The sequence below is a fragment of the Falco cherrug genome, chromosome 4 (assembly GCF_023634085.1).
Source record: "Falco cherrug isolate bFalChe1 chromosome 4, bFalChe1.pri, whole genome shotgun sequence".
In the NCBI taxonomy this organism is placed as follows: Eukaryota; Metazoa; Chordata; class Aves; order Falconiformes; family Falconidae; genus Falco; species Falco cherrug.
This window is the reverse complement of record NC_073700.1, coordinates 47522709-47768523: the sequence shown is the minus strand read 5'-3', so window position 1 is coordinate 47768523 and position 245815 is coordinate 47522709. Positions and strand designations below refer to the sequence as shown.

Sequence of the window (245815 nt, the reverse complement as noted above, 5' to 3'; positions counted from 1 at the left end):
TTAAAAACAAAAAAAAAAAGTGATGGGTCCATGACTTAGTTATTGAACCTGACTCTGTGCAATGCAAACGGTGTTGTGAGATGGATTAACGGGCCGGGCAGGGGGAGGCAGCCCCTCGGGATGTACCGGTGCCCACCTTCACCTCCTGCCTCTGCCCCTTTCCCAAAGGCTGTGGGAGCTTCACGCTGGCACCGGGAGCTGCGGCTGGGCCCGCGGTGGCTGCGGCAGTGCGGGGCCTTTCTGTATATAGGGGTCCGTGGTGGGGGCACGGAAGAGGCAGAGCTGCGCGCTTGGCTGTGGGAAGAGCGGGACCGGACAGGGGTGGGCACCTCCCCCGGCTTGTCCCTGGAAGCATCTTGGCTTTGGTGCTGTTTGGTTACGCAGATTCTCTCCGCCAACGCCACATCCTTGCGTCGCCCCACGAGGTAGGTCTGGCTGCTCGTCCCGTCGGGGAGGGAGAGGAGCCAAACTCTGAACTACACCTGAGCAACTCCTGTTCTTCTGGCTTTTACGCAGTTTGATGCAATTCTGGCTTTTGTAGATAGATGAATGTAATTCATTGTTGGACATGCCTGTTCCCAAAAGTATGAGACATTCTGTTGTACCACGTCACCTTCCGAGCAGAGCTGGGACTGTCCCCACTCCAGTGCTGTATTGATGAATGTATCCGATGCTCTCGTTCCGTGTTCACACTCTGCTTCTGGCCAGCTTTGTGATTTGTAAATAGGAAATCAATAAAGACATTCAGGTTGTCTTTACAGAAGTTTCCTCGTGATTTGAAGGCGGCGCCGGGAGGGCTGAGGGGGACCTGGGCTGAGCCCCTTCCCGGCCCTTCTCCCCCACCCGAGGGCATGGGGTCCTCGGCTTCCCCCTCTGCGGGGTGTGGGACGAGCCCGACCCCTTGGGGGTCCCAGGGGGAGGCAGAGCGGTGCTTGGGAAGCCCCAACCCTCTGGGGAACAAGGGTATGATGGAGCCCGTGGTTCTGTGGGGGCGGAGAGCAGGCGGGGGGCTGCTGGCATCCTGGCACAGCAGGGGGGGTTTAGCCTGTTGCTTTGTGACTGAATGACTTTAACTATGATTGAAGGTTTTTGATAACCTGGATGCGCAGCAAAAGCCGCCGTGGCCGTGGGCATTCCAGGTCTCTGGAAACAGGGAACTCGCGGTGAGTGCAGAGTGAGGGGCTGCAGCCCAGGGCTGGGGGGCAGCTCCTGGCTGTAGCGGGGCTGAGGGATGGGCTCTGCCCGCTGGGGCTACAGCAAAGCGCCTTCCAGCAGTTCCCGCGCGTTGCTCAGCCCTGGCGGGGAGCTGGGGGGCTCAGCCCTGGCAGAGCTGCCTGGTGAGGGGGATCCTCCGGGCTGGGACAGGGGGAGCTTCCACCCCTTGGCTGCACCCGAGTGCTGGGAGCAGCCGGGACCTCGGCCTTGCCCCCCTGCTCCAGGCACGAGGTCCTGGGGCTGGGTCATGCCCGGCTCGGGCACGATGCCCACCCTGGGCACGATGCCTGCCCTGTCCTTCCTCCTCCTCCTCAGCTGGGAGGCTGAGGGCTCCCCCACCTGCAGCGGTCCAAGCCCTGCCCGTGTTGGGGCACCGGGCTCGAGGGGACCTGCCCTCCTGTGCCCCCAGTTCCCCACTCGCTGGCTTCGCACCGGAGCATCCAGCGGGATCCCTGGGCAGGGATCCAGGCAGGGAGCTGTGCTGCGGCTGTGCCCCCCTGCCCTCTCCCAGCCTTTCCTCCTGCTGCTCCACATGAAGGAGAACCACGGGGCCCTATTTTTGGCTCCGCACTAGTTTGCAGCAGGAAAGGCCGGGGTGAAGCCCAGCCGGAGGGGGGGGCAGGGGGGCCAAGGCAGTGCCCGCCCGGGGGGACAGTGAACCCGCTGCTGGTGCAGCCCCAGATGGAAAGGGGGGTGCTCGGCCGGTGCCTCCACCCTCAGGGTCATGCAATCAAGCGCAGGAGAATGCATAGGGTTTTAAAGTTTTTTTTTTTTAATGATTTTTTTGAAATTGTTTTTATTAAAAAAAAAAAAAAAAGCCCCTAAATTCTATGGCTTCCAGGAAGCATCAGAGAAATTTAAATGCCATTTCTGTACACTTTGTTTTAAAGCAGTAACTAAACTCGCAATGGAACAAACGCCCTCATGTACAATCTCAGTATTTGGACTCCTCGCTGGAAGGACGGTAAGTCTGGGGGGCGCGGGCTGCCCCCACGGCGGGACCCTTCCCCTCGGGGCTCCTCTTCAGCCTCCCCCTGGGTTGGGCTGAGCCGAGGCTCTGAGCCGGGTCAGCCGCTTCCAGTGAAAAATTTTAAGGCGATTTTTAAAATTCGTTTGTTTGCCTCGTTGGGGAAACCGAGGTCAAACGTTGCACATCACCCCCCGCCCTGGCCGGGGACGCAGCAGCAGCTGGGGCTGCCCTGGCCCCTCCTGCCCCCCTGCAGCCCAGGAGAAGCCAAAGCCGGGGTCACTCCTGAATTTAGGAAGGGGGCCAGGGCACAGCGCCCTCCCCAGCTGTGGCCCATGGGTGCCCAGGCAGGGCTGGGTGGCCCCCCCGCGATTCAGGGCCTCCAGTCCCCCAGAGATGGTCAGTTTGGACAAATGTTTCAAAGCAGCCACAGATGGTCCCATTCCCCCTCCCCGCTCCCCCCGCCCCCTCCCCCCCCCCAAAGCCTCAGCACAGCTTCAGCCCCTCTCTCGGGGCAGAACAACAGGGTTTTGGTAAAGGTAAGTGTGCCCCCCTGCCCCCCCCACCCCAAATGTGTCATGATCAATACACACAACAGCGCACGGGTTCAGTCACATGGGAAAGCTGCAGTGCCCTGGGGTGGTGAGGAACGGGGGCGTGGGGGGGTGTCTGTGTGTGTCTCTGCGTCTCTCTGTGTGTCTCTGTGCCTCTCTGTGTCCGTGGGTTTGTGTTTAAATTGCAAAAACTCCAGTTTCCCCCTGCCCCAGGATCAGGCCCGGCCCCAGGATGCCATGGCAGCAGCTCCGGCACCACTGGTCCCCCCTGACGCCCTTCACTGCTCGGCCGTGCTCACCACACGCCTCGTGCTGCCCACCCCGGCTGCGGCCCCCCCCCCCCCCCCCCCCGCCGTGCCCGCTGCCCCAGGAGCAGCCCCGGGGCTCGGACAGGTGGCAAACGGTCTGTTAACACCAGAGAGGCCGAGAAACCGTCGCCCCACAGCCACGACGCTGCCCCTGCAAATACCTAAAGCTGTTGTGGCAACTGGTCCAGCCCTAAGACAGCGCAGCGCCAGCGGTGGGGCGGCTTCGCGCGTCCCCATGCTCTGCCACCTCCCTCCACGGGTCCCTTTGGTCTCAGCCCCGCGGCCCTGGCAGTGGCCGGGGCAGGCCGGTGCCCGGCTGTCCCTCGTCCCCAGGAGTCACCGGCCTGTTCCTGGCAGGACCAAACAGCGCCTGTATTGCTAGCAAAAGTGCATCGTAAAATGAACTGTAAACGCGTTTCCTCTCCCCTGCCCCGCACACCCCCCAGCACTTCTCACCGTACCGGAGACCGCACTGCTCGTCACCAAAGGTGTTAACGAAGGAGGGGGAACCCAACGGGGGACACAGGGCCGGGGGCCTAAAGGAAGAGCAGAATTCAGTAACACTGAAGATGACGGTCAAAGACTGACGACTCAGCACTCTGCACCGAGACTCACTTTAAATTAACTTAAGAGACAAAGAAGCAACAGAAAAAAAAAAAAAAATTTCCTCCTTAGCCCACTGCTCTTGAAATTGTCTTCTGCTTCTTCTGACAGCGATGGTTCAGAGTCTGTTGACTTGATCCCCATTTTCAAACTTGTTATAGACTCAAAAGCATGTGGATTTGTTTCGGTTTCTTTCTTTTTTTCTTTCTTTCTTTTTTTTTTTTTTTCTCTTTTTGACAGACGCAGGAACTTCAGCGAAGTTGGGCTTGGTTCGAGTAAACGGCCACACACTGGGTGAGTGGCGGAGGAAAGGACAAGCAGTTTGGGGAGGCCCCGCTCCCCGCCTGCGCGTGGGGCGCTGGGGGAGGCCGTCCGGCTCGGCCCCCCCTGTCCCCTTCCAAACCGAGGGGCCGCCGCCGGCTCCGTAGGTCAAGATCCAGCCACGGCCAGAGGGAGAGGAGCCATCGTGCACGCCGCTCCACCCGGCCCCGGCAGCTCACTTGCGACGCTTGGTGGTTTTCCTCTTCCTTCTCTTGAAGAAACAGCAGCACCTGGGGACAGAGGGGACCCTGTCAGTGCCCAGGCCGTGACATGGATGGACTCAGCAGCCCCACGGTCAGGGCAGAGAAACCCCTTGGCGTCCTGCTGAGCCCCAGGAAGTGCCCCATAGGGCTGGACGGCGAGCACCGCGATGGCCATGGTGAGTGACACCTGCCACAGCGACTGACACTGACCAGGGTGAGTGACGCCGGCCATGGCACATAATGCCAGCCATGGCAAACGCCAGGGCTCCTGGAGAAGGAACGGCCCCAGAACCATGTGTGTCCCTCTGCACTGGCTTTGGGGAGCCTCAAGGCTGGGCAGGGCGCAGTGAGAAGGGGCTGGGGGTGGCGGTGACCCTGCAGGGACACCCATTGTGGGGTGCCAGGGGAGAGTGGCAATTACTTGCACTAGATCTGGGCTGCTCCCCCCTGCAGGGCAGCGGCTGAGGCCCTGCCAAAACCCATGTCCATCCCGGCCCGGTGAGAGGGAGGCAGCAGGGCTGCGTCCTTACTTTGTATCGTCTGTCACCTCCACCTCGGTAGGGGCTGTAATGGGGGCGTTCGAATGTCCTGCCGTCGGGTCGTCCGTGTTCAGCTCTCCGTTGGTGGAGCTCATCACCTGGGGAGAGACGAGCGTCAGTGCAGGGCAGCCCGTGGGGCACAGGCCGGTCCTTAGCCTTGTCCCCCACCCCATGGCAGCTGCGTCCCAGAGAGGGGCAGCCCCAGGAGGTGGCACGACCCCCCCAACCCTGCACGAGCCAGGAGCAGCCGGAGCAGGGCAACAGGACGGTGCCCTTACCCAGACAGCGGTGCTCCGCCTCGGTGCTGAGCACTCCCAAGCAGCCCCATCACACAGAGGGGTCTGATCCCCTCAGCGTCTCCGGGAGGATCCTGCTCCTGGGAAGCCCTGCGTACCCCACCGAGGGATCCTGGCTCCTGGGAAGCCCTGCGTACCCCACCGGGAGAGGGGCCTGCTGGCAGCCAGCCCCACTGTGCCCGGGAGCCACGGCCCCGTGAAGCTGTTAGCTCCGAGGCGGCCCTGCCGTGGCCGAGCAACTGGACACAGCTCCTGCTCCCCAGCCCCAAGCCCCAACAACACCGGCCCCTGCGGGACGCAGCCCAGCACCCACCCTGTGGGCTCCTGCCCCCTCGCCGGGGCAGCGGGGCCATGCACAGTGCCAGGGCCGGGAGATCCAAGTCACCAAAGCAAGGATGGGGTTGGCACAGGCAACTGGGACTTGCCTGAACCCCCACCGCCCTCCTGCGCCCACCGCCCCCAGGCAAAGCCAGGAGCTCCCTTGGGCTGCGCAGGCCACAGGATGGCCAAGCTACTCGCCCCTGGCGAGGAGGCTTGGCCTGACCCAGACTCATGGAGGAGCTGCCCTCTGACAGCCACGGTGCCCAGCCGCAGGGCTACGGCAAGCTACAGCCCCCCGAAACAAGCTCGGAGACCCCTGTGCGTCACCAACACCCCCCTGCAGTGCCGGGGGCAGGCAGAGGACGAGGGGCTGGCTGGCAGAGCGAGAGCAGGGAGCAGCCGCCGTGGCAGGGAGGGGATGTGGTACGGGAGGAGCAGGGCAGGGCACAAGCTGGCCCCACACTCTGCCCCGGCCCTGCGGCAGCAGCGGAGGGAGCCAGGCCCAAGCCTGGGACTGAGCATCAGCACAGAGTCACCGTGGGGCAGCAGGAAGGAGCAGCAACGGCGGGGATGGAAGCGGACGGAGGAAGCAGCGCGGGCACAGCTGGGGGACACCCATCGTGGATGCCCCGCCACCTGCGTGGGCTGGATCCCACCAGCACAAGAGGGGCTGAGCGGCAGAGGACAGAAGGCTGCGAGGGCAGCGAGCACGTGGCTGACGGCGCGAGTGCAGGACCGAGGCGGGGAGATGAGGCCAAGGACTGCCCGGGGAAAGGGAGGAAAAGCAGGGCTCGAAGCCGTCGCTCCACTCACAGAGGCACGGGGAAGTCCCCACACGGGATAAGGCCGCGTTGTCTGGCACTGCTGGGATGAGCGGCGCTGGGGGCAGAGCCCGATGCCCACCCGGCTGCTCATGCCGCTGCATGGCACAGAGTCAGCACTTCCTTCACCTGTCTCAACCGCCCTCCAAGTCCCAGTGGCAGCACCAAGGGAGCCTGGCAGCCCCCGGGCAGCAGCGCCAGCCTCGCCCATGAGCCATGAGCATCCCACACCGTGGGGACTGGGCAGCACGTGTTGCAGCCTAGGAGAGACGGTGGGCATGCGTGGCCCTGGTGCCGCCCCAGGGCCAGGGAGCAGGGCTGATCCCCTGGCACGGCTGGCAGACACACGTTGGCCTGCGCCTGGCTGTGCAGGCAGCTTGTGTGGCGCAGGTCGGCTCCGCTCCCTCCCGCGCCCGCCCCTGCCCTCGGCGCGTGGTTGCATGTACCTGGACGGACCCCCCGAGCCTGCCGGCTGCCAGGTGAGCTCCCAAAGGCTCCTCGGCAGGCTGCCCACCGGCCTGAGGATCCCACAACTCCGTCCCCTCGGGCGGCTGCTCGCGACAGGCAGGAGGAACAGAATGAAAAGAAACAAAAGAAAAGAGGAAGAATGGGGAAGAGAAGGGACAGGTGGAGGGAAGGGGCAGGGAGAAGAGTGGCAAAGGGAGTCGAGAAAATAAGACATGCAAAAGCAAAAACATGACTGGAGCAGCTCAAGTTTTTGATTGTGGAAGGCACTCGTGCAGCACCATCCCGGCAGCTTCCCAGGGCAGTCCCTGCGGTGACACGGTGGGTCTGCATCCCCCCTGCCAGGTACACGCACACACCCCCACCTCCAGCAATGCAGCTGGGCTCTGGGCAGGTCCCCTCCAGGCAGCTGAGGGCACGCTGCCCCACGGAGCACGGCCAGCCCCACGCAGGGCCAGTGGCTGCGTTTTGGAGCAGGCTGGGCCAGCAGAGTCACTCGCTGCGCAGGGAGACACAGGCAGGCCAAGGCGACGCTGCTGGCCACTCTCCTGCAAGCGCAATGTTCCGAGGCTGACGCAGATCTTTGTGGGGCAACTGCGAGGAGGTGAGCTGTGCTGCTCCTCAAGCTCACGGGCTCCTCAGTTGTCCAACAGCGGGGGAGCACCTCGCTGCCAAACCCTTGCCACGGTGAGCGTGGCACGGCCCCACGGCTGCTGGGAGACCCTGCACCCCCAGGCTGGAAACCGTTCCCATGCGGTGGGAGTTCTGTGCTTGGCTTTTCCCCCTGCTCTCAAGAAGGGATGGCGAGCGCAGCAATGCTCGGATGCTGCAGGGAGAGAGCAGACCTGACTGGGAAGAACGAGCCGTGGGCGCTTCGAAGGTGTTGCCCTCTCCCTAAGGAAGCGCTGCCCTGCCACCAGGGCTGTCCCAGGCTCCCTGTGCTTGGCTAGGGGCACCACGGGGCACCACAAGGCCGATAGGTGACTGAGGGAGGCAGGATGCTGCACCCTCGGCTCCAGCACCCTGCAGGTGCCCTGCTCCCCACGGAGGTTCAAGGCAACAGGATGAGTGCCCATACAGGACTGCTGGGGAAACACGTAAGGTTTTGCACTTGATAGCAGCAGTCCCCACGCCAGGGTAGGACAGGCCACCGCACCAGAGCCGGGCCGGGCAGCCCAGCCCGGTTCCGCAGCGATCCAGGCAGGGAGCTGCCCACACAGCTCTGCCCGTCTCCCTGCCCCGGGCTGTGCCCAGCTCAGCCCCACGTGCCCTGACGGTTCCCAGGGCAAAGCCAGCACCACTCTCCAGCACAGGGCGAAACGCTGCCACGCTGCCCCACAAATCCCCCCGTCCCATTGAGAAAGTGGTACCGCGTACAGAGCAGCAAGTTAATCCCGTGGGGACACGGCGCTGGGGACACCGTCCTTAGCGCAAGGTGGCTCAGCCTGTACCGTGCCCGCAGTGTGCCAGCTGAAGCCCAAGCCTGGTGCTTCCCCGCCGTGCTCCAGCATTCCACGCTGCTTCCTCCTGCTTCCACCAGGCTGCCTGGCCCCAGGGACACTGCCCCGGTCCCCCAGCTAGCCACAGACCCAGGCGTGCAGGGAGGGAGCCCTCCCACAGACAGCACTGGGGGAAAATGGACGCTCCAGCCCCTGCTCCCAGCCAGAGGCCCCGCCGGGCTCTGTGAGTCCGGGAGCAGAAGCCTGCACCGCGCACGACCGCGGTCCCGTGCCCCAGCCAGGGCAGTGCCGCCGCTCACCTGGTGTTTGGTGTGTGGCTGTGCTTTGTCTCTGTTCGGGGGCTGCACCTGCACCTCGCTGTGCATCGTGCCAATGGGGGTGGGCTGGGGACACGACAAGGACAACATCAGCCACAGCACAAGCAGCCACCCCGCACCCAGCCCCTGGCCAAGCATGCAAAACACCCCAGAACCGGGGCCTGATCCCTGCCCCAGCAGCTCCACGCTTGGGATTTGGCTGCAGAGAGCCCATGGAGGGTGCCCACCACCAGAAAGTGAGGTGTCAACTCAGCTGCTGGGGTCCCCTTAGCTCCCAGAGCCCCGCATTTCTGAGTCACAGCTTTAACTCACTGGCACGACGGCCCCAGCTTGGAGCCGGCATCTCGAGGACTGGTGGAGCTATCCCTTGGGCGCGGACATGGGTGGCAGGGATGACTGCCGACCTGCACCCTCCCTGGCTGCTGCCTCAGACCACACTGACTCCCCACCATGCTGCCCACCGCCCCGAGGGCGCCCTGGGGCCCAGCACCCTCTGTCCACCCCTGCTCCCTCACCACTCACCAGCGGTTTCCCTGCCCAGTCGTATTCATAGTCAAACACGTAACCGTTCCTCTCAAACAAGTCTGTGAAGAGCTTCCGCAGGTAGTCATAGTCAGGCTTCTCAAAGAAATCCAGCCGCCGCACGTAACGCAAGTACGTGGCCATCTCCTCTGTGGGGACAGAGCGGGCTCAGGTGGGGCAGGGGGACAAGATGCCAGGCCAGCGGGTTTGGGGCCAGGCTGGGGCCAGGGCCAGGCCATGCAGAGTGCCCTCACCTGGGAAGTTCTCACAGAGCACCTCCACTGGAGTGGCTCTTTTAGTGTCGCCGATCTTCTGATACCTCTCCTTTAGCGTGTCAGCCTGGCAGAGACAAGGAGCAGGTCAGCACGAGGACCAGGCATGTCCCCCGAGCAGGGAAGGCGCTGGGTCCCATCAGACCACAGATGGTTTCCTGGTCCCCCCTTTCCAGGCAATAGCGAGAGCTCATTCCCAGGGAATCCCCTCACCCTGGGCAGGTCTGAAGGACAAACACCAGGGAGTGCGGTTCCAGGACAGCCGCTGCGAGAGCTGCTGGGATTCCCATAAAGCAAGGGGGACACCTGCAGCTGCTCAGCACAGCAAGGGCCTGGCACACAGCTCAGAGCAACAAACCCTGCATCTGGTGGGGTGCCAACCCTCCAACAGCCCGGGGGCCAAAGCTTCTCCCCCTTTCCCCGATGCTGCCCATGCCAGGGCAGAGCCAAACCCACGGTGCAGCCGTGCCCAGGGACAGCGGGCGCCAGTAGTTACCTTGAGGCCTTGCCAAGGAAGGCTCCCACGGAGGAAGTACATAAACATGTGCCCTAATGCTTCCAGGTCATCCCTGCGGCTTTGTTCTACACGGAGGGAAAAAGAGACACAGGTATGTTCCCACTACAGCCACCACCCCTGCCCCCACCAGACCCTGCAGCACCCCAAGCCCCCTGCCAACATCCCAGGCTGAAGAGCAGGAGAGGCAGTTTGTCCCCAGTCCCACCTCTGGCCGGGGGCAGCTCGCACCCTGCAGGCCCCCTCCCCTCTCCCCTTCCACCCAGAGGCAGGGCTGGCCGCACGGTACGCACACACCTTTCCCAAGGTGGGTGTTGATGCTCATGTAGCGTGCTGTCCCTGTCAGGCTCTTGTGCTCTCGGTAGGGGATGTGTTTTTTGGTCTCGGGGTCAATATACTCTTTGGCCAGGCCAAAATCGATGATGTGGATGGTGTGCTGCCGCTTGCTGCCCGGCCGCCCCACCAGGAAGTTCTCTGGCTTGACATCTCTGTAGATCAGGCTTTTGGTGTGGACATACTCCATCCGTGTGATCTAGGGGCAGAAGCAGATGTCAGCACCATGGCAGAAACGCACCATGATCCTGCATGCCTCCCTGCACCTCCTCCCTTGGGCCTGACTCTGCTCCGATTGCCATGTCCCCAGCCAGCAATCCTGCTCCACTCAGCCTGTACTGGGTTGACAGGATGGGCACAGCATGTCCTCCAGCCCCGGGAGACAACCTCAGTCTGGCCACATCTTGCATACATAGTGAGAGATGCTCGTTTGTGCTCAGAGGGGCTGTGTGGGGTGAGGGAGAGCCCTCCTGCATCAGGGAGAGGTATGAAGGCGGTCTAGGGTGTGCCAGCAGGCAGCATCTCCTGCGGCACGCCGGGCACTGGCTCGCACCTCCTTCCCCTCCCCTTCCCTGCAGGGTCCCCACGCATCACCCCGCTCCCCCAGGGTGGTCTGCAGCCAGGCGGGCTGGGTGAGCTGCGCAGAGCTGCTGCCGAGGTGGAGGTGCTGTGCTCACCAGCTGGATTGCGATCATCAGGACGGTCTTGAGCGTGAAGGTCCGATCACACAGATCAAAGAGATCTTCTAGGCTGGGTCCTAGCAGCTCCAACACCATGGCATTGTACTTCCCGCAGGGGCCAAAGTAGTAAACCTGAGGAATTCCCTCTGCAAGAGACGGAGCAGGGGCTGTCAGGGTTTGCAACGGAGCTGAGCAGCACACAGCCATGCTGTCACGGCCATGCCACTGCTGGAGTTGCTACAGGGGGCTGCAGATGGGGGGATGTCTCTGCACTGCCCTCCCTCTGTGCTGCAGAGAGCACGAAGGAGGCAGCTCCATCTGCATCCTGACTCTGCTGCGGGGGAGGCGGGGGGAAAGGACTAAATAGAAAAGGATCAAAGATTAGATGTGGCTCTGTGTAAAATCGGCCTCTCCCAGCCGAGCAGATGGGCAGGAGTTGCTCAGGCTGGAAGCAAAGTTGCAGAGTCACATTTATAGGAAGCCTCTCTTTCCTGGCAGTGTCACCCGGGCAGCCACCTCCCCGTGGCAGCTCAGCCCAGCCCCATACCTGCATTGCCGAGCTGTTTGTAGAACCGATACTCCAGGTGCAGCTGGGGGGCCCGGGATTTTATGGGTTCCTTGGAGGAGAGAAGAACAGTTAAGGCTGTTGTAGGGAGCAGGATGTTAGGGAAGTCAGGGTGTCAGACACCTCTTTCAGTGCTGGCAGCAGCTGGACTGAGAGCATTTGGGGTTGGGAAAAAATAGCATAAAATGGAGATGAAGCCTCAGGGGACAATGAGAGAAAGCCAGCCTATGTGGAAGCCAGATCCACCCCCTCCAGAAAGATCTGGGTGCTGGGGTGGACATTAATGGGAGCAGGTACCAGTGGGGACCACCCTCTCCCAGAGGTCTCTGCCGCTGGCACCAGCTGAGCACAGCATGGGCCACAGTGAGGTCCTGGAGAAGCAAAGACCCAGCTCTTCCCTCCCCAGGCCCAGATCATCCCACCTGCGATGACGCGCACTGCTCTGCCTGCCCTCAATTCCTGGCAGTGAGCACAGCTCCCTGCGCAGCCACCCATCCATCATCCATCACAACGCGCTCTAACAGCCTGGGCCTGAACATCACCTGCCCCAACCACGGAGGGACTCACCAATTTGATAGCTACGTATTCGTTTGTGTAGAGGTTCTTTCCTGCAGGGAGAAACATGAAAACGGCAGTTGAAAGCAAGTGAGCCTTTGCATTAACCCCACTTCACACCCTCCGCAGTCCCCAAGGGCTCCTGGGCTGCAAAACGTCCTGAACAGGTTCAGCAGCTCCCACAACACAAACAGGCCTTGAGGCACGAGCAGGAACCCACTGCAAGGAGTTGCAACATGCCTATTAATTACCCTCAGATAGGGTACGTGGATTCTTCTGGGATGGGCAGGCTGCTGGGGGGCTGGAGCCAAGTCTGCTGGGAGGGGGCAGTGTCCCAGTCCAGGCCTGCAGGGATGTGACTGGCCAAGGCAGGAACGAAGCTGGGACTTGCTGTTTCTCCCAGCCACAGCCCTGCATGGAGAGGGGCCGCCCTGCTCTGGGGGGGGGCCTCCAGAGTCGGGGGATGCTGCTTTGTGGGCGGTGGGACCACGCAGAGGGTGACAGGGAGCAAGGACCCCCAGGAGCACTGAGGCAGCTTGAGGCACTGCAGCTGGCAGCGGTTCAAAGACACCGCAGGTAGGTGGAAATCCCTTCCCCAAGGCTGGGGTCACTCCTGGGGATGCCACACGTGTGTACGTGTGCACACATGCATGTGACTCAACCTCATCCTTTGGGATGCTCCCACCCACTCGAGGGTGCAGGGGAAGCCAGGAGCAGACCCACGGCACGGCCCAGACGGAGGAGCTGAAGGCATCTATGTACTGCACAGAGGGCCAGGCGGCTGCCTCCAACTGCCCAGAGAGCTGGAAGGGCAGCCACGCCACCCCAAAACCCTGTAAATGACCTGCTAGAAAGCTCAGCACCTTCACAGGAGTTCTCACACCCATAACTACAGAGAGGTTGAACCAATGGGGTCTGCACATCACCCCACTCATCCCAGAGAGGAGGAGAGCACGAGGAAGGTGCTACACACCTGAAAAGAGTCAGTACAACCTCTGCCTCGGGTCCACAAAAGAAGAGATTACAGAGGTTTGCAGAAACCTTCTGCCAGAGCCCTTCAGGACACCAGGGAGGTGGGAGTTAACCGCAGCAGGTTCCCTTCCACAGCACGCACAGCCAGCAGACACGCGATCCCACTGCCTGGCATGTGCGTATCTGATGGAGCTGCATCTGTCTCCTCGGATTTTCTCCAAGCAATTTGCTCAGGGAACAAGCTCCTCCTGGCATAAGATTTCATCTGCTCTGACTGCTGCCCTCCACCTGAAGCAGCAATAAATCCTTGCCGGGTGACATCAGAGCCAGCTGCTGAGCGCCAGCGTCGGTGGCAGGATTATGGGAAGAGGGATGAATGGGAGATATTAATGGAGCGGCTCCTCCCAGGGACCAGCTCTGCAGCCAAGGAGGGACTCAATCCTGCTGCTTCGCTGACCCTCTCCCATCCCAGGGGACCTCTGCCAAGCCACTTTGTCTCCTGCCCCTGCAAAACCAAATCCTGTCACAGCAATTTGGAAGGTGATTTGGGAGGGCAAAACGCCTGGCTAACACAAGCATATGGCAGACCCAGGGGTTTTGGCCCATCACAGACTGACATTCCTGGGCAAGAGGTGGGACATCCCTCCGACCCGGGCACGGCTCCAGAGGGCTCAAGGAAACCCTCAAGTTCATTGGGAACTTGACTGGGGCAGGGAAGAACTGAAATCTTGACAGACCCCAGTGCAGCTCCCTCACCCCCACTGCTAGCAGTCACCTCCCAACAACTTCACGGGGAGAGAAGGCAGCTGGCAGGGAGGAGAAGCGCGTGCAGGCAACTTATCTTCCACGCACCAGGACCTCTGTGTTTTGCAAACAATCGCAAGGGAGAGGAAGTCGGTGGGGATGCAGGGGCAGGCAGAGCCCAGCCAGGCAGTCGTGGCTCTGCCTGTGACATCAGCAGAGTCCCCACGTGCGCCCCAGCTAAGGTGGGCTCTGGCCTCAAGGCCGTACAGTTCAGTCCAAAAAAATCCCTGCTGCCTTCACGGCAGCAACATGCAATCAGAAAACTCACAGCTGGGTTTTCCCTGAGGTTAAGCTCAGCCTGAAGAGGGAAAAAACCAACATGGGAGGATACCTGCCAGAGGGGCCTGCAAAACCCACACAGCACAGCAGGGAGGGAAAAGGGAAGGACGCAGGAGCATCCCCAGCGGGACCTGTGCTTGAAGAGGTCCACCTCATCCCTGTTACGTGGCATCTGTCCTGCCCCCACCACGCTGACCCCCCAGCGGTTTGCTGGCACAGAAAGCTACCCACAAAAATGCTCTGGGAGCTGGCAGCCCTCCCCCAGCCCAAGAAACGAGTCCAAATAATTTGATACCCCCACGGTTCACCCCTTCCTGTAATGCTCGGAGTGCCTGGACAAAGCTGATACAAATGACAGGGGAGCAGAGAGAGCACTGTCTAACCATCGCTGCTGTCTAACCACCACCATCCTCTTCCTCTTCTCCAATTAAAAAAAGAAAGGTGCAAAGAGCAGAACTGGTCTATCATGAGAAAAAAGAAAAAAGGCAAAAGGAAAGAAAAAGCACAAGAGCAATGAGGGAGGGCTGCAGGGTCTTTGTCTTGGCAGGGTCCGGCCAATGCTGGGGAACTCCCCACTCCAGCTCCTGGAGCAGCTCCTGCAACTGCCCCCATGCCACCCACTCCACCAAGCGCTCACTAACAATGATAACTTTTGAACACCTAAAATGTGCTGGAGTTCACAAAGTGCCCCAGGGGAGGACTCAAGCACGCAGTGCTGCAGGATTCATAGAAGAAAAGGTGCTTTTGAAAGATAAAAGTGGCAAGATGGCCTGCAGAAAGCAAATTATTCACATTTGCAGAGGCCTTTGCCCTGCTCAGTGCTGGCGGCACCTCTGAATCCAGCTGCCGGCATGTGCAAGATGCAGCGTGATCAGAGCTGTGATCAGAGCCAAGCCAAAGTCACCCATGGGAGGTGGCAGCCAGACCTGGGGTCCCTATCATGTTTAAAAGCCGGACATGGCTTTCCCTTAACCCCGTGCTAACCCCCGAACTGTCCCCCTCCTGAAGGCGCCCTTGGCAGCAGCATGGTCCGGCACCTGCTCCTGCAAGTCACAGCAGCCCGAGGACGAGCCGGGCTCCCGACCCGGTCCCCATCCAAGTGGCTTCCCCTGCGCCAGCCCCTCCGCCCAGCACTGCCCTTCAGTCAGGGCACGGCGCAGGGCACAGCACCACACTGACCATGCTGGGAGCCTCTGCGCTATGGCCCTGCCTGCGGCAGGAGCACCGAGTTGCTCCTGGGCACTGGGACCAGTAATTTGGCTTCTCTGGTCTCCAGGCGATGCAGCTGAGGAGCACGGGAGACGGCAGCTCTGTGCAAAAGCAGCCAGGCACCGGCCCAGCACCGCAGCCCCAAGCTGCATCAGTCCAAGAAATGACAGTTCCTTGGAGCACTGGGGTTTAATACCATCACAAAAAAAAGAAGTTATTTTAGAGTTTGACCTTCCTCTTAGAGGAGTCTCTGAAAGACCAAGAAGAAAAACAAGTGTGAGCCATTAGCAAGGGAGGCAAGAGGAGCAGTTAGCTGGCAGCACATGGGCTCTTCTCTCCCACAGCCTACCCCAAAGACCCCCGTGAGCCGCCTCCGGCTTGAGGTGGGTCCGCAGCTCCAGCCAGCTGCCTTTCAGAGGTGGCTGAGCCCTTCACCACAGGCACACGTAGGTCTCTTGTGGAGCCGAGGACAGAAGGCTATCACGTGCGGTGTGCTGAGCCCAGCCTGCATTTTCTGCAGGTACCTTTTGCAGCCCCCAAGAAGTAACCCCCCTGCGAGTAGCCAGGAAGCTGCAGGCTGGGGGTGAGAGCCACAGCTCAAGAGAGCTTGGGAATGTCCCCAGCACTCGCACGTGACTGTTCAGCTGGGATGTGGCCCCAGCCCAGCTGTAGTAGTGACCTGCTGCTGGCTCATACACTGCGCAAGGACACCCCTGCTCTCATTTTCTTCCCTCCAAAATGCTGGTTTTACTTTTTAAAAGTAAGGTAACTTCTAGCTTTTAATTTTGAAGAAAAAACACTGTGTTTCCAAGCTGCCATTAGAAATCAAAGCACCCGGCTGGGGGAGAGGGACGAGCACTGGAAAACTGCAAAAAGCACGCTTGCCGAAGGTTATTGCAGGAAGAACAGAAGCAACAGCCTCCACCAGGTCCCCATCCCTCCCAGCACCCTGGTGCAGCTCTGTGGCACAGCCCTACCAGAACATTGGCCTTGGGCCAGGCTCGGGGGAGTGGCCATCAAGGAAGCCCCCTGCCCAGCAGCTCCTGGCTCTGAAGTGTGCTTCTGAGGCAGCCCAGCAGCAGGTGGAGCTCAGGGAAGGGGGCTTTGATACCACCCAGGTACTTTGGGCTCATTTTCGACCTTTCTGGTTAATGACTGGCTTTTCATCCTTTCCGCCTGTCCCAGCCCACCCCAAAGCACCACCGAGGAGCTGCTATGAGATGCCTGCTCCAACGAACCCTCACCGCGAGCAGAACGTGCTGGCCTGGCTCCCGGGGGCACAGGCAGCTGGCAGAGGCAGCGGGCTGCAGGCTCCTGCCACTCGGCTGTAGCCCAGTGCCAGGGCACACGAGCCATCAGCCACGCTCCAGTCACCCCTGCTGCCACCAGCTTCCTCCTGCCTTGTGTTTTAGAGGGCAGCATCCAGCTCTGGCACAGATGGGCAGGGGGGAGCTCGGGGGGCTGCAGGCTGCGGATGCTGCCCAAGGCTGTCTTTGGAAAGTCCCAGGAGGAGCTGGGCTGGCGCTTGGCCACTGCTGCAGACTGGCCAGGGGAGAAATAAGCTGGCTGGGGCACGGTGCCCTGCCCGGCCCAGGGTGAAGCACCAGGACATCATGACCAGGAGGTAACAGGACCCACCACCTGCACAACCTAAACCCGCCCCTCGGTAATCCCCAGGCAGCTTCCCCCCAGATCCCATATGCCAGAGGGCTGGGGCAGCCACTTCGCTCCAGCTCCCAGCCCAGCTCTCCAGTCACACTCGTACAGGGAGGAACGGGCCAGCAGTGCCACCTGACTGGGAGAGGGGCTGGCACTACGTCTGTGTATCGCCCAGGATGCCAAGGCCAGCATGAACACAGAGGGGTAGGATCCAAGCATGGCCCTGGCAGCCAGGAACTCCTGCCCAAGTCATTCCCCTTCTGGCTTCCCACAAATGCCTTATGCCAATTTTTTTAAGAATTTATTTTTAAACAAATCACTTTTGGTTTTGGACACCTCCGTGCCTGGGAGGACACTTGTCTCTATCTGAGGTGGCTGAGCTGAGGCACCCGGAAGGACAGATCAGCACCTGCCTTTTGGTGCAGGGGTGAAATTGGCAAAGTATCACCTGTTTCAGGAAGACATTGTCCTCCACCTCCCACTGCTGGGAGCTGGAGGAGTCACCTCCTAGCATGTTTTTGCAAGATCTCCTGGCTTTTAGGGAAGAAAAAAGTCCAAAGAAGATTTGGGAACTTTTAAACACAGCTACACTTTGACCTCTGCAACCAGCCTGCCTTGAGGACCAAATACTCCATTCCCAGGGGAAAACTGAGCAACAGCCGGGGAGCATCCCTGCTCATGCCACCACTTCACAGCAGGATCCCTCTGGTCCCTTGCCATTCATCTGCACTTGGAGGAATCCCTACATTTTGTGAAGTCCTGAAAGCATTCCTGAGCCCTGACGCAGCTCCGAGGCACACCTAAGGAAGAAAGATGTGATTTTAGGAGAAAAGCCACATAGCTGTGGCTTCCACTACAGCGATGAGATCGTGTACTCAGGCCTTTACCAAGTTACGGCCAGGCACTACAGGGTGTGACAGGGCAGGAAAACCATGTGAAGGGACTAGAAGCTTCTCTTGCTGGTGGCAAGGACAAACTCTCGCAGCGAGAATCGACCGCTGCAGAGCCCCAGAGCTCACTGCTTGCCATGAGCAAACTAAGCCCAACTGCTCTGAGGTCCCTGCAGCAGCTCTGCTCTGAATGACCCGGCGTGCCAGTTTCACAGACACTCCTGAGCTCTGCACAAGACTCACGTCCACCTCAGTGCTGTCCCCAGAAAGTGACGGGGAGGCCAAGGCAGGGGGTCACACCAACCCCCCGTGTTGAGCACGACAGACAAAGCAACGGCCACAGCCCCAGTTGTATCAGACTCCTGCCTAGAGCACATTCTGGGAAGACAGCTTGCCCAGAAGCATGCCTGCTGTGGGATGTTCACTGGCAAGCAGGGAAAAGGAGGTGGAAGGACACAAGTAGACCCTGCACAGGTCAGAGCCCTGCCAGCAGGGAGGTGCTGGCAGCAGGAGGTGCAGCATTCCCAGCGGGCGTCCAGATCCACCTGGGTACTGAAAGAATCAGGTAGTGAAAGGTACAGCAAAATCCCCAAAATACCTCTCCTACAACGCCTGGGTCTGGAGGAAGGATCAGAACCCTTCACGACACCGGGAGAGACAGACCCTCGAGGCACTGCTGAACGCGGGAACCACTTGGCTGGATTTTAAACACAGCGTTTTCCCAAGCTCTGCAATTAAGTGGCGATCCCATCAGGGAGTTCAGGAACAGGACGATTTAGCCTGGCACCAGCCAGTCTGTCACGCTGGGAAGAGCTAACATTAACTCCCCACAGACAGAGGCGGCACAGCGAGGTGGGTGAACTCACCCCCACCCTCCGTGCGGGTGCCTGAGCCGGAGCTGCCACCAGCGCCTCCCACCTCCTGCTCCTTTTGCACGCAAGCAGCCTGCCGAGATGACCACGTTCACTGCAGGTTTAGCTCAGACCTTGGTTTGAAAAGGCACTGCTTAAAATACCAGGGAGCAACGAGATCTACGGCTGTCAGAGGCTCCCAGCCTGCTCCAGGGCCCGGCTCTTTTCCCTCGTCCTAGGGCACGAGCCCTTTCCCAAAGCACCCGCTGCCAAGGCCGACGCTCTGCCTGGCAGAGACTCCATCAACACGTCCAACACGCATTCCTGGAGACATCCAAGCTGCACTGTTGGCACAGCGGTACCTGGCACTGCCAGGCCTCTCCCAGCTGCCTGATGCCAACCGAAGAGTTAACAGCTTGCTGAAAGCCTCCTGGGGCACGCAGAGTCCTTGGGAGAGGAGCAAGCTACCCACCCTCTAAACAAGAGTTTGCTTGAACTGTTTCCTGATAAACTTGGTTCAAAATGCAAAGCGACCATGGAAGGTGCTTGGATTTTATTCAGGCCTTTCTCTCTCCCATGCATAAAATTTTAGGAGAGTCTCAAAACCACCAGTTTCAACAAACGGAGAATCTACCCGGCTTAAAATACTGACTCTCTTCCCCAGCAGGGCGAACACCCCACAGGCCCCCATGCTCCATCCGCTCTCCCGAGGCGCGTGGTGCAGTGGGAGGGCAGCAGCCTGTGAAACGTTACTCACCAAGTGTTCCCGGACTGGGGGACACACGCAGGCCTGCACGGGCCAGCACCGCTTCCAACAGACAGGGCTGAAGCGTAACGCTCTCCCTGGCAAACCCGAAGGGCAACAGGTATGGGGAGGAGATGGGAAACACTTCTGCCATCAGCCCTTCGGGCTGTGATGGGCTTTGAAAGATCAAGCACAGCTTGAAGGGGCTGAGGAAAAGGAAACTGAAGGAAGTAAGGGCTACCTGCAACGTGCCGTGCTTCAACACTGTACGGCCGGTCACCACCTTTGGTGCTGACAGTCACAGGCATGTGCCAGCTCCTCCTGCTGCAGGAGGTGGGTACCAGGGCAATCCCTGCACAAGTAGGTACAGCAAGGACAGAAGACAACCCTTCTCACCTAGACGGAGCTCCCCGAAATTGCCGCATCCAATCTTCTTGCCGACCCGGAAGTTGGGACCCACCATTAAGACTCCCGAGTTGGTTCCAGCACTCCGGCTTCCATGACTGCTCCTTCCTCCGCCTGTCTTGGACATTCTTTTACCTTCCTCCAGCTCCCCTTTCCCTCCTCTCTTATCAAAATCCATAAGTTTGTGATACCCCGGCCTCTCCACGGTTACGCTGCTGCCATACAAATCCCAGAGCTGCCGGAAGTTGAGGGGTGAGGAGGAAAGAAGCAGGGCTCTTCTTGGTTAATACACCATCACGGTGAGCGATGGGAGAGTGGGGCGTGGAGAAGAAGGGATAAGTGGCCACCCGCAGGTGCTGGGCTACTGAAATGTTAGTGCTTTCCAAGGTCCCGCCGGGATTGTCATCATCGCCTGTTACACGGAGTTCTTTGGTGGAGAGAACATCCTGCAGAGAGGGTCCTCCCAGCGTGGCTCCTCAGTCTCCCAGCTGTGGAAAGGAGAGGAAGAAAATTAGCACGAGGAACCTAGGAGGCAGAGGACAACAGGGGTCATGGGCTCCAGGCTCCTGCCCCCCGGATAACTCCCGCAACGATGAAGGGTGCCACAAGTGAAGGGTGGGAGAAGCTGGGGTTATCGGGACCGTTGCAGGGTGCCCCACGTCTAAGATGCTGGCATAAATAAATAAAAGTCTGACCACAGCGGCAGGTAAAATACTTGATGAGCACCCTCCAGATCAGAGCCAGCGGAGAGTCACACAGGGAGAACAACGTCCCCAGGAGGAAGGGCTGCTGGCAGCAGGGAGACCTTCGGAGGCACCAGCCGAGGCGCTTGGGGCCAGACTGCCACTGGTCAGACCCAAGAGCCCCCAGGAACGGAGGACACATGTAAACCACTGCGTTACAGGGCAAACCACGCCAGGCGTGCAGTTTCCTATGAACTGAAAAGAGGATATTCTCCCCAGGCGGCTGCCTGCTGGGAGGGTCCCTGCGGGTCCAGAGGTTGTGGCCAGCTGAGTCAGAGCACTTCCCCCCAGCACCAGCCTCCGCTGCGGCTGGGCCTGGACTTTTGTGCCAGCGATCCTGCGCCAGGACGCGTGGGAGAGGACCCTGTTTCTAAGCAGCTGTACGTGTGTGTGGAATGACCACACTCAGGGCTCCCATGACAGCCTGCCCAGGTCTGCCACAGACAGTGGCAAACAGGAACCCAGGACTGAATGACACCCTGCTTACCTCCACAGCAAGCTCCCGATTGCCGTCTCTTCCTCCTCTGCTCTCGCAAACAAACCTTGATTTTAATTGCAAAGCTCGGAGCAAGGCACAGTGGCCAGCAGGGCTGCTGGCTACACCTGGGCAAAAGCTGCCGTGACACTTGCTGAGAGTATCTGAAAGGCTGTGGATGCTTGTTCGCTCAGTGGTTATGCAGCACCTTGCCTACCTTGTGTGCAGCTCCCAGCACTTCCCAGTTAGGCTGGTGGGAAGCCCCATGCTGGTGGACAAACTTGGGGTTCTCCTCAGCCCCCACAAACAGGCAGGACTCAGCTCAGCCCCTCAGACCAGGGAGGTCCTTCCCAAGTGCACACCCCTGCTCGTTGCAGGTGGGTCAGACTAAATGGCCTTTAAAAGGTCCTTTCTGACCCAAACTATTCTGTATTACACAAGCCCCCACCATGCAGCTGATGGTGTTCACACAGGCACAGCTCCACACTGAGGGGAGATCAGCCCCTCGCTCCCTCCTGGAGGGGCAGGACAAGGACCATTGAGCAGCTCCATGCCCAGGGAGCCACGCTCCCAAGAGGGAGCCGCGCTCTCCCTCCATCCAGGACTCCCACCAGAGCTGCCTGGGGGAGGTCAGGCTCGGTCCCTCCTCACAGGGATGCCCATATGGAAGGAAGACAGAGCATGCCAGGAGCAGGACAGCAAGGAAGCTAAACATGGGCTGGAAAGCACAGAGAGTCAGGCAGGGGCTGGGTGCACAGTGGGAGGCCATGTGAGACTGGCAGACTGACACAAGCACGCACTGCCTGCTTCCCCCCGGCGCTCATCCTAGAACCACTGAACGGTTTGGGTTGGAAGGGACCTTAAAGATAATCTCGTTCCAAGCCCCCTGCCATGGGCAGGGACACCTTCCACTAGACCAGGTTGCTCAAAGCGCCATCCAGCCTGGCCTTGAGCACTGCCAGGGATGTGTTTCTGGTTTTGCTCCCAGCTCAGCCCTTGCTGCATTTTGAGCAGCCGAGCTGGGAGGCAGCTCTCACCCCTCCCTGCCCACCCCCAGCCCCATTCCCCCTCTCACCACCTTCCCCCAAGCCTCTCCGTGCTCCCGTGACACCCACCAAGAGCCCTTGCTGCTGTGGCCTCATTACCTGAGGGTTAAACAAGCAAACCCCCACCCCTCCAGCGCTCAGACTTCAGGAAATGAGCACACTGCAAGTCCTGACGCTTGGCCAAACCCCGTAAAACTTTTTATTGGCTCTCAATAGCTATTAATAACAAAAAAAGGTTTCTTGTGCTAAAGGGTGCATGGGGGGAAATGGGGGAGGGTCTAACAGCAATAGAGGGAAAAGACACCCAAGCCAAAGCTCAGCATGGGGGCATGGGGGAAGGACCAGCCACGTAAGGGTCTGTGGACAAGGGAGCTGCTCCCTGGGGCTGCCCCGCTCCCAGTCCTCACCTGACACGAAATCCTCACCAGGGACCACCACACCGTCCACAGCATCCCAGCAAAATGCTGCTGGTCTCCAGGAGGAACTGGAGCTGCAGGTACCAAAGGTGCAGGGTGCTGGTCCAGCTCCTTGGGGCTGTCGCGGGTGCATGACGCCCATCTGTGGGACCTGCCCGTTCAAGTACTGGGGAACAAGACTTACACGTGGGATGGGAGCCCCTGCCTTCCCCTGCAGGCTCTGTCCTCCAGCCCACCACCTCTGGAGCATCACCAGAGCACAGCAGCCCAGGCCACCCCCAGCAGTCCAACACCTAGGGACTATCCTGCTGCACCCGGCACCTCTCGACCGAGGGAAACTGAGGCACACAGAGCCTTCCAGCTTCCCCAAAGGCAGGCAGCCGCTGGCTCCTGCCCTGACGCTACCTTCCCCTGGCAGCCAGCAGGCTCTGTCCCGTGCCAGCAGGAAGCGAGGTGGGAGCGGCAGTGGCGCAGGGCTTCCCTGCGCTTTGTTCTCCCCTAGCCCCGAGCGCACATGGCTGACACGTGATATCCTGCTCATTCTTTGCTCCCCCAATAATTTCCGCTCGGGGTTCGGTGCATTGATGGTGCCCTCCTGCCCGGCTCACACTTCTTCCACCTCTGCCGGCCTCGTGCAAGGACGCCAGAGAGCCATTTCCCCCACAACTTCCCAGAACAGGCGGCAGAGCACAGCTCTGCCCAGGCACCTCAGGAGCCACCTTCCCGGACGTGGCTCCAGCCACGCACTGGGGAAGGGGAGGCAGCCGGCGATGCGTGGGCCACAGTTTCATACCCCGTTTTCATTTTGAATCAGACCTTTATGTTCAGTCCCAGGGGATTTCAGGCCCAGACTGTTTGCACAGTCAGGCGGCCGACAGCCAGAGCTGAGGGAGCTCCAGCCCCCGCGCTTGGGATTATTATTTTTTTTTTTTTAAAGTTATGGGCCAGTCTCTGCAAGTTAATTTCAGACAATGGAGTGCAACAGAGCCCTAACAGAAGAGAAAAATAAATACAGTTTCCTGCGAGCACTGGGAGACTGTGCCGTCTCCCCTGGCTGACAAACACAGGCAGCGGTGTAGCATGACTCTCCAGCCCTGCCTGCACAGCAAGCCCCTGCCCCGGGAGCAGCCCTCCCAAAGAACCCAGCTCCAAAGCCCAATTTCAGGCACCTAGGCCAGGGCGATGACCAGCGAGGCCACCGCAGCGACGCCCGCGCTGGGGCTGCGTGCCAGCCCGCTGCCGCACTGCAATTCCCCCTTTCCCAAAGCTGGGCGGGCAGAGCAGCAGGAAGCCACGTCCGTGTGAGTCAGGCCAGGGTAAGTGATGCTCCTTCAAACTCTGCCCACCAGCCTCCCCGGTGGGTGAGCCACTGGAGCTGAGGGCTAAGAGGGATCTATTTTTGCATCTGAAAAGCGCCAAGGAGAGCGATGGCTCTCTGTACCTTGGTACAAAAGCAGGACCCACCTCTCTGTGCAGTGTCAGTGACCGGTCAGGTTTTCCATTCTGTGCCATAAAGAGACCTCTAGCCTTTAAAATTGAGAACAACCTAATTAGAAACAGAAACCTTTGGTAAAATCCCAGGACTCCCACTGCTCTGGAGCAAACAGCCCTGCAAAATCTGTGTGTGTTAAAACACAACAGCCTCTGGATGAGCAACAGGGACCCTGGGTCCTACCACCCAGCGTACCAGCATCATGGGGAAGATGCCTCTGATAAAACTGATGGCACATTGTTGCATTTTGAACAGGAATCCTAACCCAGAAGGTCACATCGAGGCAAGCAGCCTCAGAAAAGCACCTTCTAGGCTGGATTTGTTGGCCTGGTATCAAATCTGATACAAGACGAGATTAAGAAAACTGCTTTCTCTTTGAGGGAGAAGGGGGACGAATAAGAAAAGAAAATATAAATAGGCTTGAAGTTTGGTAGAATAAATTCCAAAGCAAGCTGTGGGTGAGCACTGCCCTGCAGTGTTTGCAATGCAAGTGCTCCAAGCCAAGGAACCTGAAAGTGAAATAAGCTGCAAACAAGTGCAAGTGACTTCAGCACCTCCCCAAAACAAAACCATAAAAACAATGAAAGTACCATAAAGGGGGCTAAAATACACTCAAGCAATCATCTGAAACCCAAAGAAGGGGTTCATGACGTTTTTGTTGAAATAGTGGGTTGCTTTTATTTGCCATCTGGTTTTAAGTATGCCAGGTCTGCTCCAGTCCCATTTACAAGCTTTTCCCTGCAGTCATGAGGGTGAGAAAAAAGGGCTTGGGGGTGGGGGGCTTTTGATTGGGTTTGGTTTTTAGAGGAAAAAGCTGCAATTCTAGTGCCAGTTCTTGTCTCTGAGACCTGTGACTTGGGCTGAAATATCAAGACTCGGGAAATTTCCGGCCACATTTGCAAGCATAAAATACTGAAAAGTTGTATTTATTTATTTATTTTAGATTTCTTTCCTGTATAGCGAAACCTTGTGGCTGCCGAGAATGGACTTGTACCATACCATCTGGGGCACATTGTTCTAGGCCCTTTATACACACACAGTGTTCCTGCCCAAAAGAGGTTACAATTAAATGGGGCAAGACAAAAGAGGGGAAGAAGAGGAAAAAAATAGCATCCTGGAGCAGGGCAGTGACTGGTGAAGGTCAGGGAGCAGGTCTGTGGCAATGCTCAGAACAGATTCCAGGTGTCCTGAACCAAACGGCACCCACCGGTGGATGCAATGCCGCTACCAGCCACAGAGGCTCGACTGTCCCGAGCCCTGATCTCTAGCAAGCCTTTGGGATGGTTCCTTGAAGCCAGTTTCCTTATGTACTGTGTGCACTTTGCAAGAAGAGAAACACAGCTGCATCCAGATGAAAGAGAAAGGAACGCTTCTTGAGAGCACAAAAAAAGAAAAGCCCTTGACACTACGCAGCTCCAAGTACAGATCACTGCCAATTAAAAGCTAAAAATAATCACAAACACCCTGATGTCCCAAAGGATGACCCATCAGCTGGCTCCCAATGCAAAAATCCAAATCAAAAAGCAACTGATGGCCTTACACAGCTGAAAAGAAAACCCAATAAATTTTAAAGTTTAAGAGGCAGATGAAGTCTTAGCTTACAAGGAGATCAAAAGTCTTAAAACAAAGCAAGATCCAACATCTTTAAAGCAAGCTGCAGACAGTCCCAGATGATGTCTACAAAGGTCTGTAGTTAAAAATGTATTCCAGTCTTCCGTGCCGGCAGCCAACCCTGCTCATGACTAAACGGGAAAAAGCTGTGCCATGACACAGAGGTTTCCCAAAAGGAGGGGTCATGGAGTCTCACCAGGCTTCCCACAGGAGACCCCTGTAATGGGTATGGTCAAGCCAGAGGTGGGAGCGGAGGCACTGGAGGGACGTGGGGCAGTTCCCTCCTCCGGTGGGAGGACAGGAGAACCGGGGCGTTCTGATGCAGGCACCCTCCGAGGGCTCAGCAATGAGAAAGGCAATGGGCTGCTGGAAGCTTCTAGGCAGCCTGCAGACACTTGAGCTCTACCCAAGTGCACGGAGACCAGCCTCCACACACCATGGCGGTGCTGCTGGGGCCCTCTCCATCTGGCCCACAACCCACATGAGGCCTCCAGAGACCCAAGACAAGCAGGACAACTCTTGGTTCTCATGCACAGCTCTTGACGAGGGGCTTTCCAGGTCAAGCAGGCTCTGGAGGGGAACAACTCATCTGAGGCATGAGCAACTATAGAATGAGAAACAGATGCTGAAAGGGGGAAAAAAAAATAAATAAAATGTTCATTCCAACCTAATGCTGTGAACTGTAGCAGGATGAAAGGTCCTCCTAGGATGGAGGTTTGTGCCCATACCTGCATCCTCCACTGGGCCACCATGCCCACGTATGCCGGTGGCAGTGGGGAGCAAAGGCCCATACAGGCTGGAGGAACAAGACAGAGCCTTGTGGACAAAGGCTGTGCCAGCTACTCCAAAGGACAGGGACTGGCCATGAAGTCACCTTCTCCCACCATCTTTTCTCTGGATCGAAAGGAAAAACCTTCTGGAGTGTTCCAGTGCAGCAGAAACCTGTCACGCTGGGTCTGCAGTATCCTGTGCTCCACAGGGCTGGCTGAGGTCCTTCCTCTGGGCTGAAGCTCCTCACTTCTGCCCTTTCGACAGCAGAAAGCTTTGAGGAAAAGCCTGCCCATACAGCCACCACAAAAGGGAAATCCAGTGGATTTTCCAAGATGTAAAAATAATGCAACTACTTCTCACGTTCTGGAAATTTTGTGCTCAGGCCAGATCTGTCCAAGCCCAACGCTAGCATTTGTTGCAGGACAGCCAACGTGATCAGTACAAGACAACCTGTACGGAGTGACAGCAAGCACATACACATGCGTAAAGACCCAGCATGACCCACTGTTATTTAATTGATGTTTAAGAACAAACTACAAGCAAACTGGAACTAGGCCACCTTTACAGTGAGGGGGAAGCATTCACACACCTTTGGCAGCAATTTAACTTCACAGGCTCAAAACTCCTCTCTTCCACAACCAGCACAGAGCTCTAAAGCCAGGGAGTGCCTCACCCCCAGCCCCGCAGCAGTAAGAACCCACTCCCCAGCCCGCCTTTCTTCCCCTTCACCTCTGCACGCACACACACTGCCACAGCCGTCAGCCTGGTCTGAGACAGCAGTGTCTGACGCCGTGATAAACCTGGTCCTGCTGCTACTTTGCAGAGACAGCACCACGCTCCAGAGCATGCTGCCAAGCTCCCTGTGACTCAAGCCTTAACATTTATGAGAAAAATCCATGCTGGGTAGATTTTTAAGGAAAAAAGACAATTGGTGGGAGAGGTTTTTTTGCCTTTTTTTTAAATGAAGATTTCTTCCAAGACTTGGACTTGGGCAGTTTACAGCAGCCTTTTGCTTGGGCAACATGAAAGCCATAAGCTGCAAGTGTAAGCTCCTCGCCCTGTCTTGTGCTGCTGGGCTCCAGCAACACAATGGGCTCCAGAGGCATCTCCTGAGCTTCCTCCACCCCTGGACACGCACCTCTCCTCCAAGCCAGACACAGCAGCTCACCAGCAGCTCCTTCCCACAGCAGACACGCTGAAGAGACATCCTGACCCCTGTCCAGGGGAGTTTCCTCCATGAGCTGGAGAGGCAGTGGGGCTGTGCAGCACTGAGCTCGCTCCACCTTGCACCTTCACCAGCTACAGCTCCAGTCACGAGAGCAAACCGCCCAGGACAGCAGAATATTCCTTATGACAAAGGCAAACTGGCTCATTATGGCCCAGTTTCCTACCAATCCCTCAAAAATAAAAAATAAAAAAAAAAAAGGAAATTTGAGTGCTTTGACTGAGGAACTCTAGGTACCTGGCAGAGAAGGGAGTTCTGGATGTGAGCATCTGACCTGCCACAGCACAGGAGAGTTGTGCCAACCTCATCAGGATGGAGGGCTGGCTGTGTCTCACAGACAGCCCCTGCAGAGGAGTTGGAGCAGCAGGGTAGAGGTGAAGGGGCCTTTGTCCTGGGAAATCCCTTAAAAATCAGGAAGTCCTGAAAGCAGCTGCTTTGCTACCAACGCACGATGTCTGTGCAGTTTCTGCGGATCACAGCCACAAGAACATCATCCCCTGACCCCAGCAGGGTCAGGTTAAGCAGAGATGGCGTCCAGGCCTCCTTGCAAGCTCCAACGTTTTTCCCAGCTTACAGTGAGGTGGGAGCCAGCACAGCTCTGTTTACTCTGTTTCCTCCTTTGTGCGTTCATGTCGGTGTCAGCACAACAGGAAGCTCTTGTTAAATAGTTCGTTACTTAACTGCTGATGCAGAGCCACTGGGGAACCCAGGCGTAATGTGCAGCGTGTTTCGAGAGGTGGGGAGCCTCACAGTTCAAGTTCAGGGCTTTGAGAATTTGAGATTTTAGAGCTCGCAGCTCTGCCACTGCCCCCCTGATGATTTGGGCATGTACTGACTTCCCGGCCCTTCACATCCCGGCCATTACACTGGGATACAACTCCCCTGCATCTGCCTCGTCCATTTGAGGTCCCTGGGGAGATGCTTGGCTCTTTCCCAGCTTTGGAACAGTGCTGAGAGCTCAGCAACCTTCCACCCTGCCTCCTCCAAGGCTTCCTTCAGAGAAAGGACGAGAACCCTGTAACTACCTGAAGAAACTCCCCACCAAGCAGCAACACCATCCCGTGAAATCCACCCACCATACCTGCACTGCTGCTGCCCACGCGCAAGGTCACCGGCCTGCTGGCGGCGAATATCCAACGGTCACAAATGGGCTTTTTGGATCCTCACATCACACCCACCAGCCTGCTGGGCCCAAGGAGCAGCCCTCGCCCGAAGCCCTACAAGCCCATCTCCCCGACTGCTTCTCAGAAGCTGTCGCATTCCTCGTTGCACAAACACGGACACCGGTTCACGTCTATACAGTGCTATCAGACTGAGTCATCGATTACACAGCAGACACAGTCCTATCACCATGGTCACTACCAGAAGTGTTTGAAGCAGTTTCTCCTTCAACACAGGAACAGATACAGCTGGTGTCCCCCTCCAGTGAACAAACACCACAGAGTGGTTTCACTTTTGGCCCCACTATGTTTACCATTAGGAAATTTGCAAGGGCAGTTTGTCCAAAACGTGGGGTTCCTTCCTCCAGGTTGTTTCTTGAAAAGAAATTTAAAAAAAAAGAATGAAGCCAAGGCTAATGTTTCTACCAGAACTTCTTCTAGTGTTTGAGGGGGGAAACAACCACCAAACCCACAAAAACTTAAACTGTAGTAGCAAAGCTTTTAATCCAACATGATCTGAGCATCCTTGTTCCAAACCTCCTCTCCCTTAGCGGCTTCCCAGATCTTCAAATGAGAACATGGTATGTCCATGAGGAGAAAGGCCTCCACCCACACGCTGCAGCTCAGCTCAGCCCCTCACGCAGTGGGCACAGGGTGCTCCCAGCACCTTCAGCCTCATCAACCCCTTCTGCCTCTGCTGCACCCAATGGCCAGGCTCTCACCCCCCCTGCGCAGCGGAGAGGTCACACACAGTGAACACTAGTCTTAGCAACATAATTAAAAAAAAATCTCACTAAGAGCAAATAATCAGACATACCATCACCTCCAGCTGTACAGTTAACACAAAACAAACAGAAAAATGACTGCTAGCAAATGAAGCAGGAACACGCTGAGCCTCAGTTAAAGCATTTACCATGCGTAGCTGTACTGCTCCCAGCACAGACCATCAGCCAGCCCAAACAGCTCTGCGTTTCACCCCTCTATCTGTGGCTCTCAGTCATGTCCAAAAAAAAAATCCAAGCCACAAAAATACCAGGATTTAAAATAAGAATAATAATAATAAAACTAATAAAAATAAAGTATTTGAGTTTTCCCAGGAGTTGAGCTGTGCTGTGAAGAAGATGGATTTGTCTTTCTGGCTTCCTCTTCCAGCTATCATGTCTATTAAGCTTTTCTCCAAATTAGAAGTGTTCTCTTGTTACTGGCTATTCCTTTCCCCAGGAGACTTTTTTAGACTGTGCATGCTGGTCAGCTCTTAACCTACAACAAATCAAGCTCCAAATCTCTTCAAACTTATTTTCTCCCAGCTTCCAAACACAAATATGGCTTTTAAATGGATTACTGTGAAATTTCAATATTAAACAAACAAACAAACAAACGGTTCGTGCCACATCATTCCCTCCATACTGAAGAGAAGAGTAAAGTTTCAACACTGCAGCACAGAACTGCTTCTACTGAAAGGGAGTCCCACTTCATAGCTTGAAGGCCTCACCAATGCTCAGCTACACCAAGTTCTCACAACACAAAATCTGTAATGACTCACACGTGATGTCATTGAGATCTTTGGAGGATACCAGCTAACCATCACCCTGCTTTCTAAAAGCAAAATCTCTGCTGTTCCTCAAACTCCAGCACCACTAACAGTGCAGTTCGTGCTGGGCAGCCCAACCATCCCAATCCCTTGCTGCCCAAGATGCTGTATGTGCTCACAAACCTGGATCGTGCCGTGTCCCCCTAATGCAACGTCAGCAACAGCCCCAAAAGAGTGGGAGCAAAACTGCAATCTGTTCTCTAAACACAATGAAATGAAATTAGTAGTAAAAAACAAGAGGAGGAAAGCACCAGTAGTAGTGTTTTCAGTTTCCAGCGGAGCCCAGAAGGCAACACTCTGAGCTGGTAGGAACTCACGTGAAGGTGTGAATTCCCCACGCTGTTGTGATTTTAAAACAACTGCCTCCCCTTTTTGGGAGAGGGGCACGGAAGAGCCAGACAAGCCGCATGCTGGAGAACACCCCTGGACCAGCAGCCGGACAGATTCACCCTGAAGTCTCAACTGCTCACACCACAGCTCAGCGTGGACGGGGAAAGCTCCCTGCCTGGCAGCGGGTGGGCAGGCAGGCAAGCAAGGATGCGTATGTATAGCATCAGCTCTACCAAGAGTCAGCTTTCTGGCAGCAGTTCAGCAGTAATTATGTTGCACCCAAAAATATCTAATGAGGAAACAGCCCCCTCTCTAACCAACAGCAGAGGGACCGTTTTGATGCATGTTTGCTCCCTGCTTGCATAAGCAGAAATGGAAATCAATGTGCTTTGGACAGTTCAAATTCAGAACAACCCAGATCCTCAACGTTTTTGAACACAAACAAGCTTGTGGAGTCAACAATTCTTCTAGGGCAACTCCTAAATCTCTCAGTAAAAGCAGCCACAAAGAAAACTTCATGAAGCATCTCTCCACTGCTGCAAGCTGCTATGCAATTTGCTCCCAGCTGAATGCAGAATTTCACTCTTTTTGTTGGATCCCTGTCCAAAGCAGTTACACCTGGACGGAAAGTATTAACTATGCTTTTACCAAGGAGCCGGAAATACCATGATGGAAATTTCAGCAGCAGCACAGGAACCAGGCAAAAAGCTAAAAATACTTCTATAGGAAAAATAGTAATAGTAAATATACACATGCTAAAATAAGACCAGATCTGAAAACTAGGCTGGAAGAAATCAAACACAGCACAAGTGAGACAAACACATCGAAGAAACAAGTGCTCAAGTGTCGATTCACTTTTTTGGACTCATCAGTTATGAACTTAAGCTTCCAACTACAGAATTCATAACATCAGAAAACACACCAAAGCTCTGTTAGAGAGACTTGAAGGGAAGCAGTTTTTTGTTGACTTTACAGACCCCTACTATACACCCTGACTTACCCCTTGCCTGACACACGATTGTGCCCAGCCCTAGGGCAGCCACCTCCCTTCTCGAGCCACATCCATCTCAGGAGCCATTCCCATGGTCCCCATGCCCGGTCCACAGCACACTGAAACAGCAGCAATGCCAAACCACTGTGGGGCGTTGGGAATGCAGAACCCCTGGCTGCAGGAGGGAGTCAGGCAGCAAGAGATACCCCTCTACCTTCTCATCCAGCCCTGCCATCACACCTCTGGGATGTTAGTGGCATCTTCTACCTGCTGTCTACTTCAGCATCCCTTCTTCAAGACTAGCAACAGCCATCCTCATGGCTGCTGGGCCGGGAGAGGTTCTGGTACACAGCTGAAAGGTGGCAAGATCAGCAAATGACCCAACCACAGCTCCAGCCTGCTACCCCATCGCTCAAACTAGTGTCACTTTGGCATTCCTGCTCACAGATGGAGCAATTTCTGTCTCAAACTGCAACCTGCTTTGCTATTACTGTAAGAGGACCACCACAGATTAACAGATGGGTAACCAGAGCAGTAAACCTGGTTCTGAACAACAACAGAAAAGACACGGGCTCACCTTCTGCCCCTGTGTGTAGTAAAGGACTCAAGGCTGTGATTCTGCAGGATCGGTCACATCTTAACAGTTCAGCACAAAAAAAGCCAATTAGGATGTTGAAGTGGTTTCAGTTTTACTAACAGTAGTACCGGAAGAAAGGAAGTTCATTACAGACAAAGCCGAGTCTCTGGCTGGGAGACCTTAAAAGGGCAGTACTGAAGAGTCTGATTCCTGGTTCTTCATCCCTTCCTGCAGCCCACATGCTCTAGCAGTTTCCATGGGACACATGCAGGCACCCCAGCCAAGACACTGATGATGCCTTTCAATCCCCTGCTCGGCACCACAAGCGCTGGATTCAATAAGGTGTTTCATGCACAGTCACTTACTCGAACGAGTGGTCTTAGCCATCAAGCCCCTCGCATGCAGCAGGTTTTGCAGTTCTGCCAGTGACTTTTCTATTTAAACCAGACAATACATCCACAACGCAGCAGGCTCCAGTTAGACACCGGATACTAATTAAATCCATGCCACTGCTGGAAGGCAGAGCTGCAAAGGAACCAGCTGCTTTCCAAAAGTCCACAGCAGTTGGCCAGCAAAAACCTGTTTACCAGCCCTGTGCCTTCCCCTTCTCCCCCCTCCACATATTTACTGAGGTTGACATGAGAGCACAACCCGCTTCTTTTCCAACCAGTCCTGTCCTGCCCAGTTCTTGCACTGATTTCATTGTCACAGGCACATTCATCTTGGGAGAGAGCCTGCAAAAGTTTCATTTCTGCAGTGAAGACCCAATATTGCTGTTTACTCCACTCATGCCCAAAGCACAAAGCCCAAGACTCAGCTGTACAGCCAACACTGACCCCCAACAAGCTTCAGAGCAGAACGATCCAGCCAGATCTGACTGACATACTGGGAAAAGTCAAGTCCCTAACGTTCCACCTACTGCAAAACCTGAGGTTCGCTTTCATACCTGGTAACTCCTCACAAAACAGGCTCTGCCTGCAAGCAGGTATCCAAAGGATTGTCTGCATCCCAAATCACCGAGTCACGTTTGTGCCCTGGGAAACAGAGAAGCCCAAGGAATGCTACTGCTCAAACGGCTACCGAACACAGACTACAGAGCCAGAGCCCAAAGCACCTTCAGGGTGGACAGCCCTATTGCATATTTCAACCTCTGCCACCAGACACAGATCCTTTTTAACGATTTTTGCTTCAGCTGTGGGGACAAAATGTGTTGAAAACTCAGCTACCCTTTTACTGCCCTGGCACACAACACACCAAACAAGGACAGATCCAGATGTGCTCCAAGCAACAGCCGGACCTGCAGCACCATGGGGATCCAGCTGAAAGAGACTGACTTGCGAAAGCTGGGCAGCACCTACAGATACAGAATGGGAGCAGCACAAGCACATCTGTAACAGGCATCGCTGTGCCCTCTCCATCCTTCCCCCAGCACCACAGAAGTTTCCAGAGCAGGTTCCACTTCAGGTAACGACACCAGTTCAGTAGCGAGAGGCAGGTGGCAGTGGGGGGACCCAAGGCACCTGCTAAGCCTTTCTATGCAAGGGATGAGCCTGTATTTGTCGCAAACACACAGATTCACTGCCACCACAACTCAGATCATCAGTCTGGTTGTGATGGTACCTGTGCTGGGCCTTGCAGGAAAGCACTGCTTTCAAATGTCAGGTTTCCAAGTAAGGCACATTCCCCTTCCACCTTCTTCCCTCCCATTTCCAGAGCTCACAGTCTGCTTCGCAGTCACCAGGCAGTGGCAAAAAAAAAGAAAAAAAAGAAAAAAAAAGAAAAAAAAAAAGAGGCTTCTAGACAAATAGATAATTTTCACCCAGCAGCTTGGAACAACCGCTTCCATTTCACATCTCACTTCTGAGGCTAGAACACCTCCTCCTGTGCTGCTGCAGCCTGAAATAAGGTTAAGACCATCTCTACCAGCACGCTGCTTCCCCAGCCTGGACCTGAACACTTCCATGCCCTCAAAAGCTAGCACTATTCATAAAAACAAGATAAAGCGCTGGTCGCTTTTCTCTTGATAAGGATCTTAGTGCACATCCGGCAGCATGCACAGGAATGGATGTTTCACAGACAGAACTCTCTTCGGTTTCACAGACAGAGCAGAGGAAGGCTCTCTCCCCACCTCCACTGCAGCCTTTGCTTTGCAGCAACAGCCACAGCAGCAGGGAGCTGCCCTGCCTCCTGTCAGGCCACCGGGCAGAGGCTGCAGAACCTGCCCAGCAAAAGGCTCAGGGGCAGGCTGCTGCAAGAGGACTTTGACAGCAAACCCAGAGGAACAGCAGGTACAAAAGCAGGCAGCAGGAAAGGAAACATCAGAGGAGCAAGCCAATGGCCCAGCAAAGCAGGGGGGGGGGAAACACTGCAGCAGGTGCAATTCCATGACGTGCCCACCTGAGAGCCTGTCCTAAAAGCCCACCTGATCATCACCTTCTGGAGCCAGCAGCCACAGCGACCCAAGAGAACAGCACACAGCCGGTGCTGTTAACATACCTCACCAGAGCAGGAGAGCAGCTGTTTTGGCAAACAACCATCTATTTCCCACCCCACTATGATGGGCTTATTTCCCAGCCTAGCATCAGGACTGCTTTGTATTACTTGCTGTTAATAAACTTCAGGGTTTTCCCTCTCTTCCCCCAAATCTGCAGTTGTGCATGAAAGCACACATATGTATTTACACATCACCGTGAAGTCAGACAGTTGAAACGGCAAACTCCTCAAGATCTGAATTCAAACCTGTGAAATCAGTTCTTCCCACCAAAGCAGAGAGATGGGAAGGCATCCTGCTCTCCAGCCCTGGGACAGCCCAACCATCACAAGGCCAGTCCATCAGTAAAGCCTCGTCACACAGATGCTGTGCACAGCATCATTGCTTCACTCCACTGAAAGCAGAGCAGGGTCTGCGGCCTCCGCTACAGCCCACTGAGAAAGACCTACAGCAAAAACTTCCCGTTTATGCAACCACAGGCCCCCAAGGACAGAAGATGAGCCAGGACACAACAGCAGCAATCATCACCACAATGTGAAAACCCCACATGACTGAGGAGGGGCTGCTGTGCCACCTTCACCCCTTGTCAACAAGCTGCAGAGCAACCCCCAGCCCGTGGCAGATAGCCCCAGCCCCACAGCTGCTGGGTGACACAGCAGTTCCCTGCTTACTGATGACACAGCTCCTTTATCAATTCAAACAGACAGGGAGGTCCAGAGCAGCCCTCAACCAGGCATGGAGGAAGGGGGCACCCCTGCAGCCCCAAGTCACCCAGGTTATGGGCTGCTCTCTACGAAGGTCTGGTGGTGAGAAAAGGGCTCCCTGGTGAAGTGCAGCCCCCCCACGCTGCCAGCCTGCGGGTGAACCACTCTCCCACCGCCAGCCCCTGCCTCTTACCCACCCTCCTCTTCTGCCTGAGCCACTGCACTGGCGTCATGAGCATCATTCGAGGGGGACGCTGCCCACTGGATGATCCATGCCTCATCACAGCAGGACGAGGCTCCAGAGAAAGCCCAGGCAGAGGTGTTTCAGTGTGATGAGTCAGAGATGGGGCAAGACCTCCCTCCACACGCCATGGGAGAGCTCCTCACAGCTCTGCTTACAGAGCACAAACCACAGCTGCGTCCCACGGGCCAGGCAGCAGCAGAAGGGGAGCAGAGGACATGGGAAGACGCAGCCATCCAAGCACTGTCTCAGAGGGAGTGCTGTCAAGTGGTGGGAGACATTTAAGAGCAGAGGAAGAACACGACCCTGTTGAGGACATCCTCAGAGATCCTGCAGCCTTGAATCCCACGTGCTTCCTTCCACCATTGCGAGGGATCAGCTGTAGCTTGGACAAGGGGCTCAACATCTGCTCTCCAAAGGATAAAGGACACTTCCCAACCCCTTTCCTATAACAAAAGCAAATTCCTGGATGTGTGTGTCTCCCTTCCCATCCTTTCCTCCCTCAAGCCCAAGCTGGGTGACATTCTCAAAAGCTTTCATCCACCTGGAGGAGATTTCTTGCCCACAGATGAACCTGAATGCACACCAGCACGGGCAAGCCAGGCGCTCTCCTCCCCAAGGAGCGGGACACCAGAGTGACACGCTCAGCACTTTTTCCCCCCCACTGCCTTTGGATGGGCTCCTAAATAACCTCAGGAGCAGGAGACTGGGAACAGACTGCTGCCCTCAGATCCTCACGCCATAGGTCTCCCCACAACACTTAATGGCTTGAAACTGGCTGGAGCTGGCTCAGCAACACTGAACAACCCAGCATATCCCCACTCACTCCCAACTTCCAGGGAGCAGGAGATCAAAGTTAGAAGAGCACTAGCTTTAAGCGCTTCCATCTTCCCTTCCTGCAGCTCCTAAGCAGCCACAGAACGAGCAAAAGCCCTCCCTCTACTCGCCATTTGCATGGCCTCCTCATATGCAAGGCACAGGGAGCAGGGGGTTCCCAGCACATCAGAGGCTGTGCCCCTGGAGTCAGTAGGGAAAAGGCTCCTCCAGAGCAGGACAGACAAGGAGCCCGAGGACTATCACCAGCACACTGCACCAGCCTGACAATTTACGTGCCAGGACACAAACTCACTCCAAGAGCAGGTGATGCTCGCTCTTCTCCTGGAAGCCACCATCTCTGGAAGGCAGAACATCCCTGCTGCCAAAACTGGAGTCACACTGCAAGTCCACAGCAGACTGTTCTTTTCTCTAAACTGCAGCTTTCCAAGCGGCTACGCATGAGAAAACCCCCTTTCATTATGCCCTCTGTCCCACCAGAGTCATAGAAGGGACCTTAAAGAGCACCTCGTTCCATGGGCAGGGGCACCTCCCACTAGACCAGGTTGCTCCCAGCCCCGTCCAACCTGCCCTTGAACACTGCCAGGGATGAGGCACCCACAGCTGCTCTGGGCAGCCTCTGCCAGCGCCTCGCCCCCCTCACAGTGACAAATATCTCCCTAATATCTAATCTAAACCTATCTTCTTCCAGCTTACAGCCATTCCCCCTTGTCCTGTCACTATGTACCCTTGCAAAAAGCCCCTCCCCAGCTTTCTTGTCAGCCCCTTTAGGTACTGGAAACTGCTCTAAGATCTCCCCGGAGCCTTCTCTTCTCCAGGCTGAACAACCCCAACTCTCTCAGCCTGTCTCCATGGGAGAGGTGCTCCAGCCCTCTGACCATCTTCGTGGCCTCCTCTGGACTCATTCCAACAGGTCCATGTCCTTATGTCGGGGTCCTCACTGCTGAACACAGTACTGCAGGTGGGGTCTCACAAGAGCGGAGTAGAAGGGGAAAATCACCTCTTTTGACGAAGCCCAGGATATGGTTGACTTTCTGGGCTGCAAGCACACGTTCCTGGGCCATGCTGGGCTTTTTGTCCACCAGCATCACAAGTCCTTCTCCTCAGGGCTGCTCTCAGTCCTGGAATCCAGGCTACCAGGGAGTGCTAGATGATACCAGGCGTGGACACTGCTGTTTCAACACTTGTACTTGACACCCTGACCACATCTGTCACACCAGGGTGGACACCCCAGAAAAGATCCCATCCACTTCCCTGCGTTGGCATCCACGCCATACAGCTCCAGGGACTAGGCACACACCTCCTTCCCTCCCAGCAAGCTGGGCAAGAATGCAAGCAGCAGCATTAGCCATCTTATCTTTGTGGTGTCTCTAGTCACAAGCTCCAGGAGCTTTCCAGACAGCTGATGCAAACGATAAATGCCCCCTGGCTCTTACACTACTCCTTGCAGCAGCTGGTTCGAAGCACTTCACCAAGACAGTGTCATTACAGAAGAGGGAACTGAGGCACAGAACTGCCTAATATCGCACAGAAAACAGCGGCAGAAGAGGGAGACTAGCTGTCCCCAGAGGCTGCTGTGCCCTCTAAGGGCGCCTGCACAGAAGGTGGCACTGACCACAGGTACCTTCTCCAGGCCAGGGCAGTAACCCAGCCTCGTGCAGCACCACCCACTCGGTGCTAGGAGCAGGTCAGAGGCCTGGCTGCAGCGATTGCCAGGTTGGTTTCAGATTTGTCTCCTGGTTCACATTTCCAAGAGGCTGGTAGAGCAGAAGCCTGAGGCCAGCAGCTCCCTCCTCCTCACCAGCACCACCCTGGGCAGCCACTACCTCTTAAAGAGTCCTTGACCTTCTGGCAGGGGATACAGAGGGACACTGGCGGGCATTTATCTCCTGCTTCCACCCTGGCTCTGCCACTCCAGGGCTCTCACCAGGTAGCGGTGGGGAAAAGGAGGGACTCCCAGCCCTGACAACCGAGGAGGGAGGGTGAGCTGTGCTGTACCACCCCAAAATCTCTGTGCAGAGCCAGGGAGGCGCTGGGAGCACTCGCAGGGGATCTGAAAGCTCAGTAGCACAGCCTAAGCCAGGAAAAGATGCTGGCAGCCAGGCAGCTCAGGGCAGCCCCACTGCCCCCACGAGGGACGGGGTTGGGATCTCTCTGCTGCAAAGCAACCAGCTCCTGCCAGGAGAGCACAAATCCCATGTGAGCGGCTTTGAAAAACCAGACAGTTTTTCCCACTCACCTTCATCTACACTTGCCATGGGCAACTGCTGTAATACAGATTTGTCCAGCACCTCAATTTACAGGGCTTCTTCCCAACCCTGCTTGGGGACCAGGGCAGGGGAGGAAGCAGCAGAGATGAAAGCCACAGCACTGGAGGAATGAAAACCACAGCCTGCTTCATCTCGCACCTCCAGGATTTGGGATAGTTACTCATCCTGCAGGGAATGGGGGCAAGTTGAGCACTCTGGGGTCTTCAGCTAGAAGTGGTTTCCAGAAGGGAGCTACTAATGAGTCACTCACATGCCAGCTACAGTTTAAAGTGGGGAAAGAGACTCACAAGGACTCCAACCGAGCAGATTCCAAGTGTACATCCAGCCCAGCTGCCAAAGGCTTGTGCACTGCAACGACGAGATGCGTGTGACAGCAGGGTTCCCTCGCTCCTCAGCCCATCTGGGGACTGTCACTCTGCAGAGATCTGCTTGGCCTCCTGTCATACGTATCACTACCAAACCCTTTTCTGTCAGCAGGAACTGGGTTGGCATAAGCACTTTTAATAGTAGGATATATTTTTTTCTCCCCTTAACCCATATCCTCTTGACAGAACCAGGTTAGGAAGCAGCTGGACTGGCAGATCTGGGGTAGCCTTTTGCAAGACAAGGTAGGGGAAAAAGGGGTGCCTGGATCCAATTATCTCTTCAATCACTGAACTACAGCTAATTGCAACTTCCCCAACTACCCAAGGGTCACACGGAATGGGGGAACAATGCCAGCTCTGCGCTGTCCCAGCCCAGTCACTGTGCTCCAGAGCAGGCCTTTCACCCTGGAGAGCCCCGAAGCGGGGTGGGTGGAGGGAGTGTCCTTCCCACTGGTGACAAGGTCTGTTTCCATTTCTGGGTTGCAGAGCTGCAGCTCTGCCAAGCCTATCTGTCCCACATTCAAGCAAACACCATTTCCCCCTCTGCCTTCTTCCCCAGGCTGCTCAAAGCCCTACACATTTCCTCTCAAATGACTGCCAAACCTTAAGAACCGGGAGAGAAGAGGAGGAGAGTAGGGTAAGCCTCGGGGGGGGGGGGGGTGTTCATAGGGAAACCTCCCCCCAAGAGCTGTCAAACTGCTTATGCTGAGATGCCAGCAGAATCACTTCTCTACTGCAAAGTCACACAGGAGCTGGCCTGCTACCACCCTGGCTTATGTATGCTGCTCCCAGCTCTCCACCCCAATGGGGACAGTCCCCCAACAGGGACAACACCACAAGCAGGACACACAGCCCAGACCATGGGAAGGAAAGAGTAGCACCATGCCATTAATCTTTCTTGCAGAATAACTGGGGCGGAGGGATGCTCTGTGGCACGACAATATCCATCAGCTTACATGCAAGTGTCAGCAGCATCTTCAGAGAAGCAACGAGCAATCCATGAGGCATTTATCTTCCCACCCCCTCTATTACAAGACCAAGCAGCTCAATCCATTACACATTTCTCCTTGCAACCTCTCAAAGGTACAGAAGCGATCTGCTTATTTTACAGATGGAGAAGCAAAGCATCCAGGATCTCTGAGAGGAACAGGGGGGTAGAGAACGGCAATTCCCAACTAACTGGGACAAATTCCTAAGATCTAGACAAATACCCCAGTCTGCTGGCTTGCACGAAGGGGTAAGCTGCAGAACAGAGGGGCCAGAGACCTATATCCCACTCCTAGGCACGCCACGAACTGTTCAGAATCTTATCACTCCTCCATCCCTCACGTGTAGAGGATGAGACTCACAACCGATAAAGCACTGTGACAGCTTTGTGGATTAAGGACTCAGTCTGATTTGCCACCAACCTCCACGTTCCAAAGGTTGTTTCTCATCTTCCCTTGTTCCCCATCTGTGTGTATTCTGCACAGGATCAGAAGGCCAGGACCAAAACAGGAACACCACAGGAGTGGCTACAGAGGTGCTGTGGACTGGGAAAGGAAACTTTTCAGGGGATTCATCCAAAAGACTCCTCTCTCTGTCTGTTCGATCTAGCGTGACCCTGCTGGTTGCTTCCTTTACCTCACCTGCTCAAAACCTGCTTCTCTGGGCCCTACACAAAGGGCTTAATTTATGAAGTGAGAGGGATCACCCACATGAAGGAACACACAGGATACACCCCCCAGGATGACCCATTTCATCTTGCTGCTGTTAATACCTGGAACATTATTTGCATGAACAAACTGTCCCTTCTGCCTCATTTCTGGGCTCTCACTTCTCTGTTTTGTCCCAGAAACCCCAGCCAACACACGTTCACCCTTCTCTAGTACACACTTCCATCCAAAACCAAAACTTTTTTTTTTTTTTTGAGTTAATTACTCCTGTTTCTACTTCCCATCACTTCCTCCAGTCCCTGCAGACAGGACACAGATCCCCTGGCTCCCTCATTCATTATACAGCCAATCTGTGGGCCTAAACCCATCAACACTCATTATGGAAACGGACCAAGACTTCCCACAGCTGCACAGTGCTGCTGGGTGCCCACCCACAGCCAGCCCCATGGGTGCGTGCTCAGAGGGGCTGCCAGCCACGCTCGGGAACATGAGCCCCTTCCTCAGCCTTTCAAACTGGGAACACAACCACAGAGGGGATCTGGGCTGTAGTGTGGACGCCAGGGCCCTTGGGTTGAACAGACACAGCTCAGTTATCACCACTGAGTTATCACCACCATCACAGGTGCTACCAGGTACCTGCAGAATATGCAAATGAGGGGGGAAGTCAGTTTGCCACCTTCCTATACAGTCCCCGATCCCTTCCGAACTCCAGCACCATGCCACCTCCGAGCTAGATGGGGCTCAGACAAAAACCTCTGCTTCCCCAGTGCCAAACCTGTCACTGAAGGCCAAAGCCATACTCCAGCTGGACTTGGCTCTCCTTAACGTGGCTTCAGGTTGGGACCAAGGGCTGCCTGCAAGGCCTTTGCTACACCAGGAGGAAGTTCTCAGCCTCTCAGAGCTGGGCTGAACTCTGCATACAGGAGCCCAGGCAAAGCCTTCCCCTTGGACTGGCTTACGAACAGCCCCACGCCTTTGATTTTCCTTCAAGAGAAAACACATTCTTTCTGTATCTAAGCGTAACACAGTCAAGCATGGCCAAAAGCATCCAATCAAGGGCACAGAGCACAAGAAGTCAGGGCAGAGGGTTACCATGCTCAGGGAGCCCAGACGTTACATCTGGGCCCAGAATTTCTGACCTGCCCTGTCTGCAGAGAGGGGGCTGCCTGACCTGCCTAAGGCCACCTAAGGAGCTGGGAACAGAAGGAGAAGGCACCTCTCCTTCACCATGTCCTCACACACCACAACCAGCCCACACTGCTTGCAGAGATGCCTGCATAACCTGACCTGAATGCTGACGTACACCACCTGTATCCCAGCACACAGCCGCGCTCTGCTCAGAGACATGGGACAAGCCCCACGCTGACCAGCAGGAGCACACATCCTTATGGGCTTACTGGAGGCTGCGCAGTGGTGTTTGTGGCAGGCTGCAAGAAGGATCACACAGAAAGGTGAGAGAGGACAGAGGAAGCCATAAGCACCTCACAGAGCAGGTCCAGGGAATGGAAAATCCTGCCATTAGCAGGATCCACTGCAGAGGATTTCACAGCTAACGAACTCTCGCCACCAAAGACCACAGAGAAAGCAAAAGCAGCAGAGCATTTCTTCTCCAATAATCTGCTTTTATCGGGAGTCGATGCACTTTTCAGCCCAGCTGCACTCACCAGCCTCACACCTGTGCCTTTAAATCCCCCTTGGCAGCAGGAGCGCAGGACTGGGGCTGTGTGAGCAGACACACCCTGTGCTGCCGCCTGCTCCAGCGCCCGAGCACACAAACATTTCCTTCCAGCCGCTCCTGCGCTGCGGCTCTGCCAGAGCAGCCTTGGTACCTGCCAGAGCCGCGCTGGAGGGGGAACTCGGGCTGTTTCACATAGACCTGTAAATACAGAGACTTAAACTCATTTCCTGAAATCCCCCCTGCTTCCCCCCCAGCAGTGGACATTCTTCCCTCAAACTTCTTAAGGCAAACTGCTAGAGTCGAACAGGCATTCCTCATCACAGGCACAAGTTAAATATTGGCCCTAAAACAACAGCAAGTGCCTTGAAATAATTCTGGCTGGAGAAGCACCGCTCTGGACTTTGATTTCTGGCTCTGAACAAAAATAGGAGCAAAGCACCAAGTGTTACACTCTTCTCCCAGGAGAAGTCAGATTTCAGGCTCCATAAGTCCTCTGCCAGGACCACAACCAGCAGCAGGAACCGTCCCCTGCTCATGTGTTATCACACCTCAGGTGTCTGCTGTCACCGAGCCAAGCCCGCTGCAGTGCATCCTCTGCACTGTGCACAGGATTATTTTGAGTCTCATTTCCAGGTCTGTGCTTACATATACTCAGAGAGACATTAGAGAAGACCTGCTGGGAACCATGGGTGCCATCCAGACTGCAGTGAGGGCATTTGTACCATTTGTACACATTGTCCCCCCCCGCTCTGACTGCACTGCCACTATTCTCAAAAATGCCCACCTTTCCATCCAGCCATGCCCGGCAAACTGATCTCTCCAGTGCAAAAGATGCTCCAGGCTGTTCCTGCTATGCAGGCAGCCCAGCTCCCTGACAGACATGCTAGGTCTTGCAAGAAAATATCTCAGCAAGGTAGAAGCCCAAGGAAGTCAGAGAGGTGTCAGCACAATAAGACAGAGGGAAAAGTGAGGAAAAAAAAAATATGTAAAAATGCAGTGAGGTCAGTACACCTGAAGCATGGCAGCACCCGGGCTCTGGGATGCTGTGGGCATTTTCCACACAGCACAGGGGAGCAGAGCTTCCATCGTGACTCTGCAGCCAGGCGTGAGCAGCCAGAGCCCCTGCAGAGCCGGCCTCACCTCACCCCAGAGCAGCACTGCGATGCCCGTCTCTGCCAGCCAAGCCCATCAGCAGACAGGGCTGCTGTATCACCATGCTGCTCACACACCTCCTGCCGAAGGCAGGCCTGCGTCTGCGCTGCACAGCTGAGGCAAAGGAGCCCCTGCCAAAAACCACCTGAAACCAGAGTTCACTCCAATGCAAGGGGTCTGCCCACCTTTTCTCCGTGGCAAAATGCCACATTTACCCAGGGAGCTGCAGCTAGAGAAAGATTACTGGCAACAAGCATGGGTGTCCCCCAACAGTATACTGCACAGTAACTTGCATTCCACGTTTCTTCTCTATCCAGCTCAGCTCAGTATGGTGTGTGTTAAAGGAGCTTCCCCTTTCACTCTCCTGAACAGGGTGCCTGCAGACCTGGGAAGCCAAGGAACACCTTGCTCGGCCCCCCCTGCTCCAAGCAGCGGGCCTGGGAGGCAGAAGAGGGGCCTGAGCGGTGGAGAGCTGCTCCCTGGCAACATCCCCTGCTATCATGCGAGACAGAGCTGCGACAGTCTGCTGTGCTGGAATTCCTCTCTCTGCTCCCTTCCCTTCAGGCTGGAGAGTTCGCTGGGGACTCTGGCAATCTCTTCTCGGCCCCTCTGAGCGGGCAGACAGCCGTAAAGAAAACAGCATGGGTTTAAAATCAGCTGCAAGTTACCCTGGAGGCAATGTTAAAGCTCCATCCCTCCGAGCACTTCCCATTCCTTCCCCAGTTGCCCAAGCCCACTGAGCAACGAGCTCCAGCAAGTTTGTGCAGGAATTCTCAAGGCTCAAGGCGGAGACTAGTCTGTACCTGTCAGCACCAGCACCTCCAGTGCCTCGTCCCGTGGCACGCTGACCCCACACCCACCAGAGGCGACTGCTGCTCCTCAGCTACCAGCTGCTAGCAGTCCTCTCAATGTACAGACCGTACCTCTGCCTCCAGCGCTTGCTCCAAGTCGCAGCCTTAATATTCTCTGTACTTGGGAACATAAAAGCTAGACTTCAACCCAAACCTGCACTGCCTTTGGGATGAGGAGTTGGCAGAGCTGGGGGCGGGGGGATTCCACAAGAGCCTAAGCCTGCCCCTCACCCACATGTATGGCACAGAAAGTGCTGGAAAGCACCACCATCTCCCTGCATCAAACTGGGGAAACCAGGCAGAGAGTATAAACTTCATCACTGCCAACAGGCCATGCTAAAAAAAAAAAAAAAAGGGGGGGGAAAAAGGTTTCTTGCTTTGTTGTTTATACCTCAGTGCTATCTCAAAAGCAAAAAGCAGCCAAGATTTTACACCTGAAAACATCAGGCGTTGACCAGAATCTGTAAGAATGGAGGTTCCAAGTACTACAAAACCATTACACCTCCGTTCTGGTTTTAAATTGGATTACTGCTGACCTTTCAGAGTCCGCTGTTCAGCACCCCCGCACCCAGACGACAGCCACTCTCAGCAAGGCTTTCCAGCCTCCAGATTGGGAAGGGGAACGAATCCCCAGAGACGCGGCCGTGCTCCCAGGGCACCCACGAACCGCTCCCAGCACCACTCCTGCACAGGTCTGCTCAGCTGCAGCTAGTGGGGCTACAAAGCTCTTCCAAAGGAAAGCTTCACAAAACCCAAGTCCAAGACCAATCTTAACCCCCGTTTATTAACTTAAGAACATCCCGCTCAGGCTGACAAAGCCTGTGCATCACCTGCCAACTGTCTAATTTACCATTTGGAAAGCAAACGCCAGGCCTCCCTCATTAAAAAACATTACATAACATTAAATAACAAAGGGCTACAGGACATTCTTGAGTTGGTGGACATGTAAAATGAATGATTAAAAAAATTAACGCTTTTCTTCCAGACTCTCTCAGTGTCTCAAACACCCTGCAAGCCCAATGAGCTCCTTATATCCAAAATACAGCTGCAACAGTGTCTTCGCTCATCCCAACTACTGCTCTCGCATTCAACTTACTGCCATCTCTGCCCCACAGATGCTACACAACATGCAGCACTTCCCTGCTCTTTTTCAAAGCACACTCCCCACCAGACAGCAGCGGGGCTGCATTCTGCTGCCTACCATCTGACACCGGAGAGGAAGCCAAGATCTCAGCCTGCGGTGCAGGAACCCTTCCCAGGCCTGAGGCTCAGCTCCTCCAGAGCTCGCAGGACAGGACTCCAGGCTTCCCTCACATCACCACCTCAGTACAAGTCTTTCTAGCCGACAAGATCCTGAGAGCATTTGGTTTTACTGTCACAGGTAAGCAAGCCTCAAGACACTGAGACCTTTGTTTCCTACAGGTGAGAATGTTTATGCTGCAACATTTTAAGTGACATGGGTCCAACTGCAGTGGAGAAGGCACATGTCAGCAGGGTACTGCTTGGAAAATGTAACTATCACCAACCTTCCAGCAGTATACAGACTTCATGGGCACTGGGAAATCTTCCTGGATTCGCCTCACACAGAGAACTTCTGTTTGTCATCTTTTTGGAACCATAGAAGCCAATTCAGTCTTTAAAGAACTAACTGAATTCCTCTGCTCCAGGAGCAAACTCTTTACTGTGGGCCATGAAAGAAATCATGGACATCTTGCTCCCTGTAGCATTTTAAAATGCTCTGCAAAGTCTTACCTACAAGTTTCAGCTTACCTGAAGAGCCATATCCTAAATTGCACAGCATGGGATCATCTCAGTGCTTATCAAGCGCACCAGTCTGCTGCAATGTTACCACCACAGCAAGTGGAAGACAGACTGACTTTTTGTGGTTTTTACACATACTGCACTTGCACCCAGAGCGCACTGTACCACCCCTCCCTCCCTGTCACAGCAGGGCTGGTGGAACCTGTGAGCAGTGGGGATCACAGCTCTGAGCATCTCAGGTCAAGATAAGCCTTGAAAGGGCAGACCCATGTCTTACCCTGGCTGCCAGAGAGCCATCGGCAGCTGGTAGTGTAGTAAAGACAAGGCAGGAGGTATCCTGGAACATCTCAGCTCGATATATGCTCCACAGTAAGCTTTTTTTAAAAGCCATAACATGCAAGGAAGGGGCTGGCCAACAGGAAGGGCTGCAAGGCTGCAGCCTCTGCAGGGATTTAATAGAATTTCCCAGGAGATGGAGGGCAGCTAGCGTGAATCTGGGAGCCAGACAGGATGCCCCAATACTCTGTGTTCATGTGTTCAGCTGCCCCAGCAGAAAGTCACCTTTACACTTTCCTCACAACCAAGTACTCCTTCTCCACAGTGATGGACCTGCTGGAGACACAAACTTCCAGTAGGAAGTATAAACATCCATTCAAATAAAACCCCCAAACTATAAGCACACAGCTTTTCTAACAAGAAGGTAACTCTTTCTCCAGTAGAAGCCCAGAGTTCCTGAGAGAGCTGCTCCCCCTCCTTCCCCTCCCGGCTCACATGGTACAGCAGGACCGAAGCAGTCTCCAAGCCACGCCACGGCTGGGCCCAAGGAAGGAGGCACCGTTTCACAGCTTCTCACTGCGTCCAGGACAAGGCAAGTCTGCCTAGTCAAAGCCCAATTACAGGGCTGTGGGCAGAGCTGCTCCCACGAGCTCTGAGCGAAAAGCCACTGTAAGCACACAAAGGAAGCTCCTGTGTTGGCACCCAAGTCTCTCCCCTCTCAGCAGCACTACAAAGGAAAAGGGTTTGACTCCTGATACAGCTGGAAGTCACCAGAGTATCAAAAGGCAAACCAGGGCGCTGCACACTGGTACCAAACCCCACATTAACCAGCCCTGCTGAGCTAAGAAAGAGCATCTCTTCCACAGCCCTGAGGTCCACACCTCTCTTGCACATCCCCAGGAAGGAGCCAAAGCACAACAGGGGCTGCTGCTCACCCAAGGCTTCCTCACCACCTCAGACATGCCTTTAGTGCCTGGTGCTGCTTTTCGGATAGAGGAACTGCAGGGAGAAACAACTTCCCACCCAGACTGGCTCATGCAAGGACTGGTCCGGTCCTTCTAGCAGGGTGTATGCCCCCAGACCAGAGGCTAGGCGCATACCTGGCCGGAGCAGCCAAAGCAAAGGATTGCTGTTCCAGCACAGCTCATCAGAGCTCCTCCTAGCTAGAAAAACTGTGGGGGGGTGGGAGTATGTGTGTGTGTGTGAGGAAGGTGGGGGGAAAAAAGCTACAGAGCACAATCAGGCCCGAGTCCAGTAAAGATGTTTATTGGCAGTTGCTCTCAGACATGTCTCTTCCAGCCCAGTGGGGCTGGAGGGGGTGGGAGAAAAAATACTGATTGTCCACGAGCACAGCCCTCATGTCATTCTCATTGATCCGCTGAGTCACTCCCGTATTAACAGTTTTGACAACAGTCGGGCTGCACAGGAGCTCAGAAATGGAATACAAAACAAGAGGCGATGCAAAGCCTCTCCCCATACTGACACCAGCAGAGAGAAGCACTCGGAGGGCAGAATCCAGAAACCTGCTGAACTGCAAGTGCCAACTTCCTCCTCTCCACTCACTCTTCTGAAGAGTGCTGCAACAAGAAAACCAAACACAAACCACACTGCAAGGGCAGGAACACAGAGCTCCATTCAGTGCAACCAGAGAAACTGCCGGACAGAAAAAGTCTCCCCTGCAAGCCACCACCAACTGTACCCCAGTCGTTTTGATGCAAGTGCAAACCAGAACAGCAGCTGTTTTCGCAAAGAAGCTACAGAACTGATTTATAAGGCCTTACAGATTTGTAAGCTAACGAGGAGGAGATCAAATCCCAAGGCAGACTGACACAGGAGGGCAGTCATCTCTACAAGCTGATGAGACAATCCCCCCCAGGGGGAACTGGGGGCTCCCCAAACATGCACACTACCACAGACCCAAAAGAAGCTGCCACCAGGCAGGCAGCAAGTTGGGGTTAGACCATCCTTGTCTGCACCACAAGACTACAACCCACTCAGAGGCCCAAAAGGTGCTATGCAGCGATAAAATCATCACCAAACAACGTTCCTGTCTGTAACACACCAAATTAAAACAAAACCAACAAATCTTTAGCAAGTTCCTCACAGCAGTCAAGCCTACCCTGCCACAGAGAAGGCCTCTCCACAGGATCCCCATGGAGGCCTCCTGCCCTAATTTACAGCAATTCTTTTTCAGACGCACTGGCAAACACCAAACGTTTTCTCCAATCTGTTATATAAGGCCCAATTTTTAAACCTCTGTGCTGGCAGTGGGGAGATGGGGGCATGCTGCGTGTGGCAGGCTGACCGGACAGTCCAGCTGGCAGATGAACTTACACACTCCTCATAATTTATTTCCAGATATTCAGCCACTTGTACAAAAGGAAAACAAATGGATTAGTTAAGGAGGCAACTTCCAAACACACAGGTGCAAACCCTTTGCATGCTTGCAATCATTTTACACACTGTTTCACCAGGGTTCTAGTTACCTCTAGCTTCTTTAAAGTGGAAAAATTTCACAGCAACTTGAAAGAGGTTTAACAAACTTTGTTTTTTAACTTCCGAAATACACCTAACATGGCAGGTCACGGTAAGCCACTCCTCAAAAGACACCTCCCCAAACATCCTCACAACACCACATTATCTGGCCCCCTAGGTCCAAGGGCCTCACTCAGCTGCCTTCTGCCAGCCACCAAAGAGGAGCCACAGGCCCCTGGTGGCCCAGCTCCACAGGAGAGCCGCCTCTCTGCAAACCTCTCTTCTTGGCTGCCTTAGGAACAGCTAAAGTCAGCTCCTGTCTGGTGGGGGCAGAAGGGGGAGGGTATTTTTCCCGTTTCTCACATTCATCCTCACCCGCTTTGCTAAAGAAAAGAAAGCTATTTTAAATACCAGATTCAGCACAGTCCCTTTCCCCAAATAAACACTTCCCAACCCCTCTGGAGAGAGGAAAGCCACATACAAAGGAGCCAACATCCTGCAAGGCTCCGGCTCCCCCGAGCAGGCCAGGGCAGGGTGCAGGCCAGGGGGATAAACCCGGGCTGGGCCGGCCCCATCCCCACCAGCGAGCCGGCCTCGAAGGGGCCTGAGGGGGGGGTGTCGCGATCCCAGGTGGACCCGGGCCCCCTCCCCAGAGCCACAAAGCAGGAATCGCCGGGAGGGAACGGAGCGAGGCGGACCTGGGCCCTCAGCCCCCCGGCCCAGCCCGGCCCTGCGGCCCCTCCAGCCCCCCGCGCCCGGACTGACACCCCCGCACACACACTGGGGGGCCCCGCCTGACCCCCGCCCTCAGCCCCACCACCCCCGGCCTCCCCCCGGCACCCACCTCGCCCCGTGGCCCCCACAGCCCCTCCTGCCCCCCGGGCCCGGCCCGGCGCCCCCCGCCTCCCCAGCGCCCCGGGCCCGGCCCCCGCCGCCCGCGGCACCGCCCAGCCCGCCCCCCCCCCCGTTCTCTCCGGCACTGCCCGGTCCCGGCCAGGGCGAACGGCAGCAACAGGGCCCCCGGGCCCGGCCCCGGCACCCCATGGCGGCGTTTACCTCCGCGGGCCCTCAGCGGCGGGCCGCGCTGCCGCTGCCCCGCGGCCGCCTCCCCATGGCGGCGCCCCCGGCCCGGCTCTCCTCACGCCGCCTCTCGCCTCCCCTCACCACTCCGCGGGCAGCGGCCAGCCAGCGACAACGCTACGCCGGCGGCGTAGGCTCCGCACGCACCCATGCGCCCCCCGCCACGCCGCCGGCGCAGGCGCCCTTCCAGAATACCAACTCCGCGGCGAAGAGGCCCGGCAGAGCCCGGCGCAAGCGCAGCCGGCGGGAGGGTGGTGGCGCAACGGCGTTGGCGTAAAGCGCGTTCGAGAATAGGAGGCTTGAGGCGAGCGACGGGAGGAGCGGCTTTGCGGCAGCGCGAGGCGCTTTACGGTACCGCCGCGTTTGGCGGCTACCAGTGGGGCCTCCCTTTAACTCCCCGCTGCCCGGCGGGAGGACTCGGTATGGGCCCCCGCGTCATTTACCGCGTCAGGAGACGGTTTGGGGCACAGCTACCCGCGTAGGGCCCAGGCCCCGCTATAGGGTACCCTGTAGGTGCACAGCCCCTATAGGGGCCAGGCCCCGTTGCAGGATGAGATCCCCGGTCTGGGTTACAGTACCACTGCCGCGACCAGGATCGTACAGGGCACCGTCCTCAGCGTGGGGTGCTGCCCCACTGCGGGGAGCAGGACTCCTATAGAGGACAGGCCTTGGAATGGGGTTAGCAGCCCAGTGACAAAGGACAAGCCCCAAAATGTGGTTGAGCCCTCTGCTAGAGCACAGCACCAACATAGGACACAGACCCAACGTGACATACAGCCCCGCTATAGGGCCCAACCGGCACTGGTGGGACAGTCTTGGTGGTGAACTGGGTCTGGGGAGTCCCGCAGAGGGGGTGCAGCCATAGCACCAGTTGGCAAAGCCTCTTCCATCCCACCCCACCCCAACCCACGGGAGCAGAGAGAAGGCAGGGGCTGGGATGTTGCAGGCATTGAAGCCTTTTTGGAGACATCAGCCCCAAGCAAAGCCACTGGTGCTGAGCAGGAGATGGAGTGGCTGCCATCCCTGCTGCCTCTTTTGGGAGGTAACGGGGCACAGCTCCATACTGGTGGGAGCCATTGGGACAGGAGCCGGGCAGGCATGCAGCCCCCAGTGCCACCTCTAAAAGCCTTTTGCTTTCTGCAGTTTTGGAGTTATTCTGATCAATCATTTGGCCATAAAAAATCTCTCCCTGCACTCACTCAGCGAAGGAGGGCACAGCCAAGAGCATCGTTTCTTTGGTGCCACAAGAACTGTCGCTGTTTGAGCCTTTTAAGGTAACGTTGGAGGGAGGAGGCACCTCCCGCTGCTCTCATCTTCTTCATGGCATGAGACAGATTCACCTCAAAAATATTTTCAGGCAACGGGCAAACGAGTTTGTGTGGTTTTGGGGGAGAAACAGGTCTTTGGCCACCAGCATCACCCCAAATACACGTTGCAGCATTTCCAGCCACTTGAATTGATTCTCTCCCAGTTCCAGGGAAACGCTGTCCTCCCAGTATTTGTCTAAAGTACTTTTCCCCCTTAGGTGTTTCCTTCTTGAAGCTGAGACGCACATCCCACCACTGGAGAGAACAAAATTGCCCCTCAGGTACCCAGTGGCAGAGCCATCCTCCTTTTGCTTTTTTGCACCATCCCACCGCCCCACGCTGCAGCAAGAGGTGATTTCAAGCACTTTGAGTTGTTCAGACATTTGACTTGAGAATTTAACCCATCCTCTGGAGCAGGAGAGAGGAAAAGCAAATAGTTTTGATTTTATTTCAAGGCAAATCTCCAGCAGGGACTACACAGTGTGCCAGGCGTGGTCTGCAGAGACCTGTACAGCTCATGCTACGGAACCAGCTCAGCACCAGCGAGTTAGCGAGAAAAGCCAGGGAAATTCTGTTGGGAAAGCATCCAGCTATGAACCCTGCCCTCCTCCCGCAGGCACAAGTTAATTAGGGCTAAATCACAAGCAGACAACATAAAATGAACCCCTCGCGATCATGGACGGGAGAACGAGCTGCGTGGGGGCGGGTGGACGAAACCTTTGTGTTCTGCGTTGAAACATTTGCGTTCAGGGCCTGGGGAAACTGAAGAGCAACAGAAAGGCATCAAGAACCAGACAAAAAAAGCCAGCCCCTCCCAGTGTCCCATCTGCTGCAACCCCCGGGGGAAGAGCCCCCACCCTGATGCCAGGGACCCTGAACCTTTTGCGGAGCTGCTCAGGGTAGGGAGGGCTGAGCTTTGCTGCACAACCACCCCCCGACCCAGCACTTTGGGCATGTTCCTGACAAGCCTTGCCCCATCCTCCTGCCGAGCCCTGGTTCTTGCACAGGGAGCGAAAGGGAGGTGAGCAACTCGTTGCCCCCAAGTGCCAAGGACCTGCCCAAGTAGCAGCTGGATCAGGAGCTTAAAGCTGTGCCTCATGCTCATATTTTAAGGGCCTGGAGCAAAAATTGGAGTAAAAGCCGTTTCATCCTTGTGCTCAACACACCACTGGCACAGCAGCGAGCAGCTGTAGGAAACCGCTGCCGGTGGAAGCAAGAGGCTGATGGCATGGCAGGGGGTACCTGGCGCAAGGCTTTGAAGGTAAGGAAGATGTTGAGATTCGCAGATGTCATATCGAGCAGCTGTGACGATAATATCTCTTTTAAGATTACATATCTGCTATGGAGCAGAACTGGGGTATGAAGCCACAATATGGTAATTTGGGGCAATAAATTCAGCTACGTGCTAAATAGAGCGATTCAACTCACCTTCGCTGTTAAACAGCCCGTTTACTCCAGGGATAACAGTCTCCTTCTGGGCAATAAACCAGAGAAGGCAGAAGCCAGCTCTGCAAGGGGCCAGCGCGAGCCTCTGTGCTGCTGAGAGGCCAGGAGGAAGAGCTCAACCCCAGTGCCCGGGAGATGGGACCTTCTCACCACCACCCACACCTGTGCTCTCCATTCCCTTCAACAGAAGATGAGAATAATGGCAGCACCTTTGGCAAGAGCTTATCGGGCATCTGTAAGAGTCCAAACCACAGCGTGCTACTCTCATGCCAGTCCCCAGCGCAGAGGATGAGCTTTATCTGTAAACGTGCTGTTCTTTCAAAGAAAAAACAACATGCAGTGGGAGACTTTGGAGGAAAATAGATTTCGCCATTTCCCTCTGCCAGATAACTCTGGTTACCTAGGAACAGACACACTTCTCTAATGCGGCCAGTTCTTCTCATCAAGCACAGGATGAGCATTTATTGTCTTGTGATCAGAAGAAAAACACAAAGACCAGAGCTCCACAAGTGACATGACACATCGCACACATACACGCCACGTGATGCTCAACGAAACCAGGAGCCAGGTCCAGGTTAATGGTGTTAACAAGTCTTATAAATCTAATGTAAACATTTAAAAACATACAGAGTTGTCCAAAAAAACAAGCCACAGTAGTTCACGCAGCGTGCTGAGTCAACTGTCTGGAATTACGGTTTCTGGCATTGGAGGGGATGGAGGGGGGATGAGAGATGGCAGATCCCAACCAGAGAGGTTCACTTAAGCTCTGTAGAGATCTCAAGCAGTGTATGCTAATGAGGCGCAATTTTGGTGTCTGGCTCCAACTGTTTTGGTGGGCAGGCTCCCGAGTACCTCCTCTCCTTGCATCAAGCATTTTCACCATGACTGAAGGTAGGTGCTTCCGTCAGCACCCCAGATTATCCAAAGGCGGGGGGGCAGAAGAGAGAAAAAAAGAAAAGAGAAAGAAAGAAGCAGGATGCAGAGTCCCTAGCAACACCTCCCCTCTTGGTTATGTTGAAACCTCCAACCTGGCACACTAAAAAAGCACAGACACCAATTGCTTTTGAAAACTTTTGGCAAGAAGCTGAGGGTGATGAGGGGCAGGGCCAGAGGGAGTGTGGCACAGAGGTACACCATGTTCTGGCTTCCAAGCATGGCCAGCCTAGCACTCGACCCCGTTAACCATGTCTCACTCCCCCTTAGTGCAATCGTATTTCCAGGGAGTTAATTATCAGGCAGTTCTTTTATCACTCTCTGATGGCAAGCGACAAAGAACACTTAAAATTACACTTGACACAAGACAAAGGCACCTAAAAGCTTGACAATGTGATCAGACCATGTTCTGTTAAGAAGGCTTCAAGCGTTGGTACTTACAAGCACATTGCACACTCGCAAGAAAAAAAAACCCTCATGTTCGGAGCATGTTAAACATCCCAGATCCAGCAAAAGGCTGGTTCTGCAGCAGCACATCAGTGTTGCTTGTAAACGGGAATTCAGGGAGGCTCTTGCTCTCTGATTCATGTTTGCTTTCGCTTTGGCCCTAGTAACAAAGATGTCACGCAGACTCCGAGCTGTACTTCATTTAGTATTTACAGTATGACACAGGAAAAGTTAATAGAGCAAATGGGAAGTTCTGCAGGGGCAATGGGGAAGGAAGAGCTCTCCTTCGTGAACTATTATTAGATAAGGCACATGTAGAGACAGTTTTCAAAAGATCACTTGCAAATCAGTTCCACCTAGCTAGGACAACCTCCCTGTCCCTTTCTGGGAGACAGCTTTGTTCTCCAATTACTTGGTGTGAATTTGGAGTGACTCCATTTACACCGCAACACCTCTGGCATCCCATCCAACAGCCTGCCAAGCCAAGCAGGCTCTGGGTCTGACCCAACACCTCCCAAGTCTCTGCAGTGGAGCACTCTGTCCTTCACAGGATCATCGGCCAAAATGTTCAGAGCTGAAGACTTTGAACACTCACTCCCTACAAAAAACATTGGGAACCGACCTCCCAGTTTTGATGGGTTTGAAAAAATTCACTGCAGGCTGTCGAGGGAGAAGAAAAACCTGCAGCCTTTGCTGCCTGGATCACTGTAGGACACAGGGGAATTGGATGGCTCAGGCTACAGGAGCCCTGACATGCGTGCACAGAATGGAGATGAACGACGAGACAGATGCTAGCTCTCAGGGAAAACAATCCCTCTCAGCAGCTTTATTCTCTCTTTAGCCGATTTGGGGAGAAAGGCAAGAATCTCTCTCTCCCTGCTCATGCATGGAAGGAAAGTGCTGCTGGCTACACACAGAGACAGCCCAGGTCCGCACAGCTAGCATCAGTTATGAGGACTAACAAGCATTCCTTGGTCTATCAGACCCCACTGCGTAACATGTGGATTTCAACTACATCAGTAAAAGGCAGGATTAAAACTATTCATTGTAATAGAATTATTCCCAAACCACACCTGGACCCCAGTATAGCTACCTTGCATCTGGCTACTTGGCTGGGAGCCCAGAAAAACAGTTGTCCCAACAGGGCAAGGTGTGTCTAGCAGGGCATTTCTTGGGTCAGCACAAAACCCCAATGCCACCTAAGTGGAAGTTAGATGGCGCAGAGATCTCGTGCTGCCTACCTGTGACAGGGTGAACATCACCCAGGTAGCCAGGTCCAAAGCCCAGTGTCAGCCAGCTTTTTAATCGTTTCCAGTGGGCTTTGAATCATGCTTTTAGTGAGCAATCATTAACCACGTGAGATGAAACTGCACCTTTGAAGCACACAGATCCAGCAAAAACTTTTAGCAGCAGGGAAAGCAAGATTTCTAGCATAACAACAGTCCTAGCCAGGCAAATGAGGACTCTTGTGGACTTCACATCTGAACAACACTCACCCACAGCAAGCACCGTTACCTAAAGGATTCTTCACCAGAGAGCGCAAGCAAATGAGGTTGTAGATTTTACAAATACCTTCGATATCGCTAGTACCAAGTAATTTAGGTGTTGCATTTCCCTTAGAGTGAAGAATTCCGGATTATTCATCTGGGAGAGAAAACACCAGTTGCTACTAATGCTCTGATTGCCTTTGTTACGGACAGCTTAGCGGTGTGCTGTGCATTTGATGAAAACTAAGCAGGGAGGCAGGAGAAGGAGCCATTGCAGTAGTGTTTGCCATCGTGGGGAAGTCAAGCCTTTTTCACGCATGGTCATGAGAGGATTCCCTCAAGCAAGGGCAGTGAATGGTTGGTTCCTCAGTCTGCAACGAGGCAAATACTGGTAACTCAACACAAACAAAAAACTTTCTGATAAGGCCGTGCAGTGCTCCGGAGGTGGCAAGGGCTGACACAGCACATCTCTTCTGCAGTGGTGAGGAGACAAAAACCAAAAGAGTCCCCAAGATGACTGGGGTGCTTGGGGGGGAATGCAAATGATCTTTTTCAAATAACAATAACAAAAAGACCAAAAAGAAGAGAATCCAGGCAGTTTGCAGCTGTTGCTGCTTAAGGCCATTGGTTTCCTGGGGGATAGTTGGGCACTGTGGGGTACTCTGGCAGGCTGTTCCCAGAAAAATTGCTGTACTGGGCCTCCCTGCTGGGGGGGTTCCTCCACATGCCACTGTTCCACTCATCCTGAGCCTTCTGAAAGCTTCCACCAGCCCCTCGGTAGATTTTATGTACCTAACAGATGAAAGAGAGAACGAGAGGAAAGTCAGCAACAGGTACCCACACCTCTTCCTCAGAAGAGCTACAGTCATCACTTCGGTACCGGATCGTGTATTTATTTCTACCTCTGTGAAGAGCTGTATTTCCAAGGCACAAAAGCACTAAAAAATGTAGTAATACAGTGAACAGAGGTGCACATAGATAATATCAACCCAAGACCTGAACCTGTTTCAGCCGCATGCCTGGGATTCAGGTCGGGGATACCACAGCAAGGCAGCAAACCCAGGTCAGGAGGCTGAACCTTCTCTAAAACTGACACTACTGCTTCAGCAGGGCTTCTGTCTTCTCCTCTGCCATCAGTCTACTGAAGCTTCCCAGACAGTCCTACCTCCAAATCCTTCTTTCTGCAGAGAACAGAGGACCACATCCCACCCTGCCACCCAGTCCCCACTGCACACCACCTCAAGATGCTTCACCTTTACCATCAATGACCTCCCCAATGAGCAATGCAGCTTGCTTCACCTGCCCTAAAGGAACATTGCCACATGAAATGGTGACAACATCCAGCCCCAGCTGTCTTGTGTTATCTGTATTTGTCCTCTAGATACTCTGAGAGACACCAACTACACTATAAAAACTTTAAAAGCAGTGATGGCTTAGGGTGGCTGCTAAGCTGCCTGTTCACATTATTGCGATACAAGGTGCGGATACTGGAAGTCAGAGAGACATCTGAGGCACCTACCCTTAAAATGCAGATGAGCATGGCGACTGCTGACATTGTAAACATAATGGCAGGAAACAGCATGAACACAGCAGCTGCAACATTGGTGCTAAAGAAAGTAATGGCTGCCAACCATCCGCTGGAAGACACAGAAAGAAACAGTATCATTGCAGCTTTCTTTTTTAAAGTATCCTTACTATCAGAAAAGCTGTCTAGACATACCCAGAAACTACAAGGCAGCTTTAAAGAAAATGAAAATGAAAACAGCAATGAAGAAAAGGGACAGAATGAAATGCAGCTCAGGCAGGTATTTCCCCAAGATCTCAAATCTCACTTGCCAGCATCCCTCGCTAATCCACTCTCAGACCTTTAGGGGACAGCCAGCTGCACAGACTTTGGGAAGAGAAGATTTATTCCCAAGGTGCTGTCAGCTGTGCAGAGGTCGTGCGCCTAGAAACTGGAACTGGGATTAGGGAACACGAGGGTCCTATGATTTACACTGCATCTCTATTCCTTTGATGGCAATAACCAGATAGGACAACTGGAGAGCATCAGCAGTTAAGAAAATAAAATGCTATATGGAGTGCCAGAGCTTTCTATTATTTGTAGTTTCAGCAGGAACTGCTCTCAAGTCTCTACCGACAGAAAGTTAAAATGCCAAACAATTATAACATAACCAGGGACAGACACTAAAATGCTCCCATTTATTTTAGGAGAACCCTGACAATAATCGCTCTATAGGCCAACAGTGAGTCATCATGCACTGCTCACCATGTGCTGCGAATAGTTTGAGGGCAATGCTAAGAGAGGATCAGATGAATCTTGAAACTGGCTAAGAAGAAAAGGTGTTAAAGAGAACAAGCAGGTGAATATACCTGACTTCTGCCAATAAAACAAATGAAAACAGAACTGTGTACTCCAAGAGCAGGTATAACTATACCACAGAGGAAAAGAGAAAGTTTCTTCCTCTCCATCCTGTACAGAATCCCATCAGTTTCTCAAAAGTTCATGGAAACAGCCCGTAGCCTGAAACTCAGGCATGGGAGCCAAGTGCTCGGCTGTAAGACCGTCAGCGCATCCTGCTTACCAAGCTCCCCATCCAGAGAAACCAATCGCCTGCAGGACCGTGAGAATAAACTGTGCTCCAAAGATGAAGAAAAAGGCCATAAAATTAAACGAGCTGTCCGACCTGTGAAAGAAGAGAGGAAATCAGGGGGAGACTGGCACCTCATGTTGCTTCACACTGATGTTTCACCCCATCACGTACAACCGCTCCAATGGGGTTTTTCAGAAGAGGTCCCTCTACAGCCGTGTACTTTGAAGGCTACTCCTCTGTCCCCGGCAGTGAAAGCACACAGATCCATGAATCATCAGCACTTAATCTCTTCCCACAAGCCTGGCTCCTGTAACTGCTTTACCAAACTGCATATATGACGACACATGAGAAGAGGCAGTCTCCTGCGGAACAGAGAGTGCCTAACCCTCTGACCAAACCTCTGAAGTCAGCACAGCCTGACACTTAGGCAGCTCAGCCACTGGCAAGTAGGCACAAGGGGGCCTGAACATTGGCAGGCAGAGCTTGCCCATAAGCTAAAAGTGATAATTGAGCATAAGAATTCCAGCTGGGAATGTCTTGGTGGCTGCTCATCATCACACTTACATGCCCACGGTTAATAATCCAGCACTGGGACACAACAGGAGGAAAAACAGCCACCAGAGAAGCAAGTGGTATCCCATCTGGGGAAATGCAGAAGCATACTCTCACATCTTTGCAGGCTCCACATCTTCACGATGTATAGGTTGAGAGGTCCCAGATATATGAGGTCCTTTACTTTATGCAGGTATAATGGGCAGCAGGCACATGATCCCAAACCAGAAGGCTGACCAGGTATGTGCAGTCTCTGTCATGGGTGCACTGGGGCACAGCACTGTCCAGCCCACGTTTGGGCTCTGCCACAGAACTGCAGCAGAACATCTTCATCCCATTAAACCAGCTACATCAGGCACATCTAAAACTCCCCAAACTATCATTTTTAATGATACAAATGACTCCCACTCTCTGAGGAACCCAAAGGGCCCATGATTTACATAACAGATTTGCAAAAAAACAATTTGGTTGCTTATCAGGCAGTTTGGTGCAAGGGGGAGTTTACAAAAGAGTTCCAGTCATTCGCAGCTCTTGCTTAAAGTATTTAACTGTTTATTATTTTAATGTTAATTAGTATTATAATTCTAGTCCCTGATGCCTAATGAGGAGATGAGAGAGGCAGGACCCCAGACTCTGGTGAGGTCGATGCAGTGGACCCCTGGCTACTCCAAGACAAGTGGAAAAGCCTCCAGCTAGAACCCTGCCACCCTGAGCCTCGCGTGTTGGTATGGTTAGAGATGCTGTGACAGAAAACTGCCAGTCCTGAGTATCCTCATGATTCCGCCCTTCAAATATCACCTCAGAGTACAGCAGTGTGAAAGAAATACTTTAAACACAGACTGTTCACAGTAATGCCTATCATAATCCAATTAACAAGGATTAGGCTCGAGGCTGAGCCTTCAAACAGACTCTTGCAACTACGACCTGAAAGGGCGGGAGGAGTCTTCATTTGAAAGGATCTGTGGGAATTAGTGAGGATACACAGAAAAGGTGATTTCTGATCCAGCCTTCTGGTACAGATTTGCAACAGCTTTGCCCTAGCGCCAAAGCTCTGCAGCTAATTTAATTTTGGATGCAGATGTATGACGATGGTTTTACGAAAGCATCCTCACAGTACATGATGCCAATATCAAAGGGCTGCCTCCTCCCAGAACAAGCAGAGCAAATAGGTTTGACCTCACCTTCTTGAGTCACAACTAGCCATGATCCCATCAGATCAGTGTTTTTCAAGCCCCTTCTACAACTGATGTCAAAGTCTACGATCTTTGGGCTTGCCAGTCTGTCCCTAGGGCTTATTCTTTTTTTAACTGTAGAAGACTTTACACAGAGTAACCTCAGGGCCCTTTCAGTATTCAGTTGCATAAACACATACAAACAACATTAAAGAAACAATTAGAAACGGTCATTGGGAAGCCCAGAGGAGGTCAACCGGGAGGAGTAATTTTTCCCAGACTTCAGAACTCAGAACGGAAACTGCTCTTTGAACAGAGCTCTAGCCGGCTCTCGGAGGCACTTGGGCTTCTGAACTAGGGATGGGGACAAAACCCCAGCCCCAGAGGGCAAGAGTTCAGAGCTGGTATTTTCATGTCTTTTAAAACTTTCAGATTAATCCGACCCAGTGGGCCTTCCATTTTCATCAGAAATAATCCTCCCCTGTACTCCATGATGTAGTCACTGATGTTTTAAGCACCACCAGTGCATTAAATGCCCAGTGTTGTTAGTATAAAAAGCATAAATTCGGAAGAGCATTTAAACAATTAATTTAGCATGCGCTAAACAGACAGGACCCCACCTGCCAACTCCCATTTCTATGAGCTGCTTTTGCTGTTACCTAAACCAACTCGTCACAGAATCCAGTGAATAATCAAAATCCAGAGTAATTGGGTAATCCCTGGTAATGGGGAACCAGAAGGACCTTCACCTCCAGAGGCCAAATCCCTGACTGGTGCGTGGGGTCTGCTGGTGACCCACAGTGTGACACTGGGCAGGTCCCTCCCCTTCCCTGTGCCAGGCTGGAAACTCATTGGGACCTTCACAGCTCTGACAAGCATTATGCATTAATGTCTGAATAATGCCTCATGATCCACAGCAAGCATGAGCAAATGCAAATGATTATTAATTAAAGTGAAAATGCAGGATAGCTTTAAATATTTGTGGAGTTTCAGAAGGACTCACTCCAGGGAACTGCTTTTATCTAAAAAGCGAAACAGCCAAGCTCTCAAGTACCTAGCGACTAAAACCAGAAGAGTTCTCAAAAACTAATAACTTAATAGTCTTCCATCAAAATAAGCCTCAACGAAACTTTACCAAATCAGTATCTATTTTAGTGCTATACTGATATGGGGGTGCTGCTACGCCTGAAATATTGAAGTAAAATAGGAATTTCATCCTCATGGAAGTGACAAAGTTTGCCACTGCTCACTTCCGATCGTAGGCAGGTGACCCACAGTCCTACATCTGGTATTTAAAAGTAGCCACATTCTTCTTCATTTGGAAGGTAAACAAGACATTCAGCCAACAAGTCCTTCATCTTTATCCCAGACAGAGAGCTCCATAGGAGCACTCCCCGGTAATGACACATCTCTCTCCCAGAGGACATGGAGACAAAATCACCTCATGGGCTCCTACTTACCGAAAGGCTTTATAGGCAGGTCGGAACCAGCAGACGTAGCCGCAGGGACTGAAGAGGATAAGCCAGAGGATGGCCAGCCCAAAATTCACCCCATAGCCTCCTCCGATCCACCACGCCAGGCACGCAATTATATTCACTACTAGTGTGATGCAGTAAACTGTAAAGAGGGCAGAGGAAAGAATGTGTGGTTGTGCAGCTTCATGTCTTCACGCTTAAAAGGAAACAAATGGCCCACGTTATAACAGGAAGGGTCCACGCCGCAGTGGGAAACTCAAGCCCAGTAACGCAGCTGCTCCAAGCGAGCCGCAGGTCCTGCGTGCCCCAGGAGCTCGCAGCACAGACACGTCCATCTCCAGAGGGAATGCTGCAGCAGAGGGATGAGGAAACTCTTTTGGAATCTGCCAAAGCACGGAGAGCTGGGTAGCAACCAATTAAGTCCTCTGCCAGTATTATTATCAATTACAAGCAAGGTTCGATTCCCATTTGTAGCAAAACCCCTTTATGAGAGGTGAGGGGTGTAAACCACTGCGCTGCACCCAGCCTCAACAGGACTTCGGTCTCCCTGCTTGCTGAGGCTGCCTCGGGAGCTATTACAGAGCCAACACAGCACCTTGCGGGCTTGCTCTCTGCTTCCCTGGGCCTCTGAGGAAGCCTGGAAGTTCGCTTCAGGGCTTGTAAGTGCTGCCTTGAGTGAGGGGATATGCAAACTCCAATCAGGCTGATAACTTGGGACCTCAGGGGTGGCTTAAAGGCCTTTTCACATCCCTGTTCCTGCCACTTGGATGAAAAGGAACAGTTGACAACAGCCCCCAGAGCGCACCAGTGCTGCACGAGGCAAACGTGCATGAAGTGACACTGCTCCCCCCTTCCCTGAAGCTCAATATCACCGCAAAGCGGGGCGGCACACTTCCTAGCTTTCACAGGCTGAGCGCAGACCCCATGCCAGGGGCTCCCCGCTTTCCTCCCCACGCTCCCCTCAATGGTGCAGAGACTCCCTGCAGCTGTCCTTGCACCCCCCCAGGCTCTGCCAGTGCCCAAGAGACTCAGCCCAGTTACAAGCTCCTATTTCAGAAAACAGGGGGTAACTCTTAAAAAACTGGTGGTAACCTGTATCAAGTAGCACAAAGAGAAATGAGAAGGTGGACCCTCCGTACCGCCTGGTGATGAGCTCGCAGTAACACTCTGGACCCTGGCCTCATTTATTCAGCCAGAATTAAATCCCTGAATTTCTCTTCACCCGTGGTAAATGCCCATGCCCTGCCCGCTCCTTGCCTCACCACATGTGGTGGCTTTGCAGCACACCTGCACACCCCTGGCTTAGCCCTCTGATGCCCATCACTACCCTGGCCTCTGCTTCTGACTCCTCTTTCTTGGCACAGACCAGACCCACCTGCCTTCACACAGCCTGGGGGATGCTAAACAGCTACAAAGTTTTGTGGTCGTAAAATAGTATTGCCAACACAGTTGGGACAATTTAGCATGGAAAGTACCCGAACCCAGCTGCTGCTTCTGACATAGGAATTACATGAGAGTTAAAATAAAACATTGTTTTACTACAAAGAAAATGTCTTCTGAGTAGCTAACAACAAGGCTTTATACACAATTGTTTGGATGTATCTTAATATTGGGGGGAAAAAAAGACTTATTGTTTAAATTTAGTTTATACAGTAGCTGTACTTCTCCAAATTTTTATTTTCAGAAGTCAGTTAGTGTCCAAAAATTACTAAAAAACCCCCGACAAAACACCAAGCCAAGAGCACCTATGAAGTTTTAAGGAACTTCTGGTTCTCCCTGCACATCAGGTGGGAGTTTGTTCTCCAGTAGTGGGAGCTCTGGTACAGGTTTCCCCAAATCACCATCCACCTTAATAAAACATTCACATCCAATTAAAGTAATGAGCATACAACCTTCTAGCAACGACTTGTGTGTTTCTATTTTTAACACCGGCCTTTTCCTGTTTACTGCCTTCCCTCCATGTATGAACCTCTCTCCATCCCATCCCAAAAAGTCGGGGGGGGGAGGAGGGGGGGCGCAGGACACAACGACCCCAAAAGAAAGCGTGCTGCAGATGGAAATGTAAATGTAAAACTCCTGGTGACAAATGCCAGGTCTCCTCAGCCACTGGCAGACTAGTTGCCCAAATGGCTGGCAACTTTCCAGCCTGCCATGAACTTGAATGAGGGAGGCTTTGTTTAGGGAGAGTCGCAGACAAAGGCAGCTTTACAGCATGCAACATTTAACCAGTTAAGTCTGAAGGGACAAGCAGTTTCTTCAGGCAAGAAAATTACAGAGCTCATTTCAGCATCTCTAAATAACGAAAGAACAATCGAGTGATAGATTATGCTATTATTTATGCACACAAATCTCTCTCATACACACATCCTATGCATCTGGAATAAAAGCCATGCCACCAAATGCATATCTGGCAGAAAACAAGCTTTTCCTTCAGTGAGAAGGGTAAATAGGATGACAAGCATTTGGGGAAAAAAAGATAAGCAAGGCAAGAAGATTTTTAATCTTCCAAAGCATTCCCTGTAGTTTTCTAGGCCTGCCACACCATTTTTCATCCAATTTCATTCCTTGGAGAAGAATGGTCAATTTTCATTACTAGCTTTTGAATGGCTAAGCCAGACAACACGAGCCCAGACCAGGAGGTCTGTTCATACAGAATATCAGCAAATCACCAGCTGTGACCAAGAGGATCAGCACCCTTCTCCAGGAGGACATGGAACATTTTGCAGGCTCTGGAGAGCTAAGGAAGAGACAGTTTACGGCTAGAAAACTCTGCTTCGATCTGTGGGTGGCACAAACACGGGGGAGTTTGAGCCTTCCCATAGCAAGGTGGGGCAACAGGTAGCAAGCACATGGGCCGTATTTATTTTCTTGCCTAAAATTCTCCTATTCATCTTACTTCAGGTGAATTGGGAATTACTTTAAGAGAGCTATTTTGGGGAGTAAAACATTACCTCACATTAATAAAGGTGTCAAATATGGTCTGCTTTTTTCCTCTTCAGATTTACTAATAGACATTTCTAGCAGTGATACTCTCTCCTTTCTTCAACAGCTGCTCTGCAGCAAAGACTCATAGCACAGCAGCTTAACATTTGGGCATAAAGTTATATTACAGTATTCTAAGAGGAATCATTGTTTCTCATCAACTAATTGCAGTCAAAACTTTAAAGCACTTAAGTCACTGAGATCTATATTTTTTTCACTACACATATTTATTTTCCCAGCACAATTTTTTAATTCAACTTACAGATCCATACGTGGTAGATTCTCTTCACCAGAGACTGATAATCGATGGGAATTTCATCAGCAAAATTCTGGTAGAAACACGGTTTCAGAGGGATAAACTTGGGGAGCGGTGGGAAGTTATTCACCTTTTCTGCAATGTAGAACACAGATATTAGCTGAATGCAGAAACATTCTCGTAAGGCTGAGCAAGTCTAACATCCTCCACACCTTTCCAATACACACCCGTGGACCCCAAGGTCAAGGGGACTCGCAAGAATCAAAACAGAAACCATCACCAGCTCTGGCCGTTCACGTTACTCGCTGCAGCACGTTCACCCTCACCCTGAACACCAAATATTTTGTTCTCCTTCCTCAGCAGTGGACATGATATTTAAACTAGCACATGCAAGGCTTAGAGCAAGGAATAGAAATGAACTAATAAGCAACACTTGGATTTGACACCTTTACACATCAGTGTAAAGTTCTGTGAAAGGCACTGACAGACAAAAAAAACTTAAACTCCAGGATAAGGTTCCTCAGGAAGAGAGGAGAAGCCAGCAACATCTGGGGGAAACAGGCTGCACAAAGATTTTTAGTTGCAACCTTTCAGAAAACACAAGGAAAAGCTGGCAATTATCCAGACAAGCAGATTTACCTTCAGACACAAGCTCTGAGTAGTCTTGCTGGTGCATGGATCAGGCCTTAGGACCTGTAGTAGATATGACTGTGTGACAGTGAGGAAGGGCGCCTTTGGAAAGCATCTCTCAAACTGGAATTTAATACTCAAGATATCATCCAGTTAAGGGAAGGCAAATGAGATGTCAGGGATAATTTTGTTGTGAGAAGACTCATGAACATACCCTTTTTTCTTTAAAAGTCAAGTTCTTCCTGTAAGATTAAGCCCCAGAATAAAAAAGAAAGAAAGAAAAAAACCAAACCAAAATCCCAAATCCCAAAACTTTGCATTCAGATACAATAAATCAGCAAATGCTGACAAAAGTGATAGAGTGAATAAAACCTTACCTTGGGAAAAAAATATGTTTTAAAAACAAGTAATTAAATGCCTAAATCCTCTGCATTTAAGCTGCTGTCAGCTTCTAGACAGGTGCGCAGATCTGTCTGCGTCTATGTGTGTGCCTGCATGTGCATTCCTACATGTTTGAGAACGTTTGCTCTTGCCTTCCAGTGCTGGTTAAAGTTTGATTCCAGGGCATTGTGACTAATTGTCTAGTCTACTTCAGCCCCAGTAAACAGAATTAAAAACAAGCAGAGGAAGAGATGAAGAATGTCCTGGGAAAACCTCCAAATGGCACAGAAGACAAGAGGAAATGTCTGAACAAGAACCGTCAGCACAAGAGATCCCCTTCTCTTGCCATTATCTCCGTGTGAGAAGACATTTTGCAGGAGCAGCTTCTTCGTTTGAGGGTTGGCAGGGAAGACTAAAGCTGTAAGCCATGCTTTGGGAAAGAAAAGGCTTTCTTCATGCAAAAGAAAGGCATATTTTCATGCAGAAAATATGTTCAGGATAACGCCCACTGTGAGTACATCAGAAGTAAATATGAAATAAAGTCTGAAGTCACTAGCCCAATTTGACTTTTCAGTAGCCTTTTCCTTATAAAAGCAAATACTAAGTCTCCTGTCCCTCCTCACCCACCTTTGCTAAATTTTTTTTTTACATTAATTCAGACACTCTCCAAAGCTGGTATTAGTTACTGGTTAACATCTACTGCTGACCCCATCACATGCAGTCAAAGTCCATAGGAATCTGGACTTCTTAGCATTAATTTTTCATTTGCTACAAACACCTAATGGGCTTTCTCCTCTACAGTCTGTCTCAGCAGCCTACAAAAGGACAGAACAATGCTGGATCAAGGGAAAAGAAGGGGGCACAGCTTTTAAAACTAGAGACAGCTCCCGAGGGAAGTCAATAAGACCAAGATTAACCGACCACAGTGAAAGCAGATTCTCTAACAATCTATTATTATTATTATTTTATTTATGGGATGAGGAAAATTTTGTTCTGTCCCTCTGCAACAGCTGAAGCTGTAGCTAGTTACTGTGGTTCTGCTCTCTTCCATTGTCTCTCTCCTGCAGTACAGATCTGTTATGGGCAGTAGAGCTGATGCCAGCCTGTAGTGCACAAGTCCCCAAATGGTGGATCCAAAACCAACTGGCCTGCTGGACACCAGCCACTGCAGTTTGTCATTTTTCAAACTCACAAAATGCTCCAAATACATCCAGACTTTTTTCTATGTACACAAAGATCAGGATTACACCTCTTCTCTGTTGTCACCCAGCTGCAAGCAGCCAGATGACCACTTTCTCCCACCCAAAGACCCTGTAGTTTTCAACTGTTCCGGGTTACTTCCAAGAATAGATAAAGGAAATTAAATTAAAATATCCCCTTTCATGTCTGACTGCATAGTTTGGAGTGCTACAGCACTCCCATCAAAGCTAGGATCAACATATTGGATCAGCAAGCACAACCTGTGCTTTCATAAACCAAGCTGTATAAGCAATGAACAGAAACTGTATACAAGTCCTGAACCTGCTCTTATTTAAAAAAAAATTGGGAGGAATTTTGTTACTAATTTTACTACAGGTAAAATTAAGATGTAGTAATGTCAACAGTACAGCTAGGAAAGCCGTGGAAAGCTGTTTAGCCTCTCTAAGGAAGGAATTATTCTCATGTACTTTTTTGTGAATAAATGTCATCCTCATCCAACTCTCAAACAGGTCACACCTCAGCCTTTATCACCAGAGCAGCAACCTCAGCTGTCAATCCTACAGCATAGAAGTGAGTATGACCAAGGCAAGAAAACAGAAGGAGCTGAAGAGCTTTAGGGATCACTAGGGACACATGTCACACACCTGATGCGCCACAGCCATCACAGCACACCGAGAAACATTCTCTGAAACCATTCTCCCTACATTGCCATATTTTGAGGTGCTCTTACCTGCCATTTCTAGTAAGAGTGTTCCACAGTGAAGTTTCAGACAGACAGCAACAGATCTATTAGAAAAAATAATAAATAATCAGGTCAGCCCATGTCACTAACCAGCACCCAAAGAACCTCTAGAATCAGAAATACCTCTGGCACAGTGCTTGACAGACTACGAGCCCAGGGTTCCCACTACAAACTGCTCATCTCCAACTGCCCAAAGTCGGCATGCTGGAACTTGACCAAAACATCCCAATTTCTCCTGGTTCGTATGAAGCTCCACCTGGCAGCACCTCATTCAGCACAACCCCACTGTCAACCACTTTTAAGGCTTCTATTATTCAGCAGCAAACAAACGTGGCACCTGACAAAGGCTGAGGATGCACGGAACGCCACTGCCAGAACACGTGTACCTTCCAGCTGCAGCCAGACAACAAGCTGAGACAGACAGATCTGAGCAGGACCCAGCCAAGCACATACATCGGAAGAGAAATTTGTACAAGCTTACCAGACTTAATGCCTCATTTAGGTGTTGAGATGATTTGTTGGCTCTCTGTGGACCTCCCCAGCTGCTGAAACAAACACATATCACTGTTAGCTTGGAAGTAAATTGATTAAAAAAAAAAAATCAGCTGGTACACAACCCATTATTTTAATAATTATGCACAATCCTTCTTAAAAATGCAGATTCATTCTTCCTGTTACCACCATTGAACATGACTGTCATTCTGGAAAAATCAAATCCTGCAAAGTTGACTCGGCGTCAGCCGTGTAGCCAATTTTGGCAGAACTGATCACACAGATGAAGGCCGCAGAGAGATCTGTGCTGAGCTTTGATTTTACCCCTTCTTTGTTAAGTATAAAAGCACTGTGTGCCCCTACCTGGAAATCTCAAAACGGAAACAGGGAATACCATAAAACAACCCTCTAAACCAGCGCTGCAGGGTTTGACAAGAGCTATCAAGAATGAAGGAAGTCTAGACTAAAACCCATCCCTACAAATACACTCCAAACACCACACGCCGCTGCCAGCACCGACGGCAATCTCAGCATCGAGGTCAGAATAGCTGTGCTGTATCCAAAGCCCTCGGGATTTACAGCAGCTCGCTTCCCTGTTCTGCACCTCTGTGCTGTCCTCCTGTGTGCTCCGTGCACGGCCTGGAGATTGCAAAGTTTACACTGGCACAATTATTTTGTTGGGGTTGCATTTACTCTCCTTTTTAATTGAGATATTCTAGCACAGTCCTTAGTGGAGACAACGGCTCTCTGGTAAGAATTGGGACCTGTACAGGCAGCTTATTCTTTCTGTACGTAGCAATGCAGTTATATACAAGCTTAACTACATGTACATAGAGGAAACATATTGTTTTGCCTGTACCAGTCTAAAGAAAGCAACAGAGCATGGCCAGGAAAGCTGTGTCACTTGTGAGCTGCTCAGGGCTGGGACTCCCTGGTTAAAGGCTCACACACAGGGCCCCCGTCACCGCCGAAGCCTCCAGGCTTTCTCCACAATACAGACACTACCCAGTGTCTGACAGGCATTTTATAACTTACGATTTAGAAATGGAAGCATATTGCTTTGCCTTTATTAAATTTTGTGAGTAGAAAATAAAGTATGAAGACAGTTAAGAATACAATTAAAACTTCACCCCACCCATTTGCAGCTGCTCCCAGCAGAGATCCGTAAATTTGGGGGGAAGAAGAAATGACACATGAACACCAGTTACACTAATGCACTAAGAGAAAAGAATCTTTCACCGAAAGATCAGCAAATGCATAAAGCCCTTCTCCAGAAGAGGATTATTTAGTCACGTACTTCAGCGCCAGTGTCTTAAGAGCTGCAGAGTGGTAGGAGGTGTCAGTCTGTCCACTGGAGGAGGGACCAGAAGGAAAGACCACAGGACACATTCCTGGTTTTACACAGGGCCATCGTGGCCAAACAGTAGTTCTCCTGTGCCCTCCCTGCTCAAGGAGACAACTGTGGTGCTGTTGAGTGGGTTTAACTCAAATAAATAAATAAAACAAAACAGAGAAAGCAGCATTCTGGTGATCCACTTGCTTCTCATTTTACCCAGCTGTTCTCATTTACCTGCTCATTTCCTAAAAAATCTCAGCCATGGTTTAATGCTTTGAAGACACAGTAAATTATCACATAAAGAAGCTATGACAGAAGCTATTGAATATTTCTGTCTTCCTTTATGAGTAATCTCACAGAAGTTCCTGGGATGACTGTAATTTCCCTAAGGAAAGATGTGTTTGGGAACCACAAAGCAGCACTAAGAATATTTCTTTCTGCAAGGATAAACGCATACAATGAAATTTTACACCAAATAATCATTTTCTGAAATGCATTGACCTTCCACTGGCTCAGCTGCACTAAGATTCCATTCCAGCTCCCGGTGAAAGGAAAGGGACCTTTCCCCCATGGACACCTACGGCAGCAAGCTCAAACCTTCTGCAGGCACGAACTCAGACTCCAGGATCCAACCCAATAATAATTTTGTTCAGTGCTCCAAGACATACTTGCACAGCAACTGCTGTTTTCACACCTCCCTAGCCCATTTAACTTGGGCAGGATTTCTGCAAACTCGGGATAACAGGCCTCAGATGTACAGTCAGGGAAAAATCTTTGTCTAGTGAGAGATGATGTTGCTCAGCTCGGCTGGCTAAAACTCCTGGGGGAAAACTTCACTGTGCATCCTCAAGTCAAGTTCCAGTTACAAGATCCTGGCATAAGGAAACAGATTTGCAGCAAATACAGATAAACGGGTACATAACAGGTATCATCCAACCACGTGTGAATTTGTGCAAAATAACAACACATATAAATAAGCTCTCTATTCACCGGAACATTTTCAGTTTAGTTGGGAACAGACAAAACCCAACACCCTGCAGTCCACTGCAGAGATTTCTTCACGTATAAGTGACTGCTGGCGGACGGAGGAAAAAACCACACATGCTAAGGAAACCACGGTGTGAAGTGAACTTCCTTTTTCCACTGTGCTCATCGACAGCCAATGAATAACTCCTAAGTTCACAGTCCACCACACATGACTCACAAGAGCCCACTGGAGACAGCCGGAGCTTTTCTTCACCAGTGTTTCAAAGACAAAAATACTCTGTGTCATTTTAAGAGACAGCGTTTTCCTTTTAAACCAAGGCACGTATGCAAGCAGCACTGTTTCTTCTAGCTGGACAACAACGTGAGTACTTTGAATGGGACTTCAGTCTGAAACATGTTTCACCATCTCAGATTAGGGTAAAATTTTGTGAAGAAAAACCTGTAGCAATCTGCTTGAAGCACACTGTATGGCTGCATGTATGTTAATATTTAGTCCCTTTGTTTATTCTGCCTATATTACAGTAAATAGTTTTAAAAGTTTCAGTTATTTCTCACTACTACTTTCTCCAAAAAGAGAGAAAGGTGGTAGAAGAAAGAAATAAAGGACAGGCCAAGAAAGCTGAACTAATTCCTGCTTTGCTGTAAACCCACCTGGTGACCTGGGGCAAGTCCCCTAAGACCAGATTCACAGGACACCAGCTTCTCTCAATGCCACCTGCAGATGTCCCAGCCAAGCTCAGAAGAGCCCAACATCCTAAGCTTTCCATCCAGCAAAATTCACCAGCTTCTGAAGTCTCACTTTAGGATATTTTCTGCACTGCATTTATATTTTCATTCCAATAGGATGACTGTAGCTAGGCTAAGAGCTTCTACGCAGATCTGTACTCAAGGGCTCAATCTAGAGTGCTTTGCTGAAAGCAAACGGAGGGGCTGGATCCTTACATAACAGCAACAGAGTGCCGACACTCCCTCATAAGACAATGATTGAATAATTAGAGCACAAGCAGAATGAGAAAACCTGGGCACAATGCACATCTCCTGAAAGTGGTTCAAGCTTACCTCTCTGATGAGGGCTATCACCAGAGACCAGGCTTTTGGAAGCCACGTCACGCTGCCAGCCAGCAGATCCCAGACATTCTGGAAGAGCAAATGGCCTAAAAGCTTGGGGGGGGGGGGGGGGGGGCAGGGGGGGAGGCAACCTGCAGGGCTCTGGGAGACGTGGGTTTGAAACCAGACTTAGCAGGGAATCAACACAGCCTCCAGCATTCCCAAGACAAGCGAATGCCTCGGTCATATGCCTCTCCAGTTGCATTTAAAAAGAAAGCAGTAACTCTGCACTGGTTTTAAGAGAAAAGTCTGGTTTTTTGAGTCTCATTCAGATGCCCAACTCTTATCAGGAGGTTCCCAGAGAGCCCAAGGCAGCAGTGGTCATTCTGCAAGGCACCAGAACGCTTGGCTCAGCTTTATGAACTTAGACTTTATATAGCTGACACAGCTTGTACTCGATAGTATTTCCTCTCCCCGCTGCATGCTGCTGGCCCTCATGGAGTGGGACACTGCCCCTTCAGCGATGCCAGCACCATGCTTCACACTGGATGAGCTTCACAGGTTCACAAACTAGTTTCTTGAGCTCATTAATGCTCACAAAAAAACTAAGAACAGAGAGGGAGAGGTAAAATTACATGTCCATGTGCTACTGCTGTCAAGGGCAATGCACGAAAGAGCCAGCAGCAAACCCACACACAACAAAAGGCTTCACCCTCGCTCCTCACAACCCCTGGGGGATCACCTACATTACCCCCCCCGCCCCGGGGTGGGAGCCATGCAGCTGGCCTGGGCACCCCCCAGGCCTGCCCTGTGCTCCCCGAGACCTCCCGAGCACTGGCCCCAGCAGAGGCGTCCCACCGGCTGCCCACACACAGCCACGGCACCATGACAGGCAAATCCCCCCGCACCCCCGGGGGAGGGGGGCAGGGCACAGCCGGAGGGGGGGGAGCGATACACCCCGCTGTGCTCCACGGGGGGGCACGGGGCCCCCTCGCCGCCCTCCACCGGGGCTGCCCCCAGCACCTCCCGCTCATGCTGCTCCGGAGAGCTGCTCCCACCGGGGCTGACCCCAATCCCTGCCCCCCGCCAGGGCTGTCCCCAATTCCTCCCCGCACAGGCGCCATCCCGCCAGACCTGTCCCCAATACCTTCCCAAGCACAGGCTCCCCCGCCATTCCCCTGCTGTCCCCATGACCCCCATCGCAGCTGCCCTCGTTACCCCACCTCTGCCGCCCCCCTGCCCGGACAAGCCCCGTCACCCCTCTCATCCCGGGGCAGGCCCCGTCACCGTCGTCGTCACCCCCACCACACCACCCACCACCCCCGCCCCCCACACGCCACACACACACACCCACACACCCCCCTCCCCGAGGCAGGCCCCGCCACACCCCCGGGGCTGAGGCGGCTCCACCGGCCGCCGCCGCCCGCCCCTCCAGGAGCGGGCCCACCTCACCGCGAGACCCCGGCCCCCCCAGCTCCCCCCAAGCCCTCCTCCGAGGCCGCCCCACTACCCCCCGGCGCGGCGCTCACCGTGCCCACCTCAAAGCGCAGCGGCCGGAGCCCCGCTCCACGGGCCCGCCGCGGGGCACGCTGGGAAACAGAGTCCGTGCAACAGCGGCCGCCGCGGCGCCGCACACGTCCGGGACTGCATTTCCCAGCGTGCCCCGCGGCACAGCCCCACCACCTCTCACGTGAGGGGCCGGCCCTCAGGCTACGGGGGCCGGCAGGGATACTGGTGTCGGGAGGAGGTGGGTTTGTCTCGGCCCCTTCAGCAGGCGGGGGGCCGTGGGCTGAGGGGCCGGAGGTGTGGGCTGGGGTGGAGGGGCGTCGGCGGCCCCTAAGGAGTGCTGGAGCCTCAGCGGTGGCTGAGGAGGGGCTGCCGCAGGCGGGGGTCTCCGGCCTGCAAGGCCTGGCTCTCATGGCCGGGCCCCTTCCTACTTTAGCCCGCTCAGGGCCCTGCACTGGCTACTGAGGAGAAAATGAACCCTATGGCAGCCACCGCCAGGACAGACGGGGCCGTGCCTTCCCCCCTGGCAGCACCAGTGGGCCCTGTCCCCGAGCGGCCTGGTGGGCCCTGCTGCCAGCCCTCACCACGTTCTATTGCCAGCTTTGGCTCCCACAGGCCATGGCTGCGCTGGGGCCCAGGGCTGCGTGGTCACTGAGAAGGCTGCTGTTTGGAATTCTGCCATTAACCGCTGATTTTCTCTCCTAAGTCAGGTGAATCGGCAGCTGGTGGAGCTGGTGCCTGCTGGTGCCCAGTGCCTGTGTGACTTGTTTGGCCAAATGGGGTGGTGATGGTTGAACAGACAAATTGCTCTGAAATCTCTGTGGAGATGCAGGCTGGCAGCGGTGCATGGGGAAGCCCCTCCTCAGCCACACACACTTACCCACTTTCTGGATTTATACCCTTTTGTTCAGTTCTGTAGCTCCTTACCTCTTATTTGCACTGTGTTAGACTCCTTACTGTATGTACCAATCCATCTCCAAGGTACCAGCTCCATGTAAATGCTGTTAATTTGGTCATACATAAACCCTGCTCTACTTTAAAAAATATTTACAGGCCCTGGGGCTGTGCTTTCTGTAAACACAGAACTCGCAGCTCCAGGCTGTGTGATTCAAGCTCATCCCTCGTAACGCTTAACTGAGCCAACGCTGAGGCCCGCAAGCCCCCAGTCTGCAAAGTTGCCCCAAAATACAGGTCTTGGGGCTCGTTGCTTGAGTTCAGCCCCTGCTCTAGGCAGGTTGCCCAGCTTTGCTCCCTGGCACGGGCACCGGCACTGCCCCTGGACACAGTATTTGCTGGCTGGACAGGTATTTTTTGAGAGGGGAAAACCCCCTTGCCTCCATTGATCTAGAAGCATCACTGACATGCAAGGAATAATTTAGCTATAAACCAGTAGAGGTCACTCCGCCCCAGTAAATCCAGTGCTACTGAAGGCGTTGGAGCACCAGTAAGACAGGGAGTGCTTACTGGAGGAAGGCACGGTGGGCAGCGGGCAGCAGAGCCTGGAGACAAGGACATGGGGCATCTGGATCACCTTTATAGCGACAGCCTCTGACCTGGCTGTGCCCCGTGTGGGACAGACACGCGTGGGAGATCCTGTCCTGCCGCCTCTTGTTGAGGGTGTCTGTGCTTCTGGGAGCCCCTTGAACCTGTCCTCTGCTGGCTTCACGCTCCTTGGCAATTCCCAGCATCTACCCTGGAACTGAAAGGCCATTTTTTATAAACATGGTGTTTTTAAAGAGTCACTGTTTGCAACGTATCATTAATTAGATTTCCCATGATTTAATTAACTTTTTTTTTTTTTTTTTTTTTTTTTCAAAAACCCCATGATTTTTGTGGGAAAAAAACATCCTTTTAAAAATGAAAACCAAAGAAAAGTGCCAACATGCAGCAATTTGGTGGGGCCATGGGCTGCCACAGCCGCATTGTTGCCACAGCTCCAGCTGGTCCTTGTGCGCTCCCGCACCAGACACAGCAGCTCCCTGCAGTCCCGGCCGCCCCAGCTCTGCTCCCTGTGCCTCCAAATGGGATGATAACCCTTCCCCATGTCTCCGCAAGCTGTGCCCTGTTTCTAGCTGTTCCCAGCTCTTGGCAGCAGCCAGGTTTACCCTGCAATATATAAACCCTGTGGGTGGGAACTGTGAAGGAGGACGTGTGCTGCTTCCTTCAAATGGCAGAGTGGCAGCAGCCAGGGAGCCGGTGAGTTGAGACCCTGGGATTTAGTGACCCTGCTGGTACAAGGATTCCTTTTCATTATTTTCCTTTGCTCCACAGCTCCTGGGTGGTTCAACAACTCCACACAACTGCCCTGGGTTTGCACAAGGGGACAGGAAGTGTGTACCCAGGTGAGATTGTCAGGGGAAGCAGAGAGAAATGAGGATGAGATTTGCACACTTGCTCCTCACAACCCCTGGGGGATCACCTACATTACCCCCCCCCCCCCGGGGTGGGAGCCATGCAGCTGGCCTGGGCACCCCCCAGGCCTGCCCTGTGCTCCCCGAGACCTCCCGAGCACTGGCCCCAGCAGAGGCGTCCCACCGGCTGCCCACACACAGCCACGGCACCATGACAGGCAAATCCCCCCGCACCCCCGGGGGCGGGGGGCAGGGCACAGCCGGAGGAGGGGGTATATACAGCAATATCATTGAACCGTCTGCATCCTGATGGAGAGGAGTCCTTGCATCCTTGTATCCAGGGCATGGATCTTCTTCCCTCCTAGGACTAGTTGATGCCACGCACACCCTGCCCCAAAATGTGTCCCCAGTACTGCCAGGTCCAGTCACTGTCCTGCCTTCAGCTTGGTGGTGTTTAAACAGGTTTCCCAGATGAAGACCCTTCCCAGACCTCAGGTCTCCCTTGGAGTGTCCAGGCTGGGGGGATGTGTGGCAGCTGGGAAGTGCTTGCAAGGGCTCTGACCAATGCATGTGCACAGGGTACAAATCCATCCTCTTCCCTGGCTCACTCCACTGTGTGCCTGGCTTTAAGTGAGCCAGTTAATACCTTATAACATCTAAAATCTAGCCTTGTGTCCAAATCCTGCATTGGATCGGGGCTTCTGGTACAGCCTGGTCCTGAGCCCGCTGGAAAAACAAAAGGTTTTTCCATGGTTTGCTTCCAGCCTCACCCTTTGTTAAAATTGGGACTCACAGTCACTATTTCCAACATTATTGATTTTTTTACCTTGTAAAACAGACTTTATTTTTCTTCCTGTAAATTTTGTGCAATATACATCTATGTACCTATAGAATACACCTCAATAAAAAGTTTTTCATCCATACATTATATTACTTTTTATTTAACGTCATGAAAAATTCAGACAACACTTTTGTCCTTAAATAAACATTTCTCCCTCCCCTGCCCTCCCTTCCTAGCTGACTGGTCTGAAAGAAGAAATTTTATTTAGTTATTTTCTTTTCTTTAAAAAAATAGAAATTACAATCTTACAAGACAGAACATTCAATGAGAACAGAAGCATGTTCCTAAATCTAAAAAGTAAAACATTTCCATAAAACCTGTTGGTATCTACAGGTAGGTGTGTGTGGAGGGTGGTAAATGGAAAAAAAATGTTTTCCATTTCTTCCTTTCATTCATATAGATAAAAAATAACATAAAACCGACTGAAACTTTATATATTTTTTCTCTTTTGCACCAACATTCACAAGAATATATATTATATATATTTTATCCATTTTTATACACAGTGTGAGGGTTCTGGAGGTGGAAATGCACACTCAGCTAAACTGCCAGAGCAAACAAACATACACAAAATGAATCTTCATATGGAAAAGAGCAATCCCTCGTGACTGAGGTTGCCCCGCTCAAGGGAACCGCTGCCGAGGTCTGTTTGAAAATAAAGTGGCAAAACATCTCACGGCCAGTGGCATGGCAATGTCTCCGAGATGCTGAGAACCGAGCATCAAAGCAAGTCGGGGGGCTCGGGGTTCCCGCGCGTCATCTCCGCTGGCCCCGTGCAGCTCTGGCGCAGGGGAGAGGGGAAATCTCCCTTTTTCAGGCATTTCTACCTGGGCTTTTTCATTTGCCCTTTCCCTACGAGCTGAATGCCTGGCTCTGCAGAGCTGCTGCTCTTGGTGGCACAGAGGGAGTGTGAGGGACCTTGGCATAGCCACCACAGCCCCACACGTTCGGGCAAGCCAAAAGCACAGGCTGGGGCCAGCAGCAGTGCCACTGGGGGTTCGGCGTGCCCTTGCCATCCCTTTTGATGCACACCGCCCGTCCCAGGCAAGAAATCATTTAATCGACAAGTCGGTTCCTTTAAGGAGAACTTTAAAAAGTGCAGGTTCCCGCAGTTTGGCAGGTTGAGTTACACGTGTTTAATACTTCCAGTCTTCCCTAGATTCCCACAGGGGCTTTTATTGCTCAGAATCCAAACTCTCTTCCATGAGATGGATGCTGTGCTGTAAGCCAGAAAAATGCAACCGGTGGCAAGGGCTCAGTCTTTTCCCGATTTAAGGTGCTTTCTTGGTTTCTTTGCCGGATGAAATGAAAACAGTGACGTTGACCATTGGTGCACGTTGGCTGACGAATACTGAGGATGTAAATAAGGGTGTGTGCTTTTTTCTCCCCCCCCCCCAAACATTTCAAAACACCCGCAGCTGTTTCCTCTGAGAAAGGGAGTGCTGCTGTCCTGCAGAAACGGAGGGTGAGAGCCGCCTCCGCAAAGCACATTCATTTTCTTGAGTGCTTTTCCCTGCAGGGAGGAGCCAGGAAGCGAAGGGTGCTGTTGGAAATGATGCTTCAAAAAAAAAAAAAAAAAAAAAGGCACAACCCTCTAGATGAAAAAGGCAGTACTGACTTCTCACTTCTGTCAAAGCTTTAGGATCCGAGAGGGCAGGAAACAAGCACGGCACATCCCCACCCTGGTGAACGCCGCACTGCAGAACGATGCATTGGCACTCGACATCGCACGAGGCTGCTGGAGGGTCAGCAGCCTTCACCAGAGACCTGGGCTCTAATGCCATCGGGGAGAGAAACAAGGCTGGCGAACTCCAATATGCTCCAAGAAGCAGTTCAGATGGCTGTTAGCAAAACCAGAAAGCTCATGGCTGTACGCGACGGACGGTGGCTGCCAGGGAATAGCACGGTCCCAAATTTTTCTCTGCAGAAATCCCATCAGCTTCCTGGTGAGTCTCCCCTCGTCAAGGTTGGTCCATGTTCTTCCCTAGGCGGTCTTTAACTGAAAGCATGAATATCCCCTACCATTGCTAAGAAAGCTGCTTGTTTAATTTAAGGGGTGCAATTATGGGACTGAAAGTCTTCGGCTCATGCTTGGAGATGGTCCAAGCTGCTAGAGAAAGGGGTTGGACCCCAAAGAAACCAACACAAAGCAGGAAGGGGCTTGGGATTTTAGCCCTTTGTCAGCAGAATTGGGGCTGCCTCGGAGCAGGTTTTTCCCTTGTAGCTTTTGGCAGTTGCTGCAGGAGGAGCATGGATAGGGACGGAAAAAACATCTGCAAAGCCTGGCCATAGAGTGCCCCAAACAGCCCCGCCAGCTGCAGGCTATCGCAGCATCACTCCACAAATCCATCCCTTCTTCACCCTTTGAGTCTCCTAAGATCAGAACAGCAGGTCCCAATCACACCGCGATGCCCTGGGAAAGGAATAAGGACCTTTCACTTCCCCTTGAACCCAACGGGCAGCTTCTCCCCCTAAGAAAATCCCAGGTCCTGCTAAATAGAGAAAAAAACCCAAAACAACAGTTCCGAAGAGCTCCTTGGGGGGAAGAGCCAGGGTCCAGCTGAACCTGTAACAGCAGCCGCGGTGTGCACTTCAGTGGTCCTGCCGCGGGAAGGGGGACCTGGCAGTGGGACTGGCTGTGGGCTGGGTGGAGGAAAGGCCACAAAATCTCCTCTGGATGCTGAGCCACGGCACAGTTTTAAGTCTCAATAAGAAAATTACATGCAACAGCCAGCACCCAAAGAGCCGCTGCCTGCGACAACGTGCGGCGACAGGCACCGAACCCTGGTGCCCGTACCAATGCCTGCGGCTGCCTCTGGGGCAAAGCTGCCAGGAGCCAGGATTTGGCCACAGTCGCAAGGGCAAAGCCCCTCTTCAAAAAGTGCTCGGGATTCGTGAAAGGTGGCACGAGGCGGGCAGACGTGCCACATCGGCTCTGAAAAGCCGAGCAGTCAGCCAGCTGGACAGGGAGTTGGCCAGGCATTTGGGAAAATGCTGCGGTGGAGGGCATGGAGACCCTGCAAAGCTTTTCCCCCGCCATGTCAGGCATCCTTTCCCTCGAACCAGCCTCCTCCATGGGAAAATCCTGGGCCAAATCCTGCCCTGGCCACAGCCGGGTCTTTCTCAGCCAAGCTCCCGAAGTCACCCCATGCCCTGTGTGCTCGCTGCACCCATGGGAGAAGGAATAAAGCAAAGGCTCTGCCTTTGCCCTCTCCTCAGCTCCAGCTGGGAGCCCAAAGCTGCTGCCACTGGCCTGGCTCACCCCTATCCAGCCAAGTCTGCATTGCCCCTTCTTTATCCTATGCCTTGTGTTTGGGTAAAAAAAAATAAAATAAAAATAATAATTATTTTAAAAAAAAATCAGAGATGGAGAGTGCAGCCAGGACAGCGGGAAGGGCCATGCTGCGAGCGCGGCAGTGTGTGCGTGGCGTGTGCTCCCCTGGATCCGTGAACTGTGGGGAGGAGTCGGTCCCTTACCACTGCCAGGAGCATCTCCTCTCCCGAGCAGAGATTTCACATTCATTTCACTGGTATGGCAAAGTCCGTTTGCTTTTTCCTTCAAGGTGCTTTACATTCAAGAGCTATTGCAATCCACAGCGAGGACACGGGGCCAGGCAGATACCCCAGCCCCCTCGGGTTCTCTTGAGTTTGATTATTTGATTTAAATAAACAGCCCCAAACCTCTGAAGTTTAGTTCGTCTCCAAATTTTGGGGAACTCAAAGGGGGCCAGCAGCTCCCAGCCTTAGCTCTCCCGTGGGTCGCTGTACTGAAGCTCTGAGTTGAAGACCTCCTTATAGAGGGGTGGGAAGTTCATGGCAGTCTCCGGGTGCAGGAGACGGAAAAATTCCAGCTTATCCAGGTGTAGGTTGCAAATGGTCTTCATCAAGGGCAGTTTGGAAACCATCTGCAGGGAAAGAAGGAGCTGGTGACCACTGGCTTCTTGGGAGAGCATCCCGCACGCTGCTGTTCCCCGTCCCCTGGTGACAAACAGGTGGGTTTGGGGACTGCTGGCTCTGCCCAGTGCCAGGAGCACCAGGGGACACCCCCCACCTTTGGGCAGCCTGGCAGCAACATGGCTTGGCCTCCAAACCCACGTCTTTCCACAGGACAACCAGAACCTGGGAGGGCTTGAGGAGCCCCTTGGTGCCCCCCTCACCCCGTCCCAGGTCTGTCCTGCCCAAAGCATTCCTAAAACAGCTCCTTTTGCCCCAAAAACACACTGCCCAACGCACTGCCAGGCTCAGCAGCACAGGGCTGCCTACGGCATGGCTGCCTCCACCTGCACCACAACGGAGATGCACGACCCTTGGAAAGAGAAATTCCCCTCCTCCTTCCACAGGTCCCAGGATTCACCCCCACAAAAACCGCCCGTGTGTGGCTGACGAGCTGCGGCACCGCCGCAGCCACCGGCTCCGCCATCCCATGGCACACGTGCCGTGCCCGACTGGGCTGCGCACACTGCACACATGCAGCACCGCTACCTTCGAGAGCTTGTCCTCGGTGGAGTGTTTCTTCTGGATCTCGTGCTGCAGGGCCACGTAGATCTTGTCCTGGAGCTTCTGCACCTTCTTGGACTCAGTCAGCCACGGGCGATCTACAGGAGATGGCCGGGTCAGTGCCACCGAGGGGTCTCCCACCCGCATGCTGCAGTGGCCTCTCGCTCTTTCAATCCTTCCTGCTCTCTGGGATGTTTTGGGGATGGTGGCATGGCCAGGTGGCCCCCCTCTGCCTCCCCCCCACCCCGCTGTGGGTGACGTCGCTCCTCCTCTTTGGCACATGCACTTTGTGCATTTTTAGATGCATTTTTTCCCCCCAACCTCTTTTCCCAGGAATGACTTAAATCATCCACCAAGGAAGCAGTGCTGAGATTTACAGGTTAGCTCTGCCCAGCTTCAGCATGAGACATCCCGCCATCCCACCCCAGCTGCAGTGTTCCCCCCAAAGCCCCCCCATACCCGGGGAGAGCAGGACGGCGGCAGTGAAGAGGGCGAGCTCCTCGTCTGACAGCTGCAGGCGGCACAGCGTCCTCCCCAGCTCGAAGACAGCGCCGATGAGGTCATCGCAGCCTGATGGGGACAGCAGGGAAGGGGCGGGATGTCACAGCTCCGTGCTGCCCGGTGGCACCCCCACACCCCCACCCACCCGCTGACCCCAGGCACCCAGGGCTCAGAAAGCTTTTGGAGATTAAATGGGTGACGGGGGGGGTCCCCAGCAGAGGATGCCTGGCATCGCTGGGCTCTGGTCTGCGGCACAAAGCGGGTCCCAGCTGCAGCGCACGTCAACCCAATGGGAGCGGGAGCAAATGCCATGTGGGGTCTCACCCCCTCCTGTCCCCCAGGGATTTAGCCCAGGCACAGGGATGCTGTGTGTCACCTGGCTGCAAACCCCAGCCCTGTCCCGGCGTTGAAAGGAGAGGAGCGCCCCGAGCTTACCCAGCGACTTGAACACCTGCACGCTGCCGAACTTCCCCTCGAAGAGGACAGTGTTGTTCAAGGGGTTGAACGCGCGGATCATGCGGATCAGAAGCACCTCGAGGCAACCTGATGTAGGCAGAGAGAGCGCAGACGAGGGCAGGGCAGGGCAGGGCAGGGCAGGGGGGGTCCATCAGCCCAGGGCCAAACGTAAACAAGAGGAAAGCCCACAATGCAAGTTTGAAGTCCGGATTATTCATTCCCAAGAGCAGAATGGTTATTCCAAGAAATCCAGTTTGGGGTTTTTGGTTTGGGGTTTGGTTTGTGGGGTTTTTTTTTTAGATTTCCAATGGTGACCGCAATATTTCACCAAAGGGAAATATCATCCAGTCATTCACAGAGATCGATGGAGGTCATGGAGCAGCGAGAGAGGAAAGGGTGACAACAAAATAAATGCAAAGAAAATGGAAGGAAAAAATGAAAGAATGAGTTAAACTCCAGCGTGTCAGGCATGGCCAGCTCTGGCTTCAGGGTACAGCACCCTCCGGGACACTGGCACATGTCCCTTGAGCTGGGCGAGGCTCGCAGCTCCCCAGCCCTGGAAGTTTAGAAACTGGGAGGCTTTTCCACCATTTTTGGCATTTTAGGGCTTTTGCATATTCGGCCCCCTCACCTGGGCACGGCATTGCCGGCTCGGGCAGACGGATGAGTGGGGGACATGGGTGCTGCTGCTGCCGCCCTGCTTTTCCCAGTCTCTCGCTGGGAGAAGAGGCCAATCCTTTTCTCCCTCCCCACTCCCCTTCAGGTTGGCATCCCAGGGGAAAACCCACCGTGCTCATTCCCATCCTGGTTTCTGGGTGACATTTGGTTGAGGGTGACCATGGAGAAAAGCCTCTGCCTGGGGCGGCCACTGCCCATGTCCCTCTCTCTACCATCACCCTTGAACGTGACCTCCAAGTCCCTCCAGCCCAGTGCCCCCTCCCCAAGCACCGAAGCTGAGCCTGGGGACAACCGGGGCGGCAAGGGAGGGGCGATCCCAAAAGGAAAGCATTAGCCAAGAGAAAAGATGGGATATGACTTTGGCACCACAGCTGCTGCTGGGGGAGGTGTTGGGGACCCGCGGGGGATGGCAGGGGTGCGAGGGGGATGGTGGGGCCCCCCCACTCTTACCGGCTTTCAGGAGGATGATTTGGTCATTCTGGCAGAGCTCCATGAAGCCGTCGATGCGCTTGGCGAACTCCACCACGTACTGGATGGCGTTGGAGATCTGCAGCGAGCACTGCTGCCACATGGCCTCGCAGCTCTGCCGGCACAGCAGGGACGTCCTTAGGGCTGTCACCCTGGCCCCACCATCCCCCCCGCCCCATTGCACCATCACCCTGAAACCACTGTCCCCCCCACCCCACTGCACCACCACCCTGGCCCCACCATCCCCCCCGCCCCATTGCACGGGGCAGGGAAAGGACACAGGGCCATGCCATCCACAGGGGGGGTGGCACTGGGACACCCAGGATGTGACCTGCTACTGCAAGCCCCTACCCCAAAAAAGCTTTTAGGAGCTTTTGCAGCTCCCAAAGCTCTGAAAGACCCTCCTCATCCTTGCCTTCATCCCTGCCTCGGTGCAGCAGCAGGGGACAGCAGCAGCTCTTGCCAAGGGCTGCCGCAGCTCTGGCTGTGGCAGAGGGCCGGGGGGGCCGTAGCAGTGGCACTCACCTTGCTCTGCAAGGCGCGGACCTCCTCGGGGGAGTAGAGGCTCCATGCCAGGCGCTTGAGCTCCTCTGTCGTGTACTGGCACGTCTCCAGGTGCGACTTCACCACGTTCTGGGCCACCCGGTCTGCAAGGCAAGGGCAGCAGGCGGTGAGCCCTAAGGACCCCACTGGCCCCACACCCAGTGCCATCCTCTCCTGGGTGTCCTAGGGGCTGCTGGGGCTGGAGGGCCAGAGGGTCTCATGTGCATTGTTGGGGGGTATGAGGACAGATGGGGCGCCGGGGGCTATCCCCGTGGCAGAGGGAGGGATGCTGTGCGTGACCTCAGGTGTGCTGAGCTCCATCAGAGGAGGGGGTGGGCTTGGGGCTGCTCCGGGAGCCGAGGCTGGGCTGGCACCTCGCTGCAAGCACGGTGCCAGCACGGCACGAGCACCCAGGGCTGGATGCATCCTGCAAGGCACCTGGGGCTGCACTGAGCACCACCCGCGGGGCTGCGCACCCAGTGTGTGCCCAGCATCGCGCTGGGACCGCGCCAGTGCTCACCTATCTCAAGGATGGAGATGTCGGCAGCCAGCTGTCCGCCCTCCAGCGTGCCATGCGCGAACAGGGCTGGCTCCAGCATCAGCTCGTAGATGGACTCCTGCTTGATGAGCGTGGCGTCGGCCACATCCAGGCTGGACTGGTCGGGCGACGGCTGCGCCGAGGCGAGCAGGTCAAGGTTGTAGTAGGTGCTGCTGCCATCAGGGGTGAGGGGGAAGTCGAAGAGGAGCCCGTCTGACAGAGTGGAGATGTCATCCAGGTCCGAGAGCCCGCTGCTGACGCTGGTGGTGTAGACGCGGCTCAGGGGCTCAGGCTCATCCTTGGGGCCACCGCTCTGCTCCTGGCTCTGCTGGTGCTTCTGCACCTCGGCGTAGAGGCTGTCCCGCTGCTTCTTCGACATGCGGCCGAACTTCACCGCTGCCCGGGGAGGAGAGGGCGGCCATGTCAGGGCAGCTTCACCCCCACAGAGCAGAAGCTGCGACCACCCACCTGCCCTGGGAAGGGTCCTGGCTTCTGGGGGTGCGTGCAGTTTGGGGGCTACGAGCACCCTGTCAGATACACCCCCTGCCCCAGCCCTGGGTTGAAGGGAACAGAATCGACTTAAATTTTCCCACGGAAAACATAAAAGCATTTCTTGCTTCCCAAAATCCTTTCACTGGACTGGCCCTACGGGGGGAGCAGCTTTGAGCCTGATGCTCCAAGGAGGAGCGGCCGGGCCCCTGGGGATCGGGCCCCTGGGGATCCCGGGCATGACTCACCATCGCGGGACATGCCCAGTGCCAGGCATTTCTGCAGGCGGCAGTGCTGGCAGCGGTTGCGGTTGGTGCGGTCGATCAGGCAGTTCCTCTGCCGGGAGCAGGAGTAGCTGGCGTTGTTCTGCTGGCTCCTCCGGAAAAAGCCCTGCGCGGGATAAGGTGGTGTTGGGAAACTGCTCGGTGGGATGCTAGCCCCCGCGGGCACCCACCCACCCGCCAGCACCCATCTCTGCGTGTCCCTGGGCTCACCTTGCAGCCTTCGCAGGTGATAACGCCGTAGTGGATCCCTGAGGATTTGTCTCCGCAGATCTTGCAAGGGATCACTTCAATTTGGGCTGCGGCAGAGGGGGAAAAGGGGGAAAACCAGAGCGGTGATGACGGTGGCCACTGAACTGAAAGAGGGAGATGGCTCTCCCCCTGCGACAGCCACAGCCCTGCTCGGCAGCTGGGGAAACTGAGGCACGAGAGCTGGATGCACCGGCAGCTCAGCCCTTCCCACAGACCCCTGAAGGACGCTTGCACCTCCGAGAAGCCCCCAAAAAGGCCCACACAGGACACAGGGTACCCCCACCCACTCCCCCATCCTCTCCAGCAGCAAGATCTGGGTAGAGAAGCCCTTTGAGCTACAACAACACAGCATGGCTGTGCACCAGCCCGCCCCGGACCCCGCTTTGGAACCATTGTCCTTATTTTTCAGCTGGTGTGTGCATGCTGGGGGGACACCCAGGACAGGGGCATCCCTGGCACACGGACTATCCCATCCCCGCAGCCACAGATGCTCTCCTCTGGCCCAAGCAGAGGGTCCAGGGGCCCCCCAACACCCCCCCGGCAGCTCCTTTGAAACCCAGGACCGATATAGCCATCACCAGCTCAAGGTCCTGGCCCCCTTCCCCCCACAAATCCGCTTCCCTCCCTGCTTCTGCTTCGCTGGCACTGAGCTGCTAATAGGCTTCGTCCTCCTCATTTTCCAGCTGGGCTGGCTCTGCCCGCCCCATGCGCACCGGGGGGGGGGGATGCAGGGCACCCCCGGGACTTGTACGTGCCTCCCTGCATCTCTGCACCCTCTAATCCCCGCTCCAGCCCCCACGCCCCTGGCCGGGCTCAGCCTGGCATCGCTCTCAAGGGTGCTGGGCAGCCGCCACCGTGCCAAAATAACCCCCACAGCCAGATTATGGTTATTTCAAATCTCCTGGGCCTGTGCAAATCCCCGGCTCGGGTAATTCCCTTCTGCTTCTCTTCTCCCCTGGGAGTGACCAGTTCTGGTCGAGGGACATGTTTTGTGGGTTGCTGCTGGCAGGGGCCACGTTTGTGGGTGAGAGCCCCAGTGCTCGGCCAGCACTGACTGCACCCTGGCACCCAGTGCTGCCCTGGGGTCCCTCCTGCTTGGGGGGAGGCTGGACGGGGTCAGTGCGAGCCTCACCAGGCAGCAGGTCTGCCATCGGTGTCCCCTGGGGCTGTCAGTCCCCCAGGGTTGCCACCGGTGTCCCTAAGGCTGTCAGTCCCTCAGGATGCCATTGTTTCCCCAGGGCTGCCATCAGTCCCCCCTGGGATGCTCTCCCCCAAGGGCTGCCATCGGTCCCCCAGAGATGGCACTGGTCCCCCCAAAAGCTGTCAGTCCCCCAGGGATGCCATTGGTCCCCCCAAAGCTGTCAGTCCCCCAGGGATGCCATTGGTGTACCTTGGGGCTGTCAGTCCCCCAGGGATGCCACCGGTCCCCCCAAAGCTGTCAGTCCCCCAGAGATGCCACCAGTCCCCCCAAAGCTGTCAGTCCCTGAGGGATGCCATCGGTCCCCCAGGGATGCCCCCAGTCCCCACAAAGCTGTCAGTCCCTGAGGGATGCCCCTGGTCCCCCCAAAGCTGTCAGTCCCTGAGGGATGCCATTGGTCCCCCAGGGATGTCCCCGGTCCCCCCCAAGCTGTCAGTCCCCCAGGGATGCCCCCGGTCCCCCCAAAGCTGTCAGTCCCTGAGGGATGCCATCGGTCCCCCAGGGATGCCCCCAGTCCCCCAGAGCTGCCACCGGTTTGTCCCCTCGGGGCAGATTTGCTCCCAGCCATGAGGGGGAAGGACCCTCCCGAGGCAGAGGGGTGACTCCCTCCTCCAGCCGCTGACTCACCGTTCAGCTCCTGCCCCAAACACCCCAGGTGATTTTGGGGTTCACCCCCCCTTCCCGGGGCTGCCAAGCCAGGCTTCTCCCAGGGCTGTGTATTGCGTCCCCCCACAACCCAAGGGGGGCACATCCCACCCCTGCCCCTCCCTCCGCTGTAATTTTGGGCCTGGGGCAGCAGAGCTGACCCCCCTGGGGTGGGCAGAGAGCAGGCAGGGCACCCTCGCAGCCATGCCAGTCCCAGCCCCCTCCCCAGTGGCAATGGCATCGCAGCCCCGGGGTCAGCCCTTTGGCAGGGGGATGGGGGGATGGAGGCACTGGCAGGGCAACGTGCCCCCCACGCCATCTCACCAGACAGAGCCACCCTGCAATACCCCGGCTCTCGCTGCCACCTTTGCCAGCGCTGCCGGAGAAGGTGCAACCTGCAAACCACGGGGACACCCCCCCGCTCCCACCCCAACACCCTGTCCCCATCGTCCAGGGAGGAGCGCAGGGGTGGGATGCAGGTGATGGCACTGTGGGGGGCACAGGGAGGTGGTGCCACCCCCGGCAGGAAACCGCGTCGGTTCGTTATGCAACGTAATTGCAGCCGCCGGGCGCGCTGGGGTGATGCACCCATCGCTGGCGCACCGCACCCTCACGCCCGCGGCCGATACTCCCGGCCCCCCGCAATTACCGGCACCGCGTGCCTGGCAAAACAGACGGGCTGAGCACGGCCCTTGCACCCCTGGCACCCACTCTGCTCACCCCACAGGGCCCCAAAAGCCACCCACCGGCTCCCAATGATGGTGGTGGCTTTGTGGGGTGCTGGCGGCCAAATCCTGCCCGTGCACCCCCAGGTGGAGGGGAGCCCCCTGACAGCCCCCTCCCCCAGCCAGTGTGGCCAGGGCTAAGGGTACATGGGACGATGCTGTCCTGGCTGCTCCGGAGCCAGCATCACCCCTGGATGCTGCAGAGAAGCTCCAACCGCTTGCCATGTACCCGCAGCCTCTTGGGGCTCTAATTAGCAACCTGTTAATTACACAGCCATGCCCGCTGCCAGCACCTGACCCGCTCGTAAGACGTTCGCCCCAAATAACTGACGTGGGGATACGTCCATAACGCCGGAGCGGTGGCAATTAGAGCCCAGAACAGTGTTTAATTGCCGCTCTGTTTGTAAGCCCCGGCTGAATCACCGCGCCAGCTCCCTCGGCGTTCCCTTGTGCCACAGCCACATCCTCCCCCCTGGACCCCCGGACATCCCCCTGGGGCAAAACCAGCAGGACAGGGAGGGACGTGGGTGCTAGTGGGGTGGCCACAGTGGCACCCCACATCCTCCAGATCTCACCATGGAACTTCACAGCAGACCCCACATCCTGGGTACGACCCCCACTGCTGTGCCTCAGTTTCCCCACCGCTGGGCTCTTCCTCCTCCCACCACAACTCAGTGAGCATCAGCCATGCTGTGTAAAATGGGGGGTCACTTAGGGGGAGGCAAACCCCTACCCCCTGCCCGGGGGGCTGCAGGCAACAAAACTTCTCCCTGGGGCTGGCTGGGCTAAAATAGGGAGCAGGGAAAAAAAAAGGGGGGGGGGGGGAGTTAAAAAAATTAATCATCTCCAGCCAGCAATTAAAATGTCCCAGCCGTGGTATTTGCTCTCCTCCCACTGCAAACACTTTCTTGCCCAACTCCCAGCCCGCTGCCACCGGCCAGCCTTTATGTAAGTGGCACTGTGGCACCGGGTGGCCGTGGGGCTCGGCCGTGGTGGTGGCCATCGGCCATCAGCCCTGGCCCGTGGCTGGAGCCATCCTGTCCCACTGACACACTTTCTGCCCGTGGTCCCACGAGCTTGTGTAACACCACGGCCGTTAACCCTTCCCACGGCCACAGACGCACCGGGATGGAGACAGGGCTGCCCCCCAGCCCCCCACCACTGGGGATGGGGCTTTTGGGGCATTTTGGGGGGATACATCAAGCTGGGGATGCCCATTTGCTGCCCCAAGCTGCAGCTCTCCGTGGGGGACATGGGTCCACCACTGCACGGTCCCCAGGTCCCCTGTCGCCCCCTTGGACCCGCCATGTGCGTCCCCCCCAGCACAGCACAGCTTCCCCGAACTGGGCAGGTGGTTCTGGTGGTTTGGGCAGAGCCAGAGCCACCCTCCCCGGAGCAAGACTCAGCCTTCCTCCCGTGCCTGCACACCCTCTTCTCCATCACCTCCACCCTGAGGGTGGGCATCTCTTTTGCACCCCAAAACAAGGCAGGGGCTGCAGGATCCAGCCACAGGGGTCTGGACCCTCCACCTGTGAGGCCATGGCCACAGGTGGCCCCATCCTCATCCTCTTCCCCCCCATCCCACCCCTCGGCCATATAATCTCACTGCTGGAGGGGGGAAATCACCCCAAAACTCCTGGGGTGAGCCTGCACACCCTTCAACCCACGGGGCTGGGGTCAGGATATGGCCACTTGCTCCCCTGCGGGGGCTACATAAGGCCACAGGAGCAAACCCACCCCTGGGACCCAAGTGGCCCTTGCTGGGGGGTGGGGTAGGGGCAAGCAGCCCAGCTCTAGGGGCTTCAGAGGTGGCTCTATGCCCCTGTGGCCATCCCTGCCCCAAATACCCCCTCAGCTGCCCAGGCGAGAGCCACGGCCGGGGGGTCCCCAGTGCCCTGGTTCATTACCCAGCAAACCTGCTGGGAAAGTAGGTCCGTGCCCCATCCTGCTGCCGCGATCGATGCCACAGGGTGGGCACCTCCGGTAATTAGCAGCAGCCCCGCAGCCCCCCCTCACCTCCCCAGCTCCAGCCAGGGCACTGGGATGCTCGGATGCTCAGCCACCACCATCCCCTCCCCTCCAGCTCAGCATCCTCCCAGCTCACCCACAACAGGGGGAGGAGGAAGGGTCCCAGCTGCACAGGGACATGCAGAGACCCACGGGGATACCCCACCTGCCCACCCCTGCCCCAAAACCCAGCTCTGCTCCCTCACCCCCTGCAGCAACCTCCAGCCACTGCTCCCAGCTGCACCCACCTCTGGGGGACCACTGCGCTTCCCCAGAGCAACTCCCGTCACTGCATTTTGGGAAGGTCGTGAAGGAGGAATAAATAATCAAATAAAGGCAATTATCACCCTTTTCTATTTTCAAACAGGCTCCTGCACTGCAGCACCCTGGGGTCCCCCAGTATCCTGGCATTTCAGCTGTTGCTGCTGGCAAATCACACCCTGATCCGTGCACCCCATGGGGAACCCCGGAGGGGCCGGGGCCAGGGCGCTCTGCAGCAGGCACAGCCTGGGCGTGATGCTCGAAGCACAGGCTCTGGGCTTCAGGGGCACCGGGGCCACGCAGGCAATATGGAAAATTTAAATTACACAACTCTGGCCCTGATGCTGGAGGTGGGAACCAGTTTCTTAATTGATTAGCAGAGATTTCCTGGAAATTTGGGGCCAGAAGAGGACTCGGCTGCTTTCCCCCTGCCCCAGGGCCACCTCCAGCCACCTTCGCTCGTGGCCACGCAGCCGGTGGCTTTGCAGATCCCCAGCAAAGTGCCATTTTCCCCCTGTCCCATGCTGCGGTGTGTTCCCAGCTTGGAGACGGCAGCAAACAGTTCACCCACCAGCAGAGGCAAGCAGGCAGTGAGGGTCCCCCTGGGACCACCCTACTCCTGCCCTGGCTGCTGCGTTTCACCAGCTCCCACACTGCGCATCCCGCCTCCCGGCCGGCCCCGCCAGCACGTCCCACACTTTGGCTGGCACAGGAGGGTGGCAAAGGTGGGGTGGTGGGGAGGGGGCCCTGCTGCCGACCCGGGGTAAGGAGAGTCCAGGCAGCGGCAGAAGAACCCCTCCAGCTCTGTGGCTAAATCGGGGGGGGGGGGGGGAATTATCTCCATGGGGCTAAATAAAGGCACCACTCGCCACAAAACCAGGTGTGATTTAGCCAGTGCCTAGTTCAAAGTTAAATGTGACGGGGAGGAGGGACAGCAGGACGGGTTGGGGATGCTGCCAGCACGGCCCAGCTGTGGGGTCAGGGACCAACATCCCCTATCACCGCACCTTCCTCCTCCAGGTGCTGCCACTGCCGGGGTTATTGGAGTGGAGGATCCCAAATCCCAGCTGGATCCCTCAGGACCCCACGCTGCCGGTGGCCACCTTTCTCCTCCAACCTTATTTTCGGGAGGCGAAGGGCATGGCCATCCCCATCCCATGGTACCCGGGATGGCCAGAGCCATGGTGCCGGAGGGCCCATGGGTGCTGGCCATCCTCGCCTGCGCCAAGCATGTGCACCACGCTGCCTAAACGGACAGGGAAGCTCCTCCTCCACCCTCTCTGATTTTTCCAATGACAGATCTAGGTCACTAGGACAAGTCGGAAAGGCTGCCGAGCCACCGCACGCTCCACGCCACGCCGCTTGCAAAACAAGTGAGCAGGAGGGCTGGAAACCCTATAGGATTATACAAGGCAAAGCCTCTTGCCCGGCCCTGGCGCAGCCGCGGCGCAGCAAGGACAGGAGCAAGGAGCTGCCGTGGCCCCCCGGGAACAGGGCAGAGCGGTGGCGGTTTCGGGGAAGAAAAGAGAGATTGGATCAATTTGGCATAACCATGCGGCACCGAGGCTTCGGCGAGAGATGGGGACCCTGCGGCGGGCAGGACCGCAGGAAAAACACTTGACAGGGGAAAACGATGTGATATCAGAGGGGTTTGGCCATTAATTAGGGCCAACGCACAGTAATTGGTGGGGGAAAAGGAAAAGAAAATTTTAAAAAAGGAAAAGTTTACCCAGCTGCTAATTAAGCCTGGTGCTGGCTGTGCAGGTGCTACGTAAAAGGCAGGCAGTGTTATTAATTAGGCATGCGTTAATGCTTCCCTCCGTACTAATAAAGGTGAAATCCCGGGATGCCACGGGGTGGGAAGGGGATGTGGGGGGCTCAGCTTATCCTCGCCTGGCCCCAGCCCCACCATTACACAAGAGTGCAGCGGGAGGCAGAGCCGCAGCACCCAGGGCTGCGCCGGGGAGGGAGGAAAACCGATTTGAGGAGCGAAAAGATGTCCATCCTGGTCCAAACACCCCAAAACGCACCTCAATATGTGCCCCCAATCCCCCACCTGAACACATGCACCCCAGAACACACCTAAGGAGGGGCACAAGAGGGGTGAAAGGCTCGGGCATGGCAGGCGACGACAGAAAAACACTTTAACGGGGGATAAAAATCCCACCCCAGGGTGTAAGGTCCCAGCCACGCTCCCAGCAGCTCCGTTGGGAACAGGCACGGGGAGGGGGGGAGGGGGGAGCTGGGTCCGGCCACCGCTGCGTCACCATCACCAGGCCAGGTGGCTTGTCCCGCCGGAGCCCTCCTCCCTCCATCATCATCCTCCTCCTCCCTGCCACCTGCTTTGCAAAGCAGAGGGGTGAAAAGTAGGAATCACCTTTTTTATCAACGGGTAAAACCAGGCAGGTGCTGGTGCGACTCACTCCCTTCCCTGGGTGAGGGGCACCCCAAACTGCGGCTGGTCCCTCATCTGTCCCCCCCAGCAGCCCCCCTCCTGCCCCCCGGCCTGGGCCAAGTGGCCCCGGAGCCACGAGGAGGGGGAAAGGGGGAAAGAAACACAATAAATCCAGCCCTGGTGGGAGCAACATATTGAGGAGGAGATTAAGGGGTTTAGTGCGACGAAAAGCTTAAGAGCGGGTCTAAGCCGGCGTCGGAAAGCGAAGCAAAATAAACAAAAATTTTATTCCTCATGAAGGGGGGAGCTGGAGGAGCCAGACCGACCCCAGCGGGGCTGAGGTGGGACCCCCGAGTCCCTGGTGGGGCTGATGCGGGTCCCCCCGTGTCCCCCACCAGGGCTGAGGCGGGTCCCCCCCCGTATTCTCTGGCAAGCTGATGCCGGGACCCCCGTGTCCCCGCCGGGGCTGATGCCGGGTCCACCCCGCGTCCCCGCCGGGGCTGATGCCGGGTCCCCGCCGCGTCCCCGCTGGGGCTGATGCCGGGTCCCCGCCGCGTCCCCGTCGGGGCTGCTGTGGGTCCCCGCCCGTGTCCCCGCCGGAGCTGATGCCGGGTCCCCCCCCGCGACGCCGCCGGGGCTGATGCCGGGTCCCCCCGCCGTGTCCCCGCCGGGGCTGCTGTCGGGTCCCCCCCCCGCGTCCCCGCCGGGGCTGCTGTCGGGTCCCCCCTCCGCGTCCCCGCCGGGGCTGATGTCGGGTCCCCCCCACCGTGTCCCCGCCGGGGCTGATGTCGAGTCCCCCCTCCGTGTCCCCGCCGGGGCTGCTGTCGGGTCCCCCCCCGTGTCCCTCACCGGGGACAACTTTTGCCACCGCCCCCCGCAGCCGGGCGGGCCCCCCGCGCCCCCCGCACTCACCTCGCATGGTGGCCGGCGGCGGTCAGGAGCGCGCCGGGGGGCGCATGGGGCGGCGCGGGGGTCCCTGCGGCGGAGCGCGGCGGGGCGGGGAGCGGCGGCACCGGGAGGCACCGGGCGGCACCGGGCGGCTCTGGCACCTGCCCCTCCGCGGCGCCGCTGACCCACTTCTGCCCGAGCATGCGGCCGTTCACATGACGAGCCTGCCCCGCCCCCCCAAATCGGTTTCACTTCCAGCCCCACCTCCTGCCCTTCCTCCTCCTCCTCCTCCTCCTCCTCCATCCTCGCCGCGCCGGTGCCCGGTGCTGGACACGGGCTGCCCGGCGCCCCCCTGGGTGCCCGACGCCCGGGGCGGGGGGCAGGCGGCCCGGGCAGGGGGGGCTCGGCGCTGCACCCCCCGCCCATGGGAGGGCCCTGCCGGTGCCCGGCCTGTCCCGGCTCGCCCAGGCACGGGGCCGGCTGCGTGTCCCGCTGAATCACTGCGCCGCTTTGCTTCGCCGCCCCCCCCGGCCGCCCCGCTTGGCACAGGGACCCCCCCGACCCCCGGGCAGGACAGGACGGGGGGGCGGCCTGGAGAAGGTGCAGCCCCCCGGCGCTCGGGGGGATGTGGGAAGCTCGGGGACCCCCACCGTGTCCCCATGCCGGGGTGCAGGTGTTGGGTCCGAGGGGATGCCCCGGGCAGGGGACCCACGGCTCGGGAGGGGCACAGCAGAGGCAGTGGGAAGCCTGGGGGGCAGCGAGCCATTCCCACCCCATCCTTCACGCTGCAGGTTTTTGGGGGTCCTGTCCTGGATAACGGGGCGCTCCAACGTGCTGCCATAATAGAGGCAATGAAATCACGGCTCTGGGCCACGCAATGAGGCCCCGTGGTGCTGTGCCAGAGGTGTCAGCGCGGTGCAGAGCCCCACGGCTGGGGTTTGTGGTGTGACTCTTGCACCAGGTCACCAGGATCCCCAGGGTGCCACAGCACAGGGGTGGAGGCGGCTGGGCCATGGTGTGGCTAGGACAGGGCTCGGGGTGCAAGGGATGTGGCTGGTGCTCAGCAGCGCCCAGGGGTGCCCATATGTCCTGGGGGTGGTGGCAGTGGCCTGGAGACCTGGTGTGTGCAAGAGGGCACCCACCGTGGGCACGGACATGCCATCTACCACAGGCATGGATGTGGCACCTGCTGTGGGCACAAGCAAGGCAGCGGGCATGGCCACAGGCATGGCATGGGCATCACCAGTGGGCATGGAGGTGACATCCACTACGGGCACAGATGCAGCCACCACCATCGTCACACACACGGCATCGCTGCCTCCTCCCCAGACTCCCCCCTGCCCTTGCAGCTGGGCTTTGCCGGGGGCACCACAGCCCCCAGACCCTTAAATTAAAGCATTGAAGCATGGCTGAAGAGGACAATTTCAATCCACATCCACCCCAAAGCCCAGGGCTGAGCCAGGGGTGCAGGGGCACTGCAGGGCAGGTGGTAGATGGGCTCTGCCCACCCCTGCTCCTGGAACTGTCCCCCCGCACCGGTGCAAGTGGGTGGTGGTGGCAGGGCTGAGCCGCAGTGGCACTTTGTGTGCTCCCACCCGTGTGCTGAGTTACCTTCTTGCTCCGCTCTGGCATGGGAGCAGCCACAGCCAGGGAGGGGGACACTGGGGAGTGGAGGGGGTGCGGGGGGCTGAGGGGGCCGCGCTGCCTGCTGCGCTCCAGTGCTGCTGTCTGACATGATTTTGCTGATGGGGATTGTGAACAGCTTCGCTGCTCTCTCTGGTTGGATTCGCTCCTTCCTCCCGGCTTTCCTTCCTCCTCCCCGCTGCGCTCCGCATGGATGGGCACGCAGACGGGACGCAGGGTGACATCTCGATTTGGTCTTCACAGGCCCCGCTTCCAGCAGGGCTTCTGTAAATGCAGCCCTGGACAGCCCCTGAAATCCCACCCCAGCACACATCCCGCCTGGCTCCGGCTGGGCACAGCCTCTGTGCCCATCACTGGAGGTCACCGACACTGCCCAAAGGAGGTCAGCCTCATTAGCCCCATTTCACAGATGGGGAAACTGAGACCGGGAGCAATGTGGTGACTCTTCGGGGCACGCAGGTCCGGCCCTGGCGAACTCGCCCCTCCCAAAAGGCAGTCGCCTCTTCGCCCTGCATGGCCCTGGTTGCTGCTGTTGGGACAGTCGTGGCCAAATGGCACCAGCGCGAGAGCAAAAATACTCCCCGCGTGCCCCGGCGCAACCCAAAAGTATGAGGTTACATAAACGGCACCACGCCTGTCGTGAGCAATGCTGGACCCACGCACCCACTCCCGTACCCTCTCCTTAACCCTTCGTGCCCGGCGCCCAGCCTCCAACGCCAGCCGGCATTAGCCCAGCGGGTGCCGGGTGCTGCAGGTCTGTCTGGGACTTGGCCCCGTGGTTTTGGGGCCATAAGGGTGGAGGTGGAGAGGTTACACCAGAGCAGGACCCCTTTTTATCTTGGCCAGGGCCTTACCCTGTGGACTTGGCCAGGTTTAAACCAGAATCCTGGTCCCAGCAAAGACAGAAACGAGGTGGAGCCAGTTTGCTGGTGGTGACAGTTGAGCCCCTGGAGTAACATTTGCTCCTGAGCAAGGAGGGCCTCCCCTCCCCTTGCCCAGGGCTGTTTTGGATGCAGCAGCACTGCAGGTCACTAAATTTCCCCTAAAACTGTCTCCTGCTGCAGGTGCTGTGGTGTGGAGCCCAGTGCCGCTCTGCTTGCAGCCGGCCGGTGCAGAGGCACTGGCCCTGGCATCGACCGGTGCTGGTCCCAGCGATGGGGGTGCAGCAGGGTTGGAGGGGCCAGAGCTGCCGTCAGGTGCCTGGGTGCTCCCAGACCCGGGCTCAGTGCCAGGGAGCTGCACTCGCCTGGGTGATGCCAGAGGACGCGTCCAGCGGGGCTGGATCCAGCCCGTCACAGGTAGCACCAGCAGACCTAGGCACCGGTGGCGTGGGCAGGAGACGGTCACAAGGAATGGATAAGAAGCAAAAACTCTGCCACCCCGCCACCATCCAGCCCTTCTCCTTCCCCTCCTCCCTGGCCCAGCCTCACCACTGACTCTTTGTGGTTGGGGCCAGGACAGACACTGGGGCGCTGCCAGACCATGGCCATGTCAAACAACCACCAGCACGGCTCCGCTGCAGCATTGGCCCCACCAGCCCCTGGCTGGCCTGGAGGCGAGCAGGAATTTGGGATGACGCCACTGCACCTTAATCACTGTTTGCTCTAGCTTGCACCCCACCCAGCTGGAGGGGAACCTCTCCGCCTGCCCAGCCAACGTTATCCCGTCCTGTACCCACAGCTTTTCACCCAGCCTCGGTGCCCACCGAGCCCCCCCGTTGGGGGTGCTGGGCTGCCCCGTGTTCACCAAGCCCCGGCACAGCCGGCTGGGCCAGCCAGCTCTTTCGGTGGCTCTGCCACGGGCTCCCCACCGTGGGCACTGCCCGGTCGTTTCGCCTCACCGTGACTCAGTTTCCCGTCGGGAACGCTGACCTGCCAGCAGGGAGCGGGTCATGGGGTGAACCCGCTGATGGGGGCTGCAGCGTTAGTGCCCCCCAACCTTGTCCTCAGGTGCCGGCGTGGGGGTGTGCCCCAGGGCTGGGCAGGGGTCCTGTGCCCCAGTGCCAGGCTGAGGGTGGCAGCAGGGTGGCTGCAGGGGAGCCGCAGTGCTTGCAGCCCCCAGCCTTAACATGGCCCCCGGCTGTGGGGGTGACACCACAGAGAGCCCCCTGCTCAGGGACAAAGCCCACTGCCTTGTCCTCTCCGTGGCATCGCGGTCACCCTTCCTCCCAACCCCTCTGCCAAAGCGCTTTAGCGGCGCAGGACAAGGGTCCCCCCGGCTGCGCCAGACTGTGCCAGTGCCCTCGGACCATGGGGGCGAGACATGGCTGCGCTGCCCACGCCGGCCCCCAGCAGCCGTCTGGCTCTGGCATGGCGCTGGGCACGTGGCCCTGCCGAAGCAGCGTGAGTCACTGCCCCACGGCGCTCGTTATGCAAAGGCTGGCACAGCCGCGGCGTGGGGCCGTGGCATGGGGTGGGTGTCGCTTAGGCACACCAGCGTTGGTGGTGGGTGCAAAGCAGAGCATGGAGAAAGGGGAAAGTGAGGCAGCAGCGGAGCGTGCCTGTGCATCCCGCAGCCCATGCAAGGCTGTCCCTGTCCCCACCCAGGGCTGGGGGCTGCGTGGGGGCTGGGGGGCAGCACAGGCAGGTGTAACTGGAGCCCCTGGGCTGGCCTGACCCGCTCACGTAATGCCCTCCCGGCACTTATGCAATAGCTGCTGCCGCGCGGCTATAAGGGACATCCAGTGCTGCAGCAATTACCTGGCCCTTAATCAGTGGCGATGCAGGATAATGAGGCTAATTGGAGCCGTGGCCAGCAGAGCTGCCAGTGGGCCAGAGAAGGGGCATTTGGTCTCACCCTGCACCCCGAGGGGCCCCAAGCAATTAGTGGCTGCTGAGCCTTTGTTAGGGGCTGCGGGGGGGACAGGGCACAGCTGGGATGGACCTTGCTGTGCCCCGGGCAGGGGCTGTTGGTGCCCCTGGGGTGGGATGGTGCATCGCATCACCACTTGGCTGGAGCATGGCATTCCCCTTCCCATCCCCATCCCTGTCCCCATCCTTGTCCCCATCCCTGTCCCCATCCCCACGCGCCCGTGGCGAAGCGATGCTCAAAGTAGGTCAGTGGGCCGAGGCACCAGGCGTGCAGGATGCTGCAGCATCTGCCTGGGGGGTTCGCTATGGGGGGGCATGGCCCCTGCCCTGGCCATCCCAGCCTCTGCTGAGCCCAGCACCCCGCTTGCCCCACCAGGCTCCAGGGTCCTGCCGAGGGGGCAAAGGCGGCGTCTCCCACGGCCGGGCTGCAGAGCCCTGGTGCACCTCGTTGCACAAATGATGGCCAAATAATGGTGCCTGAAGGAGGGTCCTGGCCCATCCGTGCCACCCCCTCCCTCTCTGCTGCCCCGGGGGGTTCAGCCCAGAGGCAGGGGGGTACAGAAGGGCTCCCTGGGCAGCTCCCCCCAGCACTTGCCCCGGCTGGGGCAGCAGAGCCTCCACTTGGCACTGGCCCGGGCGCTGCATGGTGCTGCCGAATCTCCAGCGTAATAATTAGGAGATAAACAGGAAAGAGGAAAGGGGCAGATTTCATATTCCGCCCCAGTCCCCCCGAGACAGATAAAAGCAGTGTGGGGGGACGTGAGGGGGCTTTTTTCCCACTTGTTTCTGCTGAATCAAACGTTTTTCCTCCTGCTTAGAAGATTTCCCTGCTCTCTGTGCCTCCCCCCCTCTCGCCTTAATGAGGTTTTGCTGTAAAAGTCTCCGAGCCTCCACCGTGGCCTTGAGTTAATCTCCAGGCACCTTCAAAGCCGGGTTGCTCCTGCCCGCCCCCCCCCCCCTTCCCCCCCCCCCCCCCCCCCGGCGCTTCACCTCCATCTTTTTTAACTTCCCAGCCTCAAAACTGCCGAATTTCATGCGATGCTGCCTCTCCCGTGCCCGCCGGCAAGCAAGGGGGGACCCGAGGCAGATGGGGGCACACAGGAGGGACACGGTTCCCAGGGCTGGGGCAGGGATGTGGGATGGGGGCTCCCTGGGGGTGTCTCTCCAGGCAGAAAAGCAGCCCACCTTTGGGGGAAGTTTCCAAACTAGGGTGAAAAGGGGGTATCTGAGGATTATTTCTGAGCCGGGAGCAGAGCAGCCACACAGGTGCGGAGCATCCCCCCACTGGGGCTCACCTGGGGATGGCAGTGGGACCACAGGGCTGGGGCTTGGGGCAGGAGAATGGTGCTGGCCAAGGGTCTTGTCCTGGCTCTGCCACGGGAACCAGCTGCTTCCCTGGGAAGGGGTTTGGAGCTGCCGCAGCCACGTTTGCAGCCTCGCACCGCCCCGGCTGGCTCCAGACCCTCAATGGCATCCCTGCTGTTGGGCAGGATGGGTGCAGTGTGGTCCTCAAAGCACTATTCCATCCCTGGGGGGCTTCTGGGCATCCCCACCTGCCCCATTGCTTGGGTGGGTGCTCAGCCCTGATCGCGGCGGGTCCAAAACCCCAGGGAGAGGAGACGCAGGAGCCAAGAGCACCCAAGGCACTCGAGCATGGGGTGCTGCACCCACCCACCCGCACTCAGGGCACCGGCCACCGCTTGGCTTCCTCCTGCTGCCGGCTGGTGCCCCCAGCTGCCCGCTGTGCCCGTACCTGGGCGTCCCGCTCCAGAGCCGATCTGGAGGCTTTAGCGCAAGTTAATCCCAGCAATCCCTTAATTCCAGGGACCGAAATAGGAAAGATCAGTAGGTCAGTGGGAAAAGCTCTTGGCCAAAGTTAACATGTTAATGCGGAGAGAGGGCGAGTAAAAGAGCAGGGGAGAAGAAAGCACCCAGGGATCTGCTCCGGCTCCTCCCTCTGCCCAGACTCAGGTCATCCTGCATCCCACCAGGGAGCCGTTTTGGGGATGCCAAGCACCAACCAACAGGTCAGGGGGTCTTGGCAGCTCCAGGTCTGCCACGGTTTGTGTAGGGAAGGGAGGTTTTTCCCCACTCACCCAAACAAACACAACCTCAGCACCCACGTCCCTGAGATGATTTCTCTGCGGTTTAAATCCTGGCCTCCAGAGGCGAAAGGTTGCGTATTAGCACGCTGCACCGCTGAGCGTCTCTAATTAAGGCTTGGCAGGCTCCTGCCTCAGCCCTGTAAGCACCTTTTTGGCTGCTGCTCTGGAAAAAGCCATGCCGGAGGACTTAGCTTTTAATACAGCCAAAGCCCAGGTGAGCCACCCACCGCTGCCTGCCCAGCACCAAACGGGCCGCTCCCAGACCCAGCTGTGGGTCCCAGTCTGGCTGCACCCCAGGGGGCTTCACCGGGTGGCCTCAGGCAACCCCCCCCCCCCCCCCCCAGCCCTGCGGTGCCAGTGCTGGTGTATCCCAACAGGGACCATCCCTTTCCCCACATCCCGGTCTGCCTTCCCCCAGGCTGGGTGCTTTGGGGCAATAATATCGCTATGGGAGCAGTTTCCTTAAATCCATCTCTGTTACCGCAAGCAGCTTAGCACCAGAAACTCTCTTCCTCTCTGTTCTTTTAATACGATTCCGGCTTAGCAAAGCCCCGGGCTTAGCTGCTGCCCCTGCAGTGCAAGTGAGGAGAAGAGAATTAAATAATATGAAAGCAGAAAACAAAGGGCTCTGCTTGATTTAAGCAGCTGGAGGGGGAGTCACGGTGGCCCAGCCGTGCCCAAGGGGAGCCGCTGGGGTTACCTGCGGAGGGGGATGCTCGGGCGGATGATACAGGGTGCAGCCCCTGTGGGATGCCTCTTTTTTGTGGGTCAGTGGGTCAGGGATGCTCTGATGCTTTCTGTCATTGCTCCTGCTGCTGGGAACATGAGGGAGCCCGTCTCACGGACATGCTTAACCTAAAAGTGCCCTGAACACCTCACTGTGCTTTTTGGTGGCAAATATTCCCATTTCCCAGAGTTTTCCCATCTCAGGCTGTCAGAACCAGCGAGCAGCTTCAAGGAACTCAGTGCACTTTGCAGAGGCAGCATCACACCAAGGAATGGATTTTCCCCACCTTTCCCAACACACCCACCACACTGGTTCCCGGGATGGGGCTTCCTGGCTGCCGGGCAGACCCCGTTCCCCATGCCATGCCGTGCCGTGCCAATGGACTGGGGGTTATTGCTCATCCTTTGGGTCCCGGCTGGCCGGGCTGGCTCCCATCACCAGCACCATGGCTCACCTTGGACTCCGCTCCCAGCACGGCCCAGCAGCCAGCTGGGTTGCTGAGGAGACGGACTGGTTTATTTACCATCAGGACTGCGATAAGGAGTGTGAAAGGGGAGGAGAAGCACATGGTGTCCAATGTGCCTGACCCACTTTTCCACCGCCCGGGCATCACTCGCCCTCAGCTATTGGATTGCAGTGGCGGACGCACGGGGAGGGCAGCTGCGAACACCCTGCTGCTTGCTGGAGCTGCTGTGCTGCCAGGGTTTGGGGTGTCCTTGCTTCCAAACCCCATTTTGTCTGGGCTGGTTGGGAGTAGAGGAAAAGCATCCCTGGGCACTGTGAGTGCATCACAGCTGGATGTCAAGGCACCACAATGGGAACAAAAACTCGCGTGAAAGCTTGCTGCAGCAGACTCCTCGTGCCCGTCCTTGGCCGCGGTCCCTGCCACGGCGTGTCCCCCGCCGGCGCTGGCACAGTGGCCCAGATCTGCCATTCCGCATGGCTTCCCCGGCTCTCCCCAGGGCCGGGCGCCGGCAGGCAGGGCGCTCGCTCAGCGCCTCGAACGGGCCGCCCGCTAATCTGACATGACTCTTCCATTAGAGGGGAGATGCCAGCAAAGAGCTTTTCAGTGTTGGAATTAACTCCTTCTCCCACCCTGGAGCTCCCTGACCTGGACCATTGGCTCTGTCTCCATCACCCGCATGGCCTGGGGTCTGTGGGGTAGGGGGGTTCCCCCCCCCGTCATCACCCACAGCCGGGTGATGGGCTCCCTGTGGGACCTGGCTAAGTTCTTGCATGTGCATCTCCCACCCTTCTCCTCTGAGGATGTGTCATGAGAGCAGAGACCCAGCACCGCAGCGCTGGAGGGTGCCAGAGTGGAGCCCCACAGGCCCCCCAGCAGCAGAAGGGGCCCCAGCCTGGCTGTCCCTGGCCCCAGCTGCAGTGCCAGCCGCTTCCCCTATTGATCTCCTCTCCCGCTGTTAATTATCAGCTCCACTTTAGCCGTGGCTCCCAGCAAAGGGCCTCCCTTGATTTTGGTCATACTCCCCACCGGGCATGGGGGCTGCTGGGGAAGCAGATGGGACCCCAAGGAGCCCAAGGAGCCGGGGGTGGGCAGGGGGTCAGGGTAAGCACCCCAGCTGGAGGGTGCTCCCCAGGCACGGGGACCTGGGACACAGTGGGGACCGATGGCAGGGGGATGAGCCCCAACCAGGAGCCAGCACATGGCCCCCCAAGGGCACAAATGTCCCAGCTCGGAGGTGTCAGCATCTCACATCCAATGTGACACTGTGGTGGGGGGAGAGTAGCAGCAGCTCTTGGGTGGCAGCTGGCTCCGGCAGCAGGGAAGTGTGGAGTCAAAACACAGTGCGGGGTCCGTTCTCCAGGACCACCCCCTGCCCCAAGGGCACCCACCTTCCCATGCCAGGGCAGAGCTGCCCCTCGTGTCCCTGATCCCCTGGCACCATTCAGAGAAGGTGACAGTGGTCCTTGGTCCCCTGCTCCAGGGACAGGCCCCAGCATCCTTCCAGAGAGGGGAGACAAAGCTGATCCTGCCTGGTGCTGGCCCCTGTGGTGCTGAACCCCAGGGCAGCATCCATGCTCAGCCTCATCCTGCCTCTGCCCTCCTGTCAGCGTACTTGGGGCTGGGGTCTGTCCCTTGATGGAGGTCAGGATCCCACCCGTATCCCATTCTCTTGCCCATGGCCATGGACGATGGCCATGACTCCCTACAAAATGCCTGGAGGGATGGCTCATCCCCAGGGTATAGCGGGGAAACTGAGGCACAGAAACAAGGCAGGGACGCACCAAAGGAGAGCTGATGTGGGTCCCAGCCACTCCAGTGGCTCTCACCTCCCATGCCACCATGTGTCCCTGGGAGAGGGGCTTCCAGCGTGGGGGATGGTCCTGCAATGGCCAAGGAGGAGAGGACTGGGGACGACTGCTGTCCCAGTCCCTCATAGTGAACCCAGGATAGCCCAGTCCAGGGCTGGGGGGGGGGGGGGGGGGGGGGGGGGCACTCCAGGTTACCCACACAGTGCTTTGGGACCTGGGATGAGGGTCACCCACTGAAGGCAGTTTGGGAGGTCACGCAGGGACCCCCTGCCCTGCACCCAGGGTCTCCCATTCCCCCCAGGAGCAGGGAGATCCAGAAGGACATGTCCACTCCTCCCACCCCAGGCAGGGGCTGAAACCCCCCAGATCATTTTTGTGGGACTCTGGCTGCAAATCAGGGTGTCATCACCTTTTTTCCACACTGGACAGCTCAGACTTCATGGCAGGGTGGAGATGTGGCAGCAGTGGAGGAGACCCTCCCCAAAACCCCGGCACGGAGCCACCCATGAAATATTCAGGCTGTTTGGTGTGATTCCTGCCTTGCTGTCGAAAGCACCATGAATATTGCAGGTGGGCATTAAAGTTTCACAGCTGCCGTGCTTCAGCGCAGCCCCACAGACACTGTTACCATGGGTAGCCCCTCTGCTGGGACATGTCACACCTTCACCAGGCTCCAGTGACCCGTTTCCCTCTGGTTTACCCCCAAACCAGGTAGTGGTGATGGGCTGTATCCCTGAAGTGCTTCGAGAGTGACAGACTCAAAGGGACAGACTCAAAGGTCCCCACCGTGTCACTGGGACGAAGTGACACAGCTCAAGGCAGAGCCACAGGAGGGTGCAAGGTCCTGCAGGACTGGGGATGAGCAGAGGTGGTGGCCACCCCACCCCAAAGCTCAGCCACGCTCCATCCTGGGGTGGTCTCCCTCCTCCGCAGCCCCGAGTGATGCCCACCCCAGGCGCAGGAAGGCATTTGCAACTCCCTGAGCATCTCAGAGAGTTTCATCCTCCATCTCATGAGCTTTCCAGGTCAGTCCCCAACAAAAGGGACCATTCCCTTCTCCTCCACCCACTCTCATAACTTGGCTCTTCCCATGTTTATATAACAGCGATGTCTCCCGCAGACCAGGGAGTGAATTGGCCGGGGAGAAATAATGAGGATAATTCAAGTCATTTGGGAAGATGAGGTTTGCGAGGTGCCCAGCGTCTTCCACCTTTTACATGTTGTCTCTAATCATCTGCAATCTCGGATGGCCATTGATGGAGCTCGTTGCTGTGGCGACGGATGAATAGCCCTGGGATTGTACCATGCCAAAAAAGTGCTGTCCTTCCATCAAAACAACAACAACAAAAATATCATTTTGTTCACGAAATTAAGCAGTTTGCAACCAAATAGCAGCGTCTGAAAGGGCTCCCGCATCCGTTCTTTCCTCCCGGCTCCCGCAGCCGTGTTGGGTTTGTCAGGAACATGCCCAGCACCCCTGAGAGTCCTTTGTGTGTGCCGGACAAGGAGAAGGTGGTAATTGCAAGGGGGTTTCTAACACACTGAGCCTATTAAAAGGATTTTATATTTACACACACACACACACACACCTTTCTTCTTCCCCAGATGTGTGTCATGTAGGCAGGGAGTGCAGGGCGCTGTGGCCAGGGGCTGGCGCAGCACTAGGTTAATGTGTTACCTGTGCAGGATTGGACCCAAGCAGGGGTCGGGGACTGGGGGAGAGGGAGGTGGCAATGGCCGGCAGCCAGGCAGGTTGTCGGGGCTCCGGTCCCGCTGCTTCCCTAGGGAAGGGGCGATGCTCAGCGGTGAGAGCCAGCCCGGGGCTCCTGAGCCACGGGAGGACGGCGGGCTGGATAAGGAACACAGGGGTCCTGCCATTGTCTGCCTCTGTGGTTTTCTGTTGGATCTCCATCCCAGGGGATATGACCGGAGCCCAGCCACTCACCTCCCTGCCCCATGGCTCTGGGAGCATCTCCTGGGGAACACTGCTGGACAGTGGGCAGGCAGCCTCCAGGGACAGGGCTGCTGGGCTGGGAGGGGGCCAGTTTGGGGTCTTGCTCAACCAGGGATCCATCCTGGCTTTGGGTTTGTCTCTGGGAATGGAGGCGTCTGATCCTCCTGATGCTGGAAACCACAAGCAAAGCTCTGGCCACATCTCCAGGCCCACGCTGCAGGTATTGCCATGAATAATCCACGTCACCCCACAGGGCCATGGCACACGTTTTGAGCTGGGGGTCTGGTCTGTGCTGGCATCTTTGATGCTCCCAAACAGTGCCCGCCAGTGATGGGGTGTAAATGGTGTAATTCAGAGCTTGCAAGAGCATAAGAAACCAAGTACCCGTAGGGCAAGCATCCAGCTGGCAGCTTGGGAGAGCCCTGGGGTGTGGTGGGGTTGGAGCCAGCCCCTGCGTGTTGGGGCAGTGAGGAGAGAAAACATTTTACAGAGGACCATGAGGATGAGAAACAGGCCAAGTTCCCTCGTCTTCAGCTTCTCTTCGGGCGAGAGCCCTGGGCAGTGCTTTGCCAGCGTCCCCAGAGCCCTCCACCTTCGCTGGGCTCAGTGAGAGCCAGATGGAGGCACATCTTGGCTGCACAGAGAAACGGGGCAGTGAAGCAGGCTGGGGAGATTAACTCTGCGGGGAAAACAAGCTCAAGCAGATGCTGCTGAGCCGAGGACGTTTGTGCGGCTGCGCGTGTGTGTTTGCATGCACACGCATGTGCTACGGGCGTACACAGGCACGCGTGTGCAGATGTTAAGTACCTGCGTGCATGCAGATGTGTGTGTTCAACCAAGCTGATGAACCAGTGTCTCTCCTCGGAGGGGCAGGCAGAGTATTGGAAATGTGTCCTCATCCTTTAATTGCACTGCTTTGATAACAGTAATAATTGGCTAGAAATCGATATGGTTTTTTGCTCCTGTTTCTCCCATCCTGCCTCACCCAGCCCTCCCCACCCCGGAGGCCTCGCTGCCTTTAGTGGGGTGACATTTAAATGCTCTGCCATGGCCATTAGATAACACAGGCAGAGAAGATGCTCAGGAGAGGGCCGCTGCAGCCAGGCAGCGGGCAGAGGTGGAGGCAGCTGCTCTCTCTGCTGCCACAGCTCAAGGTCAGATGGAGACGATGCTCTAGCTGCGTGGAGTGACAGCGGTGGGTGACCACAGTGGCTCTGGGGACAAGGGGAGAGTGGAGCAAGGAAGGGACAAACGCAGGCTGCCTCAGCCAGGAGCTCCCTCCGGCTTTGGCTCTGAAAATTGTGCCAGAGCATCCCAGGAAAATGGGTATTAATAGCCCTGCTGCCCAGCCTGCCCTGCTCCCCATGCTGCGCCCCCTGCCCCATGCCCCTGTCTCCCAGCACCCTGTCCCCCACTCCTGCCCCACCACGCCGTTCGCAGGTGGGATGTCAGAGCCTGAAGTCAGGCAGCTCCTGGTCTCCTTGCAGCCTCCCTGGCAGAGCATCCCTGTGCTTCACCTGCCCAGAGGGGTCTGCGGGGGGCTCTGCCCCCTGAAAAGCCACCCCCTCACCCCCCCCGAGCTCTGTAAAGCCAAAGGACCTGGGGAGCAGGATGGCAGCGCTGGAGGGTGCATGGAGACCCCCTCCCCCGGGGGCCAGGGGCACTCCGGGCTGGTGCTGGTGGCTTCAGAGCCCCTGGCTGGCATTACCCGAGGGACCATCGCTAGCCAGGTGGGGCTCCAGTGCCAGAGAGGGACCCCCTCTAGCAGGGCTGGCGGTGGGCGGGGAGTGCCCGGGAGGGTGAAGGGTGCGTGGGTGCCACCTCTCCCTGGGTGCGGTGCCACCTTTCCGCGGGACCCTGGTGCCACCTGGTGGCCAAGCGGCCGTGGCCAGGGCCCGGGGCGTGTGGTTCTCACCGCTGCTGGCCCACGGCAACCGTGCGGCTGCCGGGGCCTGGGGGGCTCGGGGGGCTGGGGGTGCTCGGGGGGGCCGGGAAGCTCGGCGGCCGGGGGTGCTCAGGGGCCGGGGATGCTCGGGGGGCGGGGGGGTGCTCGGGGGGCCGGGGATGCTCAGAGGCTGGGGATGCTCAGGACCCAGGGATGCTCGTGGGGCTGGGGATGCTCAGGGGCTGGGGATGCTCGGGGGGTTGAGGATGCTCAGGAGCCAGGGATGCTCAGGGGCCACCCACCCAGCCACTCAGCTGAGTTCATTTCCCACACCAGCCAGTGCAAATAAACTGCACCAAAAGCTCCTTTTGCACGGCCAGAACTGGCCCCCAGGGCCCTCTGAGAGCAGAGCCCTGGCTGCACGTTGGCCACAAACCAAAGGCAAGCAGAAGCCCCTGCCCGGGGATCTGGGCCAATGCACAAAGTTTTTCGTAGCCCCCACAGCCAGCAAGACAATGGGAAACACCCGAGCAGAGCTTGGTGGTGGCTTCTCAGGGTTTTTTCCCCAAGCCCCAGCACAGCTGGGCAACAGGCACCATCTCCTGCAGCGATCCCGGGCACCCAACAAGCACGGTTTGCGGGAGCAGTGGGAAGGCCAGGACCCCGGGCACGGGGGCTTGGAGGCGAATCAGCCCCATGACAAGCTGGGTCACCAACCAAAGCTCTGATAAAAAAAACCCAACAAATATCACCCAGGGCTTAGGGAAGAGCAGCAAGAACAGTTTGTAGCCGGGAATCCCTTCTAGCTGGAGACTCAGAGCATCCCACCCTCCTTTTCCATGTGGGATGGCAGCAGTGCCCCATCCCTGTGGGGTCAGCAGTGATGCCCGTGGGTCTTGGGGCTGCAGGGAAGCTGCCTGGGGTGAGGCAGAGGGTGAGTATGTGCTCACATCGATGAATTCCATACTGCAGAAATACACGAGGGGCACCCCCAGCTGCCAGCTCACCTATTCATGAGGTAAGGCCCCAGCCCTGAGAGCTGGGGGTGGGGGGTATTCCCAGACCCTCTCCTATAGCTGGGGTAGAGCCAGCTGCCTCCTGGCCCCTATAGTTTGGGTGGGGGAGAAGTGTTGCCCCCGCTTCTCCCACAGTGGCTATAGATGGGGACATCCCCAGTGCTCTGCCCTATAGCTGGGGTCCAGCCGATGTCTCAGCCCCTATAGCTGGGGAGGAAGGTCCTGGCTCCCTCCTTATAGTCAAGGAATATGTGTCCCAGCCTCTATAGCTTGGGGAATAGGGGGGTCACTCCCGCTTCCTATAGCCTGGGTCTGACTGTATCCCAGGCCCTACAGTGGATCCTCCCCTCTGTAGTGGAGTCTGGCTGTGTCCCACCCCTTATACCCACAGGGGGGTCCCAGCCCCTTCAGCTAGCCGGGGTACAGCTATACCCCAGCCCCTATGCCCACAGGGGGGTCACAGCCCCCTCCCCAATAGCAGGGACACAGCTATAGCCCAGCCCCTCTAGCAGAGGCACACCTATACCCCAGTGCCTGTAGCTGAGGGTTCACGCTCCCTCCCCTATAGCCAGGGCACAGCTATACCCCAGCCACTATAGCTGAGGGTTCACAGATCTTTCCCCTATAGATTTGGCACAGCTATACCCCAGCCCCTATAGCCGGGCACACTATAACCCAGCCCCTATAGCCAGGTACAGCTATACCCCAGCCTCTATAGCTGAGGGTTCACAGCCCCCTCCCCTATAGCTGGGGCACAGCTATACCCCAGCCCCTATAGCTGGGCACACTATACACCAGCCCCTATAGCCATGCACGCCACAGCCCAGCCCCTATATCCGGCCACACCAGTACCCCGGCCCCTATAGCCAGGCACACAGGTACCACGGCACCTATAGCGAGGCACACTATAACCCAGCCCCTATAGCCAGGCACACAGGTACCCCGGCCCCTATAGCCGGGCACACTATAACCCAGCCCCTATAGCCGGGCACACCGGTACCCCCGGCCCCTATAGCTGGGCACATCGGTACCCTGGCCCCTATAGCCGGGCACACAGGGACCTCGGCCCCTATAGCCGGGCACACTATAATCCAGCCCCTATAGCCGGGCACACAGGTACCCCAGCCCCTATAGCCGGGCACACCGGTACCCCCGGCCCCTATAGCCGGGCACACCGGTACCCTGGCCCCTATAGCTGGGCACACCGGGACCCCGGCCCCTATAGCCGGGCACACTATAATCCAGCCCCTATAGCCGGGCACACAGGTACCCCAGCTGCTATAGCCGGGCACACTATAACCCAACCCCTATAGCTGGGCACACCGGGACCCCGGCCCCTATAGCCAGGCACACAGGCACCCCAGCCCCTATATCCGGGCACACTATAACCCAGCCCCTATAGCCGGGCACACCGGGACCCCGGCCCCTATAGCCGGGCACACAGGTACCCCGGCTCCTATATCCGGGCACACTATACCCGAGCCCCTCCAGCCGAGCACACAGGTACCCCACCTCCTCCATCCGGGCCCGCGCCCCCCGGCCCGCTGCCGCCCCCCCGGCCCCCGCTGCAGTGGCGGCCCCGTCCCGCCCGGGCCGGGCCCTCCCCGGGGGAGGGCGCTCGGGGGCCGCGGTCCCGCCGGCAGCGCCCGCCATGTTTCCCGGCAGCCCGCCCTGCCCGCCGCCCGCCTGAGCCTCCCGGCGGCCGGCCCGGCCCGGCGGCTGCCCGCCTCCGCCGCCGGTGAGTGGGGCCCGGCGCGGCCCAGCGGCGCGGCCCGGCCCGGCCCGGCCCGGCCCTGCCCGCCGCCGCGCAGGCCGCAAAGCCTCGGCCTCGATTTCCACGGCGGGCGGGGAGCGGGGCGCGGGGCCCGGCCACGCTGTGAGCGGGGCTGGGGGGGGAGGTGTGCACGGGGAGATGTGCCCCCCGGGGCAAGGCCGGGCGGCTCGGCCGGGGGATGGCGGCGTGGGCGTGAGTGGGTTGCCCGGCTCGGGGGGCAGGGGCAGGGCTGCGGGGGGAGCGGTGCGGGGCCCCCGCCGTTCATTTCAGCGGGTTCTGCGGCCAGGCCGTGCGCTCAGCCGGCGGGGGCCGAACCCTCGGGGAGGGCAGAACTCGCCCGAAGTCGCAGCGGCCGTCGCCTTCTCTCTCCAGGGACACCCAACGTCCGAAGGAACTGCTGAACACTTGGTGTGCGGCAGGCCGGTGGCCTCGGCCGGGATCCCGCCTGCCAGGCACGCTCGGGGCGGCGGGGACGGAGAGGCCAGTTTGGGCAGGGACGGACGGCTGCCCGGGTGCTGTGAAGAACGAACGCCTGCCCTGGTGCTGGGACGAACGCATACCTGCCCTGGTGCTGGGACGCACACCTGCCCTGGTGCTCGGACAAACAAACGCCTGCCCTGGTGCTGGGAGCACTGGCCTGAGCTCTGCCAGGGGAGCCACGAGTGCAGAGCGGAACCTCCTGTCACCTGGTTGAGGACAAGGAGGAATAAACCAGAGCTGATCTACTTCCATCCCGTAGGAGTGCCCCTAGGAGGGTAATTATTTCATGTTCCTATTGGTTTAGTCCCTTGGTGGAGCAAGTTTTGTAGGAGAGTGGAAGAAGTGGCAGTTAGCTGTGAAGTGGTGGGTGCTTTGTGCACCCCACAAAGGGGATGGATGGGTGCTGGGGACTCCCAGCAGCAACACCACGTCTTTGCACCCAAGCTGGAGCCACCTGGACCTGCCATGGTCCCACAGATGCCCTCTCCCCTTGTCTTCTGTCCAAGCTGGACTGGTGGCAGCCACATTGTTTGCACATGTCTGAACGGGTGTCTGTTGTTGCTGGGATTGCTTATGGTTCTCATTTGAAGGAGTGCGGTGCAGTTTGGCCGTGTAAATGCTGAACCGTGCGTGGCTGGAAGGGGACAGTTCCTGGGTTTGGAGGTAACTGCGTGTGGTCCAAAGAGAAATTATTAAGATTAATTTTAAAAGTGGGTTTCACTATGTCTGCTGTTTCCCCCCGGGAAGGTGTTCTAGAATCACATCTTACTGCTGGAAAGAAACCTTATTTCTAGCCTAACAGTGCTAATGTTCCCCTTATCTGCCAGCATATGTCGGGAAATACATGAGTATGTCAAAACCAAGAGGCAATGCATTCTTTTTGCATTGCTTGCATCAGCTTCCTGAGAACTAAGAAACTAAAAGAGGCTTGAAATGAAAACAAATGCCATTAAGTGCAAAATGTTAACTTGCTGGCCATTTGAGTGGCATTCTTTGTTTCAGTGTTTGCAGCAGTCATTAGTCCCGCTACAATGGCACTTCTTGTTACCATGGGAGAGTGGATGTTCAGGCCTTGTGTGCTTGTCTTTCCCGGGAGTTCAGGGAGCCTCGTGGTATGAGGAGGGAGTACCAGGAGCTGGTTCCTGTTGGCTTTTCAGACTGGCTGTGGGTAGCTGAGCTCCGGATGGCTCCAGGCCCCAGGCCCTGGATCCTGTAGCCACTTACGAGCCCTGGCTATCCTGTGCTGAAGGGACTTGGATTGCATTGTTTTGCACGTGCAGGAACTGGACTCTCTCGGGATCCTTTGGGCTCCTTCCTGATCAGCTGCAGTGCACAATGAACGAGTGCTCCAGCCCTAACAGCTGTCTCATTTTTATTCCTGTTCGTAGCTTGTCGCCTTGGAGGAGAGAGGATGGCTCAGGAGACAAACCAAACCCAGGTGCCTCTGTTGTGTACCACAGGCTGTGGGTTTTATGGCAGCCCCCGGACCAACGGGATGTGCTCCGTTTGCTATAAGGAGTTTCTACAGAGACAGCAGAGCAGTGACCGGATAAGCCCCCCAGGTAGAGGATTTTTGTCTGAGAAACGTGTCTTAAATGGGTGTCTGGATGCAAACTGTGTTAAGCAGCTGGGATGGAGCATGGTACTGGTACTGGCACTGGCTGCCAGCAGACATACTCCCTCCCAGAAAACTCGTCTCTTCCTTTTCGTGTAGAGCCAAGGCTCTAAATCAAAGACTTGAGCCTTTGAGCACTTCTGTTGCCTGTAAGGGATTCAGTTGTTTTCTTCCCAGTCCCAGCTGTTTGTGAAGCCACATCCCAGTCAGCACCTTCTGGTAAACTGTAAAACTTCACTGGCGCTAGCAATGGCCCAGATTTTTAGCTATTACCTGCTCCCTGAGCTGTGTGCTGGCTGCTGGGAACCACAACAGATCCCTGAAATCAAATTTTAGCTGGGAAGAATTTGGCCTTTTGAGTTTGTATAAGTTCCTTATCTAAACAGCATTGACAATCAAAACCAATGACATAAAATGTTTATTTCTTGCAGCTAAACATAGCTGACATATCACTGAGCTGCGAGGCAGCTTGGTGCACGGAAAGGATGCTCTTTCCATCATTAGCAGGATTTTCTTTTGCTGAGAGTTTGTGCAGATGCCCCATGTACCGACTTTGCAATATCGGTGAGAAACACCTTCTAGTGATCTTCTGCAGTTTTGTTCCTGAATGGAAGAATGGCTTTCCTTGAATGACGCCCCCAAAATATATATTGGGAATAGAGCTCTTCCTCACAAAGGGGTTTTCTAAAGACCCTGACTTAGATCCTCAGCGGACTTAAACCCAACATGTTTCTGTTGAAGCCAGTTCCTTTCAGCAGATGAGGATCTCGTTCTTGGACCTTGGAGAAGTTGCAAAGTAATGTTGAGTCAAGGTTTATGGGTAACTGCAGTACTTTCATTTATCCTGATAGGAGAATATTTATGCTGATGTGGAGTTTGCTTTGCAGTGCTGAGGAGGAGAAGGGGAATCAAAGAATGACGGAGGTGTCGTGGGTGACTGAAGTCAGATTTTACCAGATATTAAAAAAACCCACATAATGGAAGGTATTCAGCACCTAACTCCTGCAAATAAACCCTCATCCCTCAAAAGGGAGCTCGCAGATCCTGAGAAGCTGAACACGTCTCCATAAATGAGGCCTGCAGTTCTCAGGAAGACGAGCAGCTGATTTCAGATGGATGATCCTGATACAAGGACTCATTCCTGATCTAATGTAAGAGTAGTTGTGCTGGGTCATGATGCAGTCTATCCAGCCCTGATGTGTTATCCCCCCAGAGACCTATGCACAAATTCAGAGGGGAGAGTATAGGAATAGGGGATCTGGGAGTGATCCCAACAGGGGTGCGCTCTCCCGGCTCCTGGTAGGGAGCCTGCTGAAAGTGCTCATCCTGCTTTCTCTTTGGCCATCAAGCACTCAAGGAACTTGCTGATATTTTTAAGAGTTTACCAAGACTGTTATCTTGTTTCCTAGCACCCAGTGGTCCCAACAGCAGCCCCATGGCTTCAGATTCAATTGCAGGGCAGCGTGCAGAGGGAGACTCCACACCTGAGGATGCAAAAGCCAGGTAGGGGCATAGTCTGGAGGGGGTGGATCTACAGCCATGCCAAAAAGCCGCTTTGAGATGAGGGGTAGGCTCTCATCCTTTGTAAGGCTAAGGGGAGATGTAAAGTGGGCTGGATCAAACACTGTTCATCGTAACCCTGGTTTATTTGGAAGATTCTCAATCAGTCGATGTCCCTGATGATGATGACTGATGATAGACCTGATGCTCTATGATGCATAGAGCCAGGTACCAGAGGGTTGGTAGTAAAGTAAAATCTGTAGTAATATAAGTGGCATCCTGGTTCTCTTGGAACCGGTGCACCTTGTCTGTCACTAGCTGTGTCAAACTGTTTGGTTTCAACTCAGTTGGAAGCTGCGACAGAAGGATTAGGGACCGGAGTCGCGTTTGATAGGAAGGAGCATAGTACTGCATTGAGCTCTACCATTGCATTACAGTCCTGACTTATAACTCTGTTTCCCTGTCCCTGGGCTTGTTTGGATGGGCTGTTGCCTTGGCTTTGAGATATAACTGGGTAGAAAAGGAAACTGAGGTCATCACAGATTCGTTTGTGACTCTGAAGAACTTTGATCCCAAATCTTGAGGGAAATTGGCCTGCTGTATTCCTGAGCTACCTCTGAGTATAATCAAATTAAATTTATGGGATGAAGGTCTCCCCCACATCACTGTTCAGCAAAAGAAAATACTTATGTTTGCTCTATGGCTGATTTGTTTGTTTGTTGCAAATGATCCCAGTGCTCAGACTCCTGTGACCCATCAGATGACGGCCATGAGCATATCCAGAGAAGAAAACAGCAGTGAGACAGAAGAGTTCATTAAGACAGAAGAAGCCTCATCAGCATCTTCCTCGTCAGGTAGACTGATTGGTTTGGCCTTTGCACAAGTCTGAATGACACCAATCTCACAAGTCGGTTTGAGCAGCAAGTTCAATACTGACCACTAACTGCAGGGGACAGTTGTTACCTCCCAGCAGTAAAGGTACACCAAGCAAGAGAGCTAAGGAGAGAACCGTTTGTTTGTTAGTGAAACAGGGAGAGGAGGAAATGCTCTGCCTGAGGGCAGGCCAATAGTGATTGCTTTGTGGGCTGAGGGCTGAGTAGCTGCCAGCCCTCACTTGCTGTCAGGAGGATAATCTTCCATGACGCCTATCCTAGTGAATGGCAGAAAGCCCGGAGCGTCCCGCAGCCTGCTGCACAGCTGTTGTTAGCTACAGTTCCCTGCCATCTCTCAAGGGAGGAAAGGAGACGGATCCAATATAGTCTTGGGAGAGGGGAGTCGTGTTTGTGGCGGTGCCCAGGGGCAGCTGTTGGCCGATTGTTGTTGTCCTGTGTGATGGGAGGTGTATCTGCCCCTCAGAGGGGAGTGTTAGCGCTGTTGCTTTGTTCACGAAGTGGGTACCCTGAAGTGATGGAGGAGCATGGGTCTCATTGCCCAGTGGGGTACATCCTCCAGTTGATGAGTTACAGGGTGAGCTGTTGGGTTGCAGCAGAGCCATAACCCAGGAACACTGCACTGGAGACACCCTCCATTAGCTGACAGTTTGCTTGCACTGAAAACTAACCCCCACCCCAAGAATTGTTGGTTGCTAAAAAACAGGCTGTAGTCACCACACATGACGGTGCATTTTAGATTTGGTAATCCCTTGCCTGCAAGCCCAGGAGACAATTTACAACGATGAGAGACTGTTAGGTGAAAGAGAGACTCGGAAGAGGCTGCCCCTTTCTTCCAATTGTGTGATTTTTAGAAAGTTGTTTTGGGTCAGATCCACAAAGCTAGCTCTGCCTCTTGATTGTTTATCTCCTTAGCCTGATTTTCAGAGCAGCGTGCACTGCAGGTGTGTATCTGCTAGTAGTTAGTGCTCCTCCCTCCTGTTGACTTCTCTAACCTGCTTAGGTACTGTAGGAAATCCTGCTAAGCATGAGTGACCTTTAACAATCTGGCTTTCAGAGCTCAGTTTTCCTTTTGGTAGATTAGAGGCAGTGATGAGTATCTGTGTAAAGCATTCTGAGACCTACATATGAGGAACACTTATGTAAGAGTCAGCAAAAATAATTACTAGCACTTACAAGGGGTTAACTGTTTTTTTTCCCCGCAAAGATTAACTCTAGGCTCAGCTGCCGCAGTTGAGTTACTCTGCATCAGCTGAGCTGTAATAACTATCCAGATACATGCTTAACCTATGGCAAGCACCAGGTAATTCTACTTAGTATTACTTTTTCTCAGCAGGAGCTAAATGGCATCATGTTACCTTACATATGCCTTGGTTAAACTGTAATATCTCCTTGATGTTTCTGAGCCTTGGACTTAAGGAATTTGAAAGAGAGAGAAAATGTGAGGTTGTGTGACCTGTATGTCTCTGTGGAACAAGGCAGATCTCACAGTTTGGGGTATGTCGGCCAGGGAAACATGCACACAGAGGTGTCTGGCACAGACCCAGAATCAGTAGGGCCTCAAGCAGCTCCTGTAATAAAACAAATGTGTTGCTTGGTTTATCAGGAAGGGTAGCAAACCTCTTGCCTCTGTTTCAGGTACCCTGCTTGAAGTATCCCAGAACACCACAGCTGAGGATAAGACGGCTTCAGAAAAACCGAAACAGAAGAAGAATCGCTGCTTCACTTGCCGGAAGAAGATAGGGCTAACCGGTAAGACCCTGGCTGTGGGAGAACTTGCCTTGGGCCTTAGTAGCCTGGTTTCGTAGCCCTGCGAACAGACCTGCTTGTGCTATGGTACCTCCTGGGTTCAGAGGGTTGATGTGGGTCGGTGGCTGGAGGTACCCCTCCATAAAGCACGTTACATCCCCAAGATGTGGTGCTGCAGGGGCGGTGGGAGCGGAGCTCTGAGCTGCGAACAGTGCTGTTTGAGGCAGTAGCCCGGGGAACCTGCCGCTCACTGTCAGGGTCCCTGCCAGCCCTTGGATGCAGGATTGCGGAACTGGATGGAGCCAGTGCCTCTTGGGTTATTTCTGCTGCTTGGTAAAACCTGCTTGTAGAAGCAAAGGCAGCGCTCACTGTGGATCTATTTCTGCTCCTATTCAAGTCAGCAGTAAAGCTTTCATAATAGTGACACGAACGGAGTTAGATCCAAAATCCCAGTTAGACCTGAAAATCCCACTCCAAGACTCATCCCATTTGTTAATGCTCCTTGACTTCCCCGGTTAGCTTCCTGAGAGGAGGCTGGCTTTCAGTGTTCAGCCTGTAAAGCTGAAGAGAGAGGTGCTGAGATGGTGTCAGGTGACTGGTAGCAATGGGAAAACTGCCCCTGGAAAGCGAAGCAATTACCTTGGCTGCGGTTTGTTAATAAAAACATTGTTCTCCTAAATTGACTCTGGTATTTAGTGTTTCCCTGGAAAAAGTGAACTCTAGAGCCATGTGGGTCATGCTGTTTTAGTGGAGCACTCGGCTCTGCAGCCTCCTCGGTGCGTTCAGCAGTGGGGGACCGCACACGCATTTCTGGTTTCGGTGGTGTAAGCTGCTTTGGCAGGGTCTGGCCTGGGAGCTTTGCCCAGCACCTGGCACTGTGGAGCCCAAGCTTGCTTGCAGATTTGAGGGTGCTGTCCTAGAGTACATGCGGGTTTATAAGCCTGGAACCGGGCAGGGTCCTCTGTGCCCAACCTTCAGATCTGCAAGGAGGATTGTTTTCCTGGATGAGTGTTTCCCTAAGAGCTTCAAACAGTGAGAAGTTTCCTCTCCTTTAGGAACCAATGTGCAGAGAACTCCTGTGAATTCTGGGCATTTAGGATGAGTTTTCTCAAATAGGAGTAAACTGGCACCTCGTAGCAATGGGTTTGTGGTCTTCACAGCCTGTGTTGGAAAGATGTGAAAGGAAACGGTGTGATTCACAGCCAGCGCGATGGGGAGCTGATCTGCTCTCCTGCAGCAAACCCCCTCCCTGCCTCAGTTTCCCAGTGTGCTGTGATAACAGTAGCACATCTGAACGGCATTGTCTCTGAGTGAAGTGACTAAACTATGAATTTTGAAGCCTAAATAGCTCAAAAGTAATCCTAACGAGGTAAAGGTTTTGCTACTTGCCGGCTTATTGACGGTCAGTCCAAGTGCTGTTGCATAATGCCAGGCTGGCTTGGAGGGCTCAGCTCCAGCTCAGGCAGCCTGCTCGCTGCCTGGGGAGCCTCGTCTGGATTAGCAATCTGGCACTCTGCAGTCCCTGGCATGTCCCTTGTCCCCAGGGACCACAGAGAGCAGCTGCTCTGGGAGCGCTTCCCACCTCTGTGACAGCTGGGGCTGTCCAGACCACGCGTGCGCTCATGGGAGCTGCTAAGCCAGAGGAAAGCAAAGAGCCACCCGTGATCTTCTGCCACGCTGAGAGTCCCTTTTGCCTGTCGGGGACAGTGGCCCCCCTCCCTTGTCTGACCCTCTTTCTGCATTAGTGGAGTTTCCTGGCCTGGCAGGAAAGAGCAGGGCCCCTGCTGCCTTCCTGTCCAGCTGGATGGGACTAATGCAGCTTTGTCTCTCTGCTCTTCCTCCATTCAGGCTTTGACTGCCGCTGTGGGAACCTGTTCTGTGCCATTCACCGGTACTCTGACATGCATTCCTGCCCCTACGACTACAAGGCAGAAGCCGCTGAGAAGATCCGTAAGGAGAACCCCATCGTTATTGCTGAGAAGATCCAGAAGTTGTGAAGGGGGCTGAGCAGCTCGAACTGCAGCCAGGTGGCCTGATGCTCCTCTCCTTCCTCCCAGCCTTTCTCCTCTTCCTCCCAGCCCCATCAGTGGTGCGATGGGAACGCCAGCAGCACACATGAACCAGCACCTGGACATGGGGACTCCTTGCAACTCTTTGGCAGACAGTTGACATTCCTTCTTTCCCTTCCTCCTGTCTGACAGCCACAGCTGAGCTGATCCATCCTTGACCAAGCTTCCCAAAGAAAAAGGGACCATCCTGCCCCGCAGCTCCAGTGCTAAAACCTTCGGACTTGTTTTCTGCTGGGGCAGTTTGTGCGGCAGCGGGGCTCTGCTGGGCAGCCTTTCCCTTCAGCCAGTAGCTGAGTCCTGTGAACACACGGGACTCACAGCTGGACCCCACAAGCAGCCACTGGACTTTGTTCCCTCTGCCCCACCATCTCTTTGTGGCGGATATAACCCAGGGAGCTGGGGAATCCTGGCAGCAAGGCTGCCTTCTGCTCCTTGAGAGGTGTTTGTTTAGTTTTAACACCCCAAATACCCTTCCCCTTCCTTTCAGACACTGTTGTTGAAGCACTGAGGTGGTTAAGCAGCAGAGTACTGGCACAGTAAAGTTATTTTGTGGCTTGAAGCGACATAGACACACTCCAGCCGCAGATCAAGACCTTTAGGAAAGTACTGCTCGCTGCTTCATGCCTCTTGCCGCAGGCAGGGAGTGAGACAGCCTGCTCACTCTGAGTCCAGGGCTGTGGCTGGGCTGCGGGACACCCTTGCACCAGCCTCCCGTGCTTCAACGTGCCCTGAATAACCGCTGGCTGCTTCCCAAGCGAGGTTTGTTGCAACACAGCAGTGCCTGCGCCTCTCCTCTCCCCTCTGCTCCCTGCCTTCTGCCTTACACAGTTCTTTCTCATCAGGGTTGTGCACACAGTTCAAACCGCCCAACCGCCACTTCCTTTCCTGTCCCTGCATGCAGGCGGATGGCGGGGACCCTTCCTCCCCTGTGGGCCGTGCTGGTGTTCAGTGAAAGCCTTTCTCCCCTGTGAGCATGTTGGCTTGGGAAGCCCACCCAAATGCCTGGCTGTCCCACCTCACTGCTTGTCCTCGTGGGATGAGAGGTAGGGCCAGATCCCCAGGAGATGCTCCAAAAGCCAGACAGAGGGATCTGGGGAAAGGCACACGGAGGGCTGCAGGGCATGTGAAATGTCAAGAGGAGGGACCCGGGGTGCCCAGAAGCACGAGGTGGGGGCTTTCAGAGAAGCCCATGGAGAACCCTGGGGAGCCGGGAAAAGACTTGGAGAGCTCTGGGTCTGCTGAGACTTATGAAGAGTTCTTGGTGCTGGAAGACTCGGGGAAGGCTCCAGGGTGCAAGGGAAAGGAAATGGAGAGCTTTGGGGTGCAGTGAACATGCTCAGAGGACTCGAGCACCCCAAAAGGCATCTGGAAGGCTCTGGGGTGGGGGGAAAGCCAAATGCCAGGCTTGATAGCACTCCAGGAAAGACATGTGGAGGGCTCTGGGGCTGTTGGAAAGGAAAACTTGGAGCTTGAGCACACAGCGCAAGGCAGGCGGCAGCTCCTGAGGGGTACCGAAGGCCACCTGCACCACACAGGGTCTGCGACTGCCCTGGAGGGGCTTTCCTCCCTGGAAACACCAGGAGCGGGGCTGTGGCCGCAGGGCTCGCAGTCTCACAAGCAGAGAAACCCCAATGAGTCCCAGGGGAAAAGCAACAGCCTCTGGCCCACTTCTGGCCGTCCCATGCTTTGGAAGTGTTTCCCTCAGTGGTGGCTCGTACAAGAGAGCGGAGCTGCAGGGGCTGAACCGGCAGCCTGGGGAAATCACGGCAGCTCCTTCCAAGGGCCAGTTCCCTCCCCTGCTTGTGGCAGTTCTGCCACAGTGATTGCAGTGGGGTCATTCCAAAGGTTTCCTTTTTCCCATCTGATTTCAGCCAAAGTGGTGTGTGCCCTGCGGCACTTGCCATCATAAGGCGTTACTGGGAAGATTCAGACCTCCAAAACCAATGCAAATCCCCTGCTGGCGTGGAGCGGAGGCGAAGCTGGCTCTTGCCAGCCTTTTCCTCAGGTTTTTGCTTCTGGGGCATATTGGTGTCACGTCTGGAGCACGCGAGTGGCAGCACGTTTTAGTGCTAGGATACGCCCGGGCTGGGAGCGCGGCGCTGCGTGGCGAGGCTGTTTCACCGTCGAGGTTTTTGCTGAGAATGAGCCATCGCTCCCTGGGAGGAAGCCGGGAGAAACTGCAAACCCCCCCCCTTTGCCTGGCGTTCACATGAAGGTCGCGAGCCCCTGGGGACGGGAAGCAGCTTCCATGGATGCAACGGGAAAGCCCACGCGGCTAAAGGGCAGCCACCTGCTTCTCCACCACCTACCTTTTCCTCTTTATTTCCTTCCTCTTCCTAAGTGTAAATATTAATACAGTCTAGTTTGCTTGGATGCTGTGGATGGTTTGTTATGGGCCTGGATGTGTTGCACGCCGGCAAAAGCTCAGCTCGGGGCACTCCTGGGTGGCTGTAGGGCTCCGTGCCTCAGTTTCCCCATGGATAATAAATAACCTTGCCTGGTGCTGGTGGGGGTTGGAGTCCCCCGGTGCTGGCACCCAGACTCCCAGGTTCTGTCCCCACCACCCTGGTGCACAGGCTGTCCCCTGTCCCCTTAGAGGACCAAACTCTCCCTTAGCCCTAGGGGGCCGTGGCGGGGGAGCTGCTTTCCCTACCGGCGTGTGCAGGGCTGGAGTGGGGCCTGGAGCGGCCTGTGACCCGGGGAGGGGAAGGAAAGGGGGTTTGGGCTGGCGCCTGGGACCCAGGTGGGACCCCAGCTCCGGCGCGGGCCCGAGCCGCCCCCCTGCTCCCCCTATCCAGCCCGGGGGGCGTTGGGAGGGGGACGTGTGTGGGGCTCCGTGCGTGGGTTCGCCCGCCTACCCCCGCCTTGGCGCCGGCGGCCACCAGGGGCGGGCAGCCCCGGGCAAGGCCGCGCCGTTCCCCTGGCAACGGGGGCGGGGAGATGGCGTCACTTCCGGGCGGGAGCGGGCGGGGCCAGGCGGGCCGCTGTGCAGCGCCGCCCCCGCCTCGGAGGACCGCAGCGGCCGCCCGTCCCTTCGGCAGCCCCGAGCGCGGGGGGGCCCGGGCCGGAGCATGCCCAGGTACGGGGGGGGGTGGGCACGGCCCTGCCTCGGCCGGGCTCTGGGGACGCGGGGGGCATGAGCGTGTGCTGGGGGCGGTGGGTTGTCGGGCCCCGCGGTGGACGGTGGGGCCCCACGCCGCTCAGGGTCTGTGTTTGGGGACCCACAGCTGTCGGGGGGGGGCCCGCGGGGGTCAGCGTGTGTGGGGAGTGGGGGCGTATGGGTCGGTGGAGGGAGTGGGGCCCACACAGGGCGGTGGGGGGTGTGGGGAGGCCTACAGCGGTGGGGGGGGGCACGCAGGTCAGTGTTTGTGTGTGTGTGTGGGGAGGGAAAACCAGTCCGGGGGGTGGCCCGCGGTGGTCCCACCCGGCGGCGTGTGGGTTTGAGGGAGGGTCCCACACGGGGCAGTGAGGGGGGAGGCCACAGCAGTCGGGGGGGGGCCCACGCAGGGCAGTGTTTGAGGAGGGGGGGCAAACCGGTCAATGGAGGGGCATGGTGGTCCCACGAGGCAGCATGTGTTTGAGGAGGGTCCCACACCAGTTACCACTGGTGTGTAGGAGGCCTGCAGCAGTCTGGGGGGGGACGACAGCGAGTGTGGGGTGGGGGGGTCCCATGCCTGGCAGTGGGGTGGGAGGCCCACGCTGGTCAGCAGGGGCGGGGATCTCCACTGGTAAGTGGTGGGGGTCCCACAGCAGTCAGTGGAGGGGGGGTACACAGGTCAATTTAGGGGGGCCTCCCACAGCAGCCCATGGTGGGGGACACCCATGCCAGTTGGTGTGTGTGGGGTGGGGGGTCCTGTGCCTGGAAGGTGGTGGGGGGAGGCACATATGGGTCAGTGTGTGTGTTTGGGGGGGGGGGCACTCACTCAGTAGGGGGGGCCCACACAGGTCAGTGTGTGTGGGACCCCCCTCTCCCCAGCCAGTGGGGGATGGGAGGCCCACGCCAGTCACTGTGTGTGGGGTGGGGGGTTCCCATGCCTGTCAGTGGAGAGGAGAGGCCCACACTGGTCACTGGTGGGGTGGGGGGCACCCACCAGTCACTGGGGGGGGGGGAATCCCGTGTGGGTCAGCGTGTTGGGTGGCCTGCTCAGGTCAAGTGAGTGGGTGGGTGCAGTGTGGATCCTCCTGCTGTGGCCATGGAGTGATTGTTGGCGGGGGGGGGGCTCAGCGGGGTGTGTGTAGCATGGAGCCAGCCCCACGCCATGCGGGGGGTTAGCTTGGGGGTCTGGATCTGGTCCCTCATGCTGGCTGTGGGGCGAGGGCAGGGGTGCCTGCCCCATGGGGGTGCCAGCCCCCCAGGGGTACCTGCCCATGGGGGGTAACGTGCCCACAGGGGTGCCAGCCCCCCAGGGTTATGTGCCCACAGGGTGCCAAGTCCCACAGGGGTACCTGCCCATGGGGGGTAACCTGCCCCCAGGGGTGCCAGCCCCACAGGGGTACCTGCCCACTGGGGTAACCTGCCCTCAGGGATGCCAGACCCACGGGGGTGCCAGCCCCCCAGGGGTACCTGCCCACGGGGGTGCCAGCCCCACGGGTGCTGGGGTTTGGCCCGGCACAAGCGTGACACACGGCATGAGTGTGACCCACGGCGCCTGCGCTGCCAGCGGCTGCCTGCTCTGCCTGCGTGGACCCACGCCGGGACGTGCCCGTGCAGGTGTGCGGCCGCCGGACACCCCGTCCACTTCCACCAAACTGGGGGGACACGGGGCTGCTGTGTGCCGGCCCCAGCACCACTGTGGTCACCGGCAGGAGGGGGACCCCAGCCCAGCCCTGGCCCCCCCAGCACAGGGCCTGCAGCGGGGCCGCGGTACGGGGCATCCCTTCTCTCTGAATATTTTGGCATATTTTGGTGCCGCCTGCCTTCTCCTCCCGCTGGGCGGGCAGCCTCCCTCCACCCTTTCCTCCCCTTTCCCAGCCCTTCGGAAGCAGATGGAGCAAATTCCTCGGGGTGTGGGCTGGTTTGACATTCCTCAGTGCGAGCCTGTGCCCAAACTTGCAGAAAATAGTTGCTTTTTTTTTTTTTTTTCCCCTCTCCTCTCCCCTTTCTTCCCCCTCCCCTTTTTCTTTGGGAGCTCAGCGCTCCTGCTGCACGCCAGTGTGGCTGGGCCTGTGCCGGCGGTTGGGGGGTCCAGGGGGGGCTGTATCCTTCGTCCCACCGACCACGCGGCTGTTGTGGAGCGTGTGTATGTGTGCGATCATCCTGCGCCCACCATCCTCGCCTCCTCAGCGTGGGCCTGGTGCGGGGGCTGGGAAGTGTTGAAGGAGGCTTGGTTTTGGGGGGCTGCGTGGGTTCAGTGTGAGTGTGGGGGCTGGGGGAGGGGAGGGATGGGACGGTGCGCCCCTCGGCTAGAGGCGGTGCGGTGCCTGTGCTCGCCAGCGCATGGGTGTGCTGGGGAGGTGCGTGTTTGTCCCCGGCTGTGGGTCACGCGTGCCTGGGGGGTGCCCAGCGCAGAGCCCTCACTGCTGCGTGTCCTGCCCACAGGCCACCGCTGCTGCCCGCAGACGGACGGATGGCGGCCACCCCAGCCCCGACCAGCACCCCGGCCCACAGTGGGCTGCTGGCGGCAGCTGTGCCGAGGGCCAGCTGAGGACGGGGCCTCTCCAGGCTGTCGTCGTTCCCGGCCTCTGTCCGATTTGGATCCTCCCTCGCTCCAGACGCGGCTGCCTTTTGCCTCGCTGCCGTCATGAACGGGCTGTCGATCAGCCAACTCTGCTGCCTCTTCTGCTGTCCCCCCTGCCCCAGCCGCATCGCTGCCAAACTGGCCTTCTTGCCCCCAGAGCCCACCTATGCCGTGGTCCCCGAGCCAGAGCCTGTGGGCAGCACCAGCACGGGCTCCCTGCGAGGCGGCGCTGCGGGGCGGTGGAAGCTGCACTTGAAGGACCGGGCGGATTTCCAGTACTCCCAGCGGGAGCTGGACAACATTGAGGTGTTCGTCACCAAAAGCAGTCGGGGGAACCGCGTTGGCTGCATGTACGTCCGCTGCGTGCCAGGTGCCAGGTGAGTTGCCCCTGGATGTACCAGCCTGGCTGTTTGACCCCAGCCGCTTGGTACCAGGCTGGTGAGGCGCTGGTGAGGCAGCGTGCCATCCTGCCCGCTTCTCTCCTTCAGCTGAGCACCACCTCCTCGACCCAGCCCGACCTGGCGCCTCGCTGAAGGAGCCGGCCCTGCCATGGGGGTTTAGAGGCATCCTGCGGGGCGGGTGAGCTCAGCTCCTGGGACCAGTCTGGCTTGTGGCTGCAGCCGGGAATGGGATTAAGCAGGGAGTGGAGGCAAAGCCGGAGGCTACAGGGATGTAGGGATTCCTTAGGCAGTCCCGCAGATCCCTCCTGATGACACGCCAGTGATACAACATGCTCCAGCTGTGCAGTGAGCTCTTGGTGAGCACCAGAGGGGTCTGCACCCCAGCCTCCATCCCCAGCCCTGCAGCGACCATGTGGATGGGCAAGAGCCTGTGCCAGCCAGGAGACCCCTGCGGGCAACTGGGGCTGCATTTTTAGTCTCATTCACGAGCATGTTTGATTCCTCAAGGGGAAGGGCGATAGGAGTGAAAGCCAGGAGGTGTTTAGGCACAACCTGCTGCTGGTCACTCCCGTGGGTCTGAAAACTGGGAAGCTGGAGAGGGGCAGCCTGGGGTGTGAGGTGGAGACCACCTCCCGGCTGCTGGTGACCAAGCACTAGGGGACGGGAGGGGGCTTGGGAGCTGCTCCCCGAGCCGGTGGCACAGCTTGGGGGCTCAGGTGCAGAGGGAGGCCAGGTCGCAAAGCCTGCACCACCCCAGCTGACCAGCTCCCCCACTGGTATCCACCTGGGAGCAATGCGCCTTCCAAGGAACGGCATCCGCAGAGACCCCTGCACAGGGGAGTGCAGCCTGGAGCAGCCCCCAGCTCACCAAGGGCTCTGAAGCCACTGAGTGGGCTGGGGGTGAGGAGGGTGGCTCTTGCAGGGGATGGAGAGATGTTAGAGGGCTCTGCAGGCTGCCCATGGGGATGTCTGCTGTCCCTGCATGGGTTCCCAGAGAGAGGAGAGCAGTGGCAGGATTGCTCTGCCTGCACATCCACCTGCCTGCGCCATGCTGCAGCGATGCTCGGTGCTGGCCCCGCTCCCAGCCAGCCTGCAGGAGCGGCTGTTTAAGCACAGGCTGCAGGGCTGGAGGGACAGCTCCAGGCTGGGGGGAATCTGGCCAAACCCCCTGGGGCATCAGGTCTCGCTTGTTGTCTGTCTTCCCCACCCCCAGCCCATCCTGCCACCCCCTCCCTTCCTGCGGTGTCCAGGCTGGGACACAGAGGCTCAACCTGGCCGCAGACCTCTCTCGGACCAACTGTGAGGGCTCAACATGGAGTGGGTCCTGCTCCCTCCCTCCAGCAGAAGAGAGCCAAGCTTCCATCAATCTGCTATTAGTGTTAATTTTTATGATTAACATTGTTTTTCCCCTTATGGTGGAAATTTCTTGTGCCTTGTCACTCCCACAATTCACTTCTCTCCCAGTGCCTGGTGTCTTGCCAGACTCAGGAGAGAAAAAAATCTGCTGTCAGAACTCTTACTTGAAATCCCCATTGGGCAAACGGCCCCAAATCCTGAGCTTTTTACCAAAAATAGACTCAGAAACTTGAACAGAATCATCCTGCCTTTGGGCTGCCTGTTTCTGCTGGGAGCAAGCCCCTGGCCCTGGGTGGCAAGGAGTGTGTCTGGGTATCTCCAGGATCGGATTGGGGGCGTTGCGAGGACCCTCCTTGATGGCCAGAGGAGCGTTGGCCCTTCATGTCCTGGGGTTTGGGTTTTGGCCTCCCAAGCTGATGTCCCGGCTGGTGCTGCCCAGGCACATCCATCCCTGAGCTGTTGGTGGGGCTGGGCAGTGCAGCAGCACCGCAGAATCCACGATTAACCTGCTGTGCCTGTCTCTCCTCGGTGCTGCAGATACACGGTGCTCTTCTCACATGGCAACGCCGTGGACCTGGGGCAGATGAGCAGCTTCTATATCGGGCTGGGCACCCGCATCAACTGCAACATCTTCTCCTATGACTACTCAGGCTACGGCGTGAGCACGGGCAAGCCCTCCGAGAGGAACCTCTACTCCGACATCGATGCTGCGTGGCAGGCGCTGCGGACGCGGTGAGCTGGGTGCCTGGCAGGGGGAAGGGAGGATGTCCATGCTGCCGCCAGGAAAACCCTGTGGTCCAGCAGTCTGGAAAACAGGAAATCTCCCAGAGAGGGAACCCGGGCCACTCATAATGGCAAGGGGTGGCTGGAAAGCAGCTGCAGGGGAGCAGGCTGGGGGACCTGGAGGGGCTGAGATGCTGCAGGGGTATGACCTTGCTTGGAGGTGCTGGCACAAGCTGTGCTCCCCATCTTGCCGTTCCCAGGCTCTCCCCAGGCTGTGCTCAGCCCTGGTTCCCCAGCCAGGTTCAAGGTGCAGCCCCATGATGGGCTCTGCCTCCCCTGCCCTGTGGCCAGGCTCGCAGCGTGACCCAGGAACTTGGGGGCTGCCTTGTGCGGCTGCGAGCCTGCCTGGAACCCTGCTCCTGCCGAGGGTGAGCCCTGACACCCCCCACAGCTCCTCTGGCAGCTCAGCCCCGGCTGCTCCCTGGTCCTGCCGGGGGTGCAGGGCAGCTGCTTTGGGCCCAGCTGTGAGGGAAAGGCAGGGGGGACAGAGCCCTGTTCCCCCTGGCCCCAGCAAGCCTTGCAGGGTGCTGTGGCCAGAGCAGGGTGATCCCCTGGGCTGTATCTCCTGGCACTGTGACTCTGGTGCTTGGGTGCTGACCTGACCTGCCCTCTTCCAGATATGGGATCAGCCCGGAGAACATTATTTTATATGGACAGAGCATCGGCACAGTGCCCACAGTTGATCTGGCCTCCCGCTACGAGTGTGCTGCCATCGTGCTCCACTCCCCGCTCACCTCTGGCATGAGAGTCGCCTTCCCTGAGACCAAGAAGACCTACTGGTTCGATGCCTTCCCCAAGTGAGTGGCCCGAGGAGAAGGGACAGGGTCAGCTCTGGAGGGTCAGTGCCCAGACCAGCTCTGTCCTGGACACCAGCCCTGGCCATGAAGAGGGGTTGTGGTGAAAACTGGGTCTCTTTCCAATGATGGGCTTAAACGTGCCCATCGGCATCCTCTTGCCTTGCATTTCACCCCATCTTGGGGGGCTGTAACTCTCACTGGGGTCACCGTGCCTTCTCCTGATGGTGTGTGCACCCCAAGTCCCCTGGTGGCATCACCTCCTGGCCATCCTGTCCAGTGTCTTTGCCTGCCAGCTCTGGGGCTGTGCCACTGGCCCCTTGTAGTGTATCACAAGGGTGATCCCAGGTGCCCCTGGGACCCTTCTCCACCCCAGGAGTAATTTCTTGGCCTTTTTTCCCCCCCTCTGCAGACGGCAGAGGCAGTGGCATGGAAAAGCAGCACTGAGGTGGGATGAGTTCCTGCTTTGCCTTTTCCTCGTAGCCGGGCCAGCAGGGCCCGAGAGACGGTCCCCGAGCCAGAAGCCGTGGCGGGGAGCCACCAGCCCACGCTCTACGTCCCCGTGGCCTCCGGGGCCGGGCTGAGAACAGCCGTGCTTCCACTCCTCAAAGCCTGGCATGGCTGATCCTGAGCGGGGAGGGCCTGCGTCCACGCTGTCCTGCAGCGGTTACTGTCAGCCCTGCCTGGGTCCCATGGGGCTGTTGTGTCTGGTCCTTGTCTGTCATGTCAGGGAAGACCTTGTCCTGGAGGTCATCCTTGGCAGAAGCTCCATGTCCCCATGCTCTGCTGTGATCAAAGAGCATTTCCTGGTCCCTCTCCCCGAGGGAATAAGTTTTGGGGGGCAGGAGGGAGTGCCATGATCCCTGTACTTACCCCGCCTCTCATCTCTTCTTCACCCACTTTCTTTGCAGCATCGAGAAGATCTCCAAAATCACCTCTCCTGTCCTCATCATCCACGGCACGGAGGATGAAGTCATCGACTTCTCCCATGGCCTGGCGCTCTTTGAACGCTGCCCGAAGGCTGTGGAGCCGCTGTGGGTGGACGGGGCTGGGCACAATGACATTGAACTCTACAGCCAGTACCTCGAGCGCCTTCGAAAATTCATCTCCCAGGAGCTGCCCAGCCAACGTAACTAGCAGGGCAGGGGGACGGGCAGGGGGTTTCTGCCTGTTTCTCCAGTTCTCTTCCCAGTGTCCCTCCCCAATCCCTGCTGCTGGAGGTGCAATGAGTTTGTACAACCTCAGCTCCGGGCTCGGGAGAGGGCAGGATGCCCTGGAGCAGATGGTGCATTTTCCTCTTGGACGCAAGCACAACTCTCCTCCCTCCCGGTGTCAGCCCCGGCGCTGCTGGCACCACCGGCCGGGCTGGCAAGAGACGGCAGCTCCTTCCCCCTTCCTCAGAAAGATGAGAGCCCACCCACCTGATGGTGTACCCTTGGCTTCGGATGTGTCCTCATCCCCCCTCCTAAACCAGCGAACTCCTGAATTCCTCCTGGCCGCTCTGCTGCTCTGACTATAGCAATAAGGCGAGTTGGAGAGGGGCTGGGGGCCCAGCCCCCTCCCCGCCATTGCTGCGGGGCGGGACGGAGGAGGTGGCAGTTCCTGCTCTCAATGGCGCTTTCCCGGGATCAGCGCTGGTGGCGGTGGGGTGCCTAGTGTCTGTGTCCCAAGGGGAGTTTGGGGATACATGGAGGAGGTGCCCCCTGCTCTGCCTTCTCAGAGCGCTCCCCGCGTTCAGGTCATCCCTAGAAAACCTTCTCCATCTCGCTCGCAGGCAGTGCGCTCGGGGAAACGGGGCAAGGAAACCAGGCACCAAATAAAGAGCAGAGGTTTAACGTTTTACCCGTGTGCACCCTTTCCCTGGGTACACCTGGGGCTGCCTTTCCATCACCCTGCTGGGGGGACCAGCCCCAGCCCATGTGGCTCCAGCCCCTTGGCTTTCCCTGCTGGCCGATGTCTCTGCTGAATTGCACTTGGCCAGATCCCTGACGCTTGTCACCCTCCTCTGGGGACTGGGCAGCCCCAGGGTGCCAGCAGATGGGGAAGGAGCCCTTGGGCTCCTGGGATTGGGCTGCAAAGGTCTGCTTCTTCGAATCGGGCTGTGGGGACAACGGGAGCCTGTTCCCCCGCCAGCCCCTGCCCTGTTTCATTAGGGGTTCCCATGGGAGGTGGAGGACCTAGGAGGTCTCAGCCTCCTAGGAGCAGGAGCGTGGGGCCTCGGGTGTGCTGCAGGGAGGGGAAGGGGGACATCCCCATGGTCTGCCGGTGTGCCAGGGCCAGCATGGCGAGGCACACAGCATGGTCCTGAGCAGGCAGGGTGACCCTGGGGTGAGCACAGCTTTGTTTTGACCTACTCTGTGCCCAGCTGTGCCCCGGGCTCCCAGGGGACTCTGTGATTCCTGGTGTGTGCTGGCCACAGAGGCAGGCACGGGGGCATCCCGCCTTGGCCTCTGCCAGCAGACAGGGTGTTTGCCCCACAGAGCGGCAGGGCGCTCGGCTTTGTGCTTTTGGGGGTTGATGGCTGCTCCGAAATCACCCCGAAAGAGCTGTTCAGAGTGTCCGTGTGTTTTCCTGCATCCCTTGCCTTTGCCAAAGAGTAGAGCATCCCTCTGTCCCTTCCCGTGCCCACAGGGACCCTCGTGGGGCTCTCAGGAAACCGGTTCCCCCCTCCCTGTCCCTGTCGCCCCGTGTCCCCTCCTCCCCCGTGGGGCCCACAGGCTCATGTGAGGAGCGATAATCTCCTTAGGCGGCTCGTGGGGGTGGGGGGCTCAGGGGCCTGTGGTGGGGCCTTGCATTTGACACACGGAGCGCTCAAATGCACCTATTGTTTGTGGGTGGCAGCCACGGGGCCGGGGGGGCATGGGACCCCCAGCTCCCCACACCCCTCACCTTCCCCCCAGGACCGAGGCAGGGTGCTGCGGTGAGGAGGGGGGACCCTCGGCACTGGGGCTCTGCAGAAGCCAGAAGCGGATTTGGGTGCTGGGGTTTTTGCAGAGGGGGTTCAGGGTCCAGGAGCTGGGATGTCTGGCTGCTCCCTGAGCATCCCCCCGTGCTCCCCTCCCATCCCCGGCACGGGGTGATTTTAGAGCTTTCAGCTCACACGTGTGCTGGAAGCCAAAGCCACCAGGGTCACCCAGCCCAGTTCCCCTCCGGCCCCGGCCCCGATTAGTGGAGCTGGAGCAGCCCACGGTGTCCTAATCCCGACATAGAGATGTTTTGTTTGCACCGAGGGTATTTTTATCCTCTTACTGCTGCCTGTTTCCTGTCGAGCTGCGGATGCTTTAGAGCAGCTCTGCACTGCCGGCAGGACGTCTCAGAGCTTGTGCTTGGGTTCAGGGCGATGTCGTGGTGGCTTGAGTTTGTATTTATCATGTCTCAGTTTATAGGGGGGGAAAAAAAAAAAAGGCAAAAAGATAGAAAATCTCAGCCTGATATTCAAAATTTAGATGCAGTTTGCATGTATTGGATCCCGGTGAGCCGACCATTGCTGGCTGCTGCCTCCATGATGCACGGCTGTGATCCGTCGTTGTTAGGGATCCGGGCTTTTTAGGTCTGGATCCTTCCCTGCTCCTGGCCAGGGAGAACTGAGGCTCCATCCTCACCTGGGCACCGGCAGCTGGAGCGAGGAGGGAGGGAGAAGCACTAATCCATACGTGAGCTGCAGGGTCCCCAGAAGGCATGAGCCAGACCTGCCCCGGGGGTCCTGCGCGCAGCATCCCCCACCAGTGGGGCCAGACTGGCTGCAAACCACTGGGATGGTACTTCTGTCCCCACTGCTGGTGGCACGGCTGGGAGTGCCAGGAAGGGACAGGGCGGGAAGGGGGCTGAGTGGGGGCCAGACCTGGATGGCGCTTGGTGCCTGGAGGGGGGCTCTGCCAAAACCTCGGTCTCAGCATGGCAAAGGCAGTGTCCCAGAGTCCCTCCAGCAGCCGCAGCAGAGGGGACAGTGCTGGCGTCCCCCCAGGTCCTTTTGAAGTCCCCAGCCAGAAGAGCGGGAGCACAGGCAGCTCCTGCTGCCGTCGCTGCAGTCGCAGGCACGTGGCTGGGCTGGGGGCTTCGGTGTGTGCCCACGTGTGCCCGCGTGCAATGGCTGTGAGAGGGGAAAAAGTGTGGGATGTCCCAGGGGTCCCACAGGGGGGATTCCTGCTGTCATGAGCCCTCGGCAGAGGTACCACACCGGTGCAGATGGGGCTGTGGCCGAGGTCGGGCATGGGGGACGTCGGGCTCACTGGGTGACGCGCCAGGAGGGGTTTAAGTCTCTTTTGGGGCATAAATGAGGCTTTTGATGGCCGGGGCCTGCGTCCCACGGTCATGAGACCCTGTTCAGAGGCCGAGCTCAGTCATGGGATCCAGGAAACTGAATTAAAGCGTCTTAAGGAGCTTTTTTCCAAGCTTTGCTCTGGTTTTTCACGTGCTTGTCATATGAGCAAAGATGGTATAAAAGGGCAGAGGGGAAGGATCCCATCTGTGGTCGGGCTGGGGAGAGGGGAGGGCGCTGGAGGAGGGATGGCAGGGTGAGGGGCTCTGCACAGCGCTGGCTAAGATGGAGGGAAGGGGACAGGAAAGGACAAGAAGAGGAGAGGATGCACTGGCAGCAGCCCTTGGCTCTGCCCTGCCAGGTGAGTGAGGCAGCGACCTGGGGCTGGTGGGGGACAGCTGGGGGCAGGGATGGCAGCGGGTCTGGGGGAGCAGAGCCCGTCTGTCCATGCTCCTTGAGCAGCACAGGGGCTGCGAGCATCCCAGCGTGCCTGCAGCTGCACCCAGACACTGGCCAGTGCTTCCTTGGTGAGAGGCATCGAGTGTGGCATCACATCCCAGGGAGGAGGGAGCGTGGGGGGCACCCACCACCCTGCGCTGCTGGCTGGGGGGTGGCGGGTGCCCAGTGGTCCCCAAGGTCCCCCTGGGCAAGGTTAAGTCCTGGGAAGGGTACCTGAGCCTGGCCTTTGCGGGTGGGCAACCATGGGCTGGACCCACCCAGCTGTGCACCACGCGCGTACGCGTGCAGACAGCCACACACATGTATGTGCAGACACACGTGTGCGCACACAGATGCATGTGCCTGCAGACATGCACACAGGTATTCACATTTGTACACTGACACCTGAGCACATGGTGACCTGCGCACACGCACACCTGCATAGGCTTGTGCATGCATTCACGGCCACACACACGCACACACACAGTTGTGCATGCACGCGTGCATACCCTGGTACAGGCATGTGTGCACACACGTGTATGTGCGACCCTGCTTGTGTACCCCTGTGCTGCCCTTTCGGTGCTGCGCTCTTCACCCCCTTGGGTTTGCACAGGCAAACCCACACGTTCATCCACACCCACCTGCACACGCCAGCACTGCCTGGGCGCATGGCCCTGCTCCCACCCTGCACGCCCACCGCATCCCCAAGTTGGGAACAAGCAGCGCCAGGGCTGGTGGGTCACGCTGGGGAGATCCATGGGCTGGTTTTCACCTCCTACAGTTGCAGCGCAGGCTGGGGATCCCCCAGCCCCCCCAGGCTCCTGCCCCCTTCCCTCCCCTCCTGGCTTACTTCTCTCCTCCGTCTGCAGGAGTGCTCGGCTGGAGGAGTGTGGGGCCGCGGCCCCCTGCCCCCTGTGAGCTTCCCTTTGTCATCCTATGCCTGAGCGATGCCTGGAGGCTGGGACGGTGAAGGGAGGCCCACGGGCTGCCACAGCCCTGCGGCGACGACGCCTGGACTGCACATGTGGGACCACGCACCCAGGGCCAGGGGCCGAGTCCTGGGGGGGCTGGGAGCACCCCTGGGGAGCTGGAGCATTCCCCTGATGGGACAGAGCATCCCCCTGGGGTGCTGGAGCACTCTGGGGAGCTGGGACCACCTGGGGTGGGGAGTTGGGAGCACTCTTGGGGACCTGGAGCATCCCCCCCTGGGCTGGCTGATACCCGGTGGGTTGGGGCTGGGCAGCAAGGGATGCAGCAGCTGGGCCATCACTGGATGTGGATGGGGTTTTGGGGTGTCACAGAGCACCCATGGCCATGGCAGGGCTGGGGGTGAGTAGGAGGCTGCAGTGGGGCTGGGGAGGTCTCCCAGGGAGGCTGTGGAGCATGGCGGGAGCCGTGTGGGGTGGAACCAGGACGGGTATTGCCCTGCGCACCAAACAGCCCGTTCCTGCAAAGAGACAATCCTGCGCAAGGAAGTTCTGGCAGCTCTGGAGAAGCCCCTGTTCTCCCACCAATCCGTTTCTTTCAGCAAATTGACAAACCCCTGGCTGGCACCTCGTATGAGGACTGTGCTGGGACAATGGAAAAATTCCTGTGTGGATGCAGAGAAAATCTGTAACCCCCACCACAGGGAGCAGAAACTTGCCCCAGGAGGTGCTTTTATACAGTGATGCAAAATAACAAGCAGGGAGCAGGGGTCTGCAAGGCAGGAGGCTCCTGCCACACCAGGATCTCTGGCTGCTTTCCCTTTTTTTGGCTCTTTCCCCCCCAAAAAACTCAATCTGATTCATCTGGCATGCGGGTTGATCACAGGGTGGGGAACGGCTGTGGGGTGGCAGGGACCCACTCCCCTCAGGAGCTGCTTCGCCTGCTGCTGGAACTTGGCTGGTGGGTGGGGATGAGGTTTTGGGGACACCCCAGCCACCCCAGGGTTGGATCTGCCCTGCTGCCCCTGTGAGCAAACCAGGAACATCTCCCGTGGCAGGTTTGGAGCCACATTTCTGGGTCACATCCTCCATCCCATCCCTGCTGTGTCGGGGAAGGCCAGAACAGTGCGAGGTCTCCCCAGTGCAGGGAGCAGGTCCCCACTGTCACCCAGTGGCAGTAAGGGGCTGGGGGGAGGGGGGGGCAGGCTCAGCCCAGATTGGTGGCATCCCTCTGCCTGGCTCTCCCTGGGCAGGAGAGGAGCAAAAACGTGGAGCAAGGGCTGTGCTGGCATGTCCTTCCGTGCTGCCCCTTGTCCCACGTGGGGACCTGAGGTGCTGTGACAACCCTGCCACATGCCTGGGACATGTCCCCAGGTTGTTCCCCTCCATAACTTACATTGGAGCATTTGGCCATTGAGTGTGAGCCGTGCCAGGAGGCAGAGGGAGCATCAGCCAGGCGCCCCAGGGACAAGTGGCTGGAGAAATCCCCCTCGCTTCTCTGCAGTGGGGTCAGGAACTTGTGCCTGGGCGGGGGGAGATGAGGTCAGTCTTGGCGATCCATTAAGTCGATCTGGGAGGCAGTGGTGGGGGGTTTAGGTCCTTGGCAGGGTTGGAGGGACTCGTTTGGGGTGCTGAGCTTTGGGGGTGAGCTCAGATCCACTATGACAGGTGAATTTGGGGGTCCCTGTTCTCAGAGGGGCTGCTTCAGGGTGTGCAGGGATCATCGGCACCATTTCCAGTGCTGCTAACTGGGAGCTGAGTGGGCATCCCAGTTAACCAAGCTGCTCCTTCCTACATGGGGAAGCAAAAGTATAGCCAAGATCAGCCTGGACCAATTTCATGTAGTTTTTCCATGTGGAGTCCTGCAGGTCGGGAGAGAAATGAATGGTTTATTGTAGATTATTTTGTTTTCCCAGCTTGTGAGTTGAGCAGGCATGGGATGAGAATTATAAGGCAGGGAAATAACGTTATTCAGCGTGTGTCTGCGCGCATGGTCTTTCTACAGAGCCTTCTCTATTACAGCTGAAGTTACATAAAATAGGTTTATCTATATCATAAAGATAAAAATGCTTTCTTTTTTGGGGGGAAAGATAGCTTGCTTTTCTAGCATTTGTGGGAGGCAGGGAGCTGGCTGGCAGAGGCGTGGGTGGGGATGCTCAGCACAAGCCCTCCCCGGGTACCTTGTAAAGCACCCTGAGTCAGTTCCATATTTCTGCCAGAGAGAAGGCTGTTGATCTCCTGGTGTCTCGCGCTGTTTAAAAGCTTTTTATCGATTATTCAGGTTTCCTGGGGCCAGCAGCTGCTTGCCCCCAGAACTCAGCGGTGCTGGGGCATTGGTCTCCTGCTTGCTGCCCCCGGCATGTTGGCCAGGCACGGTGGTGGGCTCTGCTCTGGGGCTTGCTCTGCTGGGATGCTGTGTGGGGCAATGGGTAGGGAGGAGGCAGCAGCATCACCTTGTTGTGGCACCGTATTTAAAAATAAAGTGTTTGGTTTTTTTAAAAGACTCCTGTGAAACATGACTTTTGTATTCTTTCCGTTGGCCTTCCTTGGGGCCGAGGATGACTCCCCCTTGGGCACTGTTCTCTACACCATCTAGCAGGCTCCCTGCACTGCCCCAGACCTTTCCAGGCTCTCTCCCATCTCTCCTTTCACAAGCGATGAGGCATTCCTGGATCATCCTGTCTCACTGGGCTGGAGCTTCTGGCTCCGCTTAATGGGATTTCTCCTTGAAGGGCTTGGTGGCTCACTGTCATCCCAACACAGCCTCACCTGCTGCGGATGGAGGCTCCTTCCTTTGAAAAGCTGAGGCTGGGGCAGCAGCAGGTGATTCGCAGGAGGTGTGGGTGCCCCTCGCCCGCTTGACCCCCCCCCCCCGGCCCAGCCCACAGACAAATCACTGGTACCATGCGCCTCCATTTCCCCACTGGTAAATTTTACTGGTGTGGTGGCTACTGGGGGAGAGGGGCCGAGCCTCCACGGCAGAGCGAGTTCACTCCCCCCGGGTGGCTTCTGACAAGTTATTTCTGCCTTGAGTCTCCCTAACCAGCCTGGCTGGTGTTCTGCTGCTTTCCAGAAGGCTGGGGCCGTGAGCTGTGCCATGGTGGTGGGCTGTGCTGGGGGTGGTGGGCCGTACTGGGGGTGGGGTGCTATCACGTGGGGGTGGGCCATGATGGGTCCAGTAGGCCATGCTGTGGCAGCGGGCCATGGTGGGGATGGTGGGCCATGGCGGGGGCTGTGCCAGGGGTGGTGGGCTATGGCGGGGGCTGTGCCAGGGGTGGTGGGCCATGGCAGGGGCTGTGCCAGGGGTGGTGGGCCATGCTGGGGGTGGTGGGTCATGGTGGGGATGGTGGGCCATGGCAGGGGCCACGCTGGGGATGGTTGGTGGGCCATGGTGGGGGCTGTGCTGGGGACGGTTGGTGGGCCATGGCCCGGGCCATGGTGGGGGATGTGCTGGGGATGGTTGGTGGGCCATGGTGGGGGCCACGCTGGGGGTGGTGGGCCATGGCCCAGGGATGGTGGGCTGTGCTGGGGATGGTGGGCCATGCCAGGGGCTATGCTGGGGATGGTTGGTGGGCCATGGCAGGGATGGTGGGATATGCCGGGGATGGTGGGCCATGGCGGGGGCCATGCTGGGGATGGTTGGTGGGCCATGGTAGGGGCCATGGCAGGGATGGTGGGCTGTGCCGGGGATGGTGGGTCATAGCAGGGGCCAGGCCACACAGGGAGCCCGGTGCCGCTGCTGTGCCCGTGGCAGGGGGGGGTCGCGGGGGTGCCGGGGCCTGCACCCTCCTTCCCCGCCTGTCCCTCCGCATCTCCCCCGCTCTGGGGGCGCGGGCCCGGCCCCAGCTGACCCCGGACACACCCGCCAGCTCCCACAGGCCGGCCGCTGCGTCTGGGCGGCGCCGGGTCCCCGCGGCCACTTCCTGAGGGGCAGCCCGGGCACTGGGCGGGCCCCGGGCAGAGGGCGGGCCCCGGGCAGAGGGCGGGCGCCGAGCACTGGGCGGGCCCCGAGCAGAGGGCGGGCCCCGGGCAGAGGGCGGGCGCCGAGCACTGGGCGGGCCCCGGGCACTGGGCGGGCCCCGGCCGCCACTTCCCGCCCCGCCCCGCGCGGCTCAGGCGCGGCTCAGGCGCGCGGCGGGCAGCTCAGTGCGGGCAGCGGCGTCGCGGGGGCCTCGCCGCCGGGCCGGGCGCTCCCAAGATGGCGGCGGGGCCGGCGCCGGTGGTGTGAGGCGGGAGCGCGTCGTTGCCGCCGCCGCCCGCGCCTCCTCACCTACCCCCTTCTCTCCCTCTTGCCCCGCGCCCCGGTCCCGCTCCCCGCCCCGCAGCCGGCGGGATGCTGAGATCCACTGGCTACTTCCGCGGCATCGACTGCCCCTTCCTCAGCGCCGGCGGGCCGGGGCCGGGCGGGGGCCCTCCGTGCCGCCGGCCCTACTGCCACTTCCGGCACCCCCCGGTGGCGGCGGCGGCAGCGGCGCGGTGCGGAGCCTCTGGCGGCCCCGGCGCGGGGCTGGCCCTCGGCCACGGCGCAGGTACGGCCCCGGCCCGGCCCGGCGGGCCGCGGTACACCCTTCCCCCTCCCCCGGTTCCCCCCGCCCCGGGCCGTGGCGCTGCCCGGCCCTCGCCCCCCCCGGCAGCAGCGTGTCCTCCTCCTGGCGAGGCCAGGCCCGCGCCCTTCCTCCTCACCACGCCTGCCCACCCTTCAGGGCCCGAGTCTGTCTCCCGCTCTTGTAACCCCGCCTGCTCCCCCGGCCCGGGTATTGCCCCCTGCAGCCCCTCTCGGGTGGGCTGTGGGCACCGTCCAGGCGGGGCAGGTGGGTCCCCTGAGCCCCTCAGCCCTGCCCGGGCTCTGGGCCCTGCGTTGTCTCCTCTTGTTGCCTCTGAAGGAGGCTCTGAAGGGACTTTTTACCTCACCCGGGGTGAGGGAGAGGTGGATTCTCTCCTCCCCTGGATCCTACCGTTGCTGCCTGGCCCGAGGGTGGTGGGGAGCAGCTTTCCAAAATGTCCGATGGCCTGAGGACAGCCTGTCTGGTCACCAGGATGGAGGCTGCGGGAGGGCAGTGCTGCTGGATGCTTTCTTTGTCCCTCCAGGCACCCCGGCTCATGCAGCAGCGATGAGGTGTCAGGGCAGGTGACGTGCTCTAGGCTGGTGCTGCGAGGCAGGTCTTGCTGGTGGGGTGTTGCAGGGGGGGCTGCGGGGAGCTGGGCCCCCTCCCGATGAAGGACTCGAGGAAGGCGTGGAGTGCTGCCAGGTTTCTCAAAACGAAGCTTGGCTGCAAAAACGCTGGTGAGCTGCTGTTGTCCTCATTCTTCCAGCAACTCTTGTTTTACTTACATTATTTGCTCATCTGATTATTTTATTTGGAGAGAAAAGGCTTCGTTCTTCTCCCCAGAAGAATACCTCTTGCTTCTTTTTGTTAAAGCTCTGCTGTTGCAGTTAGATATACTTGCTAGTATGCGTGGTCTCAACAACCTGAAGCAGGTGTCACAATAAAGCAGAACTTGGGTTTTTTCTGTACTTGCTTAACTTTAGGTTATTCATGGGTTTAGAAAGCGATTAATTTTTTGTCTCCTCGTTAGAAGGTCAACTTACCATGACTCTGTTTTAGTTTAAAATAAAGAAAGCAAAGTATACTCAGGGCTGTCACAGGCAGATGGATACTGTGTTAGAAAGGCAAAAGTTTTTTACCTCTTCCATTATTCTTTTGAATTTGAAAAACCCTCTAGAACCCTTTAGGATGGTCCTCTAAATGCTTGATATTATAATTAGCTTTCAGAGTACTACTTCTGTTTGTCTTTAAATATCTGTAGGGTGTCAGTTTTGGAACTGGATGTGCTCATTTTGGTCTGCCACCTGAAACATGCAGCTGTACTAAATAAAAGCTGGTTCTGGTTTTGAGTTTTGAAATGGGGAAGAGAAGGTTCGTCTTTAGTAAAACCTCCTGGTGCACCTGGAAAGTGTGTTCAGCTTCTAATACTGGCTGAAAAGTGTTTATTTAAGAGCTGACTGTGAATGACAAATTATCCCAATATTTTGTTAGGCCTGGCTTGGATATGTTAGTGACTCAGGAGAAATCTTGTATTTTGGGGAGTGAGAATGGTTTATCTACTGTATTACGGCTCTTAGAGAAGCTTTGGCTTTTGAAAAACAAAAGCTCTAGTGTGGGTCTGGTTTTCCTAGGTGAAGTGTCTGCCACTTGTGAAAGAAACGGCATTGTGAGGCTTAACTTCCAGCCTGTGGCCTCCCACTCCCCCCAGCTGGCTGAGCTGCGTGTTCCTGCTTCCTTTCCCAAATTCTTGGCATCTAAGGCATGGCAGGATTGTCATAACCAGGGATCTGTAAATTCTGCCTCAGCTTAGTACTGGACTTCAGCCATTTTTTTAAATGTCTGTTTTGATTGAGAAATGGAAGAAGAGCATTGAACCTGCTGCGAAATGCTGTTTTTTTAGAAAGGACTTTAGTGGGGTTGTGTAAGGTACACAATTTCTATAGCAGCAGAAAACGTCTTTGCAGTGATTTTGTAAGCAGTGCTATGGCTTAGCTTCATCTGAAGGGTTCAGCTTGAAGTGCTTCTATCTTTTCCTCTGTCTGTCTGAAGCTCGTCTAGCCTGGAAGGATGTATTTAAGATTTACACTAGAGGGTGTAGTAGTTTAGCAGCCAGGCAACCATCTTCTTGAAAGCAGGTTCTCAATCCACCATAAGTTGCTCCCTGTCAGTGAAACTGCCTGTCTTGTTTACAAGTAGCCTTGTAACAGTGCACTTGGGCATATTTGACCTGTTTAATCGCATCACTCAATAAATAAGCTTTAAAAGCGTAATTTTTAAAAGCAGGTGGGTATCAACAGCAAGAGCTACAGTGCAGATCTGTGTTTTCTGGGATAGGGCCTGGAAAAAACAATAACATCCGAAGAATTAGTCTGCTAAGCATATTGATTCAAGACTGATGTTGACTTTGATGTTTTGAGGATCACTGTAGGACTGGCAGTAACCCCAAAACCCTTAGTAGATCTTCCGTAGCCTTGAAAGTAGCTTTTGGAAACTGAGGAGTGGAGCTAGCCTTGCCTGCTTGTGGTGGGAGGAGGCTGTGGACACAAGCCAGGGGGAGCAGAGAGGAGGTGGGGAGTTAGTGGGACTGTTCCCCTTTTCTTTGCACCCCTCACTGTTCCAGATTTCCTGAGGAGCATACTGTTCTGGGGTTCGCCGTACATGATCCATATTTTTCTCTTATGTTCCCAGCCAGTGGGAGACAACGGCAAAGAGGCCTCCGTGCCTGTTAAGGAGATCAGCAGCAGCAGGACTGACTTTTCCCCCGTCTGCTGCTGTTTGCATGTGGCAGGTGCTCCCTTTTCTTCCCCTCTGAAAGCAGCTCAGTAAATAAAATCTTGTTGGGTGAGGAGGGAACCAGCATGATGCATCTGCTTTGTAGGGCACATTTGAACTGGGTTCTGAAATGCATGGTACTTCATGTGGGAAATCTATTCCAGTGTCTTTACTGCAAGCGTCTGCCTGCATGGTAAAAGAGCGTGGCTACCTGGAGGCTTCTGGAAATTCAGGACTGGCTGAAAGCTGAGGAGGGTGCGGGGGCGGTAGCGTGCACCGATGTGGTGTTTCCACAGCAGTGCCTGTGGGCTCAGAAATGGGATGTGAGCCTGTGCAGGACTGGGAATCTGGAGATTGCAAATTCTAATCCTGACTTGGCTGAAGTGCTTTTTCCATCTACAAAATGACTAAAACCCACCTGCTTCTGAGCAGGATGAAGAGATTATTGAATGTGTGTGAAGTGCTTTGAAAGCGTGCTGTGTAAGTAGGAGGGAAGAACTGCCTTCAGCCCTAAAAGCATCTCTTCAAGAGCTGTAGAGGAGAAAAATAGGTCTCTCTTTAAAGTCTAGGTCCTGAGTATGCTGAAAGACATAAAAGAAGCATAATACATCTCTTCATAAATATCATAAGGAAACCAGCTCTTTGGTTTGCTGGTTTTGATACAGCTGTCAGCAGATGCTTAGGAGGTGGATGTTTTTTGAACCCGGAGCAGTAAGCTGTGTCCAGGTCTGGAGGTCTGAGTTCCTCTTTGTCTGCTCTGATCCTTGCCTTAGTGCAAGATGGGAAGAGCAAGGCTTTCAGCACCCTGCCTCAAAAGACTTTATTATGGAGTTGTGTGCACTGACAATTGCTCGGCAGTTTTCTGGTATAGTCCAAAGCTTGAGGAGTGGTTTTCTTGCTGTGTGGATTTTCTATTTAGATAGGCAAGGCTTTGCAGATTAGATCTAGATTGCATCTTTGGAAGGTGTCTGGATGGGTTTGTGTGGTAACAACACTTTTTTCACCTCTCTGTGATTTTACACTACCCAGCTCACAAGTAAGCCGTTTGTAATGCTGTTTGGCTCCTGTTGGCCCAGGTCAGGTGTGGAGATATCCTTGGGCTTATCTCCCCAGCTTTAACCCTGTTGATCCTGTCACTGATGTAGGAAGGCCCTTCACCTCTCCTTTTTCAGTCTTCAGCTGAAAAGCAACCACATGGGATGGCTGTGACTTGTATATAAAACACTGTGCAAAATGATACTTGAGAAAACCTGAAGAGGCTGTTTAACTGTTAAACGCCAACTTTAATCATCCTCAGCCCGTGTGTCACCGTCGGATCAAGGACATTGTCATCTTCCCCAGTGGGGTTCCTCATACAGCATGTTGCTGAGGGGCTGCACGTTAAACTGAGCCGTGTGTGGTGGGAGCAGCCTCTCTGTGCTGTCTGGGGTTGCCTTTATGTTACTTATATTGCAGTGCAGGTTCGCACCATGTGTGGTAGGAAGGATGAAGGGAAAAGTCTTTGCAGCTGCATTTTCCTTCCTGTAGTTTTATGTTGTGCAATATCAACTTCTTGTAAAAAAAAAAGAGCTTTTATCGCTGTATTTGCTACAGGGAAATTGAATGAGCAGGAACTTATGAATTGCCCTCAGTATTTCTTTGCTGAGGGGGGAAATTAGGTTGGTTCAGCTTTGGGTGCTCTAGTCCATGGACTGCATGTGGGGGGGTTGCTAAGACTGCTTTCCCTGCCCCCTTCCACATTTGTGTTTAGAACAGTACAGACCAAAATGTTAACGGTGGAAGTTTTTTTTAACTGAGTTTTGAAATGAAGAATAGGAAGCCCACTTGATGGTAAGGTCAGGACGTGTCTTTTCATGTAAATCAATGTCATGGCTTTCTAGTGGTTAGGGATTTCTTGTCATTTAACTAACTTGTCAGTTATGGTGGGTTTCCTGTGGGTGGGCAGGTGCAGCTGCTTCGTGTGTTGGGATTTCAGCATGGGCTGGCAGGGCCCTTCTGATTTTTGTCTTTCTGCAAGCGGGGCGAGTGTGGCTGTGGGGAACCTTGGCCCTGAGCTTGCACACGGCAATTCCTTGCTCCTGTTACAGACGTCTGAAAAGCAGGAGGTGGGAGCAAATCTCTGTCAAGCTGGAAGGATTTTGAAGGCTAAAGGTGCAGCGACCTGCCTGGGTGTTGAAGGCCCAGGAGTTGTGCCGGTGTTTGCGAGCTCCCTGGCCTCCTCTCCAGCTGCCACAGGAGGCCTCTGGCTACTCTTGCAGGATTTCTCTCTCCAGCATGCACTCTCTTACCTGACATTAAAACGCTTCCTCTGATTTTTTTTAAATTTATTTTTCCCTCTAGTCAAACCCTGCAGTGCCGTGTTAGTGCTGGAGAAGCGGAAAGCACAATTTGCTAGTCCAGGATTTCCCAAACCACTTTCCCTGGGCTGCCTAGTGTCAGGAGAGATGGGTTGGAGGCGCCGGGGCGGCGTGCCGGCTGGTGTGATGCTGAGCGGCAGCAGTGCCAGGCTGCGGGCAGGTACTGACAGGCAGGGCTGGGTATCTCCCTGCCCTGCAGCCTCCTTCCCTGCTGGGGCTGAGCGTGGGCTGCGGGGCTTGAGAAGTGGGGTGGCGTTGGGCTCCGGCTGGGGGGCCCGGTGGGATGAGGAGATGGCTTAGCAGGAGCCTGGGGATTGCCATTTGGGAAACTGCTGTGCTTGCCAACTTGGGTTGCTCGAATCAAGTAAAAAGTAACATTTGCAGTTGGGGAGTGGGGAAAGCAAGATGTCAAAAAATTCCCCAAGATTATAGTAGTAGTGGTAGGGAAGAAGAAAACAGCCAAAAAACCCCCTGCAGACACTTGAGTAAAACCCAGTCAGACTTGGGAGTAAATGAGGGTGAAGGCGGGACTTTGGGTTGGTAAGTCCTGCCCTAATTATCTCTGCAGCCCGGAGAGTGCTGTGTCAGCACATGGTCAGCGGTATTGTGCCACACGCCTTTGCCGGAGTGTCTTAGCAGTACCGAGCAGATATTAAAAGCCTCAAGTACAGCATGAACAAATATCTGCAATACTTACTAACTGCGGGGAGCTCAGGTAATTCTTTGAAGTTTTTGACTTACTGTGGAGTGAACTTGTGTTTTGGTGTGGATTGCAGTACGCGAGGAAGCAACTGCGTGAGAAGTACCTTCTCCAGAGAGGCTTTCACGTGTCAGCCATTCATTTAACGTGAGACTTTGGTCCTCAGCGTTGCATCTGCCTCTGAAATATATGGACTATGCATAAAACTCAGCTCTGCTTTGGAGAGTTTAGTTGCACGAGGGTTTTCATTTCCCTGTGAGATCTACCCTTTTTATTTGAAGAGGGGATCTGTGCTGAGTTTTGGGGAGTGTGTTGGGTTAGCTGGTTCAGAGAGCCTGCAGAGCCGCAGGTAGCAGAGTGGTAAAGGAGCTGCAAGTATTAATTCCAGCTTTTGAGTTCTCTAAAGCCAGACAGGTTTTAAAACCAGTTTAAGTTTAGGTTTAGCCCTTTGTAAGTCACAGCTGAAGTGTTTAAATGTAATATAGCTTGAAAGGTGCTTTTCTTTAGTTTTTTAACTTTGTTTTTCAAAGTGTCCAGTTGTGACTGTATTAAAATAGTGGTTTGGGTTCTTTTTCTTAAATGGGTGTTCTTCACCTGAAACAGTTAAAGAAGTAGGACACGTGTTGAGAAGATAACTTATCTTGAGCAAGCCAGAGAAAGGCTGGAAAAGAAAAAGAGTCTGGGGGATGAGGAGTAGTGTTACTGCTCGTGGACATGCTGGTCAAAGTAAGTTTTCAAGGCGGAGCTGAAAAGAGAGAAAAGACGACACCGGAATAATTGAAGTATTTTTCTTTTGTTCTTCTGCTTCTTTGAAGAGTGGCTTTACTTACTAAGTTTTGGAGTAGACCCTTAGTTTTACCTAGCACTTGTACAGGAGATGTGGAAATGTTTTCTGGGCTCTTTTTCTTGGAAACAGAAAAAATAAGTCTTAGTTAATTTTCTGTTTCCTAAGCAGAATTTCAACTTTTCTTGTATATTGAGGAATAACTTTAAAGATAAAATGAGAGAGGGAATGGAAAGATCTCCAAAGAATCCAAACATTGAGTATCTAGATTAATGTATCATTGACTTTAAAATGGTGAGATGCCTTCTAGCCTGTGTGATGACAGACTGTGGGGTCAGGGTAGCAGCCTGGGGAGAAATCATGATATTTTTGGTGCCAGCCTTTGCTTTCTGCCCCTGTCCTGGCAAATCCACCAGTTGTTTCTCATGTTTTTTCCTAGGCTGTGGGAGAAATGTACTAATGGTGTGATTTCCTTTTAGGAAGGCATTACATTTATCACAGATCTTGACACACCTCTGATGCTCTTTGCCTGCCGCAGGTGTTTTAGCACCAGAGCAGGGACTGTACATCACGGGGGTGATAGAGGAATGTAAATGACTGCTTTTGCATGGGCCAGACCATCTTGTTCTGGCTTTGGATCTTCAGATTTAACTAGTGGTGTTGCTGTGTGAAGCAGTGGTAGTCCCAGCTGTCTTCCAGGACTGTCTGTGAGGCTATCAGGAGGGTGAAGCTACCATATTTAGTAGGCTTGAGGACCTTTTAGATGCCGTTTCTGCTGTGCCAGAGGCAAAACTGCACAAAATTGTTTTCTTGAATAAAATTAGGTGTGTACTGCTTCCCTGGATGTTGCTGCCGGAGCTGCTTTGAGGGGCATGCCCTGCCATCCTCCTGTCAAAGTGAGTGTCCTACCTGAGTGAGTTGTTCCCTGATAACGCAGCCTGCTGGGGGGTGACATGCTCCCTTGCTGGATTGAATCCACTTGGGCACGTCTGTGTCTCCTCTCCAGCCACGGTGTGTCAGCAGGCTCGAGTGGCTGAGCTGAGAAAATGGCTTATGGCTTGTATGAGGATGATGTCTGGCTGCTCTGGTCCCTTGGTGAGATCCCCCTCCCTGTGCTGGGTGTGACACCCTCTGCTGAAGCCCCTGGTCAACCAGTTCAGCCCACTGAGACAGTCTTGGTGGCACTGAGCACTTATGTTGGCTGGCAACATCTGGTGAAACCATACCATGACCTCAAGCAGGCTTTGTCACAGCAGGTTTAAAAATACTGCAGTGTGATGGGTAACTGTTCAAACTTTTTTCAGTCTTGCTAATCTAAGACTTTCTTTTCTCATATTTGCTTCCTTTTTTCTGCTGAAGAAATGACCATGTTGGTTCATGATGTACCTTGACGCTGTGGCATGAAATACCTCTTGGGGACTAACAAATGTAGGGAGTGGGGTGCATAGGGAGGGTCCAGCTTGGTTAGACTGGCTGTAATACCCCCTCGGACCTTGCTTCCCTGGTGTTCTTAGACCAGCACAAGGTTATCTAATTTTAATAGTTGAATTTACTATTTAGAAAGAGTGAGAAGGAGTAAAAAAAAAAAAAAAAAAGGAAAAAAATCGTTAGGGCTAGGGTTATATTTAAAGTTGAAGAACCATTTCTCTGAGCTCCTCTTACCTGCCCTCCTAACCCATTTACTCTGGATAACTATTTGAAAGCCACTATTTTAAATCTCAGTGTTAATTATTTCCAAGTGGTTGGATATTATTGTTAAATTAATTGTTGGAAATTTGCTTTGGGTACTCGCAAATGAGGTCTGCGCCCAAAACTGCCATTTCTTTTGCACTGTTTAGTTCTGAAGAGAGGCAAAGCTCAGCCTGCTAGTATGGCCTTTTGGAAACACTTTGTTCTTGAGAAACTACTGTATTGTCTGTGAAGCATTAAATGAAATGCTTAAAATAATTTTCCAATGGTGATAATTTTCCTGTAATCGCAAAGGTTGTCCATTTGCTAAGTACTGGCACTGTAAACATAGGCAAGCTGTTAAGCTAACAAAGCTGTTCTGATGACGTTAAAATAAAAAAATGCCTTTTTTTGCCTTTAAAGTAGTCTCCCAACAGCTTTCACCTTCCCCATCTCCTGATGAATGTGCCTTTTGTTGCCAGCTCCAAGTGACCCAGGAAAATGGGTAACATCAGCAGTGACAGCTCTTGAAAGTGTTCGCTTTCGGCCTGTGCTGGTCCCTCTGCGGGTTGGCCAGCAAACCTTTCCATTTTGAGATCCTAATTGCTGTAAATTTGGGAGTTTCTAATTTTTGCCTCCCCTTTGTTTAGCAGCAGCACTGCTTAGTAACTCTGTTACCTCTGGAAGGCAGGTAGTTGCCGTCCATCTCCTGCATGCATGCAAGAGCTTGACTCCTCTTCCAATACTTGCCGGTTTACAACAACCAGTACCTGTCATACATTTGGGCTTTTCTGTATTTGAAGCATGTGAAGAATGTGTTGTGGTAGGGTGCTTGAAAAAAAAAAAAAGACGTCTTTTTCTCCTGAATGATTCATTGTAAAATAAGTTTTAACATCAAACAGGTGACCTTGTACTCCCATTATTCATTTAATGTCAGCCTTTGTTTACTGCCTTTGCCGGTTGCACAAACTAGAAGGACCAGTGTACAGCGAGGAGTCGTTAGCTTGTAGAAGCTCTGTAATAAAACAGCTCCACCTCAGAACTGAGGCCTCGTTTCCCAGAAGCAACATGACTGTCACCAGGAAAAAAAATAGTCAACCTTGTTTTTTTGGAAGAATTTTGTTCTACACTTTTGTATGCTCTGCTGAAACGTCTGATTTAAGTGCAGCTCATTTTTGTATCTTCTAAAGTAGTTTTAGGTTGAATCAATTGTTTGCTGACGTCCTATGTAAATTATTAATAACTTGTTTTGTATAGTATTGGTGTTAACTTTACTGTTTTGTGTCTCAGAAGGACTACTTCATAGGTTTGAGGTACATTAATTTATTAAAATAGTTTGTATTTTTAAAAGTGTCCTGATAGCAGTTTAGTTCACAATCCTATAAGGAGTTGTCTTCTCAAGTCTCATTATCTTGTGATTCTCAAAGGACAGTGCAGAGTCTCAATTTTACATCCATCCAAAAAGAGTTATTTCACTACGTGGTGCCTCTCTCTTGTTTTGCTTCAGCAGAAATAGTGCACACATTTCGTGTCTCAGAGTAGCAAAACCGGTGTAGTTCATCTTGTAACCTTTCTTTACACCACGGGTATTCATGTGAGTGTTTGAAATGGAGAAGAATAAATGCAAAAGCTGAAGAAGAGTCATTTGAATCGTGTATCCAGGTTGTAAAAAGGGGTGTGTGGGTGTAGCTGGGTACCTGCCTGTGTGGTGCTGGGCTCAGCCACCCAGAGAGCCTTTCCTCTCCGACGTTCTTGAGGGTATAATTAGGCATCTGAAAAGGCAGCCTGATTTCAGTTAGCATATGTAACCTCTCTGACTGTGGAGACTCGTGTGTGTATGGCTCTCCGTATATATATGTGTGTGTGTGTATAAACTCCCCCTTCTGCTTGTGTTTTCACTACATCATCTGCAAATGCGTCGTGGCCAAAGGTGACAGTCCTGATTAGTGGCTTGGAGCCCACTTACACAAGTGTCTTTCATGGAAAAGGTAGCCTTTGATCAGCAGCACTTGGGTAATACACCAGGCCTCCTACACACCTACAAAAGAGCTCTTTCATGACGATATCTCAAAGCCTGCTGGCGTTCTCGGAGCTTATAATGTATTTTTACATCTGGTCATTCTCCTGAAAGAAAAGGTGCAATTAGTTTCATACTATAGATGAACAGCAGAGAATCAGACACCAGGTCTATGCTTAGGTTGTCTTCTACTTTTTCTGTATTCTGATATATTTTAAAAGGTTTGCTTTTCTGTGTGGACAAGATGTCTTTTGTGTAGTTTGGGGGTTTGTTGTTTTTTGCAGGGGTATGTGTGTTTTGTTTTTGTTTGGTGTGGTAAAGTGTGGGGTTTTTTTCTTTTGGGAAGTCTTTAGATCCAGACTCGGTGTTCTCGCCTCTGTTTATAGGCCACCTAATACTTATCTCTGCACAAATTACCAGGATTTCAGCTGTTCCTTCAACAATGCTTGTGCTAAATTTTACATCTCCATCTTGAGTTAGAGGTTAATAGCTGACTCCTCCAGACTTCATTGAACTGGTCTCCTCTACCACTAAGGAGTTGATGTTTTGCAAAGTGGTGTGAAATGAGGTGACTGGTATGGAGGATCTCCGTTCTTTATCAGCTGTTAGGCTAATATTTATACCTGTTTTGATAATCTGTTTTCATGTTGGAAAGCCAGTTTTACTGCTATCCTTCTAGCAAAGAACAGAAAGTTCCTCTGGAATAGCAGCGTTGGGAGACACTATGATAAAACAAGGATTGAAAATTTTCAGAGTCAAAAAGCAGCCATGAACTTACCTGTAGCTCCTGTTAGCTGACTGAATGCAGTCATCTTTATTGCTGGGTTCCTCCATTACAAGTCTACTTTTTCAAGGTGAAGTTATTTTCCTGCCTGTTCTGTGGCAAGCAGGATGGCTGTCGCTCTGCACACGTGTGTGAATGATGTCCTCTTCCCTTCCTTTTCACCGTGAGTTGGAAAGGTAGGTGGGAGAGTTTGGAATATCATGGCAGAAAGTAGAGAGTTTATGTTGTGACAGCTGCTCCCATGTCCTTTTCAGGATGGATATTACAAGATTAACTTTGCTGGGCTCTCCAGTTGTAAGCTGTCCCTTGGACAGGTTGCTTTGGTGTTTCCATGTAGTTCCGTAGGGTGGATCATCACTCACCAAAAGCTCTCCTGTAAGCTGTGGCTGGAGGAGCTGTGCAGCATCATAGTCCTAGAAATGCCTGTGTAAAAGAGGGTACTAAAGGGACTTGTCTGAGAAGACAAATGTCAGAAAAAAGAAACATTCTGGATGTTAATGTTCCTGTCTTGGCCGTCGTTCTGTGTGGTTGAGTTGTTGCCTTTGTACTTGTAGTTTTTTCTTACTAGTAGCACTCTGTCAGTCCAAATAAGACTGGTTTTCCTGCAGCTGCCGTGAGAAGTAGTGAGCTTTGAGGAATATTGGAGGCTTTCAGTGGGCTTTAGGCATTGGCATTGATAAGTGAGAACCTAATCCACAGTTTTCGTATTGGAATCCTCTTTCCTCCCTTGGTTGCTTCATTCAATTAGGCAGATAATTCCGTGCATACTCAGCTCTTCTTGGTCCTAATACAGTGATTATTCTTTGGTGCCCCGAAGAATATTTAATTTATAGAGCTTTTCTGTGAGTAATAAAAGCACTTTGTTAATAGATCTCTGGTTCTCAAGATCCTGGAGTAGTTCATAAAATACATTCTTGCCACACACCTGCCACTGTCCAGAGAACATCACTGGTGGCTTTTGGCATCAAACGTTTATTCTGTGGTGATGAGAGCATGGCTTTTGGTAGTGCCTCTCAGTATTGGGTTTTGATGAGAGCAGATCTTAAAAAGACCTTTTTAAAAATTTTATTATCAAGAAAATGCTACCTGAATTGTGGGCAGTAAGTTAATTTTTCTTTCTTTTACAGAGCGAGGATATGATCCCTACAATCCAGAGCTTCCGAGGCCCTCGCTGGAGGCGGAGGATGGTACTCTGGCTGACATTGCAGATGTGACACCCGGTATTCTGGAGCTGGAGCTGGTCAACAAGGCCATTGAGGCAGTCAAAAACGAAGTTGAGAGAGAGCAGAAAAAGTATGAGGAGCTGCTAGAAACAACCAAGGAGTTCAGTGCTTCAGAGGCCTCCTCACTCATTTCGAATACACCCGTATCGGCTGCTGGGACACAAAATGATTCATTTACCTCCTTAGAGTATAATCCAGGTAGCTACAGCTTTAATAATAACTCTGACTACAACCCTACTCCTCTTGCTGCTGCTAGCCAGTCAAGTAAATACACTTTGGATACTTCCCGATCTAAAGGTAGCTCGCTGGAATATGTTCCCAAGTCTGTAGTACAGAATAAGAAATACAGTAGCACTGTCACTAACAATAAATATGTGATTGATGACTCTAAGCCTTCTACAGACTTGGAATATGACCCACTTTCAAATTACTCAGCCAGGCTTTTGAGCAAAGCCACAACAAAGGACCCAAAAGGGTCTAAAAGGGGTAGGGTGCCCAGTTATGAGGAATCTTACTCTCCTTCACGGAAGAAGCTCTGTGAAGTACCCGATGACTATGAAGTGTGTGCCAGGTTCTCTTCCTCTGAAGATGAGGCTGATGTGGAATATAAACCAACTTCTGTTAGTTCACAATCAAAAGCCGGTTCTGAAAGTGAGTCAAACGACGGGTTATCCAACAAAGAGCAGAGCACCAAACTGGATGGCGCTGCTTCCCAGGATAGCAAAGAAGCGGCAGTGCAGTATGGTGGGGAAGACCTTCCAAGTTCACAGAAAAATCTTGCCAAAAACTTATCAGACAAGAATGCAAAAGCAGGGAAATTGTGTTCTGGTAAGAATGACCAGGAAATTGAAAATAAAAACAAAGACTCAAAAGACAAAACAAAAAGGAAGAAATCAGATGTTAGTAAACCTGGCCTCAGTGATGTTGGTAAGAAGGAGAAGAGTAAAAATACAGGAAAAGAAAAAGTGCTCAAGAAAGAAGATAAATTAAAAACCAAGAATGAAGAGAAAAACTGCAAAGATAAAAGTGTCAGACTGAAAACGGATGGGAATTTAAAGAAACCTGAAAAACAGAAGTCAGAAAAAGTGGATGGGCTTAAGAAAGAAAAATCCAAGTCTGCCAGCAGTAGTTCAGGGAAAAGCAAGAGCGAGAGTGTCGTCAAAGGCTCTAGCCCAGAGAAGCTGGGGAGCAGCAAGAAAGACTCCAAGCTGAAAACAGATGATGTGAAGAATGGTAAGGAAACTTCTGGTCGTAAAAACAAAGAGAAAGGGACCAAGACTTCAGCACTAGAGCGAAAGAAAGAAAAGGTCAGTTCTACAGGAAAAGGAGATCTGAAGAAGGGTCAGAAGCAGCAGAGTTTGAGTCACGTTGACCTGTTTGGCGATGAGAGTGGAGATGACGATGACAAAGGCCGGCCTTTGCCATCCACATTACTTGACGTGAGCTCAGACTCAGACGGTGAAGACTGTGGTTCAGAGTCTGAGAGTGAAAATGAAGGGACAAAGAAAGTGAAACGCTCTAAATTGTCGAAGTCGTCATCGTCATCTTCCTCGACATCTGATGACATTGATTATTCCATCCTTGAGAAGGACTTGGACTTTGAGACAGATCCAATGGAAGAGTGTCTCAGGATTTTTAATGAATCTACAGATGTGAAAACTGAAGACAAGGGAAGACTGGGGAAACAGGTAATGCTGATTTGGGTGGGTTGGTTGCTTCTTTCACCTCTAAATGTGAAAGGATTCTGGTTTGGTTTAGTGGTGTTGCTTATTTCAAGTAGTTGAAGAGGGCTATGGAGGGAGACTCCCTATGTTGGAAGAATCTCATCCTTGTCATGACTGAGTGCTTTGAAGAGTTTGCACCTGAATTTACCTGCTGGATTGAAAGCTGCTGTGAAATGTAAGGATTCAATTACCTTTTGTGTGGAAAGCCTGTAGCTTTCAGGGTTATCAGTTGCTTCTGTCTCCATCTGGTCTAAGAACCATGGTAGCCTGGATGGCTGCGGAAAAGGCTTCAGAGAGTGTGTTGTGGGTGTTTCAAAGCAGTTCCAAGTTTGCTGATCTGGGTGATGCCTTCTTGTTGCGGCATAGTTTAAGGAACATAGTGGCAGGTAGAAACAGGACAATGTGTTGGTGCAAGGAAGCCGTTGTAGTTGGCACTGGACGCTTTGGAGACTCCTCAGGTTACGGTTTCCTATTTTAAATGCATACTGCAGATATTTTATGAGGATCTCTGGATACCTTGTAGGTGGCGTAAATAAGAAACAGAGGGTAACATTTCTTAAAAAGATACAAAGGATTTCAGAATAAGGAGATAAAAAGACAGCATTTACATACAAGGCTTCTGCCAGTAACTGAGGTGGTCCCTGGAGGATGCAAGACCCTCGTTTTTGGAGATTAAACCAGAACAGAGCAAGTGTAAAAACCTAGAAAGCAGCTGCCTGCAGTGATCCTCTTAACAGCATCTGAGGCAGGGAAGTAGGGGTAGACAAAATCAGGTGCCCTCAGTGTGCTGGGAGGGAGGGGGTACCAAAGGACAAGTGTGTCTATCCAAGGAATTACTGAGTGGCTTCAGCTGCAGCTGTCGTGCATCCAAAAGGTAACAGAGGTACTGGGAGGCCATCAGGGCTTCCAGTGTGTTCCAGGTTAGACCCCTTCAAACATGGGAAGGCTCCCTTTGCGATTATTGGTCTGAAGGAGGGGCAGGGGGAGTGCAGCAGGAACCTTGTGGCTGCATGGTGGAAAGGCAATTTCTCCCGGTATGATTGCTTGTTGACTTCTGAAAACAGCATCAGATACTGATGCTGGCTTTCAGGCTTTGTTAGTTGGGTGTGTGAAGTGGCCATGGACAGAAATTCTTCCATTCATGACTATCTGTATGTGGAGGACAAAGTGAGCTGGGATCTGCAGCGTGGTGGGGAGAGCTCATCTTTTTGAAAAGAATAGCTGGACTATTAAAGCTTTTTGCTGAACTCTCTGTTGTAATAATGTCCCCGATCTGTTCGGAGAGAAGTCTGTGTTGCTGACAAGTAAAGACCTTTTTTACGCTCATATGAAATGCCTTGGTGGAAAAAACTGCGTAAAGCCGTTCAGTGTAATGATTCTCTTCTGAACTATTAAGCATTACTTGATTTTACTTGTTTAAAATTCAGCTGTTCTCTCTTCAGTGTTTATATAATTCCCAACTAGGAAAAAGCACTTTATTTTTGGCTTTGTTTCTCCAAATTGCCCTGTTTAAAGGAAAATAGTTTAAGGGCACACAACCTATAGCGGCAAATACTAATCTGTGTAGAGCTTTCAAATGTGGGGTGATTCAAAATGGGCTGAATTCAGAAAGTGCTGAACCAGGGGCTGCCTCTCACTGCAAACACTTAATTCTGGCATGGAATGGCAATGTTCAGCTGTTAGCAACCACGTGTGTTTCCTTTGCACGTGCTTTACCTTTATATCGCTGCACTGAAACTTAATTTCCCCCTGTTTGGGAAAGGGAGGAACAAGCATTGGAGCCGAGGGGTCCTTCTTTGAGAGATGGGTGTTTGTAAGTAGGTACCTGCTTCCCCGCTGTGTTTCTGGTAGCTGAGGTTGGTCACGGGGCATTCTTTTGTTTTTGGAATAATTTTGTAGCTGGAGCCCGTGTCATTTGGTCTCAGTAGTGTGCTGGTCTGGAGGGAAGGTACATGTGGGCAGTGCGGTACTGTCCTATCAGAAAGGATTGCTTTGTGAGAGAGTTTATTAAGGGATGTAACTGAATTAACAGACTTAGCTAGTTCCTAGAGAGCAGAGTGATTCAGTGTGAAGTGCTCATCCAGAATGCCCCTGTGGTGATGAACACGAGCTCAGCCTAAGTGGAGCCAGAGCTCATCCCCAAATCCAGCCTTCAGCTTCATTGCTGAATTTCTAAGGGATTGTCAAGCTTGTCTCTCCTCAGAGCTTTGCCAGGGGTTGTGCTGGGGAACTGAAAGCCAGATTGACTGGAGAGCAGCTAGTTTTGAAAAATAAACTTGTGAAGTGTGTTTCGTATAAATGAACGGCCAAGTCAAATTCAAAGATTTTAAAGTGGTTTCTTCCCCTCCCCAGGAGCAAGTCTGAGATGCTGGCTCGGAGGCAGCTTTAGCTGGAGAGGTGCTGTTACTTCCTCCTGGATTTTTGGCCATACAAGCGTGTGACCTGGGGATTTGTCACTGCAGTCTTTCTGCAGATACGGCTGTGGATAAAACTGCAGAGAAACATTTCCCTACATGGGGAGTGCAGGCACTGTGGTTTGGTGCTGAGCAGGTTTTCAGGACCTGCTCTGGCAGCATGTTATACAAGGGCAGAAATGAGTCAGCTCCCAAGTTCTTACGAAAAAACCCAAATAACCCAAAATAACACCCCCAACCCCCCTGGATTTTAAGAATGCCGTGAAAAGTGAGGTGTGCGAGTGGCTGGCAGGAGAAGGATGTGCAAATCTCTCGTGGCAGGTAGGGGCTGTCCCGGATCATGCCTGGTGCACAGCTCATGGAGCAACTGCTGGGGTGGGAACTGTAATGCTGCTGGTGGTGGCTTCGTTGGTGGCTATTGGGTTCAAAACAAGGCTTGTTTTAGTAGTTCAGCAGCTGACCTCACGTTGCTCTTACCTGCCAGGATTTCTGTTAACCTAAAAGGAGACTTTTCAGATCCCCTCATTGAGAGGGATCTTCAAGTCCATTCAGTTTTGGAAGCTGCTGCTTTTGTTTTCTAGCTATCCAAAGAGGAAGGAAGCGAAGAAAAGACGGAAGATAATTTAACTACCTTGTTTCCTGGCCAAAAAAGAAGGATCTCTCATCTTGTCAAACAAGGAAATGTAAGTGCAACTTTTAGAAGCAGAAGTTTAGATTCTTTAAAGTAGGGATTTTCTGTCCTGTTACGACACTGGAAACTGATGCAGTCCCAGGTTCATGCAGCAGTGCACGAGTTGTTTGTGCTGGAATCTGTGTCAGTTTGCTTCCCTCCCCTTTCTGATTTCTGAAAAATATGGTTAAGCATCTGTTACAAATGGCAGCAAAACTCCATTAAACTCCCATAAAACTAAGGGTGAGCTATGGAAGAGTATGTCAGTTCTGCTCCTTGTAACTCATTGGGATGGATTGAGATGTTCATTTATCTGCAGTAGAGCTTCATTTAATCACTTAGATAAAAATTAACTGGACACAAGTTCAGTCTGTCTGGTGGTACTTTTCTTTGTGTTGTGGACCTACAAGTTAGCTGAGGGAGGTTTGTCATGTTTAAAACCATTACCTTATATTTGTTCTGAATCAGGCAAGATATCAACAGTCTCTTGTTTGATACTCTTCTTTCACAATTGTGAAAATACTTTAAATACAGAGGAGAAGAATTTAAAAAAGGCAAGGAAGACATTCTGATTTTTTTTATTTCTTTCTCACTGGGATTTTAATTCGTGTTTTCTCTGAGGGTTTAATGTATTTCCCTCCAGGTGCTGAGCACAGATTAACAAGTTATATTTTCCAACAGGATAAGAGCGGAGACTTACACACTGATTCGAGCTGGGTAGTCCAAATTAATTGTTCTTTCCTCTCAACCTAGAAAAGGTTTCTTTGCTTTTAATAATTTGAAGCCCTGAGGTCAATACAGCGCATTTTATTTTAACTACATATCTTCAGCCAGTTCATGTGTTTTGATAAGGGCCCTTTCTTCCAAAGTGAAGAGATAAGAGACTGAAGCAAATGGGTTGGAAATTAATTAACTCAAATATTTATTGTAAATAGGTGCCTTTTAGACATGTACAAACCTTTAAATACATTTACTTAATGGGATAGCTGATCCCAAAATGCTTTCCAAAGATGTGAGCCCCAGCACAGCCATTGCATGGGCAAACAGAGCCGATCTGGTGCGCTCAGCAGCAGGTGCCACGAGCACGGACCGGGACGTGCGTTCCCTGGAGTATCTTAGCTTGGTGCTGCTGCCAAGTCTGTTCAGGAGGTGCTGTAAGACCTGAACTGCTGCTTTTATGCGCAGAGTTGAGCCTCACGCTTTGCTGTGTCCCTCCAAGTCAAGTATTTGCTCAGTCTTGCTTGTGATTTATAGCTCGAGGACTGAGCAAGCAGAAGGGGAGGGAGCTGAGTTCTAGTTTAGTTGCTGGGGGGAATGGTGGGCCAAAGGAATTGAAGGTGAGGCAGAAAATGAGTGTCCTGTCCTGCTCAGAAGTCTGTAATTATAATTTAATGGCTGATTGTGCTCAGTTTGGTATCCAGAAGCTGGTGTCGGCATCAGAGACCAGGAATGCAGGAGGTGCCAGCTTGCCCCCAATTTGCAGTCTCAGAAATGCTGTGTTCCACACGGGCTGTGCAAGCACACCCTTCTCTGAAGAAACCTCAGGAGGGGAGGCCTGTCTCAGATTTCAAAGGTTATTAAGTAATGTGGAGAAGTTTGTACTACTGCTGCTTCTCTTGCACTTCTGCTGCTAGAAAACTTCTCTCTTTGCTGACATAATTTCTGGCACCTTTCCTGCAACCTACATTTGGACATCAAAGAAAATGTATGTGTAACTTGTTTGTGCTAGTAACGGCGGAAGCGGTGAAATGCCTCCAGAAGTAGGCAGGGGCAGAGCCTGTTTAGAATTCAGAGCTCAGTTTCTGTAATGTTCTAATCCCATAGATACACACATGTGAGACTTTTAAGTAGTTACAGGAACTAGAGACTTGAAACAAGGCTGCTGGGAGGTGGGGAGCTTCTGTAATGCAAGGGTAGATGGCACTGGTTCTTCAACGTGGGAAGGACGGAGAGGGAGAGCACTGTAAAACTCAGCAAAGGGGAACAGAGAATAGTTGGTTGCTTTTTCATTGCAGTATAAACTAAAGAAGCACGCAGTAGGCAGCACAGGGCTAGATTAATTTTCTAGTGCAAGACTGTAGAGCTTGAGAGTATTGACAGAGTCCAGAAGTGGGTTAGGCACAGTGATGGGAAGCATCATGCCATTAAACAAGCAGTTCAGATACCACGTCTCAATTTAGGAACATGCCAGAGTGCTGCGAGGCCTTGCCGGAGGGCAGATCATGAACGTTGTGGGTATTGGCGGGTGACTAAGTATTTTGTTCTGGAAGGTGGTTGGGATCATCTTCTCTCAAAAACCTGCATTTCCTAACAGAGAGGGGGAGAGAAAGAGAGACCTTTCTTGGGTGAATGGAAGCCAGAGGCTGGGGACTGAGCAGGCAAGCATGCTGGCTCTAAAACCTTTCTGTCCGTGCAGGCAGAGGTCCCGAGCAAGCCCGTAATCCGGCCGTACCGTCCCCCCACTGCTCAGGAGGTCTGTTACCAGAGGATCCAGCTGGCTCAGCAGCAGGCGGCACAGCTGGCTGTGGCCGTTCAAAAGGCCTCTCTTTCTTTGCCAGGAGAAAAGAAGAGGATTGCTCACGTGCCAAATGTAGCCCTTTCCACAGCAGCCAAACAAAGTAAGTCAGCAGCATTGTTTGTGATTGCTGTCCTGTCCTCACCCTGGTAAAAGACACTGTCTTCTGTTTAAATTTCTCCCGAGCAGATGTGGAACTATCAGATGTGTAGGATAGGCCATGACTTGAGTCGGTGCTGATAGTGACCAGTGGAAGATCTTTCCCCTGAGAAATTCCGTCGTGTTCTGAAAAGTACAGCTCCGTTCCCCCACCTGTCTCACCCAGCCTCCCTCGCTTCAGCCTGTTTTTTTTCTATTTCTTCCTTGGAGCGTGTTTGCTTCTCATTCGCTCTTCCATTTAAGACTTCAGAGGTGACACGAACAGGAGGGAAGTACTAATTAATGTTCAGTGGTATCCCTTTGTAGTCGGAAGGACTCAGAGCTGACGTGATGGGCAGTTAGTGCATTCTAGCTGACAGGGTTACCTCTTTAAACTCTGCTGACTCAGTTACCCCAAAACAAAGAGAAATGAGGCACGTTTCGTGGCGGAAGGTTCCTTCATCCTTGCCTGGAAGGTGGTAAAATTACCCAATTTGTATCCCTTTGGAGGCTTCCATTTGAAAAAATCACAGCTTGCAGCATGGGCCTTTTATAGTAAGTTCATTCTAGCAACTTGAAGCCCAGTGACAGGATTTCTACCTAAATACGTTTTCTGTTTCTTGCAGGCCTCGTGAGTACCAAGACGACTGTTGCTGGTAGGAGTGTCACACCTTCCAATGACTCTGAAGCACCCACCCTTTCTCTGAAGGCTTGCACCTTAGCTGGGATGGCTTCAAAGACCACCAGCACCATTGTGCCGAAAAGGATAGCACACGTTCCCTCCTTACAGGTGAGAAAAATGTGAAAAATCTTTCTGGTTTCCTTCCCCATTGAGGGTGCTATGTTTAACTGTGCTGCTGCAAACTTAGCACCCTCTGAAGAGCGGTGTTTTGATTAGGTTGATTAAATGGGTTGGTTTCTTCCTGTGGTTTTCCTCGATAGCGTTGTATAAAAAATGAAACACTTGAGGGGTAGGAGCTTAAAAAGAAATACTGAAGTGCTGCTCTGATCTCTTTGAATATTGATCATCTTAGTTTGAGTCTTCTGTTGTGCTGTCTGGCTCGGTGTGTAGCTCTGTGTGTCAGGGACTTGGAGCCTCTTGTATTTAAAAGGCATGGCTGGATTCACGCCCTTCCCAGGCTTTGTGGGCCATACTGAGGAAGGTGGTTATGGATAATGTCCCATGATGACCTGTATAGTTAAAATGTGATCATTTAAACTTCATGCTACTGTTAAAAGAGGTTTTTTTCCCAAAAATATATTATTTTTTTTTTCTGGGATACTTGCCCATCTTTGGGTACTTTTGCTATGAGTTCCTTAGCAAAGAAGTCCCTCCTTTCCCCATGAGCACTGCAGAACGTTACTTGCTAAGACAATTGAGAATAGTTCCTCATGTGTGGATGGTGTTTGCTGGAGTGGATGGCAAGAAGTGTGGTTAGTGCAGGACTTGATTAAAGAGATCTTTATTGATGATATCTTTTGTCAAGATATGTTGTAACGTACTCTGATTTTTGTAGGAGTGAAAAGTCATTTTCTTCCTTCCCCACCCAAAAAGTCACCATAGTTAAGATATAACTTGAAGCCGATTAAAAATAAACAACTGAAAGGATAAAGGATTTACTGAGGTGCTTAAGGATATCATATTGAAGGCTGAGGGAAAATATGTGTGTAATGAAAAGGACCAAATCTCCTTGAACAGAGCATCAGAGTGGAAGTTTTGTGAGGAAAATGAGCACTTTTCCCATTGAGATAGGACCAGTTGCTCACCTTTGAATGTGCCTTTATCTTCCATAGAGCTGTTTTTATTACAGATTGCAGCAGATGGTTTGGTTTATGGATATCTTTTGAGTCTAATGGAGAAAGACCAACAAAACAATTGAGTGCTTTAGAGGTGAACGTACAGTTTCTTCTCTGAGAAAGAGACAAATTGTGTGATTTCGGGGATAAACTGGTGTTAAATGGAAAACTGCAGTGGTAGGTTGTAACTTGGTCCAGCTTGTGCATTTTATGCCTGAAGAACATTTCATTCAGCTTAAGGGGGAAATCCTTTCAGGAGCATCACAATTGGCATTAAAAAAGGAAGGAAAACCCCAGTGCAGTAAAGTTACAGGAATCCCACAGACAGTGTGATGACTTAGCTGGCTGCCAGCCTGGCAGGAGTGAGCCTCCCATTCTCTCTTCACAGCCAGAGCACCAAAAGAAAAAAACGTGTCTGTCATGCACATAACTGGTGTCATGTATTCATGTCTCCAGTTCAAAGCGTGGTGCTTGGTACCATCCTAATCTTGAATCTCTTAATGTAAATGTCATCGTTTTTCGTGGTCTGGAATGCTTGCATGTGTAAATGTACTGTTGTGACTAATGCTACTGGGATTATGCACGAGTTGCATAATGAAACATGGTTCAAGTGCCATTTTTAGTACCAAAAATGATGCATTTTATGTTTAGCTTTGGGCAGATTTTCAGAAAGGAAGTCGTGCCACTATTAATAACATAGCAGGAAATGTAAGTCTCAAAGCAACATGCTACTTAAACTCTGAATAGCCTCTTTCTCTCTCTCTGTCTCATCTCTAGAGCGCCAGCTTACAGAGGCCTGTTATTCCCACAGAATTTGGTGCTAAAGTCCCGACAAACATTCGTCAAAGATATCTCAATCTCTTCATTGATGAGTGCCTGAAGTTCTGCTCCTCCTCTCAGGAAGCGTTTGACAAGGTCTGTACTGATGCTTGCTGCTTATGAATAAAATCTGCAGCAGAGAACGACATCCTCTGCCTTGGTTAAGACCACCTAAAATTTAAAATCACAGCAAACCCAGAAAACTCTTCTATCTATATACAATTCTGTAGCAGAGATTGCATTAAATAACTCCAGACTGTACAACAGAAAGTGTAATTGCAGTGGGGGTTTCCAGTTGGAAATCTCATCTTTCCCTTAATTCAGAATGCATACACTATCTTTTTAATAACCCCAGAAGAGGGATGGAGGGAAGTGTGTGTTGTGGTCAAGCTGGACAAAAAGGCCTTTTGTTCTGGTACAGCAGCAACCACCTGGAATCACATTGTTCAGCCAGCAAAAGTAAGTGTTTGAGATAAAATCACAGAACGGTTTGGGTTGGAAGGGACCTTAAAGAGCACCTCGTTCCATGGGCAGGGGCACCTCCCACTAGACCAGGTTGCTCCCAGCCCCGTCCAACCTGCCCTTGAACACTGCCAGGGATGGGGCACCCACAGCTGCTCTGGGCAGCCTCTGCCAGCGCCTCGCCCCCCTCACAGTGACAAATATCTCCCTAATATCTAATCTAAACCTATCTTCTTCCAGCTTACAGCCATTCCCCCTTGTCCTGTCTCTATGTACCCTTGCAAAAAGCCCCTCCCCAGCTTTCTTGTCAGCCCCTTTAGGTACTGGAAACTGCTCTAAGGTCTCCCCGGAGCCTTCTCTTCTCCAGGCTGAACAACCCCAACTCTCTCAGCCTGTCTCCATGGGAGAGGTGCTCCAGCCCTCTGACCATCTTCGTGGCCTCCTCTGGACTCGTTCCAACAGGTCCATGTCCTTCTTATGTCGGGGTCCTCACTGCTGAACACAGTACTGCAGGTGGGGTCTCATGAGAGCAGAATAGAGGGGGAGAATCCCCTCCCTTGACCTGCTGGCCACGCTGCTTTTGATGTAGCCCAGGATACAGTTGACTTTCTGGGCTGCAAGCGCACATTGCCAGGCCGTGTTGAGCTTTTTATCCACCATCACCCCCAAGTCGTCTTCCTCAGGGCTGCTCTTAATTTGTAGATAGATGTAATTGGCAAAACTTGCTGTTTATGAAGGCTTTTAGCAGTAGGGAATAGTCTAGTAGGATTTCCAAAAGCAGAGTTAAGAAAGTAACGTGTTTTATTAGAAAACTTTGGCCATTAATGGTAGTTGGGTAAATATGGGACATTGTGTGTTTTGTAACCAAAGCAGATGCCACGAGGATTTACTTTGTGGGATTTCACCTTCACAGCTCCCTAGGGGGAATGTTCCTGTTGTATCCAAGGAATGACCATTTGCCAAACTTCCTTTTCTTGCCAGTTAAGACCTTTCATTGCTTGCCACCAAAGTGGGGAAAACAGCCTATCCCAGGCAGTTCCAGAACTGCTTTGTTAACCTGTCAGGGAAGGTTTCACATAAATATGCTTCTTCCAGCACTTTGTTTAAAATACAATTACTTTTTTTTTCCTCTTACTCACTGAAGCAGGCCCCAGAACCAGTACATATTTGTGCCATGTTCTTATTTGAACTTAATTACTTAATTCCTTGACAGGCAATTTTTTTTGCTATCATACTTGGATTCTGTATTTTAAGAGCCAGATGTTTTTTTTCCAAAAGCAGTAGTGGGAAGAGAGTATATAGTAATGAATTGCATTGTTTGCAGGCTCTGTCAGAAGAGAAGGTGGCTTATGAACGTAGCACCAGTCGCAACATCTACCTGAATGTGGCAGTGAACACCTTAAAGAAGCTCCGAAGCCTAGTGCCCAATTCCCCGTCCAGTACGAACAGTACGTACCACGTTTGTGGTTTTCATAATCGGAGCCCCGCTTGGATTAGAAGCCATGGAGAGAAACTTGTTGAAAAGACAGACCCATTTCTCAGAAGCATTATGCTGAAAGGCAAACAACTCCAGTTAGCTTTTTATAGCCTGGCAAGCTTTAATGGGCCTTCAAGAGGCAAGTCCTGCAATGCTTTGTTGGCTGTCTGAACCTAAATGGAGATAATGCCACATGGATTTTTTTTTTTTTAGCACAAGTTCTTTAAAATGAAAAGCCCCGCTAATGGAGTAACTTTCACATGATGCCTTCAAAGTGATAGACTCGTCCATCACCACAGAAATCTGTTACACACATTAAGCTTCAAGAGAGAAACGAAGAGGGTTAAGACATTTCATTATTGGCTCTCGAGAGGGTACATTAAACAATCAATTTGTGCTGTTCTTGTGAATTTTTTTTTTCCTGGTCTCTTCCCTTTTCTCCCCTCTGTCTTCATTACCTTCATGGCCATTAGTCAGAGTGGCTGAACTTGGGAGGCTGGCCTTTAGGAGAGGGCTGCCAGTTAATGATTAGTAAAAAGCACCTATCTGCCATTATCTGATGCGCTGAGCATATTCTTGAGCTCTGAAGCTCCTTTCTAAAAGAAGTTGAAAGATTCAGCATGAGAGTCTGGTCTGTAGGGACCTAACAACAAAGCTGCTCACTGTGGGTGGGTGATGCCACCGTGCAGCACATGACTGGGTCGAGTTGCTTCTGTGCTTAGTCCTCTCTTGCTTTTGGTCAGTAGGAGGGCTTGCTGTGCAGAATAAGCAGGTAGAGCTACAGGAGTTCCCAGGGGAACTGTAAAAATGTCCTTGCTGCCCTTAAAAAAAGCTGTTGTAGGCTGACATTGCAAACAGAAAGCTCCCCATATTGCTGGAATGAAAATGCTAGGCCACCACCTTACACATGCCAGTTTCTGGACCAAGAAATCGAGAGTCCTCCTTTTGCTGATGTGTAGTGCCCCAGACTCTAGGACTGAAGTCACTCAGCTGATTACCTGATCTCTGTCCTGTTTTGCTGCTTCCCTCTTCTCGCTGCAGAGACAAGTAACAAGAAAGTGGTGTCCCATGAAGCTGTGCTGGGAGGGAAGCTTGCTGCTAAGACAAGCTTTACTCTGAACCGGTCAGGGAGCTTGAGAGCAGAGGATTTAACAGGTAAGACCCTGCTCTGACGAGGCTGTAACCTGTAAGTTATAGCTGGAGCTGTAACGCTGTGACTGGGGAGAGCAGGATCTGGCTGATGCATGAAGTGCTGTGATTTATCTGCGGGGCAGTGTTATGAGTTATTACCCAACTGCAGTACAATGCTGTGGTGTTGCTTGGTGAAGGTGCACCGCTCCGATCAGTGCCTTCCTTGCCTCCCTGCTTTGGGCTGCAAGTTCACTGATGTAGTCCATGTGGCTCTGATGTAGCATTAGTAACTGTTCAGAGCTGCCTCTTGTGTTTTAGGTATTACTGACTTTTGGGCTTTTATTTCTGTCTGGATTTTACATTAACTTTCTTGCCCTGAAGCGGTACTTTACAATGTGCCTGTCAGATTAAAAGGCAAACTTAAAATATCTCCATCTGCTCTGCAGGGCTCAATTTCACGTTTCCGAATGTCATAGTAAGGTCGTATCGTAGCCAAAGGGTTGTGCCACAAGCATTATTCATGTTGGCTCAAATCAGTTATGGGTATTTTGGTTGCCAAGAGATGTAGGCAAATTGTTGAGGAGATCAGAGAAGAGACAGAGAGGCCACAGAGCAGAAAAAATTGACATGGCAAAAGCTTAAAAGGGCCTGTATAGCTCAGCTAAGCAACATCAAAGGGTACACAGCAATATTGGAAGGGTTTAACATAACAGCGAAAGAATAGATATTGAGCAGAGTGCAAGAAGTTACAATTATTCTGTGAAATGAAACGAGCAGCCCAAAATAAACATCGGGAAGAAAGCTGGTAATGAATTTTTTAGCTAGCTGTGGGTGGCCTTTAAGGGTTATTCCTTGGGCTGTGTTACAAATTATCACTTAAAGCATTTAAAACCTTAAAATGAGAGAAGTCTCACCTTGGGTAACAAAAAGGTGTGAAGATGGCCCTTTGGAGAATTTCTGTTTCGGCTGTGTTTTCCAGATTTAATGCTGGTTGTTGAAAAGGTTCAAAATCAGCTCATGCACCAAGATTTTAAAAAATACTTCCCCAACACCTGTCTCCTTGTCAATCCTGAACAAAGGCAGTGGAAGCAAGTTCACAATAGTGGGAGTCCCTGCCAGGAGGCTTGATAAAGCAAAACACAGAAAGAGAAACAGCCCCTCCTTAAGTGATCTGGCATCAGCATTGTCTTTGTGTGCAGGAGCTGCCTTGTACCGGCGACTAAAGGAGTATCTCATGACTGAGGAGCAGCTAAAGGAAAATGGTTACCCAATGCCTCACCCAGAGAAGCCCGGCCGAGCTGTCCTCTTCACTGCAGAGGAGAAGAAAACGATTGACTGTAAGCTCTGCTGGCTCTTCCGTTCTGCAAGGTTTGCTAGATACGTTACAACGGGAGACTCCTGTCCTGCTTGCAACTGGTCTTTTTGCATAAAGATGTTCTTGGTCCCAGTGTGGAGCCATTTGCTCCCGTTATGATGGGTCTCCTTGGCTGTGACCTCTGTCTCTGCAGGCCAGCTGGTCGTGGAGGAGAGGAGTGGGGCTGCAGAAATCTGCTTTGTTTCTAGAGAATGAGTTTCTTCAGGTTGCGTGTCATAATGCTATTTTTGACACAAGGTTTATAGTTTGTGGCATGTGGAGGGGTTGTGAGGCTGAGTGAGGTTTCTAATTGCTGCCAAAGAACATGAATTGGTCAGGTTGCCTCCCTGGACAAGCTGCTTTTGGCCACCCCCTGTGAGGGCACGTTTTGTACTTGCTTGCTCAGTGCAGGTTTTCACTCCAGGTTTGTTGCACTAATTTGCAACAGCAGCAGGCAACCTGCAAGGGAAATGGGTTGGAGAGACACTCCTGTTCGGCATCTGGTGACGCTTCCCTCCTCCAGGGGAAGGATTTTTATTTTTGTCTTCTGCATATGAACTGCTGTTACAGTGGGATGTGGAACAACAGTGGGGCAGGCTGGTTTTGCAGTGGATTGTGACTTGCTGGTTTGGATTTCAGTTTTCTGCTTGGTCTCTTGACAGTGCTGGGCCAAGTAGTTCCCAAATGCCCTTCTGGCAGCTGGGCAAAACGATCCCTCAGGTTTCCCCAGGACAGGATGGGGTCCTCCTCTGTCTGAATCTTCTGAACTCTGGTATCAGGATTTGTGCTTCTGAAACTCTGATGAGAGCAGCTGTGGTGCAGCAGGGCTAAACCACATACTTAGGGTATATTTTGAGGTGCCTGGCCATGCTCCTCTGAGCATCTCTGTGGAGAGACCTTGCTAAAGTGTGTTAAGTGCTCATCCATGTTAACACCTTGTGTCTACATTTGTCCTGTAGCTGCTGAAGCAACCTGTATGAAAGCTGTCTTGCGTTAACGCTGTCAAATACTGTGTTTGTTAGGGTCCCTTCCTCCAGTTAACCGGCCAGCTCCTTTATACTGTTCTGAGATCATGTTCCTGGTTCTGTTTCGGTAGTTTCCTGCAGGTGTTGCAGGATCTTTGAATTTGTTCAATTCAAAGATGTATGGCTGGTTTGTTAATGCTGTGACCATGGATCAGTGGACAAAAATGGTCTAGACTGAGGTTGTGCAGAGCTGGGAATGTGCTAGCAGCTTAAATGGTCGCACTAGAACTCAGGGGATTGCATGAAGATCAGAAGCACGACAGTCAGCTCCTTTACTGTGGCTTTTTGCATCTCCCTTCTCTGAGCTGTGGGCAGTACAAGCACAGATGACAGGAGGGGGAAGTCCATAACTGCCCCCTCGGTGGGCCAGGCAGTGCTGGAGAATCCTTACAGAAAAGCTGTGCCCAGGAAGAACTAGAATGTCATTTGGAAGTGACAAGGCACAGATCCCCTGGAAACCAGGTTTCATTATCTCTGATGTCCAAAGAATGACTTATTTATCCTGTTTCTTAAAATAACTGTGTTAGGGTACAGTGTAATTTTCTGTGGATGGAGAAACAGCGCAGTGAATGTTGACGTGAACCGTGTCAAAAACACTAGGGAGTCTTATGTTTGCTTCTGAGAAGCGTTTGTGGGGCAAATGCTACAGGACTGCATTTTCAGAGGGATTGCTGTGTCTTTACGGGCATTTGAAACAACATCTGGAATCCTTTTTAAACAGAAAAAGTTTCACCAGTGTTTGGGGCTTGAGTGATTCTGATTTACTTGCGCTTTGGCCAAGTTAAACAGGTGAAGGATTTCTAGTGACGTGACTCTTGCTTCTGTCTTGTTTTAAAGCTTCCTGCAGGATTTGTTGTCGCTGTGGCACTGAGTACATGGTCTCAGCCTCTGGAAGCTGCATTCGCAAAGAGGAGTGTGTCCATCACTGGGGCAGGCTGCGCAAGCAGAGAGGTATATCTCTTCACAGAGGGCTGGCTTCATGCGAGCTGTGCTCTGGCTCCAAACGCGGAGTCTACTTCGAGTTTGAGTGGCTGTGGAACATTTATTTTGTGGCTTTTGGGGCTTGTGCTCACAGGCTGTGACAATTCCTAGTTTTGTCACTGGGTGGCCCTGCTGCTGCTGAAATACCCTTGCAAAGAGCAGCACTGGGGCTGGAGCAGAGGTTGTTCATCTTTCAGTTAAAAAGAAGTAAATGAAAAACCAAACATTCCTGTGCTTTTTGAAAAAAAACCAGTCTTGTTTGGAGGCTGACTTTGGGAGCAGTAGACATCTGTCACTGCCCAGGAGAGTTCAGGGGTCTTGGTTTGAACTCATTCGCAGCAAGACACTAACCTAGTCTGAGCTCTGCTGTGGTTTTCTGTTAGAGCAGCCAGGTGGCTTCTGGAGTTTGTCCGGCTGGGTATGAGAGACTTAAACTCTTTAGATTGCTGTGCATGAATCCACACAATTATTTCCCCCCTTTGTTTAACACATTATTGTTGCTGTGGTCACCCACAGTATCTCTGCATGTGAGAGCTAAAATTTAGATCTCTTTTTAACGGGACTCTTTGACTTTTATCTCTTGCTTTTTCAGTGCCAGGTGGATGGGAGACACATTACAGCTGCTGCTCAGGAGCTGTGGGTTCACCAGGCTGCCAGGTTGCTAAAGTAAGTTATGGGGCAACACCTTATTCTTGGTGGCATTTGTCCTCTTCTTACAGGCTGTGTAAGCGGTGCTTAAGCCTTAAGAAGAATGGTGGCTTCCCTTAAGGGGGGGAAACAAGTACTTCTTAAATACCTTTTGCTATGCAAAGGTAGGAAAATGCCATGTTTGGCAGGAAGGAAGAGACTCCGCTTTCTGGAGTGAGGTGGTTTCATTTGTTCTGAGCAAATGCCAGTGGATTCAGCTGCCCAGCAAGAGCTCATATACAGACTTCTTTAGGGAAACACAGAAGAAGTGAGAAATAAGGGATTTCCTTTTAAGGAGCAGTCTCGGGGCCTTGACAACAGTGTGCCAAAACCTTTTTCCCATGTTTTCCTTTCCCAGATGCCCGCTGGAGAGCCGGTCTTTTCATAGTTTTCTGTTTGCTGCATTCGCTTTGTTGTATTAAGGGGAGGAACCCCCCACAAAGAGCCTGTTGTAACTCATTGTAACTACTTGTCTTGAGGAGGGAACAGGGGAAGGGATCCCAGCATTAGAAAGCAGAGTGAAAAACCTGCTCCGAAATTAAATTTTGGCCCTGTGATAGAGCTGCACACTGTTCGGGATACCTTTGCACAGGTGCTTATTTCCGCCGCCGCCGCCCCCCCCCCCCCCCCCCCCCCTTAGGTAACAGGAGAGCTGGCTTCCCAGCCTGGCATCACTAGTCCTCAAACCACTGACTCTGAAGGGAGCAATCCACCTTTTGCCTCTCCCTCAGGTCTTTGAGGATGCTTCTTGTCACTTGTTTCAGTGGCATTTTTATATTTGGCAGCTGCCACACAAGGGAGAGGAGCGTGGTGCAGAACCAAGTGAGAGGGGATCTAAAAAGATCAGGCCCAGTGGGAAGGGCTCCCAGACTGTTTGAAAGACCTCAAGCAATACAGGGCCAGCAAGGCTGGCTGTCGGTTCTGGAGAGGTGCCTGCCCTTCCTGTTCTGGCCAAAACTAGAGCTGGGAAGTAAATTCTGGGGCAGAATTCAAGGCTCGTTAAAATAGGAAGAATTGTCTGTACGGGCACCCTGCACAGTCTGAAGCGTGGATGGGATCAGGCAGGCTGCTACTTCTCCTGTTTCTTTCTCATGTGAAATCAGGATCTCTTTTTAATCAGCATTCCCAAAAACATCCAGCAGGGAAGTTGGAAGAAATTGATGGGGCTATGAAAACATGACTTCTCCACATGTTTTTGCGTGACTGTTGTAGACCATAAAACTTCATGGCCTTTTAAGAAACATACAATCTCCCTAATAGCCTCTTACTCAATGAAGCATGTCGCCAGTGCTCCAGGGCTCAGGCATCCTTTCGCATCTGCCTCCTAGTTGTTGTGCTGCTACATATCACTGTGTTCTGGCTTTCTTGGTTTTCTCATCCAAATGAGGAAGTTTCACAGCATCCTTTGGTAGATTTAAGGTTGGAGTCCACAAGCCTGCTCAGGACGAGAGTATGCAGTGAGATACTGGGATGCTTGGGCTACTGGGGAGCTTGGAACAGGAGGGCATTGAAAGCAGCAAATATTTGTAATAAGTAACTGTTCTAAGTAGCTAGATCTGTAGCAGGTTAGAAAAGCATGTCTGTGTCTTTTCCTTCCCAACACGTTTGAGATGTGCCTGTCTGGGTTGTGCTGCACTTAGCCAGTGTGGCAGGAGATGGCAGGATGGAGCTGCTGTTCTTTGTGATAACGGAGTCTGCTGCTTTCTCTGGTCTGAAAAAGAGAAGCAACTTTTTCTGCCCTCCTCTCAGCAAGAAAGAGCTGGACAGTTGCAGAACATCAGATAACGTAGAAAAACACGTGGGGTTTTTTCTTCACTGCCCAGTTACTGTATTACTGAGGGAGGGAAGGAATCAAGCTGCAAGGGAGAGAATCATTTGCTATCTGTTGGCTTGGTAATCTTCTCTATCCATTTCTTCAGCAAAACAGTCAGATTCACGGGCGCAGATGCAGAATGGATGAGTGTGGCCTCTTGCTCCTGGGAAGCAACAAACCCTGCAGCTTTTGAGCACTGCTGGCTTTGGATACAGGGAGAGGTTGGATTCAGTGTTGTCCCAGCTGCCTTTTTAACTTCAAATGATGCAGCTCTCTGTGTTCTGGCTGCACCTGCAGTAACAATCTGTGCAGGAAAATATGCAAATCCTTGCTTTGGTTATCCCTCTGCCTACAGGTTTCAGCTTTACAAATGCCTCAGTTCTCCAGCCTTTCTATCCTGAGATGAACAAGTACAGTTTGATTCCTTGCAGGGTGAGGTCTGTGAGAATCACGATGAAGCAAGCTGTACACAGGCTGCTGTGATAGTGCAGAAATACATTGAGATTTAGGGATAGACAAGACTTAAACAACTCATAAAGTCCCACTGGGGAGTGAGGGAGAAGAGAGCATCACCTCTGGGTGTGGTGCAGCATTTAATTTGACCTAAAACAGTGTTAGTGGGCAAAAGGGCAGTTGCAGCCTCTGCCTTGCGCTCGGTTGTATGTTCCTGCTTCCCCCTGGTGCAGGTTAACTGGATCAATGCAATCATCCAGTTTAAAACCTCATGCAAAGAAGGTTTTCAGGCTGACCAGTTAAGTAGGATCTGTGGCTGCGGAGAAGAGGAGGGTAGGAGTGCCTGTTGCAACAGCGGCTTAGTCTTGTGTTGACTTAAGCCACTTGTGAAATCACTGCCTGCGTTTTCCTGCTAGCTTGGGGAGCTCTTCTGTACTGGATCATGTTGACCCTAGAGCTTTAGCTGGGGATAATGAAGAGTGGTTGAGAAATACTCTGTATTTATTGCCTCTAGTGCTGGTAGGCAGTAGCTCCTTTTTGTGAACGGTTTGGTTTTGGAATACAGTGGATTTTATTTGTACGCACACATTGATGCTTTCTGGTACTTCGTTACACCAGTTTCTTGTGCTGTCTATGGGCTGTGATTCACCTGATGCCTAATGCTCAAGCAAGAATGGCTGGGATTAGAATCCTGCACCTGAGCATGTCTTGGCCACAAGCTAAACCAGGAACCACAGCTGGAATTAGATCAGTGTAAGACCTCAGTGTGACCCTTTCTGAGTCATTCTATTCTGAACTGAAGGCTGAAAGCTACTTGCCCCTAGATGTGTGATGTCTTGTTCCTATGTGAGCTGTCAGTATGATGCCGGTAGGATCTGGCTTTGGAATCAGGGTTGCACATGGCCATGTTTGCTGTTGCAGTAAACTCAGACCAAATGGAAAGCAAAACTTACTCGTCATTAACCTTTAGAAATGGTTAAAAAAAAAAATCTTTAAGTGAGAGGTTCTGTTGAAGTGAACTTTTTGAATTCTTGTTCCTGCCATCAACAATTGTCTTTTTTTTTTCCTTCCCCCACCCCACTACCTTAAAGCAACACGTCCATGATGGGCGAAAGGAGAGCCTTGATGGCTTTGTGAAGACTTTCGAGAAGTTGCCTACAACTGAAGGCTACCCTGGAATCTACGCGTTAGACTGTGAAATGGTGGGTCTCTAACAATGGGGGCAATGCACAAGCAATGTAAAGCTTTTTGGGGAAGTCTGAGGGTGTGATCCAAATGGCTGAAGGAAAGCTCTGTGTCCTTACCATCTTTTTTCCTTTCTGCTGTGGACTCTAAATCATATTGGTCCTGTACATTTAAATTAGCTTTTATTAATTAGTTTTAGCAATGTGTGTTTCATTTGGGGACTGTGTGCACCCTTGAAAGCTGTAGCTAGCTGGCCCATCTTCTGCAGTGTTTGCTGGCTGGCCTTGCTACACTGATGTGCTACATTTTGAGAGCTGCAGCACTTTGAATGGCTCTGCTGTGGTTGGCCTGCACTTGTCTTCATGTCTGCTCTGTTGCTCACAGTGCTACACCAAGCAAGGACTGGAGCTGACAAGGGTAACTGTGATCAACTCTGACCTGAAAGTGGTATATGACACCTTCGTCAAACCAGACACCAAGGTGGTGGACTATAACACCAGGTAAGGACAGTCTTCCTTGGGTCAGAGGGCTGTGCTCAGAATCAGGAACTTTGGGGGAACATCTGGGAACAGTTGTTGAAACTCCACTGACCACCACTTCCTAACGGTTGAGATACTTTGGGCCTTGAGGTGTTCCTGTACTGAAGGAAGCCCTCCTTTCTGCACTTGCTCCGCAGATTCTCAGGTGTGACAGAAGAGGACCTGGAGAACACTAGCATCACCCTGCGGGATGTCCAAGCCGTCCTACTGAACATGTTCAGTGCAGATACCATATTGATAGGGCACAGCTTGGAAAGCGACTTATTTGCACTAAAGGTAACTTGCTGGTCTTGCGTTTACACCTCCCTCTGGTTCTTTCCCACCCTGGGGTGCGTTATAGATCTCCTTTGAATTTCGGAACCGTTTATTTCCAAGAACCAGGAGGACACAGTACACCTGTCTTGTCTCTGAGCCAGTGGGAAGCTGCCTGTGGTAGAAAAGCAAGAAAGTGTGTTACATGTGTCAATCGTGGTGTCACCCTAGCTTGTAGTGACTGGTACTGCCCAGGGTGACAGACCTCGCTGGAGGTGACTAGGGAGGGTGAACAGAACAGGGCTTGTTGGAGGGACCGATCTGGATTTATTTGCCTTTCACCTCTGCCATATAGTCAAGAATCCTCTGTTGGTGTCAGCATCCTTTGAGTGGCTTGAAGGTGTGCTCAGCGAGGGTCAGGGCACAGGGGAGGCTGTGCCCTCTGGGTGTTCACAGTAACAATTTTAGAAACAGGACAAGCCTCTTTGTTGTCTCTGCCACTGGAGATAGTTCTCATGGTTTCTCTTCTAATGTTAAAATGTGTGTTTTCTCTGCCTGGTTTGCTGTGATTTGTGGTGTTACTTTGATCAAGCTATTTCGACCTTTTATCTGTCTTTGTTTCCTGCCAGGCCCTTGTCAGCCTAGCCTGCACATCTCTGCTGTCCCACGAGGGAGGTCTGTCCTCTCCCCTTGCACTCTGAACATAGATCCCCGGAGGCTTGTCCAGGGTCACCAAGAAGCATGTGGCAGGCAGGGGCTGAGTCTTTAGTGTGTACTCACAAGGCAGAACTTCCTCCGTCCATTCTTTGTCCTGCAGCTTCTTTGAAGAAGCTGTGGCTGCCAACTCGCAGCCACGGTTTGGAAGCAGGAGGTTTTACTGCCTGCAAAGTGCTTTACCTCTCCATAGCACCCTTTATTCCATCCTCTCAGAGAGTTCATCATCATCATAAAAAAATTATTTACAGTTTTATCAGCACAAGATGACTGTGTTGGCCTCTTAGAGGCATGATTTTCTCTTAGCATTGCAGACACTGCCAAGAGAATGAACCCGAGAGCAATATAGCAGAGCGTGACAGGCAGTGGCATGTCAAGTCGTAATGTCTGAAGGCTGTGGCAGTAAAGTTGACATCTCGCTAATGGCCATGGCAAGCTCCAAATGGTGATAGCATTTCAATTTTTATTTAAAGCTGTATTATCCTGTTTCCTCAGTCTTCCTGATCTACATAAGTAATTATCATTGTGCCTGGGTGGGTGCCAAACTTGACTGCAGTCTAGGAGAGATTATCCATAATGTTGGCAGTTTTATACTCTGAAGAGCGTAGCAGGTTGTTTCTGTTAAACTGCAGCTGTTCTTGGGCATTTACAGAGCTGGGCTATGAAACTATTAATGACGAAGTTACGGATTGTCACGCAGCATTAGCTGCTGCCTGGGAAGAGCCGAGGCAGAGGAGGAGACTGGATTATCAGGGTCCTGTCTGAGTCCTCCAGTGTCGAGACTTGCAGAGCCGTCTTTTGGTCGGGTGTACAGGTGTATCTCAGACCTTGCATTTTACTCCTGTACTCAAGATGTGGGACTGCCTTCACCCATGTTCCTTTAGCTCTCACTGAACAACATATTCTTGACTGCAGAGGATTAATCTTGTCTTAGCCTGAGAGTAAGAAACTAGGATAAGCTGGCTTTTTTTTAAATACCATGTTTATGGGCTCTGTCAGATGTGCCCTTTTGGTCCTCCACAGGGCCCCTTGCTGCAGGGCAAGTAGCGCGTTGACCTGTTCAGCATCCTCAGTTCCTCCACCGTGACACTTCATACTAGAGGACAGCAAACCTCTTCTCTTTCCTGTGTGCCCAGGCACTTTGACCCAGACCTGGGACCAGGCAGGGCCTCCCTCCCCTTCACTGTGTTCCTTATGCCCAGGAGTACGAGCTCTCCTTGTCCCATTTCATCCTTGCTAAACTGGTGCTGGTTAAAAACTTCCTGTTGACTCATTGCTGACAGATGGGAGGTTTTCCAGCTGGTTTGCATCTTGAAGTTAGGCCTTTTCTGTAGAAGTGGTGGGATGGACGGTGGGTTATGTACAGTTTTGACTTGCACATCCTTCCCACAGCCGTCCGCATCTTGAAGCAGTTGAAAGGCTGTTACAAGCTTTGTAACTGGTTCTTTGGCTTAGATTTTTGTTGTGAAAGACACTCTCAGAGGTATGACACCTTCTCCGGGCCCAGGGCGTTAAGGATTGACCTGTCCTGTCATTTGGGTTACACGAACTGAATCAGCCCCGAATTCCTGCTGCTTTGAATGTGCAGTTAGGCAGGGCTTTGAGGGCAGGTGTGTTGGCTGGCAGAGCACTGGGAAGCCTCTGTGTGTACCTTTCAAAGAGGAGTCATCTTTGATTCAGTCAGAGCCTCTTGCAAGACTGGTTGGGTTGGAGCTTGGTGACAGCATTACATAAAGCCTGAGAGGCTGACCAGAAGATTGCTTTAGCATGGTTAATCCTAAGGAGTGTCCGTTCCCGTGGGAGAGGGAAAATAAGCATGTTTCTTCCCTGCTCCCTCCCTCCAGCTTATTCATGGCACAGTGGTGGATACTGCAATCGTCTTTCCCCACCGGCTGGGTTTGCCTTACAAACGGGCTCTCCGGACGCTGATGGCAGACTACCTCAAGCGCATCATCCAAGACAATGGTGAGACCAAGGAGGAGCTGAGAGTGAGGGTCTCCTGTCCTGTCCCACCTGGGTGTGGGCTCCTTGCACCTGCCTTCTTCTGCTTTCCCTCAGCCCCATCCTCTTGCTCCTCATCTTTTTTTTTTTTTTTTTTTTTTTCCCTGCATAATGTCTGGCAGTAGCTGTGAATGGGCCAACATGTGAAGTCTCTGCCACAGACAGTTTCAGTTTGAGCCCTGTTCTGAGGACCAGCAGCATCTTCCCTCTCTGTGCTGAGTGGGGACCAGAGAAGTGGTGTGGGAAGGCCAGAGGTAGCTCTCTCAAGGCCATGTCGTGCCCTCCCTTCTCTTTCTGGCAAACTGCAATTGACCTTATTGTTTGAAGCACGGCATGTTCCTTTCCATCTTCTTTGTGCACATTGTGAACATACTGCTGGGGAAACTGAGGCCTCTCTGACCGGCTACCCCATAGCCTGAGGGCCTATGGGCCGGCAGGACTTCAGCCCTTACTTTAAACAAGGGAATGGCGTCAGGCTGAAGTCCAGCAAAAATTGTGTTTAGTGGAACTTCTACTTTACATCCATTGTTGCGGTCCATGGTGATCACAGCCACACCTGTGGCTGCTGTGGCAGAGGGCGGTGAGCAGCTGGGCCAGCAGTGTCAGGCAGGACCTCGTCTCAGAAGCCTTCCCCTGTGCTTTGTGCTGTGAGCCCGCAGCCCCCACGCCGTGGCGGGGCTGCCTGGGCCCAGGTGCTAACTGCCACCCTTGTCTTTCTGTCCCCAGTGGAAGGGCACGACTCCAGCGAGGATGCCAGAGCTTGCATGGAGCTGATGGTCTGGAAGATCAAAGAAGATGCTAAAGTGAAACGATGACTTGCGCTTTCTCTCTCTCCTGTTCCTCCTCCACCTCTTTGAAGCAGTGCAATAAATGCTCAGAGTAACACTGTCCACCTGTACGCAGCAGCATGCTACCCCAGACTCCCCGTGCACTCACAGGTATCTATGGGACTTCAGAACTGCTGCTGGCGTAGCTGAACGGCACCAGCTCACTGCTTGCAGGTCCCTGTGTCCAGATAGTGGCTCTCAGATCCTCTTTGCTCCACCTGAGGGATACTCTGTGGTAAACAATTGCCTTGTAGGCATGGCAAGGTGGTTTTGAGTAGCCCAAACAGAGAGAACTTCTTGGTTCCTAGGAGAAGCTTTTAGAGGTAGGTTGGGTATGTGCAGAAGGATCTTTCTGGTTCAGTTAAAGGTAGATACTTGTGGTTTTTTTTCCCCAAATGTAACTTAAATTGCCTCTGTACTCCAAAGCTGGTAGATTCCCGCAATGTTTGGAGATGGGGGAGGTGGAAGAAGGTTTGGCAGGAAGCTGTAAAGTGAGTGGATTGCGTAGCTGGTGTGTGAATGGCAAGCGATGGGTGGCAAGAGCCAAGGATCAAGCCATCTGGAAGGAGATGCTAGTGCAGTCCCACTGTGGAGGAGAAAGCCAGAGCTGCAGGAGAGGGAGGCTGTCTCTGAGAGCGCATGGTGGGAGCAGCAGGTCGGAGAGGAATGTGATGGGGTCAAGGGAGTTACTGCCTGCTGCGATCCAGGGGATCTGTTCAGTGAGGGCTGGCATCCTGGTTCTGCCGTCGCTGCAAAGGGGGGAAACCGCAAGTGTCAGCCCTTGCCTAGACCTCAGGGAGCCATGTGTGTAGTGGTGGGGCCAGGACAAACTGGGCTCCCAGAGCCAAGCAGCAGCCTGCAGCCTTCCAGGAGAGGAGCTGTGCTGGGGAGGACAGTGGGAGGAGCAGGCATCGTGTCTTTGTGGGTTTGGGCAAACTGTCCTTCCCTGAGCTTCCAGCATGTCTCCAGCAAGCTTGTATGTAGGGATCAAGGTTTTGGGGGGGACCAAGGTGCAGGTGAGATTGCAGTTAAGGGTGGCCCCTGCAGCCTGCAGGACTTGCCACCAGTCTGTTCCTGATACCAGGGACTTGATGCAGGCAAAAGCAAAAGCAATAGGTACAAATTCTTCTTTAAGAAGAGCAAAAGACCCTGTTATTGTCTGTCTGGCCCCCTGGACAAAAGCAACTTGAGAGTGTTTCTCACACTCGTGGCAACGGGGGCAGGAGCGCAGGCAGCCTGGGTGGCTCTGGTGGTCTCTCTTCGCCCAGGCTCTGTTGCTGTCGGGGGGAACAACAGGGCAGATCCAAGTGGTCCCTGATAGATGAGGGCTTTTAGCTGAGGTGCAGGCAGCGGCTCAGCCCTGTTACTAGAACAGCGATCACCTCGCCCCTCCCCAGCAGGACTGGCATTGCTTCCCCGTGGTGGCTGGTGTGGTGCTGGCCCCCATCCCTGGCGCAAGCTGGCTGTGTTGCTCTGGTGGCAGCGGGGCAGGGCAGCTGCTGGGTTTTCGTTCTTCTTGGACCTGGGTCCGGCTTGCTGCTTTGTAGCCCTGCTGGCAGCGCTGGGCTCAGAGCCTGGGGCTGTGCCGTGTGGCCCCAGCACATCCTGCTGACCTGTCCCACCTGGTGCCCAGCGCGGAGGTGGGGGCAGGGCTGGGCTGTGTGCCATGTGCCATGTGCAGGATGTCCGGCTCGGGCCCCTCTGCGGGGGCTGGAGGGTGCTGGTGTGTGTGCGAGCCCTGGGGGGCTCCCTGCCCCGCTGCTGCCCTCAGGGGTGAGGATGTGGCTCCAGTGCCTGACCTCTGCCAGGCCCTCCTGAAGCCACCAGGAGTCATGGGGACTGCGAGGGCTCCTGTTCCTGCTGAGCCCTCCCGTGTTCCCTCTGGCAGGCAGTGGCGTGGGCTCCCAGCCTGGTGCTTACCCCAAATTCAGGCCGCGCAGCTCCCTGCCAGCGCTCCATAGGGCATGCCGCAGCCAGCTCTCCTCTGCCAAGCGCTGCCGTCTCCTTCCCTGCCATGGGGCTTCCGCGTGCAGCAGCCTCGGGACACCTTGTGCTGTCCCCCTCTCCCCCCATCGCCTGCAGGGAACGGCGCTGTTCCTGCCCAGGCCCTGGGAGAGACGGAAAGTTCAGTGCTTCCTAACCAGGGAGGGAAGGTTTGTTCCTGCTTCTGCCTCTTTCCCTTGTTTTTCCCCCCCGGCTGCAGTGACAGCGTCCCTGGAACAGCTTGCCAATCTACTGTGCAGCCACGTTAGATTTCAAAGCCAGCCCTTGCCTTGAGGTTCCCCTGTTGCTTGACAGGCAGTGCCAGCTCCCTGGCTCTCCTGCAACCACCGCCTCGCCCAGAAAAGCCAGTACATTTCTAACGCGGACCTGGGGTGCTGGTGTCCCGCTTGGGGTGCTGGTTGCTTGACTTGATCCCAGTGCCTGGCCTCGGGGGAGGTGGAATGTCGCTGCAAGGCGTGTTCCTCCAGGCATGTGTCCTGCCAGGGCAGGGGACCTCACTCGTTTCCCCACGGTTCAGCTGGGACCCCTGAAAATAAGTTTTTTTTGGGTGGGGGGTGTTGCCTGGCTTGTGGGATGTTGGTGGGAAGGCTGACAGCTCCCACCCGTGCGGCTGGTGTGGGGCGGAGTGGGAGCCGGACCCACGGGCTGCCCTTGCCTCCACCCCTGGGCACCATAACACTGTAAAACCAGAGGCTTGTGGTTGGTAAGAGGTTTTTGGGTTGTACATAACTATTGTAACCTGTAACTTTTTGTAATTGTTTTTAATAAAAGGGTGTTGACTAGATGCACGCTCTGGAGTCTGGGTCTGCTCTGCCTGCGGCCGGATTGGGGAGGATGGGGGCTGGAGCCATCCCCGAGGCGGGGAGGGCCTGGGCAGGCTTCCCTGGAGCATCTCTTCAGCTTGCAGCCACTGCTCTTCCCTCCGTGTCCTCACAGAGTGGCTCTGCAGCATAGCCCAGCCGTCACCCAGCGCTTGTCACCAGCTTTGCAGCTCGGTGGTCCGCGCTTCTCTGCGGCACATCAGCCTGCGCCAAGAGCGGAGGGACAGGGGGGAAACCATCCCCAGCCGTGCCCAGCCTCGCAGGACTGCAAGACCAGGCGGTGCCTGCAGTGCCAGGGGCTGAACCCTGCGGTGCCCGCAGCACCGGGGCAGCTCCCGGCTCCTCTTGCCTCCATCCCAGAGCTGGGGCGAGAGCCCGGGAGCGGCGGCGGCCTCTGGCCACCCGAGCAGGCTCCCCACGAGAGCCCGTATCAATCTCTCAAATGGGGCAGGAATTAAAGTGCCAAGCGAAGGAGCTGATTCAGCACGGAGGAAGAGGTGAAGGTAAAAAGTTCAAATAAAAAAATAATAGGCTATTAGATGACCTCACTGGCAATGTGTTTTATTTAACGTGCTGGTGATGGCTTGGCAATGGCAGCGGTTCCTTAGGATGCTGTAAAAGTCACAGCTGACCCGTGTTCTTAGCCACCTCCGGGTGTGCTGAGCTCCTGGGGGGCCATCCCTCTGCGGGTGGTTGGTCCCTCTCCTCCCTCGATGTCCCCTTTTCGCAGGTCACCTGCTGCCATGCAGGGGTGCCAGAAAGGGACTGACACCCCCAGGTGCCACCAGCCGGCAGGGAAGCCCTGTGGTTCTGCAGCTGAGACCAGGCAGCTCATCACACGCAGCCCTGCGTTTGCAGATGCTAACAGGGTTTGTGCGGAGGCCAGTTGTGTCCTGCAGCATCCTCCCCCGGCGAGGGGCATCTGCAGGGCATCTGTGTCACACCCTGCCACCGAGCCACCCAGCGCGGGTCAGAGGTGACCACACTCATCGATCCTCTCTTTAAAAAGCTTTTTACCACAGTTTGTCTGGACCAGTGAGGGCTGGGGCCGAGGCAGGGGGATGAGTATCCATCATGTGTCGGGGGTCCCAAGGCTCAGGCAGGCAGGGAAGCTCCTGACGTGGTGACATCAGGGTGGTGAGGCCCTTTTGCCACAGCTGATGGGGACAGGGACCCCGCAGCAGCCCCTGTGCATCTGCTGCCTCCACACTCCTCCTCGCTCCAGCCTTTTGCTTGGCTGGACCTGGGGTCTGCTCCCTTCCTCCCAGGGCGGCAGTGGGGGGTGCCCGTGCCCCTGCCATGGCCCCGGGCCCCCAAAGTCCCTGCAATGCAGGCGCATTACAGTGCTCCCCAGACACGGGGGTCCCTGTCCCCAGCCCTAAAGCTGCAGCAGGGTGAGGTGGGTGATGCTGGTGTCACCACAGGGACTGGGGTCATCCTGCACCCTCCAGCCACTGGTGAGAGCGGGCAACTGGGCAGACTGGGATGCAGGGGCTGTTGGTGGGCAAGAAACCAGTGACCAGCCATGTCTCCATCCCAGGACTGTCCCCTGGCCTGAGGTGACTGCAGGGTGGCCGGGAGCAGAAGAGGAGGAAGAGGAGGCTGTGAGTGCTGTGCAGGAGGGAGGGCAGGGGGTGCGGGGGCTCGGGGGGTGCAGTGGCCATGCCTGGTGGCAGCGCTGCCCACCCACCGCGGCGTGACGGCTCTCGCCATTGCTTCTGCCGGCGGCCGAGCCTGGACCAAAAGTTGGAGCATTAACGGGAGCCTGGGGAGGTGCCGGCTCGAGGCCGGGGGCTGCTCCCAGGCTGAGAAACAACCCCTGTCCTGCAGGGGAACGTTTCTAAATTATTATTATTATTTTCTCAGAACAAATGGAGCTTTGTAGCTGCTCAGCCGCTTGGAACGGGGCACCTGGAGCTCCTTGGTCCACAAGCAAAGGTAAAAAAAACAGGCTCAGCAGTTTAACTCTTCCCTGCAGGCACAGGAAAGCACACATGGGGTCTGGTACCCGCTGCCGTGAGGCAGCCCCACCCTCCCCCCCCCAAGTGCCACTGTGCCCAGCGAGGGACGCGCCGGGACGGTCATCGAGGCGCCTGGAGGAGCATCCTCTGCCCCAGCACTGGGCTGGGCGCAGCCTCCCGGCGCTCGCTTAATTGCACCAAGGGAGGTTCAGCTAATTGCAGGGGGCCATTGATTGGTAAAAATGTCATCTTTGCTGGCCACGGTTGCCAGGGTGACCTCAGCCGTTCTCCACTGGCGTTATCAGTTCCCGGGTACCCGAAACCACCCGCTGCGCATTGCTGTGGGGGGACACCGGGTGGGATGTGGAAATCCCTTTCCTTGCTCCGGATCCGGCCTGCTGCTGCCAGAAACAGTGAGCAGCTGCAAAAGCCGAGGGGACACGGAGGTTTGGGGCTGGGACCTGTCCCTGCCATGCCCAAGTTGCTGCTGGCCCTTCCTGGTGGTGCCGGTGCCACCTTTGGCCGAGGGTCTTCGTGGGGCTCCGGCGCTGCACGCGGCCGGTGCAGAGGGAGCAGCAGGGAGGGGGCAGCAGGTAAGAGATGGCAATTGAGGGCCAAACCGCTGAATTTCCTCACAGATGCTGCTCCAGGACCAGCCATCAGCCCCCGGGAGCTGCGGGGGCAGAGCAGGCACAAAAGGCAGGTGATGGGCAAGGGGAGTGGGAAGCGAGAAACTCCCCTTGTACTGGGAGAGGGGGTTGGGTTAACGTTAGTGGTCGTGGTCTGAGGCTGCAAAAATGCAAAAAATGGCTCCCAGCAGGGGCGGCCAGACCCTGACACGGTGAAGGATGGATGGAGAGTCACCGGTCCCAGCCCTGTGCCAGCACCTGCCCGCTCCCACCGCTGGCGTTTGCTCAGACCATCAGACCAAACCAAACCAAACCATCCCCTCCTGCCCTCTCGGCATTTTATGCCATGGAATCACAGAATGGCTTGGGTTGGAAAGGACCTTTAAGGATCACCCAGCCCAACGCCCCCCCTTTGAGGAGCAGGGACACACACCTTCAACATCCCTTCAAACCAACATGTGCCACTACTCACCAACTTTGCATGAGAATTAACAATAACTCGTTCATTTGGCTCATCTCACAACACCAGCCCCTGGGGGAAGGGTTGGGTGAGGGTCCCCCCTCCCTCCTCAGGAGGTGAGGAGCAGCCCAGGGATGGGGAAGCTCCCAAATCCCTCCACACCAGCACGGGGCGGGTGGTGGCCAGCATCACCCAGGACCCCGTGGGGACGTGGGGACGTGGGGGGACGGGGACATGGTGCAGCTGCGGTGTTTATGGACCTTGAATGAGTTATTCATGACTGCGCAGTAAATGCTTTATGGACTGTAGGGCCAGCGCTTGGTTAATTGCCTCCGGGTTTCTGTGGTTAATTGCAGCGAGCAATTAATCTAATGACGGCTAACACAGGACCACTATGGTGGGGCCTCTCTGCAGGCATGTGGGATGAGTGCGGGGCGGGATGGGAGAGCCGGGAGACACTGGGCTGGCTCTCATCTCGTTAGCTCATCGCTAATGAGGCAGCCTCTGTCCCCAGCTGGGTTTGAGGTCCCGGTGCTGTCACCTCGGGGCTGCTCGGGGGCTTCACAGTTCGTTTGTGCCTTCACCCTCCTCTTCCTCAGCTGGCCCCTACTTCCACCTTCCTCGGTCTTCAAGGCATGACGCGAGCCCCACCAAGCTGCTGCCAGACCCCAGGAGCTCTGGGGAGAACTGAATGCTCCCCAGTAAAACCAGTTCAGCCCCAGTAAAGCCCAGTGCTCCCGTTGCCCAAACCTGCCTGCTCTCTTGCCTATGCTACCTGAGATGCTTGGGCTCACCTGCTGCCCTCAGACCAATTTTGGGACCACCCGCCCCTCCGCCGGGATGCTGTGGCCGTGTCCCTGTGTCCCCATGTCCCCGTGTCCCCATCCCCTGGCAGATCCCATGGGAACAGCTCCTGCAGCACCAGCTCTGGGTTGTTTTGAACCAAGCTGCACCGAGGCGATAAATCAGGGCTGATTTTGAGCTGTGCCCGGCTGCCAGCAAGTGGGGGGGGGGGGGCGGGGGGGTGCCCAGCGAGGGGGCCCGGGCAGCAGCGGGCAGCAGGCAGGGGGAGGCAGGCAGCCAGGAGGGCAGGACAGGCAGACAGGCAGGTCCCTGCAGAGGCCAGGGCTGGAGGTGTGGCATGGGCTGTCCCCACGGTCCCTGCGTGGGGCAGGACGGGTGGCAGCCGTCCGCTTGCTCAGTGCTGCGGTGGCAGGAGCTCAGCGGGGGCTGTGGGCAGGATCGGTGCAGGTACTGGGACACAGCGGAGGGGGTGCGTGGGATGGTGGCCCCCCACCTCAGGGCGGCAGGTGCCAAGAGCTGCCACCCTCCTGCTCGCTTCGGAGCACCTGTGGGTGCCAACCGGGACCCAAGTGGGCAGTGGGTGCGGTGGGGGGCTTGTTGCCAGTGGGTCCTGCGGGGCTGTCCCAGGAGCTGCGTCTCTCCCTGTGGACCCCGTGGAGCAGAGGGGAGCCCAGGTCAGCCCCCTCTAACAGCGCTGCGGCTGGATGCTGGGCACAGAGAAGCGTTTTGGGGTGGGGGAGGCACTTTTTCACCTGGAGCCGTATCAAAACGGGTGGAAAACCAGGGCAAGCAGATGGAAACTCACGGCCCAGGCATGTCCTTGGAGATGGGGAAAGAAAAAAAAATCCCCGAGAGGCTTTAGAGAGCTGTGATCCAGCCAGCCGGGGCACGGGAGTGTTTCCGGCATGACGAGGGCAGGAGGAGGCACGAGCCGGCTGCTGCCAACGCACCCACCCACCTGCTCAGCACCCAACCTCGGGCCGGTGTCACCCACAGCCGTTGCAATGGGGCCAAGCCTGGGGTGATGCCAGAGCCGCGGGGGCTGGGGAGGGTTGTCCCTGGGATAGTGGGGCACCGGCTGCGGTCCCACGGGGATGCTGCAGTCGGGTAAACAACAGCAGCTCTGGCGAGGCTGCTTACGACGCTGCTCGGCAGCCCTGGGCTGGGGAGGGGGGTCAGGCTGGTCCCGTCACCCAATTTTTTTTCATCAGGGAGGGAGCAGGAGGGGCAGAAAGGTGCCCAGGACCCCTGGCCGTGGGTGCTGACCCCGCGGGGTCTGCTGGGTGCTCCCAGGGAAGGCAGCCTACCTCCCGCTAATTCCTGTGCTGAGCAACACCTCGGCATTTATCCGGCGATTTCAGGAACAAAACGGTCACAGAAAGCCCCTGGCAGTGGGTCGGATCTGCCAGCGACATAAATCTCCGCATGTTCTGCTCACCCGGGCCAAACCCTTGTGGCGTGGTGCCTGCTCCTGCTTCAAGCTGGTTTATTTTTGTTCGGCCACGCAAACCTCCGCTAGCCTAAAACTACGTTTTTGGAGTGTAAAAGCCCCGTTCTGGGTCTTGTCACACCCAGGCGCACCACGTGGCTGCCTTGGTGACCTCGGGGACCTGCCAGGACGGGATGTTCCCTGCCGAGCCGGATGGACCAGCCAGTGGATCCTGGGCATTGAGTTAGAGGAACATCCCGTGGGTTAATAAATCACTGCGGGTTTAGGTGAGGTGTGGAGCAGCGGTCAGAGGGTGTCTTGTGCCTTTGGCTACTGCTGGCCCTCGCTGGCCCGGGGCGCTGCGGGCTGGCGGCTGGGGCTGGCAGGGTGCCCTGGCACCCGCTTCCAGCCTCTTCCCGCCTACCCAAAGTGCAATTTTTATTTCTAATTATTGAGGCGGTGAGCGAGGTTTATCGAGAGTTTTCTTGGAAGTGCTTTGGATCACCTTTTATTTTTTTTTTTTCCTTTTTTTTTTCCCCTTTCCCCCTGCTCTTGGGCTCTGGCAAGAGGCTGCTTTCCCAGCTGCCTTTGCAGGCACTCAGCTCCACAGAGCGTCCAGCAGCTGCCAGCTCAGGTGCTTAATTGGTGCTTAATTGGCCATACTTTCATTTGGCATCACCCAGGAATGGGGGTGCATCGGCGCTGAGGAGCGGGTTGGGGGTGCCAGCCGTTATTGCTGGGTACAAAGGGGCTCAGAGATGCCAGGCGCAGCGGGGACATGATGGATAGTCAGCTCCGAGCCTGACATGGAGCTCAGGAGGGACCTTCTGAAAGGACAGACAAACCCGAGGTCTCCCAGCACCTCAGTGAGGCTCAGCAGGGCAGGATCAGACCCTCCGACCGAAGCCATCACACCATCCACCGGCTCAGCACCCATTGCTGTCGGCCTCAGCTTGGATATCGATGTCCTGGAGTAAGGAGCAAGGTCAGACGGTGCTTTGAGCTCAGAGTCCCGAGGGCACTAACAGGCGCTGGTGGTCCTGGGCAACCTCACTGGGACCCCTCCCCAGCCCACCCATGGGCTCTGGTTCAGCCCGAGCAACCCCGGGCACCGCTGGATGTTGGGGCAAACCAATATCAAATTGGCCTTGGACCACAAGGAGCAACAGGGAGAGAAGCAGATACTTTGGTGAAAGAATGGGAAAAAGACATGATCAAAGGAGCAAGATAAAAAATAATGGCAGGGACAGACTTCTGTGTGGGATTATTTAATAAAAGAGTAATTAATGCTTTATACCTCACTGCCTCCTTTCATGTAAGGATCACAAAGCGCTTCACAAACATTAATTAATCTTCCCTAACATCCCTGCAGGGAAGGTCACTGAGCTACTGAGCATAAGGGAAATCTTGTCATTGATGAAGGTGGCTGCTCTCTAGGCATGACGGATGCTAGGGTGTGATGGCAGGACGGGGAGAGTTTCTATTCCTTGCTGATGACTTCAAATGATTTCCCATAACTTCCTCCGAGAGGAAAAATGTCTTTGAGTTGTCATGGGCAGCTGAGACTGGGCCAACGTGGGGCTGAGAGATGACCCACGCCAAAGCTGTTGAGCATCCCTGGAGGATGCAGGGGTCTGTCCAGGCAGCCCCTGGCGCCAGCACCTACGCAAGGTCTGAGTAAGCGTACAGCCCCGTGGAGGGCAAATCTGCGTCTGTGGGGAAAAAATACCGGGGGAAGTGGATTTCAGTTCAGATCTGAGATGTGGCTGGTCCTGCAAAAGGCAGGGCAAAGGGCATCAGGCGTCAAAGGAAGAAAGACCTTTTCTTTCAAATGTTTCTGAACAAACGCTCAGCCTGACGCCACCGATCCGGGACCTTCAGGTGGCTATGGAGGAATGCGCGTCCCTTCATACCTCCAGGACAGTAAAAAGGTCTGAATTAGTCTGCGGCTCCGGGGAAGACCTCCATCCCCAGCTGTGCTCAGAAGAGCATCCCTTCCACACCATGTCCTGCCCGGGGGGGTGGAGGGCCCAGCTTTGGGACGTTGGAGCATCCCTGTGGGATCATGGTGTCATTGCTCAGCATGGCAAATATTTGCGGTTGTCCTTGTTCCTAGGTCCTGGCATGGGAGCCATCGCTGAGCAGGACCCAGCCTCGGGCTGCCTGCATGGAAAGAAGCAGCTGCCAGGTCAGTGTGCGATGAGCGTGGGTTAGGGGTCTTCTGGGGGTTTTTTAGTCAGTTTATGAGAAAGTTGAATGTGGGACAGGGTTGTAAGATGGGGAAGAAACAGGTCTGGGGTGAAACGGTCTGGAAGGATGGACCAGGAGCTGGGGAACATGGCTTGGTGGCATCTGTGCTGATCAAAATGAAATCAGCAGAATGAAATGAATGAGCAGAAATGAAATCAGGAGAGGAATGACCAGTCTTCAGAATAGCAAAGGCTGTGCTTGGAGGCGTTGTCCTTCACCTGGCCTGGTTATACTGTTAAACCAAAACCTGAGCCCAAATGGTGAGCCTGAGGCTCGGGAGCGAGCGTGCACAGCAGTCCTACGTCTCAGGAAGCTTCTGGCCTCCTGCCTGCTCCGTGACCCAGCTGAGCCCAAGGACCCGGCTCTGTCCCAGCTGTACCCTGGCTGCTCTCCAGGTCCAGACGCGCTGTGGGAAGCCCCATTCTCCCAGCAGTGGGTCACCAGGAGCCCAGCGGCACCATCACTGGCTCTGCTAAGAGCTGGTGGGTACCCACTTGCTTTTCCAGCTTTCACCTGGGAGGTGAGGGCCAATGACCGAAACTACCACATGCAATTCAAGAAGAAATTCGCCTTCTGTCTGAGCAAGAAGAAGTATGCGGTGAGTCAGCCCGGGCCAGCCCTGGGCCCAGCCCGTGATTCCTGAGCTCGTGATGGTCGGGGGTGACGTGACAGGGATGCTGCAAAGTGATCTCCAGTAGGATGGAGAGTCACACGCATAATCCTCAATGAGGAGGACAGGCTGCTCCCTGCCTGGTGCCCCAGATGCCCTCTGAAGTGGTCAGACAAGGAGCAGGGCTATGTGATGGGTACTTTTTAGTCTGATGGTCAAATGAAAAGAAAAGGAGTCTTGATTGAACAAAACCAGATTCTTTTTCCAGCTAAATAATGACCATCTAGTTGAGGCCAGTTAGGTATGCTTTAGATGATCGGAAGCAAATCATTTTGTTTCAGTTTTATACAGTGCTTTGCTCTAATCAATCTTTTTTTTTTTTCCTTATGGCTTTGGTAATTTTTCAAAGGCATCTCTTATGCCGTGAAAACTTGAGAAATCCTAAAACACCAGAATGTTTTTGACATTTTCAAAACACGTCCTTGACTTTGACCTGCCTCTCTCCCGCAGGGCAATGCCATTAAGACGGCCAAGTACAATATCTTCACCTTCCTGCCCCTGAACCTCTACGAGCAGTTCCACCGGACAGCCAACGTCTACTTCATCTTTGTCATCCTCTTGCAGGTGAGATGGACACCGAGGTAAGAGCAAGCATGTGCCAGTGTCTGGTGAAGGAGGATGGTCTGGTGTTTAGAGTAGGGGACTCTGGTGTCCCTGGTGTCAGGGATGCTGCTTTTCAGTGTCATTCATGAGCTCTGAAGGGGTTTCTCCTACGTCAAGTTGGTTACTCTAAACGGTTGGGTTTGGGTGTAAGCAAAGCTCACGTAGACCGCACCTAAACAGAAATCCTACCCTCCAGATTCAGGGACCCACAGGCATTTCACAGGTCCACTTTAAAAAGAAGTGAAAATTCCAAAAAACAATTCTCTGTGGATAGGGATGTCAACTTGAGTCTGCCTGGATGGGTTCCTGCCATCCTCAGGTGCTGGCTGCGGAGGGGAGCTGGGGGCAAGGAGGACTTACTCAGTCACCTCAAGTGTCCCAAGGTGGGGTGAAAGTCATGTCAGTGGTGTAAAATTCTCCTTCTCTAGACCTTCCCTGAGATCTCCACGCTGCCCTGGTATACTCTGCTGTTCCCCCTGAGCTGCCTCCTCACCATCCGGGGTCTACGAGACCTGATCGATGACATTGTGAGTACAAGCTGAAGCAAAAGGCTGTGAGCGTTGGGATCGGGTCCTGGGGGGGTGGGCAGTAGAAGAGGCCCCTTAGCTGCTGGGTGAACTGAAAAGCTGGGAGTTGCCATCACTCATCGTTCCTGAGGTACCATCAACTCTACCATGTCCAAAAAGTTTTGTATTTTCCCTTGGGAAGGATGGGACCAGCCAGTTGCTTTCCTTGGGGTCTAGACCCCCATCTCCATCATCTTTAATATCTTATCCAATGGCTGTATTCCCAGGTTGGTCCCTAGAAATACCTGGGGGGGAATTTAGCCTTTTTATTCATCAGAATTCATCTTCTGACTGCTTCAGGAAGCAGATCCAGGGCTGAGGAGGCAGGTTGTGGCATTAAGAGAGTTGTTTTCATGGGACAAGGAAGCCTGGCTTGGCCCATCCTTTACTTCTGGCGTCTTTTTTTTCTCTCCTCTGTGCAGGGCCGTCACCAAAGTGACAAAAACATCAACAGCCGGCCATGTGAAATCCTCTCTGGGAAGAGGTGAGGGGCTTCGGGAAGCTGTACCCACGTGTTCCAGGCTTGCGTGGAACGATGGGTCATCTGAAGCGCTAAGCAGCCTTGAGCACAGCAGCTGAGGAGGGTCTTGGTGGGACTGTCCCTGACTCTGCAAAATCCCATCGCCTCCCACAATCTGCTGCAGGTCCAGCTGGTCCCCTGTGGGGATGATTGCGTTCCAGCCATGGTCTAAAAAAGCCCTCATTTGCTGTGATGTGCTGGAAGGAGGGTTTCCTGGGCCACAAAAGTTCCTCCAGGTCTTCATATCTAACCCAGAGAGTCATGCCGTGCTACACACGGGTCCGGGGAAAGACCAACACTTCCCACCTGTGGCCAGGGGTCTGAAAGTCCCTGCCACCCATAGGTGCAGGGGATGTGTATGTTACCGGTGGGTCCTGTGCCATCCTCAGTGCTCAACCATCCTTTGGTCATGCAGATGGGAGGCCATCCCGGTGGCAGAGGCACCACCAACCTGGAGACGCCATTCACGCAAGAAGCTGGGATGGACACAGGCTGGTCCAGAGGGCAGCAGCAGCCCCAGCCCCCGTCCCACTGCTCCACCAGGGTAAAAATCTCCCCCCTAATTCTCCTGCAGCTTCCGCTGGCAGAAGTGGCACGACATCTGCGTCGGGGACATCGTCCGGCTGCGTAAGGAGAGCATTGTCCCGGTGAGTGGTGCCCGGAGCTGGCTGCCCCAGAGGCAGTGGGGGGGATGTATCGGGGAGGAGGGGCTCAGCCAGATGCCCTCTCCCCCTTTTTGCTCTTCAAGGCCGACATGCTCTTGCTGTGCAGCTCGGAGCCCAGCAGCCTGTGCTACGTGGAGACTGCCGACATCGATGGGTGAGGAGAGGGGCAGGGGACTGCTGCTGCCATGGGGGGAGAGGGGCAGAGATACCCCAGCCAACAGATGAAGCCTCCTGTCTTGGGGACCCCCCAGCACTGGGGGAGTCAGGCACGCTGGGAGGGCTGCGGGTTCAGCAGAACCCATGGGGTGTGGGGGATCCTCTGCAAGCTAAAACTACAGACACCCTTGAAACGGGGGTTGAGCCCCCTGATTTTGGAAATGGGAGTCCAAAACCACTTTTAAGGCTTCCACAGAGCAGCTTGTGACCTCGGGCATCTCCCTCCATCTCCTGGCTCCCTCCCAGCGAGGGGGGATGATGACAGAGGTTGCCCATCCCTTCCACCTCCATCTGCAGGATGATTTAATGGCAGGGTCCTTGGGCCAGGGCTCCCTCCCTGCATGAGTGCTCCACGTCTGGCACGATAGGTCCCTATCTCACTTTTCATTGCCATCACTCATGTAATCACCCGATAATTAACGGCAGTCGTGGTCTCATGGGTCCAACAGCAGAATTAACAGCTCTGTCACCCCACAGGGTCGTTTCATTTCTCCCTCCCCGGCTCTTGTTCACAGGGAAACGAACCTGAAGTTCAGACAAGCCCTTCTGGTCACCCACCAGGAGCTGGTGAGTGAGGAGAGCATGGCTGCCTTTGATGGTGAGTGTCCCGGCCGGGCGAGGATGCGGCTGTCCCGCTGGGATGGGACGGGTCCAGCCTCGGGAAGCCTTTGTCCCCTCGGGCACCGGGTGCCATCAGTCCAACGGGACACTGCGCTTGCTGCTGCCCACCCGGAGCCAAAGCCCCTGCGGGGAGACCCTTCCTCAGCAGAGTGGCTCTGTGCTGGTTCCGTCAGGGCTGTGCACCTTCCCCCCGCCCTGGATCTTCCCAGACCTGAGCTCAGACCCTGGATTTTTTTCTCCTTTGGTCCTTCGTAGGACGCAGACTCCCTTCTGGGAGGCTCTGGGGGTGAAGGGGGGTGTGTTTGCACCTTGTTTACAGCCTAGTGCGGTTCCCAGACCGAGCCCCCTCCCAGCACCGCAGGGTGACCCTCCAGCTTAGCCTGGATTTGAACCCTCCGTATCCCAACTCCACCTGGAGCTGCCCTGACAAAACCTGAATCTCCCCGAGAAGCTGCCAGCGACCCTCTTTGGAGGGGATGAGTGGGTTGGGGGTGAGGGGAGAGGAAGGTCCCGTGTCCCCCGCAGCCACCGCCTGAACCGTGCCCTCTACCCAAGGGACAGTGACCTGCGAGGAGCCCAACAGCCGCATGCACAGCTTCACCGGCACGCTGGAGTGGAGGGGTGAGACCTACTCGCTCGACAGCGAAAGGATCTTGCTGCGAGGCTGCAGGCTTCGCAACACCGACGTCTGCTACGGCTTGGTTATCTACGCAGGTCAGCGCCTGGCCCCGGATCAGGGAGGGCAGAAACCACCCAGCTCCCCACGGATTTTTAAGCTGCCCCAGCGCTTCTGGCAGCAGCAGGTCCCACTCCCAGCTGGTACAAAGTGGGAGGACCTGGCGCTGGAACCAAGCCCCCAGTGGTTTATCCTAAGCTTTGCTGGTGGTGGGCTTGCTGGCAAGGAGATGATGCAGTGGTACCCAACCTCTGCTCCTCCCAGGTTAGATCTCACCTACAAAATGTGATCCAAGGATCGTCCTGGATTCACTCCGCTCAGTGGCTTCTTGCACTTTGTGGCTCAGTGTGGCTGAGAGCTTGGCCACCAGCAGCTGTGGGCAGGTGGGAGGGGCGAGGGCTGGTGGGAGCAGCACTTGGAGAGTGAGGCACAGCTTGGTTATCCACAGATCAAGGGCTGCAGTCCTCCAAAGTCATCAGAGGTGGGGAGATGTTGTTATGGAGGCAACCAGCATCACTTAGCTGTGAGGCAACCTTCTGGGAGCTGTGGACTTGCATTTTTACTTCCAAGATCTTTCTCTTCCAGGATTTGATTCCAAAATTATGAGGAACTGTGGAAAGATCAAGCGGAAGAAAACCAAGCTGGACTGCATGATGGACCGGCTGGTGATCATAGTGAGTGTGGTTCAAACACTTCCTGCCCTGGTCCACCAGCCGCCTGGGGTTGATCACAGGTCTTCTCCTGAGAGTTGATCTCATGGATCATCAGGAACATCTCCTGGGTGATGCTGATTTTCTTCAGCTTGCAATATTTTGCTCAAAATATCTTGGGTTTATCATGGTAATGGGCAAATACCAAGTGATGTTCCCATCAGGGAGTGGCAGCTGCTGGGTCTGGAGCAGCGTGCATGGTGGTTGCGTTGCTTAAACCCTGGACCTTGGCCACTCTGAGCCCTTGGCTGCAGAGCAGCCCCTTGGCTTAGGGAACCAGAGCCTTCAGGATCTCCAGCCCCTTCTGCCTGCACTAATCCATAACCGTGCGGGTCCAAGGAGGCAGCTTGTGCTGAGGGACCAGCAGGCTGTGGCTCAGCACCGATGGAGGCAGGTGGAGGCCAGGGGCAGGAGGAACCTTTCCTCTGTGGGAAGCAAAGCAGTGTGGGCGTAACGAGGAGTTGGATGGCTCTTACTCCTGTTCTCGGTGGTTGGGTGTCATCACTCCTCGGATCGGCCACCACCACTGCTCTGCTTGCCGACAGTTCAGCAGGAAAGCTGCAGAACAGCCCCGCTGCTGGGAGACAGTGTCTGCGGCCATTCGGAGGGTGGGAAAGCTGGGGTTTACTCTGTGCATGCTGCAGATGTGTCATCTGGAATATGTGTTGCAATCCCTCACCCCAGCCCAGGATGAGCTCTGAGAACCAGCTTCAGGCGCAGGGACAGCCTTCCCCAGGCTTGCAGCTAAATGAGGCCGTTTGGAAGGGGCAATGGTTAGTCCTAGAAAAGAGTCTGGTGGGCGCTGGTGTGATGGGACATTCTCACCCTGGCTTCCCATCTCAGATCTTCCTGGTGCTGCTGGTCACATCGCTGTGTCTCGCTGTTGCCTCTGGGTTTTGGGCCAGGATGTTCCAGGAGAAGCACAGCTACCTCTCTGCTCTCTACAAGAACACAACTCCTGCCCAGCAGGCCTTCTTCAACTTCTGGGGCTTCACAATCCTCCTGAGCATCATCATACCCATGTCCATGTATATAACGTAAGAACAATAGAGCTTGGAAGCGATCAGAGATCAGTACCCCTCTCCCTGTCCTTGGCCATCGGCTGGCACCTTGGTTTACAGCCAAAAAATGGGGCTGCACAGAAGAGCCAGCGGTGACCCTGAGTGAGTCATCCCCATGTGTCCCCTTAGCCATGAGAGATTATGGAGGATGGGGTGCGTATCTTCCAAGCATTGATGAGGTACTTTGAGATCTTCTCAGAGGAAAGCCAGCGAAGAGATGGCTGGCGCTGGAAATTGTGGGCAGGATGCAGGTGAGACCCATAGAGGTGGCGTTTGCCCACCAAGCAGCAGCAGGGTGGGGGAGAGAAGCGCACAGCCGTTGTGAGCAGGCAATAATCACAGTTTGTGATTTTTTGTGATGGAAGAAGCAGTTTCCAGACTTTTCAGCCCTTCACCGAACCTCCCTCTCTATGTATTTTGGCACCAAGGGCCAGATTTCCAGTGGGGAGCCTGGTTGCCTGGGTCCCCGTGGGCTCTCGGTCTGGTGTGATGAGCCTGCTGGAAGCCTGGCCATGAGCAATGGAAACCCCCTTGTGTCCCCCAAGCTCAGAGCCAGGTGGGGAGCTCCCCTCTGCCCTCTCTCCCTGTGTCAGTCCCCCAGGTGCCCCGGGATGTGAGGAACGCGATCTCCTTCCCCAGCATGAAGTTTCTTCTACCTGACTTCCTAGGTTTGAATTCATCTATCTGGTGAACAGCTTTTTTATCAACTGGGATCTGGAAATGTATTACGCTGTCAAAGACATCCCAGCAAAAGCCAGAAGCACCAGCCTCAACGATCAGCTTGGCCAGATCGAATACATCTTCTCGGACAAGACTGGCACCTTGACGCAAAACATTATGAGCTTCAAGAAATGCTGCATCAATGGGACCATCTATGGTAACTTTTGATGGAAGCAAGTTTGTAGGGACTCACGGGTTAGGTGAACCTGGAACTGGTTCTTTCCATTCCTCCTGGCTTGCTGGGGAGTTTGGGCCATGTGGATTGACCTTGGTGGTCGGGTGTGTAGATGGAAGCTGCTGTAGGAATTTGGGTTGTTCCATCCCCCATGTTATTGGTGCTTTGCAGGGAGCACAGTGCCTGCGGTTGCACTTGGCTCATGTTCCCAGTGCACGGAGTCAGGGCACAGTTCTGCCCCCTAAAACGGGAGCCTACCTTTCAGGAGATGTGTCATGCCCCAAACTCAGCTGAGATCAGCCAGGTTTTCCCCGACAAAAAAAGGAAAGCCTGGGGTTAGGGGCCCAGCAAAGCCACATGACAAACACATAGTCTGAGTGAGGTGGATCCCTCCTGAAATAATGGGCTGATGCTGGCCCAGGTGGCCAGGACAGGGTAGAGCAGAGCCGTGGGGTGATGGGCCAGTGAAGCCCATGGATTTTCATTTTCTGTGAAGGTCTTGGAGAAAAAGGAGGTTTTGCTTTACTTCTTTGCATTGTTTTCTGGTGAATCTCTAGCTTGGTTTCCAGCTCTGGGCACTTTGAGGCTTTCAGGTGATGGATGGAGGAGGTGAAGAAGTTATCATTCCCCTTGCGTTGTTTCTTTAAAATGAATGCATGTAATTGCTCTTTGCTGTTTATTTTTTTTTTTAATGATTCTGCTTGTCTTTCCCCATAGAAACCTGAGAATCACCAAGGCTTTTTCTTATTGCCATACTTACTTGAGCTCTTGGCTGGCTTCTGGGAGCTCTCTCAGTGCTTCATTAGTGAAATTTAGCAAGCAGGGCAGGCCAGAGCTTTAGCACAGAGCTCCCTTTTCCTGAGATAAGTATCAGGCACTTGAGACAAACCGGTAGTGATAAAAGCAAAAGCAGAGGAAGGGAAAAGAAAAGATCTAGCAAAGTTTTTAAGCAGGAATAAAGCCAGTTCTGCCCTGCCTGATGGATCGTGTTGAGCCTCTGCGACAGCAACATCGCTCTAATCCCGCCAGTCTCTGGCCAGCGGCGGAGGAAACGTGGGTGAAACTGGATTTTTCACATTAAAAACGTGTCGAAAGTCTGATCGGTCCAAAAGCCAAAGAAATCAGACCTGGATATCCTAACGGAGCCTGGCTCATGACCAGCAGCCAGCAGATGCTGCAAACCGGTTCCTTTTTGTTGGTGTTTCGGCCAGCAGAGCAGCCGTCCCTTCCAGAGGAACTGCTGAAGCCCTCGTTAGTGATGCTCCCTGCCAGCTCTCAATTAATTGAACTGTTTTTATTTTGGCAGGTACAGGCACAGGCCATGAGAACAAACAGCCATCGGTGCGTAACTCCCCCCTCCTACTCACATGGGGCTAGATGCTGCCCCTTGCTGGGGCCAAAGCGCAGCAGTTGGTGGTTACACCAGCAGCAGGCACAGCCTTTTGCCTGGTGTCCTGTTTGCTGGTGGCGGGTCCCATCCTGTCGGAAAGTGCCCGTGTTTCCTGGGGCTGGCAAGTTTGTTGGTCCTCAGCTGCCAGTTAAGGACAGGGAAGCCGGGTTTATAAAACAATGCAGTTCTGATTTTATTTTTTTATTATTTTTTTTTTTTTTAAATTCCCAACCTTTTTATACTCACCCCCTTGGGGTAGACGATGCAGAGCTCTGCTTACAGACTCCAATCTGGATCGGACCATGCCAGCACGGGGTCACTGCATCACCCCCCAGCAGCATCCCTGGTGGAGAACCCCATGCTCCATCTCTCTCAGATGCCTTCATCTGGTCTGATGAAAAGAGACAACTGTTTGTGCCTCTTGCAGGGATTGGGATCGACCTGGAACCACCACGGGGAGAAGCTGGACTTTTGTGATGGCATGCTGGTGGAAGCTGCCCAGCGGGACAACGACTCCACGCTGAGGGAGTTCCTGAGGCTGCTGGCCCTCTGCCACACTGTCATGGTGGAGGAGAAGGGCGGTGGGTTGGCCATGGGGGTTGGCACGCTTGGTGTGGGATCTAGCCGCCGTTCAGGGCGTTGAGGCTCCTTCCATCGCCCAGCTGTGCTCTGCTGTGCGGGGAGCAGGTGGCACGAGACCCCAGGGACACTTTGTGCCGCTGTCCTGGCGTCACAGCAGTGCACATCTGGGTTTGTTTTAAAGCTAATTAGTTGGAACGGAAACACGGTGGGGATAATCCATCCCTGTCCGGGCACTTGTCCTGCCTGCGGCAATGAGCAGAAGGGATGAGACAAGTAGGATTGAGTTTCCCTAGCCTGGTGGCTTGGGCTTTAGAGTGCCCATAGATAATGTCGGTGCTGGGCAAGACCAGGGTGTTTCAGGTGTCCCTTGGCTGGGAGGTCTCCTTGCCTAATCCCTGCTCCTCTCCTGCAGACCAGCTGGTTTATCAGGCAGCTTCACCAGATGAAGAAGCCCTGGTGATGGCAGCCAGGGACTTGGGGTACGTCTTTCTGTCCCGAACGCAAGACACCATCACCATCAGTGAGCTGGGGAAGAAGAGGACGTACAAGGTGCTGGCCATGCTGGACTTCAACAGCGATCGCAAGAGGATGTCTGTCCTGGGTGAGCGGGACAGGGTGGCTCAGGGGGGCCCTCCAGGGACACAGAGGGTCCCTTCTGTACTCAGCCCTACAAGGGATGGCACCGGGATGGCTGCAGTGGACCAGCACAGGGGCTCCTAAGGATCGTCCTGGGCATCCCTGCAGTTTTGCTCACCCTGACACCTTGGTGAAGGCAGCTGGCAAAAGTTTGAGCAGCCAAGAGAGACCAAGTAAATCAGGGGCTCAGAGGAGTTGTGTGAGGAACTGTCAGTCCTTGAGGCCCGATCCTGCCTCGCGGTGGTGTAGATCTGGGGAAATTCCTGTGCTTTCTATCACTGCTGGCAGAAAAGCACCAGCGTCCCCTGTGGTGCCTTCTGCAGCGTGGCCATCACATGGGGACAGTGATGAGTGGGAGTCTCTCGCTGGGGACTTAGGCTGTCCCTCCTCTTCCTCCCAGTGCGAGACCCCCAGGGCACAATCCGGCTCTACACCAAGGGGGCTGACACGGTCATCCTGGAGAGATTGCAGAGCCAAGGGCCCAATGAGACCTTCACTGAGATGGCATTGGATGTGAGTCCCACGCCAGCCTGCGGCGAAGAGGGCTGGTCTCCCCGCTGCTGGCTTTGGGCTGGGTGTCCTGCAGTCCCTGCTGCTCTTTCTCTCTCTGGCTTCAGGATTTTGGTCCTTCTTTCTTCCTTCTGCTCTACGAGCCTCACCTGCACATGGGACAGGGGCTAAGAGGGTATCAAATCCACCTTCGGTGTTCTGTATGGACCAGAGCATTGCAATGTATGGCATTGCAAGGATGCTCATGGGGATGCTGTAGGATGGGGAGGGAGCCAGAGCCCAGCGGGAGAGCCTCAAAACCTGGAGTGTCTCTGGCTGTGCCCATGGGGGCATCGCGGCTGGCTGGCATGATGCCCTGGTCCACCATGAGAGTCATCCTGGTTGAGGGAAGGGAGACCTGATGTCTCATCTCTGTAGCGCTTTGCAGAGGAGACACTGAGGACTTTATGCCTGGCCAGCAAGGAGGTGAGCGAGGCTGAGTACAGCACGTGGAGCAGGAGGCACCGGGAGGCCAGTGTCCTGCTGCAGGACCGCGCGCGGGAGCTGGACAAGCTGTACGAGGAGATGGAGCAGGACCTGCAGGTGGGATGAGGCAGGGGTTTAGAAGGAACCGGCTGTGCTGGTCCCACAGAGGGCAGGAGTGTGGCATTCAGCTCTCTGGGTTGAGGGGGGTGTCCAGCCCAACACCCCGCCCCCTGGGTGGGAGGGCAGGTGGAGTTCCACAGGTGACTTTGTGACATGCCAATAGACACTGGGGTAGATATCTGTCAGATTGTGTCCGCTCATGGGCAAGGACTCCTGGTTGGACCCAGGGGCAATTCCCACCTCCATATCTTGCCGTGCCCTGTGGCGTGACACCCACTTACCCTCCTTCCAGCTGCTGGGGGTCACAGCCATTGAGGACAAGTTGCAAGACAGAGTCCCTGAGACTATCCAGCTGCTGAAACTGGCCAACATTAAAGTGTGGGTGCTGACAGGAGACAAACAAGGTCAGTGGAGGCAACCCCAGACCCCGTTTCAGCTTCTCCCCTACCCAGGACCAGAGAAGAGGTGAGGCCCCGGGAGTGGGCAGCAGCCAGGTTCTGCTGTTCCCTTTAATGCAGCAGCACGTCCCCCAGGTCATGTCACCCGTGGGGAAACTGAGGCAGGGGAAGCCATCTGCGCGATGGCATCGAGCTGGAGCAGAGCCCCCAGCAGCTGCTGCCCACCAAGGGCTGTTGTACCCGAGGGCTGGGGGCTGCCCGGGGACGTGGGGGACAGCACCCCTGGCCGCTGACACCTGCGTGTTGCAGAGACCGCAATGAACATTGGCTATGCATGCAAGCTGCTCACGGATGACATGGAGATCCTGGAGGAGAAGGAGATCAGGTGAGGAATGATGACCTCCTGGTTCAGGATGTTGTCGTCCCTACTGAAGACACCTGAGGGTATAGGGACCTGTGCAGGTTGGGCACAGCTCAAGTCTGCCTGAGATGATGCTTCTCCTTCCCTGTCCCAGCCTGAATGTCCATGGCCTTCATCTGCGGATGCTTTTCCAGGCTTCCCCATCTGTTCCTGCCCCTTCTCCTCCTTGGCAGGCTTTGACCAGAAGGTGCTTAAGCTGTCTCTCCAGCCTGTAAACCACAGGGACAGAGGCTGATTTCTGGCATCAGTGCAGCCCTGGGACCCCCTGTCTCCCCCTGTTCCCACCACTGGGTAGCAGCTCCATCTCCCTGGAGCTTTGAGATGGCAAAGGCCAACTGTAGGTCTCGGTCGAAGCTGGGCATCCTGCCCAGTGTCCTCAGCTCAGCTCCAGCCACCCCTTCCTCACACAGCGAGGTTCTCAAGGCTTACTGGGTGAGCAACAACAACCTCAGCGGCAGCGGGGAAGCACGGTGCAGCAGCCGCCTCTCCCAGCAGCGCCCAGAGCCTATGTGCCACAAGAAGAGAGCCATCATCATCAGTGGGGACTTCCTGGTAAGGTGGCACTGGGATGCAATTCTCAGCTCCCTGCTTGCACCAGCAGATTGCTGGTCCTGCCCTGGTGCTCTCAAAGTCCTGGGTGGCACCAGCACACAGAGGACGTGATGTCCCTCCTGCCCGTGGAGTGGGAAAAGCCTGTTTTGTGCTGGGGAATGGGGCGTGGAGAGGGGGACAACCTTGCACCAATCCTTTGGCACTGGGGGACGTTGACCGCACCTGCCCTACCAGTCTTCTGGGATGATGCAGGCTGGCATGTGCTCTTCTGGTCATACTGGAGCAAACTGGTCTCATGGTCAGTGTCTACTGCGTGGTGAACTTGGAGAAAATGGGGCTTACATTTTCGTAGCATCTACAAGATTGAAAAATATTGTTGAGGAACTGGGGGCTCTCGTGCTGTGAAGGCTATGGGTGAGGTCCCAGCCACGTCTGCTCTCCCCCAAGGACAAAATCCTGCACACAGGAGAGGTGCTGAAGGAGGAGAAGGGCTGGCCCTGGCAGCGGCTGGCTTGCTGCAGGGCTCCGGGCTCGCAGGAGCGGGGCAGTCTGGTGGAGAAGGCCTTCGTGGACTTGGCCACCAGCTGCCAGGCAGTGATCTGCTGCAGGGTGACCCCCAAGCAGAAAGCCCTCATCGTGCAGCTGGTGAAGAAGCACAAGAAGGCCATCACACTGGCCATTGGGGATGGGGCCAACGACGTCAACATGATCAAAAGTGAGGCTCGGGGCAGGGGGAGCGTGGGTTTCGGTGGGCATGACCCGCTGGTGGGGAGTGGTGGTGCCCTATCTGCCATCTCCACCACATCATCCTCTCCTTTGAGGGGAGGAGCTGGGAGGGGAACCTCCAAACCAGTTCCCCCCATTGCTGTGCTGGGAGGGGAGTGAGGCACAGGTCCAGGACCAGCCTGGGACCAGAGCAGGGTGGGACCGCTCGCTCTGGCAGTGGGGATGAACCTTGATGAAGCTTCAAGCCCCAGTGTGGGCAGCTCCAGAGACATCCCTGCCCCTCTCCAGCAGCCCTGCCACGGGGCTGTGCCCACCCCATGCCCAGCCACGCCTGGCACGTCACTCCCACAGCTTCGGCACGTGATAGAGGGGGCTTCCCTTTGTCCACCGTTCCTGCATTCACCCTCTGCCCATCAGCTTGGGAGCAATCCACGGGGAAATCGAGCACCCAGCTGCCCCAAGACCTGCCCCCCAGCCTTTCACACTCTCCTGTTCTCTGCAGCTGCTGACATCGGGGTGGGCATCAGCGGGCTGGAGGGCATGCAAGCCGTGCAGTGCAGCGACTACGCCCTGGCGCAGTTCTCCTACCTCCAGCGCCTCCTGCTCGTCCACGGCCGCTGGGCATATCTCCGCATCTGCAAGTTCCTCCGCTACTTCTTCTACAAGACCTTTGCTGGCCTCATGGCCCAGGTCTGGTTTGCTTTCCACAGCGGATTCACGGCTCAGGTGAGGGAGGCAGCCATTAGCATGGGTCACATCCATCCGGGGGGGGAAGGGGGGGGGGGGGCTGCACACCCGTGTTCCAAACCCCCCTGCTGAGGATCCCATGCAGGTCCCATGCCTGGTACTGCCCGATGGACACATGTCCACATCACCACGCCGGTCTCCTTTCTCCCTTACCATGGTATTGGGCTGTCCAATTTTTTGGGACTGCCTGGCTGAGATGCAACTAGTTATCTGGTTTTTGCCTGGCTGCGTTGGGAAAAGCACGCTGGGGAGATCTGGGATGTCCTCGTGAGCTGCAGCTCAGCCTTGAACAGATGCAGGGAAAGATCCCACGTGCACTAAGCTGGTTGCCACCAAAATGGGAGCATTTATCCCAAGGGCCATCAGCGTGACTTGACCACCACTGCGTGGCTCCAGCCCCCCATCTCCACCTGAAGCATGGCCCCCCAGCCCACCGATTGCTGCGGACAACGTGGAGCTGATGCAGAGCCTGGGGCAAGGCCATGGGGGCTTCCCCGGAGTCTGGATGTGGGTCTCTGGGACCCACCCCTGGTGCCTGGGCACCTTTTCCAAGTCTTTCCAAAGCTCCTCTGAGCTCACAGCCGCTTTCTTCTCCCTTCTAGCCTCTGTACGAAGGCTGGTTCATCGCGCTCTACAACATTTTCTACACTGCCTACCCCGTGCTATCCGTGGGCCTTCTGGAGCAGGTACGGGTTCTCTGGGCTGCATCCCTGGCGGATGCGAATCGGCCCAGCAGTTGTTGCACCCCATCTGCGTGGCTCTTTCTGCTGGGATGTGGTACCCACCCTGCGCTGGGAGCCCACCACTGGTCCTGGTGTGTCGTCCCCCACAGAGCAAGCAGGTGGAGGGACTTGCTGCAGGTCTCCCGAAGCGTGTGTTGGGTGGGGTGGCCCAATCCTGCTCCCCACTGTGGGTGGGGAAGGTGATGCTTGATGCCTTCCCGGCAGGACGTGAGTGCCAAGAAGAGCCTGGAGTTCCCTGAGCTCTACATGATCGGGCAGCAAGACGAGCTCTTCAACTACCGCGTTTTTGGTGTCACCCTCCTGCACGGGGTCAGCACCTCACTCGCCAGCTTCTACATCGCACTCTGGGCCTTTGAGGACCACGTCGGCAGTAAGGCTGTTGGCGACTACGAGTCCTTCGCCATCACGGTGGCCACGTCGGCGTTGCTGTCGGTCCTGGTGGAGGTGAGCACCAACCTGCCCTTCCCCATCCTGGCCCTGCAGCAGATGTTTAGGGTTGCAGCCCTGGGTGCTCTGACACCACCCGCAGCAGCTCCGTGGCTGGGGGACGATCTCCGTTGGGGCAGGGGAGGGATCTGAGGCAAGTGGCCAAATGGAAGTCCCTGCAGCCTCCATGAGATGCTGTGCGCCCTACCCTTCTCCCTGCAGATCATCCTGGACACTAAGTTCTGGACGGTGTTGTCCTTCCTGATGGTCACAGCCAGCCTGCTGCTCTTCTGCCTCTTCTCCTTCCTGACCCAAAGCATTGATGCCTTCAGGATAGCCCCTACCATCTTCCGCTTCCCAGGTGAGATGCCCTGGGGGTCCCCATGGTCCTTCCTTTCCCCAGCCAGGGGATCCCAGCCTGGGCTTGGTGCTGGCAGCTGTTTCCCACCTTGTAGATCATCTTTTCATTGCCCCTTCTTGATCCTGCCGTCTTCATTTTTGACTCCAATTTATATGCCATCTCCTCTTTAGACCCCTCAACACCTTCATGGGTGGGAGCATGCCCCTCAACAGCTGATCCCTCTGTCTTCTCCACCTTCCCTACTTAAACATCACCCACTGACTTCTTGCATTGACAGACGCCAGCCAGAACGCCCTGACCGACCCCTACGTCCTGCTCGTGGTCCTGCTGTCCCTGGTGGTGAACACCATCCCCTCGCTCACTGTCCACCTGTACCACACCATTGTGGGCAAACCCAGCATCCAGCAGGTGGGGGCTGTGCGGGGGCTGCCTGGGGAGGGGGCTGCCTTCTGCCGGCCTCAGTGCCTGGGGCTGGCCAGGGTGCTGCTGGTGATAGGAAGGGTGAGGTTCCCCAGGGAACTGCCTGGACTGTAGTGGTGGGACATGTCACCTCTCCTGGGTGGCACCACTCGCCTGCTGGTGGTCTCTCATGACACCAGTGACCAATTGTGGCACCAGGACTCCCTCCCCACATGGCCCCACAAGAGGTCCTGGAGCAAGAGACCTGATCTGGCTCTTGGAGCGGGTCTGCTTCTGGCTGCAGTAAGGAACTGGCCTCCAGGATGCCCCAGACCAGCCACTTAGGAGGCACCAGGCTCTGGTGCAGGTCTTGGTACCACCCCCAGCCTTGGTAGAGCTCATCCCCATGTGGGTTGTGGGTTATACCTTCCTGGTGGTGCAAAGAGGTCCCAGATGAGAGCAGGGGTTGAGATTGTGCTCCAGAGCTCTGAGAGCTTTGAAGACCCCCAGGAGGGTCCCCATGTTATGCATCCCATCATGGCAACTCAGGTCATGGTGGAGCTGGGAGCCAAACCACGTCTTGGTGGAGAGTGTCCCTGTGCTCCCGGTGTGTCCCTCCTTGGGATGAGGGCTTGCCTGGACGTGGCCACAGCCCTGGTCTCTCTGTCTCCTTGCAGAAGATCTGCTTGAAAGCCAAGCAGAAGCCGGAGCCCTCAGTGGAGCTGCGTGCCCACGTCCCCCGCGGCTCCTTCCACCGCCGCTCCAGCTACGCCTTCTCCCACCAGGAGGGCTATGCTGGCCTCATCACCCGCGGGGACAGCCTGCGTGCCAGGGCCACCCGCAGCATCACCCCAGGCCTCCTGCACCCAGAGACACCCCCAGCTTTGCCCTCCCTCCCCAGCTCCTCAGCATAGCTGTCCTGGCCAGCATCAGCCTCCCACCACGCTGGGACAGGTGAGGTGCCGTCAAGAACTGGCTGGTTTCCTCCTTTTACGGGCATTTTAAAAATCTTATTTGGATGGTTTTGAAGTGCAGGCAGCTCCCGTGGCCACAGAGGGGCTGGCCCAGCCTGGGGGGCTGCTGCTGCAGGTGCTGAGCCCCGGGATGTGTCCCACCAGCAGTTCCGTCTCACCTGTGCCATGGGTGGTGGGCTTTGCAGGAGCCTGTAAGGCCATAAAAGCCACCAAGCTCTGCCACCATGCTTGGCCCCTCGCCCTGCGACTCCCCGGCTGGCATCCCAGCCCCCCTCCCTCCGCTGAGCCCCCTTGGAGCTGGGGCTGGACCCACAAACAGCAGCTCTCCTGTCCCAGGCTCGTTATTCCACCTGCGAATTAATACAATGCCCTGACGCAAGCCCCGGGCCGGGGGCTGGGTGGCAGGCGCAGCCCCTCACCCCTGCTCACTCCCTCCCACGCCGGGGGCCAAGCTGCAGCGGCTGCATGAAGACCCTCACCTCAATTTCCCAAGGCTGCCCATCAGCCGCCCTCCCACTGCGGGGCTGGATCCAGTGCCCTTGGCTTTCCCAAGCATCATCCCAACGGATTGGACTCGGAGCAGTGTAATTTGAAAATTTTCGGGAGGACAATTTGACGGACGATTGCTTACCTGCAGGTTTCTCTTCTCCAGCCAAACCAGCCCAGCTTCTCGCAGCCTCTCCTCACTCCTCGCCGCCTGCTCCTCCATGTCTCTGCCACCCCGGACACGTGGCGGTGGCATCTGCTATGTGCCATGCCCCTCTCTACAGCAGCCACGTCCCACTCCCCCAGGACTGATGTCCCCATCCTTGGGGACAGCTTGTGGCCACAGGCTGTTTGCTGCAAAGCCCTGCAAAGTACTTTGGGGGGGAGGGCAAAGCCTGGGGGTGGCCGTGCATCAGCTCTGCCCAGCGGGCACCGGAGCACACGTCACCTTGGGGACATCAGTATTGCCTGCTGGAAAAGTTGTCTGTGAACGACTGACGGGTGACTGGATCACCTTTTTTACTGGTTTTATTTTTTAATTAAAAGGACTTTAGCTTTTCTCTCCTCTCCTGTAACTGGCTGTTGTGCTACCAAGGGAGAAAGCTGCACAGAAGGGTCCTGCGGTCCCTTGGTGTATGCCACCAGCTCTTTGCCACCTGCCAGCACTTGTGCCATGGCAAAACGCATGGTAGGACAAGACGTTCAGGTAAAAAGAGAAATAATTCAATCAGCCAGGGGGGCTTGGACCTGCCTGCAGCAAGCGCGGCTTGATGGGTTTGTTTAACAAGTGCTTTGGCCTCATCTGCACAGAGTTTGTGAGAATTAAAGTGTTTTCCTTGGGCTCTGGCCAGAAGGGTGCAGACGGTGCCAAGAAATAGAAGTATCCGAGGCTTCCTCTGGGAAAGCTCTCACCCCTGCAGCTACCAGGTGGGAAACTGGGAGAAGGAACCTTTCCCAGCCGCCTGGGCACAATCCCCAAACCTCCCCCCCTCCGATGCTCTCCGGCCAGGTCTGGGGAGAGGAGTCGGGGTGGTTAAACTGGGGCTGCTCCCCCAAAGCAGCCCCCCTCCTGCCGTGGGGAACCCACCCATGAGCATCGCCGCGGGACACACACACGCGCCAGGGTGAATGACTAGAAAATAATTTATTGAAGAAACAGAAAGCTGCAGAAATACAACACAGTCATGACCAGTAGAGGATGAACAAATAGAGATTTTTTTTTTTCTTTCTTTCTTTCTGTTTTAAAACCTGTTGACAGGCTGGAGTTAAATTTCCTGATAACTTCCCCTGCATGAGTCATTGCAAAGAACGAGGAACAAACTCCAGAGCACACAGCACAGTTTGGATAAAGTGCCTGACACATAAGACTCTTTTTTTAATTTTTTTTTTCCTTTTTTAACGTTTGTAAATAGCTTAAACAAATATAGTTGCAAGACACAGAGGAGTAACAATTGCATTTCGCTGTAGAGTAAAACCTATCCCATGAGAGTAACGATGAAGCAGCAGGAAAAAAAAGTTCAATTTAATTAGAAGGAAAAAGTCATTTAAAAACTCAGAGATGCAGCCCTCGGACCGTGCGGGACGAGGGCGAGTGTCGTCTATTGCTATCCAGAAAAATGAGCAGTGCTTTCTGGAGGTGGCTGGACTGGCAAACCCGAGGCTGCGGGTTCTTCTTGGCTGGGATTGATTCTGACTTTAATTTTTTCCTTTAGAAATTTAAGGGGGGAAAAAAAAAAAGAAAAAAAACAAAACAACTGCGTTTTGTCGTTTGCACTTTTAATTTCCTCTCTTTAAAAACCCCAAAGAAAGGCAGACGCAAGAGGAACTGGATTCTGTGCAGCAGCATCTGCAGGTCCAGCCCCACCTCGGCTGCGGGTGTCCTCTGAGACAAGGGAAAAGGAGCTGATTTAGTGACGGGGACACGTGGCGGCGATGAGGGTGACCGGGTCGCGGTGTCAGCAGCCAACCCAGCCCAGCAGCATCCTCACAGTGCCCAAAGCAGGCTGGGGACAGGGGTCCTGAGCAGCCCATCATCTTCCCCACCCAGGCTTCAGGAAAAGGGATGGGTGGCAATTATATTTATTTTTTTTTGCAAAGTTATTTCTTGGCATGGAGAAACGCCATCTTCTGGCTCGCTCCATGGCCATGTCCCATCAATGGAGCCATCATTAGTGAAGGAAAAGCTTGGCTCTGGCTGTGCCATAGTGGGGGGTGACAATGGCTAAACCCCAGTCAGGGATCCTGGGGAGCCTGTGTTCCTCCTGCTTGCCCGGCGGGACAGGGACAGCGCTGTCCTGCTGCCAGCGCTGGGTTTTCAAAGCACAAAAGCCATTGGTGGAAACCTTCCACCCAAGGCAGAACCGGAGAGCCTGGGGGGCACAATGAAATGACCCAAATCCCTGAAAACTTGCACATTTGAAGTAGAATACAGTGGCCAGGCTGAACTACCAGGTCTTGGTGGGAGAACCTGGGTCCCCTCCTGTTTCTCACCCTCTGACCATCCACATCCCCATCACCCTCTGAGGTGCCCCTGGGGTCCCGGTTTTGCCCCTGCTCCCCACAGCACAAAAACGCCCTTCGGGGTCAACCTTGGTTGAGAGAATTGTCTTTAGGACAGAGCTCGGATTGTCATTACCTGCAGGGAAAAAAAATAATCTTTGGTATCGTGGCAAGTTGCTCCTCAGGGCATTTTGGTTGATGTGGGCAGCAGGCACGGCGGGTCTGGTGTGGGGCAGGATGGTCCAGCAAGTCCTGGGGGGCTGAAGGACAGGGGAGGGCACTTGGCTCCTCTGGGGCTTCCCGAGCCACTGGGTTTGTGATGGAAACCAGCTGTTGTCTGTAAGGTCCGAGGATTTGGTACTGTGGGCTGCATCCAAGTGTGGTAAGACTTTGTGGTTGGAAATGAGGTCCTGGCCTCCAAGCCCCAAAGCTTCTCATGCTGGAAAAGTCTCATGGGTGGAACACGGGGGTGAGGCAGAGCTCCCCAGAGGACAGGAAGGTGGGTTAGCAGATGAGCAGATGAACGGTGCTGAGGGAATAAGCATCACGTCTGCCTAAAACCCAGGTCCTGGGTCAGTGGGTCCAGTGTCCCCCACCACCACCTGGTACTGAGCCATGTCCCCCACCACCACCCAGTGCTGGCCATGAAGGCGGCGAAGGCTGCAGGGACAGTGCATTGGGCAAGAGATGCAGACTGAAAAAAAAATGTACTTTGCTTTTGGGGGCCTCTTTGGTGGGGCTCAAAGAAGCTGAGACCTCTTTCCTTGCTGTGGGCTAAGCTTTGGGGCCACCTTCAGCGAGGGAGGCAAAGGATGGAGCGGTGAAGAGGCTGCAGCAGGCTGAGGAACCAGCGTTTTAAGGGAAATGCTCTGGTAAGGGCAGGGGAGCAGAAAGCAGCAGGTACCGCTGCTGCCTCCGGGCCCCCCTCACTTTCCTGACCTCCAAAGACGTGACCCCTTACTGCTCCTCTCCTCCTGTCTTTAAGCAAGGAGAGGAGAAGCAGGGGGAGGAAGGAGCAGGGGATGCAGCCCTGTTCGGGGGGGGCTCTCTGGACATTTGCAGAAAGGTCCCTGGCTGTCTAGGGCCAGCAGGGAGACCTTCCGAAGTCCCCTGAGACCTACTGGTGGCCTGGGGTCCTCCAGGACCTCTTCCACCGGCTGGACACTTCTTCCCCCTCCAGCCCGAGCGGGTACAGGGCTGGGAAAGCCTGGCAGGGACAGGCACTGGGTGCTGGGTGCTACCTCTGACCCCAACTACATCCTTGGGGAGAAAAACCTCAGAAACAGGTCGCTCCAGTCCATCCCCGGGTCCGGCTGGGTGTTGATGCGGCACCATCATCAGCACCTTGTTCCGTGCAAGGGCAGTGGCAGGTCTGTGAGGTCACCCCAGGGGTGACGGGGACTTGGGAGCATCAGCTGGAATAGTCTCAGCCCCGGCCCCGGGGGAGAGGTTTGGGGTGCCTGGGGGTCGTTTCCCTTGTCTCAGAGCACACGAGAAGCCCCGCAGCTTTGCCGGCTCAGGTTGTGGAGGCTGATGGTCTCTCCTCTGGTCTGCGCTCGGGTACCCACAGAGCTGGATAAAGCCAAAAAACAACAACAACAAAAAAAATCCAACAAAAATCCAAACCCAAAGCACAGCGAGGAGCCAGACCCCACGGCGGCGGGGGGACGCCAGGGTCCCATGCCCCGGATACCCTTACCCTGTTTGCCGGGCACAGGACCACACCGTGCACTCCCTCCTTCCCGGGGGACCCCCGAGCATCGCTGCCGTGGGATTTTCAGGGTGAGGAAAGGAAGAAAAGAGGCAAAGGAAGAAACCAAGGGGATAAACGACGACTCTCCCGTGGCTGCGTGAGTTGGAAAAAAACGTGATCCATGCAGAGAAGTCCTCATCAACCGAAAACTCGTGGACAAAAAAAGCACAGTTTCTCCCCTCCCGCTCCCACCCGACCACCCCTCCCCGAATAATTATTACATTACTTCAAGAAAGAGTATATTTTTTTCATGCATAAATCAAATTCTCATCTTGTCTTTTTTTTTTCTTTTTTTTTTGTCTTCTTTAAATTACATTTGAACACAGAACACATATAATAAATACTCTTGTACGACATGACTCAGAGAAAAGTAACACATCTGAACGCAAAGGTATTGTCATCATTATTAGTTTTTCTTTTTTTTCTTTTTTTTTTTTTAAAAGGACTTGTTTAAATATGAAATCTGTAAACTCCAAGGGTCCTTTTTTTTAATCTTTCTCTCTCTCTTTCTCTCTCTCTTTCTCTCTCTTTTTTTTTTAAAATCGTGAAACTATCCAGCTTTCATTTCCTTAACATTCAATATGTCTCCCATTGAACGCGTCAAAGAAATAAGAACATGCCGTCTTCTGCAAAATTATAATTTAACAGTATAAAGCTTCAAGTCACAAATTCCAAAAACTAGCTAAGTAATTTTTTTTTATTTTTATCACATAAACTATACATTAAATATTTTGAGGTATTTCAGAGAACATTGTCAAAGGCTTGTAAGGTCTGTGCTGGGTGGAAAAGAGGGCTTTCTCCTGCATAGAGAACGTCTTTGGTATCACAAGCCATGGGGGTGTCGGGTAGAAGTGGGGTGGCACGGCCACGGGGCGGGGGGGGGGGCAAGATCTGGCCAAGGCAGTGGCGTGGAGGGGGGGCGGGGGGGGGGAGATGGGGGTGGGGGATGCTCTGACCTGCTCTGTCAGGTTGCCCAGTGGGATGGAGGACCCTGGGGGGGTCACCTGAGGACCCTGGGGGGGTCCTGGACGGGCTTGCTGTAACCAGGGGGGCTGGCCCTGGGCAAGTTTGGTCCAACTCAAAAGGAGCCGCCTCAGCCAGAGCCTAAAGCCAGTAGGTTTGATTCAAGGGCAGGTTTCCCTAAGCGAAGCGTTCAGAAAAGTCGCTGCGGGAGGGCAGCTTCACCGGTGGTCCTCCTGGAGCAGAGCCGGCTGTGCCCATCTCCCCCAGTGAGCCAAAAATGCCCCTTCGGGGGACTCTAGGAATGGTTCCTGCTGGAAGGTTCCACACTCCAAACCACTCCCTAACGGAGGGGTTTGGAGAATGTTCCACTGCTCCTGCCTTCATCTTTCCGGACAAAAATGCCACCATCCCTCCCTGCGTGACCAAAGAGGGAAACCGAGCCCCGAGGCTGAGCTGGGCGAGGAAGAAACACCCCGGGATGAAACCCACATCTTCACCCGGGGGGGCTTCTGCAGGGTCCCAGCCCCAAGCTGGACTGGGGAAGGATGCGGAGTGAAGCCTTTCGCCAGGAACGGTGCCCCGAAGGGACCCAAACACCAGGTCAGTGCTCCTGGGGAAGAGGGGATGGATGGAGGGACCTGGGGGACCATGGGGACATCTGAGAGAGGGGGGACACGTCGGGGAACCAGCACCTTTCCCGCAGCGAGTGGCAGGGGGGATGCTTTCTCTTCAATTAGGACAAGGGTTGGGTTTCTTTCCTTCATCCCAACACCCAAAGACTACAAGAGTTGCCGAAATCCGTGCCTTTGGAGAGCTGAGGTAACAGTGAGTCTTTAGGATCAAAGCAGAGGAGCAAAGAAATGGCCACACACCTTTGGTACAAGAAAAAGGCACTCATCTACCACACTGCCATCCCGGAGTCGCTCGCTTGCCTTCTCCCTCACTCTCTAGGGATCTGGGGGGGCTGGGGGGGGCTGGGGGGGGGGGGGGGGGGCTCTCGGCCAGGGTAGGGGGGCTCTCGGATGGCCCCTCTGCGGGGAGCAGGGAAAGTGGCGTTTCCAGCACAGACCAGACAAGGCAACAAAATCTTTGGTATCAGACGTGATTTTCAAATCACAAAAATTGAAAACTCAAGTGAGGTAGCCTTTATTCTCGGGTTCTCACTAGAAATGTCTTTGCATCCTTGAGGGCCTGTGGCATTTACTCTTTTTTTTTTTTCCTTTTATTTTTTTCTTTTCTTTCTTTTCCTTTTTTTCCCTTTTTTTTTTTTTTTTTTTTTCCTGTGTGTTTTTCACTTCCCAAACCAAGGCCCCCTTCCTGGCTTTTCAGCCCTTGAATACTACTCGATGGGGTTCAGGAGTCCACCACCATCGTCACCACGTCACGACAAGACAAGAAGAAACAACGTTAGGGGAAAAAATTAGTGGCGGGGAGTGGGGTCCTGGGGGGATGAGATTTGCTTTGCCATTAGTTTTTGGGTTGTGATTGGCAAAATACGCTGCGGCACCTGCCCCTTCCCGCTCCTTCCCTCTCTCCCACGCTCTCCTTCCAGCAATAAATTGGTTTAGTTTGGTGTGACCGTGTCCAGTCCGACACCCCCAACCCCTCCGCCACCCACCTACCCCAGGAGCTCTTTGGTTAAAGGTGTCCTCTAACCCCACTGGTGACCACGGCTGGTCAGGGCTTCATGTGCAGGGTTGTTTTGTTTTGGGGTTTTGTTTTTTTTTTCATTCTTTTGTCCTTTCTTTCCTCTTTTTTTGGGGTGCTTTTGGGGGGTTGTTTTTTTTTTTTTTTTGGTGAACACATACACTTCTTTTTTTTTCCCATTTTTCCTTCTTTTCAACAAGGTGCCTTCCTGTTACACAACTGATCACTCTCAAAGTAAAGTGAATCGAAGAAACCATAGCGCTAGAACACAGATGGTACTATTTTACCCGCATAAATTCAATAGTGTCCTTTTTTTTTTTCCTTTTTTTTTTCTTTTTTTTTTTTGGTTGACGGTTGGTTTTGGAGGATGGTTTTTTTTGTTTTGTTTTCCCCAGGTGGTGGAGGGAGGAGGGGACCTTGCCTCCCCCTCCAACCCCAAGCTTCTCCCAGCCCTCCCCTGTCCCCGGCAGCACCTCCTGCTCCTCCGAGGACACCCCAGATTGGCGAGGAGCCCACGGGTCAGCTGGGACGAGGGCTGATTCTAAGGGTTTGGCCTCATGATTGCTTTTTTATATGGCACAAGTCACCATCGAGAGCTCGGAGGAAACGATCGTTTTGAAGCTAGTACCATTGCTCCAGAAATTCGCGTTTTAAGGCAGGTTGTTAATTGGCACAAAAAAAAAAAACAAACCAAAACATCTGGCGTCTTTTTGGTAAGTTGCCGGTCTTTGCGTTGAGCTTGTTTGGTTGTGGTTTCTGTGATTATTCCTTTCTCTAGGTTGTTTTTTTTTCCCTTTCAATTTCGTCGGGGAGTTTTCCCCCTTCCCACACCCAGGGCTGGATTTCACCACCAGATCCCTCGGATTTTTCTTTTCCCACCGTACACCGATGTTGGTTCCCGGGAGGGAATTTTTGTTGTTGGGTTTTTGGTTTTGTAATTTCTTTGGTAACAGAGATGAAGAGGGGGGGCGGAAGGGTGAAATAGTGTGTGTCGAGGGGTAGATGGGGCAAGACAAAAAGCCAACACATCTGCTTTGTCTGTGTCCATTCCTCAACCGAAAAGTGAACCAGAAATCCAGCAGTGAATGGTGGAGCCAGTCACCAGGAAAGGTCAGATCCTTCGCTCCAAGTCTCTCCTCCCGTCTCCTTTCAAACAATTTTTTTTTTAAATACCCGATTTCTGTAGCTAAAATGTGCTTCTTTGACCTGCTTGGGCGCCAGGCAACGCGGTGCAGCCGCGGTCCCCTTCCGGCCGTGGCGCTGGGGGATGCTCGGGTGCATGGAGGCGGGCGGCCATGGCGAAGTGTCTCCTTTGCCATGGAGTTTCTCTGGGAGGGATCTGGGGACAGGTGCTCTCGTGGGTTGGGGGGTGTGTGTGCATGGGGGGCAGGGGATGGGTGCTCTTGGGGGTGACTGGGGAGCGGGGAGGGGTCGGAGGAAGACGCTCGTGGAGGAGACTGGGGCTACAGAAATGCCCTCAACCAGGTTTTCAAACCCCCGTGTGCCGATGGGAGAGGGTCTGGCTGCCATGGGGAGCCCCGCTGCACCTCCGGGGGGGAAAAGCGACAGCAGCTGGAGACCTGGCAGGAGCCCGGTCACCCTCCAGGAACATGGGGAACATTTTCCCTGCTCATCCTCCTTCAAAACAGGAGGGGTTTGGCCCTGGTTCGGTGGGGTTGTGCCAGAGCCCAACCCCATGACTCCGCTTCTTGTATCTCCCCGACCTTTACCCCTCCACCGCAGGAGCCGTAAGGGTGGCTGTGGCAGGGATCAAGGTGGGGGGGGGGGGGGGCGCAGGGTGTGTCCCTCTCCCCAAAGACCCTGGTGAGCAGGTGAAGACAAGGTTCTGTGGTCCCCAAGGACCAGGGACGCTTCCAAACAGCACCTCACCCTCCATCCCACGTCATTCCTCACTCCACACAGGTTTCCTCCGAGCCCTCTGGGGGATGGAGCTGACCCAGCTGCAAACTCTTTCCCTGCTCCACGAGCTGGGAGGACGTGACAGTGGGATGTGGCACGAGGCCCATGTCCAGGGGTGATGCCCAGCTGAGGGTTTGGGAAGCTGATGGACTGGCAGCATCCAAAAGCACCCACCCCGCTGGGCTCGGGACATGCATGTGAGTCTGGGGTTGGCTTTGTCATGAGGAGGATGTCCAGAAAGGGACAGGGAGGGCTGGGGGGACATCATGCTTTGGAGAAAGTGCTTGTAGAAGAAGAGGGGACTCCGGGGTTGGTGCCTGGCTCCTCCTGCCAGCGGTTCATACATCGTCGGCGGGCATTCATGAAGAAGTTGCTGACGGTGTTGAGCTCTAAGCCCAGCTGCTGTGAGATGGTCATCTGCATCTCCTTGGATGGGCGCTTGTTCTCCTTGAAGATGGCGATCAGGGTGCGGCGCTGGAGGTCCGTGAAGACCAGCCGCTGCTTCTTGGGCTGCAGGCTCCTGTCTTTCTGCTGCTCTTGCTCTTTGCGTTTGCAAGCTAGATGTTCAAAAGAGAGAACAGGGCCATTAATTGGTGCTCACCAACCTGGCCCGCTTGTAGGTTGTCTGGCTGCCTCCCAAAAAAACAGGCCCTTCCCTCCAGTAAACCTGCTGGCTTGTTGCCCACCACTCCCTAGGCTACCTCCCTCATCTTCCTCCCTGTGCCTCCTGAGCGTCTGCTGGGATGGGACAACAGCCTCTGGTGACATCAGTACGGGAAAAGCCTGGGTGAAGCTCATCACCTCTTCAGATGCCCAGGAAAAGCCCAAGTCTTGGCGTCTCCAGCTAACCCCAGGACCAGAGACCAAGGAAACTCCCGGGCTGACTCTGCTCCCGCAGCTTGGCTGTTGGGACCTGCTCCATCCCTGTATTTTGGGGTTCATCCATCAGCCTCCCTCCCTTGCTGCACTCTGGATGATGTCCCATTGCCTCCTCATCCCCGCTGTGGATCTCACTGGAGGACTCAGGGAACTGGTGTCTCTCAGCCATCACATCCAGCTGCCAGCTCTGAAATGCAGGGAAGAGCCAGGGACCAGGACATTACGAAAAGGCCAGTCTGCAGTCCCCATATCCCATGGCAGACAGCCTGGAAGGGCTGTTTGTGGTTCCACCTGTTCTGGGAAGGGGTTTTCCTGCCTCTGGAGGCTGGAGATCAGCTGGAGCCACCCGAAGCTCCGGGAAATGCAATTGTCCCTGCATGCCTTCGCTGCTGGATCCTGTGGCATGTGTGTCAGGTTGAGCCAGCAGCAAATTAAAAGCCTTCCCCACAGGTTTGGCTTGAGCCAAAGGTCAGGCCAAAGGTGCTGTCACATGGAGACAGGCTTCCAAGAGCCAGGAACAGCCCCCTGACACCCCCCTGCTGCAGGCAAGGGTGGGAGGGAGGTGAGTACGCACCTTGTGGTAAATGTATGCATTTTAATTGTGGGAATATCAAGCACACTGGGTGGAAGTGATGAGAAAAGGTGCCCTTTGCTACGATGTTTTTCTAGAAAATTATAGAATAACCGAAGTTGGTGGAGGTTGCTGGACTAGTCCCTACTCAAAGCAGGGCCGACCATGAAGCTGTTGAGGTTGGATCAGGATGCTCAGGGACTTGGTGGCTCAGGACTCGGCCAGACATGTGCAGGCACTGCAGGAGCGCAAGATGCCCACGGGCAAAGTGGGGCATGGATCTGGCCCTCCAAGGCTGGGGACACGTTTCCTCCTGGAAAGCTCAGAAAAGACTGAGTAAACCATGGGCTAAAGACTTTCCAAGGGAAGTCCTGCTCTTGCCCCAGCAGTTTTCAGCCTTTGGGGTTTCTTGGTTCAGATCTTCCAGAGGATTTTGCAGGGAGGGCACAGGTCATTTGAGACATTTGCTGTTGGAACGTTGCTGGATGACAGATTTCAATTTGCTTCTCTCAGGCACTTCCAGGAGCCTCTTCGACCTGGTGCACAGACCTTGGAGGGACCAGAGGCCAAGGCTGAAAGCCGCTGCCACAGCGAGGGGATGGCATCTTGGGTGCACGGGACAGGTATTCCCCTTGGGCTAACTACCTTCCTGCTACACAAACACACCTCCACGGCCGGGCTGAGTAAAAGGGTAGGCAGCTGTGTCACCTAGGAGTAATGGGAGGGTGTTTGGAGTCATTTCTTCCTCACTAGAGAACAAGCAAGGTCTTCCTCTGATTTTTCTTCAGCTGGCCTGCACTACGAGTCCTCTTTACATCACCTTGAACTAACAGAAAAGGCTAGTATCCACCCCTTCCACCCAAAGCTGGGGAAATCTAGAGCTCGGTGAAGCAGATCATTTAACCAACCAATTGAGCCTTTTTTCCCTGGCTGCTGGGCTCGTTCCTCGCCCTGTCCCCATACAGGTGGTGGGAGACATCGGTTCTGCTCCCACTGGGGCAGGGGACAGGAGGCACCAAGCTCGGCACAACCAACCACACTCAGTCAAAATCAGCCGTCCCTGCTAAAGACAGTTAGTGGAAAGCCTTCCCCTCCCCTTCTCCCCACCCCCCCCACCCCCCCCAGGCAGGTTTGGCTGCAAACCACCATCCTTAGGGACAAGGGACAGTCTGAGCCTTGGTGGTGCTGGGGGACCCTGTCCCAGGGGTACCTTACTCAAACAGCCAGCAGAGAATTGTTTAGTGGAAACCTACCCTATGACCATCAGATGCTTGCAAAAAGAACAAACAAAAAAAGTCTTTATAGAAAATTTGACTTTTTCCCAGGCATGAATTAAACAAACAAACAAAAAGAGACCCCCAGACTCCCCCCAAACCAAACCACAAACAGAAAAAGTCCCCCCCCCACTGTACGTGCACATTCAGAGCAGCGTGTTTTCGCCCTGCTGGACCCCTCACCCACCCACCACATGCCCTCCCAGCATCCCCCCAGCATGCTTGGCTCCAGCCCTTGCTGGTGGCATGGGTGGGACCTCATGTCGATGGCGGGCACCTCACCCGGTCCCTGTGAGCATGGCTTTTGTTCTGCGTGAGTGGCACACACTGCATCTCTCTACCATATGTATATATACACCAGGTACCTACAAATGTCCGTAGGTATGTGTAAATACATCCATACCCCCACGGGACCTGCCATGTGACATGCTGACCCAGCTCTAACCCTCGCAAAGCCACCCAGATCCAGGTTGTCCTCTTGTCCCCCTGCCTGTTGGCACCCACTCCCACCAGTGGTGCTGGACAGCCAGCCTGAGACCCAGCATTTCAGCTTTTCAACCTCCTGTTCCTCCCACACACACACCCCTCCATTCAGTTTTTAGCAGTAATTATTACAAATCAGTCTGCCATTAATAACTCAAAGCTCCGAGGCAAACACTAACCATCAGGGCCTTGCCGGTAAAACTGTGACCCAGCATTAAAGCTGGTGCCGAGTATTGCTTAGACAGAGGTGACACCCTGCTCTGCACCCCTTGATCCCCCCATTATTTTTGGCCTGCAACACCACCGGCAGCCGCATCCCACATTTCCTGTGCTCGTTTGTTTATTTATTAATTTCTTTTTCTGCTGACGCAGCCCAACACCCCTCTTCCCCAGTTCAATCTAATTACAGCTCCACACAACAAAAATCGATAGTGACGCTGGTCAGATCTATTTACGGCAGCCATCAACCCCCCAACGGAGGATCTTTTTCCTATTCCCCATCCCCCGGGCGCTGCTTTCCCAGGCAGGCTGGCGGTGGCCATCCCCGTGTCCCCGCAGGCAGCAAGGGCTGGGGACAGGGGGCAGCCAGGGGCTCTGACTCCCACCCAGGCTAGCAGAGGGTGTGGGGTTTTCTTTGTGCTTTAAACCCTCTTTTTTTCCGAGCCGCAACATCCAAACAACTCATCCTCGGCTTAATGCTGTTGCTTGTCCTTCCCAGGTCTCTGGGCCTGGCCGCAGTCCATGGGGACGGGGACACGCTTCAGGGTGCTTTCACCCCTGCCTCTGTGTTACCTCCCCGGCAAATGCCCTAAGCACAGGCTTTATTCCCTGGCTTGTCCTGCTCCTCCTGGGGCACAGGAGACCCTGGCAGTACCAGCAGCAGTAGTGGGAGAGATGGATTGGGGTCCCCCGTGGCCAGGGGAGATGCTCTGTTGGCCAGTAAAGGTTGAGCTCGCCCACAATGGAGGTCTTTCTCTCCTCTCGCCACCTCTCCCCAGCTCATTTCACAACGCCTGCACCTCTGAGACCTCCACAGCTCCACCAGGCTTGGCTGAAACCAGCCGACAAGTGCAGAAGTGACAAGGAGGGAACACAAGATGCAGTGGGATGGGGTGAAGGCACAGAACCCCTTCCTTCCACACACCGGGCACGCCAGCAATCCCAGCGGTATTTCATCCCTAAGGTAGCTGACCTGGCTGCAGGAAAACCACTGGGAGCAAAGGCAAGGAGAAAACCCTGGGGGGGGTGTGGGGCGAGAAAGCAGGAGGAAAGACCTCTAAAAGCAGAGGCATCCCACCTGCTCTCCCCAGAGGATTTCTGCTGAGGGTTTCTGCCTCCCTGGAGACTTATGTCAGACAGAGCGCATTTTCCTTGACTTAACCTTGACAGCTCAAAGCAAAATATCTCCCAAATCATTTCTAAAGGGACATAATGGAGACAATCAAATGGCTGCTGTTCAGAACTGCGATTATGCCTCGCAGCATGAACTCCACGAAGCATTTAACTAATACCTGATAGCTTTGCAGGCTTCCACAGCCTGACAGACACTGGTTTCTCCATTATACCCGCAAACCTCTGTTTTCTCAGCCCCAGCGTGCTCTCCCTCTCCATTCACTTGCAATACAACCTGTAATTTTCTGCCCACTTTGCTTAAGTGCTGGTGATTTGTTGAAATCACAAAAGACAGCCAGGGGCTTTCAGAGCCAGCATGCTAGCTGTAAGCCAGGTTAGGGGGAAAAAAAACCCACCAGCTTTTCTCTTTTTCTCCCTGTCAAATCAGCTCACAGCAGTGCAAAGGGACTGAGGAACATCTGGGGGCTCAAAGGGAGGTGGAGGAAGGGATGGACAGGGGGTACCTGGACGTGGTCGGACAGGTCAGGACAGGTTTCTTCGGTGCAGGGGCAGGATGGGCTCTTTTCACTGGTGGGCACCGGGCTGGAAATGGCCATGAGCAAAGCTGGCTTCTCTCCATGCCTTCAAGATGGGTCTAGACCCTGGGCTGCCTCAGTTTCCCTCTCTCCTTTAAAGGGCAGAGGGATCTCAACCTCCTTCACAGGGAAGGGGGGAACTGGGTGTAGGGTTGTACAATGGGTGTTACTGGTTCAGACCCTGCCCCACTATTCTGGAAGGTTTTGGGGACTGCAGCTCTGAGCAAACTGGGATGAGCCCAGTGCCTCCCACAGCAGAGCGGTGTCTGATCCCGAGTTGAATTAACCTCATGGCATCTGCTTCCCCAAAGATGGAGCAGAGTCTGAACCAAAGATCAGGGGGCTCCATCTGCAAAACAGAAACCCTTTGATCCACAGCTGGGCCAGCCAGAGAGGTTTGTTTGACTTTTCTTTACATTGTAGGAAAAGAGCCCAAAGAGGTTTGTCACAAATAGGTTTCTCCAGTAGAAATTCATATCTTCTCTAGCTGGGCAGACTCAATGCTGATGGGAGAGTCAGTAGCGTACAACACAGGAAGAAAGAGTGCTCAGAAACCAAACCCCAAATTTCTTTTTGTTTTGTTTTGGTTTTTTTCTGAAACCTGATTTGATTCCAAAAGCTAACAAACACACAGGCAAAGGGGATGCAGTGCCAACCACACAACCACCAGCGTAGAGCCTGCTTCACACTGCCCACACCTGCAAACACCACCCTGCAACACCGTGATCCCCCAGACTTCAGCAGCACATGATAGAAAAACCCTTTCCAGGCTCCAGGACCTGGGAGGATTTTGACGACTGATGATTTGACAGCATCTGACAGCTTTGGACCACGCTGCAGTAAAAACTGCCCTGCTCTAGAAACCCACAGGTTCAGAAAATTGCGTCAGAGGCCACCCAGCGCATCAGAGATGCGGTTAGGAGCTGTGACATGTCTGTAGAGCTGCAACCTCAAGGTCCTGCTGGGTTGGAGTGATATGGTCTGGCCAGAGCTCCCATCCCTGTGCCATGTGGCCCTGCCTCAGTGGTGACAGGCTTCCCCACTGGTGTCCCCGGGAGCTGCCAGAGGATGAGTCCTGTGGCCCAGGGAGAGCCCCTGGTCATTGGTATGCAGCCAGCGCGCTGCAGGGCGAGCTGCTTCCCTGAGCCCAGCAAATTAAATCTTCCTCTGAATGCTGCAAATGAGGAGATGAGATGAGACAAAGCGTTCACCTTTGCGTCGCTGGCTGCATTTTCCTTCCCTTGCAAAGGGTTTCGGTGACTCGTTCTAGCAAGCAGCTCCAGTCAACACAAACGGGGCTGTGAGGCATCACCAGCCACCTGCACCAACCTCCCCGGCCCATTCCCCAGCAGCCCAGGGGCTTTCAGAGCAGCACAGGTTGGCAGGCGGAGGGAAGAGACTGAAAATGAAAGCACAGGTCCTCACTCCTCTGCTTGGGCGACAAAGGTCCCACTCGAGACAGGGGGATTCAGCTGGGACCTGCACAGACTGGAGGAGACCAGCAGAGCCACCCAAACGTGCAGCAGAGCAGCGATGCCAGCCCTGCAGGACGCCTCGCTTGGCTTCTCCTGCACTTCTCAAGTGTCGTCTGGTTTTTCATGGCGTGGCATTTTCAGCTTTTCCAGTGCTGAAGCAGAGGAGTTTGTCTGGTCTCAGGGCAGGTGAAGGGACACAAAGAAGCTGTGGCAGCTGCAGGTGTGCTTGGCTCCGTCCCTCCATGTCTGCCCTGTATTCATTCTTGTCCTTTCCAGGTAAGCTGCTACCAGCTCCACCAGAGCCAGCCCTGGGCTGAGCCAGCTGCAGCAGATCCCTCTCACGGACGCAGAAACAGTTTCAGATTACTTAAAAATGTGAGTTTGTTGTTAAAAGCCTTTTTTCACTTGCTTTTCTGGAGACGCTCATAAAGGGAGACCTGGTACCCCACTCTGCTTTTCTCGGCACCCAGGAAAACTGGGCTCAACCCAGTTCTGGCATCACATCTGCTGGCAGTCTTTTGTCCCATTTGTCCCATTTCCTCCCTTTCTAGGACTTTTTTTGGCCCAGGACCAGCTGCTTCTTATTGTCGCAATGGAGACCACTGCCATCACGAGCTGCTCAGTGCTCATGCTGCCAGCATGGCCCAGGATGGGACCAGCTGCCTGGTGTGAGGCAGGGCCAGGCAGAGGTGCCCTGGGAGTCCTCCTGGCTGCTCCGTTCTCTTTACTGTTCTCCTGAGTCATTGCCACTTAGTGTGACAAGAACAAATTGGTGCTAATGAAGTGCTGGAGTCAGGCAGCGCAGCAGGCAGAAGCCGGCAGTGCCGCAAGGGATGGCAGTGGCAGGGGAAGGTCGTCACCTTCTGGGAGAGAGGGGAGGATGCACGGATGGGTCGGGGGGGATGGCTGGAAACCCTCCAATCCCTGAAATAGGTTTTCCTTGGAGTCAGGGACACTTGCGCTCAGCTTTGGTGTGAAAGCCCCAGCTGCAGAATCTGGAGAGAAAAAGGGAGTCTGGGGTTCAATTCATGCCACAATTAAGGAAAACTGACTAACACCGGACAAGGAGCTCACCACAGGAATACGGGGCAAGTGACACCCCTGTGACCCATGTGGCTGTGGGTCCTGTGCAGCCCACCTTTGTCCTTGCTCCTTTGCACAGGAAAGGAGCAGCAAGGATCTCCCTTTGGCATCAGCACAGACTGCTGCCAAGTGACTCTCATCAGCCTGTTCCTGCATGGCTCCTCCTGCCAAACTCCCGATGCCTTCTGCAGCTCCCAGATCTGGGTCTCTGAGCAGGAATGATAAACAAATTCAGCAATCAATGAAGCATATTTCCTCAAAGTGCATGTTGCTCCTGAGCTGCTCTTGGTGGAGAGATGGTGTCCAGAGAGAGCCCAGAGCAGTTACCAGCCGAGGAACATTTGCTGGACAGCCAGGAAAAACAGTGTGGGGGGTGGGACAACAGTTTTCTGCATTTCCTGATTCAGTCTGGTCTCAGGTGGATTTATTGGGTGTGAGGTGGGAACCTCCCTTACAGTTTGATGGAGGCAATTCTCAGACGGCTGCTGTCTTTCTTGCTCTACAGTGCTGTGATAAACAGGAAGATCTGTAATCCTCTGGGCTGGGGCGTTGGAGGTGTGCTTTGCCAGGTTTAGGATGCTCTGAAGGCAGGTGGCATAGCCCCAGCAGGGACACCGGTTGCTCTCAGCAGTCCCTCAGCTCCAGCAGTGCGTCACAGGAGGGAAGCTTCCAGAATCAAGCCCTTCACTGCCACCAGGCCCTGTTCTGGAGGCCGCGGCACTCTCAGTTGCCAGCCCAACCTCGAGCGTAAACTGGTTCCCCACACCCAGCACGAAGCCACTCATGGCACGAGGACAGTCACCTCCACTGGGGAGGGGACTGGGGACAACGGTGGGGCCCACCGCCCCGCTCTGCCGCTCTGAGGGAGTCGGGGGCTGCTGGGGCCTAGGGGGCACAGGGCAGCCGCTCCGGCCCCTGCTCCCTCAGGGCGCATCGTCCCCCCCGCAGGCCGGCCCCGGCCCAGGGTAACACCGGGCTCCTCTCACCCCGGGGCTGGGCAAAGAGCTCTCGGCCGCCCCGGCCTCCGTACGGGCAGTGGGGGCGGCGGGCAGCAGAGGGCCCCATGGCCCCGCCGCCATTTCGGAGCGCTGCTCCTGCCCACTGCCCCCGCGCGGCGGGGAATGGTTTATCCCGCCCCCCCCCCCCCAGAGCCAATGGGCCGTCCCCGCCGCGCTGGCGCCCCCGTGCGGACGGACGGGCGCATTCCCCCCCCGGGGGGCGGTGGCAGTGGTACAGCTCGCCCCGCCCACCCCACCGCTAGCCAATGGCGCGTTGCGGCCGCCCCCCGCCACGACGCAGATGGGCCGTTCCCCCCGCACACACGCACCCCCGCCACTCAGCGCGATGGGCCGTTCCAGCCGCCCCGCACACATGGGGCGTGCCGGGATGGAGCGGTCCACCCGCGTCCCCGGGGGGGATAGTGACGGTGCCAAGCAGCCCCGGAGCGGCGGGAGTGGCACCGCTCGGCCCAGCTGCGGGGCGGGGAACCTCTGGCTGCCCCACGGCTGCTGTATCACAGTCCCATTACTGCCCCATGGCTGCCCCATCACTGTCCCATCTCTGTCCCATGGCTGCCGCATCACTGCTCCACAGCTGCCCCATCACTGCCCCACAGCTGCCCCGTGGCTGGCCCAGCACTGCCCATCACAGCCCCATCACAGCCCCATTGCTGCCCCATGCTGCCCAGTCGCTGCCCCCCAGGCCATCACCCCACCACCTCCATCATGGCCACACAATCCCCCTACCCCCCAGGACCCCCTGCCCCCGGGGTGCTGAGCCTGTCCCCCCACACATGTGGGGCTGGCACGGCTGCGGCCAGCACTAAGCCAGTGACTCTTAATACACCGTTCTGGCGTTATTAGTTCAGCTCCCAAGGTATTTCCCGCAGTAATTGCACTGATCTGCCAGGGATTACGTGCTGCCGCTCTAACGATGGATGATGTTTTAATTCGAGCCAGGCACCTGCAGGGAGGGCAATGCAGGGACCGAGACCCCTGAGCACCAGGCAAGGATGCTCGAGTCTGGCTGGATGACCGTGCCGCTAGCATGGGATGGAGGGGCTGCCCAGTTGCCTGGGAGGGGGTTTAGGGTGAGGAGCAGCCAGAAACCTGGACCCCACTGGGCGACCAAGTGTCAAACGATTCCCTGGCTGGGAGCTCGGCCAGCCCCATGGCAGGGTTCTGGCATTGGGACACCAGTGATCCCAGCTGGCTGGGGTTCAGCATCCCCCCATGGCTGCAGAGCAGGTGGGGATGCTCCCGAGCGGCTGGGGAGGGCCCTTCCCAACTCCCAAATCACTGCTGGGGGACGTACAGGCAGCCTGGGCTGTGCCTGCTGTTGCTGCCCCCCAGGTCCTGCTCCCTGCCCCTCGCTGACCCCATCCTGCCCAGAGGAAAACTCCCATGGGAAAATGGCTTTTCCTTCCTCCCAGCTGAATACAGCAAAGAAACTCCACACACACACACTTCCACGTTACCTTTAAAAATGACCCCCACGCAGAGCTGTTCCTTCTGGTAAAGCAGCAATTAATCATGGCAAGTATGGGATGGATTTGTAATCAGCTCCCCCCTTCCACCACCCCCATTTCACAGCCCTGGGTATTTTGCCTGCCCCCCCCCCCCCCCCCATGTGTGTGTGTGTGGATGGGGCCAGCGCAGCCCATTGATCCTGCCTGGTCGATTTTATTGAAACTCCCACGAGTGGCTTTAACTGCGTGTTGGATATTGCTGGCACATCAGTTTGATGGCTACGTGACCGGCGGGGAGCTCGCTGGCAGGTTTGCAGGGAGGGAGGGGAAGGGAAAGGGGCTGCAGGAGCGGGGGGGATTCATCTCGATGGAGTGGGGTTATCCCCTGGGTTATTCCCTGGGTGAGACCTGGGCATCTCCCCAAAGGTGGGAGCTTGGTTAAGGGGAATGGTTTCTGTCTGCCACGTTTCATCGCTGGCTGGGAAAGGGGCTGGGGGGGGGAGCAAAATGGGCTGAGAAGGAAAGTAGGAAAGAAAGGGGATGAGGGGAGAGAAAAGGAAAAATATAAAGGAAAGGAAGAAGGAGAAGGAAGAAAAGAAAAAGAAAAAGAAAAAGAAAAAGAAAAAGAAAAAGAAAAAGAAAAAGAAAAAGAAAAAGAAAAAGAAAAAGAAAAAGAAAAAGAAAAAGAAAAAGAAAAAGAGAAAAAGAAAGAAAAAAGGAAAGAAAAAAGGAGAAGAGAAAAAAAGCAGAAGAGAGGAGAGAAAAGAAAAAAAAAGAAAGAAAAAGAAAAAGAGAAGAGGGAAAAGAAAAAAGAAAAGGAGAAGAAAAGAAAAAAAAGACAAATAGAAAAACAGAAAAAGAAAACAAGGAGAAGAAAGAGAAAAGGGTGGAAAGGAGAGGAGCGGGCATCCCAGCCGGGTGCTCCAGCTCCATCCAAGCCCTACGCCCAGCAGCCCCTTTGTTTTCCCCACATCCCGTCCCCCTTCCCTTCCTGGCTGCTTCCTCCCATTCCTGCTGACCAGGGGACAGCCAAGGGACCAGGGGACAGCCAAGGGGCCAGGGGACAACCAAGGGACGGTCTCTGCCAGGTGACGGTGGCGCCGGGGGGCCGACTCCTCCCACCCCAGCACCCCAGGTACCCGGGCTGGGCTTCAGCACCCTCAGGAGCATCAGAGGGGCTGGCTGGAGTGAAAACATCATCCAGGGAAAGTACAAACCCGCCAGGAACCCCACTAGGACATCTCCCAGGCTGGAGGCCGAGAGAGACACCTGAGTCCCTCGATTCACCAAATGTCCCCCCGAGGTCCCTTTTCCAGGGGGGGCGATGGTGTAATGGCACCCCCGGGGCTAAAGGTCCCAGCAACCGCCTGGCAATGGTGCCAAAAATCAAAGCAATAATTTGTTTTTTACTTGGAAGCGTTGAAAGATGAGGAATGGCTGGGAATCATCCATTTGGGGCAGAAAAGACTGGTAAGTTTTGGGGAGATGCTTCCGAATTTTTTTCTAGGAGAAGCAAGCTGCTTTGAAATCACCATTATTTTGAATAAATGCCCTGATTTGCGTGACTTAGTTTTCAATTTCTTTTTTTCTCTTAGTGTGCAAACCACCCAACAGTACCCGCACCCTTTGCCACATCCTTGTCTCGCCACCTCTCGCCCCGTTTCTGACCCACAGCTGCAACGCAGATGACAAACACACGACAATTCAAATTTTGTTTTGAGAAAGCAAATTCAATGCCCGACCCACTTCTGCCTGCCTGCGTGTGCGGGCAGGTGGGACAGTGGCTTTTGGGGGGGATCCAGCAGGAGCCCCCTGTACAGCAGCTCCCCTGGGAATACCCGGGTAGGGAGGGGTTTGCTGCCTTCCACATGAGAAATGTCATAAAAATCCTGAAGTTGGCCCCCAAAAGAGAACTCAAGGTGGACATTGATGCTTGGATCCATTTCCAGAAGCCTCTTGTTGAAGCCTTGGGTCCCTCTGGGTGACTCCAAAGCCCGGCAGCACAGTGCCACCGTCACACCCTTCCTCCTCCTCCTCACCCGCTGCAAGTTGGGAGGCACATAGGGAAGGGATCCCTCTCCATCCCGGAGGAGCTTTGGAAGCACAAACCACCACAGCATCGACCCCATCATTTTTTCAAGCACCACACTGGAGCCAAACTGGGCCAGATGCTGGTCCATCTCCCGAGCATCCACTGAGCAAAACGCAACAGGGATCCATTCTCCATCCCAGGCTGGTATTTAACTGGCGGGGGGGCTGCCAGGCCCAGGGCAAACAAGGGACCCTTGGAAGATAGGGAAAATTTAGAGAGTAGGGCCAGAGCTCCAGAGAAATCGCAAGGGATGGGACGCTGCTTGCAGGCACTGGTGGCATTGCCACGTGCTGCTGTGCTCCCCAGCTCTGTGACAGGCACTGAGCGCCGGGCTCCCCGATGCTCTGTAGTGGGAGCAGCCATCGCCTGCAGCAAAGCAAAGCTGTTGATGTCTCTGTCAGCCCCTGATACTATCACCCGTCAGCAGCTCCCAATACATTTGCAATTTTATCCCTAATGGAGAGAGTTTGCTCATTACCTGCTCTTTATGGGCTGAGGGTCGTGTAACTCCCACCAAGGGGCATTGCTCTCTGGACCATCTTCCAGCTTAAAGGTTTGGCCCTTTACGTGGCATCACTGAATTCCTCGGCTTTAATAACCCGCCACTGGTGCCTTTATGCACTGTAAAAGCACTGTCATCCCCACTCTTATGTGCAGGGAAACTGAGGCACAGAGGGATTTGCAGATGCTCAACCTGTCAACCCACGGCCAAGTCACAGCTTGTGTCCCTTCAGCTGCATGGTGGCACTTGGCATGGGGAGGGGAGATGAGGCTTTGGGACATTTCCCAGCGGCCAGAGCCAACCTTGCCGCAGCTTTCAGCTTCCCCAGGCTGTGTCCTCTTCGTGCCGGGCACCACTGCGGGGGCTCCTTGAGGAGACCATCACCTTTGCAGCCCTTTGAAGACCACTTTGATATGAGGTGTTTCCCCTGATTTTGGTCCATTTTGTTTTTTTATAAGGTCCCTGACAGCTAAACCTGATGCATCGGGGTTCCCAGCTGCGCCCTGCGGAGCCATGCCACACACTGAGCCCTCCCGGCACGCCGCAAGCCCACCAGCCCCCAGTATTTAGGGCTCCCTGGATTCATGCCAACAGCAGGAGACCTCAGTTCTCCTCCAATCTGGGTGGGCGACCAGCAGCCCCCTGCTCCCCTTGCTGCCTCCTCCTGCTGAGATCTGGGCTCAGCAGAGCTGCAGCGGTTATCGCCGTCTGTGCTGTCAGACAGCAGCAGAAAAAGCTGCAACTTGCTTTTCCTTCTTTTTTTAATTTTTTTTTCTTTTTGGTCAAGATATCGGGGGTTTTCCTGCTGCTCTGCAAGCAAGGAGATGGTGGCCAGTCCCAGCAAGTGCCTTCCCACAGCCGGTCCCTGCTTTCCCCTTGGCAGGCTCCCACATGGGGATTTTACGGCTCCTTCTGCCAAGCTGGGCAGGGCCGAGCCACCCCTAGCCTGCTAGGTGTGACCAGGTTTCCTGGACCCCAAAGGGGTGACTCCTGTTGGGTGATGTCTCTACCCTTGGTTTGGGAACAGAAAAAGGACAATCAGGGATACAGAACCGAGTCAGGACGGCAAGTCCAGGTCTCCCGACAGCGACATTGTCCGACGCAGGGCAGTGGTGGTGGCAAAACCCCGGGGATGAGAAGGCAAAGGAAAGGACATCACTGATCCCAAAGGAGTGGGTACCCACAGCGGGATGGGGCTGGGGAATACGAGCATCCTTGCTGCAGCCCTGCCCAGTCCAGCCCACCACCCCTGTCCATATCCCACCCGCTGTGGGTGTATATGCATGCACCTCCTCTCACCATGCGGCATCTCCAGCCCCGCTTTCACTCTGGCAACGCATTGCCCTCTCCGTGCCTTAATGTCACCACCCGTGAAACACCCTGAACCCCTCTGAATCCCTTGCAAATAATTTCTGGACCTCCTCACCTCACGCTGCAGAAACCACCAGTACTTAGACCAACGGTGCATATCCTTTACGGAATATCTATATGTTAGGATACAGTTATTAAGGTAATCCTTGAAATCCTACCCATGCCCATGCAAATGTGTCTCAATTGTAATATTGGGTCTTTATTTTTCAAATGTTCTGGCTCCTCCTTCCAGGACCAGAGAATCCAGGTTGCCTCTATGATTCACTATATTTTTTTAACAACCCAAATGTTTTAAAAATCCATCATCTATTTTGCCTGTCCTTCCCTGCCTTGGTTTAAATCTTCGTGAAGATGCTTTATACCATTCCAGGTATTAACAAGATTTTTGGATTTCCATTTAATAAGCAAAGTCTTGCCACTCGATGGCCACGGTCCTGCATGGAGCCAGTCATAAATGCACGCGGCTGCCAAAACCTGCTGCCAGCTGCTCGGCAGCCCCTCGCCGCCCCGGTGCAGACCTGCATTGCTCCCGCTGCACCCACACGGCACCGCAATTGGCTGAGGATGGGTGGGATGGAGAACATTTTTGGCTCCAACTTCCCACTTTGGCTGGTTTTCAAAGCCAGGGTGCTGACCCCAGCGCCTCTGCGCTGCTGTTAGTGCTGGGCAGGAGAAGGGCAATGACTAAGAGCACATCCCAGGCTGATGGGACACATCCCAGGGTGACTGAAGCCTCAGCTTGATGCTGAGCCACAGGATTTGTGCAGCTCAGCTCCAAAAGGGAGCTGGGGCAGAGCCACGTGGGTGCGTGGATGTGGGGTGAGGGCAGATCAAAGCTGCCCGACGTCTCCGTCTGTACTCAGGGTGCCCCTCTCCCTCTGCCCGAGCGTTTCCAAGAAACCTCAGGGCATCAGGCAGAACAGGGAAAGCTCTTCCCCCACATCCAACACGCTGCTGGGGCTGGGAGGTGATAGGTTCAGCTTCTGCTGTGGCCAGGGAGGCAGCAATTCCCATGGGAAACACAGCCTGTCCCAAGGCTGGACAGGACAGCTGGGGTCTCCAAATCCCCACCGAGCTGTGAAGCCCCAGCCCTTATAAGACAGGCTGGTGGGTTGGTTTTATTTTCATTTTTCCTCCTTTTTTTTTTTTTTTTTGTTGGTGTTGCAAGTGGGCCATCACCACCCTGCCACGAACCCTGTGAAGGCTTCACAGGAGGAGACCCGCATGCCCAGGAGGTTTGTTCCTCTACACCCAGGTGATGCCACAGGGATGCTGGTAGGGGCAACGTGCAGTGCCCAGGGCAGGGTGGGATGTCCCCAGGGCAGGGTGGGATGTCCTCAGGGCAGGACAGCAGGTGCCTGGGCCCTGCCTTGGGTCTTCTCCTGCCTTCACCTTCCCTCTCCTTCCTCCGCTTTGGCAGACCCCGCGTTTGTCCCTGGATTTGGCATTCCCCAAGGAAGCCGGGCAGCAAACCCCACGATGGGGGGCACAGCAGAGCCTCCCCGGTGGCAGCTCCTGGGGGGCACGGCTGCCCCCTCCCAGAGGCACAGGCTCCTCGGCCCTGCAACCGCATCTGAGCAGAATGAGAAAATATTGGATTTGTTTTCTGGAGAGAAGGAAAAAAAAAAAAAATCCAATATTCTGTCTGCAATCCCAGACTCCACGCCTGGTTATGGCAGGAAAATGCTGTAAATCTCCCCTTTCCCCACCAGCTGGAGAAGAAAGACTGATTTTCTTTTCATATTCTTATTTTCTCTCCTGGTTTAAGCCCCGGCATTTTGCAGGTGGCTCTGCAATCTCTTTGTTGACCAGGACTTAAACCTGCTCTCCCAGCTTCCCCGACCCCGGGAAGTCGCTTCGCACACCCTTCCCAGCAGCTCCCAGGCAGCGGCAATGAGATTTTAATAGATGTATTTTCAAATTAGTTCTGGGCCTTTCAAGACTTATCAGTTAAATGAGGTTTTTCAAATTGATTCAAAGGTCACTCTGAGAGTTTTCTCTTCTCTGTTATCTCTCCCTTATGGTTTCAGTGGCGATTGACAGGACGGAGGGAAAAAAAAATATATCACCCCCACGCTGTACGCCCAGAAAAATAAAAAATAATTTTAAAGAAGACACCCAAAGTGTGCACCCAAAAATGCGGGGGTGGCAAAAAGGCGCTGGGTTCGCCCCCCACCTCCCCGGCGCCAGCTCCACTGGGGGACTGTGGGGTCCCGGCCGGGCAGGGGACAAGGCGGCTCCCCCCACGGACACGGGTGGGTTATACCGGAGCTGCCGCCCCGCAGAGCGGGAGGTTGTTTCCTCCTGTTGGGGGGCGGGGGGGGGAGAAACCGAATTAATGTTTAACCGACGGGAGGTTTATTGGCCCCTTCTGACGCGCAGATTAGGAGCAAACAGAAAAACAGCCGCGGGCGGAGCGAGGCGGCCCCGCCGCGCTGATAAGGGCAGCGGTGCGGTGCGGTGCGGGGGGGAGCGGTGCGGTGCGGAGCTGGGGGCACGGAGCGGGGGCTGCTCCAGCCTGGCGGCTCCGCGCCGGCGGAGCAAGTTGCCTGTTATTAACGGGCTAAAAAAAAAAAATTTTAAAATAATTCAAAATCATAATAATAATTTAAGAAATTAATGAAGAAATGAAAAAAAGAACGAAGAAATAAATGAAGAAATTGAAGGATTATTTTTTTTTCCGACGCGGAAAACGGGTTTGTCTCTTCTCCCACCCCCTTGCCTCGTACCCCCTCGTGCTGGGGGGGTGCTGGGCGCCTGGAGCCCCAAATTCCGGTTTTCCTCGATTTTCCAGCGGCGAATAATTCGCTCCCAACGCCACAGCCCCGCCCGTTTTCCCCGTCGCCCCGCGGACACGCGCGGATCGAAAGCAGCGCAAGCGTCCGCGCTTTTTCCGCCGCTCTCACCGGGCCGGAGCCGTCCCGGTGCTCGGCGGGGAGGAGCCGTCGTTGGGCCAAAGTCGTTTGAAAGAGGCTGAAATTGAAACAGAACTCGTGGAAAAAAAAAAATAAATAAAAATTTAAACATATCTCCCGAGTTTTTTACACAGCGGAATCCTGTCCCTGGTCCTAGCACTTCTGTGTATTAGTTCGCAGTATTAATTAGCAGCGTGAATTATTGGCGTTGCCAAAGCTCTCGGGCATTTGCCTTGGCGCAGCTCCGCGATCGTGCTCGCAGTTTCGGGGTGGATTGGGGTTTTTTTTTTTTGAATAACGACTATTCGTGCTGCAGCGGCAGTTTGCTCAGGGAAGAAAGCTCTGGGAGTAGAGGAAGAAAGGAAGAAAAGAAAAGAAGAAAGAAAAGAAAAGAAAAGAAGAAAGAAAGAAAAGAAAAGAAAAGAAAAGAAAAGAAAAGAAAAGAAAAGAAAAGAAAAGAAAAGAAAAGAAAGAAAGAAAAAGAAAAAGAAAAAAGAGAGAGAAGACAAAAGGAAAGGAAAGGAAAGGAAAGGAAAGGAAAGGAAAGGAAAGGAAAGGAAAGGAAAGGAAAGGAAAGGAAAGGAAAAGGAAAGGAAAGGAAAGGAAAGGAAAGGAAAGGAAAGGAAAGGAAAGGAAAGGAAAGGGAAAGGAAAGGAAAGGAAAGGAAAGGAAAGGAAAGAAAAAAGGCGAAAAGAAAAAGAAAACAAAACAAAAAGGGGAAAACGAAGGTGGGGAGCTAAAGGAAAAGCAAAATAAAAATGGAAGAGGGAAAAGAAAATGTGAAAGAAGAGAAACGAACAGGCGGCTGGCGGGTCCCTCCTAACCGTCGGCTCCCACGGGCAGGGCGGCCGCGTCCCCCGGCTCCGCGCCACGGGGAACACGTTGGGGCAGGAGCTGCCGGTCCCGCCGGTGAATTCCGGCCACGGCCACGCGTGTCGGGGAAAAACCCGGGAGGATGGATGAGCCGAGAGCTCCTTCCAGTCAAGGGGGAACGAAAGCGGAGCTGCAGTGTCGCGAAGGGGACAACAACGGTGTCGTCGCCCTCCTGAGAAATAATCACGAGCGAACTAGCGAATCCTGAGTGTCGGAATAGATCCCTGACGGGGAGGGGGGTTTCCACTGGCGGGGACAGGATGGGAGCGCACCCAGGGACACGCGTGGTTGGAAGGCACCCACTGCTCTCCATGGGCACGCGGGCGTGGGCGCACGGGGAGCCACGCTCTCCCCACAGGACCCCACGAGAACGAAGCCGGTGCCTTTTTCTCCCCCAGGACACCGAGGGACGGGGTTGGGGAGCGGGGGTGTCACAGGTTGGGGGAGTCGAAGCCCCACTCTGCCGTGCAGGGACCCCCAAAGGTGCCACGTTGGAAGCTCCCCGCCACCCACGGGCCCTCGCAGGCCTCGGGGGGGGCGGGGGGGGGTGGGTGGGGGAGCGTCACGAAGTTTGTAGAGCTGCATCTGGAGCCGTGACAGCGGGTCGCAAAGATGGATGGCCCGAGGGGCCGGGCCGGCCACCGCCAGCTGCTGCCCAGATGTTTTCCCGTGGGACCCTCCTGTGTTGCAGAGCCCCGCGGGACGAGCGGGACCGGAGGGGGCCCGGGGCGGGTGGGCGCTGCAGCCCCCCCGGCTGCGGCACTGCCCGGGTCCCGGCTGAATAATTAATGGTTCATCTGCGGACGGGGCGGCGGGAGGGGGAACTGGGGTGGAAAGAGGAGAAAAGCGGCAATTGCCATTTATAGGGGCCCGGCGTGTTTATTGATCCGCGATTTACTGACTCGGACTGACCCATCAGATGGGCTCCGCAGCCGGGCGGCACTGGGACCAGGTCCAGGACCAGAACTAGGACTAGGACCAGGACCAGGACCAACACCAACCTCCTCCCTGGCCGTGCCCCGCGTCTAACACCCGTTGTTTTGCTCGCCCTGGGAGGAAAAAAAATCCGATCACTGCCTAGGCGGGGAAGGGATCCCTTCCCTGCTTGCCAGGGGGATCGCAGCCCCCCGGGCCCCTCCAGCCACCCAGCCCGGGGCGGACTGAAAGGCTGGACAGGTGGCCCCGGGGTGGGTCGGGGGGGATTCGCCTGCATCGATCGGGGTGGTTGGGGTTGGGGGGGGGGGGACGGGACCCGGGCACGGCCCCCCTCAGCGCGACGCCCTCCCACAGAGCCCAGCTTGTGGGGGCAGCCGGGCTGGACCCTGCCACACGCGCGGGTGCGGCGGGACGGGGGGACGTCAGGAGGGAAACGAAAGCGGGGCCCGGTGGGGGGACAGCGTGGCCGCAGACACAGCGGCCAGGCCGGGGGGGGCCGCGGGTAGGTTGGGGCGCCCCCCCCCCACGTCGGGGCCCGGCCGATGCCCCTCCCACGGGCGGCGTGGGGCGGCCGCGGCCCGGCTGAGCGCGGCCGGAGTCACGGCGGGGCTGGGCGGGTTGGTTTTTTTCTTTTTTTCTTTCCTTGTCTTCGTAGAAAGCAAAGAATTAAACCCTCTCCTCAGGAAATGTGGGGCTTTAATATCCCTAAGCGATGCCTCCAAGGCGCCCCTGGGCCGAGGGGAACTCGGCGCTGGGGAATAAAAACCATTTTGGGGAGAAAACCCCTTCCCCGCCGCCGCGGGAGGAGCAGCGGGGCCGGGGCTGGGGCCGGGCCGGCGGGCAGGGGCTCCCTAGCCGGGGCCACGCTTTTATCACCAACATCGTGGCTAGTATTTCAAATTTTTGGCGAGTGAGGAACCAGCCACCCCGCTGCTCAATTGGCCCGAACAACGCGGGCATTAAACGGCCGATCGCGGCAGTGTTTAAATCTTTATTTACCAGAACCTTGTAAAGCCAGGAACAATTTGCATTCTATTAACTGCTTTTCAATAGGGCATCGACTGGAACTAAAAGATGCCACTACCCTGCCCTAATTAAAGAGCAACTGAATTACACTAAATACATATGAACGCTGCTCTCCTCCATAAATAACGGCGGGCTCCTCGCCGTGCCGAGCGCCCGGTGGGCCGGACTCTGCCCGGCTCCACGGGGAGCTCGGATTTAATAAAAATAATTTATTAAAAAAAAAATCATACACGCGTGGTTTTTACCACACGGCCACCACCGCGTGTTCCCGCGGAGCCACCGGGCACGGCGCGACGGAGCCGAGGCAAAGAAAGGCCGGAGCGGGGACGCGGACGCTCCGCCGGCCCTCGGCCCTTTCTCCCGCAGCGGCTCCGCGCAGAGCGGAGGAGCGCGGAGCCGCGACCCCCGCCCGCCCCCCGCAGTCACAGCGCGGCCGCGCCGAGCAGCCGCGTTTCCCCGGCAAACCCTCGGCCCAGCGCCGGCCTGAGCCGAGCCGGCCCCGCGAGGCCCGGAGGCACCGGGAGGGGGGCGCAGCCGGTGCCCCGGAGGAAGCGGAGCGCAGCCCCGGCGCCGCCGGCCTCCCCCCGCCCAGCCCACGGCCCCGCAGGGGGCGGTGGGGCGGCGAGGGGACGCAGCGGAGCTTCCCAGCGGTGTGGCCGCGGTCCCGAGCAGCGGTGCCAAACCGACGGCGCAGGAGCTCGGCGGGCGGCCGGGGCGGCGGGGCTCCCTCCCCTCCCGCCGGCGGGAGCAGGCCCGGGGCGGGGGGGGGCCCTGCGGTACGATTCGCCTCCGGTATCAGCCCCTTCCCTTCTTCCGCAGGCTTCGCGTTGGCTCGGTCCCCCCCCGGCCCAGCCCCAGCCCTCACTCGTGGTGGCACCCCGAGAGCCAGGGGTCCCCACGCGTGTCCGCAGCACCCCTCAGCCCCCCGCCCGGAGGTGCGGAGCGGACGGCCGTGGTCGCAGACCGTGCCGTGCCGTGCCCTACCCTGCCAGCCTGAGCGCCGACATCCTCTGGAACTCCGGCTCCTGCAACCATTTCCACATCCTCCGGAAAGTCTCCCGGCCCGACTTGAGCTTACTCCAGGGCTTGGGGTTCCGCAGCAGGTCCGAGAGGGTCCCCTGGGAGCGGCACAAGATCCTCTGCGCGAAGATCGCCTGCGGGATGCTGTAGCGCTTCAGCTCGGCTGTGATCCGCTGGGCCACCTCCTTGGTGTTGATCTCCTCCACCTGCCCGGAGCCGCCGGGCTGGGAGCCGGTGGCCGAGGCCTGGCGCTCCCGCTCGCCCAGGAGGGACCCGCCGGGCTGGGCGTGCGGGTGGCCGTGCGGGTGCATCCCGTTGAGCGGAGGCATCATGGCCGAGCTGGGGGCCGCCAGCCCCCGCGCCAGGTGCTCCTCGCCCCGGGACAGCATCGCGGCGTGCGAGTCGAAGCCGTTGGGCGAGAGCATCTTCTCGTTGGGCAAGTGGCCGCCGGGGCCGTAGGGGGCCAGCGGCTGCTGGGCGTTGTGCAGGCTGCCCAGCCCGTTGGGCAGCGGCGAGAGGGGCTGCCCCATGGCCGGCATGTCCTTGGGGTAGTGGCTGTAGAGGTTGCCCATGGAGGCCAGGCTCCGCTCGTCGCGCATGAGGGTGAAGCTGCCGCTCACGTTGCCGGCCAGGCGCTGGTGCGGGTGGTGGTGGTGGTGGTGGTGGTGCGGGTGGTGGAACTTCTCCGAGACGGTGGAGATGGGCGGCAGGTGCTGCAGGGGGGTCAGCGTGGTGTAGGTGCTGCTCAGGCTCATGCCGGAGGGTGACTCGCAGGACATGCTCATGGCGGGGTGCAGCGGGGCGGCCAGGCTGTGCTCGGCGCGGTAGTCGCCCCCCTCCAGGATGGAGGCCATGCCCGAGACCATGGCGGGCCGGCCGTGCGGCACCAGGTTGCGGTGAGAGCCCTGCCGCCCGTGCGCCGGGCTCAGCAGCTCGGCGGGCTGCGAGTGCGGGACGCCGTGCAGGCTGCCCAGGTTCTCCATCGCCAGCTCCATGGTGGCCGCCGGGCTCTGCCGCTGCCTCGCCCGCTCGCTCGCTGCCTTCCTCCCCCACCCCCCCCCGCCGCCGCCGCCGCCTCCTCCTCCTCCTCCTCCTCCACCGCCGCCCCCCCCTCCCCGCGCCGGCTGCCCGGATTAATTCAGACTCCGCGCTCGGGGGATCGATCTCCCGCGCCCCGCGGTCAGGCCAGCATGATGCGCCGCGCCCGCCCGCTCCAGCCCGCCTGGATGCGCTGCGGCGCGGGGCCGCGGCCGGGCGCGGAGCGGGGGCGCGGGGCGCGGAGCGGGGCCGCCGGAGCGGAGCGGGGCCGGTGCGTGCGCTCGGGGCGGCTGCGGCGCGCCTCGGCCGCCGGCTCCCGGCAGCCTCGCTCTGGGCCGCGGCGTGACGTCAGCGCCGCCCCGCCCCGCCCCCCAGCCGAACCGAGCCGCGCCGCCCCCCCATCCCGGGGCGGGGGGCGGGGGGCACGGGCGGGGGGACCGTGGAGAGCGGTCCGCACCCCCAATCCCCGACGGGGCGGCACCTGCCCCCCACCCCCGAGCCGAGGTGACACCCACACACACGCCGAGGTGACACCCCTCCCCGCACCGAGGTGACCCCTTTACCGGGGTGACCGTCCCTGCACCGGGTGTGTGTGTGTCCCCGCACCGGAGTGACTCCCCCGCACCGAGGTGACCCCCGGCGCCCAGCGCGCACCCGGCGGCGCGGCACGGCTGTGCCCACCTGCTCCCCGCACATGTGGCTGCCCCCAGCCCCCCCCGTGCACACATCTAGCTGCCCCCACACCTGGCTGCGCCTGTCCCCAGCGCCCCCCACAACCCCCCCGCTGCCTTCCCCGGCCCCTCCGCCCTCCCAAGGGCCTGGCTGCCCTTGTCTATCCCAAGCGTGACTGTCCCCGCACACCCGTTTTTCCCCACCGTGTCCCCAGCATCAGCGCCTTTCCCCGGCTCCCGTGGGCGCTGCCTCCCCTTCCAGGGCAGCAGAGGCCACCGGGAGGTGGGGGGGTGCCTTGGCACGGTAGTGGTGGTGGCAGTGACAGAGACACGTGTGGGGTGACACACGGTTCTGTGCTGCAGGGCCCTGGGCAGCCCTGGTGGAGAAGAGAAAGAGGAACGAAGGAAAGGGAAAGGCAGCTGGAAAGACAAATGGAAAGGGAATATGGAAAATGGAAAAAGGGGACATGGGAATGGAAAGGCAGGTGGAAAGGGCAAAGGAAAATGGAAAATGGAAAAAGGGGAAATGGGAAGGGAAAGGCAGGTGGAAAGAGAAAAGGAAAAAGGAAAAGGGAAAGGGAAAATGGGAAGGGAAAGGGAGGGAGGAAGCGGGATGAGGAGGCCGTGAGCCTGTGCGGGCCAGCGGCGGGCCGGCACGCGCTGTCCCTGCGCGCTCCCCGCAGCCCCGGCCCCACCGGCTCCCGGCCAGCAGCGGCTGAAGCAGCTCCAGCATTCCCGGCATTCCCGGTCCTCCAGGCCGGGACTAGCCGCTTTCCCGAGCTCTATCGAACATATCGAAAAAATGAAGACCATCGTTTCCCGCGGGTGGGCCCCGTCAGCCTCGCGTGGGCTGCTTGGTCCCCTGTCACAGCTGGGCTCCAGACGGCTCCCACGGTCGAGGGGGCTGCGGGGTGGGGGGCGCGGGACAGCAGGTCCCCCCTCCCCTGAGGGCCGGAGCCTCGGGCCGGTGCTCGGGCTGGCACCGGGTGCCCGGCTTCGCAGCGAATAATTCAGCAAAAATTAACATCCAACCCAAACTGAGTGCATTTAACCCAACCCATCCCGCCCATTCCATCCCAACCCATCCCATCCACCCCATTAATCCCAACCCATCCCACTCCATCCATCCCATCCCATCCCATCCCATCCCATCCCATCCCATCCCATCCCATCCCATCCCATCCCATCCATCCACCCCCATCCCGTCCCACCCCATCCATCCCATCCCATCCCATCCCATCCCATCCCATCCCATCCCACCCCATCCATCCCATCCCATCCGTTCCATCCCATCCGTCCCCATCCTGTCCCATCCCATCCCATGCACCACATCCATCCCATCCCATTCCACTCCATCCATCCCATCCCACCCCCGGGAAGCCGGTTAAATGCCCGATTCAATAAATTGCCCCGCAAGTTCGCGGGACGCGGGCGCACGGCGGTCACCGTGGGGCAGAGGGTGACCCTGGGGAGGGGTGTGTGTGTTTCCCCTCAGCGCCTTTTCTGCCCTTTTTATCCCCCTTGTACTGCGGTCCAGCCCGCTGGAGTCGGGATACGGGGGAAACCCGGCCTCCCCCCGGTCCGTGCCCCGCTCCCGGTTCTCAGCCCCGGCGCGTCCCTGCCGGGGGGGTCCACAGGCCGTGAGCGGGACCCCGAAACCGGGAGGGAGCCGCATCTCGGGAGCCCCGGCGGGGATGAGATGTCCCCGATACCCAGGTGGGCGGGGGAGTGGGCTTCCAAGCAGGTAATGGGACACGAAGCCGGGCAAGGATGGGCGGGGGGCTCGGAGCCGCAGAGTCATGGGCAGCGGGGGCCGCAGCCGGGTAGGGATGGGCAGGGGTCTCGCAGCCGGGCAGCGCCGAAGGATGCTGAGGGGGAGTGTCGAGGTGCGCAGCGAGGAGGACTTGGGGAACAAACCAGGGATGAAGCAGCCGCGTCTGGAAGGGTTTCATTGAGTGTAATAATGGCGATAGCGCATCGACTGCTCCATCGACCGCCCATCGATAGATCCATCCCTGCAGCTGCCCATCGCGGCCGGCGTCCCGCACAGCGGCCCCGGGCCGGGGTCCCTGCGCCCCCCGCCCCAGCACCGCCGGGCCGCGCACCGGGACCCCCGGGGCAGCCGCTGGACTCTGCCCTCCGCCGAGCTTTGCACCGAGCAAACAACAAAAAGAGAGAGACTTTTTAGTAATTAGTGAGACATAATTGAGTAATGCGGTAGCCCCGCGCCCCCCCACCCCCGCCCCCGACTCTTCCCCGATCGATGCAATATCATTAGGCAAGAGGCACCGAGACACGCGGGGCCGGGGGAGCGGGGGGGCAGCAAGCGCTCCCCGGGCCGTGGTCCCGGGGTCCCGGGGTCCGGCCCCGGGCCCGAGCGGCTGCGGGCACGTGCGAGCCCCAGCCCCGGGGAAGCCCCTCGGAGCGCCCAGAGGCGCTGGCGATGGGCCGGGGCGCAGCGCGGGGGAGAGGCCCGGTCTCCATTCGCCAGCTGGATCCTATTGATCCCTTCCCTCGCCTCCTCTTTCTTCCCGAGCTCCCGATTTAATTCCCATCCCTCTGCTCCTCCGCGGCCGCCCGGGCAGCGCTCCGAAAGGCGCCGGGCAGCGCCGGCACCCCGGGGGCGGAGAGCGGTAAGTGCGGAGGGGGAGCGCGGGCCCAGGGCAGCCCCCCCTGGCCCGGTCCCCCCCGCAGCCCCTCGGAGCCACCGACGGCTTCGTTTAGACGGGACCAACGGGGAGAGACGCGCAGCCGGGCGGACCCAGTTACCCCCCAATCCCCCCCCCCAACCCCACACCCCGCTGCTAGCGCAGAGCTCCGCGCAGCACACCCCCCACCCACCCCACCCCCGCCTGCGACTCGCCGTCCCCCAAGCAACGCGGCTCTGGGGGCTGCCCGCACCGGGCTGGAAGTAGCGTGGGGCAGCCCAGGGAGGGGGTGCGCTGGGGGTCCCTGCCCGCACCCCCGTATTCCGCTCCGTGCCGCTGCGCCGAGGCTGGGCTGCGCTCAGATCTTTTTACTTTTTTTTTTTTTTTTTTTTTTTCACCCCCACTTAGGAACGGCTCGAAAGCACAAACGACACGGCCAGAAACACCTCCGGCGGAGCGGGGCGCGCACCTGCGGGCACCATTTCTTGCAGCCGGCGACCAGGTACCAGGGCAGGCGACAAAGCGTTTGGTTTTAGCGGGCAGGGAAGGGGAAGGAGCCGACAACGTGGCTCCCGCGCACCCCGCCATAGCGCTGCCCCACCGCAGCCCAAGTTCCTTCAAGTTCTTTCAGGCTTCCAAATAACAGCACCATCGCCTGGCAGGTGAATTATTTAGTGCCTATAGATTCCTCGCAACCCCTTTCATTTCGGTTCCAAATCTTCCCCTGCCCAGCCTTTGCCTATGGATGTCTCGATTTTACAACAATCAAGCGGGAGGCAAAGAGCGTGGCAATTTCTGCTAATCGATTTTCCATACAATGGGCCCCAGATGATGTTTTAAAATGTGAGAAACTAAAATGTGTTGGTTTAAATAAGACTTTTGCAATCAATAGCTTTTAAAAAAAGAGACTTTGATACCGGTTCTTGAAGGGGATTCAAACACTTTTCGCTTCCAAAACAAAAACAAGGCAGGAAAAAAACAGCGACGCCGGAAAAGTTCCGACCGGTTTTGGGGTTATTAAAGCGGGATAAAGGGAAACCCGCTTGGGGGGGCGCAGCGCCAGGACCGAAGTCCCCGTCCCCGCCGGTCCCGGTGCGCGCCCCCGCCCCGGGGCTCCGCGCTGCCTCCGCGCATCCCGTGGCGGCCGCGGGCGGGGACAGCCCCGCACCTCCTGCCCCCCCCCCCCCCGGCCCCCCCGCCATTTCGGCTGCGGGATTCCCTTCCCCGCTTTCCCCGCGGCTCCCAGCGCCTTGCGCCGGGGTTTGCTGCGCTTCGGGCAGGGATCCAGCCGGGAAAAAACTCCGGCCCGTTCCCCACCGACCTTTTCTTTTGCTTAAAATCGCCTGCCCCCGGCCGCCCCCCCCTCGATTTGAACCCTCGGAGGCTTTTTTATTTTAAGAGGATTTTAGCTGCAAGATCAGGCCCTTTCCCGACCGCTCCCGGCTTCTTTTTCTTTCCTTTTTGCAGGATATAATATTTTAATATTTTATTTTATTTTATTTTATTATTTTAATTTCCCTCCTGTGAAAATTTCTCCCCCTCCTTGCCGCACCGTCCCCGGAGGTGTTCGGGGACAGGGACAGACCGGGGCCCGGTGGGGAGCGTACCCCCCCTCCGCGGGCTCGGGTGGTCGGCCCGGGCCGGGCTGCGAGCGGGGAAAAGCGGCAGCAACGGGGGAAAATCAGGCGGGGGGGCGGCGGGGGGTGGGGTGGGGGAAAGCCAGGGGGGAGCCGCTCCCCGCCCCGGCCTTTCCGGAGACTTTTCTCGTTTACCCCGAAACTTTGGGCCGCCCCGAAACTCGGCGGCCGGGAGCGGCGCGGCCGCGGCGGCGGAGGGGAGCAGGGCCGGGGGGGGGTGTCTATCCAATTTCGCCCCCGGGGGACACTTTGAGGAAGGGCGGTTGCTCTTTTCGATGCAGCCCCCGCAGGTTTCCCCCGAACGAAGCGGCCCCGCAGAGCCTCGGCGCAGCCCGGGCCGGGGGCGGCCGCCCCCGGGGCTCCGCACCCACCTGTGAGGCCGGGGGTCGGGCCGGCCCCCCCCGCCCCCCCCTGCTCCGGGAGAGCCAGCGGGGGCCTCCGGGAGCCTTTTTCATTTGCAATTTGTTTTCAAAACTTCCCGGCGGAGCAGCACTGAACTTTACACCTTGGCAGCGGCACGGGGAGGGCTTGGCCCCGCCGGGGCTTTCGGGGAAAAAGCGGTGAAATTCGCCGGGAATTCGCACAGCTCCGAGGTGGGAATTTTGGTTATTTTTTCTAATTTTTTCGCCTTCCCTCCCATCCCCTCTCCTCCTTTCCCCTCTCGGGCCCGACCGTTCCCGAGCCGGGCTGGGGTGCGGGTGGATTTATAAAGCACAAGGTGAGACACGCAACGAGTTTGTCCGTGCTTTGCGGGGTGGGGGTGGGGGGACGGGGGGGTATCCCCCAGACCTCCGAAATACCCCCCATCTCTGCCAGCTCCCACTTCTCGTTCCTTGTGCATTTTGGGGACCATCAAGCCGAGGCTTAGAGCTCCCCAAAGGCTCCCCGGGGGCTCGGGGGGAGGGAGGGGCGGGTGTGTGTGTGTCGTAGCGCAGCCCCCCGCGGGGCCGGGGGCTCGGAGCGGGGCCGGGGCCAGTGTGAACCGTCGAGGCGGCGGACCGGGCGCTTTCAGCGTTCCCGCATCGCGCTCAAAGTCTATGCGGTTGTTTTATACATAATATATAGAAGGGTATATAAAGAAAGAGACCGTATTTATTTTATATATATGCGATATCTATCTATCTATATCTATATTTTCTCTGTCTCGGTGTGTTTCCCGCAGCGGTTTTCCTGGCGCCGCAGGACTCCTTCTCCTGGCTCGGGAAGCGACGCTGCTTTTTCGGAAAGGTCCCGTTTTTGGAGACTTTTCTCCCCAAGCCCGAGGGCAGCGGGAAGGTACGACAGCCCCCGCCCCCGCCCGCCCCCCGCCCCCTGCTTCGGCTCGGCCTCAGCGCGGAGCGGCCCCAGGGCTGGGGGTGCCGTGGGGGGGGGGCACTGCTCGGTCCGCAACCCCCCTCCCCGGCCCCGGGGGCTCAGCCCCCGTAACAGGTCCCTCCGCTCCCCGGGGCTGCGGGGACCCGGCGCACCCCGAGAAAGCGGCGGGGACAGGCAGGGACAGAAGGGGATGGGGACAGGCAGGGGCAGAGAGGGATGGGGACAGGAAGGGACAGGGACAGACGGGGACGGGGACAGGCAGGGATGGGGACAGGTAGGGATAGAGACAGACAGGGTCGGGGACAGGCAGGGACAAGGACGAGGCATGGATGGCAGTGAGGGAAAATGGGAAATGAGGCAGAGATAGGGACACGGCAGGAAGAGGGATGAGGCAGGGAAGGGGACAAGGCAGGGACAAAGTTGAAGCAGGGATGGGGACAAGGCTGGGGATGAGGTAAAACAGGAACAGAGGCAGGAACAGGGGACAAGGCAGGGGGACCTGCCAACCCCCAGCCAGCCCAAGCAGCCAGCCTGGGCCCCGTGGGGATGGGCAGCAGGTCCCCACAGGATGGGGGTCTTGGGCCTGCCCGTTACCCACCTCAGGTCCTGGGGTGTTTGTCACTGCAATAATCCGAAGTGGCTCATACCCATGCCGGGCCATTGCACGCAGCCACAAGCAAGCGGTGACACATGCAGCCATGCTCACCGGCCGCAGCCGATAACCATCGCACAGACCTGCCCAAGTGGAAAGCGCAGCCACTGCCCCCAGACCCCCCTCCAAATCCACTGCTGCCCTGGACACAAAGCCACCCCATGGCAGGTGTCACCATGATGGCAGATGCCACCCCAAAAGCCAGCCTGGCTGGGGTGTGAGGCGGTGGCACCCCTTTCCCTGTGCCCTCCTCTCTCCTGCAGCAGTAATTGCTGCTGTATTTATCCAAACTAGGAGGGGGTGGCAGAGAAAGACTTTGAAGAGTAATTTTCCGGGAATTCTCCTCGGTGTAATTGTCTTCATAATAAATCCAGACGCTTAGCCTGTGTATGAATTGCTTTTTACCATTTTCATTTATTATTGAACACAGTGGGGAGAAGGGGAAACGCAACAGGGCTCTTTCTTGTGAGATAGAAGGGGCAAAGGGGCTGAGGAGATGATTTCTCTGCAGATCCGGGAAATGTGGATGTGTTCATCATCTTGCTCTCTGTTTTGTTTTGTTTTTTTTTCTCTCCCCTTAAAACTTAGCCCATTTCCCCACCACCACCTCCTTTTTTTTTTTTTTTTGGGGGGGGGGCGGGGATTGAAAACTAATTAAATAACCCGTTAGCTAACACGTTAAATTAAGATCCACTCTTGGATTTAATGATGTCTCCAGAAGAATTGACAGAAATGTGAAGACAGACTGTCAATAGATTCCTTCCCCTGGTTACACTGTATAGATGTGATTAAAACAGATCTCAAAGAAGGGTGTCCCAACATGATGCCCACACAGGGACGGAGCCATCGGGGCATCCGTGGGACCCTGGAGACGAACATCTCCTGAAGTGGGGAGATGGATGGCAGGACAATGTTGCTGCTCCCCAGGGTGGCCCGTGGAGGATCGGGGTTGAGAAAGTGCCCTGCAACACGACTCACGTTGGAGCAAGCGCCGAGGAAAAGCTTCTGCTTCTGGGGTGGGGGAATGCATTCCTCGGGCAGTGTTCCCAGCCTCCCCCCCGCAGCCTGGGTGCTGCAGCGCTGAGCGATGCTGGCCAGCTGTGCTCCCTCATCCCCAGCCCTCAGAGCGGTCCAGGCTTGCGCTGTGTGGATGGATGCAAAGCTGAGCCTTCGCTTTGTCCGGGCTCCAGCAATGCAAACAGTGGCGGGTATGGTGAGCATACACCCATTGCTTTCTGCTTAAGCTCTCAGGTAAAGGTTACCTTAGCATCCAGGCTAAAAAAAATCAATGGCTGATACAGCATGAGACTCAGAAAGACAACATACATCTATCACTTAGGGATTCGATGGGCTTAGAATAGTCTTGTCAACAAATGATTGTTTAAACAGAATATCTCAACTGTTTATGGCACCCTTAATCCATACATCTAAGCACCACCGTAACATGTCGTGAGCATGGATTGCTCTGTAGAAACCTCTGTTGTTAGGTCCAGGGCTGCAGAACACTTAAGCATGTGCTTAAGTCTCTTAGACTTCAAATTAATCATGTACTTAAGTGTTTTGCTCGACTAGGCCTGGCCTAAGAACAGGGAAATACCTGTCATTATGTTAATGGATGAAGGTTTTGTTTCCTGCCCTTCATTTATGTAGCGTATAAAGGGCTAAATGCACACACGTGTGCTCCGGACACTGAGTTTTCTGGCTGATTTATTCAGCCGGTGCACAAACAGACCTGGTGTCACCTGGCTGTGGAGGTTACTTCGTAGCTCTTCCTTCTCCCCTGGGCACTGGAGTCCCTGATGTGGCATTTTAGGGAGGCTTTGGGCCAGCAGAGCCAGTGGCAGTGGGTTAAAAACCCCCAGGGGTTGTGAGTTAAATGATGCAAAGGGAAAGCGGAGAGCAGCAGATGGAGCGGGCTGCAAAAAAAGATGCAGAGGAGAGTGAAGAGGAAAAAGAGGCTTGAAAAACATCAGAGACCCAGAGCAACAGCTATGATGTTCACAGGGACCTGAGCAGGGAAAGCGAGGTGCCAGCTCCAACCAGCCTGGAGACCCTCTGTGGTGACCCGCACCCGCCACAGAGCCCCAGCCTCAGCAAAGCCTGGCACTGCTGCCCCGCAGGGATCAGAGGCGAGGCTGAGGCAATGCTGAGGTGATGCTGAGGTGATGCTGAGGCCATGCTGCCTGAGCAGGTGCTGGCTGGAGCCCAGTGCCCCCCTGGTCCCTACCTGGGTGGTTTGGCTGTGACCTGGGGAGCAAATCTCAACACTATCATCCCCTTCTTGCATCCGTTGCCTGCTCAGGCTTGCTCTGAGATCTCTGGGGTGGGGGAGATCTCTTGCTGTGGGCTCCGCTCTCAACACTTGTTTCCTGTTAATTACACAACAAATTTAAGTGTGTTGAGAAGGGAGAGCTGCTGTTTCCTCCCCCAGATAACTGTAGCTTCAAAGTGAATTTGAAAAGAGCCTTTCAGGTGTTTGGGGGCTTGCAAGGGGACAGGGACTTATGAAAACACAGGACTTGGAGACCAAAAAATACAGCAAAAAAGAAGAGTGGGAAAGAAATAAAGGAGCATTAAAACACGTATCAATATTTCCCCTCAAAATGTAGAATGCATTTTCTTTTCTGAAAAATTAATAGCCTCACTTTGTCAATGGACTCTCTGCCCCTCCCCACCTCCCCTCCCTCGCACTCACCTCCCTTCCTCTTCCTCCCTCGCCTTGCCTGCAGAAGCTGTTCAATGGAAAACAAGCAGAGAATAAACCCAGCCAGTTAATCCTCAGCAATTCCAGACCTGAGCTTTTTAATGGCCTCTCAGGGTTCATCTCCCACCCATGCGATCTCTGCAGGGAAGGGGATCCCTTCCCCTGGGTGCTGGATGCAGCGGTGCAGAGGGTGCAACCTGGCGTGTGGCTTTCAGGGGACTCAGAGCACGTGGCCTGAGCTCCCCAGGAGGGTGTCCCTGTGTAGCCTCGGGCAGCTCCAAGGCTGTGGGGACAAGGTGGGGGGCTATTGCCACCAGGATTTGAGGGCTCAGCCCCGGTGCTCCAGCAAGACTCGGCCAGGTGCCTGCAAGGGCCAAGTGCCCAGGTGCATGGGATGCTGAGCCCAATGTCCATGTTTAATCTCCACCCGAAAGCCAAGCAGCTGGTTAAAGGTTGCACTCCCTGCAGTCTCACTGGAGGGGACTGGGGTCCTTCCCAAGATGCCACCTCCCCCTCTTCCTGCCAAATCCGTGCCCCAAGATCCAACCCGGTGGCAGGTGCCTGAGCCCAGGGAGACCCTCCCTCACCCCCTCCAAACCTGGCTGGGCTGTAGGCAGCAGCTGGGCCACTTCTGGTGGGACCTTCCTTAGGGCTCCCTGAGCAGCCAGCCAGGATCCCAATTCACCGGCACAGCAGCAGGCAATTGACTTCAGCTGGTTATGGAATGCCCTCCATGCCAGTGCAGTGCCTGGAAGACTGGGAGAGGCTGGGGCAGGGATGGCCGCAGTCCTGTCCCTGGTGGGGACACCGGGAGGGACTTGAGCTGGGGATCAAACCCTCTTTCCATCTCTCTGGCATCCAGCAGCTCCTGAAGGCAGAGCTGTTCACAGGCTGCCAGAGCCGGAGAGCCGGGGGGAGGTGGTTGCGAGTGCAGAGGAGCATCATCCCTGCCAGGATGCTGTGGGTCAGGATCAAACCAGAAGGTTTCTGTGGCGGTGAAGACCAGGAATAATTTCCCGAGACACTGCTCGGCTCTTGGGGCCAGTGGAGAGCTTGTCAAATATTGAGCAGGCACGTCAATGTTGCAAGCTCTAAGTGAAAGCAAAAATCAGTTAATGGTCTTCCCGAGCCATCCTCTTGGCGTGGGGAGTCCTCGCAGAACCTGGGGTGGACAATTCGCAAGGGGTTGATGTGCTGCTTAGTAAAGTGATCATTCAACAGCCATTAACATGTGATAAAACAAAATATCTGAAAAAAATCCCAGTGGGAAGAGGAAAAGCACTACCCCAATTTGAGGAAGTGGTGCTATTCATCAGAGCCTGTAAGTACCCGCTTAAACCCCCCTAGGAATCTGGGGGCGAGTTTTGGGACCTGACAGGCAATGGGTCCTGCCTTCTGTGAGAATTTATGTGAATTTTAATCTCTTCAATTAGGGGAAAAAAGCAAGAAACTGGAAAAAAAAAAGTATCAGAACCATTACAGACATTGTCAATCAAAGCAGGTGGTTCCGACAAGCTTTAAAGTTGTAGCTAAAATTAAGCTTGGGTGTTTTTTCAAATTTCCTTTTAGTGTAAATGAATAATTATTTTAAAACAAAACTAAAATCACACAGAGCTGGAAGAGGAAAACTATTCTTTTGGAAAATGCTGAAACGGGACAGCCTGATGACTCCCACTCTTTTCATGTGGCCAATGAAATGTTTGAAGATGGAGATTTAATGGAGCAGCTGGCTCCTTTGGGAAACGGATTCATTTTGATGAAGTGACTTGTTTCTGATTTTTGAAAGTTTTGGAGTATCCCTGATCTCTGCTTGATGGGGAAGGACTTCAGCTGCTCCCAGGAATGGAGCCCTACACCGACAGGGCTCTCAAGCTGTCCTCCCTCTCCTCCAAGGTTTGTGTCCTGCTTTTCTCCAGGTGAAAAATTAACGTAGGACAAAAACATTCAAAAAAGGTAATTGCAGAGGAGGAGAAGGTTGTAGCAGCAGAGTCAGGTCAACCCTTCTCAGCAATGGGCTGGGCTCCTTTCATCACCCTGTGGCAGGATGGGACCCACAGCTGGGATACAGCCCGTGTGTAAGGTCTGAGTGAGAGCTCAGAACTGCGTTCAGCTCTCCTAGCTGAGAAGAAACTAGTGGGATTTTGAATTTACATGAAGATAATAACCTACCTTTAAAGATAACAATATATCTTTACATATAATAATACAACTTTAAAGTAGGATAATAATAGATGTGCATTCTGATGCTTCTTCCTTTGGCTGAAGGGTGCAAGGTCAGATGAGGGTCCATCAACCTGCACACTCTGGGGGTCAGCTCAAAGACCCATCCAGCCCGGGTCCGTGTCTCCACTGGTGAGCTACCCAGGTGCAAGGCAGGTCCTTCCCTCACCATCCCACCAGGAACGGGCTTGTGAGCTTCTCCCCTGCGGGGTCACCCTGAACTCCTATGATGGAGAGCCCCAGGGTCGTGTGTCGAACCCAAAAACTTGAGCAAAGAGGTGGCCCAGAGCACACCTGACCCAGTGATAATATGGACGTACCAATGTGGGGACCCTGCGATGAACTGGAGTCAGATGGGCTGTGCTGAGTGCTGAGGGTTGGGATCTGAGGTCCCTATCCACTGGGCAAGCATTGGGCTCATGTCTTCTGTCTGGGAAGCATCTTTGAATTACCTCTTGTGGTAGCTAAGAAAAGGGGTTGGCTTTGATGACTCTGGAGAAACATGGCTTTTCCTGGATTTTGAGGGAGCCAACCTGCACTTGTGGGAATGAGGCCACTTCATGTAGGTGCCTCACAAGGGAAAGCACCCACTTGTGAGCACCTGTGGCCTGGTATTAACCCCTCTGTCCTTTGGGAGAGGGAAGATATTAACAAAATAAGGGTTGTAAAGCTCTTGTACAAGGACTTTGGGATCTAGATAGAGCATCACCTAGGGACCATAGTAACGGGCATCGTTAGAAGACACACACACACGCACGAGATGCATGGATCTACCGTGGGATGGACTGAGAGCAGGATCAATATCTGTACAGTAAATACTCTACAGCACCTGGGAAACGACCACGCAACCCCTGACCTTCACCTGATGGAAGCAAAGCCCAGGCATCGCTTCTAGGGCGAGCTGTTGGAGGCTGCAGCGATGAGGCTGTTGGCCATGGGAGCAAGAGCTGGGAGATGGTTGTGGCAGCGAGATTTGCCTAATGAATGGCTCTTCGGAAAGGAGGGATGGACCTTGTCTACACAGAAAATTGCAAGCCAAAATTGGTCTTGTGTAGACACTCTTAAATCATTTTAAAGCAGGTTGGTATTGGTTTGTATAATTCGATTCCTTTACCAAAGCGAAGCGAAATCGATGCAAATGGGGTTTACATTGATTTCAGTACATCCGCACAAAGGTTTTGCCCCAGTTTAATGAAATCAGTTTAAAAACACACCTTTAGCTAAACTGGGATAACTTTGTGTCCAGGCAAGGTGAGAGGGAGAGGGAGAAGGAGAGAAGGCAGTATGAACCACCCTAAAAAGAGGCCAGGGAGAAGTGTGTATGAAGTACATGTGCAGGCAGCGAAGCCCCCGCTCGAGCAGGCTGCAGTGGCGCAAAGTGATAAGGAATGGGTCAATATAGTTTTCTCAAAGATTTTTTTTTTTTTAAAAGAAAGGTTAAATGTGAGGTGATATCGATTTCCCTTTTCTCCCTGTCCCTCCTCTCACCACCCCCCGGCCCCTTCCCCTCCTCCCTGCCCTTTCCCCACCTCCCCGCGGCCCGGAGACATCCTTGGAGGAGGAATTGCAGCCCAAAGTGGCCAAGTGGCCAGGGAGGACCACGGCGGCTGGCCCTGGCGCTGACCAATGGCTGCCCAAAGAAGCCCCCGTTGCTTAGCAACCCGCTGCAGAGAGAGAGGCAGAGAGCGCAAAAAGATGGATTTTCAGATTGCAGCAGCCAAGCAGATCAATTCTGCAACATGGGCTACAGTGGCCAAGCGGAATCTCTCTTGCTCCCAGCAGGTATTGATCCAGCCATGCTATAGGCATTGAATGAGCTCTAATAAGTCCTGAGTAAACAGGAACAAGGACTTAAGTGATAGCCCAGCAGTCAAACATCAACTCCCTTTGTCTTCTTCTTCCTCTTCTT

General features: G+C 55.2%; 8 protein-coding genes across 20 annotated transcripts; 4 read left to right on the top strand and 4 right to left on the bottom strand.

Moving 5' to 3' along the window:
* Nucleotides 1-3644: 3644 nt before the first annotated feature.
* On the bottom strand, nucleotides 3645-50041 carry CSNK1G2 (casein kinase 1 gamma 2). 3 transcript variants are annotated; one of them, XM_055707767.1, is made up of 14 exons: nucleotides 49883-50034; nucleotides 40388-40510; nucleotides 19637-20133; nucleotides 11844-11884; nucleotides 11259-11328; nucleotides 10709-10857; nucleotides 9996-10230; nucleotides 9681-9766; nucleotides 9167-9251; nucleotides 8913-9061; nucleotides 8373-8456; nucleotides 6595-6699; nucleotides 4702-4808; nucleotides 3645-4198 (listed from the first exon to the last, which is right to left on the bottom strand). In XM_055707767.1, the coding sequence occupies exons 3-14, from the start codon at nucleotides 19821-19823 to the stop codon at nucleotides 4144-4146; spliced, it is 1353 nt and encodes a 450-aa protein (XP_055563742.1). In that variant the 5' UTR covers nucleotides 19824-20133; nucleotides 40388-40510; nucleotides 49883-50034; the 3' UTR covers nucleotides 3645-4143. The 3 variants fall into 3 exon arrangements, with proteins under 3 accessions (XP_055563742.1, XP_055563741.1, XP_055563743.1); XM_055707766.1 differs by lacking the exon at nucleotides 40388-40510 and having other exon boundaries at nucleotides 49883-50041; XM_055707768.1 differs by lacking the exons at nucleotides 6595-6699; nucleotides 40388-40510 and having other exon boundaries at nucleotides 49883-50041.
* Nucleotides 50042-53087: 3046 nt separating this feature from the next.
* Nucleotides 53088-72991, bottom strand: SCAMP4 (secretory carrier membrane protein 4). 6 transcript variants are annotated; one of them, XM_055707779.1, is made up of 8 exons: nucleotides 72911-72991; nucleotides 67992-68052; nucleotides 67499-67554; nucleotides 64564-64692; nucleotides 61305-61461; nucleotides 58112-58213; nucleotides 57046-57163; nucleotides 53088-56318 (listed from the first exon to the last, which is right to left on the bottom strand). In XM_055707779.1, the coding sequence occupies exons 3-8, from the start codon at nucleotides 67503-67505 to the stop codon at nucleotides 56142-56144; spliced, it is 690 nt and encodes a 229-aa protein (XP_055563754.1). In that variant the 5' UTR covers nucleotides 67506-67554; nucleotides 67992-68052; nucleotides 72911-72991; the 3' UTR covers nucleotides 53088-56141. The 6 variants fall into 6 exon arrangements, with proteins under 6 accessions (XP_055563754.1, XP_055563755.1, XP_055563757.1 ...); XM_055707780.1 differs by having other exon boundaries at nucleotides 67992-68055; nucleotides 72911-72964; XM_055707782.1 differs by having other exon boundaries at nucleotides 72902-72929.
* Nucleotides 72992-75232: 2241 nt separating this feature from the next.
* Nucleotides 75233-93099, bottom strand: LOC102051405 (nuclear receptor ROR-beta-like). 2 transcript variants are annotated; one of them, XM_055707764.1, is made up of 10 exons: nucleotides 92917-93099; nucleotides 84735-84820; nucleotides 84489-84630; nucleotides 83734-84147; nucleotides 83196-83317; nucleotides 82653-82785; nucleotides 81504-81611; nucleotides 81027-81137; nucleotides 80553-80665; nucleotides 75233-79975 (listed from the first exon to the last, which is right to left on the bottom strand). In XM_055707764.1, the coding sequence occupies exons 1-10, from the start codon at nucleotides 92921-92923 to the stop codon at nucleotides 79814-79816; spliced, it is 1398 nt and encodes a 465-aa protein (XP_055563739.1). In that variant the 5' UTR covers nucleotides 92924-93099; the 3' UTR covers nucleotides 75233-79813. The 2 variants fall into 2 exon arrangements, with proteins under 2 accessions (XP_055563739.1, XP_027654091.1); XM_027798290.2 differs by lacking the exon at nucleotides 92917-93099 and having other exon boundaries at nucleotides 79795-79975; nucleotides 84735-85294.
* A 15807-nt stretch (nucleotides 93100-108906) lies between these two features.
* Nucleotides 108907-119757, top strand: LOC102051572 (AN1-type zinc finger protein 5-like). Of its 3 annotated transcripts, XM_055707790.1 has the most exons (7): nucleotides 108907-109045; nucleotides 109454-109836; nucleotides 110950-111123; nucleotides 112586-112679; nucleotides 113412-113530; nucleotides 115205-115318; nucleotides 117164-119757. In XM_055707790.1, the coding sequence occupies exons 3-7, from the start codon at nucleotides 110973-110975 to the stop codon at nucleotides 117310-117312; spliced, it is 627 nt and encodes a 208-aa protein (XP_055563765.1). In that variant the 5' UTR covers nucleotides 108907-109045; nucleotides 109454-109836; nucleotides 110950-110972; the 3' UTR covers nucleotides 117313-119757. The 3 variants fall into 3 exon arrangements, with proteins under 3 accessions (XP_055563765.1, XP_055563767.1, XP_055563766.1); XM_055707792.1 differs by lacking the exons at nucleotides 108907-109045; nucleotides 109454-109836 and adding an exon at nucleotides 111608-111740 and having other exon boundaries at nucleotides 110984-111123; XM_055707791.1 differs by lacking the exons at nucleotides 108907-109045; nucleotides 109454-109836; nucleotides 110950-111123 and adding an exon at nucleotides 111130-111740.
* Nucleotides 119758-120349: 592 nt separating this feature from the next.
* On the top strand, nucleotides 120350-128236 carry ABHD17A (abhydrolase domain containing 17A, depalmitoylase). The gene is made up of 5 exons (XM_055709809.1): nucleotides 120350-120463; nucleotides 122924-123439; nucleotides 125357-125551; nucleotides 126220-126399; nucleotides 127308-128236. The coding sequence occupies exons 2-5, from the start codon at nucleotides 123126-123128 to the stop codon at nucleotides 127531-127533; spliced, it is 915 nt and encodes a 304-aa protein (XP_055565784.1). The 5' UTR covers nucleotides 120350-120463; nucleotides 122924-123125; the 3' UTR covers nucleotides 127534-128236.
* A 7860-nt stretch (nucleotides 128237-136096) lies between these two features.
* On the top strand, nucleotides 136097-176636 carry REXO1 (RNA exonuclease 1 homolog). 3 transcript variants are annotated; one of them, XM_055708171.1, is made up of 16 exons: nucleotides 136097-136547; nucleotides 148775-150558; nucleotides 153590-153691; nucleotides 156095-156296; nucleotides 156958-157121; nucleotides 158906-159043; nucleotides 160734-160857; nucleotides 161928-162041; nucleotides 163217-163354; nucleotides 165234-165347; nucleotides 165970-166043; nucleotides 169422-169532; nucleotides 169900-170015; nucleotides 170192-170330; nucleotides 172865-172985; nucleotides 173748-176636. In XM_055708171.1, the coding sequence occupies exons 1-16, from the start codon at nucleotides 136352-136354 to the stop codon at nucleotides 173834-173836; spliced, it is 3726 nt and encodes a 1241-aa protein (XP_055564146.1). In that variant the 5' UTR covers nucleotides 136097-136351; the 3' UTR covers nucleotides 173837-176636. The 3 variants fall into 3 exon arrangements, with proteins under 3 accessions (XP_055564146.1, XP_027654093.1, XP_027654094.1); XM_027798292.2 differs by lacking the exon at nucleotides 136097-136547 and adding an exon at nucleotides 136670-137302; XM_027798293.2 differs by lacking the exon at nucleotides 136097-136547 and adding an exon at nucleotides 142267-142409.
* Nucleotides 176637-184076: 7440 nt separating this feature from the next.
* On the top strand, nucleotides 184077-200799 carry ATP8B3 (ATPase phospholipid transporting 8B3). The gene is made up of 27 exons (XM_027798317.2): nucleotides 184077-184144; nucleotides 184713-184804; nucleotides 185327-185440; nucleotides 185908-186006; nucleotides 186468-186529; nucleotides 187140-187212; nucleotides 187314-187384; nucleotides 187962-188044; nucleotides 188623-188781; nucleotides 189329-189417; nucleotides 190297-190490; nucleotides 191183-191391; nucleotides 192716-192750; nucleotides 193227-193380; nucleotides 193794-193982; nucleotides 194418-194530; nucleotides 194945-195109; nucleotides 195405-195516; nucleotides 195820-195895; nucleotides 196342-196483; nucleotides 196931-197198; nucleotides 197712-197935; nucleotides 198559-198642; nucleotides 198904-199143; nucleotides 199348-199486; nucleotides 199764-199894; nucleotides 200563-200799. The coding sequence occupies exons 1-27, from the start codon at nucleotides 184081-184083 to the stop codon at nucleotides 200797-200799; spliced, it is 3618 nt and encodes a 1205-aa protein (XP_027654118.1). The 5' UTR covers nucleotides 184077-184080.
* A 7854-nt stretch (nucleotides 200800-208653) lies between these two features.
* ONECUT3 (one cut homeobox 3) lies at nucleotides 208654-232055 on the bottom strand. Its single transcript, XM_055710126.1, is given in 2 exon segments — nucleotides 208654-210684; nucleotides 230967-232055. Coding segments are annotated over 2 exon segments (1344 nt in total). The 5' UTR covers nucleotides 232018-232055; the 3' UTR covers nucleotides 208654-210391.
* Nucleotides 232056-245815: the final 13760 nt, after the last annotated feature.

What these genes read in the sequence shown, in the direction of transcription:
- CSNK1G2 (XM_055707766.1), bottom strand. Translation starts at nt 19,823, where the DNA reads ATGGATTTTGATAAGAGAGGAGGGAAAGGGGAGCTGGAGGAAGGTAAA. An exon ending in AATACGTAGCTATCAAATTG is followed by an intron (nt 11,329 to 11,843) that starts GTGAGTCCCTCC and finishes CTCTCCTCCAAG; the next exon opens with GAACCCATAAAATCCCGGGC. An exon ending in GGCTCGGGGGGTCCGTCCAG is followed by an intron (nt 4,809 to 6,594) that starts GTACATGCAACC and finishes GTCTCTCCCCAG; the next exon opens with GTGATGAGCTCCACCAACGG.
- SCAMP4 (XM_055707779.1), bottom strand. An exon ending in TTCTCTGGATGGGGAGCTTG is followed by an intron (nt 57,164 to 58,111) that starts GTAAGCAGGATG and finishes TGTGTCTTCCAG; the next exon opens with CGGATGGTTGGCAGCCATTA. An exon ending in TGCTCATCTGCATTTTAAGG is followed by an intron (nt 56,319 to 57,045) that starts GTAGGTGCCTCA and finishes TTCATCTGTTAG; the next exon opens with GTACATAAAATCTACCGAGG.
- LOC102051405 (XM_027798290.2), bottom strand. Translation starts at nt 85,166, where the DNA reads ATGGTTCCAAAGCGGGGTCCGGGGCGGGCTGGTGCACAGCCATGCTGT. An exon ending in TCCGCGCCTTGCAGAGCAAG is followed by an intron (nt 82,786 to 83,195) that starts GTGAGTGCCACT and finishes CTGTGCCGGCAG; the next exon opens with AGCTGCGAGGCCATGTGGCA. An exon ending in CGCCGTCCTGCTCTCCCCGG is followed by an intron (nt 80,666 to 81,026) that starts GTATGGGGGGGC and finishes CATCTCCTGTAG; the next exon opens with ATCGCCCGTGGCTGACTGAG.
- LOC102051572 (XM_055707790.1), top strand. Translation starts at nt 110,973, where the DNA reads ATGGCTCAGGAGACAAACCAAACCCAGGTGCCTCTGTTGTGTACCACA. An exon ending in TGACCGGATAAGCCCCCCAG is followed by an intron (nt 111,124 to 112,585) that starts GTAGAGGATTTT and finishes CTTGTTTCCTAG; the next exon opens with CACCCAGTGGTCCCAACAGC. An exon ending in GAAGAAGATAGGGCTAACCG is followed by an intron (nt 115,319 to 117,163) that starts GTAAGACCCTGG and finishes TCCTCCATTCAG; the next exon opens with GCTTTGACTGCCGCTGTGGG.
- ABHD17A (XM_055709809.1), top strand. Translation starts at nt 123,126, where the DNA reads ATGAACGGGCTGTCGATCAGCCAACTCTGCTGCCTCTTCTGCTGTCCC. An exon ending in CGCTGCGTGCCAGGTGCCAG is followed by an intron (nt 123,440 to 125,356) that starts GTGAGTTGCCCC and finishes TCGGTGCTGCAG; the next exon opens with ATACACGGTGCTCTTCTCAC. An exon ending in TGGTTCGATGCCTTCCCCAA is followed by an intron (nt 126,400 to 127,307) that starts GTGAGTGGCCCG and finishes CTTTCTTTGCAG; the next exon opens with CATCGAGAAGATCTCCAAAA.
- REXO1 (XM_055708171.1), top strand. Translation starts at nt 136,352, where the DNA reads ATGCTGAGATCCACTGGCTACTTCCGCGGCATCGACTGCCCCTTCCTC. An exon ending in TTCCCCGTCCAGTACGAACA is followed by an intron (nt 160,858 to 161,927) that starts GTACGTACCACG and finishes TTCTCGCTGCAG; the next exon opens with AGACAAGTAACAAGAAAGTG. An exon ending in CAGGCTGCCAGGTTGCTAAA is followed by an intron (nt 166,044 to 169,421) that starts GTAAGTTATGGG and finishes ACTACCTTAAAG; the next exon opens with CAACACGTCCATGATGGGCG.
- ATP8B3 (XM_027798317.2), top strand. Translation starts at nt 184,081, where the DNA reads ATGGGAGCCATCGCTGAGCAGGACCCAGCCTCGGGCTGCCTGCATGGA. An exon ending in GAGCATGGCTGCCTTTGATG is followed by an intron (nt 188,045 to 188,622) that starts GTGAGTGTCCCG and finishes CCTCTACCCAAG; the next exon opens with GGACAGTGACCTGCGAGGAG. An exon ending in AGATGGAGCAGGACCTGCAG is followed by an intron (nt 195,110 to 195,404) that starts GTGGGATGAGGC and finishes CCCTCCTTCCAG; the next exon opens with CTGCTGGGGGTCACAGCCAT.